Raw genomic sequence first — 208,601 nt, forward strand, 5'->3', positions numbered from 1 at the left:
GGGGGCTGCTCCTTCATTTCCACACCACAAAGCTCTTGGAAGGAGCTGCTGGCTCCGTGGCTCTTTACCTTGGATTGCAGAGAGCATATTTGTGCTTGAGTCAATATCAAACTGATTGTTTGGGCAAGGAAGGAATTCAGACCCCAGATTCTGTTCCCCTCAATGTGAGGAAACTTCAGGGGGAAAAAAGCTTGGAAAAAAGATTTTCTCCAAGTTGGTTGGAATCTGCAAGAAAACTGTGGAGGCTCAAGAGCAAAACCCAAAGTGAGAAAGGAACTGGATGGGTTCTCTGAGCTGTCTGGGAGCAGCTGGGAATGGGGCTGGTGAGGGGCTGCACTGGGGGCTCCAGGGATGTGTGTGCAGCCCACCCCAGCCCTCCCTCCTTTCCAAAGTGCTCGTTCCCAAATCCTGCCCACACTGCAAAGGGAAGCAGGAAAAGCAGCGAGGGCTGAGGAGAGCCTGACTCCAGCAGCACCTCCTGCCAGCCAAGGGCCTTCTGGGATGTGCCTGGAGCCCCACGGAATCCTGAACCACCCAGGGGCTCCAGTGGCCCTGAGGGGCTTGGCCAGAACAGAACCTCACTCATCACACACTGCTGAGGAGTCCTGGATGGATGGATGGATGGATGGATGGATGGATGGATGGATGGATGGATGGACGGATGGATGAGGGATGGATGGATGGATGAGGGATGGATGGATGATGGATGGATGGATGGATGGATGGATGGATGGATGGATGGATGGATGGATGGATGGATGGATGGATGATGGATGGATGGATGGATGGATGGATGGATGGATGGATGGATGGATGGATGGATGGATGGATGGATGGATGGATGGATGGATGGATGATGGATGGATGATGGATGGATGGATGGATGGATGGATGGATGGATGGATGGATGATGGATGGATGGATGGATGGATGGATGGATGGATGGATGGATGGATGATGGATGGATGATGGATGGATGGATGGATGGATGGATGGATGGATGGATGATGGATGGATGATGGATGGATGGATGGATGGATGGATGGATGGATGGATGGATGGATGATGGATGGATGATGGATGGATGGATGGATGGATGGATGGATGGATGGATGGATGGATGATGGATGGATGGATGGATGGATGGATGGATGGATGGATGGATGGATGGATGGATGCACCCCCAGCCCATGCCCCATGGACAGGGATGGATCCACAGCCAGCTGGGCAGGAATTGTTTGTTTCTCCTGTTCCTGGGGCACCCACAGCCTCAGTGACCATCAGGACAGCCCTGGTTTGCCCAAAGGAAAGGAGCTGGAGACACAGCCCCGTGTGAGGTGACCTCAGCCAGATGATGGGAGAAGCTGCACTCGGTGAGCCCAGCCTGTCACCAGCCACAGGAGCACAGGGACAGCCCCACTGAGAGGATGGTGTGGAGCTGGCAGAGGGTCCCAGAGCCCCCAGGAGATCCCCAGAGCTGTGCCAGGGAGGGAGGGATGGGCAGGGGACGGCAGGGGAGGTGGCACACCTGGCATTCAGACAATGTGGCCCTTGGGACTGGGGAACTGCGCTGCTCCAGGGAGGGGGAGGAAGAGTTTTCCAGGGCAAAAGTGCTTATTCGTCACCAGAACTGTTCTGGAAATTGTCCAAAACGTGGCTGTTTGAAGAAGTGAAGCCTCTCCTCAGCACGTCCCACTGTGCCATAACCCTGGGAAAGGTTTCTCCTCCCTGCAGGAGATGGGAGCAGGGCAGAGGCTCCCCCTGGGAATGTCCCCCCAGGCAGGGCTCACTCTTGGCTCTGCTTCTTCATCAGAAAACCTGCACCAGTCCCAGCCTGGGCAGCTGCAGCAAAAGAAGCTGAGTTGTCGGGAAAAGTCTCTTCCTGCAGTCCCTGTCCGGGGGTGCAGAGCCCAGGGAGCCCCGCACAGCCCGTGGGACAGCTCGGAGCTGCCACAGGCGGCTCCCAGGCTGTCCCCAGCACCTGCAGCCCTCCAGGAACACGAGCACCACCGGGGGCAGGGCTGGCGGTGGGCTGGAGGGACCTGCATGGAAACAAGGCGTGGGATGCCTCTGATCCCAGAGGGAGTCTCTGCCTGGAGCACATCAGCTGGAATGTTTGCCAGCAAACTGAGAGGCTGGAACAAAGCCAGGGCAGCCAGGAAAGCCATTTCCACTTTCTGTTTCACAATAATTGATCTGCCTCATTTGCAGCGCTGGAAGCAAAGGACCTGGCCAGAATCTGCAGGGAAGTTCAGTTCTGGGTGAAGTCTCACTCTGCCTTCCTGGAAATGTCACCTTTCAGTCTGAAGGAACAGCAGGAGCCTCTGCTCAGCCCTGGCACAGCCAGGGCACAGCCAGGGCACAGCCAGGGCACCTGGGCTCCTGCAGCTCCTGCCCCACCCAGGGTTACACCCAGCCGTCATTCCCCCACCCGGGGGCTCTGCAGGGAGGAGAGCCCCGCTGGCAGCGCTGACTCGTGTCTGCGGAGCCCCACGCCCGCCGGGCAGGGCAGCGCCGGTGCCTGCGCACCCCGGGCACCGAGCAGGGGCAGAGCCGGGGCAGAGCATCCTCCAGGGGTGAATCACAGCCCTGGGGCCGGCTGGCTGCCGTCAGCTCCCGCTGCACAGGACCGGAGCTCCTGGCATGGACTTTGCCATTAGCGCAGCTCGGGGACCCTGGCCAGGTGCCAGGGCCGCCCTGGCAGCCGCTGGGAGCTCCTGCTGCCCTGGTTCTGCCAGGTTTGCAGCTCCCCCCGAGAGCTCCCGCAGCCCCGGCTCTCAGCGCAGCCGCTCCCAGCCCCCAGCCATGGATCGATGCTGATTTAATCACTGCAGCATCTTCCAGGAAACGCGCTGCTGCTGCTGCAGCCGCGTGTGGGCAGACAGCAGGCACAGCAGGGACCTGCGAGCACCAGGGCAGGGCTGGCCGTGGCTGCCATCCCGCTCTGGAGCCCCCAGAGCCACGCACAAACTCCTGGAGGAGAGAGCAGAGCGGGCAGGAGACTGAGGAGGGGGTGGTGCCCCTGTGCTCAGGTGAGACCCCACCTGCAGAGCTCCACCTGTACAGACCCCACCTGTACAGATCCCACCTGCACAGACCCCACTGCACAGACCACCTGCACAGACCCCACCTGCACAGACCCCACCTGCACAGACCTCACTGCACAGACCCCACTGCACAGACCCCACCTGCACAGACCCCACCTGTACAGACCCCACTGCACAGACCCCACCTGCACAGACCCCACCTGCACAGACCCCACCTGTACAGACCCCACTGCAGACCCCACCTGCAGAGCCCCACCTGCACAGACCCCACTGCACAGACCCCACTGCACAGACCTCACCTGTACAGACCCCACTGCACAGACCCCACTGCACAGACCCCACCTGTACAGACCCCACCTGCACAGACCCCACTGCACAGACCCCACCTGTACAGACCCCACTGCAGACCCCACCTGCAGAGCCCCACCTGCACAGACCCCACTGCACAGACCCCACCTGCACAGACCCCACCTGCAGAGCCCCACCTGCACAGACCTCACTGCACAGACCCCACTGCACAGACCCCACTGCACAGACCCCACCTGCACAGACCTCACTGCACAGACCCCACTGCACAGACCCCACTGCACAGACCCCACTGCACAGACCCCACCTGTACAGACCCCACCTGCAGAACTGCCCCAGCACGGGCAGGAGCTGGAGCTGCTGCAGAGAGCCCAGGGAGGCTCCAGGATGATGCCAGGGATGGAGCAGCTCTGCTGGCAGGAGAGGCTGGCACAGCTGGCACAGCTGGCATTGCTCACCTGGGCAGGAGGAGCTCTGGGGTGAGCTCAGGGTGGCCTCAGAGAGGCTGGCACAGCTGGCACAGCTGGCACTGCTCACCTGGGCAGGAGGGCTCTGGGGTGAGCTCAGGGTGGCCTCAGAGAGGCTGGCACAGCTGGCACAGCTGGCACTGCTCACCTGGGCAGGAGGAGCTTTAGGGTGAGCTCAGTGTGGCCTTTGCAGGGCCTGAAGGAGCTGCAGGAAAGACGGAGAGAGAATTGACAGGGGCTGGGGACAGGACCCAGGGAATGGCTTCAGAGTGACCCAGGCAGGGCTGGATGGGATATTGGGAATTGGGATTTGTTCCCTGGCAGGGTGGGCAGCCCTGGCACAGCAGCTGGGGCTGCCCCTGGATCCCTGGCGGTGCCCAGGGCCAGGCTGGACACTGGGGCAGTGGGAGGTGTCCCTGCCATGGCAGGGGCTGGAACTGATGTTCCCAAAGGTCCCTTCCAACCCAACCCAACCCCTTCTGTGGCTCTCTGGCTCTTTGATCTGCCTTTTCCAGAGGAAGGGTTGCTGCTTTTCAGTGCTATTGTTCCTCAACTGGACCTTTGTGGCTGCTGCCAGTGCAGGGGAGGATCCAAATGCCAGTGCTGAGGCAGCAGGGGCTGCTGGAGCCGGGCGGGGGGCAGCGGGGAGGGCTGGGAGCCTGGGCAGCGTGGGGAGCTGAGGGCTGGCGCAGAGCTGGGCTCTGTGGGGGCATTGTCCTGCTCCAGCAGCCTGGGGAACAGGCCAGGGGGCAGCCCAGGGCTTGGGGAAAAGCGCTTTGAGGCGAGATGGAGATTGCTGGGCACATTTGGAGGCTCCCCCTCAGAGCCAGGCTGTAACCCACTGCTCACCAGGGTTATTCCTCCTGCCCTTGGGGTGCGAGAGTCAAATCCCCCTGGATCTGAAAACAGTGACCCTGCAGGGCCCTGAGCCCAGCTGCAGAGCCTCGCAGGATTATCAGCCCTGCCCTTCTGCCCACAGGGTTTTCCCATCACAACCAGCTGGGAGTTTTGCCCCCACACGAGTCAGGGTCGCCCCTCTGTTCGCTGCTCTCCAAAGTGCCCCAGGACCCTAAACCCAGGTTTCCAAGGCAGCCCCAGCACCACAGGGCAGCAGAGCAGTGTCAGACCCAGCCAGCAGCTCTGGCCAGGGGCAGCAGCACAGCCCCAGTGAGAGAGCAGCCCCCACAGCTCCTCCAGGGCTTTGGAGAGCAGCCTGACCTTCGGAACCTCCTCACCTGTCTGAGAGCAGCTCCCACAGCTCCTCCAGGGCTCTGCAGAGCCACCCTGACCTTTGGAACCTCCTCACCTGTCTGAGAGCAGCTCCCACAGCTCCTGGCAAGTTTGGAGAGCCACCCTGACCTTTGGAACCTCCTCATCTGCACCCACACCTGAGCTCCCCTTCCTGCTGCTGCAGGGAGAGCAGGACCTGGAGAGCTCCAACAGGTGACAGCAGCCCCAGAGCTCCTGGCAAGCAGGACCAGAGCTTCAGAGCTGGCCGGGGTGAGCCAACGCCCTGAGAGAGGCTCCCGGCACTTCAGAGCTGCGGCGAAGCCCTTTACCCAAATCCCACAGATGGGGAAACAGAGGGGAAGTGACATGCAGTGATTTGGGCCTTCCACAGCCAGCAAGGAGTGACCTGAGGAGACCTTCCTCACCCCCATCCTCATCATCCAAGACCTTCCTCACCCCCATCCTCATCATCAGAGACCTTCCTCACCACCATCCTCATCATGCTCCAGAGTCCCAGAAATGCAGGTCAGACCCCAGGGTGCTGCAGCCTGCCCTGGGATGAGCAGGGTCCTGTGTGCCAGTCCCTGTGCCCCGGGATGAGCAGGGCACTGTGTGCCAGGTCCCTGTGCAGGGTCCTGCCTGCCCTGGGATGAGCAGGGCACTGTGTGCCAGGTCCCTGTGCCCCGGGATGAGCAGGGCACTGTGTGCCAGGTCCCTGTCTGCCCTGGGATGAGCAGGGCACTGTGTGCCGGTCCCTGTGCAGGGATCCCTGCCTGCCTGGGGGCCCTGCAGCAGAGCCAGGGACCCTGCAGAGGCTCCCCCTCCCTGAGCCAGGGGCCCAGAGCTGCCTGCACACACGCCGAGGGTCCAGGGGCATGTGCTGGGCTGCAATTGGAAGCAGATTCACAAAGAGAGCCTGTGTTCAGGCACCGAGCTATAAATATTCATTTTTGAAAAGGCATAACTGGAAAAATGTCTAAATGTCTATTTTTGCCTCCTCTGCTTCACCCACTCAAAACATTGACATCATACCAAGCTCCTACAGGGGCCGAGTCACTGGGAGAGCTGGAGCAGCCCAGCACCTCCCAGAACGGTGCTGGGACAGGCAAAGAGCACCTTTGTGTGCTGGGGGATGGAGCAGAGCCTGGGGAGGGCAGGAACAGCAGCTTTTCCAGCTCCTGCAGGAACGGCAGCTTCTCCCTGCCCTTGATGCCGCAGCAGTGACTCAGCACAGCCCGGCTCGGGCTGCCCCAGCCCTGCCCTGGCCCAGCCGAGGGCCACGGCTCCTCCAGGAGCCTCCCAGCACCCCGGGCTCAGCCCCAGCGCCAGACACGAAGGGGTTTCCTCCAGCAGAATCGTGGCAATGCTTGGGCTGAAGGGACCCTTAAAGCTCCAGCCCCCTGTGATGGGCAGGGACAATCCCCCCTCAATTCCACCCACCCCAAAGCTGAGCTGCCTCTAGGGCAGGACCCCCCATCTGTGGGACAGTCCCAATTCTACCCACCCCAAAACCAGGACCCCCTGTCTGTGGGACAGTCCCCTCAATTCCACCCACCCCAGAGCCCCCCAAGCTGCCTGTGGGACAGGACCCCAGTCTGTGGGCCAGGCACTTTGAGCAGCAGGGACCCCCAGCCCTGGCACAGCTCTGGGGAGGGCTGGAGGGCTGGCAGAGCAGCAGCAGCAGCTCCATCGCAGCTCCTGTGAGCGGGAGCTGGGGCTCAGCCTGCCCTGGGCTTGGCACAGCCCCCCTGCAGCAGCCCTGGCTCCTGTCCTGGCAGCGCTGGCAGCAGGGCAGGGATGCTCCAGCCTGGAGCTGCTGCTGCCAGGCCTGGGGGCAATCCCAGCCCAGCCCCAGGCGGTGCCCCAGCCCCTGGTGCCCTCAGAGCCCCTGGGTTCTGTGCTCAGGATGTGCCCTGCCCGGCTGGGCCCCAAGGACACTCTGGGGGTATTTGAGGGGCTCAGCCCGCCTGGAACGCAGAGCTCGGCTGTGTGAGGAGCCCCATGGCACCCACAGAGCCCCCCAGCCCCAGTTCAGGGCTCTGGAATGCCAGGGAATGTTCCAGAGCAGTGCCCCAGAGCGCTGCACTGGTGTGCAAGGGCACGAGCGACACAATCACCACGCTGCCCCTTTTATCCTCAGTGACAGCAGAAATGTCAACATTTCCCATAAAGTGCAGTTACTGAAAATCTCATTTTGGAGCTGCCAAAGCCAGCAAGTCTGGGGTTTGTTGGGGGTTTGGGGTTTGGGTTTTTCTCTCTTCTGCCTTCATTTTGGGCTTCCCCACTTTGTTCCCACAAGTGCTTTTCAGAACACTTGGTTTTGCCTGTTTCCATTTTGCTCTAATTTGTCCTGGAGAAGCAAAGCTTCAGCCTCCACTAAGGACATAATGCATTTCCAACTGCTTTTTAATGATCAAATCATTCCCTGCCTGGGATCCTGCAGAGCCCTGGCCTTTGCTGCAGGCAGCTGCACTGCCAGAACACCTCCAAGGTGGCTGCAGGACTCCTGAGCTGCAGGCAGGGTCCAGCTGCACAGAACTGACCCAGCTGCACAGAACTGACCCTGCTGCACAGAGCTGACCCTGCTGCACTCGTGCAAACCCTCCTACACGCCCAAGAAAAACGGGAATGTTCTCTCAGCCACCTCAGCTGCCGTTCCTGGCTCTCCAGGGATGATCCCAACCTCTTCCTCCACCGTTTCCTGCCACAGAAGTCCTGTAAATAGCTCTGGCCATCCACCTGAGGCTGAGGAGCCGCTCCTGGAGCAGGAGGAGCAGTGTGGGAATGGTTTAACACCGAAGCAGACCCTGGAAAAGCCTCTGTGCAGCCAGGCCAGGACAGGAGAGGGGCTGTTTGCCTTCCCCCATCCCTCAGCGAGCACAAACTGCTCCCAGCTTCTCCAGCAGCCTCTGCACGGGCAGGGCGGGCTGGCAGCACCCTCGGGGAAATGGGGAATTGGGGAAATCAGGAAATCGGGAAATCGGAACATTCCTGCTCCCTGGGAACATGGGATGGAGCAGCACACCCCGGAGCCCTGGCCAGGGGCTCCATCCCATCACCCCGCACAGGCCGAGGCTCAGCGGTGCCTCAGCCCCAGCCCTGTCCCCAGGGCTGACAGTGACCCTGTCACAGGCAGACACAGCCCCGGGCCCCCTGGCTCTGCCCCCACCCTCAGCAGGGAGGCAGCACTTGGCCACGTCCCTTTCCAGGATCCCCCAGACAAAGCCCCGGGGAAGGGCTGGAAAGGGAGCTCCATTTATTTATTTATGTATTTATTTACTTTTATTTGTTCCCAGCTCAGTGGCTCGTGACCAGCCCCGAGGGCTGGCAGGGCCTCTCCTGAGCACGGGGCTTGTGACGTGCTGCAGGTACCGCGAGAGGAGCCGGGCTCAAAATAGGCCAGGGAACAAATTTATTTATCCAGCCCAGAAAGTGTTAGTTTCTCTCTCCTTTTTTTTTTTTGCCACATTTTCTCATTCTTCACATTCTTTCCCTGCAGAAGCCAAACACCCTTTCCCAAAGCACTCAGCAGCCAAGTGGCACCGGTCCCACAGCAGCCAAACTCCCAGGAGCTGCACAGCAGGAACCACACACTGGATGCAGCAGAAAATACTCAGGATTATCAGAGAAGTTGTTTATAACTCCAGCAGAGTTTTCCAGGACAAACGGCTTCCTCAAGCAAATTTAATTTTGACAGCAAAAAAAGGGTCTTTTTTTTTTTTCTCCACCATCACAAGTTAAATATTTTATTTCAAATACAGAGCTGTGGTTTGCTCCAGACCTGCAAGCAGAGCCCAGGATGCATTTCCACCCCCTTCTGCTTCCATTCCAAACAGCCTTTTAGGAAAAGACTCTAAGAGCTGAATGCTGCTTGCAGGGAGGTTTAATGAGTGTGGAGAGTGCTCAGGAGCAGACTCAGAAACTCAGGAGCATCTTCCTCCTCTCCTCGGCCTCAGGGTCACTCCCTGTGGCCGGGGCAGGCGGGGCTGCTCGGGGGCAGGATGCTCCGGGGAGGTTTTCTGGTGAAAATGATCCTGTGCAGGTTTCCTGGCAAAGCTGATCATTTGGAGGTTTTCTGGCAAGGATGATCCTGTGCAGGTTTCCTGGCAAAGCTGATCATTTGGAGGTTTTCTGGCAAGGATGATCCTGCGCAGGTTTTCTGGCAAAGATGATCATGTGGCACAGGCCGGGCGGTGCCGGGGCGCGCCGGTGCCCGGGCGGTGCCGGGGGATGCTCGGGGCCTGGAGCGGGGCTCGGAGCGAGGCCCGGAGCGAGGCCCGAAGCGGGGCTCGGTGCAGGGCTCGGTGCAGGGCTCAGTGCGAGGCTCGAGCGAGGCCCGGAGCGGGGCTCGGTGCAGGGCTCGGTGCAGGGCTCAGTGCGAGGCTCGGAGCGAGGCCCGAGCGGGGCTCGGTGCAGGGCTCGGAGCGGGGCTCAGTGCGAGGCCCGGTGCGGGGCTCGGAGCGAGGCCCGAGCGGGGCCCGAGCGGCCCGAGGGCCCGGCGGCGAGCGAGGCCCGGAGCGAGGCCCGGAGCGGGGCCCGGAGCGAGGCCCGAGCGAGGCTCGGAGCGAGGCTCGAGCGAGGCCGAGCGAGGCCCGGAGCGAGGCCCGGAGCGAGGCCCGGAGCGAGGCTCGGAGCGGGGCTGGACTCGGAGCGGGGCCGCTCCGGGTGCGGGTGCGGCTCCGGGGCAGCTCGGCCCGGCCCCTCCTGCTGCCGCAGCCACCGCACCAGCGGCCCCGTGTGGGTCACGTAGGCGGGCCCGGGCGGCTCCCGGGGGATCAGAGCGCTGGGCAGCCCCACGTTGGGCGAGGGCAGCACATCCTCTGCGGAAAGAACCCGAAAGCACGGCCTGAGAGCTCAGCCGGGCGCTGCCCGCCCCGCAGGGGCACCGGGGAGCCCTTGGGGGCACCGAGGACCCGCGGGGGTGGCTGTGCTGGGGCAGCACCGAGAGACAGCGGTGCCTGTGGCCGCTCTGCGTGGAGAGCCAAATGAGCCAAGGAAGAAAGGGCTGCTGGGCATCACAGATATCCCAGCTCCAGGGTGAGGAGGCTGGCTGGGCTCACAGGTCCGGGACAGCAGGACAGACTGCTGTGCTGTTTAGTCCTGGATAAATAGTGCCACTCACAGATATTCCCGGGGTTTCCAGAGGGCCTCAGGCTCAGCTGCAGAGCCCAATTGCCACAGCATCACCTCACAGGGCAGTAAAGGGATTGTACACTTTCCTAAATGGTAATAAAGCAATGGGATGGAGAACATCCCCAGGCTGGATTTTTGATGGTGTGGGAATTTTGGTGGAGGGGAAAGTTTGGATACCACCAGATGAATTTTCCTGAGCCGTTGTGGGTGCTTGGGTGCAAAGAACCCCAGACAAGGCCACAAGATCTCCCAAAGTTCCCATGCTGGAGACCTGAGACACAGGCTGATGCAAATCCCACACATTTCTCCTGTGACCTTCCCTGTAACCCTTCCCAAAGCAGAAGTGCTGAAGAAGCCACAGGGGGAGGACACAGAGGCATTCCCTGCTGGCGAGCCTGGTCCAGCAGCTCTCCCTGTGTCACATCCCTGGGCAATCCCCACAGAGGCGATTCCTTCACACCCTGAGCGTGACAGGAGAGCCCTGGGAGCGGGGACGGGAATGCAAAGCACTGCAGAGGGGATGCCAGGGGAAAGCCCAGAGCTGACAACATCCCGGGGCAGAGGGAGCTGCGCTCATCAGCCACACTTGGTTATTTACAGCCTGTGCTTGGCTACTGGCCTGGAAGTGACTCTAGAGGCCGGGGACAGAGGGCTCCAGGACATCCCTGGGAATGCTCTGAGCACGAGCTGCTCTCCCCAGAGCACCTGCAGGCAGAGCTGGCCCTGCACTGCTCAGGGCTCTCCTGGAGCTGCCCACGCCAGGGATCAGGGATCAGGAGCTGCCCCGGTGGGAAACGCTCCCACCCCCTCCTGTCCCAGCCCACCCCAGCTCGGGCTCTGGTGAGGCACAGGGGGCACTGGTGGCACTGGGCTGTCCCCCCCAGCCCTGACACCTGAGATGAGCCAGGCCCCCCCAGCACACAGACATTCCAGAAATCCCATTTCTGGTTTTCATCCTCGGTCAGGAGTCGCTCCAGAGGCTCTGGGGGCACTGTGCAGTGGGTTCCCTCTGCAGGACTCAGGATATACACAAGAGCTGCAGCCAGGGTCCTGCAGGGCTGTGGGGGCTCCCAGCCTGGGCAGGCAGCAGAGCACAGGACAGGATGTGCCCCAGAGCCTGCCCAGAGCAGCCCTGGAGGCTCCCAGCCCCTGCAGGCACCTTTGGTCACCGAGGTGTCCCTTCCTCCAAGGCCAGCTGCGCAGGGCTGGGAGCACCCCAGGCCATGGCAGGGGGGGACAGGGTGAGCTTTAAGGTCCCTTCCAACCCAAGCCAGTCTGGGATTCTCTGCCCCAGCCCAAAACCAGAGCAAAAAGGCTCCTTTGTGCAGCACGAGGTGCCCCCTGCATCCAGCTGTGCTCAGAGCAGAGCCAGGGCTCCCCAGGCTGCTCCCCTGCTCTGGCAGCAGCAGCAGCCCAGGCTCAGCCCAGCCAGGCTGTAAATCAGCCCCAGGCTGGGGGGATCCACAGGAGCCCCCTCTGCAGGGCAGGGTGTGAGGAGCCCCTGCTCAAACAACGGCCCTTTTGTGATGCTGAAAATGGGCAAACCCAGCATTTTATAGCTCGTGATGGAATTATGGTTTCTGGGAGAGTGGGGACACACGTGGCCACTTTAAATCCAAATTAATGCTGCTACAAGACATTGACAGGCAGAGTCCCCATTAATTTAACACCATCCAAAAAGGCACCACCAAGGACAGGAGCAGACAGACACACAGAAACATCATCACACAGGGAGCACAGCTCCTCCTTATCAGCCAGAGCTTAAAGCACACGCTGAGATCTGCTCAGGCTTCCCCCAACTTCCAGACATAATTATCCATTCACTTCATCAGCAGGCTGTGCTGCATCCCTGCCATTGTGTGGGGCTTCACTTGGCTCATTTGCTCTGCCTTTTCACGATGGGAGTAAAACAAAACCTGAGCCCAAGCCCTGGGCTAAGCCTGGCTCAGGAAAGCTGTGCCTGGTGGTGACTGAGCAGGGCTCAGAGAGCACAGAGCCTGCCCTGCTGCCATCACCCAGAGCTGGGCACAGAGAGCACAGAGCCTGCCCTGCTGCCATCACCCAGAGCTGGGCACAGAGCCTGCCCTGCTGCCATCACCCAGAGCTGGGCACAGAGAGCACAGAGCCTGCCCTGCTGCCATCACCCAGAGCTGGGCACAGAGCCTGCCCTGCTGCCATCACCCAAAGGTGAGCAGGGCTCTGGGCAGGGCAGGGAAATCTCTGCCCAGGGAGGGAGGGAAGGAGGCTTTGCTGAGAGCCACAAGCAGCCAGCCCTGTGCCTCCTGCTGCAGCTCATGGCTTCAGAGCTGCTGGCAGCGGGACAGGTTTCACACTCTTATATTTAGAGAGCCCTGCCTGACAAACAGCCAGAGCTGTCGCCTGTAAATCAGGGGGCTCTGACAGGGCCCGAGCAAGCAGTAAAAGCAAATGGGGGAAATGAAATTACAGCCTGCAGAGGGACCTCTGCAAAGAATAGGCTTTTCTTTTCTGTTCCTAAAGTTCACAAGCATTAGAAATATTTCCCCCTCGGTTCTTTCATTTGTTTTTAAGGCAGTCCCCGCTGTCAGGCCCTGGGCCCCCTCAGCTTCCCACATTCCTGGCTAGGGTGGCCTGGCCTGCAGGAGCTGACACATCCAGGGCTGGGCAGGGGATTCCACTGGGGCTCCCCATGGCCAGGGGGGGCAGCAGCAGCCTGGGCACTCACAGGTCCCTGCAGCCCCTCCAGGCACAGGGACAGGGTCCCTGCAGCCCCAGGCTCCATCCAAGGGAAGCAGCCTCCAGCCTCTGAGCCCAGCAAAACGAGCAGCACCAAGTGCTCCTCTGCCAGAAGCAGGGTTCAGCCCTTCCCTGTCCTGTACAACCCTGCAGCACTCTGCTCACAGCTCCAGCAGGATTTTAATTTGACCCTCAGCACAAAGATGGAACGGCAATTGCAAAATCAACTGCTGGGAACCAAATCGAGCTGATGAAAGGATAAGAGCAACAAAAATCCCCTTTATTCATTCATCTGATTGTGCTGTTTGAAGCTGTCCCCAGGCAGCTCCGAGCCAAGCTCCTCCCTGTGTGTGTGAGGGAGATGGAAAGAGAGGATCGCGGGCTCCGAAAGGGGAGGAGCAGGAACAGAGCCACACAAGAGGCAGCAGGGCAGATTTGGGAAGGCAGCATCCTGTGACAGATTCCAGGGAAGGTGAAAAACCTCGTCTAGGTGCTGGGGCTACAGTGAAAAGCCAGCAGGAGGAACAAATAGCTCGACAAGTGTTCTGTTCCTGCTTATCCCAGGACAGGCTCGGTCCAGCACCAGGGGGAGAGGACAGGGGCCCATCCAGGGCCCTCAGGGGGCTTTAGGCACCGAGCCAGGGGCTCACTGGAGGGATGGTCAGCCACAGTCCCACCCCAGGCCGGGGCACCACACTCCCAAACGCTTCCCAAGAGGTGGGAATGAATCCCTGGGGATCACATCCCCCTCACCTCTCCAGGGCAGCGCTGCCCTCAGCCAGCCCAGGGGCCCCGTTCAGATTGTGGGACCTCCCCCAAAAGCAGCCCCAGGGCTGGAAAGCACTGAGGGGAGAGGAGGAATGAGCGTGGGAGATCCCCCAGCAGCAGAAGAGGCAGCAGAGCATCCCCAGGCTTGCTGGGCCACTGCAGGGACACTGACACGCTCCTGGGACACTGCTGGGACATGGCCACGCTGGGCACTGCTGGGACATTGCCACGCTCCTGGGACACTGCTGGGACATGGCCACGCTCCTGGGACACTGCAGGGACACTGCCACGCTCCTGGGGCACTGCTGGGACACTGCCACGCTCCTGGGACACTGCAGGGACATGGCCGTGCTCCTGGGGCACTGCTGGGACATGGCCACGCTCCTGGGACACTGCTGGGACATTGCCGTGCTCCTGGGGCACTGCTGGGACATGGCCGTGCTCCTGGGACACTGCAGGGACATGGCCACACTCCTGGGGCACTGCAGGGACATTGCCGTGCTCCTGGGGCACTGCAGGGACATGGCCACGCTCCTGGGACACTGCAGGGACATTGCCATGCTCCTGGGACACTGCAGGGACATGGCCACGCTCCTGGGACACTGCTGGGACACTGCCACGCTCCTGGGGCACTGCTGGGACACTGCCACGCTCCTGGGACACTGCAGGGACATGGCCACGCTCCTGGGACACTGCAGGGACACTGCCACGCTCCTGGGGCACTGCTGGGACATGGCCACGCTCCTGGGACACTGCAGGACACTGCCACGCTCCTGGGGCACTGCTGGGACATTGCCACGCTCCTGGGACACTGCAGGGACATTGCCACGCTCCTGGGACACTGCTGGGACACTGCCACGCCCCGGCACTGCTGGGACACTGCCACGCTCCTGGGACACTGCAGGGACATGGCCACGCTCCTGGGGCACTGCTGGGACATTGCCATGCTCCTGGGACACTGCAGGGACATTGCCATGCTCCTGGGACACTGCTGGGACACTGCCACGCTCCTGGGACACTGCAGGGACACTGCCACGCTCCTGGGACAATGGCCACGCTCCTGGGACACTGCAGGGACACTGCCACGCTCCTGGGGCACTGCTGGGACATGGCCACGCTCCTGGGACACTGCAGGGACAGGGCCACACTCTTCGGGACAGGCAGCAGCCAGGGTGGAGCTGGGAACCTGAGCAACAGCCACAGCAGTGCAATAACCCTGAGCAACATCCACAGCGATGCTGCTGCCTCTGCTGTGAGCCCAGCGCTGCTCTCTGCAGACTCACCATCAGCCCTGTCTGCTCTTCTGCTCTGTTCCTTTCACAGAGAGCAAGAGATCACACACACCCACAAGGGAAAGGTGGGCTCAGGACACAGATCCTTGGTGCTACACCCCAGACACTCCAGTGCCCCACAAACACCCCCAGGAGGGCAGGGGCAGCCCCTCAGCTGCTGCTGCTGCTCCTTGGGCAGGCACCCAGGGCAGGGGGAGCCCAGGGCAGGCGCTCAGGGCAGGATGGGGATGCCTGGGCCAGGCTGGTGTGAGCAGGGGCATTCAGCAGGCTCTGCTGCTTCAGCCAGCCCAGATCTGTGAGCAAGAGCTCGTCCCTGCTGGCAGACAAGCAGCAGAGTCTGGAATTAAACTCTGCTCCCTGCTCCCCAAGCCAGCTCTGGTCACCTTCCCTGTACTCCCTGGCTGGGAGATGGGCAGCAGGGACGTGTCCATCACCCAGGAGCCACCAGCCAGGGAGCCCCGGGCTGGGGGAGCCACCAGAGCCCAGAAACCCCAGAGAAAGCGCTTGTTTATGTGAAAGCACAAGGAGGCAAATAGTTGACATTAAGCTTTTGGGGAGGCTGTGGGACTGGGCTGTTCCTTTCAGCCCTCACACAAAGGGCCCCTTTTTGTCTGGCTGTAAAACAGAAACCATATTGAAGGGTCTGTGGAATTTCTGGGCATTTTTCCCCCGGGGAGACACAGTGCCCTGCACTCCAATGCAGATGAGGCAGGATGCAAAGGGCAAGATGCTCAGAAGTGGCTCCACATCCGCCTCCTGCCCCCCAAAACCCTGCCCCTCAAAACCTCAGTGCTCCAGCAGGCTCAGGGCAGAGCCTGGAGGTGCCGCAGGGCCCCCAGAGCTGGAGATGCTGCAGGGAGCCCGAGCTGAGCCCCAGGGAGGGGAGCCCTTTGGAGAGGGACAGCAGCTCCCAGCCCACTCTGCTGATGCTGCTGGGTGCTGGGACTGCTCCTCCCGAGGTCCCCAGCTGTCCCCAGGGGTGACACCACCCTCAGCCCCTCCCTGTCCCAGCACGGACCAGGCTGTGCTGCTGCTCCAGCAGGGCTGGGGACACCTCCCAGCTCCGCTGGGGCAACGCCACACCACAGCTCTGCCCCCAGAGTTGCTGTTTCTGGGCTGGCCCGAGCCCTGTGGGGCAGCAAACTGCCAGGGCTCCCCATCCCCAGGGCAGGATTCCCTCCTCAAGGAGTTCAGAGCATCCAGGTCCGACTAATGCCAGGGCTGCTGCGTGCAGAGGTTTCCCCTCCTCAGCACCAGGGGACAAACAGCACCTTGCCTTTCCTTTCCTGAGATTTCCTTTCCCTTCCCCTGGAGCCCCGGCCCCGCTCCGGGGTTCAGACCAGCCCCAGTGCCAGGGCTGCAGACATGGGACACGAGGGGACACGAAGGGGACACAGAGCCGCGCTGTCCCCCGTGTGCCCCCGGAGCTGTCCCACCACCCGCCCCTCCAGGCAGCGAGGGCAGCACGGGATTGTCCCCCCGGTGAGAGCCGAGGGACTCCGGGGAGCCCAGAGCACATCCACAGCTCCATCTGATGGAAACCTCTGGAGAGCAGCTGGGCCCAGCCCGCCGGGGCTCCCTGGGGCAGGGGCTGTGCTGGAAACCACAGCCAGGGACCCCCAGGACCCCCCAGCCCAGCCCCTGGCCCTGCCCAGACCCCAACAATCCCACCCTGTCCATCCCTGGATGCCCAAAGGCTGGAAACCACAGCCAGGACCCCCCAGCACAAACCCTGGCTCTGCCCAGACCCCAACAACCCCACCCTGGTCATCCCTGGGTGCCCAAAGGCTCCTGGAGCTCTGGCAGCCTCGGGGCTGTGCCCATTCCCTGGGAGCCCGGGCAGTGCCCAGCAGGATTTCAATAACAAAATGGAGACTTTTCTGCTTTATGGTTTTTCCTGGTTTTGCTAAAACCCTGCTCTCTAACATGGGAAAAGGATTTCGGTGTGAAGGCACTCATGAGGAGACATCCAACCCCAACAGCTAAAATGAGTTGAGCAGGCTGAAAAGGAGCTGGGAAGAAAAAGCTCCAGCCTGAAGGGATTTTGCTGGAATAAATCTGCGTCTGAGAGCTGCTGACTTTTTGACAAGATGAAAAACTGGAGAACATCCACTCTGCATCAAAAACGTGTTTGGGCAAGAGAACAGAAAATCTCACTTTTCAGTGAAAACAATCCCTGCAAGTGGAAAACTCGCCCTGTTTGTTTCCATCCTGCCATGAAATTCCCCTCAGCGCAGGGAGGCATTCCCAGGCAGTGCCAGCAGCACGTGGGCCGAGGGGAGCAGGGACAGGACAAGGGACACCAGGACATTCCAGGCCCAGGGCTGGGCTGCTCCTGCTCATCCCGGCCTCACGCTGCCAGACTGGCCCCTGCTGGGCTCAGCCCCTGCAGCTGCAGCCCGGAGATGTCACTGCCCAGCCATCTCTCAGCCCCAGCCAGCAGCATCGCTCCGGGGCACAATTCCCTGCTCCAGCAGCTCCAGGCTCCGCTGCACTCAGTGTTTCAAACCCCAGCCTGGCCCTCTGAAATCCAAGATTCATGGAATTCAGCTGGAAAAGCCCCAAGATCGCCAGGTCCAGCCATTCCCCCAGCACTGCCAAGGCCACCCCCACGCCCTGTCCCCAAGTGTCACATCCAGAGCTTCTAAACCCGAGGGATGGGGACAGCACCCACCTGGGCAGGCTGTCCATGGGGCAGAGAGGAGGGACAGGGCCATGCCCAGCACCCAGCCCTTGTTCACAGGGCAGGACAGGGGGGACAGGGCCATGCCCAGCACCCAGCCCCTGTCCATGGGGCAGAAAGGAGGGACAGGGCCATGCCCAGCACCCAGCCGTTGTTCACAGGGCAGGACAGGGGGGACAGGGCCATGCCCAGCACCCAGCCCTGCCCCACCCCGCATTCCCAGGAGGGGCCTCTGGACACAAACTGTGCTGGACACCTCGGGCAGGGCTGGGACAGCAGCTGTTCTGAGCAGGGAGGTGCTGCAGGGCTGGGACAGCTCCCTGCCATGCCAGAAATGCGAGACAGGAACATTCAGTGTCCAACCAGACCCGTGTCTGTTTGTGCAATTCCCCTTCCCTGGCCAGGAGCCTCCCCCTGCCCAGTCCCTCATTCCTGCACAGCAAACTCGAGGGCAGGAAAGGAAACCCTGCCCAGACCCACCACCAAATATAGCCCGGGCAGGGCCGGAGCTCATGAGCCTGGCCTGCACATGGGTTAGCCCTGGGGCTGTCACAGTCATTGTGTCATTAAATGACTTCTGCAGTCCTTCAGCTGCACCAGTTCCTCCTTTCTGTTGTGTCTTCCCCCTGCCCCACTGCACAGATCCCCCCCAGCCCCGGGGTGTCCAGAGCAGCAGCTGCCATGAGGATAAAAATAAAATTTACAAAAAAATTTTTTGTAAAAATAAAATTTACAATACATTTTTTGTAAAAATTTATTTTTATCCACATGTGCAGCAGCTGCACATGAGGATAAAAATAAAACTTACACATCCAGAGAAGAAATTCCCTCCAGGAGTTGTGGTTGCTGAGTTCTGGTGGGGGCTGTGTGTTTTTGGGAGCCTCCCTGAATGACCTGAGTGATTTGAGGTCGGGATGACATCGCTTTCCTACTCCCTGTCCCTGTGGGAGTCACACACCCCAGACCCATCCATTCATCTCGGAGAGGGAAGGACAGGCCTGGATTGCTTTGGGAATGTCCCAGGGCAGCGGAGCCCTGGCCCAGCCTCTCCCCTGCCATCCCCAGCTGGGAGGGCGCTGTGAACAGCTCTGTCATCAAGGCAGCACTCAGAGCCCTCTGTCACCGCTTGTGTCACCACTCGTGTCACCCGTTCTGTATCTGCCACCAGCGGCAGCCTCCTGTCAGCCCCAGCCTCACCCAGCACAGCAAACTCCCCCCATTTTCACACCACGGCTCACCAGAAGGGAAAGCGGCACTCCCAGGGTCCTGCAGCACACCCAGACCCACCGAGGAGCTTTGGGGAGATTTCTGGAGGAGCTGTTCTCCCTCCTGCCCAGAGGAGAGGCTGTGCACAGGCTGCTCCATCAGCAGGGCTCAGCCCTGGACACACCAGGAGCTGCTGGGGGACATGGGTGGCACATGGAGAGCCTCAGATCAGCCACCCACAGTGAAACCCACACTCTGCTCCTCTACAGGTGTCCCCAAGAGCTGTGCTTGCCCTTTCCTCATCCCTCACATGTTCCTGCATGGAATTTGGATGGGATTTCCAGGAGACACCAACACCAGAGGAGCCTGGGCGCAGGAGCACAGGTGTCCCAGAAACAGGAGTGCCCTCCAGGGGACAGTCACCACAGCACTGTCCAGCGGCCTCCCCAGGACAATCCCAGCACTGTCCTTCCTTCCTGATCTGCGCTCAAGGAAATCCCTGCCTGGAGAACAGCTCAGCTCTCCTCTGCCCAGCCCAGCCTTTTCTCCATTGCACAGGACATGAAGTGGGAATCAGAACAATCTCCCCGGGGCAAGGAAGGCAAAGTTCAAGCACAGTCACACTGAGTGCCCCCTGCCCACCCTGCCCTTCCCTGAGCTGTAGGAAAGGGATGTCTCGGATTAACACTCCATAAAGATTCCATAAAGAATCCCAAAACCAGAGGCACCCTCAAATGAAAGCACAGACCACTACGTCCAACAGCATCCAGAGATTTTTCCTGCCAGCAGTGACACACCCTTGGCAGGAGTTTCCTCGACAAGATGTTAATCCCCTCCGAATGCTGGGTTCCTTTTCCAGGGGAAAGTCCTGCCCGAGCCATCAGGCACAGCCAGGCCCTCACCTGTGGGACTGCCCTACACAACATCCATTTATTACCCCAAATCACCCATCGGGTCCCAGATACTCCACAGCCAGGGGAGCCAGATCAGGGCATTTGGATCCAATTAGTTTCCCCGATGGGCCCTGAAAGTCAGCCAGGGCTGGGGCTGCTCCAGCTGCACACATGGCCTGGAGCAGGGAAGGCACAAGTTCCTCAGAACATCCTCTCCAGCGTGGATTTCCCAACCGTGCTGCTCCTCCCTCCAAGAGAAAAATCACCCCACTGAAGTTTTCCTGCTCAGCAAAACTGATCCCTCCTCCCTGCAGCAACTTTGTCTGCTCTCTGAGCCCCGAACCACCAAACCCCTTTGGAAACCCACAAGCAGAGCAGAGGGGTGAGACAGAATAAAATTCCTATAAAATTCCTGATGTTATTTTCTTTTGCTGCTGAGAGCAGAGAAACCCCAAGCTGCAGAAAGGCTTCCAGCTCCCCCAGACACCTCCTGTGCTGCAGGAACTGCTCCTCTGCCACATGCCAGTGGCAGGAGCCAGGGCTGGCAGGAACAGGAATGTCTGCAGAGCCTTGAGTTGGGATCCATTTCCATGGTGCAGATACACCGAGCGCGAGGTGACCCAGCAGAGGGCAAGGGAGAAGTGAGAGCACTCCCACTCCCTGGCTGGGGGAGTCAGGGAGGTTCGGGGAGCCCATCGGGGTCTTTCTTTGGGAAGTGCCAAGGGATGTGGGGCTCTGACCCAAACCCGTGGGGAAGGGCTCAGATCCCCAGTGCTGCCCCAGAGAAGGAGCAGGGCTGGTCTGGGTGGGCAGGGGGGCTCTGAGGGGCCCCACACCCAGCTGCCTGCAGCGGCCACCCCGGGGACCCCAGAGCAGCTCCGGGCTGCCCTCGGAGCAGGGAACAGCAATGGGAGCACCCCAGCTCCTGATCCTGCCTCAGCTCCTGTGAAAAGGGACTCCTGGCTGTCCCTGTGCTCTGTGAATGCACAGAGCTGACATTCCCCTTGGCCAGGGCTGCACCGAGGCCCCCAGAGCTGACATTCCCCTCCCCAGGGCTGAGCACACATTCTCCCCTCCCCAGGGCTGCACTGAGCCCCGCAGAGCCCCCGGGCCCAGCCACAGAGGCACGGGCGGGGGGAAGCGAGGGCCTGGGGCTTCTCCAGCAGGTCCCAGCCCAACATCTGCTTTCCATGTTCCCCTGGCAGTGCTCCAGGTGCGCACAGCACGCTGCTGTCTGTCTGTCTGCACACAGCAGGGCCCTCTGTCTCTCCAGCACCTCTGTCTGCCCACGGATCTGCAAACCTGGGAGGGGGCACAGAGCAGCTCCCTGAGGGACACACACCCCATCCCCTGGGGCAGCTGAGGGGACAGAACAGCTGCTGTGAGCAGGAGGGACCCCTGCCGTGGGGCTGGGGACAGATCAAACCCAACAGGTACAGCCCGAACCCCGCAGGTACAGCCCGAACCCCACAAACACAGCCCGAACCCCACAAGCACAGCCCGAACCCCGCAGGCACGGCCCAGCAGGGTCACACAGGGCTGGGAACAGCTCAAACCCCACAAACACAGCCCGAACCCCACAAACACATTCGAACCCCACAGGCACAGCCCAGCACGGCGCCCCGGAGCCCTCCTGGGCACGCAGGGCGCACGGCCCTTGCAGCGGGCACGGCCGGCCCGGGGGAGCCGCGGGCATCCATGGCACACTTTGGGGTATCTCCGGGGTCTCTGGGCAGGGCTGCACCCCGCAGTTGCTGGGACGGCTCCTCCGCCTGGCCCTGGGGCGGGCAGGGCCGGGCCGAGGCACATCCACACGCGGGGAGATTCAAACTGCCCAGCATTAAATGACAGACTCCGTGAGCGCTTCACTGTGCCACGGACTCGCTTCCCACGCGAGGGAAGGCACCGCACACCCGCGGGCCGGCTCCGGTGGCTCTGCAGAGGATGTTCCACGCGCCAAATTCAATGTTCGCCATTGAAACACCCAGGAAATCATTTCGGGTTCACCCGGTGCGAACACAAACTCCCTGCCCGAGCAGCCGACACAAGCGAGGCGCTAATGGCTGCAATTAGGCACTAATTAACATCAATTATCCGCAATCAGGGAGGGGAAAGTTCCACCTGGGGCAGCGAACTGCCACAGGCACTTAGAATTGAGGATTACTTTAGTGGCGCGCCGCCTAAACCCAAATCTGAGTGTTTCCCGATATTTCAGGGAACGCGTCCCACATTCACCAAAATCCTGACTCCCCTGGGAGCTGCGGAATTCCCGACGGCCCGAGAGCTTCCCGCGGGGCTGGAGACACGTAGGGCAGCAGAAGCAAAGGGGAACACCGGCCCCTCACCCTGGCACGGCACAAACCGCCTCCACCTGCGGCCACGAGCGGAGATCCAGCCCGGGCAGATTCAGGATTATCGGTAAAACCATCTCCACCTGCGGCCACGAGCGGAGATTCAGGGCAGGTGAGATTTCGGATTGTCAGTAAAAACACCCCAAAGTTTAGCAGGGAAGCAGCGTGAGGGGAGTGCCAAGGCTGTGGGATGTTCTGCTGTCACCCTGCCCATCGCTGCCCTCACCTGGGTTCAGCCCGTCGAAGATGCTGAGGCGAGGCTTTTCCATCCACGCCAAGTGGTCAAACGCATCCTCCTCGGACGGCTCCAGGATTTTCCTTAAAAAACTCGCCATGTGTCTCACCCAATCTGCAGTGGGGCACAAAACACACGAGTCAGTGTTGGGCTGTGTGGCCATGAGGTTTTTCCCTTTGCTCTCCCTCAAGAACAGGTCAGCAGTGTGTGAAAAATCGCACCATGAAAGGGCAATGCCCAGAGAGGAGATGGAGTCCACAGTTTTACTGGAATAAAGGGAGAGTCCACTGGGCCCCACTTCGTGAAGTTTTGGGGGTGCAGCCTCCTTTTGTCCCCAGCTCCCAGCCGTGTGTTGCTCTCTTCTTTTCCCCTGGGCTCCGGGAAGGTGCAGCCCTCCCAAACCACCCACCCCACCCCACATTCCCCGCGGACACGCGTGGACAGCTCCCCCAAATGTGGGGAGCCCAGGCTGCCTGGGCTCTGCAGCACCTTTGCACGGACCCCTTGGGCCCTTCCCCTGGCGTTCAGAGGGTCAGACTCGCTGGGTCTGTGACCAACCCGGGCAGGGAGGCCAGCAGGGACACCAGGGCCCATTTCTCCCAAAGCCCCCTGGAGCAGTACAGAACAAGCACCATCCATGTTCTGGCCCTCGCCTGCCTGGCTCGGGAGCGCAGCTGAGCCCAAGGAAAGCCCTGGAGCCTCCCATGGGGTGTTGGATGCTGCACACAGAGCTCAGGGCCCTGGAAAGCACAGCCAGGTGGCAAAGTCTAAAGAAAAGCCAGGGTTGGAGGTGGTGATGGATATTTCAGCCCCACCCTCCTTAAACCCAGGTTATGAAGGGAAATTCCCAGTCCGTCCAGTCAGGAGCCGTGCTGGGAGCCGCAGTCCCATCCAGCCTGGCTGCAGCGGGGTCTGGGATGCTGCTGGACACGGCACAGCTGGGCTGGGAGCTGGGCAGGGCCACGGGCCGGGCTGCGGACACTCCCTGGGGCTCCTTTCTCGTGCCCTCTCTGTCGCTGCCCGGGCTCGGCTCCCCAGGCTCGGCTGCCCGCTCCGTTCTCCGGGTGCCAGCCCGTGCCAGCCTCCCCAGCCCGTGCCAGCCTCCCCAGCCCCGTTCCCCCCTCCCCGGTACCTGGATGCCGCAGCCGAGCACGGGGCAGGGCACCGGCTGCTGGAACCCGGGCCCCGCCCAGGAACGCGGCCGGTGCCGGGCGCCGGTGACAGAACAAAGCGCCCCCAGCCCCGTTAAGGGGGACGCCCAGCCCAGCCGCTTTTATCCCCCAGAGCCACCCCTCAATCAGGGCCACCAGCTGAGCCCGGCCCCAGGCACCCCCGCACATCCTAGAAGGGGTTTTTGGGTTCTCAGGTGATTCCTCCTTTGCTGGGCTCCGGCTGGGTCAGCCAGGTGCTCGGGGGCTCCCAGGGCACAGGCACTCGGTGCTCCCACCTCATTTCCCTAGGAAACCTGCCGAAAACCAGCCTGGCTGTCTCTGTTGTGCCGTGCACGGCCCCGGTACAGCCTCGTCTGTCTGTCCCAGTGTTTCTGTCCCTCTCCACCAGGATGTGCCTTTTCCTGGGCGGCTGGCACGAACCCTACAGGAATCCCCAGTGTCCTGGGTCCTACAAAAGCTGCTCCCAGGTCCTAACCATGAAATAACAGCCCAGGTGCTGCTGGCCTGGCTCTGAGCCCATGCCCGGGTGCTGTCCCTGCAGAGGGGGCAGAGCAGCGCTGGCACAGGCACGGGCACTGCCCTGGTCAGTGCGGCTCGTGTGTCACCTCACAGGCCCTTCTGAACATTCTGCTTTTATCTCCGTGTGTTGTAAAATCTTCCAGCCCAGCCCCAGGAGCTGCAGCTGCATTCAGGGCAGATTCCAGCCTGCACAGAAGATCCACAGGGGGAGAGGTTTTGCCAGAGCAGGGATGGGGTGACCTCATGGAGGCTTTCTGCGCAAAGCCTTGGGGAACTTGTGATCCCTCCCAGAGCTTCCAGTTTGCTTTTTTCAACAAAAACTGGAGCTTGTGATGCCTCCCAGAGCTTCCAGTTTGCTCCTTAGGAGGAATGGCAGGAGGAGCCCGGTCACCAGGGGATTCCAGGGATTTCATGCTGTCTCTGATCCTCCTTCCGCAGGGCTCGGGGAGCGCTGCCCGGGGTGCCGTGCTTGCCCTCCCGGTGCCCGTGTGGGGCACACGAGGGGACAGGAGGGGACCAGCTCTCCCTGCAGCCCCGTCTGTGCCGTCCCTGCAGGCACAGGACAGAGGTTTGCCCACCGAAACCCTCGTGGCAGGAGCAGATTTGCACCTGCCGCAGGTGCCGAGGGCTCCCCGCGGGGCGCGGGTGAAATTCCTGCCGGCCGCTCTCTCTCGGAGGGGATTTGGCCGCTGGCGGAGTCTGCGTTGAGTAACGTCTCTGGCAGCGAGCAGCGAGCCTGGGAAGTGTGTAATGGAGCCTGTGTGCCACGAGAGCCTCCCTCGGGGGCTGCCTGGGGCAGGGAGGGGCGGCTGGACCACCCAGACACCGCCCGCCCTGCTGCGGGCCCGGGGACAGCGCTGGCAGTGCCAGAGCCGTGTCACTGCCCAGAGCGGTGTCACTGCCCGGAGCCGTGTCACTGTCACTGCCCAAAGCGGTGTCACTGCCCAGAGCCGTGTCACTGCCCGGAGCCCTGTCACTGTCACTGCCCAGGAGCGGTGTCACTGCCCGGAGCCCTGTCACTGTCACTGCCCAGAGCGGTGTCACTGCCCAGAGCCGTGTCACTGTCACTGCCCAGAGCGGTGTCACTGCCCGGAGCCGTGTCACTGTCACTGCCCAAAGCGGTGTCACTGCCCAGAGCCGTGTCACTGCCCGGAGCCCTGTCACTGTCACTGCCCAGGAGCGGTGTCACTGCCCGGAGCCCTGTCACTGTCACTGCCCAGAGCCGTGTCACTGTCACTGCCCAGAGCCGTGTCACTGCCCGGAGCCGTGTCACTGCCCGGAGCCCTGTCACTGTCACTGCCCAGAGCCGTGTCACTGCCCAGAGCCGTGTCACTGTCACTGCCCAGAGCGGTGTCACTGTCACTGCCCAGAGCGGTGTCACTGCTCACCCCCGGGGACAGGAGGTGACAGGAGGTGACCTCCGAGCCCGGATAGCGCTGGCAGTGCCAGAGCCGTGTCACTGCCTAGAGCGGTGTCACTGCCCAGAGAGGTGTCACTGCCCAAAGCAGTGTCACTCCTCAGCCCTGGGGACAGACGGTGACCCCCGAGCCCGGGGCACGGCGCTGGCAGTGCCCAAAGCGGTGTCACTGCCCAAAGCGGTGTCACCCCGCGGGGACAGGCAGTGACCCCGCCGTGTCCCCAGGAGGGGAGGCGGAGCCGCGCACGGAGGAGGCACAGCACATTTTTATCGGATTTTGGGGCGGATTTTCACAATCGCGATCCTGAGCGCTGCAATCAGAGAGCGGGAGGGGCCGGGGCAGAGGGTGGAGCTGGAATGGGCCGAGGTGGGACAGCATGGGAGGATGCTCCCAAAAAGGCAGCGGGAGAAACCAACAGATGCAATCGAGCCGAGGAGCTCCACCCAAAGCAGCGCCGGGAGCGGGGCTGATCCGTGCCCGGGGCAGCTCCCGCACGGGTGGGCAGAGCTGGCGGGGGTCACACGAGCTGTCAGCATCTCCGTCCCCATCCCTGGCAGCTCCTGGCACCTCCATCCCTCTTTCCGGGGGTGCTCCTGCAGCTGAGCCCCTGCTCGCTGACAGTTTGAACAGAGCCCTGTAAATAAAGCAGCTTTGGCTGCCGATCCTGCCGGGCCGGCAGCTCCGGCTGAGCTCACTCCTGCCCCGGCCCCAGCGTGTCCCTGCCCGGAGCTGGAGCTGGGAACGAGGGCTGAGGGTGCAGCCAGCTCCCCCAGCTCAGGGACAAGGGGAGAAAAGGGATCAGAGCTGAGCATGAGGTTATTCCCCCTGGAAAACTGCAGTTTCCTGCTCAGGGGATGCTGCTGGCCCGGCCCAGGGGGATGAGAGCAGCAGGGGCTGAGGGGAGCAGCTGCCAAGGTCCCAGAGAGCCCCTGAGGCCGTGCTGATGAGAGCAGGGGGTGCAGGTTCAGAACAGGCAAAAGGAGGGGTTTGCTTTGTGGTTACTCTGGGACAGACTGGGCACAGGTCCTGTCAGGGAGCTCGGGGAAGACGGCTGCCATGGGGATGAGGCACCTGCACTCGGGGAAACAGCCCTGGCTCCAACAGCCCCAAAGGGAAACACATCCAGCACCGAGGAGCATTCCAGGAGCTCCCACTCATCAAACATTCCTGGAAATGATTAATCCCTTCCTCTGGGAGCCCCCTGCCCTGGGAAGCGCCTTGCAGGACAGGGAGCCAAGGGCATTCCTGGTGTGACAGGAATCCGGCCACGCGGGGCCAAACTCGGTGTCACTTCCACCCAACCCCTGTCCCTGCAGAGCTGGACCCTCGGCATGGCCCTCCCTGGGGCTGGGCTCCTTTCCAGGTGCCTTTGGGGTGTGCGGGGAGAGTGGAGCCCTGGGACAGCTCCCACCGCGCCGGGGTGACTCAGATTTCCCGGAGATGCTCTTATCTCCTTATCTCCTCCCACCCTCTGCCCATCCTCAGTGCTGGGCTGTCCTGTGCATCCCACGGAGCAGGAGCAGCCCAGGGAGGGCTGGGGTCAGTGCAGGTCGGTGCCCCAGCTCGGCTCTCCTGCGAGGAAATGTCACTGTACGACATGAAAGAACACGAGCACACACTGCTGCTCTCAAGGTGAAGAAAAAAAAAGGAATTTTATTATCTGACTCCAACATTTATAGTTCTCCAAAAGTGACAGTGGGTTGGAGGGTGACAGTGCCTCCTCTCCAATGGCACTGGACAAACCACCAGTCCATCGAATTTCTCCTCCGCCATAAAAGAATGCAAAACAATGAGTTATTTACAGAAAGTGTGTGAGAAAGTTCGTTACAAGAACGTAAACGTCAGAAGGTTTAGAAAATCTTAAAAAATCAGGGTGACAAGGAAAGGCCACGTGGAGCTGGGCATGGCTGAGCAATCCCACCCAAGAGCCCTGGGAACCCCCCAGAGCTCAGCCCAGCCCTGCGGGTCCCTTCAGCAGGCACAGGAGGAGGAATGTGTGTCATACTGCATGGAAAGGGATTTTCTGGGACTCTGGTGAGACCTCTTGGATGTAATCCTGGGGAAGAAATGACTCGGAGGTGGCTCCACGGGCATTTCCCTGTGTATCCCTCCCAGAACGTCGGTGAGTGACACTGTTCAGCTCCCAGCAAATACAGGTCAGGAATGGCAATGAATTTCCATAAATTCCACATCTCACAGTGTCCCGGCAGTGCTCCCACAGCTTGGATCCATGTCCATGCTTCCAATTCCCTCCAGACTGAGATTGTCACCGTTTCCCCTCGCAGCTGTGACTCCTGCAGCCTTCCAAGGTCCCAGCCCTCGAGCTGGGCTCATTTTTTATTCCCTTTCCTTGAAGGCCCCGGCTCGTCCCCGGCGGCTCCGGGCTGGACGCGTTGGGCGTTGCTCAATCACATTTTAGGAAAACAGCTCCGAGCGTCCCCCGCGGGCCCAGCGCCTGCCAGGGCTGCAAGCAGCAGCAAGGGTTTGGCTTTTTACTCAGAATGACACAGGGAAGACGGAATGTCTCTGCCCCGACCCCGGGAAGGGTCACACAGATGGCGCCCAGCCCCGGCACACGGGATGATTCCCGTGCACATGAGCTGCACTGCTTCCTCTTGTGTAACTGCAGGATTTTTGCAGCTGGAAGTCAGAGGTCCTGCAGCTCAAACCACGAGAGCAGAGCCGAGAGCTCTGCCAAGAGGGGCCAGGGCTGGAATTTCCTCCTGGTACATATTTCGAGCAGGAGAGACCTGAGCTGTGGGTTCACATCTGGGGCTGGGGATGCTCCCGGCCGGAGGAAGATGCTCAGGGGGCAGAGCTGGGAGTTATTCCCTGAGGGAATTGCAAGGCTCCGCTGCTTCCACACCCTGGCTGGTGTTGAGCCTAAGTTAAGCAGGCACTGAAGTTCAAAAATGCATAATCCATCCCAAATCAGCCCATGGATCAGCCCAGGGATCAGCCCATGGATCAACCCATAGATCAATCCATGGATCAGCCCAGGGATCAGCCCATGGATCAGCCCATTCCCACCCACTCCCATTTGTCATTCTCTGCCTGGACTTTCTCTTTTTTTTTTCAGAAATCCTTGCAGGATGACAGCTCTTCCTGCAAATGCCTGTACTTGCTTGCAGACTCAGATGCAGATGGAAAATCCTCCTTTGGCCATTTGGACTCTGATTTTTAATTTCCACCTGAGGCCTTGGCCGAATCGTTTCCCAGGGATCATTTATTAAATCACAGCTTATTCCCCCAAATCGGGGCGGGCCCGAGGGCTGTTTGAGCAGCCAGCCCAGGCAGCCCGTCCCCCACACACAGAGCTGGCAGCAAATTCACCTTCTGCTGCCTTTTTCCAGCTGCAGGGCTGCTCCCACCCCTGTAAGGGGAGCAGTGAATCATGTTCCCGTTATATCCCTCACATCCCGCTCTGTCCCTGCCCGGGCCCGGTCCTGGTGCCCATCCCCCTGTTTGTCCCCCCTGTTTGTCCCCCCTGTTTGTCCCCCTGTTTGTCCCCCTGTTTGTCCCCTGTTTGTCACCCTGTTTGTCACGGGAGGAGCGGTAGGTGGCACCGTGCCCAGGGCAGTGCCACGCCCGCAGGTGGCTCTGGCGCCTCTCAGGGCTCAGGATTGATCCCGGCACTCGTTCCCAGCAAGCCCGACCTGGAAACGTTCTCGGCTCGGTTTTAAATGATTATTTATTTAATTGTTCTTTAAAGCACAGCCCAAGGGCTCCCTCTGCTGCCGTGCGGGCCTGGAGAGGAGAGGGCTGGGGGGGAGCGCGGGTCCGAGCCCGGGGGGAGCCAGGGCAGGGCAGCCCAGCTGTGCGGCTCCAGATGTTCGCTGCTGCTGCTGCTGCTGCCCGTACAGCAGGGCCCTGATGTCCCTGATGTCCCCCAAATGGCCCTGATGTCCCCGAAATGGCCCTGATGTCCCTGATGTCCCCCAAATGGCCCTTGATGTCCTTGATGTCCTGATGTCCCCCAAATAGCCCTGAGATCCCTGATGTCCCTGATGTCCCTGATGTCCCCCAAATGGCCCTGATGTCCTTGATGTCCCTGACGTCCCCCAAATGGTCCTGATGTCCCTGAGGTCCCTGATGTCCCTGATGTCCCTGATGTCCCCCAAATGGTCCTGATGTCCCTGATGTCCCGATGTCCCCCAAATGTCCCTGATGTCCCCTGAGGCTGCCCAGCCTGGCCACAGCCCAGGGGGTGCTGCCCTCCCCATCCTGCTGCAAACCAAAGGAAAATGCCCCAGGGTGTTCCCGCTCCTGCCTTTTCTCACCGTGCTGGGGATCGGGGCTGTCCCAGGTGGGGCAGCTGCCCAGGGGCTGGAGGAGGTCAGGCTGAACCCCACAGGTGCCTGGGGGTGCCTGGTGAGGCTCCCCATCCCAGAACTCCACCTGCGCCCAGCCCTGCCCCAGCTCCCACCAGGATGGAGCAGGACCCAGGCCAAGTCCCTGTCCCCATCTCCATCCAGTCCAGTCCTAACTAACCCACACTTTTGGGCACAACCCTGCAACTTAAAACACGAGAAATGAAGGGCCCACAAAAGGCCGGGAAATTGTTTTTTCCTCATCCAAGGAGATTTTGGGTGAGGGTTTGGGTTGGGAGCTCCGCCCACAGCTGGACCAGAGGGCTCTCAGGTGCTGGGAAGGAGGTCTGGAGTTCCCAAGAGCAGAGGTGACCCAGATTCCTTCCACAGCAGGGTCTGGGTGTGAGGGAGGGCTCCAACAAGCACAAAACATAATCCAGGTACCGGTGAAAGAAACGGAGGTGAGTTTTAACCTTGGAGGAGAGGGGACAGGGGACACACACAGAGGTCCCGCTGGGACAGAGTGACACCAGCCGTAAAACAGGGCGGGCCGGCAGGGCTGCCCTCGGGAGGGACGGGTGAGTCAGAGCTGAGCCCTCCCCTGCCCTGGGTCCCACAGAACCGCTCGGTGACTCAGGGCGCCGGGGTTACCATGGAGCTGTTTACAGTGTCGGGGCTGAGGAAAAAAGGAGGAGAAAACTACAGAGCTCACCCAAAGCGAACTAAACGGAAGGAGCTTGGTGACACAGAGAGGGACAACCCAGAGGAACGACTCCACGGGCCCTGGGGGTCTCCAGGAGGAGTGCAGAGGGCTCGGGGATGAACTCAGGGAGCAATTAATCCCCAGACTGATGGTTCTCCCGGTGCCGGATGGGTGGGACGGGGCAAGTGTGATCCTGGTGGTTGTTGAGGATTCTTGGAGGAATGTGAGGAACAGCAGAGCAGAAATCCAACTCCCATGTGAGAAAACTGCTGGGATTTGTGCAGAGCAGGGTTCAGGGAGAGAACAATCAGCTGAAGAACCTCAGCGTGGCTGTGGCAAATATTCTGGGGAGTATCACAGCTTCCAGCTGTGCTTGCACCATCCCAGCCAGATTTCACTATTTCAGAGCAAAGAGTAATTATTATTATTATTATTATTATTATTATTATTATTATTATTATTATTATTATTATTATTATTATTATATAGTATTTCTGCTCTCTAAACCCTCCAACTCAGCCCCACCCAGGTCCGAGGTGGGGCCAGCATTAATTACCCAGCTGATGCTGAAGAAGCTGGCTCTGTGTGGAGTCCTGGGGCTTGTGGAAAAAAGCACATTCAGAGAATTTCTCTGCTCTGAGGCAACTCCCACTTCCTGCTCCGCAGGAAACCCCAGCACACAGCGAGTGAGAATCAAACCAGACTCACACCCAGCTGCAGCAGAGATAAGAAATTTGGTTCTGATCCATGACAGGAATGCAATAAACTGCCAGTTTCTCAGAAGCCAAAAGCCTGAATGTTTGCCAAGAGCTAAAAATAGCCCAAAGAAGGCTCTATTTAAAGGCACCTACTAAGAAATGCCTCTGTCCTTGGTTAAATAAACTGCAACTTCCAGAAAAGCCCTGTTTTCCAGGAGTCTGGGGGGAGCTTTGGCAGCAGGTGAATAAACATTGCGCCCAAAGCTTTTAACACATTTTAGAAGCAGCAGCTCGTGGTTGGAGCTGTGCCAGCAGCACCCAGGGGCTGCCTGGGCTGGAGCAGGAAGGATTCCCACTCCTCCCTGCAGGACCCACTGAGGGGTCTCCACTTGGGGGTTGGACTGAATTTGGCCTCCTCACATTGATGCCCTAAAAGTGCCTGATCCCTTGGATGGAAATGGGCACTGAAGTTCCTCTGGTGCATGTGGGACTGAGCAAAGGGCACCTCTGAGCGCCCTCCAAAGGAGAGGAGCCCTGGGGAGACAGCGACTTCAGCTCTGTGTGCTGACAGCTCCAGCAGCTGGGGCAGAGCTTGCCCAGGGAAAACTGCAGAGCCCTGGCTGACAGAACTGTGCCAGAGCTGCAGGAACAGTTTAAATGGACATTAAACCCCTGCTAAAGGTGCCTGACAAGGACACAGGGAGGAAATGAAGCTGAGCAATGAACCACAGAAGGGATGTCTGGGCTGGTTAAACAAAGCAGCATTTTAATTTCAAGATTTTATAAATACGTATTTACAAAAGGAAGGTATCAATCAGAGCTAACAAACGTACAGCTGCCAGTACTGCAGAGCACAGGGAGAGGAACCGGGGTAATGCAACCCCACAATGCACAGCACACAGGAGTCAGAAAGAAACCATCATGTGAATTCTTCAGTCACAATCCTGACCCAGAACGTTCAGCACCTGCTGCTGTGGAAGCACAAGCTCAGGGCAGAGCCCAGAGAAGGAGCTGAGCTGCTCCCTGTGCAGGGGTGAGCTCACACACAGCAGTGCCACCCCTGTGAGCACTGGCACCCAGCTGGGCTCTCCCCAGCTCAGGGACAGCACGGAGGGCTCTGCAGGAGGGTGACACCCTGCCAGTGCCACCCCTGTGCCAGGAACTCCCATCCCCACACCCTGCTGGTCTGAGGAGCAGCCCCATGGCCCCAGGGTCCCCTCCAGGGCAGGCCATGGCCCCAGGGTCCCCTCCAGGACTGGCCATGGCCCCAGGGTCCCCTCCAGGACAGGCCATGGCCCCAGGGTCCCCTGCAGGACACCACACAGCCTCAGGGTGACAGGCCAGGCACACAAGGCTGCTCTCACAGCCCTGCAGGGATCCCACAGATCCAGGGCTTTAGGATGTTCTCCAGGTCTGTGAAGGCTTCAGAAACCAGGGCCAGCTCACAGGTCACCTTCTGCAGCTGCCATGGGACCTCAGGGATCTTCCAGCAGCTCCATTTCCTTCAGATGCCCCTCACTGCAGCCACTCAGTGCCATTCCAGTCACACAGTCAGGGATGCAGGGCCAAAAAGTCACTCTTTATAGTGCAGCAACAACCTCCAAGAGCCAAACCTGAAAGCCCACAGCTGAAAGCAGCCAGGCACCAAGTGCTGAAGGAGCAGGAGAGTTCCCAAGGCTTGGCTTGTACATGGCTTTTCTGAAGACTCTCCAGCAATTTTTTTTAACTCATCCAGTAGTTCTAAACCTCTATGAAACCCACTCAGGCTATCTTTTAATTTAAAGTTTAAGCAAATTAATTCTTGTTAATCAAACTAAAGAGAAGACTTAAACACAAACTGCTAGTGGAAAATGGAATATAAGTTGCCAGGAGTGTTAACCTCAAGTCTTGCAAAATTTATTTACTTCTTTTGATTCACACCTTGTGTGCAGCTCCCAAATTGGTCAGAGCAACTTCTGTGTTGGTCACTGCTGGGAATGCAGCCTGGCTGGAGGCTCCCACCACACTCAGGATGCTGCTTGGTCCTCTGTAGCCATGGTCTGCAGGAGGCAAGATCAAAGAGGGCAGGAGAACTCTGTGAGCCACTGCTGGGATTTTGGGGCAAACACATTCATTTCTGCCAGAGCCTGAGACTGGCCTGGGCACCTGGGTAACCCCTGCCAGGGTACAGGAATTCAGGAGAAACCAAGAAGGGGAAGGGCCCAGCACAGAGTGCCAAGACAGGTCACCAGTGTTTGAGCTTCCGAACACACTGATGGCAGCAATTACAGCAAATATCTGTGAACCTGTGGCAGCCAAAATACCTCTGCCAGGGTCATCAATACGGCCAGAAAAGGCAGCAGTGGGGTGGAACTGGGGTGGCTGCTCCTGCTGGAACATTTGCTCCCTTTCCTGCAAGGAGCAAACCCAGAGCTGGGGGAGAACAGGAGTGCTGGAAGAGCTGGGTGGGGGTGGGAGAGAGCACAGAGGGCAGTGGCAGCCCTGTCAGCCTGGTGTAACTCCCAGCACAGCAGTCACATTCCAGTAATTCCCATGGCATGGACCCATGGCACCAGCCAGTTCCACAGCACTGGGTGACAGCAATTAGCAGTGCTCTGAGCCTTAATTAACGGGGCTCAGGCTCTCCAGCAGCAGTGCGGGCAGGGTCCCACTGCACAGCTCACAACACCAACGAGCCCCTTTGCTTTCCCCAGGGATCCCAGACCCCTGGAGGCCTCACCTGCCGCAGGAACTGCTTCCCCAGGTAGTTGGTTGCTATGCTGGTCAGGTTCTTCCTGCTGCCAACTTTACACCTGATGTAGCCGTAGAGGTTGGCTCCCTGCAGCACCACCCCCATCACCACCACTGCCTGGGACAGGGAAAAGCATCAGCAGCTGGCAGCCCCTGGCTCAGACAGGGCAGAGCCAGAGTGCAGCTCAGGGGGCACTCACCAACCACTTCACTTTGAAAGAGAAGAGAGCACTGAAGGCAAAGATCACCCAGATCATGGGGCAGGTGATCAGGCCTAGCCAGAAAATTCGGGACTCTGCTTCAGATGAGGTTTTACCCCCTTGTGCTGACCCCTGAAACAGAAAGGAAATGGCAGTGACCAGGCTGCTCCATCCTACAGATCCCACATCCTTAAAACCAGGGCAGCAACCCCATATTCCCTGGGATTTCCCTCCACACAACAGCACTGGGTGCTTCCAGGACTGATTTCCACATCACACAAAGACATCTCTGCAACAGGAAGTGTTTCCCCTTAAGGGAATCTTTTCCATTTTCTTTCAGATGCAGGCAGCAGCATCAAAACCTCTTGAAATGCCTGGGGCTAGAAGGGTAATTTCAGAAAAATGACATTTCCTGCATGGTTCAGTTACAAAGCTTAGAAACAGCCAAAGGAGTCATTTCCTACCTCCAAAACCCACAGACTTACATTACTTATATTAAGCCAGCTCAATCCATCATGAGAACTTTTTAATAACTCAACAATCAGAAAGCTCATCCCCCCCAAAGCAGCCTGCACAGATCTGTGGCTGCCAGCAGATGTTCCCTGTGCAATTCCCCCTCTCCAGCAGCACCACCAACCACCAGGGGGTTCGTAAAGCAGACAGGAGTACAAGAACCAAATCACCAACCTTCCTGGCCTCAAACACCCAGTGACTTCTGCCATCATCATCCACCTGGTTCCACCAGCGAAGGCCGACCATGAGCCGCCCTGTGACGTTCTGGAAGAGAGCAGAACCCGTGAGCCCTGGCTCCTCTGCCAAAGAACCCTCCTGCCACAGCTCAGGGCCAGGCTGCTGCTTTCCACAGTGCCTGTGTGCCTCACACTGGGACAATGAGAGCCACAACAAGCCATTCCTCAGAGATCCAGCGGATCTGTGCTGCTTCTGAGCTGCTAACAAAGCCTGTGCTGCCTCCAAAGGGAGTCTAACAAAGGCTCTCCACTGCACTTTCCAAAGGAATCAAGTGCACAGAGATGTCAGAGTTTATTTCACAACACTCTGCAATCCACCCCAGCACTTGAGGGTGGTGATTTTGTGGGAGAGGCACAAATAAATGACTTTTCTGAGACATGAGCATCACTGGCAGTTATTTTTACACGGCAAGGCAAAGACAACAAAAAGCACAAGGGAACTCACCTTTACAGCCCAGAAGTCACAGGACAGGAGGAGGATGATGGTCACCATGCAGGCAATGAAGCTGCTGGTTAGGAGCTCACAGAGCAGGTAAACAACGATGGCACTGACTCGGAAGAACAAGTGGAAAAATGATGCCACTGGGTGCCTGGAATGAAGGACAGGACAGTCACAGCTCCTGCAGACAAGTGACATTGCCAGGGTAAGGGTCAGCATTGTAACACAAACCCAGTGTCCTGGAAATATGGGAAATAACTGCCTGGGAGCTGACACAAGGCAGAGACATTCCAGAAACTCCCCCTGTCACCACCAACCTTATTTTTGACTTTTTGGATCTCCTGGATACATCATCGTCTGCATCAAAGAGAGACACATCTTCAATGTCATCACTGCTGTCCTGAGGGGGGGAGCAGAGGCAAAGGGTTACAGGAGAAAAATGAAACAGTTTTCAATGTCAGCCTGAGACAGTGTTCATCACCCAGAAAACCAGAGGCACCTCAGGACCACAGTCCATTTGGGAAGAACGTGAAGATTTAGCCACACACAAGCCTACAGTGTGATCTCAGAAATGCTCATCAGGGCCCAGATTGGTGAGCTGCAGCTGGGCTGAGCCCCTGAGCTGATCACAAACCCTGCTGCTCCCAGGTGTGCAAGGAGCACCTGGCCCTGGGACACCTGGCCCTGGCACACCTGGCCCTGGCACACCTGGCCCGGTAACACCAGCTGTGGGTGCCTGTCACAGACATATTTTATGAAAAATCCTTTCATTAGGATCTTTTCTCCTGAGAAGCTGGGAAGTTTCAGCTTCTCCATGTTTTGCTGCTTTGGAATGTGATTTGCAGAGCTGTTTACCCAGCACGTGAAATTGTTTTTACTTGATGACCAATGACAGCCACCTGTGTCGACTTTATTATCACTTTTTTTCTTTCCTTGCTAGCCTTCTGATGAAATCCTTTCTTCTGTTCTTTTAGTATGGTTTCAATATATCATTTTCTTTTAATATAATATATATCATAAAATAATAAATCAGCCTTCTGAAACATGGAGTCAAGATTCTCATCTCTTCCCTAGTCCGGGGACTCCTGTGAACACCACGTGTGCCAGCAGCTCTGTCCGTGTCACACAGCGCCGGGCACGGGCCGTGTCACACACCGTCCGTGTCACACACCGTCCGTGTCACACAGTGCTGGGCACGGTCCGTGTCACACACCGGCCGTGTCACACACCGGCCGTGTCACACACCGGCCGGGTCACACAGCGCCAGGCACGGTCCGTGTCACACACCGGCCGTGTCACACACCGGCCGTGTCACACACCGGCCGTGTCACACAGCGCCGGGCACGGTCCGTGTCACACACCGGCCGGGTCACACAGCGCCGGGCACGGCCGTGGAGCCCCGCGGGGCTCTTGGTACGGACGGGCGGGCCTGTCAGGGCACGAAGCGCCTCCGAGCCCCGCAGCTCGCCCGGGACCTGTGGGAAGGGGGTCCCGCTCCGGGATCCTGTGATCCCTGCCCAGGCCCCTGCTCCGGCCCCGGTTCCGGTCCCGAGGTCCCGGAGCCGTGTCCCATGCCCAAGCCCCCGATCCCGATCCCAGCCCGAATGCTGCTCCCGGTGCTGTGTCCCGTGTCCCATGTCCCATGTCCCGTGTCCCGTGTCCCACGCCCGAGCCCCCGGTCCCGGTCCCGTACCATGGTCGGAGCCGCCACTTCCGCCCCGCCGCGCGCGTCACGGCCGCGGACCAATCACGGCGCGTCTCGTGACCCCGCACGGCCGCTCCGCCCCCTGCGCGTGCGCGCTAGCGGGGGCCGGGCGCGAGACGTGGCTGGGGCGGGTACCGCCAACGGCCCTGAGGGGAGCGGGGGGACCCGGGGGGACCCTGAGGGACCCTGAGGGGCCGGCACCGGCTGAGGGGAGCGGGGGGATCCGGAGGGACCGGCACCGGCTGAGGGGAGCGGGGGATCCTGAGGGACCCTGAGGGACCGGCACCGGCTGAGGGGGGATCCGGGGGTGCTAGCGCCTGAGCGCCCGCAGCTGCAGGGAGGTGCTGATTTACGGACTCCAAGTTGAACAGAACCCTGTGATCCTCCTCACTTCGTCATGGCCAAAAAGGAACCAGCCCCTCCGTGGTGTTTTTCCGCCGGGCTTTAGTGAGGGACGCGTTTCCCGCGGGCTGTGGCGCGGTTCCTTGGCCGCAGCCGGGTGGGTTTATCCCCGTTCCTTGCGGGGAGCTGCCATCGTGTGGCGGAGCTGCCATCATCCGTCGCTCCGTCCTGCCCGGCACGGCCGCCCCGCGGCTCGGTCCCCGCGCCGCGCCAGCTGCCGCCTCCCCGCGGTCACTTTTCACTGGCTTCATCCCAGCGTTTGCGAGTCCAAGATGGCATTGAATTAAACAAACCAACGCTAATCACAGCCCCACTGTGGGGAGAGATTCAGAGACTCTATTTTCAAACTAGAACAGCTGCTGAAAGCCCCTTGGCATGACCATGGGCAGAACTGGCATCTTTCAAACCTCAGATTTTTGGTACGCCAGCCCAGACACTCAAAGCTAGATAAATAGCTTTTTTCAAATACTAGAAAGGCTTTTGTCATCCTGTTAAGTTCTCAGCATTAGTGGAAACCACAAAATGACAGAGTAGTTGGGGTTGGAAGAAACCTTAAAGACCATCCAGTTCCATCCCCATGGACAGAAAACCTTCCACAGTCAAGTACATGTAGGCATTTATCCACAGAAATGGGGAAATTGAACCCCTTACCCTATTCTGCATTTCATAGAAATGAATAGAAATGAAGTCTAAGCTGCTTTCCACAGGTGCTGGGGCTGGGGCAGTTCCTCCCCAGGGCAGCACTGGAGCTTCCCTGCTGGATCTCCCCAGGGTTCCCTCAGCTCTGTCCAGCCTGGCTGGGTGCCTCTGGATGGCAGCACCTCTCTGGGGTCAGTGACACCTCAGGGCACCCTGCCCATGGTCCGGGGTATTAATTAATGGTGATGTTAAACAAAATCAGACCCAGCATCAACCCCCAGTGACCAGCCTCCTGGCAGACTTTGTGCCACTGATCCATTGGATTTCAGTCCACACATCTTCAGCTTCTGCACCCTAATCAATCCACAGAAGCTCTGATAGGAAGTTTTTATTATTATTCTCACAGGGTTGAGCTGTGTTGGTGTCAGACAGTGCCATGTTGGTAATGACAGCAGGTTTAGGGAGTTACATCCAGAAGAGGGCTCAGTCCATTCACTGCCTTGACAAATAGCTGAATATACCAACAGTATGTCTTAGGAAAACTTACAGTGGGGCAGTGTTTTACACTTAAAACCACAGGGAGTATACTTAAATATACTAAACATATTTAAATTACATAAATGAATATATCTGTATTTTATACTTAAAGCCACATGGCAGACTCAGCTGGATACCAGAACGCCAGGTCGTAGCTGTTGGCTGGACTTGGGGATCACCTCAGATAAATGTGTTATGCCCAAGTTCTGGAGCAGGTGTTTTCCTCTCCCCAGTAAAGGAATCCACAGGTAGGCCTTTAATTTTCCTCAGCCAGGCTTTCCTTCTGGCTCTGTCTTTGTCTTCCGTGGGCTTTGCCTGCTGTGCCTGATGCTGAGCTGCCCCAGCTGCCTCATTCAGCTCCTGCTCTGCTGTCAGGAGCCTGAACCCGCTGTCCCTGAGGGAAGTGTAGGCACAGGAGGGCTTTATTCTCCTGGGAGCTCCATTCCTCATGTCTGCAGCTGAGCCAGGCATTGGTTGGATCAGCTCTGAAGAAGCTGTGCAGAGATGGATGAGCTGATGCCCATCTTTGGGACCAGGAGTGTCTTTCCCAGGGCCACGGGGTGTTTTCCTTTCTCCCAGCGAGCCGCAGAACTTGGGACGTACAACACAGGGAGCAGGGATGGAGGATTTCACAGCGGTGCTGTGCAAAGAGTTCTCCAGCCTGAGCCGCAGCATTTTGGTTTCAAAGGGAGTTGAGATTTTTGCCATGGCCAGCAAGTGGCTGTGCAGCCTGGCACGCCGGAGCTGGGCTGCCCGCTCCTCCTGGTGCTGCAGGGCCGTTCTGGGCACCGGCAGCTCGCTGGGGCGCTGCTGCTGGGCTGCCCTGGCCCTCGCAGAGAGCAGGCTGGGGCTGCGGCTGCCTGCGCCGGCCTTGCAGGAGCTCTGCAGCGTGCCGATTGTCAGGAGGAACTTGTCAGGGGACATGGGAGACCTTGGGTCTCTCTGGGGCAGCTCACACTCCAAAGTGGCCTCTGCCTCCTCAGGTGCAGGGGAAGCAGAGCCATGTTCAGCTTCATCACCTGTAGTCAAAACAGAGCAACACATTTGGGGCTGAGAGGCTTTCCCACACACTGCAGAGCACAGAGTCAAACTGAGCTGGGAAGGACCCAACAGGATCACCCAGTGCAGCCGCTGGCCCTGCCCAGACCCCCAACAACCCCACCCTGTCCATCCCTGGCAGCACTGTCCAAAGGCTCCTGGAGCTCTGGCAGCCTCGGGGCTGTGCCCATTCCCTGGGGAGCCTGGGCAGTGCCAGCACCCTCTGGGGGAGAACTTTTCCCTGAGCTCCAGCCTGACCCTCCCTGGCCCAGCTCCAGCCATTCCCTGGGTCCTGTCTTTTACCAAGCAGAGCATCAGTTGGCATCTGCTGGCCTGGACAGCAGGAACCTCTTCCCAGCCCATCACTTCATCTGCAATACTCAAGTTTGTGGCTGGAGGGTTTGTCATCACACTGCATTGAATAGCTCTGACTAAAAACAAAATAACATCACTATGTTACAATTGAAAAGGTGCCTGTTTCTGGGCAGTTGCCTTTCCCAGGGATGGCAGATCCTGCATGTAGGTGTTCTCTCACTTTCTCGGGTGTTTGCAATGAATAATTCAAGCCCTGAATCAGCAGTGTGTTTCCAGGCCCACCAGCTGTGCGAATATGAATACTACTACTGATTTCTGTCTTACTCAGTTGGAAAATGACAGTGCCTATCTTGAGAAATGTGTTGAAGTTACACCAAACCCTTGTAAAGAGGGAGAAAGTTTTCACAGAAGCCTAGAAAATGACAGAACCATTGAAATGGAACAGCACATCTGCTCTTGACAACAGCAGTCTGAATATTGGCTGGGCTGGAGGCAGTGGCTGCTTGGTTTGTAACTCAGTTTAGAAAAGCCAGAAAAGAAGAGGCTCAGTGTGATACCTTTGGGTCTTCCACGGCTCTTTGGTCCCTGGCGAGATTTTGGGGACTTGTCTGGAGCTCGCTGCTGCTCTGCACTGGTGCCCTGGCGCTTCCCCTTCTGGGACCTCCTGTCCTGCTTCGGCACCTCCCTGTCAGCAGGGAGGGAATAGTCCCACACCACCTCCTCGAACTGGAGCAGCAGCAGCCTGCTGGGGGAGTTGGTCACCACCCTGCAGGAGGGAGAGGGAGAGCCGTAAAAGCACAGGAATCACAGACAGAGCAGGTCCTGCCTGAGGGGCAGCACAAACCGCAGGGCCTCCAACAGATCCGAGATCATCATCTCTCCTGGAAGGAGCAGCAGCAATTGACCCCATCAATCAGACACCGCACATTTTAACTTGTGCTCTGTGTGAGTCTCTGGTGCTCTTTTCATTCAGCTCCATGGCAAAATCAATTTGAAAATAATTAGGATGAAAATTTCCAGCAGTGGACAGAGCTAGATCAGAGTAGTGCTAAAGGGTGGAAGTACCTAACTTCCATATTCCATAAATACCATATTGTCAGGGTCATCTAAGTGTGGATTGAAGGGCTGTGCTGGTCTGGTTGGGATGGCATTAATTTCTTCATAGCTCCCCATTTATTGCTGTGTTTTAGAGCGTGGCCAACCCAGCCCTCAAACCACAGCAATGTTTTACCCATTGCTTCCACAGAAGCTGGGAGCCACCTTTAGTTAGAGGTGCAAAAGTGAATGAACCTGGAAGGATTTCTCGTTATTGGCCTTTACAAAGAGGCTGTAGGTCAGGGAACAGGCAGGGACTGTCAGGTATTGCCTTGATTTTCTAACCTCCTAAGAATTTCTGAATTCAGCTTTACAGTTGGGTCTGTATCTTCATCTGTAGAGAAATTGTACATTGCTGAAGAGACTAAGGAAATCTTTTCAGCCCTGTGAACTAAACCAGGTTATTGAAGCAGTTAATAAATAGTGGAGCCCTTTAAAAGTTATTTGTGAGAAGGAAAAACACACCGTTCCTTAAATTTCAGTGTAATCTACCAAATTTGGGCCAGAGCCTGCTGGCAGCTGCTGTCACCCACCTGTTTCCTGCGACACAGAGAGCAGACACGGGGTCCCCGCTGCCGCTGGGCTCCAGCACTCTGAGGCAGGTGCCAGTCAGGAAGTTGAATATCCGAATGCATCCGTCAGCACAGCCGCTGATGACTCTGAGGTACAGGAACTCCAGGGACAGCACTTCCCTGAAAACACACCAGGCCCGTTGGCACTTCCATGGTGCTTGCACAGGGAGAAATGGTCAGCGAGCTCCTTCAGCCTGCAGGAGAAGCAGAGCTCTGGCCACAGCAACAGCCTGCACTGAGGAGCTGGTCAGGACATTGCAAAGGTCTGACAGAGCCCTCTCGGATCACTCCATGTCCAAACCAACAGCCCCGTGCATCCTGCCACTGGAAGGTGTCCCTGCCCGTGGCAGGGGGTTGGAATGAGGTGATCTTTAAGGTCCCTTCCAACCCAAACCATCCTGGGATTCTGTGATTCCATGCTCCCCATAGCAACCATATGGTCGTGGCCATCTGCTGCATTTGAAATTTCAGTTTTATGTCCAGGAAAATCAATGAAAACCATACGATTCTCCAGTTTTCACAGTTCTAGGTACAATTTAAGTCTGAGAGGATGGCGTAACACGCAGTTGGTCAGCATGAAACTGGGCCACCTCTATTCCTGCCCAGGTGATGTGACACCCCATGGCACACAGCGGGGGATCCTTGCAATATTGGACTGTGCTCTGTCTGCCTTTAGTCATGCCTGCTTGTGATAAAGGGTTGTGGGTTTGCATTTCAGGTTGTTCCAGGTCTTAACTGAAAATGCTGCTTGTGACCCCAGGGTGCCTGACAGAGCCTTTGAGATAAAGACTGGTGCAAGTGGGGATATTTCAAATCCTCAGACTGGTAGTTAAGGCATTTTCTGGTCCTGTAAGGGGCACTTTTTCTGTACAGTTTCAGTCTACTGTTGAATGCAACTTGAAACACATCTGATTCTTACTTGGGATGGAAGAAAGCTATCAGGCATCTCCTAAATTTTCCCAGCATGCTCCATCCCAGGGCATATCCATCACTGCTCCCTGTGATGAGGTGCCACTGGTCAAAGGACAAGCACAGAACTGGGCCTCGGTGCCTCTCTAATGTCTGCAAAGTGAAAGAGGAAGATGCAACACAATCAGTAATCTGGGTGTAAATCTGTCTGAGGTGTCCCAGGACCCCAGCCTGACATGGTTTTATAGTGTTATTGTACCAGTGCCCCCCATGGATAACTGTGATTGTTTTATAGTCACTGAAATGTTCTGGGCTGCGCGCTGCTGCTGAGCTCCTGGCATGGAATAACATCCCTTTTCCATCTTTATTAGATGGGATTATTTTCTTTTTTAGAAAGTCCTTGGCAAATGCAAAAAATTGTGATGAACTAGCAGAGAATGGTGACCATTTAGCACAGAAATATCCACCCCAGAGGAAAGTCACCTTGATCAGAGCCCCTGTCTCAGCACTCCAGACCTTCACCAGCCCTCGGTGACCCCCACTGACCACGTGGGCTCCGTCCATCCTCACTGCCCCCACAGGGCTGCTGTGCATCAGAGTCCTGAGGCATTTCCCACTCTCCAGGCTCCACACTGCTAGGGCAACAAGGAAGAGAATTGAAAATGCATCTGCCCCAGTGATGAGTTTTGGGAGTACAACATGCATTAGAAAATACTATTGGATTACAGTCACACCTTGTACCTGCAGCTCTGTGAGGAGCTGAGTGTTGGCTTAAAAAGCATAATTGCATGGCAAACAATTTAAATGTGAAGTCCAGAAAAAGCACATCTTTTTCACCTTTATTCTATAAGGAAACATCTGGCAAATCTGAAAGTTGATACCACTTGCCCAAGAGTTGGGATGGCATTACAGCCACAAAGCCATTAATTCTGAATAAAAGCAGAAATAATGAGAATTTAGTCCCTGACACAATCAGAGACTATGTGTGCACATGTCCCCAGGTGTGTCTCACAGCCTTCCCCCTGTGTGCCACTCCCCCAGCCCCCTGCCCATGGTTCTGCAGTGATTCCCTCTGGCTGGGGGCTCCCAGTGCTCCTGTCCCTCACCTTTCCCCATGCCATCCCAGCTCCCAGTGCTCCTGTCCCTCACCTTTCCCCATGCCATCCCAGCTCCCAGTTCTCTCACCTTTCCCCATGCCATCCCAGCTCCCAGTGCTCTCACCTTTCCCCATGCCATCCCAGCTCCCAGTGCTCTCACCTTTCCCCATGCCATCCCCAGCTCCCAGTGCTCTCACCTTTCACCATGCCATCCCCAGCTCCTGACACCAGGTGCTCCTGGTGGGAATGCAGGCAGGTGATGGTTGCATAGTGACCCGTGAAGGTTCTCACACAGGCCCCACTGTGAATATTCCAGCACCTGCAGAGAGGAGAACTTCAGGTTGCTTCCATGTAATTCCATTATTATTTCCTATTTAATGTGCCCAACTCTATTCCCCACACCAGGTTAGAATCAGGAGCTGTTCCACTGAGGTGTCAGAGCAGTTGCAGTGGTCAGGTCAGGCTCAGCATTAACGTTTTACCCTGTCCCTCCCTCTCCCCTCACTGTGGCAGGCTGGGTGTCCTGGCACAGCCCCAGCTCACCTGATGCTGAGCTCCAGGCTGGGTGTCCTGGCACAGCCCCAGCTCACCTGATGCTGAGCTCCAGGCTGAGTGTCCTGGCACAGCCCCAGCTCACCTGATGCTGAGCTCCAGGCTGGTGCTGCTGAGCAGGATCCCTCTGTCCTCGCGGAGGCACAGGGCTCTGGCAGACCCAGTGTGGCCGTGCAGCAGCAGCTCCTCCTTCCCTCCCGGCACACGGAGCAGCCTCAGCCTCCTGCTGCCAGCAGCCACCCAGTCCCCACCGCTGTAATGGGCTCTCCTTGTCCTGTCACACCTGCCAGGGACAGTGCCTGGCTGAGCTTTAGCCAGCTGCAGGCCAGGCTCAGCACTGCCCTGCCTTCAGCTGGGTATGGCAGGCAGAGCTCTGCCGGTGAATCCTTTGCAGGGCACCACCACAGCCCCTAAATCTGCACATCCCCCTTGGTTCAGGGTGGGCAGAGGGGCGAGGGCTCCTCCCAGCCCCATATCCCTTGGGATACATCATGGAACACCAACCCTTATTCCTTTAAAAACAGCTTATCTTGGCACCTTTATTTAAAAAATTGAGATTTCTTAATACTGACGCTGAGGGACCCTTCTCCAGCCATCCAGGAGGATCACAGGCAATGGAACAGCTTTCCTAGAGCTGCTCTTGGTCCCACAGCTGGGCACTCTACTCACTGCTCCATGAGGACACAGGTCTTGTAGGGGCCACAGAAGACATTCCTCTCTTCCAACTCAATCTTGTCAGTTTTCAGTTCCCGATAGGCTTCGGGCAGACCCAAATCCTCTGTCTGGTAGCAAGAGAAATAAGGAAAAGTAACTCAGAGAGGCAGGAATGCAGCATTATTCCATAGTATTGAACCTATCAGCTCTAGGGATGAGCCCAGAGTAAGGAAAACCAGAGTGCAGCAAGACCCTGCCTAGTCCAGGGTTTTTCCCAGGCCGTGTTCTGTGGCATAAATGGAAGCCCTGAGAGCTGCACCCTTTATTCTGAGGGAAGAAGGCCCCTGGCCCCAGGATTGTGCCATGACTGGGGACACACGGGGATGGGGCACAAGTCTGGGAATGCCTCCCGAACTCCCTCCATGTGGGAAGGTGCTGAGCAAGCCCTGGTCCCTATGAACTGCTCAGGCAATCCAAAGGCAAGAATGGGAAAGAACGAACCAGTTCCAAATCCACTGTTCTGTCTCCCACGAGCTGTCCTCTCTCCTCCCCAAACACTGACATGCAGCATCCAACAAACCTTGGATTTACGCCTCTTCTTCTGCTCCTTGTCCTTCACTTCAGTGACCTCACCCTCATCGTTTAACTGGGGAATTTGCACATCGACTCTTTTAGCATAGTTTGGCATGGTTTTTCTAGGACACAACTCCTGGAATAAACCAACAGAGGCAGGAGTTACTGCAGAGCCCACGCTGGCAGGGCGTGCTGCTGCTCTCCTCGGGATGCTGGGGCTCCCTGCAAGGCTGAACTGCACACTCTCATTGAGACCTGGCTTACGTTTAGCACTCTATCTACCTCAGGTTTAACTTCTGGTGAAAAATATTTGCTTTTTATTATTTCTTCCAAACTCTAGTCTTAAGCTTTTAATAGGCAGCAAAATTTTGAGCTCATCTCATCTTTGGCAGGCACTCGGTTGATTCAGAATCCAAACCCACTGAGATGGGAGGCTCTCAGAACACCTCGGTCAACACTCAAGATTCATTTTTAGCCTGTGGAACCTTCCTTGAAGCCTTTTGTGAAGGCCAGCACAGAGCTGAGTCCAGACTGCCTCTTGGGGGAGGCTCCTTCACACCTCGCTGTGCGGCAGGTCCTGCTGGCCAGGCCAGGCCTGTCCCAGGAGTTCTGCATTGCTGCGCTCCAGCCATGGCCCCCAGCTCCTCACAGACCCCTTGCATTTCCCTTGCCCTGTGTGGAGCAAGTGGAGCTCATTCCTGAGCTGCCTTGGCAGCTGTCGTAGCTCTGCCCAACCTCCCCAACCTCTGGAAATTTTCATTGTGACCAAAGTCTGCTTTCCTGAAGAATGTTTGGATGCATTTTTAGAGTCTCAGGCTCTGTAAAGGAGACTAAAAGCTGTTCTTGTGACAGTGTGAAATGTCACCTGGCTTTGCTCTGCAGCTGGAGGTGGAAGGACCATGGCAGAGCTGGGGGGCAGCCTCTGGTATAGCAATTTCCATTTAACAGCTTGGGCAGCAGCAAACCCCCTGGTTTTAAAGTGCAAAATAATGGCAGGAGCCCAGGTGTCCCACCTGCATCTGCAGGAGGTTCTTCTGGACTGTGCTCTGACACTCCTTGTCCTCCCGGACCCTCCTGACCAGGAGCTCCCAGTGACCATTCACAGCAGAGCAGGCATCCAGGGATTTCTGATCCAAAAGCCCTGGGAAGTTAAAGGGACAGCTTGGCTGATCCCCTCTGGAAACCATTCCTTCCCCTTAGGGGAAAGCCCTGGAAAATCAGAGCAGCTTTACCCAGGATGGCCATGGACAGCTGGAATGGCAGGGCACGAGTGAAGTCCTTGGGCTGGCTGCCATCAGAGCCTGACGGGAGAGACGCAGGGGCCATGGTGACATCTGCGCCAGCTGGGACAAAGGTGAGCTGTCCCCTGCATCGGGACCTTCCTGGCAGGGTACTCAGTGCTTTGGGGCCAAAGGCACGTTCTGGTGCTCAGCCACCTGGAAAACAGAATTTACATTCCTGAAGTGCTCGAGTTTTGGTGCCATGGACAGCACCGCTGCCAGCAGTGCCCTGGAAGGGCTGGGTGGTTTCTAACTCATCCCTTTGGCTCTGTGCAAGTCACAGCAAAGCGCTGGGAGCACTCCTGCTCTGCAGGGCACCTGGCAGCAGCGGCGGCTGAGGGACAGGCTGACTTCTCTTCCCCCTCTCCCCTGCCCTGGGTGGTGGCGAGGGCTCCTTCCTTATGGAAACAGCAGGGAATCAGCACGGGAGGTGACAGCCCCAGGATGGGCACGGGAGGTGACAGCCCCGGGATGGGCACGGGAGGTGACAGACCCGGGGGATGGGCACGGGTCAGCACGGGAGGTGACAGCCCCAGGCTCCAAGGGGCACAGCAGGGCCACTCGTGCCAAGGACATGGCACCGGTTTGCTGAGAGCAGGGGAAAACCTCTGCCTTCAGCCGCTCCATTTCCAGCAGCACGAGTACGGCTGGAGCTGTGACATTAGAAGGAAAGGAAGGGATTCCTCACCCTCCTCACCCTCACCTGCCCGGGGCTCCCCGCCACCGGCACCGGCACCGCCACGGCAGTTACCGTAACCTCCAACCGCCGCCTGATGCTGCCGGGAGCCCGCGGGCACAGCCCCGCAGCAGGCGGCGCCGGGCACGGGCGGGGATGGGAGATGTCGAGGGATGGTGGGGTGCCAGGGGATGGCATGGTGCCAGGGGATGTCAGGCTGATGGGGATGTCAGGGTGCCAGGGGATGTCAGCGTGCCAGGGGATGTCGGGGTGCTGGGGATGTCGGGGTGCTGGGGGATGCCGGGGTGAAGGCAGGTGCCAGGGCATATTGGGGTGCCAGGGGATATTGGGGGATGTCGGGGTGCCAGGGTATGTTGGGGATGTCGGGGTGCCAGGGGATGCCTGCAGCCCCCCCGGGATGGGCACCCGCAGTCAGGGCAGGGCATCATGCCAGCCCCTGGGCTGGGCAGTGGCACAGATGGCATGGAACACCGCGGGAAGCGGAGCACGGGTGGCCTTTGGACACCTGTTTGGTTCCAAACCCGTGTTTGGTTTTACACACAGGAGCCCAGAGGTCACCCAGTTCACAGGCACAGTGCTGAGCCAGGGCTTCAGGCAGAGGTTGGGCAAAGGCTTCGGTCACACACATTTTTGGCGGGTGGCTGTGCCTGCCTGAGCTTCCCCAGATTGAGAAAAAGCTGATTTAGGCATCTAAAGGTCACAAATGCACTCAGAGTCAGAGTGAAGGCTGGTTTGTGCATCATTTGGGACAAGGCACCCCAGGACTAACCGGGTCCTGATGTCACCTCCCTCCAGCAGGGCACAGCCACCTCCCCCGGGGCAGGGTCCCTGCTGTCCCCCTCTGAGTCCCTGCTGTCTCCTTCTCCGTGCTTGCAGGAGCACCCCAGCAAGGCAAACCCCACCAAAACCAGCTCTGAGACCCCTGGAGAACGCCAGTTTTCCCCATACCCTGAAGTCCCAGGCTTTGCAGGGTCCCCAAGCCCCCGTGCTGACCCAGCACCTCTGCAGCACCCTCACCCCTGGGGAAGGGGGAACAGGAGGGCTGGGAGCACAGCCCACCCTGCCAGCTCCCCTCGGACCCCCAGGGTGACTCCAGCAGCTGCACACGGAGCTGGGCTGGCTCCTGAGGGCAATCCCTGGAGTTCAATATTGATGTGAAGGAATCAGAGAAGCACAGCCCAGCAATGAGATAGCAACTGTGTGTTTTGGGAAGGTGAGAGAATTGGAATTGTTCAGCCTGGAGAAGAAACTCCAGGGAGACTTCAGAGCCCTCTCCAGTACCGGAAGGGGCTCCAAGAGAGCTGAGAGGGACTTGGGACAAGGAACTGAAGTGACAGGTCAAAGGGAGTGACTTTGAACTGCTGCAGGGCAGGGTTAGATGGGACACTGGGCACAAATTCCTCTGTGAGGGTGCCCAGAGCAGCTGGGGCTGCCCCTGGATCCCTGGCAGTGCCCAAGGCCAGGTTGGACACCGGGGCTGGGAGCAGCCTGGGACAGTGGGAGGTGTCCCTGCCATGGCAGGGGTGGCACTGGATTGATGCCTGGGTGATTTCCTGGCTCGAGCTGTTCTGGGAAAGGTGAAGGCACCCCAGGAAGAGACGTGGAGCTGAAATCCTGTGTCTGGGAGGCTTGCACTGGGAAGAAATGGATGAAAGAGGCACCACAAGTGTTCCTATAAACACCAGCATCCTGTTGTGATGGTTATTTTTATCGCTCTGAATCCTTCACCAAACTGAGGGAGCCTCTGCCCAGCCAGGAGCCCCAGGCAGCCCTGCCATGAGGAGCTCCAATAGCAGGGATGGGATGGGATGGGATGGGATGGGATGGGATGGGATGGGATGGGATGGGGATGGGATGGGATGGGATGGGATGGGATGGGGATGGGATGGGATGGGATGGGATGGGGATGGGGGAGGAGAAGCACTGCCACCTTCCTCGTGTTCCTGGCATGGGTTGGGAAGGGCTGGGAGCAGGCTGCCCATGGAGCTGCTGGCACAGGTGCCCGACAGTTCTCAGAGGAGAAGCTCCAAGCCCAAAGTGCCCCTGTTGTGGTGGCTGTACCCTCGTGGCCACAGGGCTCGCTCCAGGGCAGGGGTGGAGGCACCTGGAGAGCCTTTCCTTGTCCTGCTCTCCCAGCTTAGGAGAACACCGGGCGTGGGAGAGCGAAGAACTTGCCCGGGATCGCCCTCCTCTCGATCTCGAGCCACAGGGAGAACAAATCCAGCTCCCTGTGCTCCGTGGCCAGCTGGAAGGTGAAGCTCTGCAGCAGCGTGGTGAGGAACAGGAAGAGCTCGATGCGGGCCAGCGCCTCCCCCGGGCACATCCGCTTCCCTGGGCGTGAGAGAGGGGTGACCCGGGGGAACGAGGGGACAGCAGGGAGGGCAGGCAGCCCGGGGGAACAAGGGGACAGCAGGGAGGGCAGGCAGCCTGGAGGAATGAGGGGACAGCAGGGTGGGCAGGCAGCCCATGGGCACGGTGGCACTGTGGTGCCCCTGGTTGCCCGTGCTGGCACTCCTGGGCATGGAGCTGGCAGGGTGGGGCAGTGCTGACCTGCTGAGAATGCCATGAAGGCCTCGCGCTTCCTGAACTCGCCCTTCTCATCCAGGAAGTGTGTGGGGTCCACTTTTTTGGGGTTCTCCCACTGGGTTGGATCCGAATGCACAGAGGAAAGGACCGGAATAACAGGAGTGCCCTGTGGGAGAGGGATGGGGCAGGGATGGGAGGAGGGACATCAGTGCCACGCCTGGGCTCTGCTGGGGTGGATTAGTCGGGGGGAGCACCTGGGGGCAGAGGGGAGGCTGGGTGTGCACCCCAATACCGAGCAGGTTCCCATGGGCAGGCAGCCTGGATTGGTGCCTCTGTGCCACTGGGACAAATGGAGTGGTGCTCAGTGTCCCCATGGTCTGCCAGCCTCTGTGCAGCTCATGGGACACAAATTGCCGAGTTTTTGCTGTGGATTTCTGTTAAAGCCCCTCTCACTGCCCCAAACCCGAAGGCAGGAGATGTTCCCTCAGGGTGAGTTTTGCACACAGGGCTCATGGTCAGACAGGAGGGGTGGCTGTCCCCACATCTGCCGAGGGCTAGGGGGGTCTGGCCTGGCCCCACCCCAGGTTGGGCTCCTGCTCCGGCCCCACAGCCCTGCACGGCTCCACGGGGGAAGAGCTGTTTTCCAGGATGGGCAAGGAAGGGCCCCGGGCTGTGGCAGGACAGGGAGACACTCACGTGCCTCTACTCCCCTCTGGAAGGTCATTGCTACCGAGGATTGGGAAACACCCGGGGCCTTCAGATGTGAGCAAACAGTCCAAGGACAAAGGCAAATGGCCCTGAAGCCCCGCTGTCACCTCTCAGGCTGCAGGGCTACCCCAGTACCTTGGGGATGGTGTAGCCCCTGAACTGGACGTCCTGTGTCGTCATGCGCGGGAAGTTCTCGATGCGGGTCTTGTGGAAGCGCTGCAGCTCGTGGATCACAGCGTTGGTGTAGGGCATCCTCAGCTTGTCCTCCATGCTGGGGGCACGGCCAGTGCCCACCACGGCGTCGATCTCCTCCTGGACCTTGGCTGGAGATGGCAGCGGGGCTGGGTGCCTGCTCTGCAACCTCCTCAGGGTTTCTTACTGGCCCCCATGGGCACTTATCCTAAACCCAGGGCTGGGCTAGAGCGGGAGCAGCCTGCCCTAATCCCTTGTAAAGCAGAACAGTCTCTGCCCTCATCCCTGCCTGCACCAGGCAAGCTCAGAGCATCTCCCACAGCCAGTCTGGGCCATCTGCACGGGCAGGGATGGAGCGCAGGGAGGAGCACCCGGATCCCCTGGCCTGTGGGAGTCTGTGTCCAGCAGCTCCCCCCCTCGGGTGACCCCACAGGATGATTTGGGTCTGCCCCCAAACAGGACCCTCCAGGGCTGGGACCCTCTGCCCCATGAGCACCCCGGGCACAGGAGCAGCTGTGCTTTGCTGCTGTACCTTGGATGTGGGGGTGCTTTGCCAGCATCAGCAGGAAGAACACCAGGGTGTTGCTTGTTGTCACCGTCCCGGCCCCGAAGAGGTTGAACACTGACATGATCAGGTCTTCGTGGCTGTACATGGTCTCTGGGCTGCCCTTCTCCTGCAAAAGGTGTGGTGGGCAGGGGTTCAGGGTGGTCTGGGTGATCCTGCAGGCTGCAGCCAGGCCGAAGGACAGCCCCCCTCTACCTTCTCTGCTCTGATCAGGAAACAGTCGATGTAGTCCCGGGGGCAGCTGGAGTCCAGAGTCAGCTGGTGGAACTGCACCTTCTCCTGGATGTGGTCCTTCAGCTTCTGGCAGTCGGCCAGGACCTTCTTGTGCGGCCCTGGGAGCCGGTCCATGATGCTGGGGAAGGTGTTGTACACCTGTGGCACAGGGAGGGGGCTCAGGTTCCCCACCCATCCCTCACAGCCACGCTGTCCCCCAAGGCAGGGAGCATCCTCAGCCCCTGGGGCAGCAGGCAGAGGCTGCTGAGCACAGCAGGCTCCCACCTTGGCCACGGGGGACAGGAAGAAGCTGACGTAGTTCCCCACGGCGTTGAGCAGCTCCAGGAACGCTGCGTCGCTGTAGCTGTAGCGGCTCCCAAACACCACGGAGCAGATCACGTTGGACACGGCGTGTCTGAACACGGTCATCGGCTCAAAGGCGTTGCCTGCAGCCACCAGGGGTGAGAAAAGCACCAGAAGTCACCAGTTATTTATCTGCTTCAAGGCAGAAAACACCCCTTCCCCCACTCTGAGCCCCTGGTTTTGGACCCTGGCTGATCCGCGGGGCCTGGCAGCCACAGCAAAGAGCCCTGCTGAGCTGGGGGCTCCTCCATCAGCCTCCCTGCCCCAAACCCCTGCCACAGCTTGGGCTAAGGGCAGCACGGGCACCTGCAGGAAGCCCCAGGAGATGCGTTGGCAGGAGCTGGGCATTGCTGGACAGGAGGAAATCACCCTGATATGCCTGAGTCACTGGGGCAGTGTCCTAGCTGGGCGTTCCCAGGCCCACACAGTTCTGCTCCCTATTCCTGTTCTTCCAACAGGGAATGCTCCTTGGTTGTAGCCATCCCTGCACCAGTTCAGAGCAGGATCTCCCTCCTGACCCTTCAGCCGTGCCTGTAGCACGTCCCTGCAGCTCCTGCATGGGGTGGGGCTGGATCTCAGCCCTTCCCTGCAGGGATCACTCACACCGGGCCCTGCAAACAGCTTGGGGCCCCACACGTCCCATGGGGCTCTTGTGCGTCCTCTGCCTGCCACAGGGCCAGCGGGGACAGGAGCCACGTCACCTCTGAGCTTTGCCAGCAGCTCCACCAGGTGCTGAGCCTCCTGCTGCACCTTCTGGGACATGGAGCTCTTCCCCATGCCAAAGTCCCGCAGGGTGCTGAGTGTGAACCTCCGCAGCTCCCGCCACTTCTTCTCGTTGTCAGAGACAAATCCTGGGGGGACACAGAGGAGATCAGCCCCTGCCCACCCTGCTGCTCCCCAGGAGTGGGAATCCTGCTCTGAGGAGCAGCAGAGCAGTAAGCCAGGGGACGATGAGGGTGTGCACAGTGTCCATGAAAGAGTGAGGATTTCTGCAGCAGCTCAGAACAAAGCTGGAACCACCTAACTAGAATTAACACTGTTCTTGTCCTTGTCATAGGACTTGAAGGGTCTTGCAGAGCAGGAAATGGGTGTTTGAGCTCTTGGGTGCTGAGCCCTTCCCTAGACTAGGGGTGTGGCCATCTGCTCACCCAGATGGATCCAGGAGAGGTCCAGGCACTCACCGTAGTTTTTGGAGAGCTGCATCAGGAGGGGGATGGTGGGTCTGCCCCCAAACTCTTCGGAGTGTCCCACCAGGGCGTCCTTCACCACCTCGTACCCGCAGAGCACCACCACCGGCTTCAGCCCCAGCCACACAGTGAAGATGGGGCCGTAGGTGCTGCTGAGCTGGGGATGGGCAGCTCTGTGAGCCAGGGTCCCACGCCAGTTCACTGACTTCATTTCAAAGTGGGACTCGAGCCCATGGCGCTGGTGAATGCCCAGCAGGGAGGGGAAACGTCTCTCTCAAAGCTGTGACCTAATCCCACTCCCAGCCCTGTCCCTGTCCTGTCCCAGCCCTGTCCCTGTCCTGTCCCAACCCTGTCCCTGTCCCTGTCCCTGTCCCTGTCCCTGTCCCTGTTCCAGCCCTGTCCCTGTCCCTGCCCCTGTCCCTGTCCCTGTCCTGTCCCTGTCCCTGTCCCAGCCCTGTCCCTGTTCCAGCCCTGTCCCTGTCCCTGTCCCTGTCCCTGTCCCAGCCCTGTCCCTGTCCCAGCCCTGTCCCTGTCCCTGTGGGTTTTATCCCAGTGCCCCTTTGGGGGTTCAAAGCATCATCTCCAGGAGCAGCTCTGGACAGCCCCAGCACTGGAACCCTTGAAGGGCATTGTCACCACATGGGTGCCTTACAGGAGAAAGGCTTCAATAGCAGGGCTGATTCTGCCCCCAGCAGAAGGGATTTAGGCAGTTCTGGTAGAGTGAGAGATGAGAGAGGGAAGAAGAGAAAAGAAAGGTAGGAAGAGTCGCCCATGGGAGTCCCCTTTTATTTTGGCACAGGACTTTCCCACTGTCTGCCCTGCCGATGGGTCCAGCACGGCCACTTGTCCCTTGTCCCTTGTCCCTTACCTTCTCATAGTGCCTGTACAGGGGCAGCACATCCTTCTGCCACAGGTTGCCCAGGATGGGCCACGGAGCTGGGCCAGGAGGCAGCCGGCTGCTCCTGGGGTCACCTCTCCAGACCAGGAGCCACAGGACGGACAGGAGGAGGAGGAGGAGGAGCAGAGTGACGAGCAGCCCGGCGTCCATCCTCACCGTGCTGCCGAGCTGGGAAAAAAACGAAGGAATTCCGGGGAGGAAGGTGCCCAGAGAGCAGAGCAGAGGGCTGTGTGTGCCCTCCCTGCCCGGTGCTGCACGGCCCGTGCCGAGCTCCGGGCTGCCCGGGGACCCGAGGCGCTGCCTTGTCCCTGCCACGCCTGTCCCCGCCGGGCTGGGACACGGGCTCGGAGCCGTCCTGGGCACCGGGAGCTCTGTGACACTGTGGGAGCCCTGGGCAGGCAGCGGCTGTCCCTGCCCGTGCTGCTGAGTCACCTTCGCTTGGTGCTCCCCTGTAGTAGCAGGCAGCAGAGAAGATGTCACTGTCACTGTCCTGGCCGAGCCTTTCATGTCCCCCCAATCGCTGCCCCGTGGGTCACTGCCCTGCTCACCGGGGCAATGACCCAGGAGAGGCTGTTCTGGCAAACAGAGAGGCAGAGGGGGACACTGTGCCTGGACAGTGGGGTTACAATGTTCCACCAAACTCCTTCCCGGTGGAAAATGGATCAGAAAATAGAAAAAACATTTGTTTCTGATATCTTTTGGGGCTCCTCTTGGGCTTTGGAGGAACATCAGCCCAAGGTGGTGTGGTTGTTGGAGGTGTGGGTTAACTCCTCCCTCTGCATTGCTCCTCCAATGTGCCTCTTGCTCTGAGCACCTGCACATCTGGCTGCACATGAGCACATCTGGCATTGGCACAGGTACAGTCACCCCACCGCTGGGCTGAGCGGGCTGGGCACAGGCCAGCTCTCAGGAGAGGATGGCGTTCCTCTTGGGAGAGAACAGGGAGGAGGTTCGGGTCCATGGAAGGGGCCCCTCAGCAGAGGGAATTCCGTGGTGCTGGCAGAGAGGAGCCTGACCTGGGGCACTCCCCTGGAGCAGCCGGGCTCAGCGGTGACACTGACACCAAGGCAAGGGATGTTGTTCTAATGCCACTTTCCCCCGGGCATCCGAAACCCTCCGAGGTGCTCTGCTCCCCCAGGGCTCACCCCTGTGGGGTGGAGGATGTGTGAACACCCCTGCAGCACGTTCCAGGCTGTCCCCTCTGCCAGCCCAGGCTGAGGCAGCCCTGGCAGCTGCTCTCCATGAGGCCCAGACCCCTTAATGCCTGAGCTGGGAGTATTTTTGGTTGCTCTCAATAATGCAGCAGCACTGGCTGAGCAGAGCCTGGCTGTAATTACAGGGCCAGTGTCGTTTGTCATCAGTGTCGCCCTGCTGGCTGCCAGGGAGCTGCAGGGCAGCGCGATGCCAGCGCCCCTGTCACAGCCCTGGGGCTGTCATCGCGCTGTGTCCCAGCTCTGGTGACAGCCCTGGGCACGGAGCGGGGCTCTGGGCTCTGGTCCCTGCGGGCCCAGCCCTGCACCCTCTGGGGGCTCAGCCCAGCAGCGCTGTCCCTTCCTTCCTCCATCTCCACATCCAGCTAAACCAGCACATTTCTCCTGGTTCATGAAACATCTCAAAGGTCTCTGGGAGCCAGCCCGGGCAGGGAGTGATCCATCCCCAGCACCACGCCCGGGGTGACAAATGAAGGGATAATTAAACTTTCCAATAGCATTTCAATTTCTGATCCCTGCCTGCTTCCCCTGCTGCCCATCCGAGGGGTGACGGGTGTGAGGAGGGAAGGGTGGCTCTGGGAGGTTTGCGGCTGCCCATAGAGCCTGCAGTAATTAATTGCTTAATTAGCCAGCATTCACTCATTTATCCCTGCTGTAATTCCCTGGAGAGCGAGGCTGGCTGCAGCAGGGGGCTTGTGCTGGGTCTGGATTGTGGGTGCAATTCCAGGAAAGGAGCCTGCAGCTCTCCCTGAGCCCTCACTCCCCGCAGGACCCGGGCCCTGCTCCCACTTCTCCATAAACATGGCTCTATTCCTAAACTGTGTTGGGAGAGGGCAAATCTTGCCCTGTGCTCATGGAAATGAGCCGAGCCTTGCCCCTGCTCCCGTGTCCCTGGTGGTGAGATGGATCCCAGCCGATGTCAGGGAGCTGCTGGGAAAATCGCCCGAGGATGTGGAATGCAGGGGATTCCTTAGAGCAGCTGCACTGCCCTGAAACCTTCCCGTCCTGCTGCTCACCTTCCTGCAATAATTACAGAGAGGAGAAGAAATCCCCCCTTCTCCTCTGCTGCCTGGCCAACACCCCCGGTCCTTACCGAGGACACGGGGCTCCTCTGCTCCCCGTTTGTGTATTTATCACATCCGTAAACCTCATTAAAATGCGTTCATTCAATGAGGGGAAATCAGCACTCCCTGCAGGGGGTGATGCTCGCACCCTCCGAGCGCTCCGGGAGAGAGGCAGCCCCGGGGGAGCCGGGCTGGGCACCGGGCACGGCCCCGCGCCCCTGCCGGTGGCACCGGGAGCTGCTCCAGGGCCGGGAAGTGCCAGAACCTTCCTCGTTTCTGTGCACGGTGCCAGCTCTGGGGGCTGGGCCGGGAGCGGGCAGGGTGGGGCTCGGTGTGCTCTGTGCGACCCCACAAACCACCCGCAGGACCTTGGGGGGGCTCGGTGTGCTCTGTGCGACCCCACAAACCACCCGCAGGACTTTGGGGGGGGCTCGGTGTGCTCTGTGCGACCCCACAAACCACCCGCAGGACTGGGGGGGACGAGAGGCTCTGCTGGCTCTGCCGCTGCTCTCGCGGGCCAGGTCTGCCCTCCCGGAGGATGGAGCCCCCGGGGGCAGGCAGGGAGCCCTGGGGACAGGGCGGGAGCGAGCACAGCCCCGGGCCGAGCCCGGCAGCTCCGGTGCAATCTGTCACCGGTGCCGCGGGCACGGCCGGGCCAGGTGGCAGATGGCAGGGGGAGCGGGGCTGCTCCTCCCGGCGGCACAGCCCGAGCCAGGCACAGCCCGAGCCAGGCACAGCGGGCAGCTCCAGCCAGGAGAGGGGGGCACAGGGATGCTGCAGGCACGGGCAGAGAGCCCTGCTGCCGGGGAATTCACTCCTACCCGGTGCAGGGTAACTCACAGTGCACAGGGACTGAAACACCGAGTGCACAGCCTGGTGCCTCCTGGGCTGGGCTGGGATGGGATGGGATGAGATCCTGCAGAGGTTGAAGGCTCGTGGTCCAGCACAGCTCAGCCGGGACAGAGCAGGGGTTTGGTGGTGGTCTCTTGTCCCCACCAGCCCAGGGATAAGGGGTGGGAGCAGCTCCCTGGCTGCACCCCCTGCTCCCCTCCTCCCTTTCCCCGTTTTCCTGCGGCAGGGATTGCGCAGACACCGCTTCCATCCCACCCTTCATTATCTCTGTCTCCTGGAGCAGCAAACAGGGAAATGTGATTAAAGCCTCTCTCAGGGAGCTTATCAGCCTGTGGGAAGGCCGTGAGCTCCCTGGTGCCGGGAGAGCACCCCTGGGCTGCCGGGGTGTCAGCAGCACGGCCGGCCCGAGGCTCCTGCTGCCTGCACCCCACGGTGCCAGCAGGGCCCGAGGAGAGGCCGGGGGGCTGTGACAGCAGCTGGTGGCGTGATCGGGCAGCAGGAGGGGCAGGAGGGACAGTGCGGGCAGGAGGAGCCTGCTCTGCCCCCGCGGCTGGGGCCGGCGCTGCTCCCGCCGGCGCCGCTCTGTCACCCGCTTTGCGCTGAAATTCGCTGCCCTGACGTTAATTGGCTTTGACCCATCTGGGCCGCCGCGATCACATCTTGGAGTTCAGCGGCCCCGAGATGCTGGGACGGACGGGAGGGGACAGTCCTGTCACCGTGTGAGGGACGAGGGCTGGAGCCAGAGGCTCTCGGACTGACCTCATTGGCAGCGCGGCGCTACTGAGGGCGAGAGGATCCGCCCTGACGGGGATTTGGAGCTGCCTCTGGGCCAGGGGGAGCTGGGCAGCGCTGCTGTGTCCTCCAGGGATTTGCTCGGTGTTATCTGTGTCACCCTTCCTGTCCCCGTGGAAGGAGCCCCTTGCTGGCAGCGTGCTGGGAACCACGGCTCCGAGCCGGGCTGCTCCCCGTCCCTCTTCAAAGCTGCCAGAACTCCCTTCCCAGCCCCGGACACCACATTAAATATCTGCCTTTTCCATCCCGCAGGAATGGTGCAATTTAGCATGGAAAACCGGGGAGAGGAAGTGCTGAGCCTGCAGCAGCTGATGCTAGGGGAGATGCCAGGGGAGATGCCAGGAGCTGCCTGGCTCTAAAACATTCCCAGATCCTGAGAGAGGCGTGTGGGGCAGCAGCATCCCAGGGAGGAAAGAGCCCACACTGGGCATCAGCAGAGGCTTTGGGCTCCTGCAGCAGGAGCCCGGCTTCCTCAGCCCCCATCTTTCTGCACCTCAGCCCTGCTCTGCCCCGGGCTCTCCAAACCCGCCCCAGTGCCGAGGGTGCGAGCCCCAGGGGCTGGGACAGCAGGGATGGGGGTGCGGGGTGGAAGCGGGGGCTGCAAGGGCCGCGGGAGTTCGGGGAGCTGCCCGAGGATGCCGGGAGGTGCCGGGGGCTGCGGGGCCGTGCCGAGGGACGCCGAGGTGATGTCGGGCGGATGCCGGGGATGCTGGAGCGGCGCTGGGGCCGCGTCACGGGACCCGAGGGGATGCCAGGTGACGCTGGGCGTGCCAGGGGGATGCCGGGGCCACGCCAGGTGAGGCCGAGGCCATGTCGAGGGAGGCTGAGGGATGCCGGGGGGATGCCAGGGCCACGCCCAGGGATGCCGGGAGGAAGTCGGGGGATGCCGGGGGGGATGCCCGGCTCCAGGCTCGCTCCGAGACGCCCCCCCCGGCCCGGAGAGCCCGCCGGGGCGGGCGGCCCGGACTACATTTCCCATGTCCGCCGCGGCCGGGGGCGGTGCGGGGCGGTGCGGGGGGCGCGGAGCGCAGGCGGAGGCGCGGAGAGGCGCAGGGGCGGCGGGGCCCGCTCGGCCCGGCTCGGCTCGGCTCGGCCCGGCCCGGCTCGGCGCCGGGCGGGGATGCGGGGAGGGCGGCCCGCTGCCCCCGGCCCCGCTGCCCGCCCGCACCGCCCGCACCGCCGCCACCATGAAGAAGCAATTCAACCGCATGCGCCAGCTCGCCAACCAGACCGTGGGCAGGTGGGGACGGGATGGGATGGGATGGGATGGGATGGGATGGGATGGGATGGGATGGGATGGGATGGGATGGGATGGGATGGGATGGGATGGGATGGGATGGGATGGGATGGGATGGGATGGGATGGGCACGGACCCAGCCCTGCTCTGCCCACAGCCCCATCCCGCGCCCTGCCCGCTCCCCCGCCCCGCCGCAGCCGCACCTGCCCGTTCCCAGCTCCCTGCCCGCTCCGTGCCGGCCCCACCGCCCCCAGCCATGTGTCCTGCCTGCCCCACTGTTCCTACTCCCTGCCTGCTCTCTGGCAGCCTCACTGTCCTCATCTCACACTCATCCCACTCCCTGCCTGCCCCTCCGCCCTTCCCTTCCTGCCCCAGTGCCCTGATGCTGCCCCTGTGCCACTGCCGCACTGCCTGCCCCTCTGCTCCTGCTCCGTGCCTGAGTCCTGCTTGCCCCACTGGCCCCAATCCCACACCCCGCCTGCTCCCTGCCTACCCCACAGCTTTCCTGCTCCCTGTGTGCCCCTTGCCCTGCTCCCTGTCTGACACCCTCTGTCCTCACCGTGCCCCACTCCCTGCCCCTGGCCCTGCTCCCTGTCCCTCTGTCTGTCCCTCTGTCTGTCCCACTCCCGTTCTCTGCCTGCCCCACTGGCCCCGTACCCGCCCCTTACATCCTTCTTGCCCATTCCCTGCCAGTTAACCCCTGCCTGCCCGCCTACACCTGCCCTGCCCCACTCCGTGCCCCCTTTACCCACTGCTCCCTGCCTGTCCCCCTGTCCTGCCGTCCCCTCTGTCCCAGGGCTGCGGGGACACAGCCCCGATGCTGTGGGGTGCCCCATTGCCCTGTTCCCCCAGCACCCCAGGGCGGCCCTGCAGGCCGAGGGGCCGGGGGCACTCTGGGGCTCTGGAGCCGGAGCTGTGCCCACGGGAATGCCCACGGGAATGCCCACGGGAATGCCGTGTGTGCCGTGCACGGCCAGGCCTGGGTTTGGCGGTGGCTGTTGTGTAATTCCTGGAGATTTTGTACCGGCGGGGGGGGGCGGCGGGAAGAGGATTTATTTATTTCCCTTCCCGTGACGGCCCTGGGGCAGTGGCACAGCTGGAGCGGCGGCTCCTCAGCCCCTCGGCATGGCCGGGACTCCTGCTGGCACCGTCCGTGCCCCCGTGTGCCCCTCGGCATCGCCGGGGCTCCGGCTGGCACCGCCCGTGCCCCCCACGGCACTGGGGGCGCTGCCCCGCGGCCCTGAGCGGGCACGGGCCCGGCTGGCAGCGGCTCCGGCCCGGGGCTGCGGGAGAGCGGGCAGGTGCGGGAATGTGAGCAGGTGCGGGAATGTGAGCAGGTGCGGGAATGTGGGCAGGTGCGGGAGAGCGGGCAGGTGCGGGAATGTGAGCAGGTGCGGGAATGTGGGCAGGTGCGGGAATGTGGGCAGGTGCGGGAGAGCGGGCAGGTGCGGGAATGTGGGCAGGTGCGGGATGTGGGCAGGTGCGGGAGGTGGGAGGGATGTGGCAGGTGCGGGAGTGTGGGCAGGTGCGGGAATGCGGGCAGGTGCGGGAATGTGGGCAGGTGCGGGAATGTGAGCAGGTGCGGGAATGTGGGCAGGTGCGGGAGAGCGGGCAGGTGCGGGAGAGCGGGCAGGTGCGGGAATGTGGGCAGGTGCGGGAATGCGGGCAGGTGCGGGAGTGTGGGCAGGTGCGGGAATGCGGGCAGGTGCGGGAATGTGGGCAGGAAGTGCGGCTCGGGAGCTCTGGGGTTTGGTGTGGGAATCCTGCACGGGAGTGGTGTGGAACGCCGTGCGGGAGCACAGTGTGGGAATGTGCAGGGAATGTGCAGGGAATGTGCAGCGGGAATGTGGACTGTGAGCATGGGGGGTGTGTGGTGCCAGCGTGCTGTGGGAGCGTGGCGCTGGGAATGTGGCACACAGAATGTGGCACAGGGAAGGTGGCACAGGGAAGGTGGCACAGGGAAGGTGGCACTGGGGAGGTAGCACAGGGAATGTGGCACACAGAATGTGGCACAGGGAGTGTGGCACAGGGAAGGTGGCACTGGGGAGGTGGCACAGGGAATGTGGCACACAGAATGTGGCACAGGGAAGGTGGCGCTGGGACCGTGCTGTGGGACCGTGGTGCCGGAGCACCGGGAGCCCGGCAGTGCCTCCGGTGCCGAGCGCCAGGGGGAGGCTGCTCCGTGTCCCGGCTCCACTTGCATGCTGGGAGCCAGCACGGAGCCCCTGTTCCCACTGGGCAGAGCAGCAGCTCCACAGGAACTGGAGGGGGAGACTGGAACTTCTGCTGGGTCCTGAGCATGGCATTTATTTAATTTAATTTTGTTTTGTTTTGCACTTATTTATTTAATTTAATTTGGATTTGGGTGTTTCCTTGTCTTTTCACTTGATATAAAGAACTGGGGATGCTCAGCCCAGCCCAGCCCCACGCCTGGTACCCAGCCTTGGGAGGAATTCCTGTGCCAGTCTGTGAGGGGCAGGGATATTTATCTCTGTGAGGTGGAAAAGGGAAGAGAAGCCAGAGAGTGGCTGTAGAACACTCTGAGGATGTTTCCTGCAAAGTGCTTTTATCTCTATTTGTGTTTGTCCATTCCGTCGGGACAGTGGCCCCAGGATGTCACCTCAGTCACTCCTGGAATTTCCCAGGATGGGCTCCATGGGGATTTTTTCCCATGGGGATTAAATCGGGCACCTGCAGAGTGGCACGCTGGGCTCCCCAGCGGCACCGAGGGGACGCAGCTCACCGGGAATGGTGGCGGAGGCTCGGAGGGGTTGGGTTTTTGCTCCTCGACCTTTCTGAGCACCCCGCGCTGTGTCGCCCATCCCGGGGAGAGTGGTGGCCTTTGGGACTGGATGTCACCTCGCTGGCTCGCAGGGAGATGCTTCTCCAAGCCCCGGGATGGCCGCGCCTCCGGGCAAAGCCTTTAAACACCGCGGGTTTACTCCTGGTGCTGCAGGAATGCCCGGCAAGAGGGAAGGACATTTTCTGCTTGCACGGAATAAGGACAGAGGGAATAAAAGCACCACCTGGGGTTTTCCCAGCGGGGTTTGCGGGAGGGAACAGCGCCCTGTAAATAGCCGGGCTCCCCATCTGCACCTCGGGGTGCCGGTGGCTGCTGCCAGCAGAACCCCCTGGGCTTTCGGCTCCGGAGCTGGCGGATCCCGGCAGCCCCGAGGATATTTTTATCCTCCTCGCAAAGAGACAGCGCTGGCAGCCTGGAATATTCATGGAGCGAGCGGGCTGAGGGTTCTGTCCCTGCTCCAGCTGCCTCGGGGCTCTGCGCCCTGCAGGGGCTCCTCCAGGGCTGCTAAATCGGGATGGAAGCGAGCTCGGGATGCGACCCCGGGGAGGGAAGCGCCGGGAGCAGAGGGCCCCGAGCATCCCGTGCCAGAGCGATGCCAGCACCGAGCTGGCCAGGAAGGCAGCGGGAGATGAGGACAAGAGGCTTTTCTGCCTTGCAGAATCTGTCCCCCATTTTGCTTTGCTTCCCTCGCTTTGCCCAGCTGCGGGCAGGATGGAGGGAAGCGGCTGCAGCCCTCCCTGCCTGCTCCTCCTGCTGCTGCAGCCTGGCAGAGCCCGGCCCTGGCCCTGGGTGGGCAGCGCTCCCCGGGCTGTGTCCCGGGGCTGTGTCCCCGGGCTGTGTCCCTGGGCTGTCACACCACGTCCCTCGGGCTGTCGCACCGTGTCCCCCGGGCTGTGCCCCCCTGGCTGTGCCCCCCGGGCTGTCGCACCGTGTCCCCCGGGCTGTGCCCCCCGGGCTGTGTCCCCAGGCTGTCGCATCGTGTCATCCGCGGCCAGGCGGCGCCGGCGTGGCCGTGTCCCCGCGTCGCGCTAGATGTTGCAGTCGGAGCCGTTTCCCGGGGGAGCTGAGCAGCGATTTGAGGATATCAATATTTGATGTTTTGCTTCTTGCCTGCTGAAAAGGCACCGGGAAAAATCCGCGGCTCCGCTGGGGCTGGGCGGGCGCGGGGCTGAGCCGGGGTCTGTGTCCCCGGGGAGGCGGTGGCCACAAGAGCTCGGGGGGCGGCAGAAGGTGGGGACAGCGCGGCCTTGGGGCAGAACCAGCCTGGATGCGGAGCCAGCGCTTGCAGGGCTGGGGCTGACCCCGAGGGGCTCCCTCCTCCCTCTGGCACACGCAGAGGATGAACCTCATTCCCTAACCTCCCCTCTGGGCTTTGGGGACTCCAGAGCCTGGAATTTTCTCGCAGGCACCGGAGGGAGGTGGGGCAGGAGGGGATGGAGCCGGGCCTGTCCCCGTGTCCATGTGGGGCGGGAGGGAATGGAGCCGGGCCTGTCCCCGTGTCCATGCGGGATGTGGGACAGACCCGGCCCTGGGAACCAGCACACCCTCAGCTGGGTGTTTGTGCCTCCTCTCCACCCGTGGAGCTATTTCTAGGCTAGAGCAAGGAGACATCAGGGAATCAGCATTGGTAATTCAATAGTGATTAAATATTTCTGGGCAGGCTGCAGCGAGGGGTGGCTGTGGCTGGACCAAAGGGGTGTTTGGGCAGGAGATGGAGGTGAGGGGCTTTGTGGGGCACCATGGACATGCTCTGCCTCTGGAGATGGTTCATTCCTGCTCCTGCTGCAGATTCATCCCTGCTCCTGCTGTCCCCACACCAGGGGTGATGCTTTCCCATTCAGGGATTAATTGCCATGAAATGCTTGGAGTTTGCAGGCTCAGGGTCAAATCCAAGGCCAGCAGCTCCCTGTCATGGGTGGCTGAGGCACCAGAGGGGGACGGTGGCAGGGAACAGTGCTGGGGGGTCCAGCCAGGCACAGGTGGCTGGCACCAGGAGATGCTCCAGGGAAGCACCGGCCCTGCTGCACCTCCCCAGGCCAAGGCTTTGGAAACTCATGTATTTATTTGGGAATCAACATAATTTGCTTGATTGGTGTTGATTTCTGCTGGCAGCAGTGAACGTGTGCAGCAGCAAAGCCTGAGCACGCCGTGGCTGTGTCCCCTCTTGCTGGCTTTGGCTCCCCATGGTCACTGTCCCCTCTCCCCAGCTGCCTGCAGGGACAGGGCCCGGGGTTGTGCTGGGAAAAACTGCTCGGGTGGAGTGGGACAGGAGCAGCAGTATTTTATTTCCAAAAGGGAAGAGGAAAAGCCGTGGGAGCTGGGGGTGCTGGCTGTGTCCCCAAGGGATGCTCCCTCGGGATGCGTGCAACTGATGTGGAATGAAGATTTGGGGAATTAGGGACCAGACAGGGAAACTGGGGGGTCCCTGCCCCCTCTCACCCATCCTTGAGTGGGATTGATTGGAACCCCTTTGCTATCCCAATCCATAAAACGCTGCAGCCTGGCTGTTCCCCCTCTGCAAAGCCCAGTTCCTCCCCGGCAGGCTCCCCAGCCCACTGGAGCATCCCAGGATGTGCAGGGCAGGCACAGGGGATGCTCTCCCGTGAAACCACGGGTGTTTCTCACACTGAGGATGTGCTTTAACACACATCAAGGCCAGGTTTTTGTTATTCTCTTTGGAATGTTGTTTTCTGCTGCCCAAACACACCTCAGGGCATAGCACGGGTTGGGATGTGGCTGCTGGGAGAGAGAGCTGCCCGTGGGACCCGGGATGTGCAAATCCCACCCACCTCCTGCCTGGGAGAGGAGAAAACAGGAAAAAATCCCTTCTTCTGCTCAAGTGAGGAAGTGATTCCTGGGGAGTGAGCAGCAGGGACGTGCCAGCGGTGCCTCGCTCCCTGCCACCTCCCACTCCTTCAGGAAGCTAAAAATATCCTGAGCTGGGGACGGACGCCGTGGCTGTGCCCGTGGGTATTTGCTGCTTTTTGCCTGTTTGTACTAATTCTGTGTCACTTCCAATCCTGTCCAAATGAGAGTGAAGGTGATTCCCAGGGGAGGAGAAGCTGCTCAGCTCTTGCTCCCAGGTGGGCAGCACTCCTTAGAGAGGATCTAATCTGTTCATTTCAATAACAAATTTTAAAAATTAACACAAATAGGGTTCAATTTAATTTAATTTATTTTTAAACCAGCTTAAATCAGGCACTGGGACATCTTTCATGCCCAAAGCAGATTTAATGGAGTTGGTTTGGGCAGGCCCTGGCACAGGTGCCCAGAGCAGCTGGGGCTGCCCCTGGATCCCTGGCAGTGCCCAAGGCCAGGCTGGACAGGGCTGGGAGCACCTGGGACAGTGGGAGGTGTCCCTGCCATGGCAGGGGTGGCACTGGGTGGGCTTTGAGGTCCCTTCCACCCAAACCACTCCGTGATTCTGTGATTTGCACTTTCTGCAAGGCTTTGGGTGAGATGGATTTGTGCATGAGCAGCTCCCGTGCCGCGCTCCTTGTCTGACCCTTTCTCTGTGTTTGCTCCTTATTTCCTCTGCTCCAACACTTCCCTCCCTGTCTCCAAGCTGAGAATCCAGCTCGGAGGGCTGGAAGGGACCAGGCTCAGGAAATGAAGGTGCTGTTTGCAGGATGGCAGCACCAAACTCTTGCCATCCCCCGAGGAATCTTTAGGGACCGATTGGCTGAGTGACAGCTCTGCCCCAGCTCAAACTGACAGAGCCCGTTTTTCCAAGTGAAAGGATGCACTGAAGTTGCTAAAAACCCTGGGAGAAAGAACAAATGATCCGGATGTGATGGTTCAAACGAGCCTGAGCAGCTGCGGTGCAGGGCCCCGGGCTCTGGTTGTGCGGGTCCAGGGGCCGAGGACGGCGGGTTTGTGTCTCCTGCTCCCTCGGGAAGGCAGCGGCTGCTGCGGGCTCTGGAGCGGTAAATCCGTCTGCAGTGAGCAGCAAAGGGTCTGGCGGGCCCCGGGCCGCGGCTGCCGCCTCCCATCCCGTGGCTGCCCCCGTGTGAGGAGGCTCAGCCGTGTGTGCTCGGGCTCGGCAGGGAGCAGAGCCCAGGGAGCCGCAGCCACAGCGCCTCTCTTGGAGCATTGCTCGCTTCCTTCTGGGAATCTGCATCCCTGCTTTCCTGGCAATAACAGGAAAATAAGGCAGAGATGGGAGGCAGGCCCTGGGTTGGTGTGGTGCCTGGCAGTGACCGCGGAGATGCTCCATCAGTTCCTTCCTTAGGGGGTGAGGCATGACTGGTGGGAGCAGAGAGCCTTAAATCCCCCCTGCATCCCGGAGGAAAAGCACATCCCTGGCTCCATGGTGTGCAGGGGGTGCTGCTGCATATCCCACACCCTTCACCACTGGCTCCTCTCCTCTCTTGTCCTGCAGAGCCGAGAAGACCGAGGTGTTGAGCGAGGATCTGCTGCAGGTGAGGCTCCCTCGGAGCCATCCTGGGGTGTCCATGGGTGCCTGGGCACCTCCCAGTGGGGCTGCACCCATCAGCAGCTCCCTGGTGGTGCCGCGGCATCCCAGCGACCCCAGGGATGGGATCCCTGGGGATCGAATCCCAGGTGATGGGATACTGCAGTGATGGGATCCCAGACGATGGAATCCCTGGAGGATGATGATCCCCGGGTGATGAGATCCCCAGTGATGCGTGATGGGATCCCAGGGTTATGGGATCCTTGGTGATGGGATACTCCAGTGATGGGATCCCTGGGTGATGGGATTCCAGGGTCATAGGATCCCAGGGTGATGAGATCCCAGGATGATGGGATCCCTGGGTGATGGGATCCCCAGTGATGGGTGATGGGATCCCTGGGTGATGGGATCCTGGGGTGATGGGTGATGGGATCCCTGGGTGATGTGATCCCTGGTGATGGGATCCTGGGGTGATGGGTGATGGGATCCCTGGGTGATGGGATCCCCGGTGATGGGATCCTGGGGTGATGGGTGATGGGATCCCTGGGTGATGGGATCCCTGGTGATGGGATCCCCGGTGATGGGATCCTGGGGTGATGGGTGATGGGATCCCTGAATAATGGGATTCCCGGTGATGGGCTCTGTCACTCCCACAGGTGGAGAAGCGGCTGGAGCTGGTGAAGCAGGTGTCCCACAGCACCCACAAGAAGCTGACAGCCTGTCTGCAGGGCCAGCAGGGCCTGGATGCCGACAAGCGCTCGGTGAGGGCTCCGTGATCCCGGGATCTGGGGGATCAGGGGATCCAGGGCGATCGGGGGATCCAGGGGGATCAGGGGATCCAGTGGGAACACAGCCCCCCTCTCTCTGCAGAAGAAGCTGCCGCTGACGACGCTGGCGCAGTGTCTGATGGAGGGATCGGCCGTGCTGGGGGATGATTCCCTGCTGGGGTAAGGGGGGCTGGGGCTGCCCCGGGTCTGCACTGCCCTGGGATGTGCTGGGAGTGTCCCCAGCCGTGCCTGTCCCTGCAGGAAGATGCTGCGGCTGTGCGGGGAGGCCGAGGACAAGCTGGCGCAGGAGCTGATCCACTTCGAGCTGCAGGTGGAGCGGGACGTCATCGAGCCGCTCTTCGTGCTGGCTGAGGTGAGCCTGGGGTGCCCTGCCGTGCTCAGAGCTCTTCCTGCCCTCCCCAGCCCCCAAGAGGTTTGGGTGCCCCAGGGCTGCTCCTCTGGGGTTCTGGAGCTGGGGCTGGGCTCATTCTGGGTGGGACACACAGAGGGATCAGCTGGGCCCTGTCCCTGAGGATGTCACATGCTCAGGGATGTCACCCTGGGAGCTGCATCCTCCCCCACCCAGCCCGAAGCCCCGGGGTGTGACCGTCCCTGGACACCTCTCCAGGGCTGTCCCCTCCTCCTGTTCCCTGTGCTGCCGCAGGTGGAAATCCCAAATATCCAAAAGCAGAGGAAGCACTTGGCCAAGCTTGTGCTGGACATGGACTCCTCCAGGACGAGGTAGGAGGTGCCTTCAAGGGTTTGTAAGAAGCAAAAAATTCCCAAGGCATGGGTGGCTCCAGGAGAGAGCTCCTGGCCCCGGCACCGCAGTTCCCCTGGCACAGGGAGCCCCAGCTGTGCCTCTGGGGGCTTGAGTCCAGCTCTGCAATGAGCCACCATTTCTGCTCCTGTCTGCAGAACCCATGGATTCCTTTTCCTTGCCTGCTCCCTGCAGCAAAAGTGTATTTTTTCTGGCAGAAGGGGTTATTTTGTACTTTTTTCCCTGTATTGGTGAGTTCTGATGCAGAGCCGGGTGCTCCTGCCCCTGCAGCGGCACTGAGGGGAGCGGGGATGACTCAGGATTGTCCCATGGCACTCTTGGGTCATCCAAGCTCCCACTCCAGAGTGTCCTGGGAGAGGTCTGAGAGCTGTCCACAGTCCCCAGCATCATGCCCAGGCCCTCCCATCCCCTTCCCCTCTCTTCCCACCTGGATGTGGCTCCTTCTCCTGCTGAAAGGAACTCCTTCCCTGCTGTGTGCAGGGCTGTGGGCTGTGGTTGGGAGGGGGCTCAGTCCCAGCTGGACTGGGATCACCTCTGTGCTCCTCAGCCCTGGGGACCGCGGTGGCCCTGCAGGGCCCTGGGACGGGGCCAGGTCCCGACTGTCCCTGTCCCTCTGCAGGTGGCAGCAGTCGGTGAAGTCCTCGGGTCTGGCCAGCAACCTGCAGCCCTCGGGGGCCAAAGCCGACGCTCTCAGGGAGGAGATGGAGGAGGCGGCCAACAGAGTGGAGATCTGCAGGGTAGGGGGCTGCCCCCGGCCGAGGGGTCTGTGGGCTCCCAGCCCCTGGGGAAAGCTGCAGCCTCTCCTCTCAGCCCACTCTGCACCTTCCTTGCCCCGCCTGTGCTGCCCCTCCTCTGGGCCCCAAACACAGCCCAGGGGCTGGGGGTGATGCTCCCCAGCCAGGCAGGACATCCCCGGGATCCTCCACATCCCCCGGGGCTGGAGGGGCTCCCATTCCCTGGTAACCCACCTGGCAGAGCTCAGCACTGGGTTCATCCAACCTTGGCAGAGCTCAGCACTGGGTTCATCGGCCAAGGCAGAGCTCAGCGCTGGGCAGAGCTCAGCACTGGGTTCATCAGCCAGGGCAGAGCTCAGCACTGGGTTCATCAGCCAGGGCAGAACTCAGCGCTGGGTTCATCTGCCGGGGCAGAGCTCAGCGCTGGGTTCATCCAACCGGGGCAGAGCTCAGCGCTGGGTTCATCTGCCAGGGCAGAGCTCAGCGCTGGGTTCATCGCACAGAACTCAGCGCTGGGTCATCTGGCAGAGCTCAGCACTGGGTTCATCTGCCGGGGCAGAGCTCAGCACTGGGTTCATCTGCAACTGCGCTGGGCCGGGGCAGAGCTCAGCACTGGGTTCATCAGCCAGGGCAGAGCTCAGCGCTGGGTTCATCTGCCGGGGCAGAGCTCAGCGCTGGGTTCATCCAACCTTGGCAGAGCTCAGCACTGGGTTCATCTGCCGGGGCAGAGCTCAGCGCTGGGTTCATCAGCCAGAATCAGCCTGTTGCGGGCAGAGCTCAGCACTGGGTTCATCTGCCGGGGCAGAGCTCAGCGCTGGGTTCATCCAACCTTGGCAGAGCTCAGCACTGGGTTCATCAGCCAGGGCAGAGCTCAGCACTGGGTTCATCAGCCAGGGCAGAGCTCAGCACTGGGTTCATCCAACCTTGGCACTGGCAGAGACATTTCTTCACCTTCTCTGTGCTGAGTCATTGATGTCTGTCATTTTCAAGCACTAAGAGGACTTTCACCCCTTCCCTGGGATAACCGGGAGTACAATCTCCCTTCTTTGTGCACTTTGGGGGAGCCTGGGCCCTGCTCAGGCTGCAGTGAGGGAGCTGAGCTCCCCTGAGCTCCCCTGACACACCAGCCCTAACCCTGTGCCACCCTGGCTCCTGCTGGACTGAGCTGCTCCCTGCTGGTGGCACCAGGGCAGGGACAGTGACATAACCTCTGCCCCCGCAGGACCAGCTCTCGGCTGACATGTACAATTTTGTGGCCAAAGAAGTCGACTATGCAAACTATTTTCAAACTGTAAGTGCCACCCCCGCGGGCTGTCGCTGTCCCTGTCCCAGCAGTGCAGTGAGCCCGGTGCTGTGTCCCCACAGCTGATCGAGGTGCAGGCCGAGTACCACCGCAAATCCCTGGCGCTCCTGCAGAATTTCCTGCCGCAGATCAAAGCCCAGCAGGGTGAGTGCCCACAGGTCTGTCCCTGCCTGTGAAATCCTGTGATGGCCTGTTCTCCTAACAACACCCATACAGAGTATTTGCTGCCAAAACTGTGACCCAAGGGCCTTCTGGGGAGGGGCTGCTGGATCTGGCACCACCCTCCCTCTCCTCTGCCCCCTCTGCCCGTCACAGAGGCGTGGATGGAGAAGCCTTCCTTTGGGAAGCCCCTGGAGGAGCACCTGGCTGTCAGCGGGAGGGAGATCGCCTTTCCCGTGGAGGCCTGTGTCACCATGCTGCTGGAATGTGGCATGCAGGAGGAGGTGGGTCCCTGCTGGATTTGGGGATGCAGGAGGAGGTGGGTGCTGCTGGGTTTGGGGATGCAGGAGGAGGTGGGTCCTGGTGGGATGGGGGATGCAGGAGGAGGTGGGTCCTGCTGGATTTGGGGATGCAGGAGGAGGTGGGTGCTGCTGGATTTGGGGATGCAGGAGGAGGTGGGTGCTGCTGGGATGGGGGATGGGAGGTGGGTTTGGGTGGGGGCAGGAGGAGGTGGGTCCTGTGGGATGGGGGATGAGGGGAGGTGGGTCTTGGTGGGGCAGGAGGAGGTGGGTGCTGCTGGATTTGGGGATGCAGGAGGAGGTGGGTGCTGCTGGATTTGGGGATGCAGGAGGGGGTGGGTCCCATGTCCACCCCTTGCTGGGCATGACGGAAGGGGTCACAGGTGTCCCCAACACTGTCCTCTGCCCAGGGTCTCTTCCGAGTGGCTCCCTCGGCCTCCAAGCTGAAGAAGCTCAAGGCTGCCCTAGACTGCTGCGTGGTGGACGTGCAGGAGTACTCAGCTGACCCCCATGCCATCGCAGGTGGGGCTCCTCGGGGCGGGGTGGCCCCTCCAGGCACCCCCCAAGGGCACCCAGAGGGGGATCAGTGGCACCAAGTCCAGCTGGAGAGCAGAACCAGTGGCGCAGTCCAGGGCTTGATGCTGGCTCTGATTTTGTTCAATTAATTTTGTCATTAATGAATGGCCTGGCTAATGGGGCAGGGTGTCCCCTCAGTGAGCGGGCGGGTGACACAAAGTGGGGGCAGTGGCTGCCCCAGAGAGGTGCTGCCAGGCAGAGGGAAGGAGCTCAGAGGGGCTGCAGGGTGCCAGGGTGGGCACAAGGTCAGGGGCACCACAGGCTGCTCCAGGTGGGGTGCTCAGGGGGTGGTGGGGGAAAGGCTGGGGGGATGAGGGTCCAAATGCCCAGTAGCAAAACAGCTTGGTGCCCGACAGCCAGTGCCACCTGCAGTGCCAATGCCTGTGTCCCCTGTGTGCCACAGGAGCCCTCAAGTCCTACCTGCGGGAGCTGCCCGAGCCCCTGATGACCTTCGAGCTGTACGAGGAGTGGATCCAGGCCTCCAAGTGAGTCTGGGACATCCCCCCTTTCCTCAGTGGCACGGGCAGGGACAGCCTGGGTCCCCAGGGGTGCTCTGGGCTTTTGCTGGCACGGTTCACAGCATTTGGGATCCTTCCTCTGGGCTCTGAGAGCCATGGAGTGCTGAGAGGAAATCCAAGGGGATTCCTTCTCCTTGGGACAGGTTTTGGGACTTTATTTGCTTCCATAATGTTGGTGGCAGCCTGGGGGTCTCACAGGGTCCCCAGGAGTGGGGCTGGTGGGGTCCACAGCCCCAGGGCAGGGTGGGGATGGGGGATAACACCCTCTCCCCTCCCTGCAGCATCCCAGAGCAGGAGAAACGGCTGCAGGCTCTCTGGAATGCCTGCGAGAAGCTGCCCAAAGCCAACTACAACAACATCAGGTGAGCCTGGGCCAGCAGGACACAGAGAGGGGACACAGAGGGTGTGGCCCATGCCCTGACCCCTTTGGGATCTGCTCTCCAGGTATGTGATTAAATTCCTGGCCAAGCTGACTGAGTACCAGGATATCAACAAAATGACCCCGAGCAACGTGGCCATCGTGCTGGGACCCAACCTGCTGTGGCCCCAGGCCGAGGGGTGAGCGCTGGGGGAGGGCTGGGGGCAGATCCTGCTGGGAAAACTGCTGGGTGAGGGCTGAGGGGCAGATCCTGCTGGGAAAACTGCTGGGAATCCTGCTGGGGATCCCACTGGGAATCCCACTGGGTGAGGGCTGAGGGGCAGATCCTGCTGCAAATCCTGCTGGGAGCCTGCTGGGAACACTGCTAGGACCCTGCTGGTGCCCTGCTGGCCTGGAGGGTTGCTGAGCTGCCGTCCCCTGCAGGAACATGACGGAGATGATGACGACGCTGTCACTGCAGATCGTGGGCATCATCGAGCCTCTCATCCAGCATGCAGACTGGTTCTTCCCGGGAGGTAGGGCATGCCTGGGGACAGCTGGCCTTCCTGGCACCTCCCAGGGAGCAGGTTCAGAGCTCCAGGTTTGGTTTGCCAGCCCCCTCTGCTGCTGGGGCTCAGACAGGGCTCTGGCACGGCACCGAGCCCATCCCAGCAGTGCCAGCACTGCCAGTCCCTCCCCTCCCTGAGCACACCCCTCCCTCCATTCTGTGCCCCCCAGAGATCGAGTTCAACGTGACGGGGAACTACGGCAGCCCCCTGCACGTGAACCACAATGCCAACTACAGCTCCATGCCCTCGCCTGACATGGAGCACGGTGAGCGCCGGCAGCACGAGCAGGCGCGGCGCCCGCTCAGCGTGGCCACCGACAACATGATGCTGGAGTTCTGCAAGAAGGACGGGTAGGACAGACAGCAGGACGCTGGGGTTGGGTAGGACAGACAGCATGATGCTGGAGTTCTGCAAGAAGGACGGGTAGGACAGACAGAATGACACTGGGGTTCTGTAAGAAGGACGGGTAGGACAGACAGAATGACACTGGGGTTCTGTAAGAAGGATGGGTAGGACAGACAGAATGACACTGGGGTTCTGTAAGAAGGATGGATAGCGACACTGGGGACAGGAGTGGGCGGCCCTGACACCACCCCAGGGGCAGCTGGGGAGGATGCTCAGCGTCACCTTGGGGTGGGTGGCACTGAGCTGGTGGAGGTTGGGTGGTCCCAGGGTGCAGGGACCTCCTGATTTCCATGCCAGGCTCTCGGGGGGGCTCAGGTGAGCCCAGGGCTCCATGCCTGCCCCCAGCCCACTGCAGATGGGAGTGGGGTGGCCCATGGGGTGACACTGGGGCTGTGCCATGGCAGACACAGGTGTCCTGGTGTCCTCGAGGTCTGCAGCATTTGCTCCAGGGGAAAGCTGCCCATTTCCAGTCTGTGCATGTCCCCCCTCCATCACACCTCACAGGGACTTCAAACAGTCGAGTGGGCTCCAGAAAACGCCCCAGGACTCTGCCCATCCCAAAATGTCCCCATTTCCAGAGGGTATTCCAAGCTGTCCCACCACTGCCACAGCCTGGTCCCTGCTCAACCCCCCTGCCCCCTCTCTCGAAGCCCCTCAGCCTCACAGCCCCTTTGCCCAGCAGTGATCTCTGCCCCTGTGCACTGTGCAGTTTTAGGGGGTTTTCACTTTAATAATGGTTTATTTCTGCCCATGCAGCCTTAGGAAAATCCAAAGGTACTGTATCCTCTGCAGGCTGCTGGCAGAGTGCTGGGAGGGTGCTGGGAGGGTGCTGGCAGGGTGCTGGGTGGGTGCTGGTGCCTGCTGGTTCTCCAGGAAGGGAGAGGTGGCCGGGGGGTGACACAAACCCATCCCACACTGCCCCCCCAGCCCCATTGCCTTGTAGTTTCATTCCCAGCAGTTTCCCGCTGGAAGAGGCGTTTTTAGGGACCCTGAAGGAGTCGGGGGTGGTGCTGGCGGTGCCCTCCCGCCAGGCAGGTGCTGACCCCCGTCTCTGTCCCCAGCATGGGCGTCAGGGTGATGGACACCTCGTGGGTGGCTCGCCGCGGCACCTCCGCGGGGCGCAAGGCGGCCTCGGCGCCCCCGGCCGCGCAGCCCCCGGCCCCGCCCGCCGAGCTGCCCCCCACGCCCCACTCGCCCATTCCCGAGCAGTCCCCGGAGATTTCAGCAACGCCCTCCCCGCCTCCCACCAGCTTCGGCTTCCCCCCGGCAGCCGAGCGGACAAGGTAAGGACACCGGCACCTCCTCCTGTCCCCGAGCCGGGCATCGTCCCCGCGAGAGAGGCCAGCAGGAAACAACCTCAGCAGGAGAGGATGCTCTGCATCCCCAGAGAGGAGCAGGGCCCCCGGGGCAGGACAGGACAGGACAGGACAGGACAGGACAGGACAGGACAGGACAGGACAGGACAGGACAGGACAGGATAGGCTCAGCATCCCCGGAGAGGAGCAGAGTCCTGGGACAGGACAGAATGCTGGAGAGGAGCAGAGTCCCGGGAACAGCAGGACAGGACGCTCAGCATCCCAGAGAGAAGCAGAGTCCCAGGGCAGCAGGAGAGGATGCTCTGCATCCCCGGAGAGGAGCAGAGTCCCAGGGCAGCAGGAGAGGGTTCTCAGCATCCCCGCAGCCACACCCCCATCCTGCCATTCCTGTGAGAACCGTGCCGCCTTCAGGGGTTTTCCTGAGGGCGCCTTGCCCGGCTGTCACTGGGCTCTAGTGGAATTCGGGCTGGAGGTGCTGCAGGAAGGTGCAGAGAAAGTCCTGGGGAAGCCCAGCGCTCTCCGAGACCTTCGTGTGCCCAAGGTCTGAGCCCGAGTTTAATCTGCACAGCCCATGTGGGAGAAAGCGCCTAAATCGCGCTTTTCTGCCCCAAAAGGGAAGCAGAGCCGGGCCGGGGTGCTCACACCCGGGGAGGGGCAGCCCCGAGAGGGTCGTGCCGTGGGACGAGCGGGGGGGCTCGGCACCACGGGGGCTCCCGCGCCGCTCCCCCGCCCCCGCCAAAGCTTCTGCTCTCTTATGAATTTCCCCTCGCTGTGGTGTCACTTCTGCGGTTTTTATGGTGCTTCTGTACCTTTGCAGCAGGGCTGATCCCCCGAGCCCCCGGGCGCGCTGCCCGCCCTGGGCGCCGCCGCTGGGGCCGGGCTGTGGCCGCAGCCCCCCCGCGCCCGCCCCGCTGCCCGCCCGGCCCTGCTCCCTGCGCTGTCCCCCGCTGTCCCCGTGGCCCTGTGGCCCGCTGTCCCCGTGTCCTTTCCCCCCCCCGTCCCCCTGGCCCTGTTCCCCGCTGTGCCCGCGGCTCTGCCTCCCCCCCGCGCCCCCCCTGGCCCGGGGCAGCCGCCCGCCCGCCCCCGCCGCCGGAGCCGGCCCCCCGAGGTAACCGTGGGGCCCCGGGGGGCTGGGGGGGCTGGGGGTGTCACCGCTGCCCGGGGGGCCCTGGACCTGGGGGAGAGGGGCCACAAGCGCCGGGGGCTGAGGAGCCCGGGGGGCGGGAGGGGGACAGCGGGTGCGGAGCGCTGGGTGCGGGAAGGAGCTCACGGCTCTCCCTCTTCTTCTTCTTCTTCTTCCACTGCTTATTTTCAATTTTCTGTTTTATTGGTATGGCTCATCTTTTACGTTTTCTTTTTATTTGATTTTTGGTTTTATTTTTGTTTTATTTTTAAATAATATTTTTCATGATTTTTGAGTTTTCTTTACTTTGTTAATTTTTCCACTTAACGTTATCATTTAATTCTCTTGTATATTTTGGTTTTAATTTATTTCCAATTCCTTGAATGTTTAATCTTTGTTTTCCATTGTTTTAATTCTTCTTTTCATTTATTTTTATTTTATTTAATTTTTAATTTTACTTTTTATTCTTTGCCTTTATATGCTTGAAACCTTTCCTTTCCTTTCCTTTCCTTTCCTTTCCTTTCCTTTCCTTTCCTTTCCTTTCCTTTCCTTTCCTTTCCTTTCCTTTCCTTTCCTTTCCTTTCCTTTCCTTTCCTTTCCTTTCCTTTCCTTTCCTTTCCTTTCCTTTCCTTTCCTTTCCTTTCCTTTCCTTTCCTTTCCTTTCCTTTCCCCTTCCCCTTTCCTTTTTCCTTTTTCCGTTTTTCATGCGGTTTTTTTTTCCTTCTTCTTCTTCTTCTTTTTCTTCCATTTCTTTTTTCCCCTTTTCTTTCCCTTCCCCTCTTTTCTTTTTCCCGTTTTGCGAGGTTTTTCTATTTTATTTTCCCCTTTTCCGTCCATCTCTCTCCTCGCTGTTCTCTCCTCATTCTCTCTCTCTGTCTGTGTCTCCCCCGTGCCCGTTCCGTGCCCCGTGCCCGCCCCAGCACTTTCAGGCCCCCGGAGCTGTCCCCGGGGCCGCCCCCCGAGCAGAGCCCGCACTCGCTGCGCAAAGGTAGGACCGGGGGGGGCCCGGGGGGGCCGCGGGGTGCCCGCCCTGGCGCGGCCCTGACGCGGCCCCGTCGCTGTGTCTGTCCCGCAGGGGCCAAGAAGCTGGCGCCCATCCCGTCCCCGGCCAGCCTGTCCCCGACGCCCCCCAGCACCCCGTCCCCGTACGGCCCCCCCGGAGCCCCCCCGGGCGCGGGGCCGCCCCCGCTGCTGCCGTCCCCCGCCGCCGCCGCCGCCCCCGCGCCCGGGCCGCCCCCAAGGCGCGGCCGCGCCCCCGCGCTGCCCCCCCGCCGCAGCCGCCCCCGGCCGCCCCCGCGCCCCCCCAGCCCGCGGAGCCGCCCCGCACGGACAGCGCGGGGCCCGGGGACGGCGCCGTCACAGGTAACCCCGGCGGGGGAGGCTCCCGGGGGGGCGGCAGAGACCCCCGGGCCGGGGACAATGGCCCTGAGGAGGCAGCGGTGTGCCCTGGAAGGTGGGGATGTCCCCAGGGAGGTGGCACCCTCCCCGCAGAGGCGGAACTGGCCCTGGAAAGGCAGAACTGTGCCCGGGAAGGTGGCGGTGTTCCCCAGGAAGGTGACAATGCCCCTGGAAAGGCAGAACCGTCCCCAAGAAGATGGTGATGTCCCCAGGAAGGTGACAGTGCCCCTGGAAAGGCAGAACTGTCCCCAGGAGGGTGGTGATGTCCGTAGAAAGGTGACAATAGCCATGTACTCAGGAAGGTGGTGATGCCCCTGGAAGAGTGGGACTGTCCCCAGGACGGTGGTGATGAGCCCAGAGAGGTGACAAGGCATCGGGAAGCTGGCTATGTCCCCTGAGAGGCGGCAGTGTCACCAGGAATGCGGCATCCCCGAGAGCTGTGCTGCCGTCCCTGCTGCTCTGCCCGCCCTGCCCTGGGCTCTGGTGGTGCCGTGTCCCCCCCGGGGTCCCTGGGCTGCTGCCGGGGACAGCCAGGGGGGTGCTTGGGAAGTGCAGGTGGCATTGGGGGCCACGGAGGACACAGGCTGGGGGAGTGTCCCTGTGTCCCTTCCATGGGATCTGGCAGGACTCAGGGCTCTGTCCTTGCGTGCCTGTCCTGCCTGCGAGGGGTGGGACAGCCCGAGTGGCAGTGAGGGGCTGGGCACCGTGTCCCCATGGGCGGCCACCTGCCTTTGCGTGGCACTGGCACCGGTGTGGCTCTGCCAACGCATTGCTGTGGGCCTGGCAGGGCACCCTGGCATGAGTGCAGCCCTGACACCACACCTGGCATCACCCCTGGCTCAGGAGCAGCTCCCCTGTGCCACTGTGGGACAAGATCCCTGAACCACATCCCTGAGAAATGTCCCTGAGAAATGTCCCAGGGCAATGTCCCTGAGCTGGGCAGGAGTGGCAGAGGAGCTTCTTCTGTCTGAGGGGCTTGCTCTGCTCTCAGCAAGAGACACGGTGACATCCCCTGCTGTGGCTATGGTCACCCTGTCACTTCACGCGTGCAGCCTCACCCTGCAGGTCCCCTGAGGGGTGTCACCTGCGCTGGGTGGGACACGGGCAGTGTGTGGGGACAGCTGGTGTCACCGCCCTGGCTCGGGTGGGGCCCATAGAGCAGAGGGCAGTGGTGAGAGCCCTGGTGGTGGCAGTGACACGGTGCCAGCCCGGTGGGTGTCCCCATGTCTGTGCCCTCCCGCAGGTCTGCTCCGTTTTGAGGTCCCCTCCCTCCACGTGTCCCCGGATGCCGCCCTGTGCCGGGACCCGCCCGAGGCAGCTCAGAGACTCTCGGGGCCGAGCCTGACCCCGCGGCAGGAGGAGGAGGAGGAGGAGGAGGAGGAATCGGAGAGCACAGCCCTATGACAGTGTCCCTGTCCCCAGGCTCATCCGTGCGGCACCCAGGGCCAGCACCGGCCACCGGGTGGCAAAGCGCCCGGTTTGGGGGCGGCCGCCGTTCTTTAGTTCATTTTTGTTCGCCTTATCCAGACTTTGCCTTGGAACCGGGTGCCTGCCCCCCCGCCCCGCAGCACCCACGACCCTGGGGCGGTGCCACCACGTCCCCCGTGCCCCGAGGCGGGTGCCACTGGGTGCTGGCCAGGTGACAAGGAGCCCGCCGGCGCTTTGCAGTGGCATTTCCTTTCTTCGGCTTCTTCCCCCTCCGCTTGTTTGGGAGCAGGATGGGACCTGACCAGCAATAACCGGGGGATGCAGGATGTGCCCTCCTGGCTCTTGGGGTGCTGGCAGGGGAGGCGCACGTCCCTCGGCACCCGCTGTCCCCGGGGGTTGGTGGCTTTGGTCGTGCATGCACAGACAAATTAACCTTTATCCTTTCCAGAGAGAGAAGAGCTGTATATATATATCGGCAGAGATATATATATATTCTATATTTGTATAGAGAGAGAGAAACTATAGAGAGATTTGTTTTATGTGGAGCCATTCCTGCCCGGCCGGGGCGAGAGGGAGGATGGAAATGGCAGCGCTTCGCCCCCGCCCCGCTCGCGCCGTGTCCCCCGCCCCAGGTGGGCACCGGGGGGCACCAGCACCCCAAAGCAATCAATAAATCCAATAAATCCGTGTGCCACTCGCTGAGAACCGCCCGGCAGCGCTGGCCTTTCCTTCCTGCCCCCGCCTTGGGGGGAGGACCGGGAGGTGGAGAGCGTTGGGGTGATAAAATGGTGGTTTGGTGTTTTATAGGGAACATTAGGGATCTGGTGCCATGGCATGGGCAGGGTTACCTCCCCCAGAAACAGCCACCCCACATGGCAGGATGCAGCCAGGACTGACCCCTGATCCCGGGCTGATCCCCACTGCAGAACCAGGACCACCCCCAAGGGACTCAGAGCCCTTTTCCCCTGGGATGGACGCTGGGTTTGTTTCACGTGTTTTTAATAGAAACCGCCGGCGGTGGGGCAGAGCCCCGTACAAAAGCTGGCTGCAGGAATCGGGGATTGCATAGACTGAGGTGTGGGGGACCCCGCACCCTCAAATAGTCGCCTTTTAGAAAACAAAAAGCGTCTCTGAATAAAACTCTCCTGGTACAATAAATACTCTGATGCTGCAGAGCTGGGGACCATGCACCCGCCTGCCCTGTTTGGGATGGCCCCGCGCTGGAAGACCCCCGCGTTCAGAGCCGCCACTTTGGGATGAGCCCAGACCTGAAACGCCCAGCTGGGGGTGGTCCTGGTTTGGAATGCTTCTGGATCAGGATCTGGGGTGCCCTGGGTCAGGCAGGAGCCCCCATGTCAGGATTCCATTTGGGAGCCTCTGGGTCAGGATAGCCTGGTTTGGTTTTCCCCCGGCTCAGGAGCCCCCAGGTCGGGACACCCCAGGTCGGGACGTTCCTGGTTTGGGATCCCTGGTTCAGGCACCCTTGTGCTGGGACACCCCACATTGGGGAGCGCCCCGATCCGTTCAGGACCTGCTGTACAGCTGCTGGGGGTGGTGCCCCCCTCCATGGCTCAGAAGCTGGACTCGGGCACGGCCGAGGGGCGCAGGGCCCCGGGGGGCTGCCGGCCCCGCTGCAGGGTGGCCCCGGGGGGACCCCGGGCGGCCAGGGGCGGCCCCGCCGCGGCCCCTGCCCAGCGAGGCGGATCTGCGCAGCCCCCCGTCGGCCCGGGGGGCAGGCTGGCCGAGCTCCGCGACCGCCCCAGCGCCGAGGGGCCGGGGGGCAGCGGCCCGGGGGACACCCGCGGCCCCGGGGCTGCCCGCACCCGCGGGCGGCCGGCGCGGGGTCCCCTCGGCGCTGGCGGCCCGGCGGAGCCGGCGGGGGGCGCGGGGGTCCGGCTCCCCCTGTCCCGGGGGCCCGGCGGGGGCGGTCCGGACGCTGAGGCTGCGACCGTGCAGGCCCTGCAGACCCCGCACCGGGGGCCGCGCCTCGAACCCGCCTGCGGGAAAGCACGGTCAGGGCGGGCGGGGGGCGCGGCGGGGACCGGGGGCCGGGCTCCCTGAGCCTCACCGTTCTCCGGGGCGGCGACGGAGCCCGAGGGGTCGGGGTCGGTGCGGGGCTCGGAGGCGGCCAGGCGGAACACCCAGTGCCCCGCGGCGGCGGCGGAGCCTGCGGGGAGCGGCGGGCGTGGGCCGGGGGCACCGAGCGGGGACACCCAGCGCGGGGAGCGGGGCATGGGACAGGGTGGGACAGGGTGGGACAGGGTGGGCTGGGGGTGCACACACGCGTGGGGATGGCACAGCAGGTCTGTGTGCACACGTGTGCAGGGGGCAGAGGCAGGCGTGCTCACACGAGTGTGGGCCGCACGTGGGGCTGTGTGTGAGCACACGGCAGTGCCGGGGTGCGGGATCAGGGATTTGGGGCTCACCCGTGCCGGAGCCGGCGGCGCGGCGGCGCTGGTAGAACAGGATGTAGGCGCTGCGGGTGCTCACCTCGGCCTCGCGCACCCACTCCACCCGGCTGTCGTCGTAGCTGTACCAGCGCCCATCCAGGGCGTTGCAGCAGAACGCTGGGGGCGAGGGGGCACGGCGTGAGCGGGGACGGGGGCTCTGTCCCGGGATGCCCCAAGCCCCGGGGTGCAGGGACACACCAGGGGAGTGGGATGGTGCTGGGGGACACATCCCAGTGCTCTGGGGTGGCTGCAATGCCATCCCGTGTGTCCCCTGCCCCCAGACTCCTCTCTGCCCCGCCCTGCCCCACGGCGCCCCCTTGGCACCCCCATTATACCCCCCTGTCCCCAGTGTCCCTGCTCACCGGTGTAGTGGCCGCCCTGCATGCTGCCGTGGTGGTTGCAGACGGCGTACAGGTCGTACAGGTGGTCGCGGGGGCAGCCCGGGGGCAGGCGCAGGGGGGGCTGCCAGGGCGCCCAGCGCCCCAGGAGCTGCCCCCCGGGCTGGCCCCGCTGGGCCACGTGCGGGGCCATGTCCAGCCCCCTCAGCGGGAACCTCACCAGCGTGGTGAGCTTGTGCCGCTGCTCGGCCACCTGCCGGAAGCGCTTCAGGTGGATGATGAGGATGTCGGGCAGCGTCCACAGGCTGAGCTTCACCGTGCCCTGCTGGGGCACCTTGCAGTGCGGGCAGCGCCAGGCATCGTCCGGGGCCAGCTGGGGACACCACGTCATGGCCACCTCCCTCCCTGTCACCCCCGGCAGCGCCACAGCCACCCCCAGCACTGCAGCCCGCAGCCCCTGTGCCAGGCTGGGCAGGGCGTGGGCCTGCCAGGGTGTCCATACCTGCTCCTCCTTGGTGTAGAGCTGGAAGCACTCGTCCAGGGTGCAGCTGTGCTGCTGCCCGTGTGCCTGCTGTTGCTGCCGCACGCTCTCCGCATCCTGCACCACCTCCTCCTGGATGCTCCCAAACAGCCTGGGGGGGACGTGGCACCAGTGAGGGTGACTCCAACGCCGGGGTGTCCCCTCAGCCCCAGCACAGGGGACTCACCGCTCTTTGGTGCTTGTGTCCCACTCCACTGTCAGCTTCACGTGGGGAGGGCCCCCAGCCCCGCACAGCTGCAGGGCCCTGAGGGAAGGACAGGGTGAGATGTCCCCAGAACCCCTGTCCCCATGGGAACACGTCCTTGCCAGCCCGTGGTGGCAGGCAGGGACAGCCAGCACCTCGCACAGTGGGAACGCTGGGCCAGGGCCCAGTGCTGGGGCAGCAGAGTGACCATCACTGTGGCCACCCAAGGTGTCACCACTGGGCACCCATGGTGACAACACAGCCATGCACAGGGACACTGTGCCCATTCATGGTGATGCCACTAGCCGCCCCCAGGGGTTGAGGGGACATCCTGGGGACAGTCCTGTCCCTGCAGCCCCTTACCTGTCAATGGCAGGGTGGCAGAGAGGACGGGGGTCCTGAGGGGACAGGTAGGTGCAGGGGGCCGAGCCCCCAGCCAGGCGGATCCGGAAAAGGGCTCCCGTGCCCTGGGAGGGGAGAGGGGGCTGTGGGGACAGGGATCCCCTGCCCAGCAGCAGCACCTGGCCAAGCCAGGCCTTGGGACACGGGGCAAAACCAGCCCCCAAATTCTGATGGCTTTGAGGGGACAGGGCTGTTCCCTGGGCTCACCTGTGGCCGGACCTCTCCCCGCAGGACCCCCCTCAGCTGGGCCAGGATGTTCTGCTGCAGCTGCTCCCAGGAGACGCCGCGCTCCTCCCGCAGCACCAGCGGCGGCCCGAACCTGGGCACAGGCAGCAGGGACACGGGGCTGGGTGTCACACAGGCAGGGAGTGGGCAGGACAGGGTGACAGGTGGGGGGCAGGCAGGTGGCAGGCGGGTGGCAGGACAAGGTGGCAGGCAGGTGGCAGGCGGGTGACGGTACCTGGCGAGCTGTGGCCCTGTGCCTGCCGTGTTGCAGAGCAGCAGCAGGATGCGGCCGCCGGGCGCAGCGGTGCAGGCAGTCGGAGGAGCGGGCAGTGCTGGGCAGCAGGCGAGGCCCCTCTGGCCGTGGCACCGCGGGGGACGTGGGGAGGCTGCGGGGACAACCTGCAGAATGAGGGAAATGAAGGGCTCTCATTAGCGCTGGGTTAATTAGCATGGCCCTGCCCAGCACCACTGGTCCCACCAATCCCAGCCAAAGAGATCCATTTCCCACCAATCCCAGGAGAAACTGCCTCCCCCATTCCCGGCGGGGTGCAGCTGCCTCTGACCAATCACAGCAGGGAGGACCCACTGTCCCACCAATCCCAATGAGGGGATCCACTCCCTCCCACCAATCCCAGCGAGGGATCCACTCCCTCCCACCAATCACAGTGAGGGATCCACTCCCTCCCACCAATCACTGGGCCGTTCCCGCCCCCCCCAGCGCCAATCCCAGCACAGCCCGGGAGCTATCAGCCAATGGGCGCGGGGCGGGACGGCAGCCGCAGCCAATGGGCGCGGGGCGGACCGGCAGCCGCAGCCAATGGCAGCGCGCGGCGGTACCTGCGCGGCGGGCGGGCGGCGGCTGGAAGGCGTAGACGGGCGCGGCCTCGCCGGCCGCCCGCAGCGCCTCGGGGTCGGACAGCGAGCGCAGGAGGCCCCGCGGGGACACCTCGGCCAGGATCACCTGCGGGACGGGCGCTCATCAGCACCGCGCGGGCCGGCCCCGCTCCCCGCTCCGCTGCACTGCTCCACTCCCCCCTCGGCGCCCCGCCCCCGCTCCCGCGCCCCCCTCCGCTCCCCGCTCCCCTTCCCCGCTCCCCGCTCCGCTCCCCGCCCGCCCCGTTACCTGCTCCGCGGGGACGCGGCCCTCCCGCGCCACCATCTCCCGCAGGTCGGCCACGGTGCCCAGCAGCGGCACGGCCAGGCCCACCCGCACGAAGCGCCAGCGCTCGCACTGCAGCACCAGCGTGACGTTCAGAGCCCTGGGGACACGCGGGGACACGGCTCAGCACCGCCGGGGCAGCCCCGCGTGGCACACACCCAGCGGGCACCGCTGCCGCCTGCCCCGGGGCTGCCGCCGCCTCCGCGTTCGTTATTTACCCAAAAACCGCAAATTGCTCTGCTCGGAGCGGCCGTGCCGCGGGCTCACCTGGTCTGGCGCAGCGGGATGGGCAGCGAGATGCACAGGAAGGGGTCGAAGGTGTTGCTCTGCTTCAGGCAGTGAGGGCACGTCAGGGAGGACCTGGCAGATGGATGGGCAGCGTCTGCACATGCCCATCTGCTGGGCCCCCGAGAGCCCACTCTGGGGCTGATCCCAGGTACCACACCCCAAATCCACCATCCCAGGTACCACATCCTAAATCCACCATCCCAGGCAGCACATCCCAAATATGTCATATCAGGTACCACACCCCAAATCCACCGTTACAAGTACCACAGCCCAAATCCATCATCCCAGGTGCCAACAGCCACCTGCTGCTGATTCTTCTTAATTCTGTTTTTTTGGGGGATGGGGTTTGGTTGGGTTTTTTTGGTTTTGGTTTGGTTTTTTAAGGGGGGGGGGTTAATTCCCCCCCTTTTTGTTCAACAAAAAGGGGAAAAAAGAATTAAAATCCAAAGCAAAATCCCGAGTCCTCGTTATTTGTCACCTTGAAGAGCCACTGAGCTCCCTGGGAAACAGCCACACGAATTAATAATCCTTTAGCGCACAGACGGCTCTGGCACGTGGAACAGGGATAATTAAAGTGCCTTTTACATATATAGGACGAGGGATTAATTGAGAGAGGAGGCAGGGCTTGTGATGCCAGATGTGTCCCCTGCTGCCTGCTGTGCCACGGCTTGGGGACAGGGTGGCCTGAGCATCCCATGAGTGCCAGGCAGGTGAAGGTGTGGGGTGTCCCATAGCGGGGCACCCTCGTGCTGGGGCTCTGGGACACTCCTGAGTCCTGTGGCAGAGGCACAGCGTGGTTTGGGTTGGGAGGGATCTTCAAAGAGCACCACGGACAGGGACACCACCACGGGCAGGGACACTGCCACTGGAGCAGGTCACTGCAGCCCTGTCCAACCTGGTCTTGGACACTTAAAACCCATGGCTGGGGTGGATGGGTGGGTGGGTGGGATGGTTGGATGGATGGATGGATGGATGGATGGTTGGATGGATGGTTGGATGGATGGATGGATGGATGGATGGATGGATGGATGGATGGATGGATGGATGGATGGATGGATGGATGGATGGATGGATGGATGGATGGATGGAGATCCTCCCCATTTCATCCCTTCCCTGGGCTCACAGTGCCCACCCAGGGCTCACAGAAGGCAAAGCCCCCTGTGGCAGGATCTGTGCCCCACTGACCTGTACTGGGCCTGGAAGTGGCTCTGCACGAAGCTCTGCCCACGGGGGTGCTGGGTGCCAGGGGGGGACCTGCTGGCACCGCTGCTGCCATCCTTGCCAGGCTGCAGGGGCAAGAGACAAGTGTGAGTGAGGTGACAGGGTGAGGGACATGACCTTCAGGGGGTCAGGGACACGTCCTAGGGAACCAAGCCCAGCTTTGGTGTCCCTATGGCATGAGGATGGACTGAAGGTAATGCCAAAGAGACTCTGGCACCTGCCTGCCTGGCGGTGCTGTGCCCTCCAGGCAGTGCCAGTAAAAAACCCGGGCTGTTCTGGGGTCAGACAGTGACTTTCTGGTGTCTCCATGAGTAAGATTGAAAATCACTGAGGATTTTGGCCGAGAGGTGGATTTTCCTCAATGCCATCTGCTGGCACCAGGTCCTGCTGAGGCTGACGTGTCCTAACGGTCTGCCTGGCACTGGGGTCCATCTGGTGTGGCTGAGAGGGGACCTGGATGGTGCCTGTGCCCTATAGAGCCCCCAGAATTCCCCAAAAATCCTCCTCCCGCCCTCCTGGCAGCCAAGCCTTGGTGCCCACTTTGGTCCCTCCTCACCCCAGACACTTACTGGGGGTCCCACCCAGGCCAGGCATCCCTCCCCAAGGACAGGGGCACTCAGGTGGCATCACCAAAAGGAACCAAAACTGGGGGGTGCCACGCAAAACTGCAGGTGCTGAGGGACACACCAAGGGTCCCCTCCCCAGGTGGCACAGCCTCCAGGTGGCACAGCCTCCAGGTGGCACACGTGGGCACTGACATTTAACGGGAGCTGCTGGGCTCTCCCAAAAAGCCTGGGGCATCCAATGTCCCAGGAAAGGTGGCAGGGCTGAGGGACAGCTCAGGTCAGGGCAGGGATGGCTGCAGGGCCCTGGCTGGGCAGCAAAGCCTCTCCAGAGGTGCTGGAGATGGGCACCACAGCCAGGCTCTCCCTGAGGGACAGGGCTGTGCTGAAGGCTGGGCAGGGTCTGCCCAGGACCCCAACCCACACCCTCGGCACAGCCACGGCACCCCAAGCTGGGCACATGGAGGGGGAGCTGCTCCCAGGCTCCCTGTGCCCAAGATGGGAGTCACCCCAAAGCAGGGACAGCTCAGTGCTGGGCTGAGCTCACGGGTCAAACAGCAACAGCTCAAATCCATCTCCTGCAACAGGCGGCGCCCGGCGGGCAGCAGCAGGCGGGGAAGGAGCGGGGAAGGAGTGGGAAGGAGGCGGCAGCAGGAGGCAGGAGGAGCCAGGGAGGACCAGGGCCAGGGCCAGGGCAATGCCTGAGCGCAGATGGATTGAGGAAGACTTAATTACTCATTTTGCCAGCAGCAAAGCCGCCGAGCTGTAATTACAGCGGGCTTAGCTGGAGGCAGGGAGAGACGGGGGGGTTGCATCTCCTCCTCATCCAAGGAGCAGGATGCCCCCAGAGCCGGGATGCTCAGCTGGATGGGCTCCTGCCGACATCCCCCACTCTCCCAGCACTCCGACCCCCGCCAGCCCCGCAGCACTCGGCTCCCACCGCCCTTTCAGCCGCGCACCGAGCGAACAGCAGCATCCCCATCCCCTCCGGGGCGGGGCCCAGCTCCATCCACCGCCTGGCACCGCATCCCGCTGTCCCTGGCCCCAGACCCGGCCCGAACGCCCTGCCGAGCCAGGGGCACCCACCTGCGCGGGGCCGCGGCTCTGCTGGGCCGGGGAGGCGGCGCCCAGGTCCTCGTGCATTCGGTCCAGCAGCCAGAGCAGGAACTCGAGCGCGTCGTGCTGAGCATTGCCCCGGAATTGCGAGCTGTGCTTGGAGACGATGTTCTGCAAGACACGGGCGGGGCGGGCGCTGATGAACGGGTTCTTGCTCAGCACCCACCCCAAAACCATCCCTGCTCCATCCTTGCAACAGCCTCTGCCCTGTCCTGCCTCTGCAGGGACATCACGGCCACCCCGGGGCCAGCAGAGCAGTGGGGACAGAGACAGAGGCTCTGTGGTGTCCCAGCTTCCAGCGGCCGGGAGGGGACACAGGGAAAACCGCAATGAAGTCCAGGCGGGCAGGTTTAGCCATGGGGACCCTCGGGTCCCACCTGCCCCGAGCGCTCCGACGGCACCAACTCCGTGTAGCCCATCCCAGGGCGGGGCTCGGCGGCCCGGGAGCTCCCCCGGGCACTTTGCAAAGTTCAGTTTTTTGGCAGCACCGAGGAAATGTCACTCGGGCAGGGGACACGTGTCCCTGAGCGTGGGGAAATGCGATGCCGGGCTGGCCGTGCTGCGGTGCCCATGACACCCTGTCCCCTGGCACACTGGCATGCGCCTGGCAGAGGTGTGACACACCCAGGGACGGAGCCCGAGGCCACTGAATTTGGCTCCTGGGACAACATCCTGCCTTCCCCGCCATCCCGGCCGGCTCCAGCTCAGCCTCAGGGCTCTGGGCACGGCCGGGGCTGGCGGCTCACCCACCCCGGGGGCTCCGGGGACAGGGGCCAGGCCAGAGGGAGGTTACAGCAACAGGGCTGGGGGTGTTCGGCAGGGCAGGGCCCACGGGGAGGGTGAGGCAGGGGAGCAGCTGATGTGAGCTGGGAGGGGTGGCAGGGGGTTTGGGGGGCTGGGAAAGGTGGCAGGGGGTTCAGGGGGGCTGGGAGGGGTGGCAGTGGGTTTGGGGGCCTGGGAAGGGTGGCAGTGGGTTCGGGGGGCTGGAGGGAGCTGTGAGCGGGCTGTGCCGGTGCTGTGAGCGGGGTGAGCCGGTGCTGTGAGCGGGGTGAGCCGGGTGCTGTGAGCGGGGTGAGCCGGGTGCTGTGAGTGGGGTGAGCCGGTGCTGTGAGCGGGGTGAGCCGGGTGCTGTGAGTGGGGTGAGCCGGTGCTGTGAGCGGGGTGCTGTGAGAGGGGTGAGCCGGGTGCTGTGAGCGGGGTGAGCCGGTGCTGTGAGCGGGGTGTGCCGGTGCTGTGAGCGGGCTGTGCCGGTGCTGCTGGGGATGCCGCTGGGGCCGGGGTGAGCCGGGGCCGCGGGGCGAGGGCCGCTCGGTACCTTGAACTCGGCGGAGAGCTGCGGGGTGTACTCGCGGGTCCAGAGCGCGCGGACCAGGGCCGCCAGCCGGTGCGTGACCTCGCCGCGGGCGCGGTACCGGCCCAGCGCCAGGCGCTCGGCCAGCGGCGCCGTGTTGCTCAGGCACTGCACCACGGCGTTCATGAAGCAGGTGTTGCCGTGGTTCCGCAGCCCCTGCGCGCCCGGCGGCCGCTCCCCGCCGCCCGCTCCCGCCTCGCCCGCTCCCGCATCGCCCCCCGCCGCCGCCGCCGGGGCCGCCCCGCCGAGCCGCCGCCGCGACCCCCGGAACCCGCCCTCGTCATCCTCGGGGGCGGCGCGGCGGCCCCCGCGGCCCCCGGCCAGGCGCGCCCAGGTGCGGAGCAGCCGCCCGGCCAGGCTGCCCAGCGAGCGCAGCGCCCGCCGCCGCCGCCCGCCCCCCGCCCGCGGCCGCCCCGCCGGGCTCGCCCCGCCGCCGCCCGCCCGCCGCCGCCGCCCGGGGCCGCCGCCCGGCCCCGCCGCGCTCATGGCCGCGGGCGGCCGCCGCCCTGCCCCGGCCCGCCGGCCCCGGCCCCGCCCCGCCGCGGCGCGCATGGCCCCGGGCGGGCGCTGGGCGCCGCCGGTGCCGGTGCCGCTGCGGGGCCCGGAGGGGCCGGGCGGGAGGTTTTGTGCGCGGCCGGCTCCTCCCCCGGCCGGGCTGGCTCGGGAGAGGGAGACGGGAGGAGGAGGAAGAGGGAGCGGAGCGGAGGCGGGGGGAGCGGGGAGGTGCTGCCGGCGGCACGGGCGGCCGTGCCCCGCCTGCCCCGGTGTCCCCAGCGTCACCCCGGCCCCGCCCGGTACCAGCCGCGGGGAGCCGTCCCTCTGTCCCCTCCGCGGCCGTCCCGTCCCCGCTCCTCGAGCGCTGCCCTGCTGCCCTCAGCACCGCCTCGGGCTGTCACAGCGTCACTCTGGGATGCCCCAGTTCTGCCTCCTCTGGGCGCTCTGAGCTGAGATAGCGGCACGATGGTCACCTCTGCACCCTCCACACCGAGCCTTGGGGACATAACGACAGTTCCTGTGCCCAGAGTCACAAAACGGGGGTTTCCAGCCCGGGGCTGGCAGAGTCCAGAGCCTCTGGCCACCTCCTGCCCCTCCGCACTGTTTGGCACCACACCCTGGCGTCTGTTTGGGGTTCGGGAGGTGGAGCCGGGTGGCAGAGGAAGGGTCAGGAGGTGCTGTTGGATGTCACGGTCCCTCCTCCCCACAGGGCAGGTGTACCTGGGCCGGGCTGTGAGCTCGGGGGTGCTGACAGGACGGTGACCTCCCAGGGGGATGCCAGGCTGGCAGCCAGCAGTGTGGCACACACGGATCAGGCACGGGGCCGTGTGCTGCCCCTGGAGTGATCTCAGGCTAAATCCAGCTGCCGATGCTGAGCAGATGGAGCGGGATCAGCCGCCCGTGGATCCCCAGGGACGGCTCCGCCGCGAGTGGCGCCGGGCTCAGGAGCTGCTGATCCAGACAGGAGAGAGGATTGAGCCCGGCCGAAGTTTCCTGCCGCCTGCAACCAGCCCTGATGGGCACGGGATGTTCCCTGAGAGCCCGGCTGGGGTCCCCCTGCCCCCTGAGAGCCCGGCTGGGGTCCCCCTGCCCCCTGAGAGCCCGGCTGGGGTCCCCCCTGCCCCTGCCAGCCCCCCGAGAGAGCAGCAGCCTTGCAGGGACCGCCGCTCCCAGCCGGGGCCACCCCGGGGCCATCCCGGGCACTCAGCCTTTCCTCCGGGGCAGATGGGAATGGGGATGGATCAGCCCTGCCGGGGGCGGTCCCTGTGCCCGGGGAGCCGCTCTGGGCTGGGGGATGCAGGGCAGGGGCTCAGGGCCGCCCCTGGCCCCACAGAGCCCCACCAGCACCGTGGGGCTTTCCTCCCAGGCTGCCTGAGGAAAGCTGGGCTGAGCTGAAATTCCAGCTACAAACCCCCCCGGCTCAGAGGTTTGACTCCTGGGCTGACTCTGCATCCACTGCTGGAGCTCATTTCTCAGCATCCTCCTGGCCAGAGCTGTGAAATCCATCATTACAAAGCCAAAGGATAAAACTCTCCTCTGGGAAAAACATCCTTAATATCAGGCTCCCCGGTCCTATCCAAAGGTGACAATCCATACACAGAGTGTTCCCTGGGACACCCGGCAGGTTCCTGGCCCTGCTCTGGCCCCCCGCACTGCAAACCCCACTGCAGACCCCGGGAATTGGGAACTGGGCTGTGCCAGAGCGCTTGTGTGGGGCTGAGGGGCCTTTCCTGGCTGAATCGTCTAACAAGGGCAGGCTGTGCCTCACGCAGCGTGGGAAGAATGGGTTTATCTAGAGCAGCTCCCGGCTCACTGAGGAGAAAAGCACTTGTTGTTTCTCTCTGGCCGCTTTTGGCTGCACACTCAAGCCCCGAGCATCCCACGCGAGCCAGAGCTGCGGTGCAGGGAGGGAGAGGGAGCCCGGGCCGGGCTCCTGCTGAGCTCAGGGCAGCCAGAAACACAAAACAACTCCTCAAGGAAAGTGAGGAGGAAAAGCCTGAAAAGGAGCGAGGGGAGAGGAGAGTCCAGAGGCAGGAGCTGAGCTCAGGTCGGGTCAGAACCTGGTGTTTGTTAGAAGGGGAGGGATGGGAAGGGAGGGCTGACAAACACAGCCAAGGGAAATGGCTCCAAAGTGAGAGAGTGAACTCAGTCCTGCCAAACACCCCAATCCTGCCAGGATTCGGAAGTTAGGGTAGTGAAAGCATTTATCCCGGGATCCTGTCAGCCCCCCCAGCTGCCCCCTGTGATGTCAGTGCAGGAATCCTGACAGCACACATCAGCCAACGACTGAAAACTGAATCGGGGCCTTTCCAAGCACAGGCAGAGGCATCCCGTGGCTGTCAGTGCATCCCCCCCGGCCTGGAGCAGGCAGAGGTGCCTTTCCTACAGGTAACTCCCATTCATTCCAATTCAAGGCAGTTTGCACACCGGAGTGAGCCTCAGGAATGCTCACCGTGTGAATCTGCCTTTCAGTGGCACTGTGGTTGTCATCTTCCCTCTTTTTCAGGTCATTCTGAACGTGATGCCTTCCTATTCAGGCTAAATCAAATATTTATCAACGCTGCAGCATCCGGCACTGCTGGGTTGCGTCAGCACTTTCTCCCTAAAATGCCTTTTTTGGGATCTCCTGGCTCTCTCCAGCTCTTGCCTCTCAAGCTGCCATTTCCTGCTTCGGCTTCAGAGCAAATGTGGGGTGGGCAAAATCCGAGTGTCAAACACCAGGAAAGGATGGAAACGCTTGGTCCCTGTGCTGGAAAATTCCTTGTTGTTATGGCATGAAGTGCCTGGGAGAGCAGACAGCCGGGATGGGTATGAAAACACGGAGGGGTTGGGTTGGATTAGGGAGACACGGGGACAGGACAGCCCTGGGCATGGACATGAGTCCCTGTGCCAGCGAGGCACTTGGATTTCAGGATAAAATCCTGAATAGATCTGGGCTGAACCGACTCAGGCCTCAGAGAAATCCATTTCCACGCTGCCAAATCATCGTGATAATAATAACAGCAAAAAAAAGAGAAACCTTCCTCCCTGCTCGCTGTGCTCTGCCCTGGGACAATGTTTGCTTTCTTTGAGCCTCTCCCGCTCTCTTGGCACGGGCTGGGAACATCTGTGCTCTGGAGTGGAAATGTGCTTTCAACAGCCCCATCCTGTCCCGGCCTGGGGGCAGCTGGGGGAGCCCGGGTGGGGCTGGGAGAGCCGGCCTGGGCTGGCACTGCCCCCTCCCTGCCCTCCCTGCCCTCCCTGCCCCTCCCTGCCTGCCGCCGTTTTTGGGCTCCAGGCAGAGAAATCTCCCTCCTCAGCCTCTGCAGCTCGGATTGAATCATAGATAGCAGAGTGAGTTATTTCGTGCCCCATGAAAGATGCATGGGGCCTGCCTTTTTTGGGAGTCTCTTTGAGGAGGGACAGCACCGAGGCAGGGAGACGCTGCTTGTGCAGGGCCCAGGCTGATGAATGGAGCTGGCCATGCTCTGCTGGTTCGCAATGAAAGCAGCAGATAACCCCGGGCTGCAGGCACCCCTGCACTTGGTTCTCAGCAATTCCCCTCGGGTTTAATGCATCTGCTCCATCCCCAGTGCTTCACTGAGCAGGTGTCTCCAGGCTCCCTCCGCCCATTATCCTGCGAGCTGGGACTGTGATCCTGCAGCAGGAGCTGAGCCGGGTGTGGAGGGGGAGCTGGGCCGGGATCCAGTGCTGAGCAGGGACTGTGATCCCGCTGTGATCCAGCAGCGCTGAGCAGGGACTGTGATCCCGCTGTGATCCAGCAGCGCTGAGCAGGGATTGTGATCCCGCTGTGATCCAGCAGCGCTGAGCAGGGACTGTGATCCCGCTGTGATCCAGCAGCACTGAGCAGGGACTGTGATCCTGCAGCAGGAGCTGACCCGGGTGTGAGGAGGGGGAGCTGAGCCAGGATCCAGCAGCGCTGAGCAGGGTTTGTGCCTGGACCCTGCCCCGGGCTCTGAGGGGCTCTGCGGGGCTAGGGGAACTCAGAAACCTCACCCCAGAGGTGTGCCCAGGGGTAAATGAGCACCGTGCAGATGTGCGAGCAGCGGCGGGGATGTGATAGGAGGGACAGGGATGTGCCCACAGGAATGTGATGGGAGGGACAGGGATGTTCCCTCAGGGACAGGGATGTGCCAGATGGGACAGTGATGTGCAGGGAGGGACAGGGGAACAGGTCCTGCCAAGCTGAGCATGAGCCTGAAAGGTGACAGAGGCACCCAGAGCCACAGCCTGGGAGGGAATGGCCTCTGTTTCCTGTAGGAATGTGGCTCTGGGGGCAGCCACACCAACACAGGACTCTGGCTCTCCATGGGCCCTCCCCCTCCTGCAGTGGCGGCTTTGGGGTGACCCGTGGGGACAGAATGGCTCTGCTGAGGTCGGGCAGAGCCCTGCTCTCCAAGCCTGCCCCTTGTGCACCTCCACACTCTGCCCCAGGGGAGCTGCAGTGCCAGAGCTCCTGGCACCCCTGGGTGGCTCTCGCAGGCCCCCTGCACTCTCCCCCACACAGGCACAGAGGTTTTGCCAGCCTGTCCCACATTCCAGGGCTGGTCCGGATCCCCTGCCTGCTGCAGAGCCTGTGGAACCTGCTGGAGGCTTTGTGGCTCCCGGCACCAGGGGCTCCAAAGGAGGAGAGGATTCTGGCTGCATTCCTGGGCTGAAGGCTCCGTTAGTGGGAGCAGGGGGTTTCAGGCAGAAGGAAGAGGATTTGCTCAGTGTTTGATGGACAGCAGAGGGGCACAGGCCAAAAGGATCCCCCTGTGCTGTGCTGTGAGCAGGAAAGGCTTTCAGCGGCATGTGAGGAAAACCAAGCAATGACACCTTTAAGTGCCAGTCCCCAGTGCCTTCCAGAGCTGTCAGTGCAGGTGTGGAGATAAATCATCTCCATTAACTAGAACATCTGAGATGCTCAGCATTAAGGGCTGCAGCGTTCTGTTCTGCTGCATTTTAATTGATGACAGAATTCTCCCAGGTCTCCAATGCCTGCAAGAGAAATCCTTTCCTTGCATCACTTCCCAGGCTGCTGCCTGCACTGATCTTTACACAAACAGCACTTGAGAGCTGCTGCTTTTAATCCTAGATGTGATACTGAGTTAGTAACAAGCACTTCAGCTGTGCAAATTTGGAGCCTGTTTGAGGAATGAGGCCAGGGCCCAGGATCTGAGTGTGCCAGGAAACACCCAGGCATTTCTAGCAGTGACTGCACTCTCCAGAGCCAGGTCCCTGAACAGAGCTTTAAACTGGACACTGCAAAAGAACAGCGCCAGCATCCCTGAGCTCCTTTGGGAACGTGGGGTTAAAAGCTTGGCTCAAAAGAGCTTCCCAGTGAATGTCAGGAGTTGGAGCTGAATTTTTTCCTTAATCAGGAGCAGACAAATTAAAATAAACACAGAAGACTGAATTTACACAACAAGTCATTCATTAAAGGCAGGGCAGAAGGGGGGAGGGAAGAGAGAGGGAGTGGAAGAGAGAGGGAGTGAAAGTGAGATATCCTCCAAAAGGGAGCAGATCCTCCAACAGGGAGCAGATCCTGCAAAATGGAACAGATCCTGCAAAAGGGAGCAGATCCTCCAAAAGGGAGCAGATTCCCCAAAATGGAACAGATCCTCCAAAATGGAACAGATCCTCTAAAAGCGAGCAGAGCCTCCAACAGGGAGCCGATCCCAGCCAGGCTGTGCCAGGAGCCTTGGGAAAGGTGGCAGTGACAACAGGGAAGTGTTGTAACAAAAGCCAAGGTGATTCTCGCTTCACACCAATGTGAAAGGAACACAAACCCCTGCTCCCCCTGAACCAGTCACATCTATTTCCTCAGTGCTATGGGGGCTCTTGGGGGGGATCTGGTAAATGCAGGACAGGAAATACAAAAATGGAGTCTCTTCTAATTGTGAAAGTGCTCTAAAGTTGCCTCAGCTGTAAGGAAAAGGATCTCCTGAGAGGCTGAGGAGGCAGCAGCCCCACAGCTCCTGCTCCAGCTGCTTGTGCAAACCTGGGGAATTCCAGACCAGGCTGGCAGCACCTGGAATCTGAGAATCCCACAATGGTTTGGGTTGGAAATTACCTTAGAGCTCCTCCAGAGCCACCCCTGCCGTGGCAGGGACACCTTGCAGTGTCCCAGGCTGCTCCCAGCCCTGTCCAGCCTGGCCTGGGACATTTACAGGGATGGAGAATCCACAGCCTCTCTGCTCCAGGGCCTCCTCAGCCCTGTAGTAAAATATTTCCTCCTAATTTCTAATCTAAACCTTCCCTCCTCCACCTCAGCCTGTTCCTGCGTTCCCCGCAGGCAGGGAGCACTCAGATGTCCCTTTGATTGCAGCAGGGTGGGACAATCACTGCAGGAATTGGGACAATTGTTCCTTCTCAGCTGAGGCAGAGCCGGTGCCCAGCAGAGTTCAGGGCCTGCAGCAGCAGCTCCGGGGGAGCTGTGCCCAGAAATTGGGCCAGGAACACAAAGGGCCTTCAAAGGGCTCTGAACCAGCATCCCTTCCCCAGGGAAAGGTAAAAGAGCCGCAGCAAATCCATGGATTGAGCTCCAGGCAATGCACATGGTGATGGCACGGCTCCCTGGGGAGCTCCAAGGAGATGGCACACAGTGGCACACGGGAACTCCTGAGGAGATGGCACACAGTGGCACACAGGAGCCCGAGGAGATGGCACACAGTGGCACATGGGAGCTCCTGAGGAGATGGCACACAGTGGCACATGGGAGCCCGAAGAGATGGCACACAGTGGCACATGGGAGCGCCTGAGGAGATGGCACACAGTGGCACACGGGAGCCCGGGGCTGGTTGCAGCCTGCAGGCATTGGAGCCTTCCAGGGTCCTGGGGGAGGCACCTGGACACAGCCCTGAGTGCAGGAGAGCAGAGCTAAACCAGGAGCAGGGCAGGGGGAAGGTGGTTCCCTGTGTCCCCTGTGTCCCCTGGGTTCCTTCTGTCCCCTCTATCTCCTCTGTCCCCTCTCTTCCCTGTGTCCCCTGTGTCCCTGCATTCCCTGTGTCCCCTGTGTCCCTGTGTTCCCTCCATTTCCCAAGTGCCTCCTGGAGCCCCTTTAGGCCCTGCCAGGGGCTCTGAGCTCTCCCTGGGGCCTTCTCTCCTGCAGGTGAGCGCCCCCAGCTCTCCTCAGAGCTCCCCAGGGTTTGATTTTCACTTTAACCCCATCACTGTCCCTCTGTCCTGCCCAGGCTGCGCTCTGGGTCCCCCGGAGCAAACAGGGACCTTTGGGTGGCTCTCGTGTCCCCAGCAGCCAGGCAGCCCCGCCAGGGCTCTGTCTGCTGCCATCCTCTCGTGGATGAAACCCAGAGGCTGTGTAGGAGGTTAAAAATATCTCCATTCATTATTTACTCCTTGCAGCAAGAACCCACTGCTTTGAAGTGTGATTATAAATACAAACACCACCAGAAACCCCGCCTGCCCACCCCTTCCCTGCGGGAATATTTGCTCTTTGTCCTGCTCTGCTCTCCTGTGAACTCTTCCAGCTCACCTCCTTTAAATACATATTTGAATTTTCTTTGAGAGCAAATCAGCCCTTTCTGGAAATGCATTTCCAGGGGAGCATCCCCCTTTGCCTCGGCAGCCTGGGAGCTGCTCAGCTGTGACAGGGGGACCAAAACCAATCCTGCTGTTTATCCCGGTATTTATAGAGCTCACAGAAATGGGGACCAAAACCAATCCTGCTGTTTATCCCAGTATTTACAGGGCTCGCAGAAATGCACGTACAGATAATCCCACATAGGTGGAAAACAAGGAGCATCATCATCACCCACTGAAGTGTTCTGCCACTCCTTCTCAAAACAGAAACAAAGGAATCTTCAGATCAGCCCCAGGGAATAAACACGTTCTCCTCTATCTGAAGGCAGAGTTCCTTTAAGGTTGACCCGACTCATTTTCAATAAACATCTTTCCCTCCCCCAGCGGATCTAAACCCTTTCTTTAGAGATAAACTCCCCGTGGGGGGCTGTGCATTCCAGCTTTGGAGTTTCATGGGGAGCCAGGGGCCCATAATTCCCAGTGGGAGCAAGGTTTTAGGGATAAAGGGTGATGTTTGCTCACATCTTGGAGCATCCACTTCTTGGATGTTTGCTCACTAGAGCACATCTTTGGAACGCCCCATCCCTGGCAGGCTGGACACTGGGGCTGGGAGCAGCCTGGGACAGGGGAAGTGTCCCTGCCATGGCAGGGGTGGCACTGGGTGGGCTTTGAGGTCCCCTCCAGCCCAAACCATTCTGGGGTTGTATTTGTCAGATGAATTACTACAAAGTGCTGAAAACGATCCCCCAGGGAGGCAAGGACAGTCCCACCGGGGGCTGCAGGCCCAGCTCCCTTCCAGGGAGGGGAAATTCCCTCTGGGGAGGGCAGTGCCCATCCCCAGACCCTGCTGAGCCCAGGGCAGCTCTGCTCTGCAGGCACCAGAGGGGCATTTTCCATTCCCAATACCTGCTGCATTTCCAAAGAAAAGTCCAGAGATGCCTTGAGGAATCACCCAGCTCTGCAGGGGGGAAACAAAACCAGCCCTTGGCCAGGGCTGGCAATTCCAGGGACTAAATTGTGTGGAAACGGGGATGAAAACACGTTTGTTTTGATAAATGCTGTGGGTTTCACTGGAAGAAAACATCTCCAAACCCCCTCCCGTGGCACTGAAGGCTCTGCTCCAGCTGGAAATTTCTGCCATGGGACATTAAACGTGGTTCCACAAGGAGCTGGTGGCAGTGCAGTGACAAGGAATTGCTTGTGTGTGCAGCAGGTGGCTGGGAGGGGAATCACTGCATGGGGCTGGGAGAGGGAAATGGCAAGGATGCAAATGGATCTGACAGTGGAGGGAGACAAAAACGCACCGGGACCTTCTCCCCAGGTGCGAGGACACGAGGGGCCCTGGATTTCCCATTTCAAGGCTCTGGAAGCTGCCTTTGGTGAGAGTGAGGGAAGAGGGCAGGGAGGAAAGAAGGAGAGGAGAAGGAGGGAAAGGTGAGCATTTGTGTGCCCCAGAATCCTGGCTTTGAACAGAAATGTCTGCCGTGGGCAGCAGCAGAAGGAGGAGGCTGGAGACACCGCCTGTCACTCCCATCCCACACATCTCCTCTGCACCCCAAACCATCAGGGGACATTTCTCTCCCCCGACAGCCCGTGGCAGTCAGTTCTGGGGTGAGACAGGGATGGTTGGGACACTCTGGGCTGTTTCTGTCACAGTGTAACTGCCCAGGGAGCGCACACAGCCCCTCGGCGCTGCCCCCATCGTGTGCCAGGGTGGGAATTGCTGAGCCCGGCCCTTCCGAGGAGCAGGGCATCCACATCCCCCAGATCTGCAGGGAAATCAGCTCCGAGCGTCACAAAATGTGCTTTTTGTAGCCATTTGTGGTATTGCCGAGCCCGGGAGGAGCAGGGCATCCACATCCCCCCAGATCTCCTGGAAATCAGCTCCGAGCCTCACAAAATGTGCTTTTTGTAGCCATTTGTGGTACAAGGCAGTGGCCAATTGTCCCTCACCTCTGGGGGGGGCAGGGGGTGACCCAGACCTGCAGGGAGGGATTGTCCCTTGGTTAATTCCCCGTTGTTCAGAGCCACCCCTGGGCTGCTCTTTCTGTGCCAAGGCTGCCAGGAGCCCAGAATGCTGCTCAGGGAGCACTGGTGAGCCAGACGGGTCCCTTTGCTGCTCTGAGACACTTTTGTGGGGACAAGGAGCAGAAACGTCCCAAAGGGATGAGCTGCTGGATATTCCAGCTCCTTCCAGAGCACACGGGGGCTGAAATTTCCTTGGGTTTCAGTAAAGACCCAAAGTCAAGGGAAATGGGCAGGGGGTGGCAGGGCTGGGGTGCTGTGGGGCTGTAGGGTGAGTGGCTGGGGTGCTGTGGGGCTGTAGGGTGAGGGGCTGGGGTGCTGTGGGGCCATGGGGTGAAGGGTTGGGGTGCTGACCCTCTCCGGGGAGGTGAGAGCAGGTTCCAGATCTCTTTATTCCCCATCACACATCCCCTCTGCCTCCCGGCCCCGCTGCTCCCCCACTGTGTCTTTGTGCTGGACTTTGTTGGAATTGTCCAAGAGTTTGGAACTTTATTCAGCAATGGAATAAGGGGCAAGAAGAAAGGAGCCCGTTCAGGGTCCCTTTCAGCACAGCAAAGGCTCGGCAGAGCTCGGGCACCCCCCAAACCCCAGGCAGGGCTTTGCCATCCCCAGCAGCACTTCCAGCCAGGGACAGGGGGAGTCTGCCGGTGCTGGTGGGTCCCGGGCAGTCCTGGATACCCACGGAGGCTGCAGAACGCTCTGGGTGCCTGAGGGGCTGTGCTGGGCTTGGGGCTGGGAGGGAAGCAGATCTGGGAGCGTTTCTGGTGAGCTCTGGAGCTCGGTGTTGGAGCCTGGCCTCAGAATTCCCACCAGATCTGCCCGTGCTCTCCCTGCGCGCTGAGCCCCACGCGGCAGACAGGCCAGGGAGGTGCGAGAAACTCCAGCCTGGCTGCCCTCCCCTCCAGCTCCCCAAACTGGGCCCGGCTGGGCGGAGTGGGCCGGGTCTAAACTGCGGGAGGGGACCTCGAATGTCCCCAGGGGCAGCTCCAATGTCCCCAGGGGCAGCTCCAATGTCCCCAGGGGCAGTGCCCGCAGTCCTGGTCCTGGCACTGCCTCGGCCTCTCTCTGCAGCACCACGAGGGCTGATCTGCTCCGTTCTGCTCTGCTCTGCTCCGGTCTGGTTGATCCATCCTGCTCTGCTCCGCTCTGTTCTGGCCATGGAGGGCCCGTGGGGACCGGAGCAGCGCCCAGGTGGCCCCAGCCCGGCCGGGGGTGCCAGTGCGGGGAGGGGTCCCCGTGCCCGTGCCCGTGGGTGGCACTCGGGGTGTCCCCAGGGCCCCTAGGCGCTTTGGAAGCCCCACACCTCCAGGAGCTGCACCTGGAAGTTCTCCTGGCAGAGCGGGGGGTTGTCGAAGGTCTCGCAGCGCTCCGTGTGTCCCCGCAGCAGGCTGGCGTCCAGGGACAGCGCTTGGCCTCCCCCTCCGCCTGCAAGGGCAGCGCGGGCTGGGGCTGGGCCGGCCCTGCCGGGCTGGGGCCGCCCTCGGAGCGAGGGAAGGGCTGGGCAGGGCCGGCCCGGGCCCGGGCAGCGAACCCCGGCAGGGTTTGGGCTCTGGGGATCCCTGGGGCTCCCGGGGGAGCTCCCGGGCTGGGGAAGGGGAGCTGCCCTCGCCTGCCCGGACTTTAACCCGATATCCCCAGCCGGAGCTCTGGGGAGCTGATAGGGATCCCCCCCCTTATTGATAGGGATCCCCCCTCACTGATAAGGATCCCCTCTTATCGATATCGACCTCCGTCACTGATAGGGATCCCTCCCTTATCGATAGTGATCCCCCCTTATCGACATCAATCCCCCCTTACTGATAGGGACCCCCCCTTACCGATATCAATCCCTGTTACCAATAACGATCCCCCCTTACTGGTAACGGTCCCTATTACCGATATCAATCCCCCCTTGCTGATACTGGCCCCCCCTTACCAATATCGATCCCCCCTTACCGATAACGATGCCGTCCCGGGAGCCGGACATGAACATGGAGGCAGTTTTGGAGGGCAGCAGGAAGTGCCTGGTGGCCAGGAACGGGGACAGGCGGCCTCTGCCCTGCGCCGAGGGCACGGCCAGGTGCTTGGGGCTGGAGCTGTCCCGGGGGGAGCCGAGCGGGGATTCGGGAGCGGGGGAAGGCGAGCGCTGCCGGGAGTGTGGCACGGCCTTGGCCAGCTCCGGCTTCTGGATGAGCACCCACTCGTACCTCTCTGCCTCGGGGCGCACCTGGGCACGGCACACACCTGGTGAGCCCGGGGAAGGTGCTGCTGCTGCTCCGGGTGGGGCCTGGGGCAGGGAAGGGACGGCGTGTCCTGGCAGGACAGCAACGAGGGGACAGAGCCAGACACAAACCGCGACTTACAGTGAACACAAAGCACTCCCCTGTCCCAAAAAAGCCCGACGTGGCTCCGCTCTTCTTCCTTTCGGCCAGTCAGAGGAGAGGAAGGCCCCACACACCTGGGAGAGAGCACAGGGAGCTCAGGCATGGATCACTCTCACTCGTGGCCTCTCTCTCCCACCCTCTCCTCCTGGTTCCCCAGCACCCCCGGCTGAGGTGTGTCCTGGTGGCCAAGGGGCAGTTTGTTCTGCCCTGGGAGCTGGGACAGACCCGGGCAGGGCAGCACAGGGAGCACACAGCCCGTGGGTGCCCCCAGAAGTGCCAGGGGGCACCCAGCCCGTGCCCTTCCCCAGTCCTGCCTGGAAACGCTCACCTCCCCCTCGGTGGTTTTGATGAGCAGCACCGTGGGTTCGTAGCCTTCACAGCACGTGTAGAACCTGCAGGGATGGACAAGGCTGGGGGGAGCTGGAGTGGCAAGGGGGGTGCTGGGCGGGGGAGGGGGTGGGGGGCTCCCTGGGCAGGTGGGTGCGGGTGGCTGTCCCGGCAGGGGGTGCTGGCTGTGTGGCAGGGGGGGTTTTTTTTGGTGGGGGGTGGTTGTTTGGTGGGGGGGGTGGCCTGGGCAGGGGGTGCTGGCTGGATGGGCAGGGGTGCTGGCTGTCCCTGGGCAGGGGGTGCTGGCTCTCCCTGGCAGGGGGTGCTGGCTGTCCCTGGCGGGGGTGCGGCTGTGCATGGGGGGGGTGCTGGCTGTCCCTGGGCAGGGGTGCTGGCTGTCCCTGGGCAGGGGGTGCTGGTCCCTGGGCAGGGGTGCGGCTGTGCATGGGCAGGGGGTGCTGGCTGTCCCTGGCGGGGGTGCTGCGGCATGGGCAGGGGGTGCTGGCTGTCCCTGGCTGCTCACAGCGTGCTGGCACAGGGTGGCACAGGGGACATCCCTGCCTGGCACAGCCACAGGGCTCCCTGTGCCCGGGCGGTGCCCAGGTGTCAGTGCCCATCTGGGCCAGCCTCTGCCCTCTGCCCTCTGCCCTCAGCCACCCTCGGGACCCCGAATCGAGCCCAGGAGGGTCCCCAGCAGCCCCAGAGGTGCCCAGGTCACTTGTGCTGCTCCTCCCTCCAGCACCAAGCCCTGCCCAGGCTCCTCCATGCCCGCCCGGCCCCGGGGCAGGTGAGGCTTCACCTCTGCAGGCTGCAGCCGTCCTGGGAGGTGGAGAAGAGCAGCAGCGGGGGGAAGAGCGAGAAGCGCTCGGGGAGCCAGGACCAGACGAGGCGCATCTCCTGCGCCGTGACCGTGCTGGAGCTGAACTTCTGCATGTCCACGGCCAGGTGGAAGGACGGCCTGGGGGGACGGACATTGGGGGGCTGGGGCCTCTGCTTTATGGGGCACAGCCCCTGCAGCAGGTCCTGCCCTGCCCTTGCGCCGTGAGCTCCCTGCCAACACCCCCAGCTGGGCTGTGCCGTGTCCCCTGACAGGGTCCCTGACTCTGGCTGTGTTGTGTCCCCTGACGGGGTCCCCGACTCTGGCTGTGCCCTGTCCCCTGACAGGGTCCCTGACTCTGGCTGTGCCCTGTCCCTGACAGTCCCTGACTCTGCTGTGTCCCTGACAGTCCCTGGCTGTGCCGTGTCCCGGACAGGGTCCCTGACTCTGCTGTGCCTGTCCCTGACAGGGTCCCTGCTGTGTCCCCTGACAGGGTCCCCGACTCTGGCTGTGCCCTGTCCCCTGACAGGGTCCCTGACTCTGGCTGTGCCCTGTCCCCTGACAGGGTCCCTGACTCTGCTGTGTCCCCTGACAGGGTCCCCGACTCTGGCTGTGCTGTTCCCTGACGGGGTCCCTGACTCTGCTGTGCCCTGTCCCCTGACGGGGTCCCTGACTCTGGCTGTGCCGTGTACCCTGACAGGGTCCCTGACTCTGGCTGTGCTGTGTCCCCTGACAGGGTCCCTGACTCTGGCTGTGCCCTGTCCCCTGACGGGGTCCCTGACTCTGCTGTGCTGTGTCCCCTGACAGGGTCCCTGACTCTGCTGTGTCCCCTGACAGGGTCCCCGACTCTGGCTGTGCCTGTCTGGGGTCCCTGTGCTGTGCCCTGTCCCTGACAGGGTCCTCCACACGTTGTTGTCCCCGCCAGGGGCTGTGAGGGCCCAGCACAGCCACAGCTGTGGGAGGTTCCTGCAGCTCCCCCAGACTCTCCACAGGAGCTCCCATTTTGCCGGCTCAGCCCCAGAGCTGGGAGCGCAGAGCTCTCCTCACCTCCTCTGCACCACGGTGATGCCCCTCTCCACCAAGGCCTTCCTGTTGGCCATGTGCAGCAGCCAGATCTCCTTGCGGGAGAAGAGGCGGATGCCGAAGGCTCTCTCCAGGAGTTTGTCCACGCTGACGTGCTGGGCGATGTTGCTGACGAAAGCCTGCAGCTCGGCCTTGACGTCGGAGCCCTGCGGCCCGGCCGGGGCCGCCGAGAGCCTGAACTGCTTCAGCAGGGCCAGGGCGATGCGGTACAGCACCTTCTGGCCCTCCAGCAGGAACACGTCCAGCACGCGCACGGCGTAGGCCAAGGGCAGCCCGGGGAAGAGCCACGACAGCCACTCCGAGTAGACCTCGAGCACGTTGGCGGCGGCGCCGGCGATGAGCTTGTGGGCCGCGGGGCAGTGCTTGCTGGCCAGGTCCCCGAAGGTCATGCAGGAGGCCTGGTGGGCCAGGAAGGACTGGTCGATGTAGGCGGCGTGGGGAGCGTTGCTGGCGATGAGGCGCGAGAGGCTCTCGAAGCACTGCGCCTCGTCCTCGCTGTAGTGCAGCAGCAGCGCCGCCAGCGCCGGCAGCAGCGGGCTGTGCGTGATGTCGGGGAACAGGGCGCCCACGCAGATGAGGATCTTCTTCAGGGCCGTGACGCCGTGCGGGCTGAGGCAGTAGGTGGGCACGGGGCAGCCCTCCAGGAACTCGGGCAGGGGGTGCGAGCTGACGCTGCGCTTCCCGAAGAGCCGGCCGGCCACGTCCCGGTACACGAGCGCGTCGGGGGTGACGAGGCGGCAGGAGACGCGCTGGATGAGCCGGGGGTAGAGCCGGGCCCGGCCCGCGTGGCTCCCGGCCCAGCAGCCTTCCCTCGCCAGCCGCTTCAGCTCCTTCGGGGGCCGGCCCAGCACGTCCCGCGGGATCCGCGCCGGGCCCCGCGGCTCCGGCATCTTGGCCCAGTCCACGAAGGGCCCGCAGCCCCGGCCCGGGGAGGTGTCGATGTCCCAGGTGTCGGCCTCGGACGTGACCACGATGGTGACCGGGGATGAGCCCAGCGCCTCTGCGGGACAAAGAGCTTTTACCGATCGCCTCTCCCCGCCCCGCCAGCGGCGCTCTGAAGTCTCACGGCCGCGTCCTGCGTTTCTTTGCTCTGCCCCGCCAAGGGAAGCGTTTCAGGCTTTGCCCTCTCCGCTCCCCATCAGCTCCGGGCCCCGCAGAAGCGTGGGGCCAGGTCCCAGCTGGGTGTCAGGGCTGCTTCTCGTACCGTGAGGGGCTTTTCCCCGCTCCCAAAGCTCCCAGCCCCGATCAGGGCTGTTTCTCACAGGTGCCCCAGCCCCTGCACCCCCGCTCGGCCCCGCACTCACCCGGCCCCGTGCCCGGCACGGGCGGGTCCCGCTCGGTCCCGCACTCACCCGGCCCCGTGCCCGGCTCCTCGCCCGCCGCCGGCTCGGCCATGGGGAAGGCGGCGGCCGCGCCCCCGGGGCAGCGGGGCACGCTGAGCCCCAGCTGCAGCATCTGCCAGCTCGGCCACCCTGCCGGGTCCCCTCTGCCCGCACCTGCCCGCACTTTTAAGGTGCGGCCCGGCCCCGGCCCCGCGGTTTGTTTGGGGTAAACACAGCGAGGGGTGGAGCGGCTCCGCGCCCGCATCGCCCCTTCCTGCCCCAATTCCGCGCCGGGCCCGGCCGGGGGCTGTAAACACCCCGTGGGCCGAGATAGCATCGAACAGCAACACGGACAGCGAGTGAACCCTTTATTTTCCCGAGGACAACCCTCGTGCTCCGCTCGGGCTGCGGCTGCTGCGGCCCGGCCGTGGGGCCCCGGCGTTCCCGGTGTGCCCCCGGGAAATGCCCGGTACCGATCGGTGCCAGCCCCAGAACGCGCTGCAGAGCTGCACAATGAGCGGGAAATGCCCGGTACCGATCGGTGCCAGCCCCAGAACGCGCTGCAGAGCTGCACAATGAGCGGGAAATGCTCGGTACCGATCGGTGCCAGCCCCAGAACGCGCTGCAGAGCTGCACAATGAGCGGGAAATGCTCGGTACCGATCGGTGCCAGCCCCAGAACGCGCTGCAGAGCTGCACAATGAGCGGGAAATGCTCGGTACCGATCGGTGCCAGCCCCAGAACGCGCTGCAGAGCTGCACAATGAGCGGGAAATGCTCGGTACCGACCGGTGCCAGCCCCAGAACGCGCTGCAGAGCTGCACAATGAGCGCTGTGCTCACCGACAGAGGAGCTGGGCTGCAGGAAAAGCGGCCTCCAGCAGCTGGGAGAGGCTCCCGGGACACCGCCCCGGTCCCACAGCGCTGCTCTCAGCTCGGGCTGCACTTAGCGGGCGCTTTTATAGGCATCCGAACCTTTTAAAGGATCTTTATTTGCCTTTAAAATCCGATTGTTTCTGCTGTGATAAGAGCAGCTGCAGGTTGTTCCTGACCAGGTCCGGCTGCATCTGCAGCACCTCCTTGAGCATCTCGTGGCCCCGCAGCGCCTCCCGAGCACGGCTCCCTGCTCCTCTCCTTCCCCTCACCTTCTCCGTGCTGCGCCGAATCCCTGGGGAGCAGCTCGGCTGTCCCGTCACCCCTCCCTGCCTTTGCCCCTGACGAGCGGGGAGCCCCGGGAGGGTCAGCAAAGACCCCCGGGCTGTGCCGGGTGCCAGGGGCGAGAGGCTCTCCCAGTGGGGTTATCCTTATTCTCATCTCCTTCTCCCGATCCTCCCCAGAGCCTGTCCGGGGCCTGACGGGCGGTTCTGCTCCACAGGCTGCTCCCAAAGGGGCAGTGCCGGCCCCAGCCCCGCTCCCGGGAGTCCCCACGCTGCTCCCCGGGGCCGAGGGGCGGCTCGTTCCCTCTGCAGCCCCAGCCCTGCCCAGCTCCGGCAGCAGCGGCTCCTTCCCGCTGCCCGCCCCGGACCCTTGGGCCGCCTTGTCCTCATTTGCCTTTCCCGGGACGGCGGCCGCCCCTCCTGGCAGCCCCCCGCAGCTCTGACACCTCCGGCAGCCGCTCCGGAGATGGAGATGGAAGTGAATTAGGGACAGGGCGAAAGGAAACGTCGCTTCATGCCTTTTTAATGGCGAAATATGAAATATGTAGAGGCCGCGGGGCTCGGGCTGAGCAGCGCAGCCCAAGGCCATGAATGTTTGATGGCCGCGGCTGCGGGAGCATCCCCGGCTGTGCGGAGAGCCGGGCCAGGGAACAGAGCCCCCCCCGTTATCAACACCGTTATCACCATTGTTGTCATTGTGCCCCGGGCAGGGAAGGGACTCGGCGGGGTTTGCGGCTGGGGTTTTGGGTGGGAGGTCTCAGAAACCCCAAATAAGTGGGGTTTGAGCAGTATTTTCTCTGCCTTTGGAGAGTTGGGAGGTGCAGATGAAATTCCTGCTTTCAGCATGGTGAAGTATCAGAATTGCACAGAGACACCTCAACAACAGCAGAGCAATAAAAAGATTGCTGCTCAATGTGTCTGTATTTATAGAGGGCAAAGTTCTCTCCTGCCATCAGTGCCACCTCTGAGGAGCCCAAAGCCCAGGCAAACGTGGGGCTGGTGCTGTTTGGAGCCTTTGTGGGGCTGGAACTCCCCGGGGTTGTGTTTTATGGAAACATTGCAGGGGTGGCTGACTTCTCCATAAAGTCATTTGTCCCGTGCCCTGTGTTTTCCAGCTTCCTTTAATCCATTAACAGGTAAAGGGGAATATTTGGCAGCGTTTGATTCTACTCTAAACAAGGTCCCAACAAGGAGAGAGGTGTTTCCATAACAGAAACGCCTGTTGAGAAACCCACGGCTGAGCAGTCGCGTGCCCTGTGCCTGCTGAGGGCTGAAATGCAGGAAAATGTCTTTGTACAGCACTGGCCTTTCAGGGAGAATGTAAACAGGGTTTATTTTTGTAGTATTTTGCAATTAGCACAGCTGACAAACTTCTTGCTTGTTGCTGAGCCAAAAATAGAGCACAAAATCTAAAATAGAACAAAAAAAACCTGTAGGGTAAGATTAGAATCCAGCACTTGCCGTCTGTGAACTGTGCTCCATTGAGCTGATCTCAAAGCTTCCACTGGATTCTTTCTCTCTTTCTGAAATGGAAATGAATTCTTTTGTCCTGCCCTGCAGCAGGAGCCAGCCGTGGGGTCTGTGCTCAGTGGCTTTCTGGGCTGTGTCCCCTTTGTGCTGTTCTGGGTCAGTTCAAGGCAGTGTTCTCCACGTTTTTGGGATTGGTGGGAGCCTCACAGGCTCTGTGTGCATAACACACAAACCACGATGGGCCCGGACTTGGAATCATTCTCTTTTTCCTTCCACGTGTTTAAAGCACCCAATGAGATAATTCCTGGAGAAGAGAGAGGATGAGAGGGATGATAAACCCCAGCCTTGTTCCTCAGCTGGTAGCCAGCTATGGACAGCAAAGTGACTCTGCCTTTCCTCCTGTGGGGTGAATTCCCACCCCTTCCCAAACGTCCCTGTGGGTCTGGTTTCAGGGGTACAGGCAGAGACACCTCAGGGCCTGAATCCTGTGCCAGGAAATCCAACTTTGCTCTCGTGCCTGAGCCTGGGCTGGGAGTGGGTCTGCAGGGAAGGGGCTTGGGGAGGGCTTGGAGGGAATTTGGAAGGAGCTTGGGGGGATCTCAGAAGGATCTTGGAAGGATCTCAGAAGGACTTTGGAGGGATCTGGGAAGGATCTGAGAAGGCTCTCGGAAGGATCTGAGAAGGCTCTTGGAAGGATCTGAGAAGGCTCTCGGAAGGATCTGAGAAGGCTCTTGGAAGGATCTGAGAAGGCTCTCGGAAAGATCTGAGAAGGCTCTCGGAAGGATCCCGGCAGGTCCTGGCAGGAGCTGGTGCCAGGCACGCAGCCCCAGGCTCTGCAGGGCTCAGCTGCCGTTCCCAGCTCAGGGTCCCTCTGCAGTCCTGGCAGATCCTGGCCCAGCTTTGGGGTCCTGGGGGTGGCAGAGCCCCCCTGGGATGTGCCTGGGGCTGACACTCAGCTTTGCCCTGCATTAGAGCAATCAGCACCTGGGCTTTGATGGAGCTGAGCGCTGACACTTGCCTGGCTGGTGCTGCTTTTCCAGATCTAATCCAGGCCTGATGTGACAGCCCACGGTGCCCAGGCCCTGCTCTTGCCAGCAGCCCTTCCTTTCATTAACCTTCCTGCACCACTGATCACATGCTTGCTGTCCAGGCCTGGGGCTGTAGCTTTGCCCTGGAATTAAGCTGCTTTACTCTGCTCAGCACTCAGTGAGCTCCACATCCTGTGGAAGCTGCTCTGAAGCTGTTTGTGGGCTGCAGGGCTGGGCTTTAATGCTCCCAGGGCTGATCCCAAGTGACAACTGCTGCAGGACTCTCCCTGGCTGGGGACAGCATTCCTGCCCCCCCAGCCCTAATTAAGGAGCCCCTGGAATTCCCAGGGCAAGGTTGGGCTGTTTGTGTGCCCCCCTCGAGCAGGGCCAGCTCCATTTCCTTTAGTGGGGATTAATGACAATTTCAGTGGCTTCTGCCCCTTTTTCTCCTTGGGAGGATCTGTGCAGCTGTTGGAGCAGGGGCTGCAGTGGGGCAGAATTCCCAGGGTGTCACTCCATTCCCAAGGCAGGAGAGGGGACAGCAGCCAGCAGTGGGGACTCTCTGGGTGCCACTCACATTTGTAAGGAATGTTGCACAGAAACAAGGAGAGGTGTGCAAAGAAGACCCCGGTGATTGACAGAAGGATTAATCACCTGGAAATCTGAGTGTGGGGTGTGTTTTGACGGGGTGAAGAGGAAAGTCAGACTTTGAAATGAAATGAAATGAAATGAAATGAAATGAAATGAAATGAAATGAAATGAAATGAAATGAAATGTACCCAGGAGCAGCAGGCAGGCTCTGCTTTGCTGTTTAGGGTGGTTAAGGGAAATTATGTGAATAAAAACAAGTGGGGTTTAGTCACTTTAAGCAAAAAAGGGGCTTTTTCCTATTTTTCTTTCAGACAAGTCACCTGGAGCCGGAGCGCGGTGCCCGCGCTGCCGCGGCCGGGGAGAGGAGCTGCAGCCTCTGCTCGGGGTGATTTTCCAGCAGCGCTGCTCCATCCCACGGCCAGGAGATGGCCCCAGCTGCCCGGGATTGCTGCAGGAGCCCCGGCTGGGCTGGGCTGGGCTGGGCTCGGAGCCCCAGTGCCCTCCAGTGCCCCTAGTGCCCCCTGTCTCCCCTGGGCAGGGCAGTGCTCAATTCTCCCTGATCTCTGGGCTCCAGCTGGGCTTTGGGAAAGGAGCAGGGGCTGCCAGGGGCCTGAGAGACCCCCAGGGCAGCACAGGGCACAAGGGCCAAATCTGGGCAGAGGGAGAAGAAGGAAAAAAAAAGGAAAAAGAAGAAAAGAAAGAAAAAAGTCCCGGGTCCCTGTCACACGTGGGACTGCTCCCATCCCTCACATGGGACTGCTCCCATCTAACAAAAACCCGATGGAGCTGCTCACATGCCCGCAGTAGCACTGGACTCACAATGCTTCGAGCCACAGTGCTCCCTCCGGGACTGGAACTGCTCCCATCCCTCACCCCGGGATGGAACTGCTCCCATCCCAGGACACATGGAACTGCTCCCATCCCTCACACGGGATGGAACTGCTCCCATCCCTCACACGGGATGGAACTGCTCCCATCCCTCACACGGATGGAACTGCTCCCATCCCTCACACGGGATGGAACTGCTCCCATCCCTCACACGGAACTGCTCCCATCCCTCATCCCTCAACTGCTCCCATCCCTCACACACGGGAAACTGCTCCCATCCCTCACATGGAACTGCTCCCATCCCTCACACGGGATGGAACTGCTCCCATCCCTCACACGGAACTGCTCCCATCCCTCACATGGAACTGCTCCCATCCCTCACACGGGATGGAACTGCTCCCATCCCTCACCTGCTCCCACCCTCACCTGCTCCCATCCCTCAATGGAACTGCTCCCATGGAACTGCTCCATCCCTCACACGGATGGAACTGCTCCCATCCCTCACATGGAACTGCTCCCATCCCTACGGAAACTGCTCCCATCCCATTGGAACTGCTCCCCCTCACACTGGAACTGCTCCCATCCCTCACACGCCTTAAAACTGCTCCCATCCCTCACAGGATGGAACTGCTCCCATCCCTCACATGGAACTGCTCCCACCCCTCACACAGGATGGAACTGCTCCCATCCCTCACACGGATGGAACTGCTCCCATCCCTCACACGGGATGGAACTGCTCCCATCCCTCACGCAATGGAACTGCTCCCATCCCTCACACGGATGGAACTGCTCCCATCCCTCACACGGGATGGAACTGCTCCCATCCCTCACATGGAACTGCTCCAAGCCTCCCACCCCTCACATCTGGAATGGAACTGCTCCCATCCCTCACACGGCACGGGACTGCTCCCACCCCTCACATGGAACCTGGCACACTGGAACTGCTCCCATCCCCCGGGCGGAGGCGCCCCCCGCGCGCCCCCGCTGGGGCGGGGATGTGGGGAGCAGGGATTTGTGCCCTGGTGGGAGAGGGCTTGTCTGGAAGGCCCAGCCCAGGTGCTGCCCCAGGCCAAAGGGACAGTGCCAGGGCTGGTCCCGAGTGCTGGGCTCTCCTCTCTGGAGGCTCTCCTGGCAGTGCCCTGAGTGACCCAGCTCCTCCTTCCCATGCCTCCCTCCCGCTCTGGCTGTGGCTGCTGCTGAAAACCTCCCCAGGAGAACGAAAGGCTGAGAACCCAGGCTCTGAAGAAAGCCAAAGAGGAGAAAGAGGAGAATTTGAAAAAGGAGAGTGAGCTCTTGAGGGCTAGGAGGGAACTGGAAGCCCTGAGAAAAAAGCACCAGAAACTCTCCAAAAAATTGGTGAAGTACTCCCGGTTCAAGAGGTACCTGGAGGATGTGGTGGAGAATTCACAGGTGAGCTTGGGCCTGGGTCAGGGAGGGCCTCCCCTGGGTTTGGACCAGAGGGAGGAGGCAAGGCCAGGGAAATCAACAGCTGGTCACACCCAGAGACTCCAGGGGGGCTGCGAGGGGCTCCCTGGAAACTGAGGGAGCAGGGTCAGGAGAGGAGAACCAGGACGGGTGAAGGCAGGGCAGGGTGTCCCTGACCCCAGGCAGGACAGGGCAGCGTGTCCCTGACCCCGGGCAGGGCATCGTGTCCCTGACCCCAGGCAGGACAGGGCAGGGTGTCACTGACCCCGGGCAGGACAGGGCAGGGTGTCACTGACACCAGGACAGGGCAGGGTGTCCCTGACCCCGGGCAGGGCATCGTGTCCCTGACCCCAGGCAGGACAGGGCAGGGTGTCACTGACCCCGGGCAGGACAGGGCAGGGTGTCACTGACATCAGGACAGGGCATCGTGTCCCTGACCCCAGGCAGGACAGGGCAGGGTGTCACTGACCCCGGGCAGGACAGGGCAGGCTGTCCCTGACCCCGGGCAGGGCAGGGCAGGGTGTCACTGACACCAGGACAGGGCAGGGCAGGGTGTCACTGACCCCGGGCAGGACAGGGCAGGGTGTCACTGACACCAGGACAGGGCAGGGCAGGGTGTCACTGACCCCGGGACAGGGCAGGGTGTCCCTGACCACAGGAGCAGCAGTACAGGCTGTCCCTGACCCCAGGGATGGCAGCACAGCGTGTCCCTGATCCCAGGAGGAGCAGGGCAGGGTGTCCCTGACCCCAGGACCTGTGCTGCAGTTCCCTGACATCGATGACATCATCAGCTACTACAAGGCCATACTGAGGACCCGCAAGGACCTGCTGCAGTCCCAGTGGTGGCACCGGCAGCTGATGGAGCAGGGCAAGGGCCTGCAGCAGCAGCTCCGGGCAGGGAAGGAGGCTGAGATCCTCCAGTGCAGGAACGACCTGGTGCAGCTCAAGGAATCCTTTGACCAGGCTCAGAGTGACATCCGGCAGTGGGTAAGGAGCTGAGGGGTGCCCAGGGGGGTCTGGGGGGCAGGACTGGCTCCTCCTGCAGCCAGGGGCTCATGGCAGGGCCAGCAGCAGCTTGGGGTGGGAGGAGGTGCCCCATCCCATGGATCCCATCCCATGGATCCCATCCCATGGATCCCATCCCATGGATCCCATCCCATCCCATCCCATCCTATCCCATCCCAGGGCTGCAGGAGCAGTGAGAGTCTGGCTGTAGGGCAGGTTTGTTACCAAGGCAGGTGACAGTGGCAGCACTGCGGGGCTGGCAGGGAGGGTGGGCACTGCGGGTGGGCACTGCAGGGTGGGCAGCACAGCTGGGCTGGCTCCTGGCTCTGCTCTGCTCCCTGCACACCGGGCTGGAGCAGCCCCAGCCCAGCCCAAGGCTGGCTCCTTCCCAGCCCGGATGAGGCTGAATTTGGGGTCTCAGCGGGGTCCCGGGGCTGAGGCAGCCCTGCTGGGACGTGTCTCGTGTCCCCAGGAGGATCGCTGGGCCCAGGTGCAGGACAGGCAAGCCAGGAAGGCCGTGGAGCTGAGGTCCCTCACCATGGCCATCCACGGCCTGTTCCACGCTGCCAGCGCGCGGCTGCAGCCCCAGGGCAGGGTGGCAGCTGGGGACAGCCACCGGCAGCTGGACATGGTAACGTGGGCACAGCCCCGTCCTGGCCAGGACACACAGCAGGAATGGCTCCCCAAGGCGAGGGGAGCCCCCAGACCCAGCACAGCCTCCCTCCTCCCCTGGGGACCCGGCAGGGAATGGTGGGGACAGCGGGAAAACCTGTCCCTCTGAGCAGGGGAGTGGGGACCAGGCATGGACAGGGGGTGCAGGGGTGCAGAGATACTGGGGGATGCAGGGATGTAGGAATACTGGGGTGCAGGGATGTGGGGATGCAGGGATGTGGGGATGCAGGGGTGTGGGGATGCAGAGGGTTCGGGAATGCAGGGGGTCAGGGGTGCAGGGATCTGGGGGTGTAGGAATGCAGGGATGTGGGGATACAGGGGTTCAGGGGTTCAGGGTTTTGGGGTGCAGGGATGCAGGGATGCAGGGATATGGGGAGGCAGGGGTTCAGGGGTGCAGGGATATGGGGATACAGGGGTGCAGGGATGTGGGGATGCAGGGATATGGGAATGTGGGGATACAGGGTTCAGGGTTACAGGGATGTTGGGATGTAGGGGTTCAGGGGTTCAGGGTTTTGGGGTGCAGGGTCTCAGAGTGCAGGGATGCAGATCCAGCCATGGCCAGGGTTTGGTTCCATTCCCCCACAGAGGCACACTCTGGTGCTTTCCTGTCCTGTCACTTAGCTCGGGGACATCATCTGCCCTGCAGCAGGGACAGGCTCCCCTCTGCCTCCTGCCCCCACTGCTGCCTGACCCTGCCCTGCCCCTGCCCTGTCCCTGTCCCACCCCAGATCCGGCAGTTCATCCACGACCTCCAGGACTTCACGGAGGACATGAAGGAGCGTGGCCGAGCTCTGTGACAGCCTGCCCTGCCAGCGAGGCAGCAGCAGGGCGGGCAGGGACAGGAGAGGAGGAGAGAACCTGCAGATATTGCAGACTAAAAAAAATAGCAAATATTTAAAGCATCTCTTCATTTCCTGCTGATCTTCCCTGCTCTTCTGTGAGCCCAGATACTCAGCAGCAGAACAGACAAAAGCAGGGGGGAGTGAGCCCTGCGTGGTTCTCGGGCTCCCAGAGGCCTCACAGACGCTGGCAGTGCCACCAGGAGCTGCTCCTGCTCTGGAAAACCAGCTCCTGACTCATCCTGGAGCACAGAGCACGCGGGGCCTTTGTGCCCCTGCATCTCATCTCAGCTGTGACATTTCCAGAGGGACAGGGCCATCCACACCCCCCCCCCGAGAGGTGACTCAGCTGTCCCCAGCTGTGGCCGCCCTGTCACCCACGGGGGCGCCACCCTCTCGGTGGTGGCAGGAGCTCATGGGACAGGAGCAGCTCTGCCCTGCGAGGGATGGATGGGCACAGGGCTGTCCCCAGGGGCCGGTGAGGGATGGATGGGCACAGGGCTGTTCCCTCCTGTGACGGATGGATGGGGACAGGGCTGTCCCCAGGGGCCGGTGAGGACACTGAGGGACCAAAAGTGAAGTGTGGGTCAGAACCAGAAATGGCAGAATTGGGCCCTTGCTGCAGCAGCAGGAGCTGCTCTGGGCATTCCAGGAGCCCCCAAGTGCAGCCCAAGTGTTCACAGCCAGGTTCTGCTCCTCTCTGCCCACTGTGCTGGGCACAGACCCTTTGCCCACCGTGCTGTGCCACAGCTGAGCCATCTCCTGAGGCGGTGCCAGGAGGGAAAACACCCTCAGAGCTTCCAGCAGACATTTATTGGTTGGGGCTGAGGTGGATGCACACGAAGCTGTGTCCCTCCCGTGGGCTGGGCTCCTCTCCCAGCCCTCCCAGCAGTTCTGTGTGCCCAGGGAGCAGCCTCAGGGACACGGGGGACACACAGACAGAGCCTGTCCATCCTCCTGCTGGCACCAGCACTGCCTCCAGAGGGGCAGGTTTGGAATCCAGGGCTCTCCTGGCCTCTGGCTCCCCTCAGCCCAACCACACTCTCTGGGTGGGTGACTCGCTGTCCCAGTGAGGCCCTGGGAGGGCAGGACAGACTGGAGCCTTTGGTGTGTGGAACAAAGCAAATCCCTGCGGGCCAAGCCCAGCAGCCCTGGAGAGTCTCTGGAGCAGCCCGGGACGGGATCAGCCCCAGGACAGGATCAGCTCTGGAGCAGGATCAGCCCCAGGCTGGGATCAGCCCCAGGCTGGGATCAGCCCCAGGACAGGATCAGCCCCAGGCTGGGATCAGCCCCAGGCTGGGATCAGCCCCAGGACAGGATCAGCCCCAGGCTGGGATCAGCCCCAGGCTGGGATCAGCCCCAGGACAGGATCAGCCCCAGGCTGGGATCAGCCCCAGGACAGGATCAGTCCCAGGACAGGATCAGCTCTGGGGCAGGATCAGCTCCAGGATGGGATCAGCTCCAGGCTGGGATCAGTCCCAGGACAGGATCAGTCCCAGGACAGGATCAGCTCTGGGGCAGGATCAGCTCCAGGATGGGATCAGCTCCAGGCTGGGATCAGTCCCAGGACAGGATCAGCTCCAGGACAGGATCAGCCCCAGGCTGGGATCAGCTCCAGGACAGGATCAGCCCCAATGAAGGGCCAGCTCCAGGGAAGCCCCTCCTGCCCGTCCCGGGTCCCCAGGAGGTGCCCCTACCGCGGCCGTGTCCTGTGCCAGGCACTGGCAGTGCCCTACATGATGGAGCAGGTGAAGCCACAGCACCCCCTGAGCAGGGCCAGGCCCGTCTTGGTCACGTAGGGAGCCGAGGTTTGCTGTCCCCTCGATGTCATCTTCTTCTCTGGGACAGGAGCTGCGGGAACAGGAGCCCAGCTCTGCCTGGGGACATGGACAGGGCACAGCCCGGGGCTGCTGCTCTGCCTGGGGACAGGGACAGGGACAGGGACAGGGACAGGGACAGCAGGGACTGCTGCTCTGCCTGGGGACAGGGACAGGGACAGAGACAGGGACAGGGACAGGGACACGGACAGCCGGGGCTGCTGCTCACAGCTGCTCTGGGGCTGCTGCTGCCCCCGAGGCAGGAGCTCCTGCACCCCGAGGGCGCTGCCATGGGGTGTCCCCAGCTCCTGCACCCCGAGGGCGCTGCCATGGGGTGTCCCCAGCTCCTGCACCGCCATTACACTGCCCTGGGGCTCTGGGTGTCCCCAGGGCTGGCAGTGCCTCCCACCAGCCTGGGGAGGTGGCAGAGCACAGCGAAGGGGTGGCTGTCATCAGAGGAGCCGTGTCCATCCTGCGCCCACCCGAGGCGGAGCCAGTGTTCCAGGGGAGATGAAGGCTGGCAGCTCTAAGAAACCCTCCCAGCCCCGTTCTCGTGGGACGTGTGGGAAATGCCAGGAGGGAAATGGGTCCCCAGCATCTGCTCCAGTTCCAGGTGCTCCCACGCTGGGACCTCAAGCAGCAGCACGCCCCGTGCCCCTTGCCCAGCCTCCCCCAGGTGAGGCAGCCCCAGGCAGGGAAACCCTGGCGGCAGAGTGCCTGGGCAGGGGACGAACGCCAGGGAGGGTCAGTGCAGGCAATGAACACGTCAGCACCCACTCGCTCTCTGGAGGCAGCTTTTGGAGAGCTTGCTCTGCAGGAACTCGGCCATTTCCTTGTCCTCTTCCCTTTCCCTGTGACAAAGAACTCGGTTACTGCTGGGAAAGGAGCCGCAGGGCCCCGGGAGCTCTGGGAAGGCAGGACACAGCTCAGGGGATGGATTGCAGTGTCCCCAGCACGAGCAGCAGGTGAACGCAGCTACCTGAGCCTCTCAAACTCCGCGTCATCCACCAGGAAATCCCGCGTCTCCACCAGCTTGTGGATCTGCTGCACCAGCTCCTCTTCCCTCTGCTTCTCCTCGTTGGATTTCTGGTTCTCTGCAGCGCAGGGAGCACACTCACAGCCACGGCGAGCACATTTCACCCACCAAGGCCAGTCCTGCTCTGCTCAGTTCCGAGCGAGGGGGCAAAGCCAACCCAAGGGAGCAGCTGGATTCAGGCTCGGGCTGCTCAACGAGAGGAATCTCGTCCCAGCCGCCCTGGCTGGAGTTGACAGGTCTCCTGGGTACTCCCAGGCTCTCCCGGAGCTCTCCTGGGCTCTCCTGGGGCTCTCCCACCGCCTGAATCAGTGCAGTCACCTGGGCACTGTCTCTGAGCATCCCACTCCCACCAGCTGGGACAGGGCCACCCCCAGGGCATCAGGCTGTGCCCAAGCACCCTATTTGGGCAACACCGGCTGTTTGGGGTTCATTAAGACCGCTATTTGGGGTTCATTGACACCGGCTATTTGGGGTTCATTAACACCGGCTATTTGGGTTCATTAACACCGCTATTTGGGGTTCACTAACACAGGCTATTTGGGGTTCATTAACACCGGTTATTTGAGGCTATTTGGGTTCATTAACACTGGCTATTTGGGTTCATTAACACCGCTGTTTGGCATTAACACTCGGCTATTCGGGATTCATTAACACCGCTATGTGGGTTCACTAACACCAGCTATTCAGGGTTCATTAACACCGGCTATTTAGGGTTCATTAACACCGGCTATTTGGGGTTCATTAACAGTGGCTGTTTGGGGTTCATTAATACCCCTATTTGGGGTTCATTAACACCGGCTATTTGGGGTTCACTAACACCGGCTATTTGGGGCTATTTGGGTTCATTAACACTGGCTATTTGGGTTCATTAACAGTGGCTGTTTGGGGTTCATTAACACCGCTATTTGGGGTTCATTAACACCGGCTATTTGAGGTTCATTAACACCGGTATTTGGAGTTCATTAACAACCGTGAGACAGAACCTGTCAGGGTTAAGGTCCCCCCGGACAGACGCTGCCCCTTCCCGCTGCCGGCAGAGCCCATCACGGTGACATCCGAGTCGCTAAAGGCGCCGTGGCTGGGGCCGCTTGGAGCCGCAGCCCTGGCCGGGCTCCGAGCAGCACTGCCTGTTTATCCCTGCCTTTACCCAAAGCCGAGCTGCCGAGCTGCCTGTCTCACCAGAACAGGCATGTGCAGGCTTTTTCCAGCACAGACTGCTCTGAGTCAACTCACAAAGACAACAAAAAGCAGAATTTCTGCTCTCAGCTGAGTCTGGGAGCGCTGGAAAGGCAAGAAATGAAAGCCCAAAGCAGATGAAGGAAAGCCAGGCTCATTTCTCCAGGAGCAGAAAAAACCAATTATCTCTGCTCTGAGCTGCGGTTTAGGGAAAGGCTTGGTTTGTGGACTGGAAGGAGTTGGGATTAAAGCCCCCGTGAGACCTGGAGCAAGGAGCTCCTGTTTTTACGGCAGGATGTTCCCCTCCCCACTGAGCCCCCATCCACACGCCGAGCCAGGTTTATTGAGGGAGCAGCACCTGAATCTTGAGCAGCACCCGGGCTCTGCCTGTGTGCGCTCTGTGGCTGCCAGGCACAGCCAGCACCGTGCCACTGTGGTGCCCGGCAGGGCCACCCCGGCCCCTGGGGTGTGCTGGGCACGGCACAGAGGAGATGCCTGGGAGCACAGCTGGGCACAGCTGGCTCTGCCTGGGCCCATCACCCCTGTAATAACACCTGCCCTGGGCTGGGGAGAGCAGCACCCCGGGGATCCCAGCACTGTCAGGGATTCCATCACCCCCAGGGATCCCATCACCTCAGGGATTCCATCACCTCAGGGATCCCAGCACCCCCGGGATCCCATCACCCCAGGGATCCCATCACCCCAGGGATCCCATCACCATCAGGGATCCCAGCACCCCCGGGATCCCATTACCCCAGGGATCCCAGCACTGCCAGGGATCCCATCACCATCAGGGATCCCAGCACTGCCAGGGATCCCATCACCATCAGGGATCCCATCACCCCAGGGATCCCAGCACCCCAGGGATCCCAGCACCCCAGGGATCCCATCACCATCAGGGATCCCAGCACTGCCAGGGATCCCAGCACTGCCAGGGATCCCATCGCCCCAGGGATCCCATCGCCCCAGGGATCCCATCACCCCCAGGGATCCCATCACCCCAGGGATCCCAGCACCCCCGGGATCCCAGCACCCCCGGGATCCCAGCACCCCGGGGATCCCAGCACCCCCGGGATCCCATCACCCCAGGGATCCCAGCACTGCCAGGGATCCCATCACCCCAGGGATCCCATCACCCCAGGGATCCCATCACCCCAGGGATCCCAGCACTGCCAGGGATCCCATCACCCCAGGGATCCCATCACCCCAGGGATCCCAGCACCCTCGGGGAGCACCCCCAGAGCCTCACCTGGCAGGGCCAGCAGTTTCTGGAGCTCTGTTTTCAGCCGGCTGATCTCCTGGCAGAGCTGGATGTCGTCCATCCTGCAGGGACACAGACGGGCCCTCTGAGGGGGAAAGCTGGGACAGGAGAGGCTCAAAGCCCCCGAGCAGCACCCAGGCAGTTCCTGCGGTGGGATCCCACATTTCCCTGCCTTCCCGTGGGAAATGCAGCCCACTTCACACCACAGTTGTACTGGGGCTCTGGTTGTTAGCAGAGAGAAAGTTTAATTATGTTAATGATAACAAAGCCTTGTCAAAACCTGGCCCATCCACCAGGCAAGGGCTGCTGGGTTTCTCCTGGTCCCAGAAAATAATCCCCAAAGAGCAAAATCCAAAAAGAAGTGGAAGCTGCTGACACAGAAGAAGATCTTTTTTATCCCACCTTCCTGCAGAATTAAATAAAGGTAGAAATGTAAGAGAGAGGGTGTGCAGAGCACCAGGGGGCCACAGGGACAGCAGAGATTGCTGGGGACACACTGATTGAAATGAAAATTACAGTCAGATGAGAGCTGGATAATAGTTTCATTTAAATGGAAATTAATTCTGGAAACACTGATAGGGAGAATAAAAGATAATAAATTCTCTTTTCAATTAAAATCAGGAGGGGTTGCAGGGACAAGCACCCAGGAGGCTCCTCTGGGGCTGGGATTGCTTCCACCCCTGCTGCTGACACCTGTGGCAGCATCACCAGAGCCAGGTGTCCCTGGCTGGCCCCAGGGAGCCCCAGGGCCCAGGGGAGCTGCAGCTGCCACAGGAATGCCAGCCCTTTCCTTCTGGCCTGTGAAGGAGAAATGTTTGGTGCCTCATTGTTCCCCAGAGCAGGGACACCCCAGGAGCGCTGCCATGCTTCATCTGACATTGCCCACAGAGCAAACTCTGGTTTTTATGGCGGTCCCTGCTCTGTTCAGCTGCTCACCCGGGAGTTCTCCATCTCCCTGAGCCCTGCAGTCCCTGCACCCACCCTGAGCATCACCTTCTGCCCCACTGGGGGACCAGAAAGGGCCTTGCAGCCCCTGTGTCCCACCCCCCTGCGCCTGTCATGCAGAGCCCAGCTCTGGGCTCCCCCTCTGCAGCAGCAGCGCCCCAGGAAGCTCCTCAGCCTTCCCAGCCTCGCTCCCGGGCCCTGCAGAGCTGAGCCTGAGCTCCCCCAGCTCCCCCAGCTCCCTGAGCTCCCTGAGCTCCCTGAGCTCCCCCAGCTCCCCCAGCTCCCTGAGCTCCCCCAGCTCCCGGAGCTCCCCCAGCTCCCCCAGCTCCCTGAGCTCCCTGAGCTCCCCCAGCTCCCCCAGCTCCCTGAACTCCCCCAGCTCCCAATCCCGGCCTGTCCCAGCCCCACGGGATCACTGTGGCAGCCAAGCCCACCAGGAGGTTTCTGCAGGAGATTTCTCTTTACTCTGTAGCACAGAGGGACAGACACAGAGCACACAGGGACAGACACAGCACACAGGGACAGACACTCACAGGTAGCACAGGAGAGGACAGACACAGCACAGAAGGACAGACACACATGTAGCACACAGAGGGACAGACACACAGCACACAAGGACAGACACACAGCACAGAAGGACAGACACACAGCACAGGAGGACAGACACCCAGCACAGATGGGCAGACACACAGCACACAAGGACAGACACACAGCACACAAGGACAGACACACATGTAGTACACAGAAGGACAGACACACAGCACACAAGGACAGACACCCACATGTAGCGCAGCTCCGACTCCCGGCGCACCAGGATCTCCCGGATCCGCTCGATCCTGAAGAGCTCCCCCTCGATGTCATCCATGGTGGTGGTGGAGTCGGCCATGGACACGATCTCGTCCTCTGGAGAAGGAGCAGGAGCCGCCTGAGGCAGCAGCAGCAGCAGCAGTTCCCTGCTCCCAGCCCGTGCCAGGCTCTGGGCTGGGACAGAGCCCACATTCCCTCGAGCAGCGGCAGCCCAGGGGAGCTGCAGACAGCTGCAGGGGAGGGCAGGAATGTCCCTTTCCTTTCCAGAGGCGCAGAAACCTCCAGCACGTCCAGCACAGAGAGCTGAGCAAACCCCGGGCACACAAAGCTCAGAACTGAGAGCCACGGGGTGAATTCCTGCTGCTGCTCCCCCTCCATCACTGGGGGGGCTGGATCAACACCCACTGGGCTGAGCCCCCCATTCAGCTCCCTCACCCTCTGCAGGGCTGAGCTCACATCCAGCCCCCACCTGGGGAAACTGAGGCAGGAAAGGGGGAATCACCTGCTCAGAGTGAGAGGCAGGAGCTTCACAGCCAAATGTGGGATGAAGGGGCTGTAATTTGTGTTTGAGAGGGTGGACAGGATGAAAGCCCATCCACCTCCGGCCGTGGCTCTGACCAGCAGCTCTGCCTCCCCCGCTGTGCCTCACACACAAATCCCACTCCTTGCTCCTGCCTGGCCCAGGGCTTCCTCTGGGTGCTGTGTGGATCCCACAGGGACTCCCAGACGGGTTTAGGGAACAGCTGAGGATTTGGGAATAGCTGAGGATTTGCTGCAGGCCTGAGCTGGCTCAGCCATGACTCTGAGCCTGTCACCTGAGCCTGTCACCAGTGCCAGCAGCAGCTCCTTCATCACCTCCCGGCCAACCCCACATTCCCGGGGATGCTGGGGACAGGGGCAGAGCCAGACTGGGGGGCAACATTCCAAACAACATTCCAAACACTCCTGCAGGGCTGGGTCTGCTTCCTCTGACCCTCACAGGACACAGCTCCCCTCTGAGGCTCTGCCTTCCTGCTGCCCTGGGACTTTCCCTGTGCAGGAAGAGGGGAAAGCACAGAAAATACATCTGCTCCCAGGAAGAGGGGAAAGCACAGGAAACGCAGCTGCTCCCAGGAAGAGGGGAAGGCACAGAGGGTGCAGCAGCTCCAGGAGCAGGATTGCCCTGGCAGGGATGCTGGGAGATGCCAGGGTGTGTGCTCTGGGCATTCCAAGCAGGAGCCAGGCCAGTGCTGAGGGTTACAGGGCAGGAAGAGAAACTCCAAGGCACAGGAGCAAACTCTCTGTCCTCTCCCCATCATGAAACACTGCTCAGGAAATCGTTCCCAGAGAAGGATGTATGTCCAAGACTTCCAGCAGGGAAGGTTTATTGTGGAAATCCGACGGTTTGGATCCGTGCGAGTGGTTTGGGGAAGAGTTTTCTGCTGTTTCTGGCTTGGAAACTCATGAGGGTTCCTGGAGGTTGTGTCCCTGCCCCCAGGGAGCTGATGCCAGGGCATGACTCCTCCCTCACCCCTGTTGGGCTCAGGGGCAGGGTGAGGCTGGAGGAGCAGCTCCTGTTGGGCTCAGGGGCAGGGTGAGGCTGGAGGAGCAGCTCCTGTTGGGCTCAGGGGCAGGGTGACGCTGGATGAGCCCCCAGCAGATCCTGCCCAGCTCTGCTCTCCCTCTGCCTCCCTCCTGACGGTTGCCAAGGGACCGGCCTGTGCCTGCTACAGCATCACCATGTGGTTGCTAAGGGACCAGAGTGTGGTTGCTAGGGGACCGGGATGCTGAGGTCCTTCATCCCGAGCATTCTGGGGCTTTGCTTCCCCACAGCCCCTCTGGCCTGGGATGTTTTGCTGCAGCTGCACCCAGCTGAGCAGCTGGGGATGGCCCCAGGGGCCTGCGGCAGATGCTGCCAGATGTGCAGGGACCAGCACAGCTGGAGGGGCAGGTGGCACAGCTGGCACCAAAAGCTGAGCTTCTGTGTCCTCTCTGTGCCAATAAACACAGAGACACAAACCCGGGGTTCCTGCAGCCTCCGTGCCCAGGGACAGACCAGGGACACGCCAGGGACACACCAGGGACACACCAACCTGCCCAGGGGCACAGGGCAGGGCTGGGGACAGGGACGGTCCCTCCTCTCCTGGGAATTAACCGGGACGTTCTGATCCCTGCTGGAACAATCACTGCGCTGAGGCTCCCAGCAGGAATTTCCCGGGGGAGCGCCAGGGCTGGAGCAGCTCCAGAATCCCAGAATGGCATCGGCACAGCCATGCCAGCTGCGAGAGGGGAATCCTCGGCCCGGCAGGCAAAGGGAGGAGGCGGCTGGGACGGGACGGGACGGGAGGAGGGGACAGGGCTGGGACAGGAGGAGGGGACAATACTGGGACAGGAGAAGGGGACAATGCTGGGATGGGAGGAGGTGACAGGGCTGGAGGGGAGGAGGGATACAGGGCTGAGCTGCTTTCCCCCACCTGCAGCAGGAGGCTGGGATGTAATTCCAGCCCCTGGACAGAGCCCACAAGGGCAGGAAAGCTCCTGGCTGGGCTCTGGGATGGTTCCAATCGGGCGGCGCTGGCACCACCGGGCATGGCTGGCATCACCCTGCCCTCCCACGCTGCTCCCGTCACCTTTCTGCTGGGCACTGAGCAGGTCAGGGTGTCCTGTGACATGGGGACAGTGGGAAGGTCACCATGGCCCAGCCAGGGCTGCAGGGCTCAGCTGGAGGGTGCCAGCCCTTGGCTGAGCCTTCAGGAGCCGTGGCCAGTCCTGGCACTCTGCAGTCCTCAGGAATTCCAAGGAACTGCTCCCCAAGCAAGCGGTGCTGGACAAGAGGGTCTGACAGGACATTGGTGTGCCTGGAGCTGCTGAATTCCGGGCAGAAGCAGAGGGAGGGCAGTGCCAGGAGAGAACTACTGGAAAATTAACCCACAAATCCTGGGTGGAGCACATGGAGAAGGGGACACCCCGGGCAGGGTGGTCACTAAAGCTGGGAGCAAGCCCACAATGCAGATCTCCCTTTGGGGACAGACAGGGATGGCCCCAAGTGTGGCCACACTGCCCAGGGGTCCCTGTGCTCCCAGAGCAGCACAGCCACACACAGAAACCCCCTCACACAGAAACCCCCAGTGCATGAGCCAAAGGGATCCTGCCTGGCACCACTTCAGCCTGGCAAAGCAAGCACAGAAATTTGGAGATGCTCTGATCATCCCAGCCAGCCCAGGGAGGGGCCTCAGCTAACGAGGAGTGGAATAGCCAGAGACTTCCATTCCAGATGGTTTGGGGACAACATTTGGGCAGCCAGCAGCAAGCTGGGATGAGTCACTGCAGCCAACTGTGCAGGGTGAGCTTCGAGCAATTCTCTTCAGGATTAAAGCTGGGAAATCGATTGTCAGCCCCTGCGGAGGGGTCAGAGCCCTTCATGGGGGCACCATCCCAGGAAGCCTCAACTCAACCCTGTGTTTCCCTCTGCTCCTGCCAGCAGCGGGGACAGGGGACGCTCAGCCTGTCCCAGCCAGGCCCTGCTCCTGCCAGCAGCGGGGACAGGGGGCGCTCAGCCTGAACCCCAGCAGGATGAGAGGCTCCAGGAGCTCAGTGCTGCACAGGCTTGGTCTGGGCTGTCCTGGTGGGGAGCAGGCAGCAGAGCAGCACCTGAACAGCAGACACGGATTGCTGCTCTTACCTGTCCCAAGGTTCTCAGCCACCCCGAGGTCCCCAGGAGCTGGGAGCTCACAGAACTGCACTGAACCAGCAGAATCACAGCCACCAGCTCTGCCCACGGGCACCCACGGGGGCTGTCCTGCCCATACCCAGCACCCTGAGTCCCTGGCGCACCCCGATGTCACCCAGGGGCTGGAGCAGAGGATGGGGCGGTGAACCCCTCAGAGCCCCCCGGGAGCTGTAGGGGAGGGTTCACACTGCCAGGAAAGGCGCAAAGTGAAAGGACCCAAACTTCCCACAGCTGCACCGGGAGCTGAGCAGCTTCACGGGCGCCTCACAGCCCCGTCCGTGCCCGCTGGGTGCAGGGGGCTGAGGGGGAGCAGATAGGGACAGGGAAGGGGAGGGCTCGGAGGGGTGGCAGAGCAGAGGGATCGCAGGCGCCTCCCTCCGCCCAGCCCGGCGCTGTGACCCTTCCTCCCAGCCCAAGGTCAAGGGCTCTGCTCAAGGCGATTCCCCCGCTTGGCATCCCCGCTCTCCTCACCCCGGTCCTGCTGCAGGAACCGGTCTGAGAGGGGCAAAGGCGGTGAAGGACAGGGCGAGCCCCCCTGTGCCCTGCTCACAGCCGTGCCCAGGGCCGCGCATGCAGCGAGATGTGACCGTGCTTCCCCGGTGTGTCCCTGCAGACACCCCCTGCCGCCTCCCTTCCTCTCCCTCCGCCCTCCTTCTCCCCGTCCTTACTGTCCCCCGGGCACTCCATCCATCCATCCATCCATCCATCCATCCATCCATCCATCCATCCATCCATCCATCCATCCATCCATCCATCCATCCATCCATTCCTTCCACTCCCGATGGCCGCTCGGGGACCCCGGCCGGGCTCCGTTTGGTGGATGAAGCCGCCGGTTCCCCGCCAGCTCCCGGGGCTCGGGTGCCCGCATTGTCCCGGAGCCCGGGGCCGGGGGAAGTTGGGCTCGGGCGGTGCCGGTGCCGGTGCCGCGGCGCTCACCTGGCCCCGCGCCGGCCGGCGGCCAGCGGGTGGATTCCATGGATCCGTAGCGGGGAGAAGCGCGGCTGCCCTGCATCCGCAGCCAGCGCGCCGTGCTCCGCCGGGCCGGGGGCTCCCTCCGCTCCCTCCTCTCCCTCCGCTCTGCTCTCTCTGCTGCTCCGCTCCCAGCCCTCCGCTCCCTCCGCGCCGCTCTCTCCGCTCCGCCGGGGCGGGGCTCCCGCTGCTCCCGCTGCTCCCGCTGCTCCTCCGCTCAGCTCCCGCTGCTCCCACTGCTCCCTCCTCTCCCTCCGCTCCGCTCCCTCCGGGCCGCTCTCTCCGCTCCGCCGGGGCGGGGCTCCCGCCGCTCCCGCCGCTCTCTCCCCTCCGAGCCCCCCGCCTGCAGCCCCCGGCCCCGCAGCTTCACCCGGGCCGTGCCCCGGGGCTCATCCCGGCCCCTTTCAGCCCCAAACGCGCAGCACCGTCACCAACCGAGCGGGGCCCGGGCACTGAAGGCGCCCAGGCTGCGGGGTACGCGGGGGTGGGACACGGGGGTGGGACACGGGGTGCCGGGGTGAGGCTCAGCACCCAACAGCCCCCCCAAACCCCGCTGAGCCAGGGCAGCCGTGCTTCCTGCTAGGAGCAACTTTTGCCCATGGCAAAACCCAACAGCGAGAGTTTGAGCCAAGCCCCAAGGGCTGGAGTGCAGCAGCCGCCTCAGCAGGACCCTGGTGCTCCTTCCTGTCTCGGCCAGGACAGCAATGCCCAGGGGCACTGCCCTGAGGCTGGGCACAGCAAACGGCCACGGGGGCTGGGTGTGGGGGGCAAACCCCCTCTGACAGGGGTTTGTGCTCCCAGAGCACTTGGCTGAGCAGTCACGGCTCTGCAGGGACACGCCTCGGCATCCCCTCCCCAAAACACACCGAGGGGACACAGAGTCCTCGGCTGGGACAGCTCTCGGCCAGGAGGTGCCTGAGGGTGACTCTGATGTCCCCATGCACAGCTCCAAGGGCTCAGGGACACTTTGGGAAGTGCCTCTGGCTGGAGAGCAGGGACACAGTGACACTGGGGGGGTCTGGGGGATCAGCACCAGCCCATGGGCTCTGCTCACAGCAGCCTCAGCTCCAGCCAGTGAAACACAAACCTGAGCAAAATCCTGGAATTCCCACCTCCAACAGCCAAAGAGGAGCTCCCGGCTCTTGATCCAGCCAAAGGATTTGAAGCAGAACACGTGCCAGAGAGATGGTGCTTCATCCTTTGAGGATAACTGTGGAATATAAACACAACGAGGCAAAAATTAAGAGTCTCTGTCTAAAAATGGGGGAAAGGATGTGGGAGCTGCTGCTCCGGGATGGACATGCAGCAGCGGCACCTCTGGAAATGCAGGAGCACTCTCCCAGGAGCAGCACAAAGCCAGGAGGCCATGGAGGTGGGCTGGGAGCTGTAAGAGTGACCCTTGACAGACAGGGAGCTCCAGCATTCCAGGGAATGGCTCAGGAATGCCCTGGGGTTGTAAGGAACTGCGGCTCCCAGCCGAGGGACAGGGCTGCCCAGGGCTGCTTTAGGTGTGCAGGGGCTGCTTTGGGTGTGCAGGGGCTGCTTTGGGATTTGCGTGTGCAGGGGCTGGTTTGGGTGTGCAGGGGCTGCTTTGGGTGTGCAGGGGCTGCTTTGGGGTTTGCGTGTGCAGGGAAGGAGAGCCATGAAGCTGTTGATGAAAGGATGAGCGCCCCCAGCCCTGGAGCCAGCGGGGCTGCAGTGACTCACCTTGTTTTGGTCGCTCGAAAGCACAGAGAAAATGAACCTGTAAATATTTTAATCAGGTCTCCAGGCAAGCACTCTCCAGGATGACTTTCACTGCGAGCAGCCAGATCGGCTGGGGGCTGAACTGGAGTTTAATGCATTTTATACACTCAATTTATCGGGAGTAAATCAGACAGTCCAGAGTCACCAGAGCCAGGATACAATTCACCGCTGGAGCTGCTGGATTGGATGGAGTTCTCGGGGCAGAGGGGAGCGCAAATCAGGCACGGGAGCAGCCTGGGCTTCTTCCCTCGCCCTGGAATTCTGGAATTCTGGGTCCTGGAACTCTGAGGCTGAGGAGTTTCAACGGGACCTTCCCTGCTCCTCCTCAGGGAGATGCGCTCGTGCTGTGGACAGGCAGGATTTAAGGGAATGCCCAAAGCTGAACGTCAGTGTGATAATCTTGCACAATAAGGTTTTTTTAAAGATCATCAATCCATTAAACACTTCCGGCGCAGATTCAGGGGCGTCACCCCTCTGCACAGCTCCAGGATGGGCAGGCTCCTGTCACTGCAAGGCTTCTCCCGGTGCATCTGGAATCCAGCAGCTGCCGCTGTGCTGAGGCAGATGAAAAGGGCACGGCTCACCCAGGTAATCGGTTTCTAACGAGGGCAGCTGAAGCAGCAGCTGCATTCAAAGCATTCCAGCTCTCTCTGTGCCGCTCACAAAGGCTCAGGATGTGCTGCGTGCAGGGATGAGCCTGACTGCAGGCAGATCCCCCATTAACACGCTTTGTTCCTCAGGTATTACACGACAATAAGACCGGGAGAAATCCTTGACATCAAAATTGCTCCGCTCGTGTTTGAATTCCTGGGAGACGAGAACGTCTTAATAAAAAGTCCCAGCTATTCTCGGCACGGGGACAGCTCTGTCTGTGGAGCCACTCCAGCAGAGCATTGTGCTGGCACAGAGGATCGTTGCCAGGAGAGAGGGAGCTAATTACCCTGAAAACATCTGATGTACACATAATGCGGGATCGATGCCTACAGAGGGAGGAATTACCGCCCGGAGTCCTTTCCTTGTCTCCAGCGCTTCCTGCCGAGCGCACAGCGCGCAGGGTGACACACTGCCAGGCCATTTGCATAGGCCACGCTAAATGTGCATTGCCATAAATATTCTGCTTTCTGCAGCTGCCTGTCTCGGGGCTTGTGAGCCGCTCGGGCAGATGGTACTGCAATCCCCCCCTGTGCACGGGAATGCTGCGGTTCCCCGACCGAGGCATACCTGATAGGTGCCAGCAGCCTTTGCTGGGCCTGAAGGGACTCCACGGCTCATTTAAACCCCATTTAAGTTCTCTTGATGACATCAGACCGCCGATTTTCCATCGAGAAGCAGAACTCACCTCCTGGAGAGGGGCAGAAGTCTGTGCCTTGGAGGTGAAGGCAGGGCAGGTGAGGAGGTTTAACCCAGGAATGGGTCGAAAGAGGAAGGCTGAGAACCAGTGACTTCCAGCTGGGAATAACCTGGGATAACTCAGTGGGAAGGAGATCCTCTGGCATGGACCGAGTGCTGCTCTCTGCTGTGCATCTGTGCCCCGGTGTTGCTTTGTTAGTGAGGGTTAATAAAGGACATAAATTGCCCTTCTCTTGCTGGGGTTCTGCTGTCCCTGCCTGGCTGTTTCAGCAGCCGCAGGAGCCTGCTCAGGATGCCCCTGAGCCAGGGCAGATGTCCCATCCTGCCCCCGGAAATCCCAGCCCGCAAAGCGGCTCCGGTCGGGAGCCCCGGACGCTCCCTGCCACCTGGAACGCCGGGCACGCCTTAAATCAGCACCGGGAAGTGCCCAGGAGAGCCGGGCACAGCTTAAATCAGCACCGGGAAGTGCCCGGATGGGCCGGGCACAGCTTAAATCAGCACCGGGAAGTGCCCGGATGGGCCGGGCACACCTTAAATTAGCACCGGGAGGTGCCCAGGAGGGCCGGGCACACCTTAAATTAGCACCGGGAAGTGCCCAGGAGAGCCGGGCACAGCTTAAATCAGCACCGGGAAGTGCCCGGATGGGCCGGGCACAGCTTAAATCAGCACCGGGAAGTGCCCAGGAGGGCCGGGCACAGCTTAAATCAGCACCGGGAAGTGCCCGGATGGGCCGGGCCAGCCGCGGGCTCTGAGCACACCTGGAGGGCTCTCCCAGCAGATTCCCAGATTCGGACACACTGAAATCACAAAGCACGACACGGCTGGCGGTCTGTGGAAAAACCTTCTCTTACAAATGAACCGGGTTTTTATTCACATCCCTTATAAAGTGCAGAGAGTTCACAGCCACCCCGGGAGGGTTCTGTGTGCTGTCAGCATGCCAATAATTTCCATTCGGTGGTGTCACAGCCCAGGTCACAACTGTCACTCAGCCCCAGCACCAGCTCTGGCAGCAACAATCCAAATTTGGCTTTTGACTAAAAACTCAGTTACACTCATTTACCCAATGTACACCTGAAATATCCTTTTGGGATTTTGGAAGCAAAATCATCAAACTAAAAAGGAAACATTACAAAAATGTAGAATGCTATAAAGTAAGAAAATAAGATTTATAATTTCTTTTTTTCTTTTTTTTTTTAATAAAAATCTCGCCTGTCAGATATGGCCTCTATATATTTAGCAGTTTCAATTTGATGGTGATTCCTGGACATTATCATTACACCAGGTTCCCACTCCACCCCACAGATTTAGGTACAGACTAGTTGATCCCATGCTGCTGTATCCAATTCCTGTTAAAGCTCTCATCCTTCATAGCCTTTACCAGCCAGTCCTCGCTCTCCTCCTCAGAGTCACTCATTTCACTGGAATCAGCAGCCAGGAGCTGGGAATAATTAAGTTTTCTCTGCTGGGGCAATCTGGATCGGACAATTAGGAAGAAGAGGGTCCAGATGCCGAGCCCCACGCAGCTGGCCTGGAGCAGCACGGGCAGCCCGAGGTGCTGCACCACAAAGCCTGCCCCGAGGCTGCCCAGGCCGGCCCCTGCCGTGCCCAGTGCCCGCAGCAGGGCAAGCAGGGCGCGCTCCGTGCCCGGCGTGGCCACGTCCCGCGCTGTCCCCTGCGTGTGCCACCGCAGGGCCCCGCTGCCGAGGCCGGACAGGGCCTGCAGGGGCAGCGCTGCCCAGGGCACCCGGAGCAGGGAATAGCTCAGGAGCTGCGCTGCCAGTGCGCCCAGGCCCAGCGCCTCAGCCCCGCCGCCCGGCAGTGCCCGCAGCAGCCGCGGCCCGAGCGGGTGAAGGGCCAGCTCTGCCAGCGGCCCCAGCGCCACCCAGAGCCCCACGAGCAGCTCGCTACTGCCCTGGTCCTGCAGCTGCCACGGCAGGAAGTTGTGGCTGGCAGAGCTGGCGGCGCCCACGAGGAACAGGGTGCCCGCCAAGAGCAGCGCCCGGCCGTGCCCCCGCAGCAGCGACAGCGCCTTGGGCAGCCCCGGAGCGCGGGCGCTCCGCCCGGGAGCGCGGCTGGGAAAGGAGATGCTGACCGCCAGGGAGAGCAGCACCAGGACAGCGTGGGCGTAGAAGTGCACGGCCAGGCGGGGGATGGAGCCGCCGAAGGAGCAGGGCAGGCGATCCACCAGCACGGACACGCCGCACGCTCCGGCGGCCGCGCCCGCGCAGCCCCACGGCCACAGCCGCCCGTGCCTGTCCGTGGCGTCCGCAAAGTCCAGGTACTCGTACACATTCTCATCCATGGCCCATTCCAGGAAAGTGGCCAGCAGCTCCCAAAGCACCACGGCACACAGGACCATGAGAAAAACCTGGTACTCTCTGTCCTGGGAGATGCTCTGCGCTGCCTCCGAGCTGGCATCTCGAGAGTCTGAAAGGTTTTCAGACACGTGGGCATCTGCGACAGCGGGAAGAGCTGTTTTAAACAAAACTGCCTCATTACTCGCAGTAGCATTTAGGCTTTCCTCAGCATTATCAGCAAGATTGGTGGCGGCAGAGCCTGGAGTTTCCTCCTGGAGCCCAGGGGAGGGAGGGCCGTAGGATGCCGGCCCTCCTGGTTCCGGCGTCTGCTGATCGATGCCTTCCACTGTCCGGCCAGAGGAACCATCCAAGGAGCCTTTTCCCTTTGGATCACCTTCTCCAGCCCCTCTGCCGCGTTCCTGAAGCGCACCTGCTGTGCCCAACAGCCCCTGGGAGGCTGAACTGCGCACAGCGGGCTCTCTGCTCGCTGCCGACACGTCAGCAGCCGTTGTCCCCGCTCGCCCTGGCACAGCTCTGGTGTGCGGCGGAGCGCTCGGGTTCAGCACTCTGTCACTGCTCCTGCCGGGGCTGGGCACCGGGCCGGGCACTGCGGTGGGCACCGGGCGGGGCACCGGGCCGGGCACCGGGCTGGGCACCGGGCTGGGCAGAGCGGAGGGGAGCCCGGAGGGCAGCGGGGCAGGCCGGGCGCCGGGCAGGCCGAGCTGCAGGCTGCAGCCCGTGTGCCCCGTGTGCCCCGCGGGCGGGATGAGGGTGAGCGCCAGGCTGGCCCCGACCGAGCCCAGGCGCCGAGCCCGCTGTCAGCAGCAGCGGGAGCCGCCCGGCGCGGCCCCGCGGGCAGCACAGCGGCACGGCGAGCGCCGCCAGCAGCCGGGCCCCGGCCGCCGCCCCGAGCAGCGGCGCGGGCAGCCCGAGCAGCCGCAGGTAGAGCGGCAGGAAGGGCTCGGCGCAGCCCCGGCCCGCGCCCTGCAGCAGCCGGAACAGCGCGGCCAGCGCCAGCGCCCGGCCCACGTCCCAACGCTCGCTCATGGCCCCCGCCGCATGGCCTCACCCGCCGCCAGCGCCGCCGCTCCCCGCCGGGCCCGCTCCGGGCAGGGCGGAGCCGCCGCCGCACCTGGGGTACCGGGGCGGCACCGGCCGCCGCACCTGCCCCGCACCGGCACCGGCGGGGGCGCAGCGCCGTCTGCGGGCCGGGCCGGGAATGGGCCGGGACCGGCACGGGGATGGCCCGGTACTGACACAGGGATGTCCCGGTACCGGCACGGGGATGGCCCGGTACTGACACAGGGATGTCCCGGTACCGGCACGGGGATGTCTCGGCGCGTCCCCCCCCCGCAGGATCCCGGGATGCTCGGGCTGGAGCGGCCGCAGCGCTCATCGGGCCCCGCCGCCCCGCACAGGCCGGGGAGCGGCGGCCGCGGTTCCGCTGGGCTCAGAGGGGCCCTGCCCGGGGCTCGCCCTCCTCCCGGCCCGCCGGGGCACGGGGGACACGGACGGGAGCCACAGGGAAGGGGATTGTGTTCAGGCGGGTGTGGAATGTCCCCGGTGAGGGATGCTCCTCTCTGCACAATCTGTTCAGGGCTCACTGCATAGGGAAGAACTGAACCTCAGTTCAGGCAGAGCTCCTGAGCATCCCAGCCACGTGCCAACACACAACAACCACCACCGGCAGCTTTAGCTGGGCTTTCTCTTAATTTCTTTCAATTGGCACTAAAAGGATTGCACCCTCTGGTACAAGTCATCCATGACACCTGTACAAATAATTTATCATCCATCTACATAAATTACAGCTGTACAGAACAAACTCTGGACACCAGCCCACACCCCAGCCCAGCTCCAAGCCTTTTGGCTTTCTGAGCCTTTTCTCTGTGTGTGCAAACCCCACAGGGAAGCCCCGAGAGGCAGAGGGGTGCAGAGGGCTCACCCCTTAAAGCCCACACGATCCCAAAAGCAGCAGCTGCTCGTGCAGGGGTTTCCTGAGGTGCCTGAGAGCTCCTGCTGCCCCTCAGTTTCCCTCCGGGGCACAATGTTTGCTGCCCCAGTCTGGCACAGGGGAGCACCAACAGCGTTTGGCCTGTGATGTGAAAACCTGACCCTTGCTGGGCTGTGAGACATCTCCAAAAGGAACATTGCTGCTGCCAGCTGCCCTGGCAGTGCCACCTCCACGGATCTTCCTTGTTCTTCCTGAATGGAGAGCTCAAATCTTTTCCCTGATCTGTGCAAAAGGTGAAAGATCAGTCCTGTGGCATGGCTGTGCCCTTGGCAGGGCCATGGGGCCATTGTCACACTGTCACAGGACAGGGCTGTGCCCTTGGCAGGGCCATGGGACCATTGTCACACTGTCACAGGACAGGGCTGTGCCCTCGGAGCCTATCCACCTCTGCTGTCCCCACCATTGCCATGTAAAGTCCCCACTGGTGGCTTTCAGAGAGTTTTCTCTCCCCTTGTGCTCTGTGCTGGCCCCATGTCATAACCCACAGCACTTTTCCCGTCTCCTTCATGGGATGACTCCTGCGAAAGTGTTGATGGGCAGCAGCAGAGACTTGGGCAGGTATTTCACCAGCCCCACGTCTTCTGTTTCCTCAGGGCTGCATTTCGTGGTCCTCGTCTTCTGCAGGCAGTAGCTGGGCTCGAGGCAGGGAGACACCTCCAGGCTGGAAGGGCACAGAGCGCATTTACTGTGATGTGGTCTCTGAGCAAAGCCCAGCTCTCCCCCCGCCAGCCACAGCTGCATTTGTGCTTTCTGCAGCCGGGTCTGACTGCACAGATGAGCTGCTGGGTGTCAGTGTTCGACACACACCTGAGCTCAGTGAGGCTCGGGAATTCCCAGTTTGTGTTGGCTGGGCCTTGAACCCTCAGCACATCCCCTGGCCCTGCAGCTCTCCAGGCACATCAGCCCCGGCCATGCCCACAGGGCTGGGTGCTCTCCCCACCCGCCCCTGCTGGAGAGCCCGGGGAGGGATGCAGGCAGTGCAGAGAGCATCAGCATCCGGATACAATTCATAACCCAGGAGATCTAAGCTCTGCTTGCCCCTGGAGGTGCCTGCTTTTCTCCTGCCTCAACAACAGCACCTTTTGTGTAACGAACCATTTTGCTCCTCACACCATCTCCCAAAACACAAATGTAGGAGAGCCCCCGTGTGCCTGCTGTCCCTGGAGAAGGAACTGGGGACTTGTCAGGGATGAGGGTCAGGGCTCCCTGACCAAAGGGAGGCAGGGAGATGTGCAGAGCCAGGGTTCTCACCCGATCACGTCCCGGTAGGTTCTCCTGCTGTCCTTGTCCAGCCGCACCGTGAAGGGTCTCTGCTCTGGGCTCCTGACCTTGATGCTGCGTGTTCTGAACCTGTGTGCCACAGCCTGCATGGGGAGAGCAGGGAGAGCTGGGAGGGGGTCCCTGCCCTCCCTGGCCTGCGTGCTGGGTGTGACAGGGACAGACAACGGCATTGCTCTGGTTTTCTTCTTTAACCTCAGATGTGACACAGAGAGAATCCTTTGTCTGTACTCAGAACCTGGCAGTGACCAGCAGGGAGGGCACTGACCAGCAGGGATTAAAGTGACCAGCAGGGAGGGCACAGACCATCAGGGATTAAAGTGACCAGCAGGGATTAAAGTGACCAGCAGGGATGGCACTGACCAGCAGGGAGGGCACTGACCAGCAGGGAGGGCACTGACCAACAGGGATTAAAGTGACCAGCAGGGAGGGCACTGACCAGCAGGGAGGGCGCTGACCAACAGGGATTAAAGTGACCAGCAGGGATTAAAGTGACCAGCAGGGATGGCACTGACCAGCAGGGATGACACCCAGGGTGTTTGGGGCTTTGGCTCAAACATCCAGAGTTTTCCACAGAAAATAATTACAGGGAGGCCTCAGATCCCTCTCCTCCCCACAGGGCTGCCCCTTTCCCTGCTGCTGAGGGGATTCTGGCCCTGAGGATCCCACAGGTACTCACTGAGAACGAGCGTCCTGCCAAGTTGCTGGTCCTGATGATTTCAGTGATGGTCACAGTGAGGCAGCCCAGGCCTGGGGCAGAAGCAGAGGTTGGGCTGGGGCCAGGGCACAGCCTCAGCTCAGCTCAGCTCAGCTCTGGGGGGCCCTGCCCCACGTTTGGGTGCACTATGGACACACAGGACTCCAACAGGCTGCAAGGGCACAGGAATTGTGTGGGACCATGCCTGGGGTGGAAAGCTCACAGGCTGTGCTAAGGGGCAGCTGAAGGAGGAAGGCTGGAGCAGAGGGAAGATGCTGGAATCCTGTCTGAGCCTCAGACACGCCATTCCTGAGAAAACCCCAACCAGACCATGGGGACAGCGATATTCCTGCCACTGGTTCCAGCCCCAGAGCCCAGACACAGCTGGCACCAAGGACCGTGGGCAGGTTCACTGCCCTGAGCACCAGGAGCCCCAGGAAGGAGGAAGAACCCACCTGCAGCCTCCTCAGCAGGGATGGCTTTCATCAGCAGGCCCGTGGAGTGCAGGGACAGGGCCAGCTCCTTCTGCCGGTCACTGAGCACAGCCTGCGGGCAAGGGGACAGTCCTGGCAGTGTCCTGGCAGTGCCCTGGCACCATCCTGGAAATCAGTGCCCTGGCAGTGCCCTGGCAATCAATGCCTTGGCAGTGCCTTGGCAATGAGTGCCCTGGCAGTGCCCTGGCACCATCCTGGCAATCAATGCCTTGGCAGTGCCCTGGCAATGAGTGCCTTGGCAATGCCCTGGCAGGGCTAGCTTGGGGCAGGCTGGGCACAGCTGGTCACAGCACAGGGGAGCTCACAGGTTCAGCACAGCCCCTCTGTCCTTGCCTGGACAGCAGTTCCAGAGGAAGGAGGGAGGGTCAGTGCCCCTTTAGGAGATGTGTGCCCTGCTGGGCAGCCCTGGGGGTGCAGGAGCCCCACTCACCCTCCTGTAGGTCACTGCGAGGTCCATGCCAGGCCCATCCAGGGTGCTTTTCCTCTTGGTCGTGCTCAGCTCTGCCACAAGGGAAGCAGGTGGGGTTGGATCTCCCTCCTCCCACCTGTCTGTGCTCAGCAGAGGGATCCCCCATGGGCTGAGCCCCCCGGTGTCCCACCATGGCCTCCCGTCACACTCTGTCCCTTCCATCCCTGCCTTGGCAGCTGGGGCTCTGTGCAGTGGGACAGACTCAGTGCAGGCTCTGTGCCAGCCTCAGTGACACACATCCCCTGGACTGGGCACCAGAGGAGCTGGGTGGCACTGCTGGAACAGCCTCCAAGCACTCCTGCCCCATCCCTGGCAGCTGGAGGAGCTGGATTTCTAACAGGAAAACATCTGGCTGTGAATCCCAGCCTGTTCCCTGAACTACATCAGGGCTCAGGCCCAGCTCCGGAGTGCCCTGGAGCCACCCAGAGGCTCAGACTGCAAACCCTGGCTGGGCCGGGAGCCAGCGGCCACCACGGCTCACATCAGCCTGATCTCCTGGGGCAGCAGGGACGTCTGGCCAGGAGCAAGGAGTGCTGCCCATGGCCTGGAGCTCGGCGGGCTGAGGGGGGACCTGGGCATGGCAGGAGCCCTGGCCGGGCTGGTGGGACACACACACACCTCTGTGGGAGGGGCTGTCCTGCACCTGGGTCAGCAGCTCCGTCAGGAACACGTCCTCAGCTGGGTCCTGGGCTGGGTCCTGGAACAGGACCTGGAAGAGAGGGACAGCCCTGGAGGAACAGCCCTGAGAGGAACAGCTCTGAGAGGAACAGCCCTGAGAGGGACAGCTCTGAGAGGAACAGCCCTGGAGGAACAGCCCTGAGAGGGACAGCTCTGAGAGGGACAGCTCTGAGAGGGACAGCCCTGAGAGGGACAGCTCTGAGAGGAACAGCCCTGGAGGAACAGCCCTGAGAGGGACAGCTCTGAGAGGGACAGCCCTGAGAGGGACAGCCCTGAGAGGGACAGCTCTGAGAGGAACAGCCCTGGAGGAACAGCCCTGAGAGGGACAGCTCTGAGAGGGACAGCTCTGAGAGGGACAGCTCTGAGAGGGACAGCTCTGAGAGGAACAGCCATGAGAGGGACAGCTCTGAGAGGGACAGCTCTGAGAGGGACAGCCCTGAGAGGGACAGCCCTGAGAGGGACAGCCCTGGAGGAACAGCCCTGGGAGGAACAGCCCTGAGAGGGACAGCTCTGAGAGACACATCCCTTACAGGATCACCCCTGACAGGAACAGCCCTGAGGACATCTCCTCTGTCACCCGAGGTGTCACACGAGGTTTGTACCCTGGACAGCCTCTCCAGAGCAGCCACGGGGGGCTGGGAGCTGACCATGGCGCTCAGGGTTCCTGTGGGGTGGGGGAGCTGCCCTGGCTCCGTTTCCTGAGCTCCAGGAGGGTGCAGAGCCTTGCCAGAGGCACGGGGACCTGGCCAGCCCAGCCGCGGGCAGCGTCCCCTGCCACTGGATGTCACTGTGCCCTCGGAGATGAGTCTCTCCCATTCCGCAGGCCAGGCTGAGCCGCTGCTGAGCTTCAGGGGACGCTGTTCCTCTCTGACCCAACCCCACCGGCCAGGTCAGCCCAGCCCTGGGGATTATTTCCTTTTCACGGGCCTGAATTGGGCAGGATGTGCAGAGCAGGTCCTGGAGATCCTGTCCCAGCCACTCTGCAATAGGTGCCGCTGTGAGCGGATTAAAAAGAGCTCTGTGCATCAGCCTGAGCTTTGGAGGGGCTGCCAGAGGAGCAGGAAGGGAAGGGTTAATGTTGTATGCCCGAATTTAGCCCTTCTTTGCCCTCCTATCAAAGCCAGGCCTCGGTCTGATAGCACCTCAGAGCAAAGCTGGCAGGAAATCGATCAAAGGGTGCTGCAGGAAGGCCTGCAGAGCCCCTGCAGGTACAGGGGGTTCTGGCACAATGCTCAGCAGAGCCCTGCTCGCTCCCCACACCCAGAGCAGCAGCAACAGGGCTCCTGAGCACCCCGAGCCCTGCAGGGCCCCTGCAGGTACAGGGGGTTCTGGCACAATGCTCAGCAGGGCCCTGCTCGCTCCCAGTGCCCAGAGCAGCAGGAACAGGGCTCCTGAGCACCCCGAGCCCTGCAGGGCAGGACACCTCTGGCCCTGTGGGGGATTTCAAGGCTCCCTTTGCTGGGCTGACATCCCCAAATGGCTGAGCTGAGCTGAGCTCCAGGGCACGGGCTGGGGGAACGGGGATCAGGCTGGGATCTGCTGGGAGCCCCAGAGCCCTCTGGCCCAGCAGAGCTCTGCCAGCCCCTGCAGGGCTGCTGGAGGCCCGGGCCATGCCAGCTGTGCCACCCACCTTGACAGAGTGCACCTGGAAGCAGACGGGCTGCGTGCCCATGCGGGCGTAGTAGGCGATGACGTCGGTGAGGAACAGGTCGGTCACCAGGGCCCTGCTGGGCTGGGGGACAAACCACAGGCGGGCTCAGCCCCTGCCGCTGCTCAGAAATGCTGCCACGAGGCCTCACACCTTCCTGGGCACCGAGCAGGGATGAGCTGTCCTCTGACCTCGCCACTCCCGGGGAGTGGGACCTGAGCCCCCCTCGCAGCCCTGTCTGTGTGGGCTGGCAGTGGTGGCTCAAACTGCCGGGAAATGACAGCTGGGGGGATTTCAGTGCAAGTTTTCTTTCTTGAAATCTGCCATTTCCTGTCCCCTGGTCAAAAAACCCCACCACGGTAAATGGCTTTTGTGGGCTGGGGCAGTGTCAGACACGGGCACCTCCTGGGGAGGGTTTGGAGGGGAAATCTCTGCCTGGGGATGGAGAGCCCTGCAGGGCCTGGGGAGGGTTTGGAAAATGTCTGGGGATGGAGAGCCCTGCAGGGCCTGGGGAGGGGAAATCTCTGTCTGGGGTTGGAGAGCCCTGCAGGGCACAGAGCCCTCCCCAGGGGCTGCAGGTGTTTTCGGGACATGGGAAGGTTTTCCTCCTACCATGGTGGCCAGCTTGGGGATCATGTGGCACAGGGTGTTGATGTTGCTCTCGTACCAGGGGTCAGCCCTGCCCAGGTACCCGGCCACCTCGCACAGCTCCTCGGGGCCAGCGTGCTCCTGCAGGGAAACACAGCTCAGAGCCACAGCCACAGCCACAGCCTGGGACTGCTGCCTTTCCCTGGGCTTGTATTGAGCAAAACGTGAGGAGCAGCTCCTGGAGAGCCCCTCCCAGCCACTTCCAGCCCTAAATCCAGCTCCTCTGGGACTTGGCTCACACTTGGCTCACACTCAGGAATTCCTGATCCTCTGCTCCCCTCAGCTCTCATCCCCCGGACAGACAGGAATTCCCCATCCCTGCTCTCCTCATCCCCGGACAGACAGGAATTCCCCATCCCATCCCCCGGACAGACAGGAATTCCCAATCCCATCCCCGGGACAGGCAGGAATTCCCCATCCCATCCCCTGGACAGACAGGAATTCCCGATCCCATGCCCGGACAGACAGGAATTCCCAATCCCTGCTCTCCTCATCCCCGGACAGACAGGAATTCCCCATCCCATCCCCTGGACAGACAGGAATTCCCGATCCCCGCTCTCCTCATCCCCGGACAGACAGGAATTCCCGATCCCATCCCCGGACAGACAGGAATTCCCCATCCCATCCCCGGACAGACAGGAATTCCCGATCCCATCCCCTGGACAGACAGGAATTCCCGATCCCATCCCCGGACAGCCAGGAATTCCCGATCCCCCGGACAGCCAGGAATTCCCGATCCTGCTCTCCCCAGCTCCACCCCCGGCACTCACAGCAGCCGCCGGGGGCTGGGGCTGCCCCGGCACCACGGGGATGTGGTAGAACTGCAGGTCCAGCCTGGGCGTCAGGAACACTCGGCGGGCCTCCCGCTTCCTGCAATGCGAACGGAGATGTCCCGAGGGCAGGGGCAGAAGGTGGCGCCTGGGCACGGCTGGACAGTGCCAGGACACTGCGCTGCTCTGCCACCTGCCCCTCTCGCTGCCTCCTTCCCCGGGATGTGCCCTGGCCTCCCACATCAAGCAAGGGGAGGTGATGGGGAGGAGTTTTTGTCAGGGCCTGGTGTCCCTGTGCCCCCAGCTCCACTCCCAGGCTGCCCGCACTGTCACCCACCCCAGCGCACCCGGGGAGCCAGCTGCGCACAGCCAGCTGGGAAGCGGCTTCTCTGTAGGATTTTTTCCATTGCCTCGTTTGTTGCTCGTTTAACCGAGCCCCCGGACAGAGGGGAGGACTGTCTGTGTGCATCGGCTGGGCCCCGAGAGCCGCCGGTGCCAGTCGGGTGCGCTTGGGAGCCGAGCACGGGATCCGAGCCTGCCCTGGGCACCGCCGAGCCCCAGCCCGCCCCCAGCCCCCCGGCTGCTCCCACAGCCCGCAGGGCAAAGCTCCGGCTGGCCGCGGGTACCTGAGGGAGTGGAAGGCTTGCGCCAGGCGGCCCAGGATGCGATCGTCGCCCAGCAGCACCACGCGGGCGGTGTGCAGCCTCTGCAGCGGGGCCGCGGGCTCGGGGGCTATCCCTGCCCTGCCGGGGGGCTTCCCGGGGGGCTTCCCGCCGCCAGCCTGCAGCAGGGCCACGCTGTCCAGCGGGGACGGCTTCTTCTTGATGCCGCCCTTCCTGTGCAGCCGGAGCGCTCGCAGGGCTCCTCCGGCGCGGGCAGGTCCCGCTCGATGCCGCTGTCCGTGGACAGCACCGAGAAGCGGCTCTGGCCGCAGCAGCCGCAGCCCGGGAGCGTGTCCGGCATCTCCGCGGGCTCCAGCTCCTGCCCCAGGCACTCGGGCTCGCAGCTCTGCGACAGCGGCCGCAGGAACAGCACCAGCTCCTTCCCTGCGGGCACGGAGCGCCTGAGCGGGGACAGGGGCACAGGGGGGCACAGAGGGGCACAGAGGGGCACAGCCTGCTCCTGCCCGAGCTCCTCTCCCCTCAGGGAACTGCAGAGCTGAGAGCAGCAACAGCCCCAGCTCCTTCCCTGAGAGCCTGAGCGGGGAGAGGGGCACAGAGGGGCACAGAGGGGCACAGAGGAGCTCAGCCCGGTCCTGCCCCTGCTCCTCTCCCCTCAGGGAACTGCAGAGCTGAGAGCAGGAACAGCCCCAGCTCCTTCCCTGCAGGCACCCTCAGGTGCTCTGGGCACTGCCAGGAGCACACACAGGTGTTCTGGACACTGCCAGGGGCACCCACAGGTGCTCTGGGCACCGCTGGGGGCACCCTCAGGTGCTCTGGGCACTGCCAGGGGCACCCACAGGTGCTCTGGGCACGTCCTGCTGCAGCCCCAGCTCCTTCCCCCTCCTCACCCGGGAAGGAGGCCTGGGCAGTCAGCACCCATCTCCACGGGCTCGGCCCTGGGACAGGGGTGCCCCAACTCCCTGCCCAAGGGTCAGTGACCCCTCTGGGACAGGACCCCAGGCTCAGACCCCCCCCAGCGCCCCCAGCCCCGGGGCACTCACAGAGCTGCTCATCCTCTGTCCACAGGTGGAAGCTGATGTTGGGGCTGGGCAGAGGGGTGCAAGGGGTGCCCTGCGGCCCTTCCTGGGGAGCGTTCCCTGGGAAAATACGGATGCTTGGAGCATTTCCCCACACAGGAGCACGAGCCCCAGCACTGAGCGCTGCCTGGGGCAGCCCTGGGGCTCTCCCAGCCCGGAGCTCCTGGGGTGAGGCCAGATGTGAGGCTGGGGGGCCCCTGCTCTCACAAACCGAGCCATCACCAAGTGTCTGCAGCGCTGCTGGGAGGGACAAATGGAAAGGGGGAACTGGGGCATGGGCAGAAGTGACACAGGGACACAGGGGGACTCCAGGGCTCCCTGTCCCCTGGGAATGTCTGCCTGGGCTCACCTGTGGGCGAGGAGCCCAGGAGGCCCTGGTAGATCCTCTCCAGCCGCGCCGTGTGCTGGCCCCGGTCCGAGCCCCCCTCGCCACCCTCCACGGCCGCCACCACCTGCTGGAACCAGTGCTCCACGTCCCCCGGGGGCAGGGCCTGTGGGGACAGGGGCTGTGAGCACCTGGAAATGGCAATGATCCTGGGCCAGGGCAGCGGGAGGGGCAGGGAGAGCAAATGGGTCCTGCAGAAAGTGATCCCTGCAGGGAGAGCAAATGGGTCCTGCAGAAAGTGATCCCTGCAGGGAGAGCAAGGGAATCCTGCAGAAAGTGATTCCTGGGGCACACCAATGTCCTCCTGTCCCTGGGGCATCCCCAGCGGTGCTGGCACTTGGGGTGACCCTCGGGACATGGGGACAGCAGGCACACCAAGGTGACCTTGGAGGGGAAATTGCCAAGAGCCCCTGCAGAGTTTCTGAGGGAGGCATTTGTGCCACTGTGGCCCCACAGCTCCTTCCAGGAGGGTTTGGAGAAAACTGCCTGAAACCTTTCCCCTGAGAGGTTCCTGCAGTGCCCAGGGCTCCCAGAGGAGCTGACAGAAGCTCTGACTCGGCTTTGCTGGGCAAAACCAGCACTGAGACTGAAGGTTCCACCTCAGGCTCTGCTGCTTTCCATCCACAGGGTGTCTGAGCTCAGCCCAGCCCAGCTCTGGGGCTGCAGACCAGCGCTGGGGAGCTGGGGGATTTCTCCACTCCCCAAAACACCTTTTGCTTCTCCAGGGTGTCCAGCCAGGGCAGGGGAAGCCGGCGAGGAGGAGCTGCTGCAGTACCTGGAGGCGGGCTCTGAGGCCGGCGGTGTCGCAGGTGTCGCCCAGGGCCGCCTGCAGGGCGTGGGTGACCACGCAGCTCATGCAGCCCCGCGGGCTCTGGGACACCTGGGCAGCCTCGGTGTCCATGGCCAGAGCCCTGCAGATGGCTTCGGGCAGCAGCTCGGGGTCAGCAAAGATGAAAATCCTGGGGGGGAAGGGGAGATGCAGCCTCACATCAGAGACCCCGGGGCTGGCAGGAGCAGCTCCCATCTCACTTTTTCCATTGTTGCTGTTGCTGTTCCCCTTCTCCGCCCTGCGTGCCCCCCGAGGGCAGCTCCCTGCCCCCCAGAATAATTGGGACCCAGCAGAATGTGCCCTCCTGGTGCAATCCCAGTGGGGTACTGCGTGTCACCCCGTGGTGTCCCCAAGGCCACGAGGCTCAGGCTCCCAAGAGTGTTGGGAAAGGACAGGTTTCCCTGAGAGGCCCCAAAATGACAGCACAGCCCACCCACGGCAGCACTCACAGCCCACCCAAGGCAGCACTCACCTCTCCTGGCAGGGGAAGGCGGCGCTGGGCAGGCTCTGCTCGGAGATGACCATCCTTTGGTACAGGGTCCCTGCGAGGGCACAAACACACGCGGTAGGAGCAGTGCAGCCCTCGGGCAGCCGGCCCGCGCTGCTCCCGGCTCCGCAGCCTGAGGAGGCTCTGCCAAGGCGGGGAACACCCGCTGAGCTCAGCTTAAACAGCCAAGAGCTGGGCCGGAGCTAAAAACAGCCCAGGACAAAGATAGCCCGGGCTCCAGAAAAAGAAACCCCCGACTGTTCCGGGTGATTTCCTGTGTTTCCCTTCCTTTGTTTAGGGCACTGTAAGCTCGGGAGCGGAGGCGCGGGCAGGAGGGAGAGCTCTGTCCCTAGGGGACATCTGAGTGTTTGGGGACATCTGAGGAGCACCAGGGGTCTCTGGATCAGGAGAAAGGCCCTGCCCTGCCCCTGCCCTGGGACAATCCCCCTGGGACCCCTGTGCTGCCCCGGGGAGCCCTCTGTGCCCTCGGAGCCAGCCCTGCAGCCAAGCTCAGGGGATACACAGGTGCCCCTTGCAGCCAAAGCAGCGCTGGGGAGGAGAGCCTGGGCTGCTGGGGGTGGGCTGAGGCTCCCCAGAATGGCACCAAAACTCCCCAGCAGGTTTCTCCTGCTTCCCCTGCCCTTCACGGGGTGTCTGCACCTCGCTCTGCTCTGAAGGATTGTTTGAAAGGCTCCTATTACAGAAAACTTGAACTGGAGGAGCTTTAATGAGAGCAGAGAAAAAAAGAAACCAGGTGCTCCCTGCAGCCCCAGTGACACCTTAGTGCCCACGGGGCTGTTCCCTGCAGCCCCAGTGACACCTCAGTGCCCACGGGGCTGTTCCCTGCAGCCCCAGTGACACCTCAGTGCCCACGGGGCTGCTTTAGAGCTGATCAGCCCCTGCCAGCCCCCCTTACCTGGGGCTGCCCTCTCCACCTGCAGCCTGCTGGCATAGTCCAGCCCGATGGTGCAGAAGGGCTTGGGCAGGGTCAGCAGCCTCTTGCAGAAGTCATAAACTCTGGCACAGAGCTCGTCAGGGATGCAGGGAGCCTGCAGGGGCACAGGGAGGTGGCAGGGAGGTGACAGGCAGTGACCACTGAATCGGCCCCAACACGGACCCCGGGCTGGGAGGGCCCCAAATTCACTGCACTGAATTTAGTCTGGATTTAAATGTAAAACATGGGGCACAATCAGGCCCTGCAGGGGGTTGGGAGCCTCCAGCAATGCCCACTGGAGCCTGGGCACACGTTTGCTTTGCCAGGTTGCGGCTTCCTGCAGGCACTGAAAGGCAGGGCCTGGCACTCTGTGCGCCACAGGGACATGGCAGTCCCCTCCCTGTGCCGCAGGGACATGGGAGATGCCCAGCTGAGCCCGCCCGGGGCTCTGCTGGCTCTGAGTGGCTGCTTCAGGTTCTGAGTGGCTCCAGGTGGCCTCTCCTGTGCCCTGCTGTCCGCGGGTGCTGCCCCAGGCCGCTGTGCCCGGGGCTCCCTCACCTGGATCAAGGTGTACATCAGCGTGTGCAGCAGGGGGATGATGTAGTGCCGCAGGTCCCCTCGCTCTGCCTGTAGGAGCAGAGGCAGGGCAGGCACAGTCAGCTCCTGGCAGGACCCTGGCTGGGCAGAGCAGCGCCAGAGCCCCCAGCGTGGGCCAGGCTCTCTGGGGTGGCACTGTCCCCTCCCCGGGGTGGCACTGTCCCCTCCCTGGGGCGGCACTGTCCCCTCCCCAGGGCGGCACTGTCCCCTCCCCAGAGTGGCACTGTCCCCTCCCCAGAGTGGCACTGTCCCCTCTCTGGGGTGGCACTGTCACCTCCCCGGGGCGGCACTGTCCCCTCCCCGGGGCGGCACTGTCCCCTCTCTGGGGCGGCACTGTCCCCTCCCCGGGGTGGCACTGTCCCCTCCCTGGGGCGGCACTGTCCCCTCCCCGGGGCGGCACTGTCACCTCCCCGGGGCGGCACTGTCCCCTCCCCAGAGTGGCACTGTCCCCTCTGGGGCGGCACTGTCCCCTCCCCGGGGTGGCACTGTCCCCTCCCCGGGGTGGCACTCACCCTCTCCAGCTCCTTCACCAGGATGCCGACCAGGACACAGCTGGTTCGGGGGTTCTGGTCCATTCTCTTGTGCAGGGTCCAGCGCAGCATTCCTGAGGAGGGACAGCAGGGGTGGGACTGCAGGGGTGACAGTCACACAGGGTGACACAGGGTGACGTGGGCTGGGCAGGGGTGACAGTCACACAGGGTGACACAGGGTGGCAGACGCTGCTGGGACTGTTCAGCGGGTGTCACACAGGGTGACAGTCACTGCTGGGACTCTGCAGGGGTGACAGTCACACAGGGTGACACGGGCTGTGCAGGGGTGTCACACAGGGTGACAGTCGCTGCTGGGGCTGTTCAGGGGGTGTCACACAGGGTGACAGTCGCTGCTGGGGCACGGATGCAGCTGAAGAAGGATGAGCGGAGCCGCCGTGTCCTGCTGGCAGCGGGAGGAGCGGGGCCGGGGCAGGCGGGGCCGGGGCAGGCGGGGCCCGCTGTGCCCGGCCAGGGGCAGTCGCTCACCTCGGTCGCTCTGGCAGGACGGGTGGTGCCCGTCCAGCTCCCGCAGCAGCGCCCGCACCCGCCGCAGGATGTCCGACTCCAGCTCTGCGAGGGACAGCGACACCTGAGCCGGGACAGCACCCCCGGGGTGGGGGGGACAGAGCCCGGACAGAGCCGGGACAGAGCCCGGATAGAGCCCGGACAGAGCCCGGATAGAGCCCTCCCCACGGCATCAGAGCCCTCCGAGCCCTCCGAGCTGTGATGGAAACTGCAGAGCTGTCCCCAGGGCAGCTGGAGCGGGTTGGGAGGTGCCACAGACTGACACAGAGTGACACAAACTGACACAGAGTGACACAGAACCCCAGAAGTGCCCCCCAGCCTGTCTCACTCCAGCCTGTCTCACTCCAGCCTGTCTCGCTCTCTGCCTCCCAGAGCTTCTCCTGGCAGCCTGCTCACCTTTACAGGTTTGCAGAGGACGAAAAGCTGAACTTTCTCTTCGTTATATCACCTTAAGATGATGTCATTGCCTCGGACATGTGGTTAATGAAATAATTGACTTCTTCATCCCTTTTTGTGAGCCAGCACAGGTCCAGCCTGCGTCTCCCATCTAGGCTGGCTGTGCTAAACTCGATACCCCAAATTCCTGCAGGCTCTTTGTTAGATCCCTCAGCCATCTCTCCAAGCAAAGAGAGTTTGACATTTGGCCGAAATCTCAGATTTCCTCACAGGTAGGTGCGAAGTTTCAGAAATGCCCGTTTGGACCCCGGCTTTGCTGCCCTTCCAGCACGGGTGACTCTGGGAATGACTTTGGAGCTGTGCTGGGGAACTCTGCCTCAAAGGGCTGTTTGGAACGTGCTGCTCTTTTCCTTTGCGAGTGTTTGGAACTGCCAGGGGAGGCTTTTCCTGAGCGCTGCTCTCAGTCCTGGCCTCTCCTGCTCATCAAAGCAGCCCCAGCGCTGAGGGTCCCTCACGGGGCAGAGCAAAGAGCTTGCCCCAGCACAAACAAGAGACACTTTGATCTAAAAACAGCAAAAAGTAAACCCAGCAACAAAGAGCAGGGGCTTGGAAATGGAATAAAACCTTTCAGCATTGATATCCTGACCCTGGGAGATCAACAGCACCTCTGGAACAGCGTGAAAATGAAACATGGGGGGAAATGGACTGAAATACACACCAAAATATATAAATATAAAAATATATATACTACTATAAAATTTAAAAAATTAAAAATAATAAAAATTAATAAAATCTACTACAATAAAAATAATAATAAAATATACTACTATAAAATAAAAAAATAAATCATAATAAAACCTACTACTATAAAATATAAAATAAAAATAATAATAAAATATACTACTATAAAATAAAAATACTATTATAAAATTTAAAAAATATATATATTACTATAAAATGAACTACTTTAAAACTCAAATGTTTTGTCAGCTGTGAGTGCCCCAGACTCAGCAAAGCTTTTGGCTGCCCTGCCCTGCTCTGTGCTCATTTCCCACCTTCCAGCAGCACCCAGGTGTTTGAACGGAGGAAATGGGTGTAAGGGGCGGCTGAGGGGGAATGCCCCGGCTGCCCCTCCCCATGCCGGGGCTCAGCATCACCCACCTGAGCTGTCCATGGCCGGGCCGGGCGGCAGCTCCTGGGGCACCAGCACGGGGCTGCTCACGGCGCTGGGGCATGGCCCTGCAGGGAACGGGAACAGGCGGGCTCAGGTGGGTGCAGAGCAGGCTCGGGGTGATCCTGGGGAGCACAAATGCACCGGGACCCCTGGGACCCAGTGGGACCGGGACAGAGCCCTGGGGGGAGCACAGGCGGTGTTTGGGGCAGAATCCCCAGCTCGGAGCCGCTGGCGCTGCCAGTCCCGGGGCTGGCGCTGCTGCTGGGTGAGCACGGCGCTCCCCGGAGCTCAGAGACCCCCGGAGCTGTGAGACCCCCAGGGCTCGGAGCCCCCGGAGCTGGGAGACCCCCAGGGCTCGGAGCCCCCGGAGCTGGGAGACCCCCGGAGCTCCCTGGAGCCCGGACATCCCCGGAACTGGGACGCCCCCGGAGCCCCCCGGAGCACGGAGCCCCCCGGAGCTCGGAGCCCCCGGCCCGCCCCGGCTCCTCTCGGCGCTGCCGGAGGAAGCCGCCGCTCGCTGAGCGCGGCCGAAGGTGTCGGTGGCTCCCCACATCCGCATCCTCCTGGCGCTGCGGGGGCGGGCGCTGCCGGCCTCCCACAGCTTCCAAATTTAGCGAAGAGCAACGTGAGCCCGGCCTGCCCGAGAAACTCCACTTCTCGCTTCACCTGCCTGCTCCAAGGGGCTCCTTTTGCTCCCTGGCAGCAGAGAGCAGCTGAGGCTGAGCCCACAGAGCACGGCTGGCTCCCAGCGCTTGGGTCTCCCGGGAAAATCCAACATAAAGAGATAAAAGTGGTCCCCAGCAGGCACAGAAGCAGTCCCGCTGCCCAGGGGGGACAGGCAGGTGGTGTGGGAGAGGAGGGTGAGAGGACACAACAGGAACAGGCTCTGAGGAACTCTGGGGTCAGGCAGGGCCCTGCCAGCTCCAGCCACTGCTTCTCCCTGGCCAGGACCAGCACAGGAACCCAAAGGAGCAAAAATTCCCTCTTTTCCCTGGGAATGTTTCTGAGCAGCAAAGGAACACAAACGAGCAGAAATTCCTACTTTTCATGGGAATGTTTTTTACCAGCACAGGAATCCAAACGAGCAGAAATTCCCCCTTTTCATGGGGATGTTCCTGACCAGCAGAAGAACCCAAATGAACAGAAATTCCCCCTTTTTCCCTGGGATGTTCTCTGCCTGCTGCACTCCCCAGGGTGAGGGCACAGCCCCTCAGCCCCGCTGTGCCCATTGCAGAGCCAGCAGGGCAGCAGGGATGATGCCAGCCCACAGGAAGGGTTCTGGGCAGCAGAGCCCCCCTCCAGCCATCCTCTCTGCGTGCCACAGCCCTCCTGAGAGGATCCCTGACCCTCGGAACGGGAGCTGTCCCCATTTCTGGGGATGGACCCTGCGCTGGTCCCAGCCCCTTTCCCTGGAGCCCCTCCGTGCTCCCAGGAGGGCTGGGGAGGTTCCCTGACCCACACCAGGAGGGCTCTGTGCCCTCTGTCCCCCTCATCCCCTCGTCCCCCTGCCTCCCCTGCAGCAGGCACGAGGCACAGCTCATCCCATCCCCGGGTGTTTTGCTGTCTGCCAGCTCAGCAAGACCAGAGCCTTCTCTGCATTCATCCCACTTCTTTGCAGAGCTGCAAATTTCCGCTTCCTCCCTGCAATTCTTAAAATACCCGTGGCATCAGCTGGATTTTATTCCTTTTGCAGGGAAAAAAATGAAAAAGGAAGAGCAAGGAGAAGAGTGGCAATTCTCCCATCAGGTTTAAATAATTCTGAGATTCATAGGACAAAAACCCAAATTACCCCAAAACCACCTTTCCCAAGAGTTTGGGGCACTTTTGGGGAACACCTGGCTCTGTTCTTAAAAATGCAGGACTTGGTAGTGCAAATGCAGCTCTCCCTGGACCCTGGCAGATAAATCCATGGGTTAAAGGGAATTGCAGGGTTAAAGGGAGCCCTCCTGTTCCAGACTGCAGGTGCTGGAGACAGAGACCAGGACCTGGCTGAGCAGGGGATGCTGAGCACCCCATAAAGCCTCCTGAGCCCCTCCTCTGCAGGGCAGCAGCCTGGGGGCCCAGAGTCAGAGCAGTTTGTACCAGAGCTCTACCTCAGCCCAGCCAACCCCAGGTGAAGCTCTGTCCCATTTTGGGATCCTGCAGCCTCTGCCTCCTCTCACCTCTCCATCCTCCCCCTGCTCATCCCACTGAGGCTCCTTCCTCCTTAGCAGGGATCCCATTTACCAGGGCCCAGCTGTGCACAAGGAAATTGTCACCTCCTCCAGGGTTGTCCCTTCCCTAATCCTTACAGGCAGGGGGGAACACGGGGGACGCCCTGAGTGCTGGGGACACTAACCCCGTGCTGGGGACACCAACCCCCGTGCTGGGGACACCAACCCCCGTGCTGGGGACACCACTCCCAGTGCTGGGGACACCAACCCCCGTGCTGGGGACACCACCCCAGCTCCCTGTCCCTCCTCTGAGGGCAGATCACAAGCACCAAAGGCGCTGTCACCAGCTGGGTTCCAGCAGCTCAGCCATTGCCCTGGTGGCCTTTGGGTGTGTCTGGAGGTCCTGGGCAGCAGCGGGGACAGCCAGCAGGTCGCTGTCCCTGTGGCGCCATGCTCCGCGTCCTGCAGGGAGGAGGATCCCGGTTCACCCAGCCCTCGGCTCATCCCTGCAGGAGAGCCCAGCCCCGACCCCACGAAGGGACATCTCCAGCCATGGCAGGGGCTGGATCTCAGCCCTGGGGAGCCCTCGGGGTGGGACGGAAATCGCCCTGAGGGATGGGGACCTGTCCATGCAGGGGAGTCCGTCCAGCCCCACCGTGGTGACTCAGGCTGCCCCCTGGAAATGCGGGGTGGCTCCCCAAAAACCTCCTGCTCTGTGACACAGGCTGCCAGTGCTCAGAAATCACTAAACCCCAACCACCCCCGGCCAGGTGAAACGCGAGCGGCACAGAAATAGCTGAAGAGAAGCAGAAATAGCTGAAGCCACGGAAGAAAACCCAACGCCAAGCCCGCGGGTGCTGGGAGCTGGGCTGGCAGTAACGAGGCTGCCCTGGAAGCTCCAGCACGTCCGGGATTCTCTCCCTGCTCCCGGCACACCCCACATGCCGTACCTGGAGCTCGGCCGGTCCCTGTCGCCCTCCCCGCCTGCCCCGGGCCAGCGCAGCCCCAGCGGGACGCGGAGCGCACCCCGAGCTCTCTCCCGCTCGATGTATCCGCTCCAAAGGCGCCTCCCCACTGCTCCCGCAGCCCGTATTTAGTTACAAACTCACCGCCCGGGCACGCTGGGCTTTTATCCCGGCGCTGTTTGTCAGCTCCGGGGCAGCGACAGAGGAAGCCGCGCCTCGCACGGGCACAGCGAGCGGCTCTGCCCCCTCCCGGCCCACCCCAGCCCCTTCCCAGCCCACCCCAGCCCACCCCAGCCCACCCCAGCCCCTTCCCAGCCCACCCCAGCCCACCCCAGCCCCTTCCCAGCCCACCTCAGCCCTCCCAGCCCACCTCAGCCCACCTCAGCCCTCCCGGCCCTCCCAGCCCTCCGCACCGCCCGGCCCCAGCCGGGGGGATCGCACCGGTACCATCGGCAGCGGCTCCAGCGCCGGCGCGTCCTGCGGGAGCCGCGGGCAGCGCTCAGCCAGACCGGACAGACCCACATGGGCTCGGTGGCGTCACGGCATGGCAGCTGGCATGGGGACAGCCCCGGCCCGCCCCCGTGCCGCCCTCCCCGCGCTCCTGCGGGCGAGGCTGGGTCTGAGAGCGGCGGCAGAGCCTGGCACGGCCCCGGTACCCGCCCAGCCCGGGCTGCTGCGGGAGATGGCACGGCTGGAGCGGGATGGGATGGGATGGGATGGGATGGGATGGGATGGGATGGGATGGGATGGGATGGGATGGGATGGGATGGGATGGGATGGGATGGGATAGGATGGGGGTGGGATGGGAGCAGGAGAGGATGGGGTGAGGTGGGAGCAAGAGGGAGATGTGGCAGCTGAAGGGCGGTGTCCCCCAAGCCGCGCTGGGGATCTGACATCGCATCCTCTGGGCTGCCCCAAACTGCAGCTGGCAGCTCCGGAACGCTGAGAAACGGCTCCAGCAGCATCCCTGATCCCATAACCCCGTACACCCCTCACAGCCCCAGCCCTGGAGCTGCAGGGGAGCCCAGCAGAGGCAGATGCTGTGTCCCGTTTGTCCCCTCCTCCCAAAGCCTGTCCGTCTGTCCGTGCAGCATGCTCTCCCTCTGGCTGAGATCCCGAGCTCCCAGCCAGGTAGGAAAGCAGGACAAGGCAGCTCTCCCTCCTCCAGCCCCCCTGGCTGTGCAGGCAGCAGCAGCTCCAGGCTCCCCTGAGCACCCTGGCCAAGGATGAACAGCCAGGGCAGGGGCTGCTCCTCTCCCTTCCATCAGCTACTCTCCTTTCAAACAAAAACTGGGCAAAACTTTGGCTACGAGACCCAAACCCCACAGAAAGATGCCCTGGCCCCCTCCTGGCCTCTTTGGGCTCGCTGCTGGAGAGGGCAGACCTGCAGGAGAGCTGGCAGTGCCACAGGTGCTGGCCCCGAGCCCCCTCCTGCTCTCATTTCCACATTTAACTGCAGCCCTGGCAGGGCTCTGCTCCCAGCAGCTCGGAGATGGAAGCAGATGCTCTTCCTCGGGCTCTCACTGCCGGGGAAGAGAATCTGGAGCCCAGACTCGGCTTTCCAGCATCTCCTTGAGGCTCCATTTGCCTGCTGGCTGCTGGGGGAGGCTCAGCCCTGCCAAGGCGGTCCTGCCCGTGCAGGGGGGAGCACGGACAGATCCCGGGGCCAGTTCAGGAGTGAAACACCCGCACTGGCCCTGCAGAGAGTGCTCATCAGCCCCAGCTCTGCACGAGCCCCCAGCCTTTGCTGGAGCTGTGGAAGTCCAGCAGCTTCCTGGACACCACCGACTGTTTGGAGACTTCCTTGCCAATGTCACAGTTCATTCTTCCCAAGGAAAGGAAAGAGTTTTCCGGAAACAGCAGCTTTTTAGATTTAGCATCTCTTTCTATCCCCGGAGTCGGCTTTGGAAAAACAATCACAGGGAAAAAATAGGTGTGATCTGAGAGCCACTGCCAGGACTGTGCTCACAACAGCCCAGGCAAGCACCTGAGGGGGAGTAAAAGCAGGGGGGGCTCAGGGTACCAAACCTGGGAGGGGCCAGGCTGCTTTCCTGGGCTGGGAGGGGCTGTGGGTGGCACAGCCGCTCCCTGCCTCCCTCCAGAGCCGTTCCCTGGGCATTCCCTCCCTTGGACAGGACTGTCACCAGCCCTGGGACAGCCGTGCCCTGTCACAGATCTCTGTGCACTGTCCCAGTGTCCGGCTCCGTGCAGGGTCACAGCACTGTCCTCTCCATTGCCCAGCCGCTGCTGGCAGCTGCCCTCGCTGGAGGTGACCTGGGAGGGCACAGAGAGCCGCCTGGGGTGGCAGGAGGAGGGCGACCAGAGTGTCCCCATTGCGCTGTGCGTGGCACCCAGCCCCGTGTGCCCGGCCTGGGGGGCTCTCCTGGCACCGTGGGGACAGAGAGATGTGACAGCTGCGGGCAGGGAGGGCACAGAGGAGCCCTTAGCAAGGAAGGGATGAGGGCTTAGGGTTACACCAGGACAACGAGGTCAAAAAGGGGATTTAATTAAGGGGCACAGGCACCAACAGCCCGCTCTGCTTTCAGTGAGCTCCCCAAAACTCCAGTCTGGCCTGAAGAACCACAGCACCCTGGCCCTCAATCACCCCCGGCCCAGCACAGACCCTGCAGCAGCTCCTGCTTGCAGAGCTCCCGAGGGAGGGAGCAGCATCCCGAGCAGGTGAATGGTCACGGGGGGCTGGCTCTGAGCAGCCCGGGGATGCCGAGAGAGCTCTCAGGGCAGGAGCACAGAGCCCTGCGTGCTGCAGAGTTGGCTCACGTGCGTTTGTTCGCAGCTCGGCCCGAGCCTGCAGATTTTCGCTTCCTTTCTGGACGGGGCCGCGCTCTGCGCTCGTTATCGCCGCTGCCATCGCTCTTTATTGCCCTGTCACCGCTGCTCGGCCCCAGGGGACAGCCGAGGCGCCGGGCCAAGGCCAGGGCAGCCACGGGACTGCGCACACAGCCAGTGCAGCATGGGCATCGGCCCCGGCCGTGCCAGCAGCGCCAGCACAGCCCCGGGCACGGGCACAGGGAGCCCGGGGGTGGCGCTGGCAGGTGACTGTCCCTTGCAGAAGAACAGAACAAAGCTGCCAGCGCGGGCTGGCGCCGCAGCAGCCCCCGGCGTGGGGTGGAGCTCACACACCCACACACTCACCGGGCCGGGCCGTGCGGGGCCGTGCGGGGCCGGAGCAGCGACCCCAAACCAAACCCACCCGGTGCCCGCTCCAGGCCAGGGGCAGCAAAGACCCCGCGCTCCTGCCAGGGACAGGCTCCAGGGCCAGCCCGTGCCCAGCAGGATGCCACCGGCTGGCAGGGCAGCTGGCACTCCTGCTCCTCCAGCAGCACCGCCCTCATCTCCCGCAGCACTGCGGCTCCCTTCCCTCGTCCTTCCCGAGAAAAGGAATGGATCTGCCCCAGCCTTGCTTCCCAGGTTCTGGCAGCCCTGGCATTCAGCGCTGGTGCCACTCCCAGACACCCAGTGCTGGTGCCAGTCCCCAAACACCCAGCACTGGTGCCAGTCCCCAAAATCCAGCACTGGTGCCAGTCCCCAAACAAACACCCAGCGCTGGTGCCAGTCCCAGACAAAGCCCTCGGCAGTGCCGGAGCAGCCCCGAGAGCAGCGGGGCACGGCCGAGCGGAGCCGCAGCGTTCCCCAGGGCCGGGGCCCCGCGCCCTCCGGGGCTCTTACCTTGCTCAGGCCGGGCTCGGGGGGCCCAGGGAGCCGCAGCCCCCCCTCGGGCCGGCGCGGAGGGCACGGCGGGGGCCCGCAGGGGACATCGGGCAGGGGCGCGGGTGGCGGCGGAGCCCCGGCGGCTCCCGGGCTCGGCAGCCGCTCCAAAGCGCGCGGGGCAGAAGGGGAAGCGCCGAGTTATTTCGAGACAACTTCCTCTCTGGCGGAGCGGTCCCGCGGCGACTGAGCTGTCCCCGAGCGCCTCTCGCTGCCCCGGCTCTCCCCGGGCTCAGCCCTGCCCTGGGCGCGGTCCGCTCTAAGCAGGTCGGGCTGCCCGGGGATGAGTCTGTGAGCCGGGCACCGCCCCTGGCACGGGCCCCGGCCTGGCATAGCCCCTGCTGTGCTGCCAGCCGTCCCAGACAGGGACAGTCCCGGCGCTGCTCCCGCCCGGGGAGGCAGGGCGAGCCTGGATGCTCGCAGCTCCCAACAAACAGCGTCGCCCCGGGACACCAGCAGTCCCTCAAGGACTCCCCGTTCCAGGCACGGTGTTTGTGCCCCTGGCAGCGCCTCCCGCCCGCAGCATCTCCCACATCTGCTTTCGCTCAGACCCCGCTGCCAGCTCGGGCCGCAGCCTGGGCAGGGCTGGCCGCTCTGGAATGCGCTCCTGGAGCAGCCTGACGGCCCAGACCGAGCCTGGAGCGGGCCTGTGCTCAGCGCGGTGTCATTGTCACCGCGATGTGACTCAGAGGCAGCAGAGCAGGGCTGAGCCCGGGCCCAGGTGAGGCTGCTCAGGGCTGCGGGCTCCGGCGGTGCCCTGGCGGTGAGGGCAGGGCTGAGGGGACACGGCACGGCTGTGAGGACACGGCGGGGCTGCGGGGACACGGCACGGCTGCGGGGACACGGCACGGCTGCGGGGACACGGCAGGGCTGTGAGGACACAGCAGGGCTGTGAGGACACAGCAGGGCTGCAGGGACACGGCAGACCCGGCCCAAACTCGGAGAGGAGCGCTGCTCCCCGTGGGATGCGGGGAAGGGCGGGATGAGCCCCCAGCTGTACCCAGAGCAGGGTCAGAGGCACCGAGCTTTGCTGGAGGAGTGGTTTGGACAAGAAAATCCTTCTGGAGGGAGCAGGGGAGCCGCAGCTGACGCTGCCTCACTTCCCATTCCGTTTGCACGAGGAAAAGCCTTAGGTACCGCTCCGTACCTGGGGCCCAGGTTTATAAATAACCTCCTTCCTTCCTGAGCGGATAGAAAGGCAGGAGGAGGCAGCTCGGGCTGCCGGCGTCCCTCGGGCCAGCTCCTCTCGCTGCGCTGTGCCGAGCCCTGCATCCCTTCCCCAGCCCCGCCCTGAGCCGCCCCAAGGGCAGGAAAGCTCCGGGAGCCGCAGCAGCGCTGGGAACATCCTCGGCCCCGGCCCCGCGCTCCTTCCCGGCGCTCCCGTGCGCCAGGGACACGGACACGCGGCCCTCGGGCCGGCGGGCACGGCCCGGGCACACACGGGACACTGTCCCTGCCACGGTGACACACGGGGATGTGTCTGTCCCTGCCAGGGTCACACACGGGACTCTGTCTGTCCCTGCCAGGGTCACAATTAGCACCTTCAAGAGCCCAGGGGAAGGTTTGGGGTCAGTGGAGTGCTGTCCCGTGTCTGTCCCCCTGTCCTGACACCACCTCTGTCTGTCCTTCTTCAGCAGGAGTTTCCAGCCAGCAGGAGCTGAGGCATGGGCAGGAGCTGCCTCTGTCCCCTGTTTGCCATGCAAATTCCAGAGGGAAGAGGCTCAGGAGCTGCCATGCAAATTCCAGAGGGAAGAGGCTCAGGAGCTCCTGTTCTCGCCTGTTTGCCATGCAAATTCCAGAGGGAAGAGGCTCGGGCAGGGCAGGGCTGGCCCGGCCCCACACTTCGCACAGGACGGGAGGAGGGGGCTGAGCTCCGGCTTTGCTGCCTCCCTCACTTGTTCCTGGAGATTTGCACCCGTCCCCTCCCCGCTGGGCACTGCAGGCCCCAAACCTTTACCATCCCCTGTTCGGCCCCAGAACTGGGCTCTGTCCCCCTGCACAGAGAATGGGGAGGCCAGAGAGCTCCTCAGACTGCCCACAGCACACACCCAGCGCCTGCTCATTGCCACCAAACCCAAAAATCCAGAGCACTGAAGGGCCCTGCTGGGACCCTTGGGCCTCACCCCGTCCCTTCCCCTCCTGCCTTTCCATCTCTGGCACAGCACCCTGGAGCCTCCTCCTGCTGTGGGGCCGCATCCTCGCGGCAGCCCATGGAAGGGGCACCAAGAGCTTGGTTCCCCACATTTTCTGATGTAATTAACACCAAAACACAGCAGACAGAAACCCTCAGAGCAGCACAGGGAACTGCTGAATTCCCCCAGATAACGTCAGCTCCCAGCCACAGAGAGAGGAAGAGCCAGGTATGACCCTGCTCACACAAAGCCCTCAGTCAGAGGACTGGGGAAAAAAGGGAAGAACCAAAGTGAAGCAGAGAAAGAACCTCTTGTGTGGCAGGCCAAGGACAAAGCAGCCCTTTGTCCCTGTGGGTTGGGGCTGTGCTCTGGCATTTACAGGTATTTTGGAGCCCTACCTGGTCACTTCTGCACGTGGGTGGGGTGCAGGGAGGTTGTGAAGCAGCTGGAATCTTCCTCACATGGAAAAATCCTGTCTCCTGGTACCCCAAGGGCTGGGGCCCCCCTGGAGCCAGCCTGGGAGAGCTGGGGGTGCTCACCTGGGGAGGAGAAGCTCCAGGGAGAGCTCAGAGCCCTGGCAGGGCCTGAAGGGGCTCCAGGAGAGCTGCAGAGGGACTGGGGACAAGGGATGGAGGGACAGGACCCAGGGAATGGCTCCCACTGCCAGAGGGCAGGCATGGATGAGATATTGGGCAGGGATTGCTCCCTCGCAGGGTGGGCAGGCCCTGGCACAGGTGCCCAGAGCAGCTGGGGCTGTGCCAGGGGGGCAGTGAGCAGGGCTGGTGGGGCCAGGGCCGTTCCTCCTGCCCCAGCCCCAGCCCCAGCCCCAGCCCAATCCCAGCCCCAGGGGATTTCCATACACTTTGGAAGGAACAGGTCACAAACCAAACACTTCTGATGCTGTGGCTCTATTTTCTACCCTGGCCTTCAGCCCAGTTCTATTTCTAGTCCAGCTCCAGCAAATATAGAAGATGAGGGGATCTGGGGAGAGGGAAAGCCAAGCTGGCAGCGTGCTGGCATTGAAGCTGCCTTTTCATTTCTCTAAACTGAGTCATTTCCAATACTTTTCTCTCTTTTTCTTTTTCTTTTTTTTTTTCTTTTTGGTCTTGGAAAAAGTCATACTAAGGAGATAAAAAGATGATAATAATAAATCATGGAGTGTTCAAGTCTGGGCAGCACCTCAGGCTGTCCTGTGAGGGTGGAACACACCATTTAACTGATAAAGACTGGGCAGGTTCTACCTGCAGGTTAATCCCAGGTCACCCACCTGAGCAGGACACTTTGGAGCACCTGAAGGAAAAATCCTGGTGCTGTGGTGGGTCCTGGAATTGTCTCTGCCAATGACTCTCTGAGCCTTCTCCTGCTCCCAGGTCAGCCCCTCGGGGGAGTTTTGGAGCCTCCTCCCCTGCCTCCCACCCACCCAGGGATCCCTTGACCCAAATACTGCTCCTGTACTGGAAATAAATCAACTTTTAATATTTTACAATTACTTTAAAAGTTCTCTGCACAGTATTTTACAGGTCAGCACAGACTTTACACAGATTTGCTGAGGCTACACAAATGTACAAAAGTCACCCCGAAGAACTCTGGAATTCTCTCATTTCCAGAAAGAATCAGAGGTCAGAACCTTCGCCAGGATTATGAGTCCCTGGAGTTTGGGCTTGGTTTTCTGGATGGGATGGGAATTCTCCTCTCCAGGACTGCTGTAGGGCCAGCTGAAGCCAGAGGGATTGGTGTCCTGCATGGATCCATGGCACGGATTTGGCCGCAGATGCCAAGGAGCAGAGCTTGACAGGACAAGGCGCTGGTTTGGAGCCCTGAACAAGAACAACCACCGGCCAAATTCCAGCCCCACTGGAGAGAACACACCTCAAACCTGCCTGGGGAAGGCAAAGGCAGAGAGAAAACCCTCTGGGGACCTCAGTGCTCAGCCCTGGCCCCAGGACAAGCTGTCCCCAGCAATGGAGCAGAAGGTGTCCAGCAGCCAGCAGAGCTGGGAGCAGAGCCAGTGCACAGGAGGAGTCCCAGCAGGGCTGGGGGAGTCCAGCAGACACGCCTGACCCTCTCCTCAGAGCCCCCAGGAGCTCTGGCCCCTTCCCTGGCAGGCTGAACCCCAAGTGGCGCTGCTGCTGTGCCACCAGGCTTGGGGACAGCGCCAGGAGCCCACCAGGTCCTGCTTCCTGCAGGAGCCCCCTGCACTGAGCCCACTGTGGCTGAGCCCTGCAGCCCCCAGCAGTGCCAGGGGTCCCTTCCAGACACATCCAGGGGACACGGGACACTGGGATCAGCTCCTTGGAGCCTGCAGCAGCTCTTGTGCTGCCAGCACTGCTGCAATCCCCAAAAACCACCCAGAAAGAGCCCGAGGCCTTTCCACTCTTATTTCTTCACTCATAGGGTCAGATTACCCCTAAATATCCTCAAATATTGCACCTTTCTGTACCTACAGCCTCGCAGAGAGGGAGAAGAGGTTGGAATGTTTGTGGGGGGAGGATCTCGAATCCTGCTGTCACTTGCAGGTGTCACTCGGTGGGTTTGGAGCCGGGTCCCTCTCCAGCAAAGGTCACTCTGCAGTGGCCCTAAGGCAATCCTGGTGCTTTCCCCAGTCCTTCCCCCCCTGCTGGGAGTCCAGCACAGATCCTGATGGATTTCCAGCAGCTGCTGAGGGCTCAGCCCTGGGCTGGCTCTGGCACACAGTGCTGGGAGCAGGATGCACAAGCAGGGGCTGGACTGGGAGTACAGCTCAGCGCTGGGACCCTGTAGAACTGGGAATTCCTCTCCTGGCACACAGTGCTGGGAGCAGGATGCATGAGCAGGGGCTGGACTGGGAGTACAGCTCAGTGCTGGAACCCTGCAGGAACTGGGAATTCCTCTCTTGGGTGCACATGGATCCACGAGCAGCTGTCCTTGCCCTGCCTGTGGCACTCAGTTCCCTGGGCCACAGCCAGCCCACACTGCAGGATCCCTGCTCTGCTTCCCTGCAGGACACCCCGCGTTCAGAAGGGAAGGGAAACCTTGAGAAACCTGTCCCCATCCCAGAGAACTGCCCTGAGCATCCTCGCTGTGTGACAGGTGAAACACCACCAGGACAGGGGTTATTTCACCGATACCAGGGCTCTGGAATTGCCCTGCACTGACACCCGACACCACTGAGGGCGTTCCTTCCCCAAATACCCCCATGAGCTCACCCTTCCCCACACCGCACCTGGCAGGGAATATCCCTGTCCTTGCCCTGCCCTCCCACCAGGTGCTGGATCTGCTGACCCACAGGAGATATCCAGGAACCTCCTGAGGAACCCCCAGGGACAGCAGAGCACAAGGACTGATCCCGTTTCCCGAGCAGGGGCTGAGCCTGGAGCAGCAGCTCAGCCCCCACAGAGACAGCACGGTGACTCTGCAGGAGCTCGGGGACAAGCTGGGCTGGGCGTCCTCTTCCTTCTCCTGAGCCTGGACACGTGCGGGATGGAGTCTGCTCTGCAGGGACACGGCTCCTCTAGGGCAGTGCCCCGCTGAAGGTGGCAATGGGCAAACACAGCAGGGACTGGAACTCGGAGGGGTCCTGGGGAGCCACAGGGGACCCCCTCGGTGCCAGGGGGTCACAGTCCCTGGGCTTGTAGCACACGGAGATCTCACACCTGCAGGGCAACAGCAGGAAACAGCCTCTGAGTGAGGGGGGGACTGAGAACCCTCAGGGGCAGGAGGAACGGGAATGGGGCTGAGAATCCAGTGGGAATGGGGCTGAGAATCCAGTGGGAATGGGGCTGAGAACCCTCAGGGGCAGGAGAAATGGGGCTGAGAACTCAGCAAGAACAGGAATGGGGCTGAGAGCCCAGTGGGAATGGGAATGGGGCTGAGAACAAAGTGGGAACAGGGCTGAGAGCCCAGCAGGAATGAGGCTCAGAGCCCAGCAGGAATGGGAACAGGGCTGAGAGCCCAGCAGGAATGAGGCTCAGAGCCCAGCAGGAATGGGAACAGGGCTGAGAGCCCAGCAGGAATGGGAACAGGGCTGAGAGCCCAGCAGGAACGGGGCTGAGAGCCCAGCAGGAATGGGAATGGGGCTGAGAGCCCGGCAGGACCAGAGCTGCTGGTATCTGAGCAGGAGCCTCCATCCCAGCTGAGCTCAGAGCCCGGGGCTCACATGGGGGTCAGGCTGCCCCACGCCAGCAGCTCTGGCTGCAGCTCCCACCTGGTGACGCTCTGCAGGATCTTCTGCTCGTCCTGGTCCAGGCACACGGCGAAGGAGGACTGGACCCCGATGATCTGGGCCTTGTCCACTTTGATCTGGGACACGCTGATCTGCTGAGAGCAAAGGCTGGAGTGAGGGGTCTGCTCCCTCAGCACCTTCCCTGGGCTGGGCAGGGCAGCTGGGGCAGCAGCAAAGGGATGCCCCAAGAGCTGCTCTCTCCAGCCCTGCTCCCCTCCCATCTCCCCACATGTAAAAGCTCCAGGGTTGCAGTTACCTGATTGAAACTTTTCTTGGATTTGGAGTTCTGCCTCTTGACCACCTCGGTCATGGTTAGGTTGAGACATTCTGTCTTCGAGGCTGTAACAGAAGGAAGCTGCCATGGCCTGGGGCTCTGCTGGGACCCAAGAGGTCCCTGCACCTCTCAGAGCGCCCCAGAACTGGAGCTCCAGCAGGATCCCAGCACTGGGGGATGCAGAGCAGTCCCAAATTTCCTCTCCTCCTGCTGAATGTGCTCTGCAATTCCAGCTGCTTCCCAAACACAGTGGGACAGAACATTTAACCCCCCTGGGCTGCAAACAGGAGGAAATCCATCGCCCATCACCGTGAGGAAAGGCTGACTCTCCCCCTGTGGCCTCTCCTGAGCCCACCCGGAAATAAATCAAAAGTTGTGAGAAAGATTCTTCTTCTGAATGTGGATGAAAATATTTAGATGTAATGCAGAAGTCCACAGTTTTAATATCTTCAGTTAGACATCTATATTTTAATATATTTATGCTATAAGGTGATTTTATGAGTATCTAACTCTTGTTATTTCTTCTTGAAATACTTTAAGTGCCTTTAGGATTTTTGAATGTATTAGAAACGTTCTTAAAGAACATATTTCAGTACAGGTGTAGTTTAAACAATTACAACTGTATTCCCGTTAGTTGAACGAGCTGCTCAAGGCGGGCAGGGGCAGCTGCTCCGGGCGGGCTGCAGCAGCTCCTGGTGCCTGGAGTGACAGTGGCATCCCGCGGCCAAACCGCGGAACGGGAGAACCGCAGGGCCAGGGGGTCGGGTTCCTCTTGGAAGGACAGAGACTCACAGAGACGGCTCTCCCCAGAGGGGAGCTGAGGGCACTCCGGTGCCAGCCCTGAACTAGAGCAGGAACATCCACAGGGGGTGAGAAACCCATCCCTGATCGTTTCTCCCAGGCTTGGCTCCAGGGATGGGCAGGGGCAGGAGGGACAGTGGGGAGCTCCAGGGAGCACCAGGGATGTCTCCTGGTTGGCACAACACCCTGATTATCTGCTGACAAACGCCTGCCAGGCACACACACACGAGGAAGAAGGACCCAAAGCCCCTCAGCTGTCTCAGAACTGGGCGTGTCTGATGGCAAACCAGCGGCTCTTAAACAAGAACCAACCAAATACACCATGGACCCAGAGCCTTGGAGCTTTTGAAAGGCTCAAAGCTTGGTTAACTGGAAACCTGGTTAGAACAAAGGTTCTGAGGCCAGGCCAGGTGGCTGGGAGCTGTGTCTGAGCTGCAGGAAGGGAAGCAGGCTGCAGCAGCAGCTCAGCAAGGCGTGCTGAGGGGAGCACGTGGGGCAGGCTGCTGTGGATGCAGGACCAGCACCTGGCCTCGGTCCTGCCTCATCTGGAGAGATTTACCTGCTGCTCCTCCTTGCTCAGTCAGTGCTGCTCTGGAGAGCATCACTGCCCAGTGACCAGCCCGTGTTTGAGCCATCCCAGCCCCATCCCTGGTGGATGCTTTTCCAGCTGGAAGCTTTGGGACAGTGGGACAGGACATGTCCTTTGTCCGGAGGTGGTGCTGAGGATCGGCACACACCCAAGGACTACAGCACAGCTGAGGCAACATCGGGGACTCCCCCGTGTCTCCTGCGTTCTCACCTCCCTCGTTTGCTGCAGCCAGGAGATCCACAGGGCTCCCTGGCCCCCCAGTGCCCCCCAGCCTCCCCTGGCACTGCCACCCTGTACCCACCGAGCTCCTCGTGCCTCCTGCAGGCCTTGCTGAGGTTGACAGATGTGCAGACCTTCTCCGCATCACTCCAGTGACTCCTGCCACTGGCAGCTGTCTGCAGGGAGCAGCCAGAGCCCAGCAGAGAGAAGCACACAACTGTTCAGCTTGGAAAAGGCCTTTCAGGTCACATCCAACCCTACATCTAACCCCGCCAAGTCCTCAAGCACCAGCCCCACTTTTAAACATCCCTAGGGATCTTTTAAACATCCCCAGGGATGGTGACTCCACCACTGCCCTGTGCGCCTGTGCCAGGGCTGGAAAGCCCTTTCAATGAAGAAATATTCTCTAATATCCACTCTACACTCCCTGTGGCCCAGCCTGAGGCTGTTCCTTCTCCTCCTGTCCCTGATCCCTGGGAGCAGATCCCAACCCCCCTGGCCGTCCCCTCCTGTCAGGAGCTGTGCAGAGCCACAAGGCTCCCCCGAGCCTCCTTTTCTCCAGGCTGAGCCCCTTCCCAGCTCCCTCAGCCCCTCCTGGGGCTCCAGCCCCTTCCCAGCTCCGTTCCCTCCCCTGGACACGCTCCAGCCCCTACATGTCCTTGCCATGAGTGTCCCAGAGCTGTCCCCAGCCCCGGAGGTGGTCCAGCAGTGCCAGCACTGACCTTGCTGTATGCAATCTGTAGTGTCAGTGGGATTGCTTCCCTGTCTCCATCTATTCCCAGCCTCTTGCTGCCTGGACCTGCAGGGGACAAGGAGCAAACATCACATGGGGCCTTTTCAGCCCCAGTCCTCCCTGGCACACCCAGGACTCCAGGGAGGGGAAAAGGGCTTGCTGAGCACAGCTTGGGCCATAAGGGCAAAACAGAGAAAAGGAGGCTTAAAAGCTGCAGAAAGCAAAGAATCCAGAGAGGAATTACAACACAAAACCACTGAGCAGAACTGAAAGTGGCTCTGGCTGAGCCGGTGCAGAGGGGTCAGAGCTCAGGGAAAACACAGAGCAGCAAAGGCCACAGCGCTCTCCCTGCTCCTGTTTGCTCAGGCAGATTTCTGCCCACGTTACCTCAGCCTGAAACACGGGGCCTGACACTTCCTAACTGTTCTTTTCCCCCTGGAGAAGTTTTTGTAGCTGTGAAGCGGTGCCAGACAAGCCAAAGGGAAACATTGGATTCAGCACTGATGGTGTTTCATGGTTTGGGGGAAAGAGCTCTTTGCCCCAGCCTGGTTTTGGGGGAGCAGGGGGGGCACACTGCATAGAGGGGATTCTATGGGCTCTGCGTTGAAGGACAAGCAGAGCTCACACCAAACCAGCTGGTTAAAGCCCTGAGGAACACGTTCAGGTGCAGTGCTGGGGCTGGCCATGAGGTGTCTGCGTGAGCTGCACTTCACCAGAGCATCCCGGGCTGGGTGCCCGGAGGAGCTGCAGCCAGATGTCCCTGCCGCTGCTTCTGCTCTCTTGACAGCACTAACGTTACAAATCTGTGACATAAAAGCACAAAAAACGACACCCGGAAGGCTCCAAGCACACAGACAAACCTGGCTTTGCCAGTAAAACAAGGAGATGAAAAGAGGGATTTTATCAGTGACACTTCTGGACAAAGCACAAAGAGCAAGCATAACAAGGAAAGATAAAGCTGCATTTGGCAGGTGCTGAGGAGAGGAAGGAAACCGGCTTGGAGGTGTTTTATTTTAAATACATTCTAGAGTTCAGAGCAGCACAAACAATCAGGCATTGCCATGGTTTCACTCCTGGAGGGAATACAAACTGGGATGTTTCTCTCCCAAAGCAGTGAAGAGCTGTCTGGATCCTCACTCAGCCTGGCTCAGGCACCTCCTGCAGCCCAGGCTTCCCTTCCCTTCCCTTCCCTTCCCTTCCCTTCCCTTCCCTTCCCTTCCCTTCCCTTCCCTTCCCTTCCCTTCCCTTCCCTTCCCTTCCCTTCCCTTCCCTTCCTTCCCTTCCCTTCCCTTCCCTTCCCTTCCCTTCCCTTCCCTTCCCTTCCCTTCCCTTCCCTTCCCTTCCCTTCCCTTCCCAGCCCTGGTTTCAGCCACCCAGGGCAGCTGGGCGTGCAGGAGCAGTTACAGACCTGAGGCTTTGATGGCCCTGGTGGCTGCTGAGTGCCCCAGCTCCAGGGAGTGGATGAAGACCTCGGTCCTCTTCTCCCCCCCGATGAAGGTGAGCTGCCAGGGGACAAGAGGGGACACGTGGGGGTGAGGGGACCCAGCCTGGCCAGGCAGCTTTCACCCCTCTCAGTCCTTAGGAAATGGGTCAGTTTGGGAAAATCCTTCCATGTTCTCAGAGCACCTTTCAGCAGCAGCCTGGGGTGGTGCCTGCCTTTAGCTGGGCCCCAAAACAACCCAAACCCCTCATTTTCACTTAAAACTCCACTGGAAAAAACTCCCAGTGAGCCAACAGCAGGGTCTGGGAGCTGCTTTGGGAGCACAAATCCCATGTGGCTCTGCTCACCGAGCCCTGTTTGGTCCCCAGGCACAGCCCCAAAGCAGGGGCTGCACCCCACATTCAGCCTTCCCCACCACACCTGCCCCAGGCACACAGCGGGGTGGGGAAAAGCCACCTCATGGAGGGGCTTGGTTTGGGAAGCAGAGCTTTGGAGAGATTCCAGTGATGTGGAAAAGCTGGCAGCACTGCCAGGCACTACTTTGTGCATGGGGAAACGTGCTGGGGTGGAAAACTGCTCATGGTCAGGGCAGGAGCTGCTCTCAGTCCTGAGCCAGGAGCATCAGCCAGGGCACCAGGGACACCAGGGGACCAGTGGGGACCGAGCTCTGCCTCAGCAGCACGTGGGTGCTGTGCCACACCTCCGGAGCTCCACAGGCAGCTCCTGGCCCATGGCACAGCCAGAGCCCCCCTCCTCTCCCTGTGCCCACCTTGGTGGCACAGCCAGAGCCCCCCTCCTCTCCCTGTGCCCACCTCGGTCTGGTAGAGCTGCAGCAGCACGGGGCGCGAGGCGAAGCGGCAGTAGTAGAGGATCATGTCTGCCAGGATGGGCAGCTGCTCCTGGGCCTCCTCCTGGGGCTCAGCCTCGGGCTTGGCACACTGGGGTGGCACAACAGGTCACAGGGGTGATGGGGTAGGTGGCACAGTGGGTCACAGGGGTGATGGGGTAGGTGAGAATGCAGGAGACACGTGGGTAGCACAGTGGGTCACAGGGCTGATGGGGCAGGTGGCACAAAGGGTCAGAAAATTGATGGGGTAGGTGGCACAATGGGTGATGGGGCAGGTGGCACAATGGATCAGAGGGCTGATGGGGTAGGTGGCACCTCCAGCCACACCTGCCCACCCATCCTGCTGGGGACAGGAACCTCCTGCTGACCACCAGGAGCCCCAGCTCCATCCTGTGCCCGTGTGGCACAGCAGAAGGTTCTCGAGACAGCTCCCCAGCTGCCAGGGGAAAGAGCACCCCTCACCCTGCCCCTGGCACACGCACCTGGCACAGGACGCCCATGGGCAGGCTCATCAGCCCCAGCACGTTGCGCTCGTACCAGGGGTCCAGCAGGCCGAGGTAGTGGGAGATGTCGTTGGTGCTGCTCTCTGTCCCAGCCGGGGAGGGGTCCTGGAACCGACACCGGGGTCACCGCCAGGGCCCCCAGCCTGTCCCAGCTCCCACAGCGCCCCGGGGAGACTGCACCCACCTGTGCCCGGGCGGGGGCTCCCCCGGGGACGCCGAGGGGTGGTGATGAGGATGAGGATGATGAGGATGATGAGGATGATGAGGATGATGAGGATGATGAGGATGATGCATCTGCGGGGTCGATGGAGCCACGCAGCTCCTCTTGACGGGCACGTAGAAGAACTGCAGCCTGAAGTACCGTGTCAGGGAGGGGCAGGAGCTCTCCTGGAGCCTGGCGAGGAGCAGGGGCTGAGCTGAGCGGAGGGGCCGGGCAGGGCAGGCACCACGGCCCCCGGGCTCACCTTGGGCTCACCGGGAGGGGCTCACCTGAGGCGGCTGTAGGCGCGGGCCACCTTGCCCGAGATGCGGTCCGAGCCGAACACCACCACGCGCAGCGTGCCCGCCTTGGCCTCCTCCTCGTCGCAGCTGAGGAAGGGGCGGCGGGGCAGCCCCAGGGCCCGGGGGCCGAGGGGGCGGGGCCGGGCCGGGCCGGGCCGTGCTGGCGGCAGCGAGAGCGCTGGGCGGGAGCGCTGGGGACGCTGCTGCTGCGCCGGGGCGCGCACAGGCTTCGGCGCGGCGCAGCGGGAGCGAGCACGGCCCCGGGCACGGCCCCGGGCAGTCCCGGCGCTGCACCAGCTGCTGGCCCTTGCTCTTGAGCAGTCTGTAGAGCCGGTTGGTCAGCGACTGCCGCTGCTTGGGCAGCTCGGGCCGGCCCGCCGCGTCCAGGGAGCTCTCGTCGCTGTCCTCGGCGTAGCCACTGTCCATGCAGTCCTTCAGGCTGGACACGAAGGACTTCAGGGACTTCCTGGACACCATGGTCAGCTCCGAGATGGACTCCTTGGGGGAGGCGAACAGGGACACCCGCGGGGGCTTGGAGCCCTCCTCGGCCAGCACGGAGTACACGGAGTCACCGGGGAGGGCGCAGAGCGGGGCCAGCAGCGAGTCCTGCCCCGGGGAGCCGCCGTCCGTCTCCACATCCTCCTCCTCCTCCTCCTCATCCTCCTCATCCTCCTCCTCGTTCTCCGAGGCCAGGGGCACGGCAATGCTGCACTCCTTGCTGAGGACATCGTTGAGGATGTCTGAAAGCGACCGGAGGGAGGAGGTGTCTGCCACGGGCTCCAGCAGAGCCGCTGCAAACGTGGTGACCCCAGACACCACTGCCACTCCCCCTGGGCAGAGCTCTCCTCCACCCTGGTGTCAGGCAAGGAGCTGAAAACCTCCTCCCCAATGGTTTTAGATTTCCAGTAAAGGCTGGGATGCAATGCAAAGAAAATTATGTTTCTCTCCTCGAGGTTCCGGCTGGGTTTCTCAAGAGGCAAACTCCAGCTGGGCTTTTCCTTCCTTCCCACCCAGCTTCCACCACATCCTCCCGTCTGATCCAGGTTTAATGGCAGCAAAGCCAAGCCTTTGGCTGATCAAACCCCCCCCGACCCACCCTGGCTCCAGAGGGGTCTGGGCCAGAGCTCAGCTCCCGCTCGCTGGGGGCAGCAGGGAAGGGCACAGAGCCTTCCCAAGAACTGACAAGCTCCTTCCAGGAATGGGAAAGCACCAGCAAGGGGAAAGCACCAGCAAGGGGAACCTTCTACTTCTCCAAAACTGCTCCGGGGCCCAGCTGAGAGCTGGGCCAGGGCCCTGACTCACCGAAGTTGTCCTGGTCCCAGCTGTAGGTGTAGCAGCGGGCGGGAGGGATGGGGAAGGGGTGCAGCTTGCGGGGCTGGGCCTCGCCTGCGGAGAGAGGAGGGACAGCAGCTGGTTGGCAGGGTCCTCAGGGCCACCCCTGCCAGCTCCCCTGGCCTGAGAGGTGCCACCCACCCACCCCCGTGTGTTTTGGGCAGCCCAGGGCACGCTGCTGTCCTTAGCTCAGGATACGGGGACACTTTCCACCTCCACGGCCACCAGATGTCACAGCTAGAGCCAGTTTCTGATTTAACGCTTTCATCTCACCCCTCAGTATTCAAAGGCTGGACAACTCATTTGGTTGCTGTTTAAATGACACCATTTGTGGCTCAGGTGTGGTTCTTAAACAGGACCTGGGGCGGTGCTTTTCTATCGCAGTCCTTGCACTCGGCTGAGACGCTGCAAAACCTCTCCCTGCTGCTGCTGCAGGGGCTGAGCCGGCAGAAAGCTCCGGGGAAGGAGGCAGGGCCGAGGATGCTCGGCACAAAGCCCCGGGGAAGGAGGCAGGGCCGGGGATGCTCGGCAGAAAGCCCCGGGGAAATAGGCAGGAGAGGGGATGCTCACCTGCGATGGCCGGGAAGGAGGCAGGGCCGGGGATGCTGGGCACAAAGCCCGGGGAAGGAGGCAGGGCCGGGGATGCTGGGCACAAAGCCCCGGGGAAGGAGGCAGGGCCGGGGATGCTGGGCACAAAGCCCCGGGGAAGGAGGCAGGGCCGGGGATGCTCACCTGCGATGGCCGGGAAGGAGGCGGCCCCGGCGATGTCGCGCAGCACGGCCTGGAGCCGCTCCCGGGCCAGCGCGGGGTCGGGGCTGGCGGCCGCCGCCTCCTGAGCATCGGCAGCGCTGGCGTAGAGCTCCGAGAGCTCCTCCAGGGGCTTGGACTGCGGAGCAGAGCCGGGGGACACGGTCAGAGGGTCCCTCCAGCGAGCAGCATCACTAACGGGGGGCTCTGCCCCTCCACTGCCCCCACTCCCCTCAAGTGCCCCCAGACTTTTCCAATTAAAATAAAAATTACTTTGAAAACACCCCAGGGGATTCTTTCATGATTTTTTTTTGCCTCTCCCCCAAATGTTTCTCTGGTCAAACACTTTTGCTGATTTTCAAATCTGGGGGCCTTTCCTCTCTCCACTGCAGGGTCAAAGGGCAGAGAGCCCTCTGCACACACCTCACAGAACACCTCAGACCTCAGGTCTAACCTGAGAAGGGGAAAACGGGCATTTTCCCTCCAAGAAGCGTTACCCAAACTCTTTTCCTTTGCCAAGCCAGTGGTGCTTTGGGTAGGAAATGAATGCAGCAGCCCCTGCATGGAGCTGGTCCCGTGGCAGCCCAGGGTGGGCACTGCCCCAGCCCAACCTAAGCAGCTGGTGCAGCCCAGAGTGGCTGCTGCCCCTGCCCACCCTGAGCAGCTGCCCCTGCCCACCTTGAGCAGCTGGCCCAGCCCGTCCAGGTCGCAGCAGGTGCCGAAGGTGGCCTGGTAGAGGTGCTGGAGCAGCAGCAGCAGCGTGGAGTGCTGGGCGGGCTCGCTGGAGCTCAGCCTGCGGGCAATGGACAGGAACTCGCTCTGCACCTCCGAGCGGTTCAGCAGCAGCACCGTCCTGGGGACAGGGACACGGCTCAGGCCGGGGCGTGGCACACAGCCAGCTCCGGAGCCCAGCCCGGCCCGGCCCAGCCCAGCCCAGCCCGGGCCAGCCCAGTCCGGCCCATCCCATCCCCGCGGGACACGAGGGAGCCCGGAGCATCTCCCTCCTGAAGCTGCAGCTCTGAGCAGAAGCTCTAAGGGCAGCCCAGGTCCGTTCCCAGCCTCATTTCCCTACTTGCAAATGAGGACGGCAGGGAAAGGCTCAGCCCCCGAATAAGGAGCAGAGTCTGCCTGCTCAGAGCTGCAGGATTGGGAGGGACTCAGTTCTGGCTCCTTTTGGGGTGGTGGCTCCCAAAATCACAGATCACAGCATGTCCCACTGCTCTCCAACACGTGCAGCTCCCTGGGCAGGAGACTTTGCCTTCCCCACATCTACAGGGTCACTGGCAGGGAGCCCACAGACCCTGTCCCAGCCTTTGGAAATGCCCCAGGTGCTCTCCTCAACCCTCCCACAGCTCAGCCCAGCCCTCCCGTGCAGCCCCTGGAGGTGCTGCAGCAGTGCCAGCCCCGGGGATGCCCCAGGGAGCCCCAGCAGTGCCCCTGGCCACACTTACACCGTGGAGCTCTGGTAGTTCCTCACAGGCAGCCCCTGCTCCGTCCTCACCAGCCTCTGGAAGGTGATTCCTGGGGAGAGAGCAGAGCAGTGAGGCACAGAACCCCTGCAGGCTGCTCTGCCTCTGCCCCAGGGCACTGCTGAGCTGGCAGAGCCCCTGCCTGGAGCAGGAACAGCAGCGCCCAGAGTGCCCGTGGGGACAGGGCACAGCCACAGTGTGAGGGATCAGTCCAGGAGCAAGGGAACCCAGGATGTGAAGGGTAAAACCCAGAGGGCAGCTGAGCAGCAGGGGACATACCCTCAAAACAAAACCAACCCCAGCCCTGTCCCAGCCCCAGCCCCAGCCCTGGCCCAGGGTTTGTCCCCTGCTGCTCCTGTCCCACTCCCCCCTTGCCTCCCGAGCCTGGGAGCACACTGTCCATCCCAAAGCTCAGCTTTTCCTGGGGTCAGGACCCTGCTCCCCCCTCGGATGGTGTTCCCGGTTGGTCCAGCACAAGGTGGGCCCGGCTTCCTCTGGAGGAGCAGGGCAGGCTGCTGGTTCTGGTGTGTCCCTTGTGTGCAAGGAGCATGCCAGGCTCCCCCAGCTGTCATCAGAGGCAATTAGCCACATGGCTAACGACTTCCTGGCTGGGTTCAGTCTGGAGGGTCCTTCCCCCAGAGCCCGTGCTGGCTGCTCCCCCAGCCCCCCCTTTGTGTGAGGGATGGGGGGACAGCAGCAGGGCCATTCATGGCCATCAGGGGGGCTGGAGCCTCCGAGGCTGCTCTTGCACGGGGATTTGCACAGGGCTGAGGCACTCCCTGGATTGTTCTTTCCTGCCCAGACACCCCTTGTGACCCAGCTCTGGGCACAGGCACGGGCAGCACCAGTGCTCCTCTTAATTAAGGGCTCCTTGTGGATGTCCTGTGGTTCCCAGCGGAGCAGCTCTTCCAATTATTTCTCAAAGCCTTCTTGCCTGATCTCCCTGCCTTTTGGGGGCTTTTGAAGGGCTGTTATCACACAGAGCACATTGCAGCCCGGGTGTAATCCTGGGCAGGCTCTGGGAGGCCTGGCAGGGGATGCTCCTGTGGCTGGGGGTGTTCCCCATCCCTCAAACTGGGAAGGTGCTCTGGGGGCCCTGGGGGATGGGAAATGCAGGGTCTCTGTCAGGGCAGCAGTTCCAGTGAGACGGGAACTTGGGCAGGGGATGGAAAGTGCTTCCAAAGGAACAAAAAGATGGAAAAAATCCCAGCCTGAGCTCTGGACTGGCTGCTTGACCCCCAGCACAGCTGACCACGGCCACCAGGCAGGGCCTGGCTGTGCCCAGCCTCATCTCAGAGCTGCAGGGACATGGGCACAGCTGTGGGGCTGTGCCCTGGTCAGGGCTGAGCTTTGCCCACCTCTGGAGGGCTCTGGTGCCAGGGGGGGTTGCTGCCCCCATTCCTGTGCCACCCCAGTGCCCCAGGCCGTGAGTGGGGACCTTGGCCCCGACGCTTTCCCCTCCCAGCAGCGTGGGTTTGCTCCCTGCCAGGGGTGCTGTGTGCCAGGGCTGCCCTGGGAGCCCTCAGTGAGGCTGTGTGCCCTGCTGCTCAGCTGCCAGGACCTTCCAGGCTCTTCCAGCCTCCTTCACATCCCCCTGACCCGCTGGGGTCCGAGGCCAAAGCTCTTTATTGTGGTGAGGGCAAAGATTAACAGAGAATGAGCCGCTGTCAATATTTGCCAGGAGCACAGCAGCTTTGATCTGCACCCTGGGGCTGGTGGCCCTGCAGGAGGGTCAGTGCTCTGTGACCTGTGGGGTCAGGGTGGCCCCCGTGGGTGCTGGGCTGGGGGATGTGGCTCCCTGCAGGGATAGGGGCTGGATCCTGCTGATGCCATAAGGTTTCCTGTCCTGCTGAGGGGGTGACAGGGCTCTGCTGATGTCACCTGGTGTCCTGGGGACAGTCCTGGGGGGCCCCCAGGCTGTGGCTGCCCACAGCACCCTCTGTCCTGCATCGGTCTGGGCTCTGTCCCTGCAGGAGGGGAGGTGGCAGTGACCTGCTTGGCCCTGTGTGACAGCCTGGGGGCTGGGGCAGGTGGGAGCAGCTGGCAAATGCCATCCTGGAGTCCCCATCCCACCTGGGAGCAGCTGGTAAATGCCATCCTGGAGTCCCCATCCCACTTGGGAGCAGCTGGCAAATGCCACCCTGGAGTCCCCATCCCACATGGGCAGTGGGGCAGCAGGAGCTGGGACTGGAGCAGGTCTCCTGCCCCATCCTGTGGGGCAGGTCTGGGTTTGGTGCTGGGGCAGGGCTGGGTTCGGTGCTGGGGCAGGGCTGGGTTCGGTGCTGGGGCAGGGCTGGGTTCCGTGCCAGCTTTGGAGCTGCCAGGGCTGGGGTTGGTGCTGGCAGAGCCTGGGGCAGGGCTGGGTTTGGTGCCGGGTTTGATGCTGGGTTTGGTGCTGGGTTTGGAGCTGGCAGAGCCAGGGCAGGAAAAAAAGGGGGCAAGGTTTGGTGCTGGGTTTGAGCGGCAGAGCCCAGCGGTGCAGGCGCCCAGGGCGGGCGGGGGGCGGGGCTGGGTTTGGTGCCGGGTTTGGTACCCGGTTTGGTGCTGGCAGAGCCCAGGGCAGGACGGGGCAGGGTTTGGTGCCCGGTTCGGTGCTGGCAGAGCCCAGGGCAGGGCAGGGCGGGGCGGGGCGCTCACCTGGCGCCTTGAGTTCGTTGCTGATGAAGGTGAGCAGCTCCCGGGAGGTGTCGCAGTAGGGCACGGGCCAGGTCAGGAAGCCGTGGTAGACACTGGCCGCTTTCAGCAGCAGCTCAGAGCCGGGGGGGAGGTGAGGAGCCTGCGGGACAGGGACAGGGACAGGGGTGAGGGCAGAGAGACCCCGAGTGCTGCCTGGAAGCCCAGGGTTTGGGTTGGCAGTGCCAGGAGGAGAAGCAGAGCAGAGGGTGCCCCTGTGCCACCCATGTCCTGCCAAGGAAGGGCACAGCATCTGCGGGCACAGCTCCAAGGAGCTCCTTCCCCACCTCCCCAAGCGGGGCTCACATGCCCAAGCCTAAATATAAATTCCTTTTTAAGCCCCACAAGCTGCACAGATGAATTCCACACAGGCTGTGCTTGTGCCGGACCTGGCAGCAATGACTTCCTTGGGATAATGATGCATTGTGCTGGGAATAATAATCATAAAAAAAAGTATTTCCTGGGAAGGCTCTGCTCCTTTTCATTCACGTTGCCCGTGTGTTTTGCCCAGCTATAAAGGGTAAAGAAAAGAATTCCCCTTTATTGTCCATCTCCCTTTCTGATTAGCCCAGCCTTAAAAAACAGCTTCCAACCCCTGAAGCTCATTTTCTTTGTCTCTCAGCTTGTGCAATGGCTGCTCGATCCCGATCCCTCTGGATTCATACAGAACCTTTCTTTTGGGAGGAACCGATGAGAGCAGGCTGGGAAGTTCCAGCAGAAGCTCCCCTGATTTTGGAGCCTGCCCTGGGCTGGGATGGGTGCGGCAGCCTCAGCACTTACACAGAGCACGGCCGAGTAGAAGAGCAGGGCCAGGGGCGTCACCAGGTCGTAGTCACACCTCTCCTGCACCTGTGGGAACAGCCCGAGGGCACAGGCATGAGCTGCTGGCCGCCAGCACTGCCCAAAATGTCCCTGGAGGTGCTGGGAGACTCCAGCCCCGCCATCCCATCACCACACCTGGGAGATTCCCTCATCCCTATGGGAAAACTGCGCCCAAAGCCCCAGAAACCAGAGTGGAACAGGCAGAGACTCCTGCTCTGTCTTCTCCTGGCCAGGCTCTCAACGCTCTGAGGCTCCTGGTGCCTGAAATTCCATGGAGGTGGCTCTGAGCAGGCAGCCCAGGCACTGCAGGCAGCCTGGGGAGCTGGGCAGGACAGAGGAATCCAGGGGTGGAATCCGGGGGTGGAATCCAGGGTGGAATCAATCCAGTCGGTGGAATCCATCCAGGGGGTGGAACCCATCCAGGGGGTGGAATCCATCCAGCGGTGATGCCCAGCAATATTTAAGGACCCCAATCTCCAGCCAGCTTTGCCCAAGCCCATCCTGAGCAAGCCACGGAGCTGCCGGTGCCTCAGAGCCCTCAGCTCCCCCACCAGCCCCCAGTCACCTCCTTGGTCTTGGCCAGGATCTTCTCCACCAGGATGAGGTAGTTACCGGCGTCCCGGCTCACCAGCTCCTGCAGGCTCCAGCAGTTCAGGCACAGCCCGGCTGTGGGGACAGAGGCACGGTCACTCATGGCCCTGTGGTCACTCATGACCCTGTGGTCACTCACAGAACCATGGTCACTCACAGAACCATGGTCACTCGTGGCTCCACAATCACTCGTGGCCCTGTGGTCACTCGCAGAGCCATGGTCACTCCCAGCCCAGATGTGGGGACAGAGGCACGGTCACTCATGGCCCCATGGTCATTCACAGAACCATGGTCACTCCCGGCCCCAGGCAGCAGCATAGGCAGCCCAGGGCACACCCTGTCCCCACCTGGGGCTGGGGCAAAGGCAGGACTAAGCTGGGCTTAGTCCAGGGCACATGGCAATGCCCAGAGCAGGCATGGCACATGGCAGCACCGAGAGTGGGCACGGCGCACAGCAGTGCCAAGAATGGGCACAGCACACGGCAGTGCCAAGAATGGGCACAGCACACGGCAGCACCGTGGGCGGCCTCGGAAGGATGAGGCTTTGCCATTTCTTTTCTGAGAAGTGCCCCGAGTGCCCTCTTCCTCCTCCGCCTCCCGGAGCAGCTCCTTCCTGGCCTCGGGGGTGGTGTTTCCTCTCAGAGTGGGCACCGGGCAGGTCGGAAATCCAGAAGCACCGAAGCAGAAATGGCACACCCCGAGCTGCCCTCGCCCACAGTGCTGGGCACGGGTCCTGGTGCTGTCAGAAGTGACACCCACGGTGTGGGGGAAAAGCAGAAGACTCCGTTTCCTCCTCCCCCAGAGCTGCTGGCACCATCTCCTCACCAGGGGAGGTGGTTTCACCTGGGGACTGCCCCAAGGAAGGGCCAGCTCGGGGCAGCTGGGTCAGGGAGGTGCCCAAGGACAGGCGCAGCCCCAGCACCCCTTGGGGAGGGCAGCAGGGCAGCCTGCAGCTGCTGAGACACGGGAGGTGGACGTGGATGTCCAGCACAGGGCACCTCCTGGCACTGCCACCCAGCCTGGGCAGAGACTTCCACAGGAAAACCCAGCACAAACCAGGAGAAATCAAAGGGTAAAATCTGCCAGGTCCCCAGTGATACCAGAGCCAAGCCCAGGGCTCAGCTTCACCAAAAACTCATTTTTTAATTTTTTTCTGCTAACCAGCAATCAACCAAACATTCTTCTTGCTTTTCACACTCTAATTTGACCATGGTGTCTCTCCTGCAGTACAAAGCAAGGCCAGCCCTGAAGAGGTTCCTCCACAAGGAAAAGATTTTCCTCCCAAGCACTTTTCTAACAGGATTTTCATGAGTCACAGACAATTCATTTTGATTTGGTTTCTGCAATAAGTTCTGCAGAAAGATCTTGTGTTTACACCTGCCATGGGCTCATCCAGGCTGTAAATCTGGGATGGCCAAGGCCTCATAACTCCTCCTTGCTGACTTCACAGCCCTCAGCTCCTCATCCCTCACTCAGGGAGAACAACGTGTTGGAAAGGATTACTCACCCTCTCTGGAGCAACCTTGTGTGAAAGTTAGCACAGAAAAATAAAGTTTTAAATGATTTACAAAATTCAGCAAGATCTCAGCCAAAAGACTGTGACATCGTGTGTGTTATTTTGGTGTATGGAATGGGTAAAAAAGAGGGGAAAGCAAAGGAACTGGGAAATAGAAGTGAAAAATGAGGGAGGTGCAGGTTCCAGCTCAGCCAAGAGCAAGATGAAAGGATTCACTGACTTGTGAGGATCAGCCCTGTCACAAACTACAGCCTGGACAGGACAGCAATAATGAAACTGTCATTTGTGGCTTGGGGAAGGATGTGACAACATCTCTGCCCAGGCTCTGGAAGGCAGCAGGGGACAGCTCTGAGAGCTCTGCTCTCTGCTTGCCCTGAGCCCTTCCTGCCAGCAGAGACCAAACCCTGCCCAGCTCGGCACGCTGCGATGGGACAGCAGCTCCTCAGAGGCAGCAGCGACAGGGAGGGGCAGCCCCGGGAGGGCTCTGGGGGTCCTGGGGGTCCCCAGCAGGGACAGGGAGGGGCAGCCCCTTGGGGTCTGGGCCAGAAGGCAGCCGGGCTGGGGGTCAGAGGCCCCCAGAAAAGCAGCCCCGGGAGGCTCTGGGGTCCTGGGGGTCCCCAGCAGGGACAGGGAGGGGCAGCCCCTTTGGGGAGGGCCCCCGGGGCTCTCGGGGGTCCCCAGCAGGGACAGGGCAGCCCCGAGAGGGCTCTGGGGGTCCCCAGCAGCAGCAGCGGGGCTGGGGCACAGCAAAGCCACCAACACCCACCCAGGGCACGCTGCAGATTCCTGGCAGAGCAGGAATGATGACAGGGAGATTTCTGAGGTGCAAAATGCCCACAATTCTCCCAGGAATGTCGGCTCCTTCTGCAAAGGCCAGGAGAGGCACAGCAAGGGCCTGGGAGCCAGGGGACATCACTGGGGTGGGGCTCATGGGGGGTCAGCACAGCCCCCAGCCCCAAGCCCTGCCCTGCACACCCCAATCTTTGCTGATGAGCTGCAGAAACGATGGAGGCGAAGGACTGGGGTTGGAGCTGGGAGTGACAAAGGAACTGATTGATGTAATCACAGCAGAGGTGGGCTCTGGGCACACACTGCCCTGCTCTGGGGGCACAGGGGGCACACAGGGCTGCTCTGGCCATGCTCTGTCACCGTGCCAAGCACGAGGCTGCGCTTCCAGGAACCAGCAATGTGGGTCACACTTCAGGGCCTGTTTCCCAGAGCAGGGGAGAGAAAAGGACACAGGAATCTTGGGCAGGACTGCCCCAACCCAGCCCCCAGGTGATGCTGCAGCATGGAAATGGCCGGGCTCCAGTGGCTGTGAGGGGTGGCAAAGGGATTCCTCTGGGAGCTGGCAGCAGGTAGGATCCTGTCTGCACCTCTTTGTTGGTCTTGTTGGGGAAAAGAAAAGCAGAAAGGGTTGAAAGAACTGCAGAGACAAGAAGGAATCAGAAGCTGACAGCCCCCAGATTTCATCCACAAGAGGGTTTGGCAGTGATTTAATCACAGCTACGAGGCAGGAAGGTCAGAATGACATTCAGAAATTATTTCTGCTTGTTGCTGCTCTGTCCTCACCACGCCAGCCCCAATCCCTTCACAGCCCCCTGAGCAAGGCTCAGTTCTTTATGGCCACCACGATGGTATCTGAGCCAGGGCTGGGCTGATAACAACATCCCTGTGCTGATAACAACATCCCCGTGCTGTGTGTGACAATGCAGCAATCCCAGACCTGCCTTGAGGGCAGGGAGCACGGCAGGGTTGGCTGATTGCACAGAGGAGCTTCCCTGGGCTGAACAGAGCCCTGTGCTCTGCCCAGCTCACTCAGGGACAGCTGACACCCCACACCACTGCCCTGCTGATCCTTACATGGCCAGACCTGCCATGACCTGTTCAGGGCCTTGGAACATCTTTTTATTCCAGCAAAATGCCCAGGAGCACAAGCCAGGCTGGATGCTACCTCTGACTGAGCACTGCAAGGGGAAAGGCCTCCAGCAGCACCAGCAGCTCCCCTAATGCAGAGCCCTGGGTGAGACACCCCAGCAGGGACAGCACCAGCAGCTCCCTGTGAGCCAGAGCCCTGGGTGAGACACCCCAGCAGGGCTCAGGGGACCCCAGAGAGAGAAGGCCATGGTTAAGGTCACCTACCAGCCCATCTGCTGCTTGCAGCGTCCCTGCCCAGCCCGTGAAGGCACCGCTCCAGCGCGTGGTGGATCCTGTCCTCCGTGCACGTGGTGTGCTGCATTTTAACTCATCTCCTGGATTGAAGGGGAAAGAAGGAGGAGAGTTAATAAAGGGTTGCCCTCGGTGGCTCCAGTGTTCACTGGCCATGGTCACAAACCCACCCCAAGTGGCAGGGAAGGCTGCAGAACTGTCCCCTTGCTGCCACCCAGCCACCGTGAAGGAAATTCCACGTGCCCTTGTGGCAATGGTGGAAAACACCGAGGGGATGTGAGCCCAGCACACGAGGACATTGTGAAATCGTGCCTGCAGCCCTGCCACATCCCACTGTGCTCCAGGGCCCAGACTGCCACCTGAACCGTGGCTGGCAGAGCCTGTGCTGCCCAGGAAGGTTTTATCCCAGCCAATCCACATCATGTCTGGGACACCGGGGCAGTAACAGAGATGTTCCTGACCTGAGCAATCAGAGGTGCCCAGGTGCCCATTCCCTCCTGCCCTGCAGCCCAGAGGGACCCTGGGGCAGGTGTCCCCCTCTCCCAAGGCACTGAGATGGGTCCAGCCAACACATTCTCTGCCTCTTGTTTAGAAGCGACACAAATGCACAAAAACAATCGAGTAAGAAGAAATAAAAGCTGCCAATCCTACAAAACCACATGCAAGGCAGCACTTGCTTTGAGCCTGGACAACACCCATGCCACACAGCCACGTCATTCCCAGAGATCCTAAACCACCCAATTCTCTGCCCATTTGGCCTGGATTTGGGGCCAGCACCCAGCAGTGGCTGCGCCCACCACAGCCTCACCCACCCCTGTCCCAGAGCCACTGTGACCTAGCAGAGGCTCCAGAGCCCTCCCTGCCCCATGTCCCCAGCACGGCCACCTCCACCCAGCCTCCACTGCCAGCAGCTCCCTGGCAGGGCTCAGGAGAGCTAAGCCTGGCTGCTGGAGCTCCCTGGGAGCACAGCGAGCCACCTCCAGCCCTGCCCCAGGGAGAAGCACCAGCAGCTCCCCAGAGGTGACAGCAAACACCCCGAGCACCACTGATCTGCCCAGTGCCAGTGCTCCCCTCACCCCAGAGGGGCTCCTGGGCTCCTCCTCACTGCCAGAGGCTGCACTGGCTCTGCAGCAGAACCTTTACCTGTGCCCAGTGCCAGGAGTGCTGCGGTGCCACGAGGGAGCGCGGAAATCGAGCCCAGCACTCGGCCAGGCTGGAGGCAGGAGAAAGGCAGTGAGTAAGAGCCCAGGGTGACTCACAGACACCCCTGCACCAACCAGCTCAAAAACCAGCTCAGCCCTCGGGGGGGAACGGGCTCCTCACCCCACAGCAACCCCAGCATCCCTTCCCGCATGCCTTGGCACACAACGGGAGGGAATGTGAAATAAACCCCACCCTGATATTGCTGTCACTGTCAAACCACAGAACGCACTCCTGGGGCAGCTTTTTCCTGCTGTGCCACGGACCACACGGGAGCCTGAGCCTCCTCTCCCAGGGCAGTGCTTATGGAAGCATTTCCCGTGGGAAAGGCCTGGCTTCGTCCACCAACAACGGAGCCGAAACTTTGCTGCTGTCCCCTCCTTGCCACCCACGCTGAGCACGGTGACAGGGGACAGCTCTGGAGAATGCAATCTGACTTTCAGGAGCCCTGTTAAGCATCTTGAGAACATCGAGAAAAACAAGTGCTGAGGTCAAGGGTTTGGAAAATGCTTCGCTTTTTGTGAGGGTGTTGAGAAGCCCCATGTGGCACCACCCCAGTGATGGCTCAGCCCTCTCCACACAGCAGGGACAGTGCCTTTGTTTCAGAGTCCCAAGTTCTCAGAGAACCCTGCCCCAAGGTTTTGCCCCATTGTCAACAGATGCCCAACAATTCCCAGCATCAGGACTCAGGGCAAGGTTGAACCCCTCCCCTCTGAAGGTTTGAGCATCCTAAAGGGCAATCTATAATAATTAATTATTATAAAATATTTACTTTTTAAAATTATTAATTATTATCATAAATTTCTAACAAGTTATTTTCTTAAAAACCACTGATTAAAGTTAGTGAGAGAAGGCCCAGCACACCAAAGCTCAGCTTGGGAAGTATCCCAAGATTATCTGTGAAGCTGTCCTTGCGTGGGTGCCAGACCCTTAGGGAATTTCCATCCAGGATTGCTTAGTTAAGAGGCTTCATTCATCTCTGTGGGACACAAAGGTGAGCAGACAAATTAAATATTTCTGTTAATTAACACCAATCTAGTAAACATTTACCCTGTGGTGGGAAGTGGGAACCTGCTGACCTACTGGTTTTAGATTTTCCCTTGTCCTGCTTGAGGCAGAAAATTTGTAAAAGCAAAAAAAATAGTTTTGAAACAGCATGAAAAAGAATTATCAACAAAACCCATCTTTTGCTGCTGAGCTGTGAAGCCACCAGAGGCCACGGGAAAGCCTTGGGGCATCACAGCTCCCTGACAAGGACTTTCCTCTCAGCTGGGACCTGCCGGGGTTCCCCACTTGCCTCCACGCCCTGAGACCTTTCCCTGCCAGGATCTGCTCCATGCCCAGGAGCAGAAGGTCCCTCAGGAGCCAAGGTGACACCAGCAGCTCTGCAGGGCTGGGACAGGGCACAGAGCTGCCTTTCCAGCAAGGACAATCCCTTCTCTTGGGTTGAGGTCCACCTGAGCCCCATCTCCAACACCCAGGGGACTCCTCTGAGCTCCCCCTGCAGTGGTGGAGCCCAGGACCAGAGGGGAGAGCTCAAAGAGCCAAAATGAAGCAGTGAAGAGGATCAGACCCCCCTGCAGGACACCCCTCACCCCCCAGCAGAGCAATCCCCGGAGCCTGGGGGCTCCACCACCCCCAGGAAAGGCTCCAAGGCCAGGAGAGTGGGACCAGGCAGACATGGAGCAAGCTGAGATCTTGAGATCCCAGCAACATCTCCTCGGGACAGAAAGGACCTGCCAAGGACCTGCCAAGGACCTTCCAGAGGGGATCCCGCAGCTCCACCAGCACCTGGAAACCCGCGGGTACCCTCGGGCCGGGACAACGCCCTTTCCTGCCCCGATTGTTCTGGGGCTGAGCATCCTGGGCAGGAAATCAGAGAGGAAAAACAAAGCCCTGGGCCCGCGGGAGCAGCTCTGAACGCACTGCCCAGGTTTGGGGACAGTGGCAGTGGGTGCAGGGACACGGATGCCTCGCCTGGGTTGGTGCCAGGACGTGGCTCAGCACCCAGAGGGCTTTGGGCACCAGGGGAACCAGAACAAGGAGCCCGATGAGGCTGAAGGAAGCAGGAGCTTGGGTTGATGCTGCAGAAGGAAAATCATTTGGTCTAAAGCAAAGGGATCCCAGAGCTGTTTTCAAGGTGAGATCCTCAGAAAGGAGGATCACCAGCTCCTCTGAGCTCCAGCTCAGCTCTCTGCCTCCTCCAGCTCATCCTGGGGAGACAGGACAGGAGCTTTGGGAGATCCTCACTGCAGAGGAAGGGCTGGACACGGAGCTGGGCCCTGGACACAAAGCTGGGCCCGGCACACTGAGCTGGGCCCCACACACCGAGCTGGGTCCTGCACACCAAGCTGGGCCCTGGACACCAAGCCGGGCCCTGCACACCGAACTGTGCCCTGGACACCGAGCTGTGCCCTGCACACTGAGCTGGGCCCTGGACACCGAGCTGGGCCCTGCACACCGAGCCGGACCCCGCACACTTAGCTGGGCCCTGCACACTGGGCTGGGCCCCACACACTGAGCTGGGCCCTGCACCGAGCTGGGCCCTGCACACTGAGCTGGGCCCTGCACACTGAGCTGCAACCTGCGACAGCAACCTGCCACTGGGCTGGGCCCCCGCGGGCCCTCACCGGCTGGGCCCGAGATGGGCCCGCACACCAAGCGGCCCCACCCGGGCCCGGCAGTGCAGCAGCACGTGCCCAGTACCTGCTCCTCCAGTGAAACTGTTTTTCTTAGATTACAGAAGAGAATCTTGAGTTTCAGCTGTTTGCTTGCAAGATTTTGCTGCCTCCCCTCCACCTCGCAGAGGAGCCAAAGATAGAAAGCCGGAGCGAGGGAGGGAGGGAGGGAGCAGCTGGAGGAAGCCTTTGTGGGGCACAGGGCAGTGTGGGGAGAAAGCTGCGATTTTCAAGAAAAACTTCACCTCAGTGTTTGTCAGCGAGCGAGAGCTCTGCACAGAGCAGGAGATGAGGCTGATAAGATGTTCGCTCAAACCACAGCAAGGCAGGGTACCAGGGGATCTAGGAGGCAGCTGGGTTGACAAACATCCTCCCAGGGTGCCTGAAGAGGAGGCTGTGCCATCCAAAGCCCGGCTCAAACAGGGCCGGGGCACAGGCTGCTGTGACACTGAGGGTGAGCATACACGGCAGGGACCGTGAGGGACATTCCCTCCCTGGGCTGTGAACCCTCACTCCAGTGAGTCCCCACTCCCTGAGCCAACGGGGGAAGAGGCAGCAGAGGAGGAACACAGAGAATCGTTCCCAAAGAGCGCCTTGGGCAGTGATTTCTTCTCAAAGCAGAAGATAAAACTCCTGGCATGAGAAGAACATCTCTTTCTGGAATAACAAGAGCACCTGTGCCTGCAGGATAACGGTGCTGAGGGGTAGGAATGACACAGGACATCCCACTGCTCACAGGAGGAAACGAAATCCTGAGTTATGAGTGGGAAATGATGTTTTGGAGAGAGGAGAGCCACCAGCCTTGGGAGAAAGAACAGGAGCAAGCCCTACCCAGGCAGGCTTTCCGAACTGCAGCACCTCATTTACACCAGAAATGTGATAATTGGGGAGCTCTCAAAGAGCCCCAACTGCAGAGTTGCCCCAGAGCCAGAGATCAGCGCCTGCTCTCGCTGTCACTGAGAGCTGGGCTGCAGGAGAGGCTCCCACCGCGGGTCAGGGAAAGCACCTAACGTGCAAAGCAGTTTCAGAGTGCTCCGAGTGTCAAACAGCACTTACAGAACGTGACACAACAGGGGCACAGCAGCAGCAGTGTTACACCCAGGGCTGGCTGCCTGCTCCCCCTGTACCAGCACCAGTGTTACACCCAGGGCTGGCTGCCTGCTCCCCCTGTACCAGCACCAGTGTTACACCCAGGGCTGGCTGCCTGCTCCCCTGTACCAGCACCAATGTTACACCCAGGGCTGGCTGCCTGCTCCCCCTGTACCAGCACCAATGTTACACCCAGGGCTGCCTGCCTGCTCCTCCCGTACCCAGCATCCCGTAACCCCGAGCAAGGGCACCCAGCAAGCCCCAGATGCCCAGCAGGACAGGGCTGACCCTGCTGTGGGACCCGCAGAGGGGAGAGGACGGGCTCAGGCTCAGCCCCAGCCCGCAGAGGCAGCGCTGTGCCCGCTCGGCACCCGCGGTTTCATCGCCGGCCCCTCCCGGCACAGCCCGGCCCTGGGACCAGAGCAGGAAACCCACAGGGGGCTCAGAACAGCCTAAGACGAGTCAGCCGCACTCCAAGCCCTCCATTCCAGCAGCGGGTGTCGCTGCCAAGGGGTTATTCAATGGGATTTCCCAAATCCCAGCCCCAGGATTACCTGCGGTAGCAGCCACGGCTTAAGGCTGGGCTCGGGAGGTGAAGGATCTGTGAACGCCAGAAAAATAAACCCGAGAGTGAAAACAAACAACAACGGCTCCAAAGTGCAACCGTCTTTGTTTGGGAGATTTGGAGATAAAGGCTCCACTGAAAGAAAGGAAAAAATCCAAAATATCAGGAGCAGAGAGCCAGCACTGCCCACCCCAGCTGCCCTCGGCTCTGGGATGTGCTGTCCTCCAGCTGATCAAGGCACAGAGAGGCTGCTGCAGCATCAGGAGCAGGACTCACAGCACCCCCAGGGTGAAACAAGCCCGTGGGGGCTCCCAGCATCACGAACAGCTGCCAAGGGGGCACCTCTGCCCCATCCCTCCACAGGAGCAGCCCTGATGATAACGGAGATGCGTGACCTGAAATTTAGGATTGAGTTGTCCCAAGGGTGTGCAACCAAAGCTGCAAACTGAACCACAGGAGGAGCAAAACCAGGGCTGCAAGAGACTCAGCAGAAAGAACAGAATAGTCTGAGAAACTGTTCTGAGGTGAGGGAATTCCTCAGTGAATGGAGAGGATGCCAAAGAAATCAATCTGCCCAGAGGGTGCACAAGGAGAGATGCACTCAAGGAGGGTGCACTCAAGGAGTCAGAACAAAACCTTGCAACTCATAATTTCAAAACAGTGTTTGCCCTCATCTGCCTGTGATTCAAAAAGCAAAAATCGAGCCAGAAAAAAATGAAACTTCTCACTCCTGATCAACAGAGACGTTTTGCTCCACACATCAGTTTAGATTCACACAGCAAAGAGCAAGCCCCCAGCAGGCCAGCCCTCCCTGAGAGAAGTGGTACCCAGCCAGGTGTTTCACCTGCCCCCAGTGAGGATTCCTGTGCTGCTTTGCGCTCCTGCAGCATCCCTGAGACACCCCAAACCCGGAGCTCCGACTGCTCCTGTATCTCCAGAGCTCCCAGTCACTCAGTTCCACTCCCTGCGGAAACACTGGTGGCTCCCGCTGCAGCTCCCGGTGCCCCCCGGCAGGGACCAAAGGACCCCGGAGCTGATGGGGGTCCCGGCTCCCTCGGGAACGTCCCGCACTCTCCAAATTAACGCGGGAGGTGAAAGACATGGCTAATTAGCCTGCCTGGCCCCTGCTCGATGAGGGGCAGCCAATTAGCGGCAATTCGCTGTCCCGGCGGCGATGAACACTCGCTGCTGCTCTGGAGGGCAGCTCCCACGGGGAGAAGGGCAAAGTGCTCTCGGTCCCGGCTCTGAGACCCCTCTCCGGTATTTCTGCTCTCGTCCCCAGCTCTGGGACACCTCGCTGGTGTTTGTGCTCTCCTTCCCAGAGGAGAGCAGAACATGTTTCTCTCTGTACCCCCAAAGCTCCTTCCCGGAGCCGCGGCAGCTCTGTCAGCACCCCGGGGCAGCCTTGGAGCTCCTCCTGTGCCGGGCACTTCGCTCCTTGGCACAAACATCCCGAACTGAAATCAGTGACCTGCCCGCGGTTTTCTGGGGGTGAGGAGCTTGGGGGGCACCTAAAGCTCTGTGTTTCAATGAGTTGTTGAGCTTTTCCCTGCCCCACAGCTCCATCTGTGACTCAGCAGCGCCGGGAGCATCCCCCGGGCTCCCCGGCTGTCCCAGTGCCCAACAACGGGGACAAGGACCCAGCACTTGTCACCTGCCAGGCTGCTCATCCCTGAGGGAACACAACACAGGCTGCTGCTGTCCAGTGCTCCCAGAGGGACCCCCAAGTCCGTGATCAAAGCCCAGAGTTGGGTGAGGCCTCTCTGTGCCTCAGTTTCCCCTCCAGCAGGAGCAGCCGAGGCTCCTGCTCAGCACAGTCCCTCAGCTGCAAAGGTAAAGGTCAATTTTCTTTCATCCTCTCACGTTTATCTCCTACTGTACCCTTCCCAATCCCACTTATTAACCTGGCAGGCAAAGCTGGCAGAGCAGGACATGCCAAAAAAGCATTTTTATAATAAAACATCCTAATTCTTCACCGAGGTTATTTCTAACCCGCAAGAACCACTTGCCTTAACCAAGACATCCTGCCCCGGGCACCCAGCCACCCATCCTCAAAGTCTCTGAGCAGCAAAACAATGACACACAGCCAGAAGTGCCCATGCAGCAGCAAATTGCAGAAATAAAGCTGCACACGAGAACACCACGTGTTCCCAGCAGCACTGCAAGCAGGGGAGCTGTGCATTTGACCACTCGGACCAGAACTGCCCTGGAACTGCTTTGTTTTGTTGTTTTGTTTTTTTAAATCCCAAATTTCTCAGAAACAAAATACAGAACTGCCTTGTTCAGAGTCTTGCTGCTGCAGCAAGCACTCAGCTCAGTAAATCTAATTAATGAGCCAGGAAAAGTGTCACTCGTTTGCTAACTACTGCACCCGGGGCTGCCAAACAGACAGATAAAGGATTTAGCTGGGGCCCATTCCAGCCAAAGGAGCTGGGAACCTGGCAGGGAGAGCAGGAGATTAGAGGGGGCTGAAAAGAAACGGGGAGGAGGGGGAAAGGAAAAACATCCCGCTAGATTAGCACTTTGCAAATGCAGGCATGTAAATCAGCTTAGGTTGGCCATAATGCCACCCTTGTGAGCATCTGGGCACAGCAGCGGGCAGGGCCTGCCCTGAGTGGGGCTGAGGGCCTCAGAGAGCAGCTCCATCACACACAGCAGCTCCATCACACACAGCAGCTCCATCACACACAGCAGCTCCACAGAAAACAGCAGCTCCATCACACACAGCAGCTCCATCACAAACAGCAGCTCCATCACACACAGCAGCTCCCCCAGAAAACAGCAGCTCCATCACACACAGCAGCTCCCCCAGAAAACAGCAGCTCCCTCAGAAAACAGCAGCTCCATCACAAACCACCAGCTCTCTCTCAGAACCACCAGCTCCCTCTCAGAACTCAGCCCTGCTCTCTCCAGCTCTCAAGTTTGCACAGGAAGCCAATTAGGGGAGACCTGGGAACAGAGGAAGATTCATAATTGCAATTAAGGCTTCAAAGGGCTGGTCCCAAGCACAGCCACTGCAGATGGAGCTGGGGGAGGGAAAATCCCAACAAACTCTTGGAAACACAAGGCTTTAGGATCCCCCCAAGCTGGAAGAGCTCCTCAGCCCCAGAAAAAGGCATCACCTGGCAGAGAAGGACTCAGCCCTGAGGGGCCCAGGCATTTAACCCCAAGAGATTTGGGGTTAAATCTGCATCAAAGGGATCCAGCATTGTCCCTTACTTCTGCTGACCCTGATCCTCCATCCCATCCCATCCCATCCCATCCCATCCCATCCCAAGATGTCCTCGTGGCTCTGGCTCCAGCCATGGATCTGCTGCTCCACTGTGCCCTTGGCAGGAGAAAGGGCTGAGAAGAGCTGAGAGAAAAGGAAACTCACCCGAGGTGCCAGGGCCACCCCTGGGGATGTGGGCAGAGCACAGAGGGGCTGCAGCAGCAGCTCTTGTGCCCCTCAGGACGGCTCCACTCTGCCCGTGCCTGCTGCCAGCCCTCACTGGCACTTCCCTGTGCTGGCACCTCCTCTCCTCACACACTCCCAGCTTCCCTGCAGCCCCTCCCAGCCCCTCTGAGCAGCTGGAGAACACCTGGCTGGGGCAGGGGCAGGGCTGGGGGCTCGGGCTGGGGCTGCTCCCCTGGCTGGGGCTGCTCCTTCTCCCTTCTCCCTCCCCCCAGGCCCCCAGAGCCCCAGCAGCTGCTGCAGGAGCCCCAGCCCAGGCTCAGGGAAGTGCTGCTGTGGGACCCCAGAGCCCACAGGGACAAGGTGACCCCCCCAGTCACCCACAGCATGTCCCAAACTGCTGCTGCTCTCCCCCACAGGCCCAACTCCTCCTCCTCATCCCCCTCGGCTGCCCTGGGGAGTCGTTCCCAGGCTCAGAATCTGTGGTGTGACCTTGGAAAGTCCTCTGTGTCTCTGGAAATGCTCTGGCTCTGGGTGTTTTTGCATAAGCTCCTTTCCCTGGGATGTTTTGCCCACGTAGGGCTGGGTAACCAAATGAGGTCAAAGAAAATTCCAGCCAAAAGCCCGGCAGCCTCAGTGGGAGTGGCCAAGAGCATCCCCAGGAGCACAGGCTGAGGGCTGAGCAGCACCAGAGAATGATCCCAAGTGGGAATACTCCTGTGGAAACCAGCAGCATTGCACGGGATCCAAAACAACCCAGGGGGGAGCAGGGACATGGGATGGTGCTTCCCAAGGGTGGAGAAACAGGAGAAGGGAACTCCCCAGAGCCTGCAGAGCCTGCAGCCCCCTGTGCTGGGGTCTCCTGCCATTCCAACACTTCCCAGCTGAGCAGGAAGCCCCGGGCCAGGAGCTGAATCCCAAATCCATCCCCACCCAGATCCCAAATCCATCCCCACCCAGATCCCAAATCCATCCCCACACAGATCCCAAATCCATCCCCACACAGATCCCAAATCCATCCCCACACAGATCCCCCTCCCCAGCTATGGCTGGACACGGTTTCCAAGGGCAACCCACACTTCTGCAATTTCAGAGATCTTCTTACCCCACCTTCCATGTGCTGCCCCAAAAGGAGAAGTGCTCGGGGCCAGGGGGAAGTTGTGGCGCCCTTTCCTATCCTGGAGAGGATTTCAGGCGCCTGCCACATCCGAGGGGCAGCTCTGGCCACGCTGTAGGGCTGGCGCTGCACAGGGCCCTGCTCTGGGGCAAGCAGTTCCAGGAACACCAGCAGCCCAGAGCAAGAAAACCCAGAAATAAAGCCCAGACACAAATGGTGTGGGCAGAAACACCAGGCTGCCCCTGAAATAGAGCCCAGACCCAAATGATGGGGCAGAAATGACCAGGCTGCCCCTGAAATAAAGCCCAGACCCAAATGATGGGGCAGAAATGACCAGGCTGCCCCTGGCACTCACCAGATACCCCAGCAGGGTACATGGGCACAGAGGGCTGGGCAGGGAGGGGCAGGAAAGCAGCTCCAGGGCCAACCAAGGACTTTGGGCTGCCCTAAAGGATGGCACACGTGGGCAAGCTGGGCAGTCCTGGGCAGTCCTGGGCCTTCCCCCTGGTTTGAGGGGTCAGCTCCCCCAGGCAGCAGCAGAGCCTGGAGAGCCCCTCCTCCCTCCTCCCTCCCTGTGTGTGCCCACCTGGGCTGAAAGAACAGCTCCATCCTCAGCAGCTGCTGCCAGATCCGAGGGGAAGGCTCTTCCCACCACCCATCACCAGAGCCTGCTCCCTTTGCTCAGCACGAGGCTCTGCTCTCCACTCTGGAGCAGGCTCAGCCATCACTCCTGTCCTGCTCTCCACTCTGGAGCAGGCTCAGCCATCACTCCTGTCCCTGCAGCCACCAAAGCCTGGATTTCTGCTGCCACGATGGAAATTCCATCCCCGTGTAGAGGGAAAGGTCTCCTGCATCCTTTCCCCATGGGGTTACGCCCCGTTAGCAGAAGCTTTCTCCAGCACACCCAGAAGTGGCTCAGGCCTCATTCACTCTTTACAAGTTCCTTCTGGAACTCTTTACAAGTTCCTCCTGTAGCTCATCCCCAGAGAGGCACCCGAGGTGTTCTCAGAGGGACTGTCCTGAGCACTGGGATTACAGAGCATTAATTAGCAGGGAGAGCATCCCAGCAGTCCCAGGGTCAGAACACAACGCCCAGAAAATTCACATGCCCAGAATTCCCACCTCGTTGGGAGTTACTGGGGGAGCTGAACACAAGATCTGCCACGGCCAAGGGCTCCCATTCCCCCTGAACAAGGGGGAAAATCGACTTTCTCAGGGGGACCAGGTCCTCGGGGCTTGCAGAGGAGGCCATTCAGCAGGAAAACCCAGTTCCCCTCCAAAAACTCCCCAGAGCACAGCTGCTCAGAGGGAGAACCCGCTGGGGGACTAAAGTCCTCACTCAGCACCAGCTAAAGAAGGGAACTGCCACTGCTGCCCACAGAATATTGATCTCCACAGGGATGCAGCTGAATGAGGCTGGCCAGAGCTGGCTGTGGCTGGCCAGGTGCTCCCTGAGAGTTTATTCATGGTGTGGTTGGGGTTGGCAGGGACCCTGTCCAGCCTGAAATCCTTGTGAACTCCTGCCCAGCCAACACTCCTGGTGTCCTGTTCCTCACAGCACCAGAAACGCCAGGGTTATCATCCTGAGCCCCAAAAAACGATGGAGTCCAAGCAAGAGGAACACCAATAAAGCATGCAGTGACTTTGGAGCGCCCCATCATCTCTGTGCTCTGCTGTGGAGCTCCTGGGGGCTCTGGGTCTGTCCAGGAACAGGAGCCATTGCCTCCAACAGTCACCTTGGATGGGGGTGGAGAGACCACCGAGGACATCACCACCCCATCCCCACCCTGCCCCCTCCCGGGGCTCTGGGAGTTTGGCAGAACTCAGCCAGCTCTGTTCTCCTCCTCAAAAACCCCAAGGCCAACAGAAATGACACAGATCTGATGTGAGTAAGAGCTGCCCAGTTTTATAGCTCGGTTTTCAGAGAGGAAATGCTCTTGTTCCTGGCAGCAATTCTGAAAACCCCTGGCCACATGATGCAAGAGTTAATTTTAGCCTCCACCAGTCATTGTCAGCTCAGGGGAGGCTGAAGTTCCACCCAACATCACAGGCAGTCCTGGCTCCAGGTGCGATCCCAGGAGTGAGGCTGGGGACAGCCTGGCGTGGGCACAGCCTGACAGGAGGTGGCTCTCCCCAGCAGGGTGGGATGGAAGCCCCAGGCTCCTCTCCAGGGAGGGTGGGAGCTCAGCACACCCTGTGTGTCACAGGGGGAAAGATAAAAAATCCAGCAAGTGCATCATCCAGAGAGGGAGAAAAGGTGTTTCCCAAAGTGCAGCAGCAGCAGCAGCCTGAGCTGTTCGTGCTGAGGAGGAACTGAAGGACTCAGCAGTGGCCAGTGACCCCTCCCAGCACCCCCAGGGACAGGCACAAGGGCAATCCCTGCTGGGAGGGGTCTGTGCCCACTCACGGGGCAGAGCTGGTGAAACCCTGGGCATGTTCAGGCTCAGCAGGAGACCCTCCCAAATTCCTGTGGGACACCTGGAGCTGGTGCTGAGCTCCTCCCGTGAGCCCCTGGAGGTGCCCCAGGGAAGGGCTGGGATCAGGAGGGTCCCAGCACAGCCCCGTGTCCCCCATGCCCACAGCAGCTGCCCCACACAGGGCCCTTCTCTGGCCATCCCTGGGAAAATCCCTTCTCACTGTGCAAGGTCACGTGTGGGTGGCACTGTCACCTCCAGAGCACAGGGAAACACCAGAGCTGCCACACCAGGAGCGCTGCCCCTCACCATCCTGTGTTCTCTGAGCCTGCCCCTGCACCTCCAAACCCTTCCCAGGGTTCCTGACCCATCCTGTGTTCTCTGAGCCTGCCCTTCTCCTCCAAACCCTTCCCAGGGTTCCTGTCCCATCCTGTGTTCTCTGAGCCTGTCCTGCCTCTCCAAACCCTTCGCAGGGTTCCTGTCCCATCCTGTGTTCTCTGAGCCTGTCCTGCCTCTCCAAACCCTTCGCAGGGTTCCTGTCCCATCCTGTGTTCTCTGAGCCTGTCCTGCCTCTCCAAACCCTTCCCAGGGTTCCTGTCCCATCCTGTGTTCTCTGAGCCTGTCCTTCTCCTCCAAACCCTTCCCAGGGTTCCTGTCCCCACAAATGTCCTGTGGCTCCTTACTCTGCCCCCCTGGCTCACAGGAGGGACGGGGTTGGGTCTGGTGGGTTTTCTCCATTGAATAAACATCTCCCAGCCTGGATGGGGCCAGGGACCATCCCGGGTGGCACAGGGTCCCTCCCAGAGGGGACCCCAAGCCCTGCCCCACTGCCTTCCCCGTGCAGCTCCCTCCTGTGCAGGAGCTGATCCCAATTCCTCCTGGCTATTTGGAAAAACAAGTTTACACGTGAGGTTTCAATTGACACTGGCTCTGCTGAACTCCTCCAGCTGTGACACAAAGTAAGTGAGAGACAAACCTACAAACAGCAGCGTGACCATTTCTGAGGGCTTTTTGTGAGCTCTAATGCCAAACCCACTAAACAGATTAACTTCCAGCATAAACAAGCAAGTAAATCTTTCCCCCAAGGCCCTGTGTATCCAAAGGAAGCTTTAGAAGTTGCTTCCTGCCATTGTGGAGGCCCTGCTGGGAACCCAGGAGCATTTCAGTCCCTGGCTTGGTTGCCCAAACCCTTCGGATTGCTCCCAGCACCACTGGCTGCAGCGCCACGGGGACAGATGGTGGCAGGGACGTTTCTGTCCCCATCACCCTCAGGCAGGGGCAGGTGGGGCTGGAAGTCACAGATGATGGCAGGGAGGTTTTGTGCCCATCACCCTCAGGCAGGGGCAGGTGGGGCTGGAAGTCACAGATGGTGGCAGGGACGTTTCTGTCCCCATCACCCTCAGCCAAGGGCAGGAGGGGCTGGATGTCACAGATCTTGGCAGGGAGGTTTTGTGCCCATCACCCTCAGCCAGGGGCAGGCAGGGCTGGATGTCACACACCTGCCAGGAGGGTGTGAGCCCCACCTGGGGGGTACAGCCACAGCTCCCCCATGCCAGGCAGGGCAAGGAAGGGAGGAAGGAGGTCTCCAAAGGAGGGACTGCCCAAGGACAGGGGCACCACCCAGCAGTGGCCAAGGCCAGCAGGCTTCACCCCCTGAGCGCCCTCACACAGCCAGGGCAGCATCCACTCCTCCTTGGGAGGGAGAACAACAAACCCAGCGCCTGAGACCTTTCCAAAGGTGTGTGCACCCCTGGGAGGCTGCAGGCTCAGCGCTGGAGGCCACTCCTGTGTCCCAGAGGTGCAGGGGGACAGGGGACAGTGCACAAAGGGAAGGTGCTGGCACTGGGGACCTTGGGGCAGCCCCACCACGGTGAGCCAGCTCCAAGCCCTGGGCTGGCCATGCCTGAGGGCAGGGCCCTGAGCTGGACCATCCTCTGGGCTGGCCTTGTACAGGCACAGCTACATCCCAGGCAACCCAAAAATCCATTGAGAGCACAAGGCAAGAGGTGCCCCCTTCTCCACGTGAGGAACCTGTCATGACTCTCTGTCCCCTCTCCCCAGCTCAGGGCCGATCTGGAGGGGACACCACGGCCACAGGTGACACCAAGAGCAGCCCAGCACTAAAGAGAGAAATCCAGCTGGGCTGGCACAGCCCTGACCTCAGAGCAAGCTCCCAAATTCCTCCAGGCACCCAGCACAGGAGCAGGGAGCTCAGCACAGGAACTTTCAGCCCCAGGTCCTCCCAGGACAGGCTGCAGCTTCCTGGCACGGGGGCTTTTCTCCCAAAAGGGGCAGAAAAAGGGCTCCTTCATCACAGCCCTGCTGCTGGGAGCTGAGCAGTCCTTCATCCCAGCCCTGCTCCATCCCAGCCCTGCTCCATCCCAGTCCTGCTCCATCCCAGTCCTGCTCCATCCCAGCCCTGCTCCATCCCAGCCCTGCTCCATCCCAGTCCTGCTCCATCCCAGTCCTGCTCCATCCCAGCCCTGCTCCATCCCTCCTGGGAGCAGCCCTTCATCCCAGCCCTGCTTCATCCCAGCCCTGCTCCATCCCAGCCCTTCATCCCAGCCCTGCTGCTGGAGCTCAGCTGGCAGTGACTGTGGGCACTCCATTTCCAAAGGCTGCCCCTTCATCCTAAAACACCATCCTCATGGTGATCCCTGCTTGGAGCCCACCTGGAGCAGGTGGGACGGTGTTCAACCCTCACCTGGAGCAGGTGGGATGGTGTTCAACCCTCATCTGCAGCAGGTGGGACAGTGTCTAACTCTCACCTGGAGCAGGTGGGATGGTGTTCAACCCTCACCTGCAGCAGGTGAGACCATGTTTAAGTCTCACCTGCAGCAGGTGGGATGGTGTTTAACTCTCACCTGGAGCAGGTGGGATGTAATTTAACATTCAATATCCTCCATCATTTCTAAACCAGCAACGGGATCTGGCATCTCAGGGCCAGGGGGTTCCCAGGCTCTGGGCCATAAACGTGGGTTTGCAACCATTGCTCCACACCCTGGAGTTCCCTGAGGGAGCAGCCCCCAGCACGGAGACGAGACCAGCCTGGGGACAATGCCCAGTTAATGAGCAGCCCTCGGGGATCATTGACCTTGTTGGCTTTGGTTGCAACCCAGCTAATTGATCCAGGGAGGCCTCAGCAGGACCCCACAGCTGGATGAGGAGCAGCAGGGATCTCCCACAGCTGGATGAGGGGCAGCAGGGATCTCCCACAGCTGGATGAGGAGGAACAGGGATCTCCCACAGTGGATGAGGAGCAGCAGGGATCTCCCACAGCTGGATGAGGAGGAACAGGGATCTCCCACAGTGGATGAGGAGCAGCAGGGATCTCCCACAGCTGGATGAGGAGCAGCAGGGGTCTCCCACAGCTGGATGAGGAGCAGCAGGGGTCTCCCACAGCTGGATGAGCAGGGGTCTCTCCCCGGGCTGGAATTCCCTCATTCTCACTGCACACCCCTCACACCTGAGAGATGCTGTGAGTGCCCCAGGCAGCTGCACACTGTGTGTACACATTTAGGAGCTCTATCAACACAAAGACACCGAGAATGAAGAAACATTGGCGGGGTTTCACATGCACAGACTGCCAGAAACAATGAGAAAAGGGAAATGCCACCTGAAAGGATGGGATCTTGTTTGCCGAGAAGCCTCTGGACTGAGAGTTTAAATAGACACAGAGCACGGGGGAAGCAGCTGAAAGGGGAAGCGTTTCAACCTAATTTGAGACAACAAAGAATAGGCCTTTGTGGAAGGGATGAAAACACTTCTGCAGGCCCGGAGCAAGGCGCCTTTCCCAAAGCAGCAGCAGCAGCAGCCGTGCCCCATCCGCACAGCCCCGCCTGGAACGGCAAACACGGCAGGGAAAGCACCCGGAGCAGCCACACGGGCCCTGCAGCAGAGCTCACAGCCACGGCAAATCCCTCCCCCGGCAGCTGCTGGGGCAGTCACAGCATCGGGCTGAGCTGAGCCCTTCCTGCTCAGACACAGCAGCCGCCAGCGGCGTGACCGGGACTGGGACCGTGTCCTCTGTCCCCCGGCATCCCCCACATGGGCTGCTCCTGCCAGCTCTGCTCACTTCTGCTTCAGCCCACCCCAAACCAGCTCGTGCAGCATTCTGGGGGCACCCAAGCTGCTCCCAGCCCAAGCACTGCGGGGATTCTGAGCAATGAAACAGAGCGTTCGAGGGGGAGCCAAGGCCCAGCCCCACCTCTGGTACAAATACAGACAGAGCCCCTGCGGCACAGAGTCATTGACAATTGTCACCGAGACTTGTCACTGCCCCAAACAGCCAGGGAGCTCTCTCCTATCCCCCTCCTCGCTCCGCCAGCGGCTCCCTTCTGCCGGCCAGAGCCACCTGCGGGCCTTTCCCGGCCGGCACAGGGCGGGAGGCAGCCCCGGGCACCCCGAGGGCTCCAGCCCCGTTCCGGGAAGGAGCAGCCCAGGTGGGAGCGCTCAGCCACAGCTGCCCCGGCAGGTCCGGCCTCCAGGCTCGGCTTTACCAAGCCAGAGACTGAATCTGGGTGAGCTCTCAGGCGCTGCAGGTTCAACACAGCTGAAGTGAAACCAGCTCAGCCGCGGGCTCCAAACCCCCCAGGCTCCCTGAGCATCGCTGTGCTGCGGCTGCACAGCCCCAGCTCCGGGCTCCAAACCCTGCCAGGCTCCCTGAGCATCGCTGTGCTGCTGCTGCACAGCCCCAGCCTGTCCCAGGCTCCCTGAGCATCGCTGTGCTGCGGCTGCACAGCCCCAGCTCCCATCCAGCCGCACATCTGCCATCCCTGCCGGGCATTCCCGGCCCCAGCTCCCATCCAGCCGCACATCTGCCATCCCTGCCGGCTCTTCCCGCTGCGCCAGCCGCCGGGAGCCCAGCAGCCGCAAGCTGAAGATGCTTTATTTTTCTTTTTTTCCTTTATTTTTTTTTCCAGTGGCAGGGCTTGAAATCAGAGCTGAACAAGTCTGAAGGAGCTCCCGCCTGGCCTCTCATGTATTCCAGATGCACATGCTCCAATCGCCGCTTGCCAAACAGGATACGAGGCGCAAGGAAAGAAAGCATTTTATCTTCAAGCTCTTCCAAGAGGGTATTAGAAACAATGGGGAGGAAATACAAAATTAACACTAGAGAAGAGCAATTGGCAGTGCCCTCGCGAGGCTGTTCTTCATTACAAGGCTGCCTATTCAGCGGCTTTCATGAGGAAAATCACATTGCAGAGCCATTCCCAACAGTGTCCCTATTTCCTAATTAGGCTTCGCCAAAGAGCTGCATCTCTGAGTTCCCGCCCGGCGCACAATCACAACAATTACCATTTCATTGCACCCGGCCGCCGAAAACACCGCAATTAAAGCATCTGAGGAGTCACACGGGCGCGTCAGCAGGGAGACAAGTTCTCACGTCGTGCTAATTGGTGCCAAAGACGGATCAGAAGGACGGGAACGGCGGGGTTTGGTCTCCGTGCTGGGAAAGGCGCTCCGGAGCTGCGGCCGCTCCCGCCAGGAGCCGCGGACGGGGCTCGGTGCCAGCGGGGAGCGCTGGGGACAGGTCCTGTCCCCGCTCGGGGCTGCGGCACCGGGAGATGCTCTCCGGGTGCCCGGGAATATCCTCGGGTCACACCCCCGTACCAAAGAGCCCTCCCCAGTCCGGTGACGCAGCCCTGCGGGGGTGGCAGATGTCACCTGGAGCCCCCGGCCATGGCTTTGGGTGGGTGGGACCTGTCCTCACACCGGACACGAGGGACGGGACAGGGAGGGGGAGTCCTGAGCCTGGGAGGGAAGCTGAGCAAAGGAAAGGGAAGGGAAAGAGCTGCAGGGCCTGGATTGCACCCACAGCTCCCGTTTCCTCCAGGCAGTGACATTTCCAGCCCGAAGCAGCAAAGCACAGAGCTGCAATGTGGGCAGCAGTGCGATGCCCAGGGAGCTGGGGGGCAGTTTCCATATAAACCTCATGCTCTCTCCCCATCCTCTCACCTGGAAGCTCAAACCGCTGCTGGGAGCAGAGCTCAGACACAAAAGGAGCCTCTCGCTGCTCAAAAGCACCTGGGCCACTCACCTGAATGACACCTTCAGGCACGATTTTCCCCTTGCAGAATAGAAATGCAAAATTGGGCAGCCCCACTGCTCAGCGGGCACCCAGGAAAGAGAAGTGGAAACTGCTCCAGGCTGAGCAGCAGCATGGCAAGGTCCCCGTGCCGAGCTGGGCTGTCCCTGGTGCCCAGCAGAGGCAGAGCACTGACGCTGGCAGCGCTCAGCCCCGGGGCTGCTGCAGCACGGGCAGCTCGCCCTGCCAGAGCAGCTCATCCCGCTGGAGCAGCCGCTGCTCCTCTCTGCCAGCACTTCCCACTGCTCTCAGTTCTTCTTTCTCAGTGCAAAACCCACATCTTCATTTCCACATTCAGCAAGAAGGCACTCGGGGCCACTTCTGGTTGGTTTCTGTCCCAGCTGGATGCCCTGATCTCCCCGGGGAGGAGGGAGAAGCAGCGGCACCATCCCACAGCCCGAGGTGTAGGGCTGCCCCTCACCCAGCCGAGGCACAGCAGAACTCCGCTTCTCCCCCTGCAGGGGCACCTCCAGCACCTCTCGTGGCCTTTCCTCTGCCCGGAGCAGCTGCAGAGCTGCGGGAGCAGGACAGGGGTGCCCACACAGGGCCGGGAAAGGCAGAGCCCTGAGCTCACATCCAGCCCCCACCGCAGCACACCTGGAAAGCTGCAGAGCATCCCCGGCGTCACCGGAGCCCTCCAGCCTCACACAGCCACCGTGACTGAGGGACAGAACCGCTGCCACCACCACAGCCCGGCTCTGCCTCCTTATCTTCTCACCTTTCTATGTTTGAGCTCTAATCTGAGCAGCACCCCGAGCTCCAAACCACTTTGCAACCAGGTTTCGGAAACACTTCACAGCTCCATCCGAGTGTGTGCTTTGAACAAGAGCAAAACCCAAACACCAAACCAAGAGACCTTTCTGACAGCAGGAAAATCAAACCCTTAACATCCTGCATAATCCCTGGAGTTTGCATGGACCGAGATTTAGAAAACTGACCTGAATGGGAAAACAAACCAAACTGCAGCTGTGCAGCATCAGGGCAGGCAGCAGGAGCAGCCCCAGCCCGCAGCTGCCTGAGCAGTTTCGCTGCCCCGGGAGCAGCACGGCCCGAAACCAGCCCTGAGCACCGCTATCGGTGCTGGGGACAGCAGCCAGCTTGTCACAAACATCAAAACAAAGCGCTGAAAGCTCTTTTCTCCCGCTTTCGTTAGTGATTTGAATCAGCAGAGCCTTTTTCTCCCTCAGGGCCCATATCTCCAAAGCAGCTGTGGGGGAGCCGGGCCGGGCAGGGGCCGGGTGGCACTGGTGGCACTGGTGGCACTGGGAGGCCACAGGAGCACCTGCTGGGAGATGCTCTCGGCAGGCACCGCCAGCAGCACGGGCTGCTGAGAGAGGCAGCGCGGGCACGGCCGGGGCTGGCGCGTGTCCAGCCCCCGATGCTGGAGGGTGACGCTGCTGAGCTTGTCACATCCCAAACCACATCCTGTTGCCAAAGCAGAGCCTTCCCTGGGGCTGCTCCTCAGCCCCCCGGGCTGCCCGGACCCGGCTGAGGAGCGACAGGCGGCCGGTGACCTTTGGGTCCCTTCAGGGCAGGGCTCCTGTGCAGCGCCCGGGTGAGTCACTGCCCGCAGCCCTGCCAAAACCCCGGCGGGGAGCGGAGAGCCCCCGGCATTTCCCGGGGACCCCGCCGCGGCACGGGGGTCCCCTGGGGCGGGCAGGGCCCCACACCTGGCCCCGAGCGGCAGCTCCGTGGGGCCACGCGGAGGAAAACAAACAGAGAGTCCCGAAATGAGTCACAGCAGCCGGGCCGTCCCCACCCGGGGTGACACCGGCTCCTCCTGCCCAGGCACGGGCTGCAGGGACACCGTCCAAGGGTGCCAGAGAAACCCCAGCCCGGGCAGTGACATCCCGCTGGTGGGTTTGAGAGGTGCCCCCAGTTACATACGAGCCCCGCACGCCGCCGCTTTCTGTCCCCCCATTTGCAGCGAGTCCCCGCCAGCGGCACTGCCCCTCCGGGCACAGCGGTGCCCAGCGCACCAAGCCCCAAGCCGCGGCTTTCACGGACACCCGGGAACACAAGGGAGCTCTTCCTCCACGCACACGGGGTGTACGGAGCCCCCCGCCCCGGTCCCCCCGGGCTCGGTGCGTGCGCTGTCCCTCACCCTGGTCACAGGGACAGCCCGGGCTCGGTGAGTGCGCGGTCCCCCTGTCCCGGTCACCCCGGGCTCGGTGCGTGCGTGGTCCCCCTGTCCCGGTCACAGGGACAGCCCGGGCTCGGTGCGTGCGCGGTCCCCCCGCCCCGGTTTCCCCCTGGCTCTCCCACCTGCGGGGCGGCTGCCGCCGGGGCTCCGTGCCCATCCTCGGCCGGCCCCGCCGGGCTCTCGCCGGGCTCCGCTCCGCTCCGGGCGGCACCGGCGGCACCGGGCGGGCGGGGCTGGCGGCGGGTCCGCCCGCACACGTGCGCGGCCCGCCCCGCCCCGGCCGTGCCCGGGCACCTGCCCCCGCCCCGCGCTTCCTCCACCCGCCCAGCCCTCCGTGCTTCCCTCCCTCCCTCCCTCCATCTAGCCGCGCCTCTGCTCCTGCCTCCCTGCCCGCACCCTGCCGTTCATCCATGGATCCCCTCATCCATCCATCCATGGATCCCCTCATCCATCCATCCATGGACCCATCTATTGTAGCACCACCACCACTTTCCCTTCCACCCTTCACTCTTCCATTCATCCACCCCTCCTTCTGTCCCTTGCTCCTGCCATTCTGCTCCTCATCCATCCGTGCATCCACCATCCTGCTATTTATCCATCTGCCCTTCCCTCCATCAATCTCTCCTTCTTTCCATCCATCCATCCATCCATCCATCCATCCATCCATCCATCCATCCATCCATCCATCCATCCATCCATCCATCCATCCATCCATCCATCCATCCATCCCTGCACCTTTCTAACCCTTCACCTGCCACTCCATCCATCCATCCATGCATCCATCCATCATCCCTCCCTCCCTCCTGTGTGTGCTGTTTTCCTTCCCTCCCTGCACTGCCCTGTGTCACCTTTGCAGGACAAGCCCTCAGCCTCTCTGTGCCAGTGCCAAGCCCGGGCTGGTGACACCAGGCTGGGGACATGCTGCTCTGGTGGCACCTGGGAATGGCATTTTCCCGTTGCCCTGGGGGCTGCGCCTGAGCAAAGGCTGGTCCCAGCCTGGTTTCTGCCCCACACCTGTCCCCTGCCCCCTGTCCCTGTCCCCATCTCCTGGCCAGGTCCTGCCCGGCCAGCACTGGGGCAGAAACCTGTGCAGGTTCCTCTGTGGATTTTGGTTTGTCAAAGAGAGTGACCGCTGCCTCTGCTGCTCCGAGAGTCGAAACTTGCACGGGGGCCAAAATAGCTGTGGGTTCAACAGTGAAATTCCAGTGAATTTTAAAAAAAGCAAACGCAGTCAGAGCCGAAATCCCCTTTCGTTGGTGGCCCACGGAGACAAACACCGCTGTGCAAAGCACACACGCGCAGTGCCTGCGTCACCTGCACCAGGTGAAAGCCCAGGGAGGGACATGGGCCCGGCCTCCGCCAGCTGCGCGGCCACCAGCAGTTCAGGAGAAATCCTGAGGCAGCAGAAATAGCAGACAGGGAAGGTCAGGTGACGATGTCACGATGTTACAGTGCCACCTGCCCCAGGCGCTGACCTGGGAAACGGCCAAGGGCTCCAGAAGAGCTCTGTGTCCCAGCTCCTCCTGGCCAGAGCTCTTCACTGGGCACCAGCCTGGGATGCCACTCTGGCCTTTCCCACCCCTCCTGCCCATTCCCACCTCCCCGTTTCAGACCCAGCTTCTCAGGCACATCTCTGAATTGAGGAGCTGGGAGGTGTCTGAAGGGCCAAAACTGCCGAGGCCAAACTGCAGCGTGTCCCCTCCTGTCCCTTCCCTCCCCAGCTGAGGCAGTGGCAGCTCCTTGTTTTGCTCCTGGGGGCCCGGGGCAGCTGAGGAAGTTACCAAACATGGGCTGGGGGGGCTCGTGGCGGCGGAAGGAAGCGGAGGAGGGCAGGGAGGTGCCGTGCCAGGGCTGCAGCAGTGACAAACAGCACGTGGGGCCACCAGGCTGACACAGCCAGCTCGGGGAAAGGGCTCTGGAGCAGGGCCACCTCCAGGAGGTGTCGACACCAGCATGTTCTTGGGAGCTCCTAGAGCACGGAGCTGTGTTCCTCATTATTGCTGCTCTGAGTTCAGGGGAACCTGGGGATGCTGGTGCCACAGCAGGCAGCAGGAAGCGATCCCAGGTGGCTTTTGGGGTCACACAGAGAGCAGGAATGGCATCCCCAGTGAAGAGGGAGGGGTAGCACTGAGTGTGGCAGTGGTGACACCAACAATGATGAAGCTCTTGGAGCTCCAGCCAGAGCAGGCCATGGAGCACCGGTGGCTCCGCACATCCCAGCTCAGCTCCTGCCCCTGGAGCTGCCAACCAGCCCCAGCAGGAGGAGGAACCTGAGGCTGTGCTCTGATGAGCTCATTTAGTCCTCTGGGTTCTCTGTGAACACCCCAGAGACAAAGAATGGATTCGGTTGGAAAGGACCTTAAAGGTGATCTTGTCCCAAACAACCAGCAGGTGAAGGGACACCTTGAACTGACCAAGGTGCACCAAGTCCCGTCCAGCCTGGCCTTGGACACCAAAGTTCACCTTACACTGAAGTTCAGTTCATCACAGCCTTGTTCCCATTCCTCTGTGCTCCACACCCAGACACCCTCCCTGAAACAGCACCTCCAGCCCAGCCCCACACTGGGAATGGAGCATTTCAGCCCCCCAAAAATGCCGTGAAGTCACCAACTCTATGCCCAGGCCGAGCTCTGCAGACTGCAGCCAGCACAGCTCCCCGGGCTGCTGGCGCGCAGAGCAGGGATTCCAGCAGCTCTGGGATGCTGACCTGTCCTTACAGAGCCTCTGGGTGCTGCTGGCGCCAGAGCAGGGATTCCAGCAGCTCTGGGATGCTGACCTGTCCTTACAGAGCCTCTGGGTGCTGCTGGCGCCCAGAGCAGGGATTCCAGCAGCTCTGGGATGCTGACCTGTCCTTACAGAGCCTCTGGGTGCTGCTGGCGCCCAGAGCAGGGATTCCAGCAGCTCTGGGATGCTGACTTGTCCTTGCACAGCCCCGGGGTGCTGTGGGCTGCTGGGGCTGCACAGGCTCCAGGAGAGCCCTCTGCTCCCCTGTCCCTGAGTTCCACAGGAATGGGATCCCAGTCCAGCAGAGCAGCTCTCAGCCTCCTCCTCCTCCTGTCCTCGGAGGGAAGGGGAAGCAGCGTCACTGAAAAGGGAACCTTCTTGTCTCTGGTTTTCCCCACAACTTGTGTTTTTCATTTCTCAGAGCACACGCAGAGGATCCTGACAGACTCTTCCGCAGCCCTTGAGAAATGAAACTGGGGCAGAGCCCTCGCTGTGGGCAGATGTGACCCCAGACCTTCCCCTTCCACCTGCCATGGAGGAGGAGACAGCAGAACTTTACATGACCCAGCCTGCTGAGGTGTGGAAGGTTTTGTGGCCAGTTCGGGGCTGGGAGGGCTCCAGAGCTGCCCCACTTTCAGCAGATTGAGTCTGATCCGCCCTGCTCTGGGGCTGCCGGCACTGCCAGCCCTCCGCTCAGCCCCGGGGGACACTGGAGCCCTCTCCTCGCTGCTCAACAGGGCATTCCTGCCCGGATTCCTGCCCGGATCCGTGTCCGGGGCCAGGCGGGGCGCGGGCAGCCCCGGGAAGGGGCAGAGCGCTGGGAAGAGCCGGGCCGGGAGTGGCTTTCCCGCGGGCTGAGGTTTCCACCCCGTGTCCTGCCGGAGAACTGCACTGATGGAGCGGGCTCAGCAACCCCGGGGTGCAGCTCAGCCGGCCCTGCGCGCCCAGCTGGGCACTGAATCCCTGGAAAACACTTGCCAGGACTGCTCTGCCTGTAGCAGCCCCCCGGGTCAGCTCCGGGGAGCAGGGAGGATTTGAGCGCTGAAATTCCGCGGGTCCCGTGCTGGCTGCGGCTGTGGTGACCCTCAGCCCTCTGCCTCGGCCACCTCAGAGCCTCCAGAGCCGGCAGCACCTTCACTTCCCAAAGCAGCACAGCTCCTGTGAGCTCCTCAGCAATCCAACCGGGCTCTGGGAGCCCCCTCTGGGCGCTGCCAGCTCAGCTGTGCCCACAGGAGCTCCCTCTGGGCACTGCCAGTTCAGCTGTGCCCGCAGGAGCTCAGTCTGGGCAATGCCAGCTCAGCTGTGCCCACAGGAGCTCCCTCTGGGCACTGCCAGCTCAGCTGTGCCCGCAGGAGCTCAGTCTGGGCACTGCCAGCTCAGCTGTGCCCGCAGGAGCTCGCTCTGGGCACTGCCAGCTCGGCTGTGCCCACAGGAGCTCCCACAAAACCAAGGCCGGGGATCCCGTGCCCTTGCAGCCCCTGGAGGATCCCTGCCCGGACAGGACCCGTCCCGATGCCGGCCCGGCGCTGGGAGCCCAGCAGATGGCAGCAGGGCCTCGGGCTGAGCTCCTGCGGATCGCTTCTCCCCGCGAATTCCCCTTTTCCCGGCTCGCTTTAAGTGAGGGTGATCACCCCGCTCACATCCGCTGCAGATGCTCCTTGGGCTAATCTGCACCGGGACAGGGACATTTTACCTTAGCCTGCTGACAAACTCGGCGTCCTCCGCAGGCACCCGAATGCTGTGCCCACATCAGCCGTGAGGAGAACACGGGGTTTGCGACAGGGTTTATCTCGCCCTCGGTAAAAGGGAAAAATGGGACAAAGTCTCACCCAAGGCAAGCAAAAGAGGCTGGAAGTAGGACAGAGCCGGCCTGGAGCAGCCCGTCCTCAATCCTCCTTTGGGGGGAGCGGGGCGGGCAGGACATGGGGACGTGCCCAGGTGGGCACAGGTGAGACCTGCAGCCGCCCCGGCTGAAGTTCGGAGCTGCCTTTCTGCCTCCTGAGCTTTCCCAAGGCCGCGAGCAGCACTCTCTGCTCCATGTCCGGGGAAACTGAGGCTGACCCGGGGCGCTCCATTCGCCTTCTCCCGCCGCCCCTCCATCCCCGCCCCTTCGTGCTTCCCGTGCGCTCTGCTCCGGCATTCCCGGGCTCGGGCACGCCGGGATCGGCTTCCAGGCAGGGGACGGTGCCACTGAGCAGCAGGCGACAGCGAGGAATTCAGACAGCCCGCGAGCAGCCGCGGGGCCGGGCCGGAGCGGGCCGGGGGTCCCGGCGGGGCTGGGGGCGGTGCGGACCCCTGGCACACAGGGGATGGGCCGGGCCGGGGCTTTGGGCTCTGCTCGCTCAGATCCAGCCGTGCTCCCTGGCCTGGCACAGGCACCATGCCCATTAATGAATGGCACCGGTGATGGCTGGAAGGACGGACAGAGAGCCGGGACAGAGCCACGGAGCTCGGCCCAGCACCGGCAGGGATGGCTCTGAGTGAGCCCAGCCCTGGCACGGGGGTGGCTCTGAGTGAGCCCAGCCCTGGCACGGGGGTGGCTCTGAGTGAGCCCAGCCCTGGCACGGGGCGGGATGAGGGTTCCGAGTCCCGGGAGGGGGCACGGGAAGGTTCCGCCATTGAGCTGCGGCCCCGTCCCCAAAGCCCGGCCGGAGCCGCTCCCGCCGCCTCTCCCCGCGCTCCTTTAGAGGGTTAGAGCCACTCGAGGGCCACTTCATCCCCGCTTAATGCATCCTTCATTATAATTCGGTTAGGATGGCTGCCAAAAGGAGCCCGAACGCTGCGCAGCGCCCTGCAGAAGGTCCTGGAAAGATGGCAGGGCTGCTCAGGGCTGGGCCGGGGCTCGCTCGCAGCACCCCGAATTTGGGGTGCCAGGAAGGCCCCAGCACTGGCCGTGCTCTATCTGATTCCAATGGACAACTCCCTTAAGGAAGATGCAAACCCAAAGCCTGGAGGGGCTGTGCATGACCCCCTTTGCCCTGCCCCAGCTCTGCTGGCTCAAACCCTACAGATTGTCCCACTCCTTCCCTCAGAGAACAGGATGCTTTCTGGAATATGTTTCTTTTTATTACTTCTAAACAAAGAAAGCAACAAAACGGCCCCCTCATCTGCAGTGCTGAGGCAGAGCCTGCCCGGGAGTGCCCCAGCTGCAGTCGGAGCCCACTTGTCACTGCGGAGGGAATGCTGGAGAAGAGTTAATTGTCTGGCAAAGGGAGTTCCCGAGAGCTGGCAGTCCAGAGGCTCTGGGGATCCGTGTTTCAATAATCTGCACCTTGGGCAGCTGAAATCCACCCAGCCCTGCCTGCCCTGGCCCCAGCCTCTGCCACACTCCCTCCCTCTCCCCTGGAAGCCCAGCCCAGGTTCCACCTTTTCCTTACACCAGCTTAAGGAGATCGAATTCCTTTTCACAGGGAGGAACATTCCCGCTGAAATGAGGGTCTGAGCTCCACGACCTTCCACAGGTCCCGTATAAAACTGTGATTGAGACAGCAAATCTCTGCATGGGCCACTTTCTTACGCCAGAGACAAAAAATCTCCCATGTGAAGTGACACCAGCAGTGTTCACTGTGCCCAGAAACAATTCTAAAATGTAGATGAAGAGCAGTCTCTGCTCCATTTAATTGTTTTTAAGGAATATTTGTTATTTTAAAGGGCCGCGGTGCACGGCTCAGTCACTGTCCCTGCCCTGAGCACAGCTGGGGTGCCCTGTCCTGCCTGGCCTCCCTCTGCTCGGGGCAAGTCTGGCTCTCTCCAGCTGTATTCCCTCAGCACCACAGCTCCAGCGCTGGAGCTGCCGCCCACACTTTGCTGAAGGCCCTGGGTGAAGGGATCGATGTTCTCTGAGTAGCGCCGCGCTCGGATCAGAAGGGAAAGGCTTTGGTTGCTGTTATCTGCCCCCAGCAGGGCCCGGCTGTGGATGGCTCTTCATCAGGGCTGGTTTTCTCCCAGAGCAGCCGCTCTCAGTGCCCAGCACTCTCGAGCTGCTGGCAGGCAGTGCCGCGGGTGTGAGGGGGCAGCCGGAGTGGGGACATCAAACCGGTGTGCAAAATGCTGTGTGGGGTCCGAGCTTTGGGACAGGGATGCTCACTCTGAGTCCCCAGAAGCCTTCCTGGCACCCGGGCTGGGTGGTCTCTGCGGGCTCGGTGGTGGGGTTTGTGAATTGCTCAGGTGCCCCTCTGCCAGTCAGACCCACAAATACCGGATATAAAGGGAACAGTGGAGCAGGGAGCCCTGTGCAATGGGTGGAGTTGCTTCAGGTCCCCTGAGATCCTGGCAGGTGCTTTGAAAATCCAAAATAAAATCTGCAGAGTGGCACCAAAAGCTCAAGGAAGTCTCTCTGAATCAAACATTTTACTGAATAAACTGGATGTCCCCATCCCCTCCTCTCCACACAGATCCCCAGCGATATTTATGCAGAAATCTGCCTCCTCCAACCCCAAACCTGTTTCCCTCACCCCACATCTCCCACACCTCAGCCTGGCAACGCAGTCCTGCAGGTCCCTGAAACTGGGGCTACAGAAACACCCCGGGATGTTCCCTGCAGCAGAGCAGGGGGTCCCCCAGGCCCCCATCAATTCAGAGCAGGGAGATTTCCCCAGCTGTGCGGGGCATTCCCAGCAGCCGAGCTCCCTGTTCGTTCGGGTATTTCTTTCCCCTGGAGCTCAGGACGTTGTTGTGAGGTCACCGAGTCCGTCTTGTCCCATCGCTGTCATGTATTGCTCAGAACAGTGATTTGGACTGGGAAACAGCTTCCAAATATAGGAGCCTGTTTTAAAAGTCAAACGGCTTCGGGTGCCCTTGTTCGGAGGGCAGGAGGAGCTGGGGTCTGGAGGGTCTGCTCTGGTCCTGGACCTGTTTTTCCCTGGATGAGCCCCCAGCAGCATTTCCCAGCCTAAGCTGCCTGGTTTGTGCTGTGCTCCATTGCACCCACCCAAACGAAGCCGTTGTTTCTGTAGGGAAGTACACAAATACATCAAAGGGTTTGACAGCGCTGCCACCCAGGATCGCCCCTGTTTTCCTGGAATATCTGGGAGCCGCAGTGCTGCAGCGGCTGGATCCACCTGCGAGCTCCCGGCAGTGCCTGAGCCGCTCCGGACAAGCCTGGCTCCTCTTGGGGCCAGCCGGGATCTGGGTGTCCCGCAGCTCCGCTGAAAATAAATCAAATATTACTCACTGAGCTTCCCAGCCTGCCCGCCCTAAAGAAAACATTTTGCAAGAGGAAATATAGTATTCCGGAGGCTTATCTCACTTGGTGGCAATTGTGGGTGTATAATTGAAAACCGAGTTGATCATTAGAGGTTCACAGAGATGCTGAATAGCCCAGTGTTCAGTGGTCTCCGCCGGCCACGGCCAATTTACATTAAAGGCTTGATTCCTTCTCCAGCCCACTTCTCAGCCCCTGGGAAATCTCCTCGGTGCTTATTCCTCGTTTGCAAGGACTGTCTAGTGCGAGGAAAGTCTTGCCTGGCTCTGCTGCCCAGGCTGGGCCGGGCTGTCCCTCGCTGACCGTGGGCGTTCGCAGGGGCTTCAGCATCATGTCCAAAACTGAGAGTCAGGCTTGACCCGCCGTTTCCTAAACGGTTACTTTTTAATGAAAAATTCCTTCCATTTTTTTCCCCTCATGAATGAGAGGAGCCAGAGGTGTGGTCTCCCGGAAACTGAAGAGAAAACTGGATTAGGGGCCAAGGAGCTACAAAGCGATCGGGGAAATTACATTTGTTTGGGAGCAAAGCGTAAATATTAGAGCGACAATAATAACAATAACTGCCTGCCGGGAGCCACAGAGCTTTAGGGTAGAGGATTAAATGTCATGTGCAAATGTTGTCATCTGTGCTGGCAGAGAGACATCAGTCCGGGAAGAGCCAGCGGTGCCTTTTTCCCTAATTCCCTCGGACCCGGTCTTTCTCCCCTTTCTCCGCGGTGTTTCTGTGACCCTCCGAGCCAAGCAACGCAAACCCAGTTATGGATCAGCATCCCTGCGCAATCCTTCGCCCTCCCTTTCCCCCTCTCATGGCAAAGACGCGACCGGCCGATCATTCTCGATCCCCGAGGCGGCCCTTCGGAGCTGCGGGAATTCGGGGATGCCCCGGGCTGGCTCCGCGGCGGCTCAGCCGCCGATAAACCTCTGCAAACGGGTCTGGGACAGCGGGGCTGCTGCTCCCTGCGCTGCGGGACCGGCGCGGGGGTGATGGAGAGTCCCCGGGACGGGGAGCGGGGAGAGGCGGGCAGGGCCGGAGCGGCCGCCGGAGCCCTGAGCGGCAGCAGCGGCCTCGGCCCCGGTTCAGCCCCGGTTCGGCCCCGGTTCAGCCCCGGTTCAGCCCCTGTTCGGCCCCGGTTCAGCCCCGGTTCGGCCCCGGTTCAGCCCCGGTTCGGCCCCTGTTCGGCCCCGGTTCAGCCCCGGTTCGGCCCCGGTTCAGCCCCGGTTCGGCCCCGGTTCGGCCCCGGTTCGGCCCCGGTTCGGCCCCACACGGAGCCCGCCGGAGGTGAGGGGTGCGGCAGCGGCGGGGCCGTGCCGGAGCCGGGCCAGGGGAACCGGAGCGGGACCCGCGGCCTCTCCTCGGTCGCTCCGCCCGGCTCCGGCCGCCGCTGCCTCCGAGCGAAGTTTGGGGCGTTCGAGGCGAGCAGCCCAGGCCGCCCGCCGTGCCCGTGTTTAAAAGATCGCGGAGATATTTTCACACCTCAAACCGCCGCCCCCCTCTCCCCTCCAGCCCCCATCGCCTTGATTTAGCCCTTGGTAATTAATTTGGCATTTCAGAATAGCTACTGGGCTGGATAATGGCCTCATTCATCTCCCCAGCCTAATCTGAACAGAATCTGGAAGAAAAGCTTTCAGAAAGACAGAAACTGCCATTCGGCAACTGCTCAAAAGAACTGTCACTCCAGGGGAATAAATCGCTCCTGATTATTTCAACCCGGGTCTTCTCTGCTTTTCCAGCCGCTCCCGGTCCCGCCGGGGAACGGCCCCCCGAGAGCCGCGGAGCAGAAGAGCCGCTCGGCTCTCCCCCTCCCTCCTCCGAGCCCGGGCGGTGCAGGGGGAGGTGGGCGAGCAGCAGCGCATTGTTCCCGGCGAGGAGGACGAGCTCCGGCGCCCGAAGCCATTTGACTTTTAAAACAGGCTCCGAGCGCCGGGGCCGCCTTTCCCGCTGTCCCCGGTGCGGCTGAAATCAAATCCTTCCCGGTTCTCCGTCCCCGGGGCTTCTCCCGGGCCAAACGCGGGGGAACGGTGACGCTCCGCTCTGCCCGGGCCCGCACCTGGGGCCGGCCGCTCTCCCGGGCAGGGACCGGAGATGATGCCCCGGTGCGGTCCCAGCGCTGTTTCGTTCTCGGTATCGGCCCTGGAGATGCTCCGGTGCTGGTCCCAGCAGTGTTCCAGCCCCGGTGCTGGTAGCAGCGAGGCTCCGGTCCCTGTGCTGGTACCGGAGATGTTCCGGCATCTCACCGGGGCTGACTTGGGCAAGGATCCGTCCCCTCCCGAGGCAGGACAGGGCCGGGGCTGGCTGTGGCTGGTGCTTCATGACAGGAAAATCAAATTCGAGTTGGAGGCCGGTCCGCGGAGGGCACGGCCTGGTTGCCCGAGCATCCCCCGTTCCGTCCTCCCGGGATGGCCCCGGGCCCCAGCCCCGAACAGCCCGGCAGACCCGGGCCCGGGCCCGGCAAGCTGCGCCTCGGTCCCCGCCGAGCAGCTTACATGCATTTAATAGCCCGAGGGCGAGGTAATTAGAGGAGAAAGCCTCAGTAAATCACGTTAATGACCGCAAGAGCCATTACAAACCCCGGAGGTTGTGAAACGCCGAATAAACCCAGCGAGAAGGGCAGGAGGGAGGCGAGAGCCGCAGCCCCGGGAACGCCGGCGGGCAGCGCGGAGCCCGCGCTCGGCAGCGTCGGGATGTTGTTAAATTAACACCCTGCTAATGGGATTAGGCAGCACCTCGGCTTTGCGGGGCAGTTCCGCGGGGCCAGCTTTCCTTACATTCACCCCAATTTTTGCTGTGAGGAGGTGAAGGACCCTGCGGGCTTTGAGGGGCGGCTGGGTGACCTTTAGAAACCCTCACGGATTTTAAAGAAACGCTGAAATTTCGGCCCTGCCCTGAGCACTGGGGGCATTCCCGGGCCGCGGCCGGGCCGGCGAGAGAGCGTCCGGAGCGAACGGAGCCAAACCCGCACCTTTCCCCGAGGGTCCCGGCAGCGGCACCTGCTGCGTCCCGAGCGAACCCCGCGAGTCCCTCCGGGCACAGGAGCCGTCCCCCTGTCCCTGTCCCTGTCCCTGTCCCTGTCCCTGTCCCCGTCCCCGTCCCTGTCCCTCCCCGGCACGGCCCGGACACGGCCGGACAGAGAACCCACGGCGGCCGCTGCTCCCGGACACGCGGGGCCGAAGGAAAAGCGCCGGGCGAGTAAAGCGGGGAATCACGAGCGCTGAGAGAGATGCTGATGGCGGACCTGCAGGGTCTGTGGCCCGAACCCGGGGCTCCGGGCGGGGGATTCCCATCCCCGGTGTCTCCCAGCCGCGGCCGCCGCTCTGGGAGAGCCCGCACG

General features: G+C 61.4%; 11 protein-coding genes across 11 annotated transcripts; 2 read left to right on the top strand and 9 right to left on the bottom strand.

Annotated features, from left to right (window-relative positions):
- Positions 1 to 31,892: 31,892 nt before the first annotated feature.
- Positions 31,893 to 37,019, bottom strand: LOC115911206 (Golgi apparatus membrane protein TVP23 homolog B-like). Its single transcript, XM_030962017.1, has 7 exons — positions 36,958 to 37,019; positions 35,582 to 35,664; positions 35,271 to 35,415; positions 34,764 to 34,853; positions 34,077 to 34,208; positions 33,866 to 33,994; positions 31,893 to 33,185 (listed from the first exon to the last, which is right to left on the bottom strand). Exons 1-7 carry the CDS (start codon positions 36,958 to 36,960, stop codon positions 33,153 to 33,155), a joined length of 615 nt encoding a protein of 204 aa, XP_030817877.1. The 5' UTR covers positions 36,961 to 37,019; the 3' UTR covers positions 31,893 to 33,152.
- A 1,708-nt stretch (positions 37,020 to 38,727) lies between these two features.
- Positions 38,728 to 46,678, bottom strand: LOC115911185 (F-box/WD repeat-containing protein 10-like). Its single transcript, XM_030961973.1, has 11 exons — positions 46,585 to 46,678; positions 46,366 to 46,493; positions 45,360 to 45,488; positions 44,795 to 44,907; positions 44,211 to 44,408; positions 43,771 to 43,892; positions 42,960 to 43,108; positions 42,487 to 42,629; positions 41,529 to 41,687; positions 40,458 to 40,666; positions 38,728 to 39,566 (listed from the first exon to the last, which is right to left on the bottom strand). Exons 1-11 carry the CDS (start codon positions 46,676 to 46,678, stop codon positions 38,728 to 38,730), a joined length of 2,283 nt encoding a protein of 760 aa, XP_030817833.1.
- Positions 46,679 to 49,466: 2,788 nt separating this feature from the next.
- Positions 49,467 to 54,131, bottom strand: LOC115911186 (cytochrome P450 2C5-like). The gene is given in 11 exon segments (XM_030961974.1): positions 49,467 to 49,660; positions 49,880 to 50,021; positions 50,699 to 50,886; positions 51,288 to 51,429; positions 51,516 to 51,634; positions 51,637 to 51,692; positions 51,819 to 51,835; positions 51,837 to 51,979; positions 52,598 to 52,747; positions 53,078 to 53,240; positions 53,952 to 54,131. Coding segments are annotated over 11 exon segments (1,494 nt in total).
- Positions 54,132 to 59,087: 4,956 nt separating this feature from the next.
- Positions 59,088 to 78,064, top strand: ARHGAP44 (Rho GTPase activating protein 44). Its single transcript, XM_030962372.1, has 21 exons — positions 59,088 to 59,140; positions 66,322 to 66,361; positions 67,011 to 67,115; positions 67,225 to 67,301; positions 67,383 to 67,494; positions 67,786 to 67,862; positions 68,522 to 68,639; positions 69,859 to 69,927; positions 70,002 to 70,083; positions 70,255 to 70,382; positions 70,808 to 70,919; positions 71,377 to 71,458; positions 71,773 to 71,853; positions 71,936 to 72,049; positions 72,294 to 72,385; positions 72,588 to 72,768; positions 73,580 to 73,597; positions 73,885 to 74,106; positions 76,183 to 76,250; positions 76,338 to 76,715; positions 77,904 to 78,064. Exons 1-21 carry the CDS (start codon positions 59,088 to 59,090, stop codon positions 78,062 to 78,064), a joined length of 2,370 nt encoding a protein of 789 aa, XP_030818232.1.
- A 1,595-nt stretch (positions 78,065 to 79,659) lies between these two features.
- On the bottom strand, positions 79,660 to 88,319 carry USP43 (ubiquitin specific peptidase 43; the record flags this gene model as incomplete). Its single annotated transcript, XM_030962373.1, is given in 17 exon segments — positions 79,660 to 79,775; positions 79,912 to 80,085; positions 80,157 to 80,255; positions 80,515 to 80,655; positions 80,901 to 81,249; positions 81,379 to 81,508; positions 81,584 to 81,661; positions 81,965 to 82,068; positions 82,211 to 82,322; positions 82,464 to 82,604; positions 82,606 to 82,627; positions 83,066 to 83,189; positions 83,352 to 83,487; positions 83,655 to 83,747; positions 84,861 to 84,961; positions 86,546 to 86,686; positions 87,891 to 88,319. Coding segments are annotated over 17 exon segments (2,490 nt in total), but the record flags the coding sequence as incomplete, so codon positions are not given.
- Positions 88,320 to 99,246: 10,927 nt separating this feature from the next.
- LOC115911289 (TBC1 domain family member 24-like) lies at positions 99,247 to 104,012 on the bottom strand. Its single transcript, XM_030962162.1, is given in 8 exon segments — positions 99,247 to 99,392; positions 99,903 to 100,173; positions 100,310 to 100,374; positions 100,377 to 100,404; positions 100,659 to 100,722; positions 101,457 to 101,615; positions 102,522 to 103,557; positions 103,910 to 104,012. Coding segments are annotated over 8 exon segments (1,872 nt in total).
- Positions 104,013 to 104,403: 391 nt separating this feature from the next.
- CCDC42 (coiled-coil domain containing 42) lies at positions 104,404 to 112,849 on the top strand. The gene is made up of 5 exons (XM_030962374.1): positions 104,404 to 104,472; positions 110,163 to 110,360; positions 111,141 to 111,362; positions 111,853 to 112,011; positions 112,781 to 112,849. The coding sequence occupies exons 1-5, from the start codon at positions 104,404 to 104,406 to the stop codon at positions 112,847 to 112,849; spliced, it is 717 nt and encodes a 238-aa protein (XP_030818234.1).
- A 1,504-nt stretch (positions 112,850 to 114,353) lies between these two features.
- On the bottom strand, positions 114,354 to 124,689 carry LOC115911333 (uncharacterized protein C16orf45 homolog). Its single transcript, XM_030962234.1, has 6 exons — positions 124,579 to 124,689; positions 119,909 to 120,029; positions 118,170 to 118,243; positions 115,688 to 115,802; positions 115,486 to 115,559; positions 114,354 to 114,742 (listed from the first exon to the last, which is right to left on the bottom strand). Exons 1-6 carry the CDS (start codon positions 124,652 to 124,654, stop codon positions 114,624 to 114,626), a joined length of 579 nt encoding a protein of 192 aa, XP_030818094.1. The 5' UTR covers positions 124,655 to 124,689; the 3' UTR covers positions 114,354 to 114,623.
- Positions 124,690 to 129,022: 4,333 nt separating this feature from the next.
- MFSD6L (major facilitator superfamily domain containing 6 like) lies at positions 129,023 to 131,051 on the bottom strand. The gene is given in 2 exon segments (XM_030962375.1): positions 129,023 to 130,807; positions 130,809 to 131,051. Coding segments are annotated over 2 exon segments (2,028 nt in total).
- A 1,216-nt stretch (positions 131,052 to 132,267) lies between these two features.
- PIK3R6 (phosphoinositide-3-kinase regulatory subunit 6) lies at positions 132,268 to 146,305 on the bottom strand. Its single transcript, XM_030962172.1, is given in 20 exon segments — positions 132,268 to 132,676; positions 133,267 to 133,379; positions 133,973 to 134,043; positions 134,446 to 134,536; positions 134,915 to 134,985; positions 135,572 to 135,662; positions 137,262 to 137,363; positions 137,892 to 138,008; positions 138,698 to 138,797; positions 139,324 to 139,540; positions 139,543 to 139,743; positions 140,361 to 140,456; positions 140,746 to 140,887; positions 141,557 to 141,740; positions 142,083 to 142,152; positions 143,014 to 143,146; positions 143,590 to 143,658; positions 144,141 to 144,232; positions 144,645 to 144,728; positions 146,241 to 146,305. Coding segments are annotated over 20 exon segments (2,214 nt in total). The 5' UTR covers positions 146,254 to 146,305; the 3' UTR covers positions 132,268 to 132,519.
- Positions 146,306 to 158,544: 12,239 nt separating this feature from the next.
- PIK3R5 (phosphoinositide-3-kinase regulatory subunit 5) lies at positions 158,545 to 197,531 on the bottom strand. Its single transcript, XM_030962168.1, is given in 21 exon segments — positions 158,545 to 158,861; positions 159,413 to 159,522; positions 159,687 to 159,769; positions 161,396 to 161,489; positions 162,036 to 162,112; positions 163,455 to 163,548; positions 164,300 to 164,425; positions 164,817 to 164,942; positions 165,013 to 165,062; positions 165,125 to 165,231; positions 165,327 to 165,551; positions 165,553 to 166,078; positions 166,641 to 166,724; positions 167,403 to 167,556; positions 168,096 to 168,270; positions 168,869 to 168,938; positions 171,524 to 171,662; positions 172,340 to 172,408; positions 172,947 to 173,047; positions 176,631 to 176,740; positions 197,468 to 197,531. Coding segments are annotated over 20 exon segments (2,649 nt in total). The 5' UTR covers positions 176,728 to 176,740; positions 197,468 to 197,531; the 3' UTR covers positions 158,545 to 158,719.
- Between the last annotated feature and the right edge of the window lie 11,070 nt (positions 197,532 to 208,601).

Source organism: Camarhynchus parvulus, chromosome 18, assembly GCF_901933205.1.
Source record: "Camarhynchus parvulus chromosome 18, STF_HiC, whole genome shotgun sequence".
Lineage (NCBI taxonomy): Eukaryota > Metazoa > Chordata > Aves > Passeriformes > Thraupidae > Camarhynchus > Camarhynchus parvulus.

Excerpts from the sequence above, each read along its gene's own strand:
- LOC115911206 (XM_030962017.1), bottom strand. Across the intron at positions 35,416-35,581 it reads TCCAAAAAGTCAAAAATAAG|GCACCCAGTGGCATCATTTT; the intron begins GTTGGTGGTGAC and ends CCTTCATTCCAG. Across the intron at positions 34,209-34,763 it reads GGGTGTTTGAGGCCAGGAAG|GGGTCAGCACAAGGGGGTAA; the intron begins GTTGGTGATTTG and ends TTTCTGTTTCAG.
- LOC115911185 (XM_030961973.1), bottom strand. The coding sequence starts at position 46,678 with ATGGCCCCTGCGTCTCTCCCGTCAGGCTCTGATGGCAGCCAGCCCAAG. Across the intron at positions 44,409-44,794 it reads ACCTGTGTCCTCATGGAGCA|GTGTGACAGGACAAGGAGAG; the intron begins GTGAGTAGAGTG and ends TGTCCCTGGCAG. Across the intron at positions 43,109-43,770 it reads TGGGGATGGCATGGTGAAAG|TGTGGAGCCTGGAGAGTGGG; the intron begins GTGAGAGCACTG and ends TTGCCCTAGCAG.
- ARHGAP44 (XM_030962372.1), top strand. The coding sequence starts at position 59,088 with ATGAAGAAGCAATTCAACCGCATGCGCCAGCTCGCCAACCAGACCGTG. Across the intron at positions 69,928-70,001 it reads ATGCAAACTATTTTCAAACT|CTGATCGAGGTGCAGGCCGA; the intron begins GTAAGTGCCACC and ends GTGTCCCCACAG. Across the intron at positions 72,050-72,293 it reads CTGTGGCCCCAGGCCGAGGG|GAACATGACGGAGATGATGA; the intron begins GTGAGCGCTGGG and ends CGTCCCCTGCAG.
- CCDC42 (XM_030962374.1), top strand. The coding sequence starts at position 104,404 with ATGCCCGGTACCGATCGGTGCCAGCCCCAGAACGCGCTGCAGAGCTGC. Across the intron at positions 104,473-110,162 it reads CAATGAGCGGGAAATGCTCG|GAGAACGAAAGGCTGAGAAC; the intron begins GTACCGATCGGT and ends AAACCTCCCCAG. Across the intron at positions 111,363-111,852 it reads AGAGTGACATCCGGCAGTGG|GAGGATCGCTGGGCCCAGGT; the intron begins GTAAGGAGCTGA and ends TCGTGTCCCCAG.
- LOC115911333 (XM_030962234.1), bottom strand. The coding sequence starts at position 124,654 with ATGCAGGGCAGCCGCGCTTCTCCCCGCTACGGATCCATGGAATCCACC. Across the intron at positions 118,244-119,908 it reads GAGTCGGAGCTGCGCTACAT|GATGGACGACATCCAGCTCT; the intron begins GTGGGTGTCTGT and ends GTGTCCCTGCAG. Across the intron at positions 114,743-115,485 it reads AAGCTGCCTCCAGAGAGCGA|CTCCTGTCCCAGAGAAGAAG; the intron begins GTGGGTGCTGAC and ends CTGTTCCCGCAG.